Below are 259,020 nucleotides of genomic sequence, written 5' to 3' on the forward strand. Positions count from 1 at the left end.
TGCCGTGGGAGGGTCTTCAGACAGCTTGAGCATTTAAGGGCTGCAGGACGTTTGCATGAAACGCAAGCTGCTTGTGGGGCGTTCACTTACCCCAGCTCTTTCACTCTTGTCATGCAAAGTAGCCCTTTTAAAGCTTTTACACATCGGCTCCTTTTAGCAGTAAATGCATCTGCTGAAATGTTTGTCCCTTATTTTTAACTGACATTTAGGCTGCTTTCAGCACTGCAGGCTGACACTTTAACTGATTCTACTCAAATGTCTATTGAACTATTTTAACCGACATTCAGCTGCTGACATTACTCACCTAATACTTTCACACCGTACTCTTCAGCTATCTTTAGTGCCTCAATTTATTTTATTTTTTACCGCTTTAATCACTCACTATTTGCTTATAACTTTCTTATGTAACACTGCAAATTATTATTCAGTTGCTTTCTCCTGTGAAGTAACTTGTTTTACTGGTCAGTAAACTGAGAATTCAGTTGCAACACTTTGAGTTCGCCTAACCTCCTTTCGGTGCTTCAAATACAGTTCAGACTTACTTCATCTTTTTTGATCACATAGGATATTTTAATCTTTTACACAGTGATTACAGCTGCAATCTTCTGAAGTATTTTCTTCAGATTTTTTAAAAATGTATTAAATTAGAACCTTAGGTAGTTTATAATTATATAAGGAAACAACTTTCTCCTTTTCTAGGTCACTGATGATGACAAACATTCAGATGTCAGTTATCTTTAACTTGTCAGCACACGCTCATGAGCTGTTCTATGCAAATGCACAGAGAGAGAGATTTTCCTTTGGTAAATGCGCACATAAACACGTTTCCTTCTCTGCAACTATCACCAGCCCCCGAAAGCCTGTTGTTCAGTTAAGGTTTCAGTGTTTTCTATGTCGCAGTTAGACTGAGGAGTGATGGAGCCGACGAGCTCCCCTGAACAGCAGCATTTTGTTCTTGTTTTGTTTGTTATTTTGTCATCCTTGTACGTCCTTGTATGTCTCTGACCAACTGTGTTGATAGTGTAATGTTGACCATGTAAATGCACAGTGCCACAAGTGGACTGTTTAAAACTGTTGCCCAGTCTTTACAATGCCTGCAGGCAGCCAGTGAATGGCAATGCAACTTCTAATGATATTGTATTTGTACATGGGAGTCTTAAATCTTTTTTTTTTTTTTATTGTAGAGAGGGTTTTGTTTTGTTCTTTGTTTTCAGTGGATTCCTTGTTTTTCACCACTGTTTGCCTTACAAGGTAATGTATCTTTTACTAACTTCCTCTGATATCAGCCAAAGATCACATTAGAAAAAACCTTCAACTTGAAGCTTATTGCTGGTTAAAAATGTACGTATTTTAAACCACTATGACCACCCACTATTCAGTTATTTTTAATGTCTTAATTGAATCGTGCGCTTTGTTTTGCTGCCCTCGTGTGGCTGAATGAGGCTTTTGCTCAAAGAATGCTGTCTCAATTAGTACCAAATTATTCCCCCTCAACTCTTTTTCACAATACTGAGCGAGGTTCTTTGTATTGTTTCTATAACAGCAGTCATGCACAAAGGCTCTTTTGGCTCACGAGTTGCATTCACCATCAGTATGCTTTTGTGATTTAGTTCCACTGACTATTTTGTACTATAATGCATCTTTTATGAAAAGTATTTGATGCTTTAAAGGTAGATTTGGGTTAGGGATCATTTTACTTGCTAGTTATCTGGATATGTTAAGAAGCTGTACGCTTAAACAATATCCATGTGCCGTTTGATGACATTTGATTGGATGCTTTTGTTGCAGCAAACACATTATTCGGTAAGGTACTTATTTTAAATTCCTGACTCTCACTCCTGGATTTTTTTTTTAACTGATTGACTTTAGGAGATATGGTTAACCAATCATAGATTTCTGGTTCTAAGCCAGTAGAGTTCATTTTTAAGCGCTGTAACAGTGTGCAGGTCAGCTGTAATAAACTGATGTGTACCTCAGTCTGTTATTGTGTGATTCAGATGACAAACTAACACCAGGCCAAGAAACACAAGTTTTAACAAATAAACTTGTTTTATTGACACATTATCAGGACGTGCTAAATAAGAATTACACTCATTTTCCTAAATACCAGATATTCATCTACAGCTGTCACAGATTTCATGCTACAGCTACTCACAACATACGGGGTACTTACTGCAGATGACACCTGGTGGTGTGTCAAGTATCCTGGGAACAAAGAGCTGTCCAGCTGAACCCTGAGAGGAAAAAAAAATACAAACATGGTTTCACTCATAAAAGGTGCAAAATGATTGCAAACTTTAACACTTTAAAGTGTGTCAGGTGAAAAAAAGAAAAGAAAAAAGTTATATTAGAAACACTTATCAAGAAATAGGAAATCTCACCAGCATAAAATGCTAATATACAAATTGGTGCTTAACACTACAACGAACTACACTGCAGTCAGCATGGATACTACAAGCAAGTATGAATATGTGGTTTTTGTGGCCATAACAGCAAATCAGATCATCTTTTAACAATAATGTATTAACAAGGATATCATATCGTACCTCGGTCTTAGAGATTTATTTCACAGTGTTATACTTCGCTTCAGATTATTTGCAAAAATACTTATGTACAAAAAAGGTGTTTGCAAACATTGATTGCACAAAATCATGTAAGTAGTGACACTATAACCAGAGTCAGTATAGTTGGATGATATGCAGTGCTTAACAGATTTGACTGCACGTGATAAAAAAATGAGAAAACAAATATTTTAGAAATCTGTCTAAAAAAAGTTTTTTAAAAATTATGTCTTGTTTGTTTTTGTTAACAAACTGAATTCATGTTTTTATGTCCAAATTTGAGAAGTCAGAAATTAATCAAGTATAACATTCAACCACTAAAACGAATTCTTAATCAAAAGTTAAAAAATAACATCATGTGCTTAATTTTTTGAATTCATGGATAAAAATAACAGGTACATTTTAACTATTAAAATATTTTGTGCATACTGCTGGATTAACCATTACAGAAACATTTAAAAAAAATATTATGTTAATTACCAAAACTGTTAATTTAGTTGTGGCATGAACCTTACACTGGGTGGTGGTCTAATAAGCTGCATCGGTTTCAGCAAATAATCTTGGAAATGTGTGAATCTGCAGAATTCCTTCTCTCAAAAAGTTAAAAACTTTATACAGCTGTGATTTAAATAATCTTTCTATTTGTGTAGATTTTTCTATAATTGGGAACATTTAAAAAACAACAACAACAGAAGAAAACATTACCAGCTATGATCTTGCTGCTGACCTGTAAGATACATTAGTGTACAGTGATACCTAATAACACTACTGCACTCTGCTTTCCATTAAACAGTGTCCTATTTGACAGTATCTGAGCTCACTGTTTCCGTTTCTATTTACACAGCCTCAAAAAAACACGCACTGAAGTTCTGACCACAGATTGGACTTTTTATTTTTACTAGCTTCAGCTGCTCTATGTTGGATTTAGAGGATCTGGGACTAGATCTCTGCAATCAATCAATTAATTTTGCTTGTTTTTATTAACTGGAGACTATAATAAATTAAAGGTTTCTGCATGCATAATCATTAATATTATCTATGACAGAAAGTACTCTTAAAAGGAACTACAGTGATTTGAAACAATTTTGGAAGAAGTATTTAACAACAAGTATTATAAAATACAGATTATAATTACTCATTCACTAGTGTCTGCATCTCACTGGTAAAGGTGGGGCTTACATTTAGTTATTTGATATTCCTATACATCAATAAAGTGTTGTTTCACTTGTAATTTAGTCAGAGTAATTAAGATCTGCACAGGAATCTGCAACTACAGGTTACAAATGCAGTCGAGTGAAAAAAAAAAAGGTCTCTAAATCTCGTATGAGCATACTGATACATACTCAAAGCACCTCAAATTTCATACTAAAGGATTTGTTCAATAATGCATTCATTTATCACCAATGCTTAAAGCCATCTTTTGCCACACAATAAAAGAATGAGATCCTTATAACTGAATTTATACCAGTAACTTCACAGAGCACAATATTAGTGTTGCCTTTAGTGCCTGACAATCAGTGACATGATTGATCTCTGAAAGAATGATATTGACCTGAAAGCTGCAGAAACAATACCCAGGATTTTGTACGTGATCTAGAGGTGTGGCAGTTGCAGTAGCCTAACAAGCAAATGTTTCCACATAATTTATTAAATTTTAATTTGCAATTGTTGATCATTTGGGACAGTTTATCTTTTTATTTAGCTTAATCTTAAAACTGGCGACGGTCAGCGCAGCACTGTATTCTCATTCTGTCCTACATGCCCTTTGGGATTCATGCCAATTGTCATTAAAGAAAAATAACCCCAGTAATGAAAATCACCGTGCTGCTGTCCATTTGTTATTGGAAAACGTGAGGTGTTGACACTCAATACTCACCACTGCTGCCAAAGCCAACGATACAGACCTGGCAGGCAGCGCTCGGTCACCTTACTCACCATCGTGCTGTCTCTGTACAGCAGTTTTAGTGATAGCAGCTCTGTATGGTGTCAGGTAGATGGTGAGAGAGGAAAGCAGGTGCTCCGTGGTCCTCAAGATGGCAATGTTTCTCTAGTGAAGCAAGGGCTCATCCTCAGCACAGAACACAGCATTTGCTTTCACACTAACATGACTATAACAGGTTGTTGGGGGAAATGGAAGCTTTCTTTCCTCTTTTTTTGTCTACAGCGGTCTTAAACTTATAAAAGGGAATTGTCAAAATAAACAAGTCTCCTAGATGAATTTGGGGAAGTGGTGAGGTGCATCGTAGATTCCTTCCAGCGATGCAAAAAAAGGGTAAAGGATTAGGCCTGCTTGTGTTTCAGCTCCATGCAGCAGCAGCAGACCTCGGGTGACGACTTCAGAAAAGCAAACGAGCTTCCTCACTTGTCTCCTCGGAGAGAGTTCAATCAGAGGAGAACACAAACAATATTCCTAGCTGAGGTTTGGCCCAATCCTCTTCCCTGATACAAACATTTAGTCAAATCAACTCATATAACTGGGCAAAGTGTAATAAAGACAATCAGCCCAGTGGTTCAGCTTGGCCTCTGCAGTGAGAGTGACAGCATGAACTGTAGATGCTATGGAAATTTCAGAGCGGCGTCGCCCACAATCTCCCGAGTGGAGTGTGCGACGGAGGTGATGAGCTTCCCTCGCCTCGTATTCAGACCCAGGAACACTGCACATGAAACCTTTAGAGTAACGACCACAGGAGACAACAGGATACTGGCACGTGCCGCCACTGCAAACTGGACTCTGGCTCCTCGATCCTGATCAGTCATTCGCATGCCAACAGGAACAGTTGAGGACATAAGCAGGAATCGTGAGGGAGGAAGTAATTTAGGCAACTGAGGAGGTCAGAACTGGCCTGCAAGTAAGCAGCAATCCTCACTCGAAATGGGGGTCTCTCTTCACTGGTGCTAAAACTGCAAATCGTCTCCCCTCTCGTGTGCAGAAACAAAATTTCAAGTGACAACTCCTTTTTCGAAACACAATAAGGTACGGGCAGCTCGTTTCTTCAATTCACTTCCATCGAAGAAACATGTTTCCCTTCAAATGAACAATTTATTGATAATCGGTCACATTAAGTGCCCAAATGCACTTGCAGGTATGTGAACAGCTTCGCATGGGCTCTACGGATTTTCCTTCCCCATGACATCAAAGTGTACATTGCTCAATTTTTCCATTTTAAACAGAAGTCATCACAGGTGCAGATGGGCTACACAACTTAAAAGCTGCCTCATCAGTGAGGACTCACAACCACCAGGGTGCCTTCTCTGCAGAGGTTTTCAGCTCTGTGCTCGTCTCCTCAAGAGTCCAAAGCCGCAGTGGGTGTGATGTTCACATATACAACAATTTTCTTTTCTTTTTTTCCCCCCCACATATAAATGTTTTCAATACATATTAAACCAAATTCAGCAAATTATAGTGCATGGCAGGTTACTACTACATGGCAAAACTACACTGGCAAAACAAAACAGGGTAGGCCTTGGGGAAAAATAAATAAATGTTGGCAAGCGTGAGTGAAATACTGTCAAATTTAGACTGCTAAAATAAAATCAACATTAACTGTTAAGATACCTCTAAAACTATAAAATTGCACAGACCTACTTACTGTACAAATATTAGGTTTGTACTGGCATATTTAATATTATTATTATTGAAGGACCTACTGGTTTTAGGGTAAATAAATGAAGCAGTCTGTCAAATCAACACAAAATCCTCTAAGCTTTTTATCCATTACTATTATACTTTTTCATAGTTCACATTTTCACAACCATTTCTAAAGACAGGGATGCACAAAATAAAATATTTTGTGAAAAAAAAAAAAAAAAAAAAATGTTAGTAGCTGTTTTTTTGTTTTGTTTTTTAAACTACGCTATGTGTAATGGGCTGTTCCCTTGAAAATAAATTCTGTTAGTATTCAGCATTTCATACAGAGTTGACATGACCATTTAGCTTTACCAGTGGACTCACACTGAGTTCATTGTCTATCTTGCAATTTTGGCGTTCCAATTCAGAGGAGTACAAGACAAATACACCTAAACCCAAACAACAAGCCTGAACATAATCTGTACTTTTGTTCCAAACTGAATTTCTAATGCAATTAAACTGAGCTGTATCTAGGAAAGTTGAATCTGCTGACCTTCACAATGTTTTCCAGTTTTCAAAATCCACAGCGACAGACAAGCATGAGCATCGTAACACTTAAAAGGCATTGCACAACTCTTCCTCAGTGAACCACACTTCATTTGCCTGACTTTTTGTTAAGGATGAAAATAAATGAGAGATGGGACAACGCTGTAATGTGGTGGGTGAGAGAAAAATTGTGCAACATGTTTTGACCTTGAAATGTAACCAGAGATAGTTCACCGACCCTCTAACACAAAAAAAGAAAAGAAAAACAATTCAAATCGCGTTTGTCTCCCTTCATCAAAAAGTGGTAATAGTAGACATATTATTGCACTGTAATTCAAAGCTTTGAAAAAAAAAATTGTATTTTCTGAAAGCCTGGTGCAAATATCAGGACACAATAACAGCACCTGTTTGTCTAATGCATGACATTATAATAGAAACATGTCTTCTTCTGTTACTGTTAGCGCCCTGTGGAAGGTGAGGTTTCAACACAGAGTTTGTGGTTCGATTTTAAATGGAGCTGTTATTGTGTCCCCTTCTTAAACTTCTAACGCTCCTGCTTTTTCTTTTTTCCTTTTTTCTGTTGCAGACCTGGATGGCTAACATTTTAAATCTGCAAATGAACTACAAAGAAAAATATAGTCTGCATGACTTCTCTGTTCATAAATTAAGCTTACTAAACTTTAACCGCTTTACAGAATTTTGGCTAAATTACTGCAGATTGATGATTGTGACTGACACCTCTGAAAAGTAACTTCAGAAACACACATACTTTTAGCTTTGCAGGGGGGCACTGTTTGTCCTTTAAGTGGTTTACATGGTAACATAACACTCAATAACCATACTAGTGTACTCCATGATGCAGAACACACAGCATGCAATAGTTACTGACATACAGCAGATCCTTTTTTTTTTTTTTTTTTTTTTTTAATTCCATTTGAATTTAGTGTGTTTTGTTTCTTTAAGATGCTCCGCGGACCACAATCATGACTAGATAGTCCTCTTCACTTTTTGCCAGAGCTTTGGCAGAGGAATCCAGGAACTGCTGGGAGAAATCACAGGGAGGGAAAGCATGAAGAACCCCTGTGTTGTCTTTATCTCTGCTTCCTCCCACAGGCAGGCTGATGACTCCAGCCGCTTGTTTTTGGTTGAGGTAGGACACCAGGTTGCGAAGCGGCCGCTGAGTTGAAGCTGCAGGGTCAGATGAAGATGCATCCTCTGTGGTGCCGGGAACCGCCAACAGGATTGCGTAGCCGCCCGGACCTGCCACCTTGATGCGCCGAGACACCTCGTCGAGCTTGGGCTGGTCCAGCCGGAGTCGCTGCGTGATCTTTAGCTCGCTCACTCGCCTTCCTGTAGCGCTGTCGACAAGCAGGTCGCTGGCGACGTTGTGGTCTCCCTCTAACAGGTGCATGTTGGCTGGAAAGTTGCTGTTCTTCAACAATAGCATACCATGCCAGGCCAAACTGAGTTTGGTGCCATCCAGCTTGGATGGCTGGCCTCCCTTTGAGCTGCTCTCAGAACGTTCTCTCTTGGCTGGTCCTTTGCCACCATCGATTGCCTTGCGCTTGCGCTCTCCAACTGCTGAAATAATGTTGCTTGAAAGTCCCTTATCAGACAGACTCTGGCTTTTGGGCCTTCGGTCTGACACGCTTCTTTCAAGGCTGCTGTGGCGTTCTGTCGCAGGAGAGGCTCTCTCGCCCCGCAGGGGGCGTTCTGAGTCACTAAAGCGCCCCCCATCTCTGCTGCTGCCTCCAGGACTGGCATCTGGAGAAGCACGTCTGCGTCTTACTGTCCTCTCAGTGCTGTCAGGGGAGTGGTCTATGTGGCGTCCGTCCTCCAATATGCGCCGCTTTCGAGCAGGCTCTCGCCCCTGCAGCTCTCTTTCCAAAGACCAGGGCTCACGAGTTCGCCTCTCACGGTCCAAATGCTCCAGAGGCTCAAAAGGTGAGGCACGTACTCGCTCGCGAATAGCAGGATTGGGCCAGTCAGTTCCAGGAAACAGCTCTCTCTCCCTGAAGTGAAGCGGCGGTGGAGTTCGTTCCCTGACCCTCAGTGGTTCAGGTGTGGCACGGTGGACAAATGACTCAGCCACCATGTCAAATGGTGGTATTGGGAGAGGCTGCAGGAACTGCTGCTGATAACGATGTTCAGTGTCTGCAAAGTCCACTCTAAGTCTTCTCTCTGGACCTCCCAGTGGGAAGCCTCTCATGTGTGTGCATGCTGCTTGTGCAGCATCTAAACTTTCATACTGAATATAGGCCCAAGTGTCCCCTTTTCTGTAGTCAATGGTCCTTATAGTGCCAAAGCGATCAAACTCTCTTGCCAAGGCAGCTAAGGGAACCCAAGGTCCAAGACCACCCACCCACAGGCGCGTGGTTGGTGTTGCTTTCCCATAGCCTATTTTTATGGGATTGCGGCCCACTATTTTACCAGACATGCTAAGCTTAGCACGATGAGCCATGTCAAGATTCTCAAATTTCAGAAATCCATACGTGCTGGTTTGCCCCCGTGTTGGTCTCTTAATGTCCACTTCTGTTATGACTCCAAACCTGTCAAAGGCCCTCCTGAGGTCTGCTTCTGTGACAGTTATATCCAGATTGCCTAAAAACAACGTCCTGTTAGCTCTTTGGTCATCTTCTGGAGAAATAAAATCCTCTTCTCGGAAAGCTGCCCGTTCTGCAATGAAGGCTGGGCGTGCTCTGGCTTCAAACAGAGCGAACTCCCTATCCCGCTCCAGTTCTCTCGGCAAAGGTGGGGGTGGGGGTGGAGGAAGCCGTCCCAAGGCTAGCTGCTGCAGCCGGTAGTCTCTATATCCCAGCCCGGTGGGCGAGAGGGGTCTCTGCAAATGTCTGTGGCTTTGAGCCGCACCGTACACGTCTCTCTCCACCGGAGACCGACTTCTCCTCCGGTTGATGTAGACCGCCTCGATTTTCAGCGGCCGGTCGTACAGCACCAGCCGTCCCCTGGCGTGCTTAGCCGCTCTGGCGTCCTCCGGCTTCCTAAAATTTACGAAGGCTATCCGCTCGTCGTTGCTACGACCTATCTTGACGCTCACATCGCCAAATTTTTTAAATTCGTGAAAGAGTCCGTCCTCGATGTCCTCGTCGCTAAGCTGAGTGCCGAGGTCGCTGATTTTGAGCGTTTTGTACTCACTCTCTGTGCTGGGTGGCTGCAACCGCGGCTCACCCCGAGAGGTGGTCCTTGGTGAGGCTAAATCCAGCGTCAGGCTCAGGTTGTGGTTTTTGCCCACGGAGCTCGCTGCAGCGGCGGCGGCAGCAGCTGCAGACTGACAACTGTGATTATTTCCAGTCCGGCTGTGACCGTCGAAATCTCGGTCTCTTTTTTCCCCGAGGAGACTCCGTCTTGTCGAGCCGCCGTCGCCTTTGGACGAACTGTTTCCATTATTACTCCCACTGGAAACGGACAGAGCCCCCATTTTCTTGCTGGTCGGATGGCATCCTCCCCTGTCTCGAATATCGTCCAGGGCCCGGGAGCGTTTTTTAATCGGCGACCGCTCTTTACCTTTCATTTCGGCCCACTCGGTGTCGACCGTCGGGACACTTGCTCTTCCTTGGTGCGATTTTTTCTGCAATTTAATGCAGAAATTTACTGAAGTGAAAAACAGGTTTATTCACTGACCCTGCGGCAAAACAACAACAGTCGCCATTTTGTAAAGATTAGCTCGAAGACCCACCCCTTCGTTCTGATTGGTTAGAAAGTGGGTGGGAAGCTTTAAAGCGCACGTCAATCACCCAGCGGCAGGCACTATATTTTTTATATTTTCTTAATAAATTGAGTATAAAATAAAAAAACTAATAAATAAGTTATCGAAATTGTTTGTGTTTGTTTAAATATAAACGTACATTTTACTTTATTTGTATTTTGTATTCCTTTGAAATTTCGGAAAAGCTTTTACCTTATTAAGACACTTGCATTGTCATATTATATTTTTATTTTGTTGAGCTGTATGCTATTCTACTTATTTAAATAAAAGTGGCCTATTTGTTAGGTCTAAATGGCTGCACCTTAAGACTTAAGATAAATCTTATTGCTTATATCACAACGCCAGTTTCTGCTGTCCATTCACTGTTAACTGTAGCATAATACTGTGGGCAGGTTTTGTAAGAATATTATTCATTTCGTTTTTCCCGGGAGGTGAGACTTAATTATGGTGTCGGGGCCAGCAGATAATCCTTTTATCTTCAATTAGATCCAGTACCACAAGATGGCAGTATTGAACAGAAAGTGCAGCAGCCCACTCCCCTTAGCGTTGAGCGGAAAGGGCCTTTCCTGGCAACTATATGAGCAAATCAAGCTGCTGATATTGACTAATATCTGCTACAGTGTAGGCCACATGTAGCAGTAGATATTACAGCCTTTTCATGGAGACGATTAAAACACTTTAGTTTTTAAGTTGAAAGCATCACAACCTACTAATGTCTGCTCTTTAATGTCTCACAGTATTTCCCCATTTTTTACAAGTCATGCTTTGGCTCAAATCAAGCACTGCTGTTTGCACTTCGGCACAAACATTTTATATTCTGAATATTTGATTTTCTCGAATGAACTGCCAAAACATTTTTCCTAGCGATAAAATTTTGGAAGCAGCCTTGACAAACTGCTGAAACCGAGTCAATCACACAGTGCACTACTTTGTTTACCTTAGTGGGATATGTTAAATAAAAGTAGCTTATCTGTTGTGTCTCAATAGCTGCACCTTGAAGCCAAGATCAATCTTGTTGAGATCAAAGCTCAGAGCAGTGGCCAGCAGTCAGCTTTACAGACTTTAATGAGCCTTAAATCATATATTTTTAGTCAAATAATGAGGCCGAGGGTATACTAGCTTCCAGGCTCTTGTGACAGTCTACAGCTAGCAACCCTGACATACTGAGTGATGATTAGCTCTAGCATTGTGCAGCGATGACTCATCATTTTTCATTTCTTTCTGAAAAACTCATAGAGGCTCTTTGGATCCTGATACATTGATTTAACACAGATCAAAGCCAATGCAACAGCATGATAACTTTAATGAGAGCTTGATGAAAACCTATGGCCCCCTATAGTGAAATGACATCACCGTGTGTTCACTCTGAGACATTTTTGAAGTAGAATAAGCCAAATTATGATCATGAGCCCCTGAGTTAATCTATTACAGCTGTTCTGACTGTTTTAAGGAATAAAAATATCAAAATCAGTAAACCACCAAGCTTCCTCTTTTGTTTACGGGTGGATTTGATTAACCTGCTCACACTGTAAAAATAAATATCAAAATTAAGCTCTGATCCACCATCTGCTATTTCTCTAGCTTTCCTAAACACAGCAATCTCCTCAATCCCTTCTGACAGGTCTTCTTATCTTCTCCTCTTAATCTGGGAATTAATCAGGGGGACTATGTGACTGCAGTGAGAGCTGCCGTCTCCCAGGGACTGGCTGGAATTTGAAGCTGTGGGTGTGGAAAGTGTTTCTGATGGCTTTCTGCATTCTTCTATTGGAACCACATGTTAGTGGCTCTCAGGAAACTCCGGCACAGACTTAGGGGAAGGCAGCTAATCCGCCCCTGCATCGCTGTCAAACCGAAGCAGGCAAAGACAAAGGGGAGCCAATATATTCCCCTGAAAGCCATGCACACTCCCGGGGAGTGAGTTCAGCTTGGCGGGGCTTTGTCCCGCAGTGAAACTCTTTTTCTCAATTCACATCAGTCTCACAGATTGAAATGTTTGCCAGTTTGACATGAATGCACTGGCATTTAGTAATTCACACCATATGGGATGTACCGTGCAATTCAATGTTTCCTTGACAATAACATAAATTGTTTGGGGAGATTTTTCTGAAAACGATTATTAGGACAGCATTCAGGATAATGTGAGTATATTCTGTTCTATTCTGCTTGTACACATGGATGCAGAAGACATTTGACCTTGACCTGGCCTCAGCATACAAAATATGCTGCGAGCCACAGTAATCGATTAAACACCTCACATGGTAGGACATGCATGACAAATACATAACCATCTGTGGTTATCTACTTTATTATCAGTAGTGAAGTGTGGTCACCAGGTTAGTTTTTCCATTATGAACCTGCCACTTTCCCCTGATGCATGGAGTGCAACTTGAAGTGAAGCCTAGCGGGCTGCACATTCACTCTGTACACTTTCCGCACAGCAGAAACCTTTTTTTTCTCCACAGTCTGTAAAGTATTTTTACCTCATAACCACATTGCCAGTTATATTTGCATCGCAAACATGGCTATTATTTTGCAAAAGAGTCATGGCTAAAATAATTATAACTGAGATGGTTTTTGTTCATTTTGAAAAAAGAAAGAAAAAGAAAATCCACCTTCCCCAAAATAGTTTGCTGCTGAATAAGACAGTTAAATTTACATGGAGCCCTTTATTACTCACGCACAACACAACAGACATTAAAAGGGATTAATATGATACATTTTTTACATGCTTAAATAATTCTCCTCTTTGGTCTCAGCACTGTGATACAAAATAAGAACTGGAAACAAGAATGTTTGTATTAATAAGTTGGGTTTTGTGCAAGATTCTCAAGTTGGCCTTATTGTTTGCAAAATGCCTGTTCCAACAGTTCTGAATAGCAACACGTCTCTAAGTTGATTTATATAAATGTTTGGAGGAAATATTCGAGTCAAATCCACAAATGTACATCTGGGATCGTGTATGGGTGACGACTGTAATATGCTGCGGCTCAGTCAGTGCATAATGGGGAGCTGGCATTATTATGGTCATGTTGGCCAGGAGAGAATGCTGCCTGGTTCTTTGGCTTTCATCCTCAGCGCCACCAGGCCTGTTGGCTTGTATTCGGTCTCGGGGCCCTCGATGGAAGGCGACCCGAGGCCTCCTGGGAAGCCGTGGAGAGAATAGAGACTGTTGATGCCTGGATGGTGAGGCGGGTGATGGTGATGGTGCGGGTGGCTGGAGGATGTGGGCATGCCCATGAAGCCCTGCAGATTACTGTGGGGGTGAGGGTACGGACTCATGCAGGATGAGGAGATAGAGTCAGCCCCTAGGACACAGCCTGCACCCGAACCACCGCCTCCTCCTGAAGCTGCCCCCGGCCACAGATTGCTCTGCATCTGGATAGGAAGAGATTTAGAATGATATCAGCAAAAGTTTTAATATTGTTCAGTCCTGTACAGTGAAAACAAAAAGCAATCTCTCAGCAGGTTTTATGATGTTAAGTTTACGACTACAACATGCATGCCATGTGAGAGCTACATTGGCCTACCTGGTATGCGTCATGGCGAGGAAGAAGAGAAATGTCATATGTAGCAGCAAAATGGTTGCGAACCTCCTGGATCTTCCCATAGCGTTCTCGTTTCCTCCATTTGGCTCTGCGATTTTGGAACCAAACCTTTTAAAAATAAAATATATTATAACACAAAATAGTATAACAGTAAATTTCCAGAAGACAACTTTTTGTTAGGGCATCATACTTTCTTCTGATTACATTTAGAAAATAAAAAAGGTGTCAACTGTGATGGAGTTGCCCTGGCATACCTGAACCCGAGCCTCAGTGAGCTCCGTCCGCAGCGCCAGCTGCTCCCGGGCGTACACGTCGGGGTAGTGTGTCTTTTGAAACACTTTCTCCAGCTCCTCCAGTTGAAATGTGCTGAAGGTCGTGCGATTACGTCGCTTCTTGTTTTTGCCAGATAAGTCAATGGAGTCAGCGATAGAATCTCCTTGTAAACCACTGCCTGGCTCTTTGAGCTTGCCACAACAGTCCGTGACAATCCCAGGATAGCCCATGGTTTTTGGAGTGTCTTTGTCCCGAACTGAAGCAAGGCAGGAAAACGCAAAGGAAAAGTTACACATCCACTAAAAAAATATAAAATCATATACAAATTCTAACAGTTTTTTCTAAGTCCATCTGCATCAATATATACACTGAAATTTAATCATTTGAGACTATCATTGCCTGAAGATACAGCTTAAATGACTTTTTATGGAACGCCAAATTTTATTTAGATTTTACAATTGTTTAAGTACAAATCTCTGCAAACATAATGAATGATCTGGTTTGTTTGTCTTGCTGCTGCTCATTTTGGCCTTTATGACCTGTTGGTCAGAAAGAGTTGATTTTGTGTACTTTCCTTTTTCTTTTCACATAGTTTATACAAAGTTGCTGAAAGCTTTTTCAGGCCCTTGTGCAAAGAAATAGAGATGAGCAGTCCTTTTTAAACCAGCACAGCTCACCTGGAAACAGCTTTGGCCCACATGGACACATTTTAAAACCAACACACTGCAGTTAAAATAAACACAAATTGTGTATCACATCAAAAGTTTTGTCTGTGATGTATGTGACTATTTTCTCAGTTTGAGAAAATAGTCCCAAATTATACTAAAAACTGTGAGCCGCCAGAGAAAATGCACAAGCAACACAAATTCAGATTTACTCCGATTAGCCAGACGAGCCATATTTAGGTAGAAAATACTCAAAAAGCTGGCTAAACTTTAACCTGCTGATTAAAATATGCAGAACAAAGGGCATTTTCAGGGTCACCTACACTTGATAGGAACTTGTTGAAATATGTCACAAATATCTGAAGAGAGGAATTAACTGTTATTTATACAGCAGCAATACACAGCAACAGTCCCGCCCAGGCTCTTTACATTGCATGTAGAGAAAGTCTAAGAGAAACACAATTTTTTTTATCTGTTAAAGCACATGATTGTTTTGGACTAATTCTATATATTCTGCCATTTACATTCAGGAGTGAGGGAAAATCTCAAAGCGTTACTTTCCTTCCTGTTAACAGACCATGGAAAGGGCTCCTCCTGCAGTGTTTGGATGTTGTTGTCCAAGTTCATTATGTTTAACCCTGAGCTACGAAACAAAACCACTTTCCATCTTTCAGGAGGCACTCACTCACTCTGGGCAGCTGAAACACTACTTTGCTGTGCTCTTAATTCAATATAGGGCCCAACAGAGAACACTCTTTATTGCAACATTAATTTCCTCAAGTCCATTAGTTCCAACCTTACACCACATGCTGAAAATATACTCAACTGCAGGAAAAAAAAGGGGGCATTGAGCTTTTACCTTGTCAAGCACCCATATCCGCTATGACTATACTCAAGTGTAATTGGAGATCTATATGAAATGCAGGAAAAGGCAAAAAGGAGATAAGTTCAAAATGAAAAGGCAGGAATATCATGCTGCGAGCACGATGAGCTATTGTTTTGCGACTGTGGAAATTTAAATGGCATTGTTCCAGGCATTTTGCTATGGATTTTAATGTTTTAAATTTGTCTTAAATTTGGACAAAATGTTACTCCGAGGTTTTAAAATATTCTGAATTTGTTCAGTTCTGAATAAAGAATATTTATTAGCCGTGATTGGTGTAGTAAGTTATTAAGTTGCACAGTTAAAATATTAAGTTATTATAGCACATGGTATCTGTGGAGTATAAGAAGGTTAAACATGATTGGAAAAAAATGAAGGTATGTGTGGCATATTTCTGAGGAGTAAAATAGGAATAATAAAAGAAATATTAAGCCTGTGCATGCAGTTTATCTAAAAAAAACTCAACTGTGGCAGCTACGCCACAGTCACAAACACAAACAAACAGACGTAAAGAAAATGAGTGTCAACGAAGATGAGTCTAATAAATACAAAAACAACGTGCAATCATTAAAACTGAATTTTTCTCTTTTCACCAAAAGAATTTACATCTTCCCAAATAACAAATGAAAGAAAGAAAAGCAAAAATAAAGGACTGCTTTTGCATTTCAGAATCGTTGGGTTTTTTCTATATAGTATTTTTAAAATTTTAATCTTTTAGTGCCCGACGATAAAGCCACAGATCGGCTAATCACCATAACTGAGTTAAAATCTGACCGTTCTAATTTTTTTCAACTTTTATAGTAGAATATAGCTGATTGCGAAAAACTAGAAAATATTACAAACCAATGTAAAAAAGTTTTGGGGTTTTTTACGTTAAACTTTCCTCTCACTGCAGACGAAACAGGAAGACGCGTCTGCTTTTGAAAGTTTAAAAGAGAAAACGTAAGAACACACACGCGCGCGCACGTGTTCTGCACGTACATGCGCTGGTTTACACACTCGCACCAATAAGCATTAAACTGTAAAATAAATCAAACTACTTAAGTAGTTATGAGTGGAAATCTTGCGCATGTCTGTGTGCGCGCACGAGATAAAGACAGAAAAGGAAAAGGGGAAGCACGCACACCTCATTTTCCTTGAGCAAGAATTAAAATAAAAGTTAATTTCGAAAGAAGCCGGCTGATATTATCGTGTTATCATAAGTAATTGTGCAAAAGAAAATTTAATGAATGTGTTCGCTGTCTTTGGCATTAACTTGAATGAAACTAATGTATATTATTCTGGACACTGATATACCGAGAAGCTTATCGGGGCTGATATCCTCTGCTGCTTTGCAGAATCATCAGCACCAATAAACAAGTGAAAGACCACATAATTTCTTCAGGCTTCAGTTCAACATATACAGCGGTTGCTTTCCTTCCCAAGATGGACATTTGTGGGCGATCGTGTCTGACATTTGTGCAACTCCGTGCTTGCAAAACAAAGTCAGTTCTGTTTTGTGTGACCAAAAAGTCTGCAAAAGAAGGAGAAACTGAAAGCGTGAGCGTCTGCAAAAACACAGAGATACCAAGCTGAGTGCTGGCCTGAAAAGAAGAGTAGTAGTCTAATGACACACCCAACTTGCTGTTAGGCTGACCTTTAACCTCTGTAACTTCACATCAAGGACTGTTAAGTGAAAAAAGAAAACTTGGTGACATTTTTATTGCAACCACACTTTTCTTTGCATAAATGCACTTTTGTTTTATTTTTATTACTATATGAAAAGTACACAAAATGCAGCATACTAAAAATTATTTGTAAAAAGGATCCACTGAATTGAATAACCAGAAAAAAAAGTGTAAAATGATTTCCATATTTGATTTTCCCATTTACTTATTTTTTTCAACCAGTTGCCAAGTGAATGATGGCGAGCATTTTCTTTAGAAAAACCTAAGTTACAAAAAATTTAAAAAGGGGGTGGGGCAAATCAAACGTAAAGTACTTTTAATGATTCTTATTTGATCCAAAGCCCGCTATCAAGCTACTGCACTTTGTTTTAGTTAAAACTGAGATAGTTAAGACGCGGCTAATTCCAGTAAATGTTCACTCAAAAACTCTTTAACTCACCGTCCGTGTTGTTCTCATAAAACGACGGTTTGCCGCTTATTGCCACCCCTTTCTGGTCCTGGTTGATACTGTCCAAGAACTTGCTGTGTTTGGACGGTGAACCGGTCGGGTTCGCTGGAGAAGCGCCGTGCGTAAAGTCCACCGCAGCATCACCAAACCTCCCCATTGCGGTCGCGTAGAGATCCCCTCTCAGGCTGAGACGGTGTGGAAGAGAAGGCGGAGGAAGGTGCGATTTCTGGAGCTCATCGCAGGGGAGAAAGGAGCTGGAGCCGCCGTGCTCGAGTCCCGGAGAGTTTGTTGGCGTCCTCCTGCTGGTCTGCGAAGAGAAAGGCAAACAGCTCTCCGTCTCCATCTTACAGGTCCAGCAGGCTGTGTCGACAACAGCAACTGGGTGCCGTTAACGTGGGCGCCCGAGTGAGAGATTTTTTTTCTCCTCTATGTTCATGTCAAGTGGGTGGGATTTAACAGATCAGAAACAAAGACCCGTGAAACCGGGACTGATCGCGCGCTCGCGCACATGTGTGTGTGTGTGTGTGTGTGTGTGTGTGTGTGTGTGTGTGTGCGAGAGACAAACAGACAGACAGAGAGAGAGAGCAAGACAGAGAGAGAGAAAAGGAGCGAGGTAGGGGGAGAGAGAGAACGTTTCTCCACAAGTCTGACATAATCCGCCAAAAATTCAATCACGTGTGGTTTCTGTCCTTCCAATTAAGCATTTAATTTCTGTTTCATATGCTGTTACGATCCTAATCACGAAATCAAGCGAGACAGGAGAGGCAGGCATCAGACGGTGCAGTTTACGCACAGAAAAGTGACAAGATAAAATAATAATAATAATAATAATAATAATAATAATAATAATAATAATAACGATAAAAAATGGCGGATACCATAACTCTGCCCGTTAGTGTTTTATTTCATTGAACGTTTTTTTTCATTCTAATATATATGTTATATGCATTAAAATTATATATATTATAATTCTGATCTATATGAAAAACAGGTATGAAGTATTGAATACGTAGCAACGTTATTTTCTTTCTTTCTTTATTTTTTTTGTACATCCTATTGATGATACATATACAAACTTGTCCTGTGACCAGAAAAGGTGACATATATATCTTTTTAGATAAAAGAAAACAATAGTATTCGCTGTTTTGTGACTTTTATTTGTGATATTAAAATGACTTTTAACAAATGGGGAAAAGCCCTAGTGTTGCTTTTGGTGTCTGCGGTGTCCATTCAAATGAATTCCGACGTCGCTGGGACGATAAAATTGTTATAAATGATCAAATAAGGTAATTACTGATAAAAACATTAAAAGTGGGGGTTTTTCCACTGTGATAACCTTTTTTTGTTTGGTTTTGTTTTGTTTGTTTTCTTTTGATTTCTTTTGTTTTTGCTTTTTTTTTAATAGATCATGAAAATTATAAAATTGTGTTCGTTAAAAATACGCTGTCGGTGACAAAAAAATGTTATAAATATATATTAAAGAGTACATATCCTTTCCAGGAGCTCGTTTGTAAAGGACGAGATTTTAGAGGCGGTATGAAATGCTTTTTTTAACCGCAAGAACATTTCTAATCCACTTACAAAATGGGAGTAAGAAAAAAAAACACCTCAATAAGCAGCCATCTCTGAAACAGTAATCGGCCGAAATATCGGTAATTGTTACCGTAGAAGTCAGACAGATTAAATGCAAAATACCAACTTTGTTGCATGTGTGTGTGCATGAGTCTTCAGTGTGTCGTTCTCCTCTAAACTATGAAGCCGAGTTCATGCGGCTGTGCTAAATAATAGTGAAAGAAATAATAAAAACAAAACAATAGTTATGAGGCTCATAACATTTCCCTACTGATACACAGTTTTAATTATGCCATTTTATTCTTAGATTGTGCGTTTTTTTCTTCTTTTTGTCCTGTTAACTACGTGACATCGGCTTTAATAAGAGTCTTCTACTATAAAACAGCGATATCAAAAATAAGGTCATAAAATTATATTTTGTGCACTAGATCAATGTTTCATTTTTGCCCTTTAGATGAAAACATCCTCAGAAACAGACTCAGCATTAACTGAAAAGGCTTTTTGATTAACACCTTATCTCTGATCTAGACAAACCTCATGTAAACACTGTGCACTTACCAGGTTCTGCCATGGTGCTGTTGGGTTTGGGGACATCTCTCTGGATACCTGAGGCCTCACACGGCTCCAGTGATGGACAAGTGCGTAAACAAGGGTCCATTTGGCCAGAGAGGCCACATGAGCTTCCTACAATTCCAGTTTATGCTCTTCAGTATCAGCGTATCCACCTTTCGGCTGAGTGTGGGGAATTCTCTGCAGAAAGAAATTTGCTCACAAAGTGAGCTACAAAAAAATTAAAGAAATCTGAGAAAACTTGCAATTCTTTCTGTAAAAAGAAATAAAACAAAAAACAAATCCGCCAAATGAATCAATGAGAAATATATTAATAACAATCACTGTCCATTATGGAGTGAGCAGATGATAAAAAAAAATAACCTCCCTCTTTTACCCATTCTCTCACAAAAAGTGTGTTTCTGGAATAAAACAAAACTTTTTCTGGACTCGAATCTCAAAGACAATGCTGCTTGTATTAAAGAGAAGAGCCCCTTAAAGTTTAAAATGATTAGTGACCTTAGATATAAGGCATAATGACATTTATGAGTAACATGACTTAGATTAACATGTGTGGGTCAGTCGAGTTGTCATGTTAATCACAACCACAGTGCCACCTTTTATCCTCCCACACTCTAAGTGTGTTCCTCCTCATAAATTTAAGCTTAGGTGTAGTTGTCTGGCTGACCACCATTAAAAACCTCTTAACACCGTTAGAGGTGTACAAGTTTTAAGATGTACACATTGCAGCCACGTATATATGCTCCTCAAATCTCATGATAAGCATGCCCTCAGTGGCCCGAGGCAGCAGAGCTCTCTTTCACAGACCCAGCTGAGTAAATGCATTCCAGAAATGTGGGCAAGAGGAAGAAGGACCATGCTATGATCTCTGAGCTGCCCCAGGTTACAGTGTTTATATGAATATTGCATCAAGAGAGCACAAGATGCAGTGGATTGTGTGGGTATGTTAGATTTGTTGAGGAATCAAGGTCTTCTTTAGGTCTATATAGAAATTCATGTGTGCTTTGGCTTGGCTAATCAATCTTGGTGTTGTGGAGGATCCATTCATTCAAGAACTTAAAGCTCCTACTTTTAGACTAAAATAGATGTTGAAATTCCAGCCTTAAACCAAGTACTGTACTTTTCCATTATTAAACGAGCACATTATGTGCAAATCTGAGTAAATCAGACAGATATGTATGTATGTAAGTATGTGTTGGTTAAAAACACTGAAATAGCAGAAAATAGCATCAACTCTCCTGGTATGTGTCATGACCAGTGCCGCTTGCTACTCCCTGCGGTCTTAAACCCTTGTCCTCCAAGTCTGTCCTGGGCATGACCCTGTACAGGAAATCAGTTCAGCCTGTTGGGAGTCCTACAACTCCCCACCACCACCCCAACCTCCTTCCACTGCCTTCCCTGCTCTGGGCACAGACAGATAGGATAAAGGTGACCCTGCACTCTCACTGCACACTGTGCAGCCCTCAAGCTAAAGTCACTTCCACGTCTACAGGGCGACCTGTGAAACCTTACATCCTCTCACTTACATACACACACACACACACACACACACACACACACACACACACACACACACACACACACACACACACACACACACACACACACACACACACACACTTTAATAGTCTGCTGAGTAAAATATTCAGGCTCTAATGCCTTTAAGACGTACATGCAATAATTTATCAGTGCAATATGAAGGTGAATACAGTTTGTCACATGTGACCTAGTCTTTCTCAGTAACCCCCCCCGCCCGCCCCCCAACACCCAGACACACACAAACACACCCCATCCCACCCCAAAAGCAAGCAAGAAGATGGAGGGGTTGCTACGATCCACCTGCCACATGGATACCATCACAGACTGCCAGCTAGAATGAAGTACAACTTTGGCTGTCTTTGTCCGGGTATCAGTGCCTGGGGCCTTTCCTCTCACGTTCAGGGTGGCAATTCAACCTGAGGTTTGCATTAGAATAGGAGAAGGATTGCTAATTTAATTAGGCACCATGAATGCACAGAGATGATCCCATATGCAGAGCCGGGGCTCCTCTCAGAGGCCTCCCTCACATCCTCCAGTCAATGTCCAGAAGCTGTAGAGCCAGCTGAAGCTAAGATTGACAGCTGCCGACCTTGGGGTCAGTTGGCTAGAGAGGTGCATTATGGGAAGCTAAAGCTTAAGTTGGTCTGCTGTAGTGGTGCTTGTTTGGGGAGTGGGGGGGTGAAGGAAAATGGGAAGTAGGACTGCTGTCCTCTCTCTGACCTCATACGAGGCGTCATAGTGCACACTGGAACCCAGTGAGTGTTAGCAGCAAAAAGGACCCACAGCCACAACACACAGTAGAAGACCTGTCCACATCAGTGATGAAGGGACACAGACTTACGCAGACAAATAAACTATAAATGTTTTGTTTTTTGTTTTTCTGATGAATTTGATTGCATGAAACAAAACTATTTTCCATAGAACTTTGCAGGAGCATAAATCGCTGAACAGAAACATTTTTCCATACTTCTCCGCTACAAAGATCACCTCATACTAAACTGCTCAGTCAGCCCCCTGATGATTTTCAAACCAGAAGACACCGTGTGACAGTCTGCACTGACAAATAGTGCAATATTTCAGAACTAATTAGAATGGAAATTGGCATTAATATGACTAATATATCAATCAATCAATACATAAATAAACAAAATAAAAAGACTTGTTGCAATATCTGCTCAGTGTAGTTCTCTCTGTGTTTTAGAAATGAGGGATTTTTTGATTAAAATTCAAGGCAGAACTACCATAAAGGTGCATATAGGCCACAGCAATACTAAAGTTTATGAAAATTGTCAGTTCTGTCAGTTTAAAATAAAAATAATCACAATGAGAACTTTTATGTTATACATTTTTAGCTTTTTGGCGCAAATGCACAAAGGAACCAGTCTCTAACAGGCCTAGTTTAACCAAAAATCATTGATGTTATCTGAAACATTTGCAGCTGAAGGGTGCAGTCATACAACAAGCTAAAGGCCCCTTGCAGGCGTTATCTTCAACTCTAACGTCTCAGCACTTTAAAAGGAGCATTTAACATCCTCTCTATCGGCCATGAATGAGGAGGCTCGCTCTGCACAGTAGCGCAGACACAGAAACGCTGTGTGTCCGGCAACATGTCGTTATGAAAGCGCAGTCTGTCGTGATAAAAGCCTCCATGCTCTGAGTGGCTTAATGAAGGACAGACCGGTGCAGCCTCACTCCGCACAATCTCCAGGAATCCGTAAACATACACTTCAGCAAAACCATCTGGATGTATCGGCAAGGCCTCGATACAGCGGACACACGCCAGAGCCAAAAATAAATAATCCCTAAATGCGTTTAAAAGCAGGCTGCGGACTGTTGGCAAAGCGGCTCTGATAGGCGGTGACGCATGCGTAACGGAGACTGAAAAATAGCCTGCAATTTCCCGTAAAACAAATCTGGGTCGTTTGTCAAGTGTCAATTTATGTAGCCGCATATCAATTCTTATTTTTATGATTTAAATGGATACTTTGCTACTCTCAGCTGGTCCATTTCCCCCGAATGAAGTCAAACATAAACTAGCAGACAATCAACGTCGCAGGTTTAAATAAGCATTGGATTAGAAATGGTCAATAAGGCTGTTTCCTTGATGTCGATGGATTTTTTTCTGTAGGAGATTTGCGTCTGATATTTGTTTGCTTTAACCACTGGACAAGTTTTTTTGAGTTAGCATTTTTTTTGAGGTAATGGTTTATTTCTGGGGGAAATATATAATATAGGCCCAACATTGGACAAATTGCTCCTAAGCGCTGGCTCTTGAGGTGAGTAGCCCAAATTTGATTGATGCTGGTTTAAATCTACCCACGACCAGAGTCTCGGAATTGAATTAGATGTGGTGACCAGCAATGAACCGCACGGACCGGAGATCATGGGATTTTCATTATCCAGTGCTAGAAAACAGGAACCTCCCCAGGTTCTCCTGTTCTGCAGACACTGCGGGTTTCCGGTGAGATGATTAATAAAAAGGTCCAGATAACCGGTGCTGCTAAGTCTGGAAATGGATAAACAGCACGCAGAAAGCAATGTCAAGTTGGCTCTGACATGAGTTTCAAAAATATGTAGGTCTAAATAAAATAGTTTTTAAAATGCATATGCAAAACCTGACGATGACAAACGGAAGCATAAAGCCGATTGGTTTATCGCCACTTCTGTGACATTGAAATAAAATCGCTGCTTTAATACAGAACTCCAAAATAGATTTTTAGAGACGTTTTTTATATTAATCATTTCTTTGAAGAAGCCATTAAAACGTATTTTCTCACGTGTACGAACGTCTGCTTTAGATATTTAAAAAATATTTATGGTAAGTTGTATTTTTAAAAGAAAATCGGTAAAAGAAAGAAGAAAAAGGTTTATTTTGTTTTCCTTTTTAAAAAACACATTTTCGTTGCGCGATAATGAATTGTAACATAATCAAAGAAATACAATTTATTTCTATTTGTTTATTGAGTTCGATTTTTGTAAAGAAGTAGAATAATATATATGTAAAAAATGCCAAATACATTTCAACGAACGAAATGAGATATTTACCCTGGAGTGACGCTGAAATTTAGTGACATTAATTATGAACTACACGAAAAGAAAATAGAAGTTATACTGCAACCACTTGATGGTCAAGTCTGTGCAGATTAAAACATCGAAAACATATCTTATTATTTATTACATCATTATTATTTTTTTAATTTAAATCAATATAACAGATTTGCAGCTCTATTTGACGGAGAACGTCAAATAGCTGTGTTGTTGAGTTAATGTTCCTCGTCTCATCTTCTTCTTCTTTTTCAAGATCGCAGCTTCCATTTTACCGTGTGACAGTCTGTATGATTTGTCTGGCACTGGCACAGATAAACAGACGCACACAGGTCTGTAATCCTGAGGCTCCAGACAGGACCTGCGGGTTTGGCAGCGGCTTCCGTCTCCAACGCATCAAATGAGAAAACTGACGCACAGGAGGTCTCCGGTAGCCCAAAATCTTTCAGCTATATATTCTGGACAAATACTTGTAAAAGTCTCCAGAAGAAGAACACGAATTTTTTTGTTTTGTACTTTTTTTCACGGAGTGTCTCGCAATAAATCAGCCTGTTTGGGGAGTTCAGGGAAGGGAAGGGTTGACAGCTGCAAAAATGATAACCAATTAAACGTGATAATATTTCTCTGTTGCTGTAATAGACTATAATAGCATACTTAAAGAGGTTTTTACCAAGCTAGATAGATAGATAGATAGATAGATAGATAGATAGATAGATAGATAGATAGATAGATAGATAGATAGATAGATAGATAGATAGATAGATAGATAGATAGATAGATAGATAGATAGATAGATAGATAGATAGATAGATAGATAGATAGATAGATAGGAAATGTTGCCTGATAATAAACATTCAAGTGAACAATTCAAAGTAATGAAAAATTTAAAAAATTACATTTTTTATCAATTTTTCCATGTAACCTTTTTTTAAATCAATTCATAATAATCAGATTAGAGAGCAGAGATCACTGCCTGATGAAATATATATATTATACTGATGAAATATTGATGAAAATATAGTTCTGATTCAAATCAGAAAACAATCAGTTCCTATATCTGCTGAATTCCAAACCCCCTGCTGCAGCACATCCCTTTGTTCCTGTCCAATCAGATACAGCTGTACAAGCCAAACTCCACAGGGATAGCGGAGGTCAACCTCCCAGCGGATGCTCTGGCCCATCCTGCTACTGGTGCCCCGAGGGCCTGGGCACAGTGCACGACCCCCAAGACAGCCACCCAGACACACCATTCAACCACTGAGTTCATTGAAGCCAACATGGTGGCTCTAGCTTTTTGTGTCAGCTCTGACTCAAACACTTCACATTTGCTTTTATTGTGTGTCAGAAGATGCTGCCGATCAACATACATGACATGCAGTGGACACAGAGATTCACACTTTTACATTTTCCCTTCTCCAACCTGGAAAAGATTACTTAAGAAGGGATCTTTTTCCATCAATGCACAAAGTCATCACTGTGTGACCTGAGCGAAAGGCTTCATGCCGGTGAAAGTGGTCCTGTTTTTTTCTCAACAGATGGCTTCCAGAGAAGGATGAGTCTGTAAATGAAAAGAACTGTGACACATCTGAATCAGACAGTCACAGCTCTGCTGGGGAAGAACAGACCAGCGTGGCAAATTAGACTGAGTGGAGTTCCACCAAAAAGGACATCTGAGAATTCTGCCTGTTTATAAAGAGAAAACGCAAATGACCTTGGGGGCTGAAGTGGCTGGATAGAAAATAAACTGTTTGGAATTACTCTGCACATTGAGGAATAGAAAGCAGCTGCAAAAATCTGAACTTACTCACTTGATTTCTCAGTGATTTGGAAAAGCTTTCAGCGGGCATATTACACTAGCCTCTAGGCTTAAAGTGCAAAAGCATGAATCGTAATGTTTTCAACATGTTCTCCACATTCTTAAAGCATATAAATTGTGCTGCTGGTGTTCCGAGGTATGCTCAAATAGGGTTTTTTTGGCATTGAAATGTAGGGAAACAGCCCTGCTACAGACAAAAAGAAAATAAAACTAGCTGGTTGCAAACTCAGATAAGTTGAGTTACGTGACAATGGAGCAGCAAAGTTTAAGGGGTTTAGGTAATGATAATGAAAGCTGCCGTGGGTGAGTGGTGCTCGAGCAGTCCAGTGAATGACACACTGGAGGCTTCGCTTGCACCAAGTTTCAGAAAATCTAATTTATGGCCACTTCGCAGCAGCTGGATTTGCACTTCCGACCAGGGGATACTATTACCAAACACCACGGAGAAGGCTGATGGATATGCAGAGCATAGGAGTCTTGGTCTTGTTATTTTGCCTTTTTCTGACACACAAATACACTGTATATTTACAGAGACGTTCACTCAAGCAGATATGTGCTCACAAAAGTGCATGCTTGTCTAAAGGTTATGACACCTCAACATATTGTGTGATCTTGATTTGAATTTTTCCCATTAAATATCCTTGCTCTTACTTTCCCCACTATGTGTAACTAAATTCTCAGTAAGTGGGTGGCACTGAAAAGGAAATAGCACATATTTATATGCAACGTGTCTCACTGAGTAATTTAGAACTAAGTAACCTAGAAAGACTTAGTAACACTTAGATCTGTGTTCTGGGGATACCCTAATGTCTATAAATTGAAGACTGACTTTGAAGTCTGAAACGTACTAAAAACTATCACTGTTTAGTGCTATTTGGTGAAGAATCTGACCTTTTTCCCTTCCTCCATTCATTATTCAGGGGAATTTGACAGTGCTGATTATAGGTATGAGTACTTTTTAGTCCAGTCCATAAAATATTGACTCAATGGTGTATCACAGTAAGGATTTTAAGCCCTGCCATGGAAAGTCTAGTCAGCTGTGACCATAATTTGTTCCCCAAGAACCACCGGTCACTGCCTCTGTGAGAGTGTAATCTTACAATAGACCTTTCTACGTTTGACAGTGTTGTTCTCCAAGAATAATATGTATCACCGGCGCTAAATTTATTATCCGATGTGCTGAGGTTTATAAGTTTGTTGATCAGATAATCCCCAAAAAGACATGTACAGTCATCATTTAGTCTCAAATTTCAAATGTTCAAAACATTTCACTCCTCAAAGCAACAGTTGTTGCAGTTTTGGACTGGTTAATCCTCAGTGTCTTCAGTGGTACTTTTAGTCTGATGGTTTGTTGGTGTAGTGTGGAAAACAAACCCGCTACACTACATATTTGTCAAAGGTCATTTGACGAATGCTAGGCTAGTGGAAATGGCCACTATGCTCTCGGTTTGGAGACCTGACAATGAACTCGGAAAGGTCAACCACCCCCCAGACTGCTTCCCCTCTGGCCTCCAGTCTCCACTATCCAGTCATTGCCTGGGGACCAATCACCCCGGCTGCCCTCTCTGTCTCTCTTTCCCCCTTTTCCTTCTTGTTCGCTATCTGTCTCCCTCACTCTCACTCTTGCAGTCCCTCTTTCTCTCATTTTCTCTCTCTCCAGGCTCTCTTCACTTAGTCCTTTCAAGAGCTCCCTGTGTCACCAGACTGATTAAAACAAACACTGACCCTATTTTGCTATCTAATCCAATTGTGCTCTTTTTCTTCTCACCGGCCCTGGAGCACGCAGAGTATTAGGTGTCCTGGGAGCCACAGGGCCCCCTTCTGTGACTGATCTTAGATTTCAAACACTCAGGAACATCACATATGGTGGGCAAAGAGTAAATAAAGTCTTATTAAAATCAATTTTAGCACTCGTGCAAACAGGATTTTGCGTGTATCTTGAGTACAATTCTTTAATTGTTGTAGTTGGTGAAACTGTGTCTGACTGTATACATTTGCATAGTTAGTTGCAACTGAGGTAAAAGTAATGAGATTCAAGCCTTGGTTTGAGCCCTGCTGGTGAGGTTTGTTGAGAAAAGACTGCTGCTTATTGTTTTATTAATAAGGGCATGTTGGTCTCAGGTCAGGGCTTTACCTTTGACCCTAAGGAAAAGACTACAGAGAACCAGCTTTTGAGAGTCAAACAGGCCACTGTGCTTACTGAAGTCTGTGTGTGTCCACGAGCTTTAACAAACCATTACATTTTTAGGACACTATTAATTCTTATTGCTTTACTTTTAGGACTTCATGTATAAGTTTGCTACTTGTTCTGTCGAGTTCCTCGCTCTTTCACTGTGGTGTCAGAAAATATTTCTTGCACATGAAAGCCATTTGACTTTTTTTTATTTAAATTAACTTTATGCTATCTATAGAGACAGCCTAGGAGTGTTGTTTGTTTTGTTTGGCTAGCTTCAGCGCTATTGTAGATATTAGATATCTCTGTGGATTTTAATCATCATGCTCTGAAACACAAAATGAGTCTTCGCAGTCAGCCTGAGCGTTAAGAGCCACGTCACAGTAAAGTAAAACAGGGTTTATGTGCATGGAAATACTGCAGGATCACGGTAGTCCATCTCACGGAGCAGCATACAGCTTGTGTCTCCAACTGTTGGGAGCCCGCAGCAACATGCTGACACTTGAAAATGGGTGGACTCTCAAGCTTCAATTTCATTACATCAGATCATCATCCACAGTGACATTATTGATACCATCTAGTGGCGATCAACAGTTATGTCAACTATAATTTAATGTCTTTTCATTTCACCATTCATTCTGTGCTTGAGGGCTAACATAAGGTACTGCACTTTACCTTAGTTTAAAATATAAACATTGAACTTTTGAGTTTATTGCATTGATTCAGGAGCTTTACTTAGAGATTACATTACATATTAAGAGGTTACATGGCTTAATGCTTCACAAGGACTCTTTTCTGAAATGTGTTTAGTTTCACTGGTAATACCGTTTTATTACGTTTTCAGATCAGCCCTGTTACTAGTAATGAAGTGATTTTTTTTTTTTAAATCACTCTACTGTATCTTTATTTTGTGTCTTTAACACATTCGTATCCAGTAAATATGTATAACATAGTTGTGTTAAATGTTAAACACAGAATGTGCCTTTACACTCTTAAGTAACGATGAAATTATATCATCAAAATTCTGCAACTCCAAATTATTTTGCTCTTAAGGTCGGCTCATATATCGAGAGCTGAGAGTGTAACAAGCATGCAGCCAGACAAATGGCCTGTCAAACAGGCACCTTCACTGTATGGAAACCAGCTTTGATTATGGCCAGAAAGTCTTTCGTGGGCTTTGTGAATTATGGCCAATTACCTTTACTCTCTTATAATAATCATTTGTTTTCCCTACTGTCACAAGCAGGACCTTGGAGTTGCTATTACCTAAAGCTTCAGTAGGCGACTACAGGTTGAAATATATGGCCATAATCATTCCCACTAATGGTCGTGCAGCTCAAAGCAAAGGCAGTATTTTTTTTTCTTACAGAACCCAGAACTGTACATCAAACTCAGAGACCAGCAGGATTTTATGGCCAGGTCATTTCTCCCTTTACTCTGTTGTTTATGGTTTTAATGGCAGACTGTTGCCAGCTTTCATGGCTGCAGTGGGTGATTTTAACTCAAAGGCAAAGTGCTGCTGACCCCAAAGTTAAGCATCTTTACAGCAGGAATGACACTCTTGCTTACAGTTTTTCTCAGTCGCTTTGGTGCATTTCTCACAACAGAATTAAACATTGCACAACAGTTAGTTCAACCACCACAACATGTAGTCGTTTTGGCACAACCCTGTGGCGGTTTCACGTTCACTGCGTCCAAAGGCAAATGCCTTTGGACATGAAGCAGTTGAGTGAGTACAAATATCTAAAGAATGGTCACGTTTGACTTCCTATTCATCACTATCTCCTTTCTTTTATCATGAATGTCACAATTATTCATACTTGTACCGGCTGAATAGTCATTGTCCTCACAACTAATAGTCTTCATTTCATTGCTTGTGTCAGTGCACTCAAAATTGTTGAACATCTTGTCAAACACTTTGTACACCCATTTTGAAAACCCTATTTTTAAGGAGTTTCCATGAAACCCCTGCACACGTTTGTATATCTTGACGAAGCGGGATTCAATCTTGCAAAAGGCGTGAACGAAATCACATTGGAGAAATAGCCACCATTGATGTCCCAGGCCAACGAGGAGGAAATATTTCAATGTGTGCAGCAATCTCAGAAAATGGCGTTCACACCCATATTCCTCGTATTGGTGCATACAATACACAACACCGGTTGGCTTTTCTGGACGCTCTTTATAGGAACCTAATCCCACAAAATGAAAGGGATGATCCTGGTGACAATCGGACAATGTATGTAGTGGTTTGGGATAATGTTAGCTTCCATCACTCTGCTGTAGTCGGGCAGTGGTTTGCAGCACACGACAGGATACTTATGGAGTTTCTTCCTCCTTACACTCCATTCCTAAATCCAATTGAGGAGTTTTTCTCTTTCTGGAGGTGGAAGGTATATGACAGGCATCCACATACCCAAATGACCCTGCTAGCAGCTATGGATGCAGCTTGTGATGACATCACAGCAGAGTCCTGCAGAGAGTGGAGTTGACACTCCAGAAGATACTTTCCCCGATGCATCGATAGAGCTGACATTCGCTGTGATGTTGATGCAAATATGTGGGCAGACAGACGGGAGCGTCTAGATATCAATGATTGATATGCAGCAGTGTCTGTTTTTCAGTTTTGTTTTTTTGTTTCATAACCACTGGAGTGAGGTTTACTGTCTAAGTGAGTTTATGTTTGCTGTAAAATGTTTGATTTACTGTATTTCCCCAGTTGCACAATGCTGTGAACAGTTTCAATTAAATATTATCAAGAGTGCATATGGAGTGTCTTGATTTTCCTTTACAATTTATGGTTTTCAACATGCCATGCATGCTGTCCAGACTTGACATGTCATTGGGGAGCACCTACAAAGAAATCCGTCACAATGAGAACATGTTCAAACCATTTGATTTTGTGACCAAAGGTGCTGGTGTAATGACTTGTAATTGTGACAGCCCTGACACTTTGATTGATATAAGTACTTGCTTTTGATGAATGTATTATCTGTTTTGCTCAAGGGATTTGTTGTTGATGCATTGACAACTTATTTTGGACACCTGACTTTTCTTTTTGATGGAGTGACTCACTTTTGCAAGTTATCCACCATGTTTTGCAGTTTGCACTAATTGTTTTGAGAAGTGCCTTAGTAGTGGTGGAGAGTTCAATTCTGTTGTGAGAAATGCACCAAAGCGACTGAGAAAAACTGTAATCACTTGAATCATTCTGTCAAAGCAGCAGCTTGTGGATATAACAGAGTTATAACCAGCATTCAGCTTGGTAAATGAACTGGTACTTATTTGGTGCCTTTCTACTCAATTTGAGCACTCTAACCTCATTTACCCAATCACACACATTCATACAGTGCTTTTATCTTTATCTAAGCACTTTTATCGAGCATTCACACATGCATCAGGGGCAACATGGGGCTCAGGTTCCTGCTCAAGGATGAAAGGAGGAACTGGAGAATGATCCACTGACCCTCTGATTGGTAGACAAGCTGCTCTACTGCCTGAGCCACATCCACCTTCTTGTTTATTGCTGGTCAAGATGCTAAATAGGAGGAACACTTATCAGTGAGTACTGGTATTCTAATCTATTTCTTCTTTACGATCATATCCATTATGTTATTTAACATTTGCTATTGAGATCACTATTTGTCTTCATTTTATAACAGTGTGCATATGTGTGTGCTTGTGTGTGTGTGTGTCTTCATGTCAAAATGGGCTGCTAGAGACACCTACTGTGGCAGAAAATTACTGCAAATATGGTTTTAATTAATTTGTCAGGTGTTAATATGTGTGTCTGAGACTTTGTCAATTTCATGGTGCAGCAACCATGCAGCATCAGCAGCAACAGTCACAACGATTTTCAGGTCTGTAGTTGAGATCACAATAAACACTGAGTTTCAAGGTAAGAGTGGTCTGACCTGTGAAAACGGAGTGAACGTTAAAGTGAACTCACCCCCACCTTATGAAATTCTCAGCACACCAGCTTTCTTTAAAAAGCATAGATTACGTTTATAGACTCTGTAAAGAAAACTGGTGAGAGAGATATATATCTAAAGACCCCGGAACAACTGCTAAGACACTCATGAATGACAAACGAAGAAAAACAGTTCTGCTGAAGAGACACCTTATAACCAAGCTGAAGCATGCTAAAGTTAAAGAGAAAGATTATGCATACTGGAAGCATGTCCTTTGGTGAGTAAACTAAACTAAAACTCGAGCTCTTTTGCCACAGAAACATTGCTTGTGTTTAGAAAAGGATGGGAGAGGCATACAACAGCGTCCCCACAGTGAAGAACAGCGGTACACTGTAATGTAATGTAATATAAAAGTATTTTACTGTGTATTTTACAGTTTTGTACTATTCTTCTAGAATATTATTAAATTTACATAAATAGACTGTGATTTTACATTTCAAATGTAAATTAACGTAAGATCACTGTAAATGTAACAAAACATAATTTTCTTGTTTGTTAAATGTATTTGTCTGTACATATGCATATTGAGATTGTTAAAATACATTCACAAATGTATCATAATTTCACAAATATTTGTCCATTATTTGAAATTGAACTGTTAAATTCAAATGTAATGCTATGGATGTCAGGGTCCTGGGACTGGGCGACCCAGGATCCCTGAGCAGTTATGAATTATATTATTATTATTATATGTATTTTGGTGTTGCTGCTGCTCTTCTCCATGCTTGTAGATGTGAGTGTGTGTGTGTGTGTGTGTGTCTGCGGGTATGCTTGGAGGATGGAGCTCAGCCACCTGCAGGCCTGAGGGGTGTGGCCCTGCGGAAGGACTGGCCACACCCGAAGTCACACACCTGCTGCTGATCAGGCCTCGTCGGGGGAGCTACTTAGGAGAGAGTTGGAGCTCCCACCGACGCGGGATCATTTCCTTGAGACTCCACGTTAGTCGTCCCATTGAATTGAGTTAATGTGTGTAAGTGTATGCCCGCGGTTATTTGTATCCTGACGGCTGCGTCTATTGTTTCCCGCAGGAGGAGCGTGGAAGGCACGAAGAGCAGCGAGCACCGGGGGGTGCGGACACGGGAGCGGAGAGCACAGAGACACGAACTATTCACGCAGAGACACGACACGGGAGTCTGGGAAGAACACGGGGATTTATTGTTGTTTTTGTTCCACTCTGTAAATAAACACACTGTTTATACATAGAGCACCGCGCCTGGGTCCTCCTTTCCCCACATCCCCACGGTCTGCCAGCCAGACCGTGACAATGGAAAAATATATAAAATGATTCTTATAAATTTTTTTACATCAAATAATAATAATAATTATGGTTATTTAGGGCGATCGCGGCTCAAGAGTTGGGAGTTCGCTTTGTAATCAGAAGGTTGTCGGTTCGAGCCCCGGCTCGGACACTCTCGGTCGTTGTGTCCTTGGGCAAGACACTTCACCTACTGGTGATGGCCAGAGGGGAATTGTAAAGCGCTATATGAATGCAATCCATTATTATTTAAACTAACTGTATATTTAAGTATTATTATTCATATTGCCGCATTCATTGACCTTATTTATAGGTAATTTCATTGTTTAATCACATTAAAATGTTCCTAATTTAATGTTTAAAAGCACTTGAAAAAGGCAAAATCCCATGTAAATTAGGGCAACAAACTGTATTGTCATTACTGAAAATAACCGTATTTTCATGGGAAAGTTATTTTCTGTTATTTTATGGTATTATTTTGGCGCCCCAGCTGTTTTTTTAGGATTTTCTTTTTTTTACGGTGTAGGAGTATTATACTATGGGGCTGAAACTGGGAATCTCATCAGTGTGGAAGGAATGATGAAGAAAAAAGGTAGGTGAAGATTTTGAAAGAAAACTTCAAGCAGGCAACAGCAAAACTGGGTCTGGATTATCCCTTTGACCCAAAACATACTTTGCTTCTTGTCAAGAACTACCTGCGGAGGACCAAAGTGAACATTGTTGACCAGCCTGCACAAAGCCCTGACTTGAATCACATTAAAAATCTGTGGTGTGAACTGCAGACCAAATTTCATGCCAGAAGACCCTCAGATCTGGAGCAGCTCGCTCACTAAAGAAGAATGCACCTGAACTGCCCAGGATGTGTGAAAGACTTCATAAGAAAGTACAACTGCTACAAGTGTAGCCTGTTACCAGGAAAAAGGGTACACAATTGGTGATTAGCGTCAGGGTGGCTAATATATTCTGAACCTGGCAGTTTTTGGCTTTTGTGCAACGTTTTTGTTTCTGTGAGCAAAATAAAATAATGTAAGCATAAAAACAAACAAACAAACAAACTCAGATGTTTGGAATTTGAAAATACTTTTTAAAAATGAAAATTTCATGTCTGCCTAATAATTATGTTCTCATTTGTAACTTGTAACTCTTCATGTGAAGCATCTTAACCTGGCACAGACTAGTGTGTGTGGTCTGTGAGCTCACTGACTTCTCATTGCTCCATTATCTTTGCTTTTAACCTTTGCAATGACTTTAAGGTCCAACTACAAAAGAAACACCAGACTGCAGTAGAGACATCAAGATTTTGCCACCCTGCATTCCAATCAATAAGGCAACGAGGGGTGAAGAAAACAAATTAAATGAGGTATAAGAAGAGGGTGGGGTGAAGGGAGAGTGAGACAGGAGCAGTCATAATCGATGGCGGCCGCGGTGGGATGACAGCGATGAGGTCGTTTATCTTTGTGAGAGGGAGAGAGAGCGACACACAGAGAAGGAGGGGCTAATAGACAAACCTGTCTGCTGAGAGAGCCGGCAGCTGGCCAAGCTTTGTATGAGGGCATCTGAACAACTGCGGTATTTGTCACAGTGACTGTTGGCCTTGTTACTGATGAAGACATGCATCTGAACAAGGACAGCGAATCAAGCCGAAGAGGCGGGTACATCAGACATATTCTTGGCTAAATATTCAGACGAAGCACCCAAAAAAAAAAACAACCCAAAAACATTTGTTCATTTCCTATTGCAAGTGTATATGCCTCGTTTGTGTGGCACAATGTGCACACAGATTTGCTCATTAGTGTCATAGCAGATCATGGAACAATGCTCTGCTGTAGCCTTCTCTCCTATTTGAGAATCACTGGTTTTGGTTCTTGTTTTCTGATTATATTACCATATTAATTCCCCTCTAATCCAAGCTTTTTCAGATGCACTGTTTTTGGTCACTATGTGCAGTAAACACATCCCTGATTTGAGCTGTAACATGCTATAATCCCAGAACAGTTTGCAAAAAGGCCTTGAAGCTGGATACTCTGCAAAGCCTGGCATCTAAAGCCAGGCTTTGTAACTGCAAATGGTTTTAGAGATGATGTCTTTGATTTATGCTATGGCCATACCTACATGCCATCTTGGTTATTTTGATGGCTTTAGTTTTTTTTTCTTTGTCCTTTCCGATTATCCTCAGTTCTAAGCTCTGCAGAAAAACAGGCTTTTATTCACCCATATCTGGGGTACATTTGCTGGTGCTGTCTCGGTTGCCACTCCCTGCTGCAGCCCAGATGGCAGTGAAGCCCTCCCTCCACAGCAGAGGTCTCACCAGCCTGCCTCGACAGCCGGAGAGGAGAGGGAGGGAGGAGCGAGGATTACGATGGTAATCGTTCTGAGACAAGAGGAGAATTGCGCAAACCTGTGGAAAAACACCAATCAATATTTGAACATTTCTGATGTTGTTAAACAGCAGACTCAATAAAACACTTTAAATCAAACAGTGTTAAAATCATCTCTTGATGATATTGCATTAATATGTGTAATATTTTCTCAATTCACCCTCCCATTTATTCAACAATGCAGACATAACAGGACACTAGCTGTATTGTAGTTATTTAATTACCTAGTTTATCTTTTCACATTGCATGGTGCTTTCACAATTTTAACCAACAGAGGGCACAACAATATCACAGTGGCTCTCCCAGAATCATGGAGAACACACTGGTCACTGGTCACTTAATTAAGTAAAACGTCTCAACTGTGTGTTAAGGCAAATATCTAATCAGCCAATCACATGGCAGCAATTCAGTGCATTTAGGTATGTAGACATTGTCAAGACAGATAGCCAAAGTTCAAACCGAGCAGTTGGGGAGAAAGGTGATTTTGGTGGCTTGTTTGTTGGTGCCAGATGTGCTGGTCGGAGTATTTCAGAAACTGCTGATCTGCTCTACTGGGATTGTTCACGCACAGCAATCTCAAGAATTTATAGAGGATGAAAGGAAGAAAATATCCAGGCAAAAATGAAAATCCTTGTTAATGTCAGGTGTCAGGAGGAGTATGATCAAACTGCTTCGAGCTGATAGGAAGTCAACACAAGAACATATCTCAATACACAACATGTCAAATCTTGAAGTAGATGGACTACAGCAGGGGAAGATTACACCTGGTGCAACTTTTGTCAGCTAAGAACAGAAAACTGAGGCTCCAATTTACCAAGGCTCAACAATCTTTTGACGGAAGTCTGGAAAAACATTAGATGGGCTGATGACCCTTGAATTCTGCAGCAACATTCAGGTAACAAGTAAAATGTTGATGTAAAGAACATGAAAGTATAGCTCCATCCTGTAATGTGTGGAGGATATTTTCAGGGCAGAGAATCAGCTAGTCATAGTATCATTTATATGTCACATCCTAGCTTAGTATTTTTACTAACCATATCTATTCCTTTGTGACCAGAGTGTACCCATCTGATGACAACTGCTTCCAAAAGGATAGTGCACCATGTAACAAAGCTCAAAATTATCATTACACAACTAAAATCAAGGAGAGCAGAATGATGGCACAAAAACTATGACTTAATTGATAAGAGACAATACTGCACAATGTATTTTAATAATTTAAGGTATTGCCCATTGAGTAAATATTGCACTTGGCTGGAACATTACACCGGAGAGAAATTATTGCAGGAAGAGGAAGTGGAGGTAGTGGTGATGGGGAGGAAGAAGTGAGGGTTTCATTGTTGTTATGGCACTTGAGAACAGCCTGTTTCTTAGTCTGCTGTCCTTTATTTTAGGAGCCTGTAGTGCAACAAGGGGGCAGCAAGTTGAGCAGGTGAGAGCCATGCTTTCTATGGAGGAGTGGAGAAAGGTGACCAGCAGCTTTTCGCTCAGGTTATTCTTCCTGACCTCTCAGGAAGTGAAGTCACTGCTGAGCTTTTTCAGTTACTGCTAAGGTGTTTGCAGTCCAGCAGAGATGAAGATAGCCCAGAATTTGTTGGTTGGGTCCCAGTCTGCAGCATTCTTCCTTAACTTTGCTTTCCTGATGTTCAGTGTCAGGTTGTTCTCTGAACACCAAGCTGACAATTTTAGGATCTCTGTGAGCAATCTCGCATTCTAAGTCACTCAGTGCATTGGAGAGTTATGGCAATGGCATCCTCAGGAATATGTGTTGAATGTGCATGTTGAACATAGGAGGTTTGATATGATGTGAAACCAGCCTTTCAAAGCACTTCAGCACCAGAGATGTAAGTGCTATTGGGGTATAGTCACTGACATTGTCATTTTTTTTATTTTACAGAAATGATTTTTGCAGTCTTTTGTTGGTGAAGACGTGATAGTTGGTCAGCACACACTTTTAGCACCTTCTCGGTAATCCTGTCAGGACCAGTCTTCTTTGTGTTCCCTAACCTGAGGACCTGGCTCATTTACTGTTGTAATTGTATAGAGAGTCTGGGCTCTGGAGTGTGGAAGTGGCTGAAGGAACGAGACTGGGTGCTGCTGTGATTCTCTCAGTGTCTAGTTCAGTTCCTCTGTCAGTGGGGTTGCCGAATCCACGGATGTTGTGTTGCAGCCACTGTGCGATATCCTCCCTTCCCTCCCACAATCACCTCCATTCAAATTGCCTCCACAGGACCAGATCTCAGTCCAACAGAGTGTGTTTGGGATGTGATGGAATGGAGATTTACATATCATCTGACATATGTGCATTTTTAAGCATTACTCTGAAACAGCACTGGCTTTACATAAGCTTAGAGTATTACCCACCACAGTTGACGCAAATAAGAGCCTGGACTGTGAAGCTGAGGAGGAAAATAAGGATTTCTTATATTGACCGAATCCAAAAATCCTTTAGGACTTTGAAGAATAATGTCTGATGGATTTAAAAGAAACACACTATTATCTGTAATAATAGTAAAACAACTTCCTGTTTTTGTGACATCTTTACTTGACAGCTCATTTAAAGCACTGTCGGCCATGCAGACCAGAGGCAGCGAATCATGAATCACCCGGTGATCTGTTTGTAAGCAGTGACCTTTACAACAGGTCCATTAGGTGTTCGTTCATGAACAAAATAAGCCATAGGTTTTGATGCTAGAATTGAGTAAATTAATGCCATGAAAAGCTGAATTCATATTACTGATGTGACATATTGACAGCACAGGAAGTTGATTATGAAACCTTGATAGAATAAACAGTTGGTATGACATGAATCCATTTGGGTATATCACTGAAAAAATGACAAAAAAAGAGCTTCCTGCAGCTTACATTCTTAATTGTCCTACAGCATTGACTGTGGTTTAGGCTGGTTAACCAAGACAGACATTAGCAGCACGGGGAGTTTAGTTAATACAGCTGTACAAAGCATCTCCAACAGTATCCAGACACACTGCACACTCACAACACAGTGCACGTACATACACTCACAATCTCCCCAGGGAGTATAGTTTTTTGACATGAATGCAGTGGACACGGTGCCAACATTTTCTCCAGTCTTTTTTGTTACAAAAAACAAAAACGATGCATTTTCTGCTTCTTTAAGTACTGCAGTGCCCTCCTGGCACACATCACCATGGATTAATCATTGTGAGGTGGCATAGAAGTGTCAGTACAGTCAGAGGTGGACTTTTCACAGGCCACTGACTGGGTCAAGATGGTTTTCATATCATAGTCCCTGTTTACAGTGATCCTCTGGTTAAAATGGTTAATATAATAGTGCTGCAGCTGTAGTAATGGTTCTGTATTATGTGATGTTGCATAATAAAGCAATAGGCAACCATCACAAAAGTAACATGGGTTAAAATTTTGCCTTTTAGTAAGACTGTTCTGTTTGTAGTCTTTTTTTTATAAACTTAGGAGGAACAACCCTGGACCAAAAGTTTTGTTGTTTCTATCCAGGCATCTTAAAATCAACAAGGGCCAATCCGGTTGTTCAGTGATGACGCGACGAATCCTACTTCCGGGCCTAAAGTAGTCTGCGTTTAATATGGCTTTTGTGTTGTTAACATGTTTGATGTTATGCATTTTCTTCTATTTGATCTCAAAAAGCTCCTAAAACAGTCAGTGATCACTGTTGACCTCCCTCGGCTTTTATTACCGCTAATCATTTATTTAAGCTCAGTTTTTAAAACCTTACGATGTAACTACAGCCCAGCCCATGCAGCAGTATATGAATGACTAACCTCGTATTGTGGATGGATTATCTCAGTTGTTCTCCTGGCTGAAGTTTGGTCCTTTTACAGCATCCTGCCATGCGATTACATTTGTTCCTGACCACCGAGAACACTCACGTTAACTTTTATCGAGTGGAAAAAAGTTAGCTTGTTTATATTATTGCTAACATAGCTGTGTCGCTAGCGGTCACATAGCACATCATTATATACCAGCTAGCCCAACTTCAGTAACCCTACAAACGTCACTGCTGTTTAGTTTTCTGTCTTCATTTATGTTGGAAGTGATAACAGAGCTGTACGTTTTAATTTGTTTCCAAAACCCCGCAGTCAGGACATGCTATATTGTATTTAGATAGAAGCTGGCGAGCTAACTCCCTGCTAACTTCTAACTCCGTTAAGATAAGATAAGATAAGATAAGATAAGATAAGATAAGATAAGATAAGATAACCTTTATTAGTCCCACACGTGGGAAATTTGTTTTGTCACAGCAGGAAGTGGACAGTGCAAGAGTTATGAGGCAAAAATTAGAATACAATAAGAATAAATACAGTACACAGCTGTACAGAATAGAATAAAATAAAATACTATATACAGTAGAATAAAATAAAATAAATATACAATAAGATAAAAATAGAATACAAATACAAATACTATATACAACTGAGTAAAAATACAACGATGACAGAAAGGATTATTGCACTTAGTATTATTGCATATGTATGGATGTGTGTGCTTGATCAGTTAAAGTCTTTATTATGGAGTCTGACAGCAGTGGGGAGGAAAGACCTGCGAAATCTCTCCGTCCCACACCGTGGGTGCCGCAGTCTCCCACTGAAGGAGCTGCTCAGTGCTGTCACAGTCTGCTGCATGGGGTGGGAGATGTTGTCCATCAGGGATGACAGCTTAGCCGCCATTCTCCTGTCACTCACCACCTCCACTGGGTCCAGAGGGCATCCTAGAACAGAGCTGGCCCTTCGGATCACCCTGTTCAGTCTCTTCCTGTCCCCAGCAGAGATGCTGCCGCCCCAGCAGACCACACCATAAAAGATAGCAGAAGCCACAACAGAGTCATAGAATTTCTTCAGGAGTGGGCCCTCCACTCCAAACGACCTGAGTCTCCGCAGCAGGTACAGCCTGCTCTGCCCTTTCCTGTAGAGGGCGTCTGAGTTATGAGTCCAGTCCAGTCTATTGTTCAGATGAACACCAAGGTACCTGTAGCTGTCCACAGCCTCAATGTCCATACCTTGGATGTTCAGTGGTTGCAGTGGAGAATGCTTGTGCCTGCGGAAGTCTACCACCAGTTCCTTGGTTTTACTGGCGTTGATCTGGAGGTAGTTCAGCTGGCACCAGTCCACAAAGTCTTGGGTCAGACCTCTGTACTCCTTGTCGTCCCCATCAGTGATGAGGCCGACTATTGCAGAGTCATCAGAGAACTTCTGCAGGAAGCACTGGGTGGAATTGTGGGAGAAGTCTGCAGTGTAGATGGTGAAGAGGAACGGAGCCAGAACCGTTCCCTGTGGGGCCCCCGTACTGCAGACGACCCTGTCCGACACACAGCCCTGAGTCCTCACATACTGTGGTCGGTCGGTGAGGTAGTCCAGGATCCAGGTAGTGAGGTGATGGTCCACTCCAGAGTTCACCAGCTTGTCCTTTAGAACCGAGGGAAGAATGGTGTTGAAGGCACTGGAGAAATCAAAGAACATGATTCTCACAGTGCTTCCAGCGGTCTCCAGGTGAGCGAGGGAACGATGTAGGAGGTGAATGACGGCATCATCCGCTCCAATGCCAGGCTGGTAGGCAAACTGAAGTGGGTCCAGTGATGAGCTTATTAGGCGCCGAAGCTGAGCCAGGACCAACCGCTCCAGGGTCTTCATCAGGTGGGATGTCAGAGCCACCGGCCTGTAGCTGTTGAGGTCCTTGGGGCTTGAAGTCTTTGGCACTGGTACAACACAGGAGGTTTTCCAGAGCTGTGGGACTCTTCCCAACCTCAGGCTCAGGTTGAAGAGGTGCTCCATCACCCCACACAGTTGGTCCGCGCAGGACCTGACGACCCTCGAGCTGATGCCATCTGGACCCGCTGCCTTCTTGCCATTAATCCTCCTCAGTTCCCTCCTAACCTGGGTGGTTGAGAGAGACAGGCTGGAGCCTTGTGTTGAGTGTGTATTGGATGCTGTTGGGGGTGGGGGGGAGTGAGCAGGGTGAATAGAGGAGGTGTGAAGTGTCTGAGGTGGAACAGCAGCAGTGGGGGTGGGTGAGTCTGCAGCCGATGTTGCAGACTGCCTCATGGCTGAGTCAAATCTGTTGAAGAAATGATTCAGTTCATTTGCCCACCTCACATCCCTCCCAGGCAGAGAGTTCTGCTGTTTGTGGCCCGAGATGGTTCTGAGGCCTCTCCAGACTTCACCAACGTTGTTTTGTTGAAGCTGGTTGAAGCTGGAGCTGTCATAAATTCCGTTTTCGTGGATGCCTGGATGTTAAACTCAATTGTTACACCTGGTAGAGCAGAACGCTGATCATTTTATTAAAGATGAAAGACTTTAGACAGTTTTTCAACTCTCAGTAATGCCATAGTGATCGTTTGATATATGGACCTGCAGCGGAGTTTAGACCCAGACACGGCTAGTGACGTCAGACTGAACAATCGGATAGGTTTCCTGATGATAAGGCTCAGTGTACAAGTTGGATGTTCTCCCTGTTTTTATATTTCTTTTAGTGTAAAGTCTGAAACAGTGAGGCTAACTGTCTATTGGAGAGCCAAACAAGGAGGATAAGTGTTTACATAAAATTGTTGCTGTGAGCGCGTTATGCTGCTGAAAGAGGCCACAGCTATCAGAGAATACTGTTTCCATTAAAGGGTGTACATGGTTTGCAACAATGCTTAGCTTGGCGGTACATTGCAATAATAATAATAATGGATTGCATTTATATAGAGCTTTTCGGGTCCCCTCAAAGCACTTTTACAATTCCACTATTCATTCACTCTCACATTCACACACTGATGGAGGCAGCTACAGTTGTAGCCACAGCTGCCCTGGGGCAGACTGACAGAGGCGAAGCTGCCATATCGCGCCATCGGCCCCTCTGGCCATCACCAGTAGGCGGTAGGTGAAGTGTCTTGCCCAAGGACACAACGACCGAGACTGTCTGAGCCGGGGCTCAAACTGGCAACCTTCCGATTACAAGACGAACACCCAACTCTTGAGCCACGATCGCAAAGTAATATCCACCTGGATGTTGCTGTCCCAGTTGAACATAGGTGAAAGCTGCATCTTTGGAGATGCTCTGAGTCATCTAGCTGTCACAGTCAGGGCCTTGCAAAACTCATTCAGATCCTTGGGCCTTTTTTCGTGCTTGAAGCAATTGTTGAGCTGTGATGTTGTTTTCTGTTTGACAGCTTTGCCAGTGATCTCAGTAGGTCTAAAGATTACCTTTGGTGGAAGTTTGTATGGTGTAAAAAATATGGAATCTATATTAAAAAGGTTGAGTTCCACTTAATTTATGGAATCCACTGGAACATCCTTTTTCAAAATTACATGTATGTTGTAAAAGTTTAGTGCATCAATGAAGAACAAGTTTGGCCCACTGCTGGAGCTTAAATGCTGAAGCAGCTTACATGAAACTTGTGAAAAGACTTAGGGGACTTGTCTCAGTCGGTGTGCCATGTTCTGCGTTTTTTTTGTATTACTGTTCTTGGTATAGCCATTGGCACCAATAGAAGACTAAAGTGATGTATGAAAAGGTAGAAACATTAGATGCCCATACAGCTTCACTGCTTGGCTCCTAATTAGGCCATAATACTATACTGCTGATTGGCTCAAACACCCTACACACAACTTGCATAACATATTCGACAGAGAATACAAGGGTTGATGCAGTAATCCTGCTGACATGATAAGCTGTTTGATCTATTTTCAGCAACCCCTGCTTTCCACACACCCACAGACATGCTATGTTATAGGATACCACAGAGAATAAGGCATGCATGGTAGATGCACTAGAGCCATAATCTATGAAGTAACTGTTGTGAGCGAGTGCAGTTCTTATGATTGAAGGGGAAAAAAATCACAAAAGAACTCAAGCAATATGAAACTATCGCCGCATTTTAAACAAGCAAAGGGCAGCACATAAGGACCTGCAATCATCAACAGCATGAAGCAGTGGAAAAATGAACAGGCGTGATTTTTCCTTACAGCTGAAGGTTTCTCTTGACAAGAGGTTGTTTTCATTGTCTATTTATATTATGTATTCTTCTGGGAAGCAGCAAGGCTTCTTCATATACGCGAAAGAAAAAGAGCCTCAAATCCAAGCTTCTATTTAAGCAAACATAAATTGTCAAATGATCATGCACCATCATGAAACATCAGAATGAATCAGTCTCACAGCTAAATCACTGCAATTGATTTTACCTCCCCACATTCATCACAAGTATCAATACTCATGCCTATCCTCTTGTGGTCATGACTTTGGTGTATTTTTCTTTATCTCAGGAAGAGCAGTGAAGCTTTAGCAGAGTGCTAATGAGCCTCTTGTCACCTGAATAACACGGACAGGTGATTAAAGGGAAGTAGGCAGAGGCAGGTGAGGAATACAAATGAGTTATTTCTCCTCAACAACAGTGTACTGCCCTCTTGGTGATGTTGCACGAAAAAGGCTTTACTGCAGAGTACAGTTGCCCTGCAGCACACTTCTTTCCCCTTATTCACAGACAGAAAGGCAGCAGTTCAGTCAGACTGGCTGCATTATCCATCCCTCCTCATTTGCTCACCTCTTTCCAGTGTCTGCACTCTCACACCCAAAGGGGAGTAGGAAAGGTGTCAGCACACTAGCAGAGTTGAGACTGCACCATCAATAGCAAAAAAAAAGGGGGGGGGGGGGGGGGGGAGCAAAGAGACAAAATTGAATCGTAAGTCCCGACGAGGCTGAGCTACACAGAAACACCCCCGGAGATGTGGATCACATTTTACCCGCTGGTGCTCGTCAGCATGTTTAATTCGTGACCTGGTAACTTGGTTCTCCTGAGGGTGGAGGAAAGGAAAGGGCTGGTGCTCCACTCACAATACTATCTATTATATAAACATCACCTTCATTCACAATTATCATTCAAGCTGAACAAAACCATTACACCTAATTGAGCAGTGAAGTGGGCAAGCGGGTTATCCATCACTTGCTCAATCCTATATTCACATTCAGAATAAAATCTATATTTGATGGGGCGCTCTTTGTAATTTAGTACAAGAGCACTGAGATGAAATTGCAGTCGGTCTCCGCTTCAGTGTGTCTCAATTTTCTGGGTGTTTAGCAGTTCATCTCCACAGAACTAAACCCTTACAAATGATCTTAAAAGGCTCAGTAAATCACAGTCCAATCAAGTGGCTCATTACCCCTCTGTTCTGTGCTCTAACTTAACAACATGTGAAATATTAAGGCCGTATCCATCGGTCTCGCCGCAGCTTGTCCCTCACCTACTGTCTGTGCTGTACATAAAAATAACCCGGCACAGGGTTGAGATGTTTGAGATCAGAGCTGTAGTGATGGCGAGTCATGTTCATGCCCATAACATAAATTTCTCCTTTGCCACTATTTGTCACATATGAAATGAGATTTTCATCTAGTTATTTAAAGCCATCACTGAGAATTATAGCTTGTGGTTATTCATGAAGCTTTAGGTGATTAATGCTGCACTAGAATTGCGGCTACGACAGGATGTGGGAGGACACTGTGTCTTCTGTTGCATAATTTAAAGGTGTGATCAACTCTATATTTACGAGTCGAGTCACACATCAGAAGCAATGAACCACAAGCAGGAAAATCAGTCCTGCAATAAGTTTTTATTTTGTAAAGTGGAGGGATGTTATACTATACTTTAGCAGGTCATTCACTGCCGTGGTGCAGAATGCCAGTAGGTACTCGAGAGGAAGAGGAGGAGGCTGGAAAAAAAAGAGAAAAGAAATGAAAATGCTCACAGGGTGAGTAACCATCATATGATCAGTTGTTGCTATGGCAACTGATCCCAGCAGCCAGCCCTTGGAAAGTGAGTCACATGAGTGAATTGAAGGAGACAGGAAGCATACTGTGCATACATGTTGCCAGTTAGATGCGGTATACTTGTGAGTGAGAGAGGGAGGAGAGGGAAGTGTGTGTTTTGTGTGAGTCTTGTGATGGAAGCAGAGATTATCCTGAGGTTAGCACGTACAGAAGGGTTAGACTGTCCTCCACATTTATTCCTTTTAAGGTTTCTAATCATAGGGTGGACTATGGTGCAAAGTAGTAGCTGAGAATAAACACCTGAACTGTGAAGACCCAACATATATCTGGCTCTATGGGCATATTTTGGGTTTGTGATAGTTAATAAACTGTGACTGTATCCTTGTTTAACTCACAACTCCCAGGCACAGGCAGACGATGTTACCAAGAGCATCTACCATGTTGTCATCCGTGTTGTGTCATCATCCAGCAAACTACTGGAATGAAAACTACAAGGTTGTGCAGCAGACCTGTCTACTGTATATGTGGTGGTGGGGGGCGAGCCACCCAGTGAGGCAGGAGAGCCACACGCAGAATAAATTACTAGTGTCAGAGAGAAAAATGACTCTGCCATCGTTTCACACCTATTTTAATTGTGGGTACACATCGACACGCCTGTTAGGTAAGGACCAAAGACAACTGAGCAGTGAACTGTGAACTTTAAAGAGTGTGGGGAAAAATCTGGCCCAATGCATTAATAATAATAATAATAATAATAATAATAATAATAAGAAGAAGAAGAAGAAGAAGAAGAAGAAGAAGAAGAAGAAGAAGACGAATGCAATTTGCACATTAGCATATTCAGTCAGTTCCTTTGATCCATCTGATTAAAGGCTACCTGTGTGACGCCCATATTATCTTAACATCCTGGGACCACTGCAGATGTTCGGATCAACTGCTGACGTGCGCACGAGCGGATGAGTCAAACCTGCGTCAGACACCGTCGTGACTTACCATAGTAATTTCTCCATCCTATTGGGGGGTGATTTATTCCACAACACAGCCATAACCACGTGGAAACCAGAAGCGTGAGCGGGTGTGTTTTTCAGATCTAGAGAACATTACATAGAGAGACAAACGGTTGCAATAAATTGTTACCTGCTCAAGTTAATGTGATTATAGGAGCCCAAACTTGTGGCAGGCGCCGAGCTCCTGCGTCAGACTTTACGCACCATGTGCCCTATGTGACTGGAAGCTGTGATTTTGCATCTCTTTACGCGCAGAGATGGTGCATACGGAGACCGTGCCTGAATGAAGCTAGTTTATCGTACGTTGGATGTATGTTATCACAGTGAGTCGTTCTAACCGATTCTACACACAGCAAAAGGTAAGAAACGCAGTCCGGTAACAATTTTTGTGTTATTTATTAATGCATTCGTGGTGTCGCTCTGAGACGAGTAAATTGTTTTGTATTGTCGCGATGCACTTGCACAGTTGCAAAAACATCCTACTTGAAGTCATTTAACAGAGAAGAGCGACAGCTTTCAACACATCACCTGACAAATGGTGGCTTCGCCGCGCCATTCACGGTGTGCGTCGTTTATTAATCCCTTGCTTGACGCTGTCGCGCCATGTGTGTCCAAATTTGACTCAAATATAACAAATTCTGCGGGGAGGCGGATCATCTGCTGACTTACATCGGTGCCTTTTGCAATTCCGCATTTTTATTATAAGGTGGTTGGTTTGACCTTGACAATGTATCAGAGGTTATACACACGTATAGAGTTACTTCTCGTGCTTATGACCACGGGCCTGTGTAAAACATGCCTGAAGGATGCTTGAACATGGCCACACAGGTGATGTTCTGATCCCACCTTCTGCCTCTTTGTTGTTCAGTTTCGTGGTCCCTGCATGGCATCGTGCCATCTAACCAAATGCAACAGTGACACCATCTTCTATCCAGAAATGAGTCAAATCTAAGATCTGCAAGTGAGACAGTTTGTGATTGCTGCCTGATTGACAGTGCAACAGATCCCACAACAAACTGTCACCTTCAGTATTCCCACTCTCTCCTTCCCACTGTTCTGTCACATTAGCTCTGTGTTATTTGCAGCCGTCCTTCAGGGCATATTATGTCTGTCCATTTGAGATGGTGAGAGGAGAGGCAGGCGACCACTGATGCTGCAGGGATGGGATTTCAATTTTGCAGGAAGAGCCATTGCTTAGCAACCACACTAGATAAAAGTGGAGCATATCTTTGTAGAGAACCTGCGCTGTTACATCATCAACACAAAACTGTCTGAGGAGAGTTGGGAATACAGTTCCAGGAAGAAGAAGCAGGAACAAGCATCTGCCTCTGAGGAGGCAGCCACACACACGAGCCACAGGGGTCTATTGCCATCACTCCTTTGGAAAGCAAACGCTTTAAAGTCTGCAGCACATTATCCTTTGCATGAATGTTCTGTTTTCTGTGCAAGCACAATCATTTTTCAAAGTATTCTGAAAGAAACAAAAACACTTCTTGTCACTTTGTTTCCCTCAGATGGTGATTGACAACTGAGTCATAATCTGTAACAGTGTCTTGCACTGTATGTGAAGTCCTGCTGTCTCTGTAATGCACCATCTGTGTCAGCACATACTGTGAAACCCAGAAAATTGCTGTGTACTGCTACAACAACATCGAAAACTTTCACCACACGCTATTAGTAGGTCACAGTGGCAATCCTATCTGCCATTTGTGTCTAACAGACCACCATCATCCCAACCCATAAGTAGAAATTAGGCCAGTTTGTTACTAACTATACCAATATTTCCATTCGTTTGGAAAATAGGGCAAAAACATCATGTGGACATTCTTGCAGGGCTCAGGGTTGCAAGTGCCAAAACTGCAGCTGAGTCAAAAAATAATTTTGTTTTGCAAACATGCACACTGTTGTTTCACACCTCATTCAGAGAGTGTGTGATGATGAGTCAGTATTGTGCAGTTGTAGATCGCTGTGGGAAAGGTCACCGCTGTTCTGGGATCTGTTTCGAGCACTCAGCTTCCGAGCTGCTGCGTGTCGTGACTGCAGTTGAGGAATTTGATGTGCGTGCTACTGGTTCAGACTTTGGATGGGCTTAAGAGTCTGGCCGGCTGGCAACTATTCTTTGAGAAGTCGCTGTGAGTACAGGACCGGCTCTGATTTCAGTCGAGTGCATCTGTTTTTTAAGATTAGAAGTTTTGTCTTCAGATCAAACACCTCTGGCTTCTATTCTCTGTTCTTGAACTGCCAGAGTGAAAAGTCAGATCAAACTCCTCCCACACAGCGAAACAACAGCAAAAGAGGGGGTAGGAGACAGGGCGGGTTGAGGGGGTCTGCCTTCAAGGTCTGTTTTCATTCATCCACTACTCCTTTAGCAGCTCTTTTGACATTTACAGCAAAGAGTAACTTTCTCACAGTGTTTTCACGTGATTTTCACACCAGTCTTTGAAGGTCAAGCATGTCAGTTTGAGCTTTCATGCTTGCAACCACAAATTTACATTTTAATTTAAAAAGAATTAGGTTGCTGGTGTTTACTGGGTTTCCTACTGTGTTTTATTGCAGGAGTAGATCACCGACACAAAGACCACCCCTCGTCATGTGCAGTGCAGCTATTTCACTCAACACATTCGGTATAGTTTAAGGCAGATCTTCACTTATTTTACTCCCTTTTTTTAATTTTCATGATTTTTAGTCATTTTTCCGATTGAATATCTGACTAAACTGCGGTCAATTTAGGAACGGAGGTGAAGGTAAACAAATTTTTGTGGGCAAGACCAGACTAACACCGGTACCATACCACTAATACTCAGATTCTTGAATCATCGGTGACTTATTATAACATACATACAAGCTGGTTTTTTTTTGTTTGTTTTTTACTTTAGCCGCAGTTGATTACAAATGCAGCTGAGTTGCTTGAGCTGAGTTTTTCATTGTCAAAAAAGCTCGGGACATAATTACAGTAAAACAAGTGCTTGCCCTGTTACACCGTGTCTTTGTGGGGCTAACTGTGGAAAGATGACCCCACTAGATTTCAGACTAGTTCTGCTGCAAGCAAAGGTGTTGCAGGAATATGCAACAGTGGGCAAGTATTCCTGCTCTTGTTTGGTGGATGTGTCTGAAGTGTTAATGATCCTGTGCTGTGTTTCTATACTGCTTCTGCTTCCATAGAAAACCAAAACATGAAGTAAACAGGATGTTTAGTGCATAAATGTCCATCGTTGCATATGAGAGTGTAATGCTAAATTTGAGTTTTGTTATTAAATTACTTAATATTTATAATAATATGACAGCTGGGATAGGCTAGGACCCTTGTATGAATGGATGGATAGGCTAATATTAGCGCAATTCCAAGAGACTCACATCTTCTGGACAAAAAGTAACGGGCCTCTGAAAAATTAACACAAGAAGTTATTACTGTGCTCGATCAGCATCAAAAATGTTAAAATAACATGTAGACAAGATTTTGAAGTTGTGCAATAAGAAGAAAAGTATACAGACACTAATAACTGATGAAATCTGCTCAGAGGCCTTAGTTTTACTGCTTTTTCTTGAAACCAGTAGTCACACAGACAGGCTTTATGCTGCTGGTCATCCTATTCACATGACCCAACTTTAGTAAAATGGGCCCTGCTGTGAAATGGATTGTGTTTCAATCTTTGTACCTCATTCACCACAATGAATTGGATTACTGAAATGCCTCATGGCTCTGAAGTGCTGCTGTTTTTAGAAACGTTTTGAGTTCTGGAAACTAGTTGAAGCAACATGCTCTATATCATGTTCCATTAGTGTGGCTCCTGAATTGGGCTTGTGATGCTTTATAGGCCTGAAACTAGCTATTTTTTAACAGTAATTTTTCTTCTTTATATTCTTGAATTAATTGCATTTTTTAAAGAAAACCCTGGTGCCACTTTTAGCTTGATTCTGGCTGCAGTTCTGTACTGTATGATTTTCCTTCTGTAAAATCTTCATTGTGCAAAATTCACAAAAAACATTGCTTTAAAAAAAAAGAAGAAATAATGATGGATGAACAATTACCAGAAGGAGTTTTGTACATAAAATATCATTATATCAATCATAATGAAAGGTTAGATTAAAACTTTGGGGTTTTTTTTTTCTCTTTGCAGACCTACTAAACCACAAAGTTCATCCCCTGGAAACTTGCCAGCCTCCATCCATTCTCTCTCCTGGCTCTCATCTTCTTGCTTCTGTCAACGCCCCGGTCTCGCAGCCATGCCAAAGAATACCAAGGTGACTCAGCGGGAGCACAGCAATGAGCCGGTCACTGAGTCAGTGGCTGACCTGCTGTCTCTGGAGCACCCCATGGACTATAAGAGCAGTCAGATGAGTATGGGTCTAAGTCCTGGCTCTACTGCGCCAGTAAAGGCCCTGCTGCCTTCTCCTGACCCAGATGCAGAGGATGGCCGACCAGCATGGAACAACAAGTTGGAGTACATCCTGGCCCAGGTGGGCTTCTCTGTGGGTCTGGGGAACGTCTGGAGGTTTCCCTACTTGTGCCAGAAAAATGGTGGAGGTAAGTGGATGAATACATGAATTTGTAACTACAGGGTGGGCCATTTATATGGATACACCGTAATAACATGGGAATGGTTGGTGATATTAAAGTCCTGTTTGTGGCACATTAGTATATGTGAGGGGGCAAACTCCTCAAGATGGGTGGTGACCATGGTGGCCATTTAGAAGTCGGCCATCTTGGATACAACTTTTGTTTTTTCAATAGGAAGAGGGCCATGTGACACATCAAACTTATTGGTAATGTCACAAGAAAAACAATGGTGTGCTTGGTTTCAATGTAACTTTATTCTTTCATGAGTTATTTACAAGTTTCTGACCACTTATAAAATGTGTTCAGTGTGCTGCCCATTGTGTTGGATTGTCAATGCAACCCTCTTCTCCCATTCTTCACACACTGATAGCAACACCGCAGGAGAAATGCCAGCACAGGCATCCAGTATCCGTAGTTTCAGGTGCTGCACATCTCATATCTTCACACCATAGACAATTGCTTTCAGATGACCCCAAAGATAAAAGCCTAGGGGGGTCAGATCGGGAGACCTTGGGGACCATTCAACTGGCCCACGACGACCAATCCACTTTCCAGGAAACTGTTGAGCTAGGAATGCTCGGACCTGGCACCCATAATGTGGTGGTGCACCATCTTGTTGGAAAAACTGAGGGAACGTGCCAGCTTCAGTGCATAAAGAGGGAAACACATCATCATGTAGCAATTTCAAATATCCAGTGGCCTTGAGGTTTCCATTGATGAAGAATGGACCCACTATCGTTGTACCCCATATACCACACCATGGGGTATATGCCGGACACCGGTGGCGCCAGTGTCCGGCAGCCTCGCCTCTGTCGGTGCGCCCCAGGGTGGCTGTGGCTACAATGTAGCTTGCCATCACCAGTGTGTGAATGTGTGTGTGAATGGGTGGATGACTGGATATGTAAAGCGCTTTGGGGTCCTTAGGGACTAGTAAAAGCGCTATATAAATACAGGCCATTTACCATTTTTACCATTTACACCAAACCATCACTTTTGTTGTTCCAACAGTCTTGGAGGGATCCATCCAATGTGGGTTAGTGTCAGACCAATAGCGGTGGTTTTGTTTGTTAACTTCACCATTCACATAAAAGTTTGCCTCATCACTGAACAAAATCTTCTGCGTGAACTGAGGGTCCTGTTCCAATTCTTGTATTCTGCAAATTCTGTGCGCCGATCTGGGTCATCCTCGTTGAGATGCTGCAGGAGCTGGAGTTTGTAAGGGTGCCGTTTGTGAGTAGCTAATATCCGCCGAAGGGATGTTCGACTAATGCCACTCTCCAGTGACATGCGGCGAGTGCTACACTGTGGGCTCTTGCTGAATGAAGCTAGGACAGCCACTGATGTTTCTTCATTAGTGACAGTTTTCATGCGTCCACATTTTGGCAAATCCAACACTGAACCAGTTTCACGAAACTTAGCAAGCAGTTTGCTGACTGTAGCATGGGAGATGGGTGGTCTCGTAGGGTGTCTTGCATTGAAATCTGCTGCAATGACCCGGTTACTGCGTTCACCAGATATCAACACGATTTCAATCCGCTCCTCACGTGTTAACCTCTTCGACATGTCAATGGCTGTGAACAAAGAGAAACTTGTAAATAACTCATGAAAGAATAAAGTTACGTTGAAACCAAGCACACCATTGTTTTTCTTGTGACATTACCAATAAGTTTGATGTGTCACATGGCCCTCTTCCTATTGAAAAAACAAAAGTTGTATCCAAGATGGCCGACTTCTAAATGGCCACCATGGTCACCACCCATCTTGAGGAGTTTGCCCCCTCACATATACTAATGTGCCACAAACAGGACTTTAATATCACCAACCATTCCCATTTTATTACGGTGTATGCATATAAATGGCCCACCCTGTAGTTTGCTGTCTCATAGAACTGGAATAAGTGGCCAGATGGGAGCAGTTAACAGCACTCACTGTTTTTATATTTTGTCCTTTCCTTAAGCATGGTATTTGTTTCCTCTCCACAGTCCTGCCTGGAAACTATTTGCTCAAATATGAGTTGAGTAACAATGTTCACATTTAGTGATTGCCATAAAAGTTAATTTCCATCACATCACAGTCAGAAAAATGTGAGTGATTTCAGCTAATTTAAGTCCCACCTAGTTAGGTAAGTTTATTTATTCAAGAAGTCTCATTAAGGTTAAGCTCTCTATTACAAGAGAGCTAAGAATAAATTACATGTACACAAAATCACAGTAATAAATCCCGTCACTCAAAACAGTCTCCACATTCAGATGCACGAACACAACAATCAAAACTCTCGTAAATATTGTTGAAGCTTTGAAGTCCCTATAGATATGTCTCTATCTTTCGGGTGTGTTGTAGCTTAATCCTGCGTACTCAGCACTAGAAAAAAGTGTGGGTAGGTGGATGAATATGTGTGCATGAATTTGGTTTGGCTGTCTGATAGAAGCAGAAAAACCTGAACATTTTTTGTGACCAAAGTTGGAGTAAATAATATTTGCTGGGTTTGGGTTTCGCTTCCTATAAACAGGCCACCCATGGTGAACATGTATCCTTCAGGGTGCTGAGTAATGTTAACAGGAGGTGCCAAGCCAAGGCAGTTAAAGTGATTTTTTTTATTAGTTCTGTAAAATATTTCATTAAATAAGTGGCCAGATGGGAGTAGTTAACTTAACAGCACTCACTGATTTTCTTTAACCTTTAAGCATTTGTTTGCTCTCCTCACTCCTGTCCGTAACCCTGTGTGTGCCTGGAAACTATTTGCTCAAATATGCTCACTTTTGATGATTGACATAAATAATAATTCTACATTATTTGCTGTCATAAATCCCTCATTTCCATCACATCACAGAACGAAATATGTGAGTAATTTCAACTAATTTATCTCCTGTTTTTTCACTTAATTGGTTGCGTTTGTTCATTCAATAAATATCATTGAGTCTAAGATAAAGAGCGCTGAGAAAAATTACACAAGATCGCAACAATAAAATTCATCCACATAACCACAATAATTAAAACTGTTATAAATGTTATTAATGCTTTAATGTGTCTCTGAGTAGCGAGTGTCTCTAACTTCAAGGTTTGCTGCAGCTCAGGCCTGCAATAAGGTACAAGAAATAGTACAAGTACAAGAATTCAGTCCAGAGCAGAAGGTGTCAGAGTCATTTGCTGTGGTTGCCTTGTTTTGGTATAACTGCCTAGTTAGAAATTACCATTGCTGAGCAAGATATTCAGCATAAAGTGATGTAGGTCAAGCCACAGCTCTTCAGCAGATTTTAAGATTTTAATGCTGAGTGACAACTTAGCACATATATATATATATATATATATATATATATATATATATATATATATATATATATATATATATATATATATATATATATATATATATATATATATATATATATATATATATACACATATATATAATCATTATTGAATTCAATTGAATTCACTGTTATTTCTATAGCAGTGATTCACAACAGTCACCGTATGACACTTTATGTTGTAGGGTTAAGACCCTAAAAAGCCAAAATGTAAAAGAAAACTAGTGGTTGGATGTGGTGGTGGTGCATATGCACACAGAGAGTGAAAAGGTGAAGAAGACATGCTCAGTGCATCCTGGGCAGCCTAAGCCTATCACAGCATAACTAGGGGAAGGTTCAGGGTCACCTGATACAGTCAAAACTATAAACTTTATCAAAAAGGAAAGTAAGCTTAAAAGTAGAGAGGGTGTCTGTCTCTTGAATCCAAACTGGGAGATGAGGGGCCTGAAAGTCAAATGCTCTGTTTCCCATTCTTCTTTTAGAAACTCGAGGAAAAACCTACAGTGTAAAAACAAGGTGCTCTATTAGGATAATTATGGTATTGTGAGGTCTTTAACATATGATGATTCCTGATTATTCAAAAGTTTGTATGTGAGGAGATGGATTTTAAAAGACTGTCTGGATTGGGAGAAATACACTCACTCTCTCTGGTCCCAGTTACTACTCTCGCTGCAGTGTTCTGGATCAACAGAAGACTTTTCAGAGAGCTTTTAGAGCAAGAATTGTAATAGTCCAGCCTAAAAAGTATTGACTAAATGAAGGATAGACGTTTATTGGTCAGGACGTGCTTGTAATGTTGAGCTGAGCTGGACAGTAAAAATATTGATGCACAGAGTAAATAGTGTGCCTAATATTGAGCTTTGAGGGACACCATGTAAGTCATCTGGGGAAGTGATTAAAAACAATTAGCAGCAAGAGTTTGAACACACAGACGAATGTGATTTTAATGAGCCATTTGCTGTGACGATTGAAGCACAGTGTTGCTTTTCATCTCGTGAACAGCAGCACTTGTAACAGTTATTGTGTAAAGCTTTGCTGCTCTGACTGATGCATCTTATTATCTTATTATAGGTTAGCTTCCAGGACTTGGGACAGACAAGACAGCAGCAGTGTTTGCTGTTGCATCTGACACACACACAGACGACATTAACCCAGTTCCTCTGCTGTAGTCAGAGGGACAGTCTCTTCAGTGTTTCTCAGATTTAGCCAATCCGTGCTGTCAGCAGCTACAAGACGAGGTCGTCTCCTCACCGAGACGAGGGAGCTCCGAGAGGTCTGGCATAATGTTGCGAGATCCTCCACTTTAGGCTTTGTTTGCTTTTGTAGCAGATTTCTCAGCCTTGTCTCTCAGGTAGCGTGATTTACTGGTATTATGATGAGATGAGATGGTGGCGATGACTGAAATGGAGGAAGTCGAAGAGTAAATATTAATTTCCTTGGCTTTCAGGCATCGTGAGTGCTTTGTGTGGGAGGTGTGTGTAGAGAGGGTATTTGAAACGTGTGATAACAAAGCGAAATCTGAGTGTGCGTGCATTTGCTCATATTAATCAGAGTGTGTGCATATTTGTGCACATTAATAAGTGTCCCCGCTGACGCTTGACTTGGTGGGAGGTGCTGCATTGTCTTGTCTGGGCTTGTTCCCATGATAATGACAAGCTGTCTCTAATTCTTTTCCTTTATCAAGTTTTCCATCACTTTCTTAATATTTTGAGTCAAGCCTTTCATGACAAACACACATTTTAGGCTTACGCATTTCACCTAGAACTAAATAATATTCATAATTAATTTGTGTTGTTGAGCTCATGCCTCATGGTGAAACCTACTATTCGCAATATGCTTGAGTTTGTCTTTACAGAAAAAAATAATAAAACAACTCAAGTTTTAAATAATCTTTTGAATGTAGTCATACTTGGATTCATTTCAACACAATTTAACTGTTTTCTCTTATAATCAAATGCAGGATAAACTCATGTCATCACCGCAGTGTTCAGCAAATATCACTCAGTTCTTTAAATTTGCAAATAGGGACTACCATTTGCCAACACACTTAAATATATACGAGACACAGGAAAATACATTTGTAACAAATTTAAAAAAGGTTCAGTAAAGCATAAGTTTTACTGCTAGAGTATTAAAACTTATGCTTTAGTGTACCTTGGCACTGATTCTCAAAGTCTCTTGAACTCTACAGGAGGCGTGAAACACTTCCGAAAGACATTTCCTCCTTTGGCGTTGTGATGATGTGGAGCAAAGTGCTGGCTGGCAAGTCGGTTTAAAGTCTCCCACAGGTGGTCAGACAAAACCAGCACGAATGAATGTTAAGTGTTTAACTGTGTGGAAGCATTTACATTCATTGTGTTTGTGGATGTTTATATTTAGCTTTTACTTCAAACAGTTTCTCTTTTTAAATTAAGAAAGAAATCGATACCATATTATCTGCACCAGAAACCTGCTCATGAAGACCCATATCCCTAAATATGGGGTTTCTAGTGTGTTCTTCATATATAGTGGTTTGATATCTTGTCAAAAGCATATAAATAGTGTGGACTATCACTGTTTTGGCTCAGGTGAAATGTATGTAAGGAAAAACAAAAACTAAAGCAGTCATCTCGGCTGTTTTTTTTTTTTTTTATCTCGCAACATTTTCCTTGTTCCGTGTGTCTGCTGCCCGACGTAGACATCAAAAAGAGCTCAGCACATTAGCCACTTCTCCACACCACTGTGTAACACGACACTGTGTTCTTGTCTTTGTTCTCTTTGTCTGCTGCTACCTCTAATAGCCACTTCCGATGTTATCAGAAATTTTATTTGAGTCAAACGTCACCGGCGTTTGTTTTTAGTCTGAAAACAGGCTGCTCTCTCTAGCTTTCCATCGCTGACCCATCCCCTACGGCATTGAATGGTTTTGTCACCATGGTGCCCCTTCATTTCTTGACGTAAGCATGACTGGACGTGACTTGTTTTCTGTGAGTGCCTGCTGCTCTCCCCGCATCGCTCCCCCTTTGTGAAAATGGAAATGGAGATATCAGACAGAATGAATGGAAGTTAAAAATGAGGAGTGAGAGGAAGAAAAAGAAATTGTGAGGGGCATTGAAGACGAAAAGAATAGATTCCAAAAATAGGATCCAAGAAAAGAAGAGAGAAAAATTTAACAACATCCCCTCTGCTGCTTTGAGCTTTTGTCCTTCGCTGTGCATAGATTTAAAAAAGCACACAAAAGAATCTGTGATGTTGCAGCCAATTATCCTCCCCCTGCTCTTTCTCTGTCTCTCTCAGGTGCATACCTGGTGCCATACTTGATTCTTCTCATCCTCATTGGCATCCCACTGTTCTTCCTTGAGCTGGCGGTGGGTCAGAGGATCAGGCGTGGCAGCATTGGTGTGTGGAACTACGTCTACCCAAGGCTGGGCGGCATCGGGGTTTCCAGCCTGATGGTAAGTGGGTTATGTCGCTTAACATGACCTCCGATTCACACTCAGTTTACATGTGATAAGTAATGACTTCACTGATGCCTGTCACTTTTAACTTGCAACCATGTTAGTGGCTCTGTGAGGACATATTGACGTCAACAACACCTCCCTAGAAATGTTACTGCATGTAGGGTTGACGCAGGGCACAAATATTGTGATTGGTGTGTTGGCAATTCCTTCTGTGCATTTACCCTTTCACTGGAGTTTTTGAATTTATCAGTGAGAGACTAACAACCAAAGCCTCATTACAAAGATTAATAATCATAGTAGCAAAATAAAGACTCACAAATGTCAGCACATTCCTGGAGAAAGGTTGCTGAAACAGAATGGATGTGTGCAAAAACATTCCAGCGTTTTATTTGTTTCATGTCTGGCACTGCAAATAAAACATGACCACAGACTAATTAACATATAATGCACAGGGGCAATGACGTCGGCCACTGAAATCGGTTACGCTGTAGGCTTTACAAAGATACCCCGCAGAAGTCAAAATCGGGACTTAGTGGTGACCCATCCAGTAATTATGTGGACATTTCAGGTCAAACCACAAATGTCTCTGTCACGGTGGCAATAAAAGAAAAATCAGAGGGGCCATTCTGGTGAGTTCATGAATGCCTGTATGAAATTTCATGAATTATTCATTTTTATTAAATTCACAAGGTCATGATTTTCTCAGTTTTTCTGCCATGAAAGATTTACTCTTGTATCCAGCATGAAGTCCACTCTATTAAAATAAATAAATATAAATAGATAATACTTGTGCTTCTCTCTCTAAATTAACCCAGTTAAATAAACATTTCACTGCCTAACCACTGGACCAATGCAAATTTATTTATGAGCGACTAAGATTTGACGTTTTACTGTTAGTGGAAAATTTGGTAACATATTTTTTCCACCTCGTAGTGAATCACCGGACTGTAAAACAATAAATAACAGATGATATTCCAATCTAATGGTCATTTTATGATATCTGAGTTGATCTTTTTTTTAAATTATTATTAATTTTACTCAATTATACATCCATAAAAAACAATGATTAATAAAGGCAGTGAGCCTTATTTATGGCTGCTTTATTTAAATGCAATTGAGTATTGTGCTGCTTTTGCATCGTGATTGAAACAGCCTGTGAAGACATACAAATGCGTTTAAGACCAAGATCCACTTTACACAACTGTGTTAAAGAATGATTTTCATCACTTTAAATGCTCATTGTTCTCTAAGACTACAGACATGCTGTGCCGGACTCCCTCTGCCTGCTCATATTACTTCCTTTTGTTGCATTAAAGAGAGCAACATGCAAAGATCAGCGCCGATCGCTGTCACAAACTATTCCCATCAGCAGCAGCAGAAGTAGTGACCCATCAGTGCTACCAGCTTAAAATATAGCCAGTCAGCAAATGAGTCTGTCGGCCTTTCTGTTTGACTCTCTTCCTGATAGTGGTTTCATCCATCCAGTGCAAAGGCGGAGATGGAAAGACCTGGCCCGGGGCAATGAGGCGTGTGGCAGCTCGGATATGGCAGAGGGAGATCAGGAGCTATAAATACCTCCTCATAGAGGACCCGAGCTTTAGCTGCTGAGAGCAAACAGCTCAATAATTGATATGCACTCTAATTTAAGCTGTGTGCTTTGCATCTATGCCATGACTCAAGAAAAAGAGTCATGGCATAAACAATCTGGATTTGTGTGATTTGTTTTTCACAATGTTAAGTGTTGCTGTTTTCCTCTTATTTTTCTTCAGGTTTGCGGTTTTGTGGGCCTCTATTATAACGTGATTATTGGCTGGAGTATCTTCTACTTCTTCCAGTCTTTTCAGTATCCACTGCCTTGGGCTGAATGCCCCATCCACAGAAATGGAACTCAAGCCGGTGAGTGAACAGTACAGTCCACTAAATCACTAAACAGCTGCAAACGGTTGAACATAAACGCAGAGCAGAAAACACATGTCCACATGAATGCTATTTTGTTTTATGCCCCATGACACCGAGTACAGAAAAATAAATAAATACTACAGTTTCCAACGAGGTAATTTCATATTCAGTAATTATGGCAGGAGATGCAGACGCGGCACTTAGCAGGATGCCTTTGCATTGAAGCAGCTTTCTGCTGTGGCTCTGTGGTCAAGCAGGAGTGTTTCGGCAGACATCTAGCAAATAAGTGTTTGCGCTGTCTCTATTGCTGGGCCGGCCCTGCGCTTCATGCTACATGGCAGCTCTGTTGCGGCACTTGTCAGACCGCATGACCCGTCTGAGGGTCAGTAGCTCTAATGGCTGGCAGCTGGTAGTCTTTGGGGCACACGCAGGTTCTGGCAGAAGAAAAGGCATCAACTTTCATTAGCATGAGAGGGCAGGATCCTGACTCTGCTCATGGTTGTAAAATCAGTGGGCATGTAGTGATGTTAACTATTTCCAAAGGTGGAAAGCATTGTAATTAAGCAGGTTTACATAATTAAATGCGATTTAACTTATTTCTACTTTATTTTCCATTTTACTGCAACAGAGTATCAACATAGCTATATTTGTATGTTTTTTTAAAATATTCTGTAAAAAAGGAAAATTATAAACATATAGTGATGATTTTCACTGTCAAATAATCTCCTGATTATTATTTTCTAAATGACCCATTTTGTTCTCAAAGTGTGAAGAAAGAAGTTTTAATAGGATTTCATAGTTTTGAACAGCTGGAACCTGTAAATGTTTTCTGTTCTTTAAGCAGTTGCTAATTAATTTATGCCAGCTGACTAATCATTACCTTACAGGGTTTTTTTTTCACTTCTGTTCCTAATTAACAGGCCATTTTAAAGCACTTTTTGCATGTACTTGAGAACGTGAGATGTGTGTGTGTGTGTGTGTGTGTGTGTGTGTGTGTGTGTGTGTGTGTGTGTGTGTGTGTGTGTGTGTGTGTGTGTGTGTGTGTGGGGTTTGCGGGGTGGGGGGATGAAACAAAGGTCAGCTGGCCAGGAATCAAACTGCAGACACCACAGTTATGTGGCGTGTGCACATAAACCATTAGGCTATCGGCATCTTCAATCTATTTTTTTTGAGTTGTTTTCATTCATTAAAAGAGTTTTACAATGAAATAAAACCAAAAACTTGAAATATTTGGCTGTAAATTATGAAGAAATCACTTATTTTGTAAAATTCATGCAAAAGCCAACTGCATTTTCTCCTCAAGGAAGTAAGGAATTACATTCAAAGTAATTATAAAAATCATGAAAATACTTCTTATGTAAATGCATTATTTATAGATTAAGACTAACAATAATTTTCATACTGTGCTATTTTTTGTAGCTGCTGCTACTAAATTTCCATTTCTGGCCTTTTACAAATGATTTTATTTAAGATAAAACATCTGTCAGGTTTTCTATTTTAAAAGTACACTGGATGCATTTAATTATCGGTGTGCTTTTCCCTCCCCGTCTTCCCGTTTGTTGCTGTTACAGTTGTGGAGCCAGAATGTGAGAAGAGCTCAGCCACCACTTACTTCTGGTACCGCCAGGCTCTTAACATCACCAGTAGCATCGACGACACTGGAGGTCTGAATTGGAAAATGACCCTGTCCCTGCTGGTGGCCTGGATCATGGTCTGCCTGGCTGTCATTAAGGGCATCCAGTCCTCTGGAAAGGTACAGGGTTCCACTGAGTTAACAAAACAAGGCTTAAACCTGCTAACTATTGAAATTAGGATTCTGAATTCATTCATACACAACACAGACCCAGAATAAAAACCAAAAATAATTTGAAAAAAACAACAACTTGAAATTTCTATTTTTATTCAGTGATTCATCCTCGTCAGAGAATGTTTGGGGTTGTTTTTTAGGCGAAGGTACGATGCTAAGCCTCTTGTCGGCACTTGTCTATTTTGGGATCTCATCCACATTATGGAAGAAAGGAACATGCAACATTAATAAACTTAAACTGAACCAAACAGAAAGTGTTTCAGGATGCAGATGGAAAATTCTTAGTTTGGCAACAACTGCAACAACATCCTGTAATCGTGATCCAGCGAATGAGTCATACGCAACAGCAGCATCCAGCCCAGCGTCTCAGTAGGAAAAAGCACAACAAAGAGCCGATCGCCAAGTTCTGACACACTATTTTAAACCCTAAACTTGATGATCTAATTATCATAGCCAGTTCTGTAGCGATTCCCTGAAATGCTGCAGGGAGAAATATTTTACTTCACGAATTCATCTTCATGTTTCAGTCCACAGATTCAGTGCCAAGCAAACACAAAACACTGTGTGTGTGTGTGTGTGTGTGTGTGTGTGTGTGTGTGTGTGTGTGTGTGTGTGTGTGTGTGTGTGTGTGTGTGTGTGTGTGTGTGTGTCTTTGCACATCCTCTATGTGTAAGACCTCTTAATGCATATCCATGGAAACACAGTGTTAATATACTTGACTTTCTCTCTTAGGTGATGTACTTCAGCTCTCTTTTCCCGTATGTGGTGCTGTTCTGTTTTCTGGTGCGAGGTTTGATGCTGAAGGGAGCAGTGGATGGCATCGCTCACATGTTCACCCCTAAGGTGAGGGACAGTCAGAGTTCATTTGACCACAGAAAAAAAGGGAACATTTTCAGAATGTTTTTATGTTGGACTACAGACTAAAATCTGAAGCTTTCTCCTCTCACGCTGCTGACAAGTGACACTCTAAGTGACATTTGGTCCACCAGGCTGTTCAGCCATGTGTGGCTGATGGTTTTAGCATCACGTACTCAGATCCTCTCACAGGAAAATGTCACGAATGCCCATCACTTGTTCTGTGTTGGGTTGATGGCTCCCTCTAGTGGTGAAGGTTTATGACAGCAAAGTGCTTTGTAGTACAGGCAGTTTGGTGTTGATAAAATTATTCAAAAATAGCCAGAATAGGTAGTGGAAATGGAAAAGTGAAAAGTAAGATCAGCATCCTTACTTATTGTGGAAGAAAATGCATTTACATTATTATGTCCTTTGTATGATCACGTAATGTGCATTAATTTGGGGACTGATTAGCTCCAAAATGAATATTATAGTAGAGCTCAGATGAAGTTTAAGTTTTCCACTTACAGTGAACAGGACTAAATGGTAAATCAACTGGTTCTTATATGGCACTTTTCTACTAAAGCACTCAAAGAGCTGTATGCAGCATTCACCCATTCATACACGTACATTCACTGCTTTCTATCTGACATTCACACACGTTCATACTCCAATCAACAAATAAGTATCATTCCCAAGGACGCTTATTCGTTCACTGGAGGACATGCAGCAGGGATCAAACCACTAACCTTCAATTAGTAGATGACCTGCTTCTGATTTATAGCCGCCTCATACATAAGCACATCCACTTTTCTCAGATACGTACAACTGATTTAAGAAAACTCTCTGTAGAGGTTTCATATTTCCCTTAGTGTTCAAGTACAGTGTGGCTGCTGTGTTAACTTTTTGAGTGGCCAATTTAGACCTAAATCCACATAACATGGTCAAAAATCTGGGATAAAAAATTCCAAGCAGACTTCATATTCGTCATTACAGGGTAACCACATGCACCGGGAAAAGATAGTGTAGTCAGTTCATGTATTTAGCTTATGGTGCTGGATATGTTAATTTAAATCATCCAATGAAAACACGTGATATGTTAAATATATGAAATAATAATATTCTGGAGATTTTTAGAATAAATATGAAACATTATCTAAACTTTACAATCTTTTCCTCTTTTTGTCTCTCCAGCTGGAGAAGATGTTGGAACCACAGGTGTGGAGAGAAGCAGCTACGCAGGTCTTCTTTGCGCTCGGACTGGGCTTTGGCGGCGTCATCGCTTTCTCCAGTTACAACAAGCGAGACAATAACTGCCACTTTGATGCAGCACTGGTTTCCATCATCAACTTTCTTACCTCCATCCTGGCCACTTTGGTAGTGTTCGCTGTGCTGGGGTTCAAGGCCAATGTCATGAACGAGAAGTGTGTCGTCGAGTAAGTGCGTCGCACTGAAGCAAATGCAACCTCAGCAATCTCAGATAGAAAACTAACATGTTTTTCTTCTATACATCTCCAACCCATGTGCAGGAATGCAGAGAAGATCCTGGGCTACTTAAACACAGGTGTGCTGAGCAGAGAGCTCATCCCTCCTCACATCAACTTCTCCCACCTGTCTTCCCAGGACTACGCAGAAATGTACGCAGTTATAAAGACAGTGAAGGAGGAAAACTTTGCCCAGCTGGGCCTGGATCCCTGTATCCTGGAGGATGAACTGAACAAGGTCAGGGGGAATAAATCTTCGAGGCAGAGATGATCATCTGATTATATATCTAAATGAAATACACGAAGGATAGTTTCGAGATTAGAGAAAGGTGGCTGCAGGTAAAGGTAAATTATTATTAAGGAGACCAAATGATCCTTTTATGTTGTTAGCCAGAGACAAATTTGGGTTAGCGTTACCATTGAGAGTAAATGTACTTTATTATGTTATTATATAATGAGTATAAAGTAGCTGGGTTGTTATGAGCTGCTTAATAACCTTCAGGTTGTGATTTTATTTCATGATCAGTGACTGTTGTAATTAACTCTCTTTTTGGTGCCAAACCCATTTTACAAGCACTTTTAAAGTGACCATAACTCCGTTGCCATTTGTGCTAGAGACAAAATGCAGCAATATTCAATGAATCATCGTAGCTCAAAGCATTCACAAGGTACTGCTGTCTTCAAATGGTTCCCTAAATATGAGAATTGTTTTGTAATTTTACAGCCAAAAATGACAAAATGAGTCCAGGTAGTCTGTATGATACTTGGGTGATAAAGCGTACAGAATACAGCAGATTATTTAGTTTTGTTGGATCATTGTGGGTTTTCAGGTCTCTACGGGCATTTATTTGGTGTAAGTGGATACAAATTATTATTGCTATGCAGTTAGTTTAGGCTATGAGTTGCACTCTGGAGAGTACCCTGATGCCACTACATGGTTACCTGTGAATCACTGGATTTGAGCATGTTTAGCCTGATCCCCTGAGCTCAAACCAGTATGTTACCTTGCCTCCCCAGCTCCATCGGTTTAATTTAAACCCTCAAATTCATCTTGCTACTCCTTACTTTACAGATGATTTCCGCGCTAGCTTGAAAATGACCTTGTTAGATTGAGTCCAGAGGCTATAACTTTCTCAGAGAGACGATAACTCATCTCTGTGTTATGCTAATATGCTCATAACCTGCCTGGCCACCCCTGTGTAGTCTCTAATGTTGTTAAAGCTTTTCAGTGTGCCTCTTACTAGTTAAGATCACTGAGAGGCCCCTGGAAATATTTTCAAGAGCAATTGGCTTGCATAATTTGATTGTTGGTCTCTGTTATGTTGTAATTTTAAGCTTAATGCACTATCCCGCTCAAAGTGCATCTTTATGAACTCTTTATAAATCGCCTTCAAGGCTACACTGCATAAATAATGTTAAGTGGGCGATATCTCTCCATCTTCTAGGCAGTTCAGGGCACCGGTCTGGCGTTCATCGCCTTCACAGAGGCCATGACTCACTTCCCTGCCAGTCCCTTTTGGTCCGTCATGTTCTTTTTCATGCTGATCAACTTGGGCCTGGGAAGCATGATCGGCACCATGACCGGCATCACCACACCCATACTGGATGCCTTCAAGATCCGCAAAGAGATTCTGTGTGGTAGGTGCTGATTCTGCTTATATTCTTCTTCTATCCTTTGATGATTCTAACTCAATATTTCCTCTTGCCTCCCTCAGTGGTTTGTTGTATCATAGCCTTCCTGTTGGGGTTACTGTTCGTGCTGCGTTCAGGGAATTACTTTGTGGCAATGTTTGATGACTACTCTGCTGGTTTGCCCCTCATTGTGGTGGTGATCCTGGAGAACATCTCTGTAGCCTGGATCTATGGAACTAAGAGGTAATTTGCAGATATGCAAAATTAAGACTAGGCCCTCATACTACAGCACAGTCATTCTTTCATTCACAAGAAAACATTCACCAAAAAACTCAATATTTTCCCCGTTTTACTCAGAGTATATTTGGTGAGACATCTTTTCTACCTTGTTACAGGTTTATGCAGGACCTGGAGGACATGCTTGGGTTCAGGCCATATTCCTTCTACTTCTACATGTGGAAGTTTGTGTCCCCTGCTGTCTTGGTGTTGCTCATCTGTGCCACTGTTATCGAGATGGCCATTAGTCCTGCAGGATACAATGCCTGGGTAGAAGCTGAGGTCAGTAATCAGAAGCACTGAAGTTGCTTGACTGAGAAACATTTGACCAAATCCTCCCTTCTTGCAATTCATCTAATTTTCTCTCCTCACCTCTTCTCATCTCTCCCTTCGTTTCATTTGATTTTGTCGGCCATCCTCATTGAATTCTTTTGGTTTCAGGGCTCGGACCGTTTCCAAAGTTATCCTCCTTGGGCTTTAGCCATGGCCTATGCCCTCATTGTCGTTGCCATGCTGCCTTTACCCATCGTCTTCATCGCCCGCCACTTCAGCCTAATCTCAGATGGCTCCAACAAGCTCTCCGTCTCCTACCGTAAAGGTATGATGAAGGACATCTCCAACCTGGAAGAGCAGGACGAACAGCGTTTCATCCTCAGCAAGAACCCCAGCGAGGCTCCCTCTCCCATGCCTGGCCACCGCGCTTACCTGGGCCCCGGTGGCACCCAAGAGATGACCAACACCAACTACGGCACCAGCACCAAGACGGGCTACCAAAACATCGGCTCGCCCGAGTCTGAGCTATGATCCACTGACGTAAAAAGTCCCGCCATTAAACCCCTGCCCTGCTTACAGAGAGGGAGGCAGTGGGAGTGAAAAAGGGAGAGAAAATTCACTTGCAGCATTCATCACACCTTAACCCCCAGAGCAAAATCCCTCTATTCCCCTCATTCTGCTCCATTACCCTTCACCTATGTTTCTCATCGTCTTGTGCCGCTAATTGCATGTCAGTCTCAGACATGATGAAGAGCTCATGAGAACGTGAGACCAAACAGATATGTCAACCATCTCCATCTGCCAGGAGATGGGGCGGAAAAAGAGCCAAATGAAATATAGAAGAGTCCAAAAGCTCTGGTTGAGGTTAAGGTTTTTTGTAATGCTAACATAATTTACATTGTAGTGAACTGTAATATGTGTTCATCAGCTCGTGCTTCTTTTAGTTCACCTGGAAAGGATTGTTATTTGTGGGGATAGGATGGAAGGAGATGGAAGAAAAGCACTCATCTTGTCCTGATCTGCATCACGGTATGAGAAGATTTCTTATCTAGAAAATGTGTCAATAAAAAAATAGTATCTAACAATTGATTCCAATAGCGTAAACAGTGTTACAAGCACATTATATCTTTAAGTTTATTGTGCCTATCACACATCAGCAATAATAACCAGTCACAATAGTGTCTTCATTCAAATGTGGATCTCCTTCTATCTTGTTTTTCCCCCACTGATGTAGAATACTGTACATATATGTCGTGCAATAGTTTGAGATGTCACCGTAAATTGTGCATATACACTGCAATAGTGCAAGTCAAGGGGCGGCGTTTTGCCTCTTCATGCCATGAACACAGAAGCACAGGCACCTGCTATCGTTAGAGCATCTCTGAGCCTTAACACAGAGCAGCACTTTCCTTTCAAAGGATCCTTCCCCTCAGCAAGCACTTCCCACTGTCTCTGTGCAGCTCCAGACCTAGATGGCAAAGACAAAGCTTTTCCATTTTAATCAATTGTTTTAATCATGCTGTTTTAATTAAAGCCTTAGAAGGGCAGCAGCGGCAATGCACGAGCAAGAACAAGCACGGCGACGTGTGTTTGATCAGAGGGCAGCTTCGTGCTTGTCTGTCTCATTGTCAGAAAAGCGAATGCAGAGGAGGAATTGGAAATGTGAGTTTCGTCTTCGTGTACACGTCCAGATGCGCATGTGTAATTGTGCATGCACAAATGTGTTGTCTGCCACTGAATGAGAGCTGCTGGTGACCCTGCCTGTTTAAAAATAGAGCTGCGTTGCCCAAGGGAAGCCGTGGCAACACACCATAGATACAGATCCTCTTGTGATGTGGAGGAGGAAGAGGAGAGCAGACACCTCGCTCTGTCTGCTCCACCTGCACGGCTGTTTGCTCGGTTAAACAGACGAGACATTTTACGGTTGATGCCCTTCAAGAATATGTTTCTTATGTTATACCTGTACATTGAATAACAGGTTCACTGCCATGCTGTGCTGTGGATTAATCATATGTCATCCCTGAGTGGATGGTATTTTATGTTCCAACTGAATTGTACATTCCTCGAATTGTGACCACTCCATAGAGATATAATTTCACAAGCACCGCAAACTACACCTCTATGTCTTTTTCTGTGATCTGAGGTGTGAAAGTGAAACCTTTTTTTAATTTATTTTATTGTGTAATCTCAAATCATAGCACATTTTTAGAATTATAATGTGGATATGTACTCTGATATAAGTGTTTGCAGTGAGTGGTAATACATGGTTTTCACCACTGGGTGACTCTGCTGGCCAGCAGAGGAGCCAATGACACTGTCCTGTGGCCCCTCCCTGAAACAACACCAGTACTTGAGACTGAACAGATGTAGTGTGAAGCACAGTCAGCCACATTGTTCGGTGCCTGAACAGATTCTGTGTTGTCTGTTTGCCTTAGGCTTTATGGGGTTTTTTCCCCCCTTGATTATTTTATTATTTTATTATGTAGAGTTTTCACCAATGTTCCATCATATTAATTTGCACTTTAATTAGGGGGAGACCCTGGAGTTGTTTGTTAAGCACACATGTAAAAAAGAAAAGAGCGCAAAGTAAATATAGGGGCCAAATAGTTTAAGATGACAAAGCTCAACAGAAATGCATGACAAGGCAAAAACATCTAGTCCGCTGTATCGTCTAAAAGACATTTATCTTTGAGTGCAAAATGATAGTATTTTAAATCTCATCATCTGGCATCTTGTCAGAAGTACTATGTAAAATTTTGCCCTGTCATCCCTTTGTGGTAGCCAGTAGCAGAGAGCTCTTATTACCCTGCATCCTATTTTGCTAAGCAATCCCTATGATACGATGGCCAGTACCCCCTACAGCATGGCTCTTGCTTTTAGTTGATGACCTACAATGGCTGTGATGCATTGCTTGGGACTGACTGGTATTAAGACAATACAGCTCAAATCTATTGCCCTGTCTCTCAAATGATGCTTCGTCTTTCATTCATAGAAACCTCTGTCCATGATGGAAATGAAAGAGTTTAATGAGTGAAAGTCTGCATTAAAGGAAACATGATATAGGGGATAAAAAAGATACAAGTTACAAAAGAGTAGTATTAACATCTGTAGATGCAACTTAACTTTGCAGCTGACAGGGCCTCCTGTAAAAACTGTGCATGAGAACTACATGTGATGGAAATGGCACTTAAGCTGAGGTAGACACTTAACCTGTATTTTAAAAAAAAGCAGTTTTGGTTTGGATAAAGCACATTTTGGGTAAGCACAAAATAATTTTATGTCTAAATAAGCATCAAAATCATTGTGAATGAAAGGGGTGATGAAACTTAAACATCATGTCAGTAATATAGCTGTGATTGCTGCATCCTGCAAGACTCCACTAAAGCATAAAGCTGCACACTGAAATACATCCTCATAAAAAATTAAACTGCACCATAAGTCTACAAAAGCACCTGAAGCTACAAAGTGATATGCACAATACATAGATAACAATGTTGAACTAATGCTAATGCAGTGGGTCATATATGAAGAAAGCACAACAGCAGGCAGGCTTATATTTTTCTCTACAATTAGCAGCGATCGGCGCTACTGGCTGCAGAGTGGCCGTAATATGACAAAGCACAGCTGAGATTCCCTCTAACAATAAAAATCACTGAAACTCTGCAGCAAAGTGGGAAAATGTCTTCTCTGGTCCAAACCTAGCCTGGATACAGGTATCGATTTCTTACCGAAAACAAAGATTCCAACTCCAGGGTCTCTTTTGTCTACGTGTTAACGAGGTTAAGTCAGTTCAGTTACTAAGATGAACTTCCCAATAGCAACGTAAAAGTACATTTATTTAACCGTGCAGATAATCTTTATGTGACCAGCCATAGTTATATTTATAGTATTTAAGACAGTGTATTTACTCTGTACATATCGATGTACATTCTGATAAATTCACACTGATTATCTATAGTAAGAGTGACAGGGTGTATACTTGAGCTGTAAATAATAAATGTATATTTTGAGATATTTTTTGATTTTTTGTACTGTCAGTGGTGTTACTTTGGTGTCTGTTGGTTTCTGGTGTTTGTGTGTGGTTGTTCTCGAAACTTAGCCGAGTGACTGTGCATATGTGTATGTATATATCAGCGTGTGTATGTGAGTGTATGTGAGCGAGTGAGCGTGTTTAAAGTAAAGGTATATGTAGCTTTTTGGTGTTTAAATGTGTGTTTTTCGCCTCTCTCAGTGTTGTGTGCTGCTGACCTAATCCAGTAGATAAAATCCTGATGTTACAGTCAGCTGGGACCACTGATGTAAGCAATCTCTATTCTGTGTTTCTCACTGGAACTGCGGTGGCTTCCAGCACTAAACTGGCAAAACACAAATCAAGATGAAATGTCTGTCTACAAGAAAGAAGACAGAAACTTTCATTTGTTTGTTGAAAAGCATTCAGATCTGTACAAACATGATGGAGGGAACAGGAAATTAAAATAACCACTTTTATTAAACAGACCATGATGTGCGTCTCATTTGTTCTGTTGTTTATGCTGAAATGACTTAACACATTATGTTTATAATCTATAGATTCAATAACGGCAAAAGTTTTGTTCAGAATAAATTAGATTGTAGTGATGGGTGAAGGAAAAAACAATATTATAGACTTGTGAGGCTGCTATCTGTCGAAATGCACATCCTGTGTCATTGATCATCCCCACCACGCATTTAAAAGTTAATATCGCTCATATTTGGCTTTGCTGTATGCATATCGAGGTAGATTTTTTCCCATCCGTGTACAGTTACTGTGGCTTAAATGAGGACGTTAATGCCAAAACTGTGTGAGAATGAGGAGGAATGACGCTTTTACCGTGCTTTTAGGGGATGCACTTGTTTACTTGGTAGTAATGCCACAATATTAAGCAGTTTTAGAAATAATTATCCTTTAGGAAAGATGAATAACTTAGTAAAAATGTCAAAATCAAATGCATATGGCTTGTAGACTGTTCTTGTATCTGCCAAACCCATGATAAATAATCAGATTAGTTTTCTGTAACCTGTAATGTTTTATAGTTTATTGCCCTGGCTAACCTCCGAAAATTTAGAAGCTTTTCTCTTGTGGCTTCATCTTCCTGCAACTAAACTCCTTGAAATGAACCCCAATCTGTGATTTCACACATACACGTGAAGAACGGTCTACCAGGCCAGGCTGTGCAAAGGAGTAATAAGCCAGCACTGACATAAGATTCTCCCTCTGCCATGATGAAGGCTGCTCCCACTTGTAAATCCATCATATGATAGACTTATAACAGCGTGTCAACAAGGACTTTTCACCTGCTGTGTCCTGCCGTCGCTTTACAGCTGCTCAAACAGATTCAGAGTTTATATAGCAGTGCAGTCAGATGGGACAGAGACACATCATCAAACCAGCAGGAGTCACACAGGTGTGAAAATATTCTTGCTCCTATTTCTAACACATGGCTCTTGATGCATTCTCATAAAGTCCTCACTGCTTGAAAAACAATCTAAAAGGGAGTATAGAGTCTAATTGTAGCTGCCATTCTGCTGAGTAGTGGATTCAATAATATGCCACTCCAAGCCCAGAGGCCACTTTGAAGTCTACAGAGAGACATTACTTTAATTGATATTGGCTAGCATGTACTTTGTGTCACGATAAAGCAGGGACTGATGTTTCTGCAGCTGTTATGGTTTTGGCCACAATCGCTGTGTGCGTAAAAGTCAAGCTGTTTGCCTTCCACACTCAGTCACACGCTTCCTTCCTTGGCTTTCCAGTGCACTTTGAAGAACGTCTTCCCATTCTGTCATGTCGTAAACAGATCATTTCCCGCCACAGTGTAACATGGGAGACCCACAGATAGGCTGTGATGACTTAATAATGCACATACAGAGAAACTGTACGTGCACGCGCATTGATGGGAATTACACCAGCAGAAGATGTTTATCTAAAATCAGCGCACAAAGCCAAGACGCTACTTCCCATTTTCCCACTGCCACGCCACCTGATCCGGGAAAAGACTGTGTCTGCGGACATTTTTCACACTTTAACCGGCATTTTCCTGGCAGACTGAGTTTGCGTGGGCAGAGATCCATCAGTCATATTCTCACAGGCGCTTTCAGCTACTGTCAGCTTCCACAGCAGAGGCCAAATGGTCCTGTGCAAGGCCTGTTAAGAGGACCGGCCGAGGGGCCCTGACGGCTCATTAGTGTTTGACCAGCTCGTTGCAAACAACGCTGAGCTTCAGCAACACTGACAGTAAAGAAGGCTACACAGGCAGTATTTTCATCCAGTGAAGCTTTTTATTCGTTACTTTCTTTGAATTCAGCCTCTTAAGAGGTTTTTAGAGACCTCCAGCTTAGAACAATTGTATTATTTAAGCTACACATATTACTAGAATCTATTTCACTTTTTTCTTCTCTGTTGTAACAGAATCTTAAAATGATTTACAATTTGTTGTTACAATAATGTCAGTGAGAGATAAAGCCATATGTATTCTTCAATCTAACAGTAATGTTCAAAGCTGAAAAATTAAACCTGTAAGGTGTCATTTATAATTGGTGATGACCCCAACCCAAGCCCTAAGCCTTTGAAATCAGAATGTCATTTTTGCTATTTTTTAATTGTCTCAAATCTTGACAAACAGGAAGTAAAGGAAATAATCGTCGTTACCTGCACAAATCTAAAGCATTTACTGTTTTTCCAAAAAGAAAAGTCAGTTCTGCTTTTCTTGGCTTGGACATCATAGTAAGCCAATAAAAAAAGTGGTAGAATTTGCAGCTCCTTGATTGTCCACCTCAGACTGGGTTAAAAAATAAAATAAAATAAAATAAAATAAAATACTCACAAACAGTCACGTTAAAATGTCCAGCTCCACAGCAGCATAATCAGGTTTGCAAAGAACTGTTGGGTTTCCTTTGATAGTCCCACCCTTTGTAACAATTGTGATGGTGGCTTTTTTTCTCACTGTGAAAACTTTCTTAACGTTTGAATCATCATCATCACCACACCCATGCCCAATGGATTCTAAATTGGATGCCTGTTAGGCTTAGCCTCCATTAAATCAAATAATTTACCCTTTGATAGGGTTGATATACTTACACACACGTGTTTTGGTACTTTAGTTATTGTATCCCTATTATCAGCGCCTGTGTGACAGCCATAGTTTCTGAATTCACCTATCCAAGCTCCATAGTCAGCTAGTGACATGTTAATCCAGCCTTTCACCCAGTACTGTGTACCTTCAGGCTCTGCAGAGATCCAAAAACCAGTGGCTGATGTCCATCCTCTATATACAGGGTGTGGTTTTAATAGTCTCAAAACTGGAGTGCAGAATCAAAATAGCTCCAAAATGGGACTTTATAACTAATGTGACGGTAAGGAGAACGCAGAGTAGCACACACTCTCAAAATGTAATACTTTGATATATTTTATGCATCTCTCCTGCCAAATCGCTGTCATGTTTTCATACAACTGTGTTGGAAACAATTTGTTCTATAACCTTTTTTAAACTTGTCAGTCTAATTTCATCATATTTAGCTGACAGGCACAGTTAGCTTCAAGCCAACACTACACAGACTAATAACAACAACAACAACAACAACAATAATAATAATAATAATAATAATAGTAATAATGTATACTTTATTGATCCCTGTGGGGAAATTAGTCTCTCTGCATTTGACCCATTCACTCAGTGAAGCAGTGGGCAGCCACTAAGCAGGCGCACGGGGGAGCAGTGTGTAGGTAGCACTCTACCTACTGAGCTATCCCTGCCCCTTACTGAGGATATTTGGAAAATTCTGCCTTCTGGGTTGTTTATCTTTTAGCCAAACACATGATTGACAGTTTTTAAAAAAGCAGAGATTATACTGATGCTGAATTTAACCTCTTCGCACCTGCAGTGCTGTTTCAACAACTAAGTAGGAAACGTAGCCTCAGACAGAGATTAGGAGCAAGTTACAGAGTTCACTTCTTTCTGACATCTTTCACAAAGCATTCTTCAAGACCTGAAAAAAGACTTTTATGTTGGAAATCAATGGAATTTATTTATAGGGAATAAATAAATACAGTGTTACAAAGTCAGGAAATCAGTTTCAGTTACCGGTATGATGTCTGGAGAATTATAATGCTTTAACTGATGTCTACCAAGTAAATTGGTTTACAGCAACACTTAAAACTGATGTCTAAATATATGCATATATGTATATAAAGTGATGAAGGATAACAGTCATAATTAGCTGTGAGACTATTTGGACACAAAGAAACAGGTAGAGCAGGTCACAAGAGGCAGCTGTTTCCACTCCGTTTGTTTTTTCCTGTTGGATGAGCAGCAAGTTGAGTACAAGGCTTCATGCATTGGTGGGAGAGTTGGAGAGGTCAGTTATCTGACGCAGATAGAAGGGAAGCAGGAAGTAAGGGGAGAAGTTTAAGAAATACCCAAATTTAATGTGCATCACACCAAATAATTTAATGCGATAAAGGGAGACATATGGAGAGGGAGAAGGGTGAAATAAATAAAGACAGAAACCATGAAGAAATGTTAATGTAATGTTGTTAAGCAAAAGATCTCATAGATGATGCCTCTCAGAAAATCCTCAGAGCTGTGGGGACAGGAGCCGTTATCTCGATGCACACTCAATCCCTGCCGAACCACAATGCTTGAGACCTGGACACCAACTGAAAACCAACTTTCCTCAATAGCATCATCATCAGCCCCAACTGTGAAGAGAAGAACAATTCATATTTACCTTTGCACAGAAGCCACAAATATCTCGAGATGAACAATCAGAGGGCTGTTTTTTCAACTACAGCATTGTAGCAACGCAAGGCAGAATGTCCTGCAAAAGCTGCGAGGTGCATATAGAAACCTTAACGTGTAAACACGGGAAGTTAAAAACAAAAACAACACTCCAGTACTGAGAAATTTCTCCCATACAGTTTCCTTTTTTAGCATTTATGCTCACATTCATCTTCGCATAAAAGCTATCTGTATCTGTGGGGTTGAAAGGTTAGAGGTAAACAGGAAGAGTCTTTGAATAGCACCAGGAAGCAAGAGCGAGTGTAGAGGTGCCAGGATCTATCAGAGGCATAAACAAACAAGCCCATAAACCAACACTGGTCAAATCAGGATTTCAGGAGTGATCAAATCAACAATCTGGTACATTTTGTAAAAAGAAGGAATGACACTGGTCAGCCCCACCACATCAAAAAGCTGGAAGACCACAGAAGACAGATCCGAGAATTATTTCCAGGTCAGGAAAAACAGCTTCACAACATCTGCACCAGGTAAACAACACTCTGGAGGTCAGTGTCAAAGTCTTAAATCAAGTAACACCTTTGTGAATAGAAATACAGCAATTTTACAACAAGGTAAAAAACACTGTTTACACTCAATTATAAAAAACCCAGATTAGACGTTGCCAGAAAACATCTAAAAGAGTTTGCACTGTTCTGGAAAACAATCTTTTTGAGGCTCATAAAATGGGAGACTTTGTGCAAAAATGGTTGTAAGTCATAAACATTTAATGTAACGCACTTATGATAAACCCTTTGATTTAAAGCTGAAAGTCTGAGCTTTAATCACATGTTAGTCGTTTGATTTAAAATCCACTGTAGTGGTGCAGAGAGGAAAAACTACAAAAATGTTGTTTTATTGTCAACAAAAACATATATTATATGATGCATACTTTAATTTCTTTGTGTCTATTTGTAGTCCTATTGGATTTTCTCTCAGGCAGCTTGATTTCTGTTTAACAGATAGCTGTGAATTTGATCAACATTTGAGATATTCCTCTCGAGGAACATTTCCCTGGTAAGTTATTTTTAGAAGCAGTATCCGGCTTTCGGTCTTTTTGTCTTTTTTTAAACGTTAAATAAATAAGATAATCTGTGGAGAGCACAGTTGAAATTGCATTAACAAAGACTGTATTCAGCTCTAGTCTAATGTATTCTACGAGGGCTCCAGTCCATGACCCTAACCGAATAAGCTGTTAAGAAAACGAATGGATGATATCTAAAATTGGTTGCAATTTGTGCAGACGTTTGTGGTTCTTAAACGATGCGTCCTAAAGGATTTTGATAAAGTTTTCTTCCACAACCAGCTGAAGGTTAGCGGAACCAATGATTTATATTCCTGAATCACTGGATTAAAATTCTAATTTCTCTAACACCTGAAAGCTAATCAGCCTCAGCTTTTCTTTGTGTTCACCAGACCGGTGACCAGAACATGATGACAATGTGAGCATCTAAAACCCCCTAGGTCTCTTCAAACACAGCTTCAAGTCACATAATCCACAATCAAAGCAGGACACCTGACATAACTACGATCAGAAAACTAACAATTCTTTGACAACTCGTTAAGAATTTGAAGGTAGCACAGCAGTTCATGAAAGGACGACGTTGGTGCCTCAATGATTCTCTAGCTACCTGTAAGTGGGTGGGGATGGGTGGGGTGGGGTAGGAGGTTATCACTAATGCATTAGGCATTTAATGGCCCCAGTCAAGAGGGATAATTGCACAGATTCAGCCATTGTGCTGGAGTGCAGCTCTGAAACACCCCGTCTTTAATGACAGCTGAAGAGCAGTGGGCACTGATTAGAGTGCCACGAGAGAAAGAGTGTATGTTCTCATTCTCTAACTCCTCATTGATTTCAGAATACAATAAAAGCTTCATTATGCATTCCTAATGATGTACTTTGTACTTTGAGGCTGAAAGTTTCAAATGCAGCGTCACTGTAAAGACAGCGTTTTAACAAAAATTTGCAATATGTGAAAAAGAAATATTTTCGAGGAGCGATAAATATTCATACGCTCCGAGTGTTTACTTCTATTATCCATTTGTTTAATTATTTCCTTTCAGAAATTCAGGAAGTATTTGCATGGGAATAAATCGATCCAGCATTTCAAACACTTGACAAGGCAAATGCACATGCTAATAGCAAAGTTATTTCCCGCCTGTCTTTAGACATAATAATGGTCGAGCTCTTATAGATGACATCCATCCTCTCTGAGAGGAATCTCATCTCCAGTGACGTGAATTTACTAATTGGCAGCATAGAGCTTTAAGCTGTCCAGCAAACACTCAAACTTCTAGAAACTTCCCACTTAGTTAAGCTGACTTAGATTCACAAGAAAAAGTCTTCTTGGAAACAAACTATTGTCAAACTGTTTACAAGGACAGTCCGACAGCTGAGACGAGGGTGGGCTTCTCAGAAAAGCATTAAGAAGAAGCAGGGTGTTTTTTTTTTTGTTTCTGTTTGTTTTGTTTTGTGTTTTTTTTAAACCAGCTGGCGCAAATCCAACCAAGCCATTTGTTGAAGGCACATTATTGAGACGTCATTCTTTTCCAGGGCAGGAACATGACCAGCATGTTTGACTGTCAGGAAACGTGAGGGGTGAAAGGCTGAGTACACGTAGTGTGTTGTTTTCTCATGTAACAACTACTAATGTGTGCACTCTTTTTTGTACTTTATGTAGTGATTCTTTTTTCACAAATATCTAAAAGCTAAATATGGTAAGTCTATATTTTTAATATTCTAATATTTAATATAATATCTTTTAAAGAGACATCCTGTGTTTGATAACTATGCTTATTTCCATTCTTCCTGACAGTTGACACACTGTGTGCCACTCCCATTTACGAACACACATATCTAACACCATGCATCTAGCTCCTAATGCATGTAAACTGGCACCTTCATTATTCACCATTTATTTATTTTTCCATATAATGAATATGATCCTTGATGAGCTTGTAATGAATGCCCGGGCCTTGCTCTGGCTCAATGACTCATAAGCTGCAACTTGATCACTTATTAAGATGTGAATGCACAACATCTGAGCCTCGGGGGGAAATAGAAAATAGCAATTATTTATTCATTTACCTCTTTTTGGGGGAAAAAGAAGCAACAGATTTTATAATTTTATAACTTCTGTGATATAGTGGATGTACGAGGACACATACTAAGCAACAGCGATAAAACCACACTGATCAAACCTCTTGTTTTGGTATTATTTCAGTCACATGCTGTTAGCAACTAACTTAGCTGTTAGTCGCCCTTCCTTTTGAAGCTACATCCAGTAAACTTCATCTCTGTTAGTGCTCAGTCATAACACATTACATCCACCCCCAGCTGAGGATAAGTTGAGCCTTAATCAGGCTTGAAAGCCTGCCAGCTAGAATTCAAGTACCAATTTAAATCAAATACAATGCAGTTTCTGATTACAGAGGTCCGGGGTGTTCAGAGGGTTTGCTGCTGATGGTTTGAGCCATGTTTGTTGCGGTTAGAATAAGAAAAAGACATAAAAAAAAAAGAGCCGTGGCAAGAGTGGGAGTCTGATTTATAGTCCGCCAGGGTCAGCACTGATGGAGCTGTAGATTCAAAGGCCAATATAAATGTTCTTTCATTCCTGGTTCTACTTTTTACACTAACGCACACGCACGAACGCACGTGCGCACAAACACACACACACATAGACACAGGAGAGCAGGGAATGCTGTCCATTAGTGACCTACAAGTGGCCGGCCTTCTGCCAAACATAATGCTTCTGTTGTGGGGGTGAACTCACTTTAGGGTAGTTGACTGAGAAATAATTCTCCTGCTCTTCACAGATCATTACTTCTTCATCCCTGCTCACATGGTTGGACTGCTTTTACTTAATATTTAGCATTTTGTTCTTGTGGCTTTTCAGTTTAAGGCAATCATGATAGTAACACATATATTTGGTCTGTGAGGTTAGACTCCAACCACCTCGTGACCTGAAATATGATAAGTGGAAGAAAATAGATGGATGATTTGATGGCATCACAGCTGAAGACAGATCTGATCATCCTGATAATTGTGGTTTATTACAGTCTGCCTCATGTTTCTTACACCATCATCTCTATTCATCAACAGTCGAACACTAGTTTATCACGAGCTAGCTTTATAGCTTAAAAGTTATTTATTCCTTACTAGCCTAATTGGAGAGGATGTCTCAAAAAATACTCATTTTTAAAAGCGCTACAGAAAAATAAGGATATCTTTAAGTAACTGACATATGACACGCATCATTTCCTTTAGTATTTACTGTGCTACTATACACCCAAGACACCATTCTAAAAGCCATTTTATTCTTTCAAATATAAGATAATTTATAGGAAAAGACAGTGTGATAAGTTGTGTCTTTGTGTCCTCAGTGTCACAACCTTACTGTGACCTAAAATAAAGATGTTAGTAATTTTATTTCATTAAGATTTTAATTTCAAACCAAGTACTAAAGAAGCAGCAGATGATAATGATGATGGCGTCTCTTGGGCGGATGTGTAGCTTTACTGAGCATCTGCTCGAGCTCTGAAAGGCAATTTTGAGGTTGTTTTTAAAGTGGCATGATGCTTGAACTAAGAAAGTGAAGAGAGAAAAGTTGAAAAAAGAAAGCTGAGCCCCAAAGCGCCATCTGCATAGCAACCATAACCTCTCTACCAATCCTCTGAGTGTGGTGCAGCTGCTTTGGATTCTGATGTGTTTGATATGGCATCGTTGCAGACATTCAAAGCTGCTTCAACTGTTTTTGACAAAAGAACTGAAACAATAATTACAACATTCACTTGTGATCTTAAATTGCAGAGATAGGTAAAAGTATCTTCTGAATATCTTCTGAGCCTGGAAACATTTTGTCAATCAGAACAGAAAAGCAAACGGTGGATGTGAATAAATGCACAGACCGTCTCGTAACCTGAATAAATTCTGCAAAGGTCAGTTCAATGAATTGATCCAGTCCTAACTTTTCACATGCTTTAATCATGGTAAATGGCCTGTATTTGTATAGCGCTTTACTAGTCCCTAAGGACCCCAAAGCGCTTTACACATCCAGTCATCCACCCATTCACACACACATTCACACACCACAGAGCTTTTAGAATTGCTGGGCCACCGTATGCCAATAATGATGCACAATTTAAACATATGGCAAAAGAGCCTTCAAATAACATTAGTAGTCACCCTCTGCATTACATACACGTAAAGCCACATAAAAAAGAAGAAGTGTATTATGCCACCAGGCAAAATAAGTCAGGATGGTTTCTTTTCCACGGTGTTGCACCAGTGAATCAAACTGTGAAATGGCTCAGGCTCAGCCTCTCTCCATGGAAACTGGGCTCAATATTGTCATGACAACCTTCAACAAAGGAGGAAAAAAATCATGGAAGTAACAAGGGGAAACAATAAAAAGGCCTAATCAAGGGTGACAGGACAAGCCCAGTTTCCATCTCTGACTGGTTTTCCTCTACTGAGCTCATCTTATTTCATGAATCACATCCTGATACATGTCACTCATCTTTCTCCAAGCCCCCCTCCAAAGCTGCATCACTAACGTAGTTATTCAGGTACGGAAAAACGATCAATTACTAGCAGGTGACTGCTTTGTGTGAATATAGTCATTAAAATGCAGCATTCAGCAAATGTTCCAGCTGGGCAATAGTTACCCCAGAGCAGAGAGACATAAAACATAAATTTACAGAGGGCTGTTAAAGTGCTATTTCCCCATGGAGTAAGTGAGATCATTTGTGTTGTATGTTGTAAGCATGTGGCTTTTGCGCTGGTGCATTGACTCCAGTTGTAATATATGAACAGTACATTCTAATATGAAGCAAAAATTACCAGCTCTTACAGACAGAAACTAGAAACAAATAACATTCATGCATCAGTCACCCCATGCACCTCATTCGCCCACAATATAAAAAGCTTAACAGCATCTTAGAAATAAACTGAATTCTGGTGCTTCTTTAAATTGTGCAACTGGCAGCATGGATTTGCTTTGTTGCAAAAAGTGAAAAAAAAAATCTAAAATGTTTAAACAAGCAAAAATGCATCTAGTTGGCACAGAACCAGCCAATCTCTTCTCTTTAATATTTAAAATGTGGAGTCCATTAATAACTCCCATTTTCTCTTGGAGGCAGTGGTTTTAATAAATATAATGTAAAAGCCAGCCTCAATCCCACATAAACAGGAAATCAGGAAAATTGGTTGACTGGAATCTGCTGTATTTACTAAAACACAGTTTACAGGAAGGTATCTTCTCTAAGTGTTTTTGAACCTATTTCAGTTTCTTTTGTCTCTTCTATGTAACATATTAGCTACTGTTACCACTTCCTTACTTACCTGCACTGTATCACTGGCTTATTTGGCATTTTAACAGTCACTCCAAATCTGAGCACTGGCCAAAAGTGATTTCACCATCAGAAGGCTTACTTCAAGTTACGTTTGCAGTATAAATGTAAACAGCTCAGAAATGTTCTTTAGCTGAACTAAACTACTGGTTGGGTTTCCTGCCAGACTGGTTTGTCAGTCTGGTTACCTATTTTTTTCTGGTTGAGTGGTTGGTTGTTTTTATACTTGTTCTGCTTTAGTTATACTGTGCTTTTCTCTTCCTTTACTTGCTGAGTTGGCTGTGACTCAGGGAGTGGAGTAGGTTGTCTGCCAATCAGAACATTGGTTGTCCAACCCCCTATCCTCCAACCTGTACCTCAAAGTATCCTTGGGCAAGATTCCAAGTTGCCCCTCAATGCATCAATCCAAGTATGTGTGTGGGAACATTAAGTTTTTTTTTTTTTTTTAAAGTGTTGTATGCATGGGGCTTGTAGTAAGAAACCACTTGCTCAAGTGAGCTCAAATTGAATAGAAACGTATTTTAAAAGTAGTAGTCTATTTACTGGAGCAGGGCGATGTGACCAAAAATATTTATCACGATATACATTTGAAAATTTGCGATAACGATATAACTGACGATATAATTGACACTAGACAAAATGCTTTACAACTCCACAACTTTATTAGTGTAAAAAAAAAATCATCAATGTATTTTCACTTAAACAAGCAGCTGTTTTTTTATGTGCATTAAAGTTATATAAAAATTTAACAGTGCAAATGCAAATTCCTCGCTGACAGTTTAACCAAAAGGCATTTCCAGTGGAAACTGGCCGACATATCCTCAGCATAACCATGTATAATATCCACAAAACTTAAAAAGAGGTTATACACACACAATAAGGTAATATTATGTTGAAGCACGGTACGTATCACTCCGCGAAGCTCCTGCCAACGATAGCCGTAATGCTCCTACAATCCATCAAGCGGTGCGGCTTCGTAGCTCAGCAAAGTCGTACTAAAACATTTGACAGATTTTTGAGCGCCGTGTACCACAGAAAATTGTTTCGAGGTCAGTAAACACAACCAGAATTCACACATAAGGCACACGGGATTATAAGGGGCACTGTCGATTTTCAGAAAAATCAAAGGATTTACCTTTACAAAGCACTACCAAAAATAGTGCTTTGTTGTGTATCTGATGGACGAAAGCTAAACCAGTTTCACACCACTGGAGTTGCAGCATTTCTACAAACCAGTTCCGGTTCATCTGTTTCATTCTACGATAGGCTTTCGTCCTTCTCATTCTCCGTCGCCGGCACGCTTTTTCTGCCATGTGCGAAAACAAAGGCACTGCTCATGCGCGTTTTACCCATGTTCTATCGCGATATTTCATTTTCTTCTCGTTGCCCGACATTATACCGGTATTACCGTGAACGGTATGATATGGCCCAGCCCTACTATTTACCTTGCACTTTTAGAGTATCTTAGTCTCTCTCTTCTCACACAAAGCAGGAACACACACACGAACAACAGGAAGCACACTTGCAAGATAAGAAACATTCAACCACACTTTGCAGCTAAACACCACTATAAACAACTTTCTAACAAACAAGCAGACTCAAAAAAAAATTTCTTTGATTTCTCTTTCGATCTCGTTATCTCAGTCTCACCGTTTCATCTCTCATTTCTATGTCAGTTTTATTCAAAATAATTGATCGTTTTCGCAATAATTTTAACAAAATCCTCCAAACCACAGCAAATTGAAAATTGTTTATATGACTGCATGTTTCTAGTCACAAATGTTCCATGTTTTAAACAACTGGAACTCATTTCAGTCACATCCAGTAGTTGTGCAAGTGCACGTAACTTCCACACTTTTTAATTTCTGTAAAACTGAGATTAGGAAACATAATAAGAGCATCATCTTCATTTTGTCATGCTTCTTATCTCAGTCTAACCAGTCTCTCTCAGTCCTCAGAGCTTTTAGTAAAAGACGGTGTGTACCTTTTTTATGAATACATGCCTTCTTGTTTTACACTTACCCATGACAACTTGCCATCCTCCCTCCCTTTGTTGCCATAGTGCTTTGCATTGTATTGCCAAGCATCAGAATGTTTCCTGTGTGCAACGACAGTAATGACGATCATGCTGGGCTGAGGTGGATGCATGTGTGTCTGTGAGGATGTGTGTGATAGAAAGAGTGGCGCTTCTTGCATGTGGCACACAGAGAGAGTTGGAGACGGAGGCAGCCGAGCAGTAATTAGCGTTGCCTGTCATACCAAATCTCCATGGAGACGTGTTCTGTAAGTCATCTACACCTTTGGTACATAATCGTGGAAGCTCAGGAGAGCAGGAAGCACAGCTGTGACTGCCGTTACACCACTCTGAACAAGCACAGCATCAACCTGTATAGTCTGGTGTTCGCTCTATAAATAGCTATACAGTAGAGGTGCTGTGATGACACAAACTTTGCAACGTGCAGTGGGAAGAATATGTGGATGCAATGCAAGCTGTGAATGAAAATAACAACGCACGACGCTCAGTTTATCTTCAACATCTGTGAAGAAATTGATTTTATTTGATTTTCTGCATATAAATGCATGCCTACATGGTTAAACATCACACCCACACACTCAAACAGGCACGCATACATACACACATGACATCTTACCGGGTTAAAAACCATCACGGTCACCTACACAGTGCATACTGGGGAAATGTTAAACCAGCCTACTGTGCTTGACCGTCATATTTGAGTACACGGAACAGGGAAAACAGGAAATGAGGCTTAAAAGGTGAATTATTAAAATAAGCTTTCATTGGTCAACAGCAATTTTAACGTTGCATCCACATGAACAGACAAGAAAAGAGCTTAATGACCTAGAGTATTGCACTGTGCTACATACATACAGCTGTGCTTATATATTACAAACATCTGCATCAGCATAGAAAGATTCTAATGAAGGTAAAATGAGCTTTCCCTTTGTTTATTTAACATAAGGCCACTATGGTAGACCATGAGGACTAGATTATAAGTCTTGAAAAAAGAAAAAGACTCCTGCTTCTCTTTTCCAAATATGTAACAGAGTTTTTACAATACAAGTAGAAGTGTTAACTTACCAATTGAATTACACTACTGCACACATTTAAACTCCATTACTCAACATGAGGCACAAGTGGAGATGATGATATTGTACTGTATGTATCTTTACCAACATGTACTGAAAGTCTTTTACCATCTAATCTAATTGAGTCTACATTTGGTCCTCACTCAACCAGTAATGATACATCAATTGTGTATAGCTAATGTAACAGACAGACAATACTGCTCCATTGATTTTCTTTTCTTTTGTTAAACTCTTATTGTACAAGGATTTACAAACAATGTGTTTCCTGGCCGGGTTCGTATCACATCTAGTCCCTGGCAAAGTATCTGCATGTTTCCATGTGGTTGGTTCTAAAAAGCAGCAGAACAGAGACCACATAATAAAATAAAATAAAAAACGTGGGTCTAATTTGTTGACATCGATCAATGACTTCAAGTTTCCATCTTGTCCTTTTTCACAGTAGGCGTTTTGCTGTACAAACCTACATTCACAAGCAGATTTTCTCACTCCTTATACAATGTAGGGGTTTTGCTGATGTGTGTTGACTCCCAAAATAGACACATGATAATAGAAAGTAACATGGTAACGAATGTAACAACACATAAAAAAGGATGTTTACAACAGACTCACAAAAGCCCCTGAAAACTTTCTTTAAGTTTTAGGTCTGTAAAATGTAATATTCACAATTACTTTTTTTTTTTAATCCAAGTTGACTAAGAGTGTCTTTTTTGAAAACCCAGATTATCGAGTGTGTGGCTTCAATTTGAATTATAGTGACCGAACGCCAGATTCAGATTCAACTGGTGCACGGAGGAATGTGATATCACACTTTCTCGACTTCAAATCAGGCAGAGAAGTGACCTTAACGTCACTTTGGAATAAATCTGTGATGCTTTTTTCAGAGCCTTGGAGTCAAGCTATGACATATCCACTAAATAAAATGCATATGAATGGTAGCCATTTTTTGGAGTATCATACAATGCTTGAGCATGCAGTACATGCAAAATGCTCTCTAACATGTAAGTAAGTGTACACGTGATAAATGTGCTATGCAACTTAAAACAAAAGTTCTCATCCTGAATTCAAAGAATCTCTTCAGCAGTTCATTCAGGAAGGGAAGTGTACGCCACTGAGGAAATCACGCTCTTTCTCCTTTTCATAGCCAATCAGCATCAGGTCAGAGTGGTGACCTCCGGCTGAGCATAGTTTCCCGTGGCCGCAAGGATGTCTTTACAGCTCTCTGTCAGGAAACACAAAGGACAGAATGACAATGAAATATAGTGACTTAGCATAAAAAACACTGAAACTGACCCAAGCGAGTGTGCTATAACCTAAGAACAACGGGGTCACCACCCTTCCCTCCATTATTAATTAATCCTAGGAAAGAAGAAGCCCTAAATGTGGATGCATATAATAATAATAAAACTAAACGTATTTCTTGACTATTAAAATCTTTATTTTCAACAACCAACAAATCAGTTAATATTTTAACTCTATTTCACAGACAAAAACAATACTTTTATTTGAACTTCACATGGGAGCCAGATGTTTCACTGTGACCATCCGTGTTGTTAATGGAAACCTATTAGTGGGAATCATATCTGAGGAATCACTTGGGAATATGGCGGCTCGCTTGAGCTTGGAAAACCTTCCTCTTCTCATCTGTATAGCTTCCTGCCACTTCCTCTTGCAGCACTTGAACTGTTTGCTATACTATTATGCACACAAACGGGTGGTTATCTCATCACAAATACACAAATACAATGTGCTTTTGAATCCCTGTGATGACCTTAGTCACTGCAAAAGCACTGTCTTTTTGTCCTGTTCCTGATAACCATCCAGGCATCTTCAAGCCTGCATCCATCTATCTATTCCTCTAATTACAGCCACACTGCCCTAGTGAAATATTAGATGTACCTTTATATCCTGTAACCCTGTAACTCACCAAAACCATCTCCCTTTGCCACATAGCTCTAAAAAGCGACTTTCAAATGTTGGCTAACAACTGAGTTTTTTTTCTTTTTAATTCTGCACTGAGCACTAAACACTGAGCACTTCTTGCAGATAATGTGCACTAAAATGTGTTGTGTACGTGTGATATAATCCACTGTAACAGACTGGGATATCATTATGTACATACTCACCAGATACCAGGCTAAGAATTGAATTACCCCCCCTCCTCTCTCTCACACACAGATTTGTATTAAGGTGTTCTGGCTTTTCTCAGCTTCCTATTGTTTTTGTCTCTGTGACCAGAATAGCGCTTATATGGTGATCTCATGAGCTGACCAGACAATTTTCCATTATTAGAAAGCTCAGTATGAAACCAAGGTCGGACAGTTTCACCCCATTTGTGTCATTTTCATTGTGTTTGTGAGGCTGTACATTTATATAGTGACAGATTACTTCGTCCCCTGAGTAAACCTGTCCACAAACATCACTTCTTCTCATTTAGGACAGATTTAATTGTGCATGCTTTTTTTATTATATTTTATTTTGTTCATATGACAACATGCCATTATAACTAGCACCAATTTACATCAACATCTTCAGGCAATGACAAGTTATTCAGGAACATTTCTGTATAATGAGCTGTTAAAAAAATACATGGGTGTACTCTCCTAGGAGAAAAGCTACCATAAGTGCTCCAGTTATGATAAACCCTGGTAGTGAAATAAACCTCCGCAAAGTGCAGGGTTTCAGCAAAACACCTTCAGCAATGTTGGACTGTTTGCACACAATTGTCAGGATGTTGACTGGATAGTGCTCAGGGTGTCAGGAATCAATCCACGGCTGCCAAATATAGAGCCTCTTCTCACAAGAGGCTTTTGGGTAGTTTGGAAAGCTCAGACATGAGATGCAGCGGTCATTCAAGCAGACAGAGATGGCAGGGTCACAGCAGAATTACAGCAACTTTGTCTCACCCTCACCCCCCATCTTCTGTTTAAGAATAATAGCGTTGCATACAAACGTGTAGCTTACACGGTTATGTGTGCTGATGTGATCTAGAAGTCAATAAATAAATAAATAAACAATTCAAGTCATGATTTTCATCTTGTGTCTTTAACTGTATCATTTTTTCCTCACATGCTAGGCTTGGTACCCTGCGAACACTTGTGCACTAATCCTAACCTGAGTACCAACTGTGCACACAGAGAGATTGATGATGCAATTAGGGATCAATTGATTTTCTATTGATCTGAGTGGTAAATAATGGTTGAAACAGGATTTACTCCCTTAGAGGTGAAAGACAGGTGTTTGAATTCAATTCAATTTTATTTATATAGCGCCAAATCACAGCAAAAGTCGCCTCAAGGTGCTTCATAGATACAGAGAAAAACCCAACAATCATATGACCCCCTATGAGAAAGCACTTTGGCGACAGTGGGAAGGAAAAACTCTCTTTTAACAGGAAGAAACCTCCGGCAGAACCAGGCTCAGGGAGGGGCGGGGCGATCTGCTGCAACCTGGTTTGAAGGGTCCTGCGAAACATTCGTTGTGCTGTTCATCTCTCTGTTCTTTTTGTTAGATCAACTATAAGCACAATTTATGATGATTATTGAAACTTTGCTACAAGTAACTACTAATGTTTTACATTTCTTAAACATTTGTGTTTTTGTGTGTCATTTTTTACAGGTATTCATATCTTGCCACACAATGCACACTCCATGTACTGTAGGTATGAAGTTTAGAATAGCTTATAAGCACCACTGAAAGCATCTTAGCACTCTGCATACTCAGAATCAGAAAAAAGACAAAACACTGTGTTCCTTTTAGCCTTGCTAGCAGCAGGAAACTGTGATGGCATTATCTGTCAATCACTCTGTCAATCAAACTCACACTTCAGGTAAGACAAAAACATTCATCCCACAACTATACAACATCTTTCCCAAAAAATTGGTAAAGATATTCATGTTCCCCTCAGGGCTAAATATTTTATAAAAGAAAAAAGAAAACATTGCTCCTCTTCTCATTTTTTTTCTCCTCAATCTGTGAATTATTCTTGTAGTATAAAACAAAAACATTAAATTCCCTTTAACTTTGTATTCTTCATGTATGTCATGGAACCTGGGCTGTTGCCTGAGCTTTGAATTTTTGTTTTGTACAGTCTTTGTTTAGCACATGTTTCCTACATGATTTCTTCAAGATTAGTTGTTCAATCCAGTCTTTCGGTTTCTTACTATTATTTTCGCTTTATTTTGCAATCTAGTTTCTGTTTGTCGGCATGGTTATAGTTTAACTTTAATTCCTGCCCCGTGTCCCCTCATATCTTGGTGTTAAGCCTCTCTATGTCAAGCGTTTCCCATTTGTTACTTATTTTGGTAGCTGTTGTGTTCTTGTCGTTGTGTTCTTGTTGTTGTGTTGTGTTCCTGCTTGACTTCCATTGTCTCATTATCTTTAAATAGCTTCAGCTGTGTTTAGTTCCCCACCTGTTTCCCCTTCCCTCGTTGCCTCTTGCATATTTAAACTCTTTGATCTTTAGTAATTATACTTACTATCATAGCTAATTTATAATATAAGGTGTAATTTTAACATATAAGGTCATAATTTTACATAAAATCAGGAGTTACGTATTGATGCAAAAAATTGGTATTGTTAAAATTTTAGCATGACGATGTTGAAAATAGTCAATTGTCTCCATATTTTAGAATAAACTGTGTAGAAAAATCTACATGCATGTACTCCATAAGTGAAGTTAAGGCTAAAGCCAGCAAGGGGTAATGCTAGTCATTGCAAAAGAAAGTGGAATTGTTTGTGAAAATGATCCTACTTTTCTTTTGATTTTTTTTTACCCCAGTTAACATTTTTCCAACAACTTTACTTTGTCAGTTGATGCTTTAACATATCTTGAATATAGCAACAGTGTCATGGTCCTGGGCCATGTTGGCCCAGTATTCTTAGTTTTCTTGTATTTTTGTATTTTGTTCCTTAGGCCATGTTTCCTGAGTTGCCCTGTTGTGTTGTTCCCTAAGTGTTTTCCCTTCGTGGCCTTTACCCCCTGTGTGCCCCTCTGTGTATCTGTGAGCCCTCGTCTCTCCTTATGTTTTATTCCATGTTTCCCCTGCCCGTTATGTCTAAGTTCTCCCCGTGCTCTCTCTCCCCCCTGTGTGCCCTCTGTGTATTTATGAGCCCTCGTCTCCCTTTGTGGTTGTTCCATGTTTCCCCAGCCCGTTATGTCTGTGTTTTCCCCGTGCTCTCTCTCCTCCTGTCTGAACCTCTGTACTTCCTGTTTGACTGCCCGTCTCCCGTCAGTGTTATGTTCACCCCGCCCTGTCTCGTTATGATTATCTGTGTCAGCTGTGTTCCCCGTGTGTTCCCACTTTCCTCGTTAACCCTCTGTGTATTTCTGTCTGCGTCTCCCTCTGTTCGGCGTCGCGTTCTCCCTCATTGCTGTGTGGATTCCCTGTGTCTCCCTACGAGTGTTAGTTTATTGATTCCCAGTTTAGTTGAGTTCTGTATTTCCTATGTTCTGCCTGTCAGCAATAAAGCTGCTTTTGAGTTCATCCCCGTGTTTGTGAATCTTGCGATTGGGTCCTCCTCCCGCCTGCCACACAGCCGATCCATGACAAACAGTGGTCCAATTTAGAGTAAAACAGACACTAAAGCGGGCTATGCTACCATAGAACTGGAAGTTATTTCTGTGTGAGTATGCAGTATCCCTCAGCTTGTCAGTCATATCCAACCCGCACTTATTTTTTCAAATCAACAAGGTAGTGACAGCCAAAATGCTAAACTTGGAGCTTCATATCTGGCTCAAATGCAGCATGTACGTACTCACCAGTTTGAACGCTGGGGTTCTCTGAGGTTAGGAGGAAGCAGGTGCCCTCTTTCTTATTCTTGTCTCGACCTCGGGAACACCGCAATGTCCACTTTTCGCTGGGGGACAGCGGCTGGGTCAAACTACAGCCTTCCTCATCTGAAAGGGCCACATTTGCATCCCCGTTCTGTTTGGAGTCTGGACAGGAAGACAAAAATACATGCCAACATAAATGGCAAAGTTGATACAGACCCGAGGGCCCACACAAAGGCAGACAGAGGTATATTGCACAAAACTGGTATTTTTCTGTGATGAAATCCAGTTTGACTGAGATGCTAGGAGAGGTAATTTAATCCCGGTATGATGCTGTCATTGTGACTAAGTGCAGTTCATCTGTCAAGCAAACTCTACAAAACCTACAAAGTACAAGACTTGAAACACGATAGCTCTTTGTACTACTACTACAGTGCAACATTGATACAGTGCAACTTAAGATTAAAAGGTCAGTTTTCATGGTTCACACATGATGCATAAGTTTGTCCTCCAACCTACTGCAAGTGAATGGATGGGGTTTTTTGGTGCTGCCAAGAACAATTTCAAGTAATAAAATAATCTCCATAGACTGAAACACTTTTTTTGCCCCCACTACTCTTAGTGAGGCCACAAAGAGAACATTTGGCAGGAAGCATCTCCAGTGAAACCATGTTACTGCTTAAGGTTAAATAGTGTGTGCTTCAAAAACAAAACTGCCCCAGAAAACCTGAGCACGTGAAACACCATCACCTGCATGGTAGCCACAACAAATGGTTTGTGAGAAAACATGCCTTTGACATTTTAGAGAGTTTAAAAATTGTACTGTAGCCTCACCTGAGCGGTTCCTACTGATGTTCTCCTCAGGAGCCAGTGGACACGTGTCACTCTGAGTACTGTCTCTGTGCGAGTTTGTTTCTGACTTCCCAAACGAGGCTGAGTCAGTTGGAGCATCAGGGTTTGGGTTGTGCTTCTTCTTCTTTTTTGGCAGCTTCTGTTTTGCCATAGCCAGCGAGTAGTACATCCCAAAGTTATTGACGATGACGGGAACCGGCATAGCAATGGTCAGCACCCCAGCCAGTGCACAAAGTGCCCCTACCATCATGCCGAGCCACGTCTGTGGATACATGTCTCCATAGCCCAGTGTGGTCATAGTGACCACTGCCCACCAAAAGCTGATGGGGATATTCTTGAAGTGCGTGTGATTGCAGCCTGTGGGGTCATTAGGCTGGATTCCAATACGCTCAGCATAGTAAATCATGGTGGCAAAGATTAGCACACCTAGCGCCAAGAAGATAATAAGCAAGAGGAATTCATTGACACTAGCCCTCAACGTGTGACCCAGGACACGCAGGCCTACAAAGTGGCGCGTCAGCTTGAAAATCCGGAGGATTCGAACAAACCGGACCACACGGAGGAAGTTTAGCACATCATTGGCAGCTTTGGATGACAGACTTTTCAGAGCCAACTCCAGGTAGAATGGTAGAATGGCCACAAAGTCAATGATGTTGAGCGTGTTTCTGATGAAGACTACTTTGTCTGGGCAGGATATTATGCGCACCAGAAATTCAAACGTGAACCAGACTACACAGATGCCCTCCACGGTGAAGAGGACTGGGTTGGTCACTATTTCGTTCCTTGTGATGTTCTTTGTCATGTTGTCCTGTTCAACAAGCTCCGTCCAGTTTTGCACTTCATAGAAGGCATCGTGGGTCTCCAGGCAGAATGTGGTGATCGACACCAGGATGAAGAAGAGAGAGGCAAGTGCAACTCCCTGGAGGAGAAAGATAATGACTATTAATCAATACAATGTTATGTCAACCCACAATTAGTGAACAGCCAGTATAGGGTTTCTAAAGCTCAAACCACCATCTGCATGATGCGCCCATGCTAGAAACGAGTTTTCAATTAACACGATATATAATAAGACCTCTTTTATCTTCAAACTTCAAAGTTTAAAAAAAAGGATGTGCCAATCAACTCTCGTGTGTTGAAGGATTTTATTACTGGGGGAGGTAATGAGCGTCAGTTGACTGACAATAAGCAAACACTGTATTTATGTATCACTGGAAAACTTAACTCAGGCACAACAACTTAATGATTTAAGTTTGTTGTGACTGATCATTGCCTGTGAAGCGAGTTTCACATAGGAGGATAAAAATGAGCCCTCAGTATCCCCAACTATACTGACCGAATGCAAAAAACGCAGGTAAAAAAATAACAATATGACACATACAAACAACCAAATTATATCTGGAATCATTTCCAGAGGAACATTTGTCCAGTAGCTTGACTAATGCAGCAGCAAGATAGCTGTGAATTAATAAAGTTAACATTTATACTCAAACAATTTCCCAGGTTTAACAAACGCAATTTTTTAAACATGTCTCCATGTAAAATTTTGCCAAGTAAACTAAACCCAAATCCAAAACCTTCACAATCATCCACTAATCATCTGTGTAACTGAGATGAAAGCAAAGGTCCTAATGAGTTCTCGTATGGCTTGCTGGCATGCGCTTTCATAATTACTTACAAAGTGAATGTATTTTTTGAACCAAATGCAAGAACATGTTATGAATAGTTAAGCTCAAGAAATAAAAGCTCACAGTTAGTCATCCAGTCCAAGTGAAACCCTCCCTCAGAAACATCAGACTCATTATTCTACCACTTTGCCTCCTCAGGGCATGCTATTTACCTGTCAGGAAATAATGGTTCAGATTGTCTTCAACAGCTCTACTTAGTAGGTGGCATTTTCTTTATGCTTATTTGAAAATGCTCTTTGTCTGTGGGAGAGCGAGGACAATGTTCTCAGAGAAAACAGACCAATTTAACACCAATTACTTTCCATGAACGTATAGACTGAACCATGCTGACAGAAGACGTGATTCTAATAACGCTGGCTGAGACGGGCACAAACAGCAGGGGGTGCTAATACAGTAACAACACCTGCAAAAATAATATGAACAGTCTTTAACATATCATTTTATTTATTTATTTTTTACAACACAAATCACTCTATGACTCACAAAGGAAACAGAAAGGGAAAAACAAGCAGAGTGTCCTGATGCAAAACTGAGAGGAGAGAATGCTGAACGCCTTACAGCCTCCGCACGTGTTTTAGAGCATGTGTTCTGCATGCAAGCCTTCCCTTATATGAAAAATAGGGTCAAATAGCTTTTATGGTTGCTGACAGGCAAAATGAACAATGTGGCTCCACAGCATTCACCTGGTCCAGCACAATGGCTGTGCGCGTCTATGTTTGTGTTAACGCTGTGTGCTTACTCATACATGATATGTCTTTATTGTTTACTGATACCTGGGCAAATTGTAGTGCCTCTCCAGCCTTTCTAACCTTCCAGCTGGATAAATATGTAACTGGAACTTGCATGCACTTTGCCATTTTTTCTCCCTTGAGGGAATCTCACATATGAGTCAGCTAAATCTCATGAGGAAAAGAACAAATACTGCACTGAAAGGCTCAATGGGGACATTAATTCACAGTGGAATTAGACTAAAACAATAAGAAGTGGACATCTGATGGAGTTGGAGTAAACTTGATACTGCACACTTAAAAAAAACAAACCCTAAATAGATAAATCAACACGCATAACACATATTGTGGAGCTTGTAACCACTAAAACCTTTATATTTGTCCCTGTAGAACACTGAGGTGCTCACTGCTTTGATCGCCTGAGAAGATGACGACTGAGGCACAGGACTATTGGGAAGGAGGTAAAAGCAAAACTGTGCCCCGGGAGGATCTCCTGCTCTGCAGGCACGTTTTCCCCAAACATCATCAGCACTAACAGTGCTCATTATGTGAGAGTCACAGATCGCAAGAGACAAAAATGATGTTTAACAATTATTTTCTTTTAGTGACTGAAACTAAGGGGTGTAACCATGTCAACATAGACTCTAATAATAAAAGCTTTTAATTAAGCGCTAATTTATCTCCATTCATTGTATCTAGCTCACAGACATGCATACTCATATAAAATATATTTTCAATGTGTCGTCTCTTCAGTGCTTTCCTATTAGAAAGCTTTTGCAGACAAGGGCCAGATATGCAGCCGGCACCAAATAATTAAGCTTCTCTGAAGACCCGGCCACTTTTACAGCACCTCATTTTCCAGGCTCAATTAATAAAACATGGTGCCAGCATTTCATCAACCCCCTCTGGACTTCCCATTGTCCCAGTCCCTCTTCACGTGCTGTATGAGGGTCTCAAATGTTAACCCTGAAAGGTGGAGCTCCGTGTAAACACCAGACAAAACCTGTTATAGGACAACAGCGCAAGAACTGATTATAGATATATATGTGTCAAGATAAAAAGGCCTAATAATTTTTTATACCAACACCATAATTATATGATAAAGCTAAAAAATACCCCAATATCTATACATTTGCCGGAGCTAAAAGTAGCTTTTCAGATGCTGCTAGTTTGTTTGAATGTCTCATAAAAGGCTCTCACTAGTCATCTCTTTCCATCTGTCAGCAGTGAATTATATCAAGAGGATGTTGGAGTGGTGGTGTTTGTGGTAGCTCAACCAAATTTACCCCCTGGCTTCCCGCCTGAATACAAAGTTAGCTTTGCATAATGGAAAGGCAACAGAGCTGACTCCAGTTTCTTTAGTGGGGGGTAGAAAACTTGCACAAGATGTATGCTTTGTAATTACACATTTACACAAGCTGCTGTACAATAACTCTACCTAAATACAGCAGAATACCAAACTGAATAATATCCAATCGCTCTAACTTTAAGTAAACGAGAGTAACAGGGCTTCCAAACCATAAGCCCAAGTTGGACATTATTATGTTAACTACTTGTTTTAGGCGTGGCAGCAGAGCTGCACACATTAGCCACATATTCATCTAATGACCTGTCAAGTCTGCTTATGCTCTGTAAACCCATTCAGTCCAGTCTGGTTCCAATCCACTCTTTCTTCACCCCCATCCATTTACCTTATCTCATTGCTCTCTATTCCCATCCATTCATCTTTTCTTCCCTCCTCTCATCTCCTCTTATTCAATCATGGGCATCCCTCTCTTCTCTTTCTTTTTCCAGGTACTATCTGGGGGCCGTAATCAGCTCAGGTGACACAACACCTGCCCCCATATTGAGCCTCCTCCTGCCATTAACTCCAACAACTTCCTCCTCCTACGTTAATTCCCTTCCCTTCATCCATCCATCCATCCTCAACATTCAATACTTTGTCATTTCACAAAAACCTTTAATCACACATTGTTAGTATAATTGAGTGAGGAGTAGAAGACCATTATTTGTAATGAGGAAAGAGGCTGCACTCTCCCAAGCAGCTGTGGAAGTCATAATGGAACAAACTACGCAGAATTTCCACCAGGTTGTACAGCAAACGTCTAACTGACTAGAGACAGGCGTTGTGACAGCGAAAATTTAAAGATCCTTTCGAGATCTGTTGGAAGGATCTGCTTTGAATAATAGCTGCTGTCTGATGGTTTCATAAAAGTTCAATTACCTGGTCATAAATTCTTAAAACTACATCTACGTCTCTTCCCTCACTGAAAGACCCAGAATATATAATGTGCAAAGCTCTTCTCAAAATAAGAAGCAGACAGACTTAACTACATATTCATTACTTCCATGCTAATTAATCTTTTGTGATATCTATCTATAGATATATATAGATTCTAGATGCTATTCTTTATTTAATGTGAGGGTAGAAAACACACATCACACATCAGCTACTGTATCAGGTCATTCCTGAGTTCTGAAATGTGTTCCTTTATGCACATTTTCATGCCGCACAGTGTTACCAAAGACATCTTCTACCCAGCAGTAGAATTTAAAATCTGTACGTGTCAAACTGCAGGTACAAACTAATCACCACAGTGAAACTCCATCATTAACACCAATCATCACGCTTTTAAGTGTGGAGGTAGTTTCATTTTGTGTGACTCTAAATTCACATTAAAACACAGAAATATTCAGATGACACAGAAGTGTTAATACATCTTGTTGGTGCCATTCCTGAACCTGTTGAAGAGGGGAAAAATTCTTCCTCCTTACTTATCATCACTTGCAACAGTGTTTTAAAATAAAATAATGTTTCATCATTAGTCAGATCCAAATGTTGGCTGCACACATCTACTGATAATCTATTTTTTCCAAGTGCCATTAATTATTCTGGTGAGTATAAATAAAGCTCGCTCTGGAACGGTTCGCAGCCGAGTGTGAAGCAGCGGGAATGAGGATCAGCACCTCCAAATCTGAGGCCATGGTTCTCAGCCGGAAAAGGGCGGAGTGCCCACTCCGGGTCGGGGACGAGTTCCTGCCCCAAGTGGAGGAGTTCAAGTATCTCGGGGTCTTGTTCGCGAGTGATGGGAGAAGGGAGCGGGAGATCGACAGACGGATTGGTGCGGAGGCTGCAGTGATGCGGACGCTGCACCGGTCCGTCGTGGTGGAGAGGGAGCTGAGTGTAGAGCCGCCACCCTCCAAAGGGTGGCTGGCCATCCGGGAGGGGCTCAGAGTAGAGCCGCTGCTCCTCCACATCGAAAGGAGCCAGCTGAGGTGGTTCGGGCATCTGACAAGGATGCCTCCTGGGCGCCTCCTGGGGTTGGTGTTCCGGGCATGTCCCACTGGGAGGAGGCCCTGGGGCAGACCCAGGACACGCTGGAGAGATTATATCTCTCGGCTGGCCTGGGAACGCCTTGGTGTTCCCCCAGATAAGCTGGAGGAGGTGGCTGGGGAGAGGGAGTTCTGGACTTCTCTGCTTAGGCTGCTGCCCCCGCGACCCGGCCCCGGATAAAGCGGATGAAGATGGATGTATGGAGTATGAATAAACATTTTTCTTACAGCTGAGGAAATGGTTGGACTTTTGGCTTTGAAAAAAAAACCTAACCAAACAGAAAGTGCTCCTGTGGTATAACAACAGATCAGCAGTCACTTTGAGTCCTGTGGTTGTTCAGGAGCTTGTGATGAGCTTAAAAGGGTCTGACAGCAGTCAGTTTATTCAAATGCCAAACAGTTTATCCCACAACTAAACAGAGCTGGGTACTGCAGCCAGAAGCATCTCTACAGGGAAGAATCTCAGGGGGCCTGACACACGCAGTGACAGCTACTCTTCTCATAAAATAGTCAGTGTAAAGAGTGCAATCACATGACACAGCCTGACTTTACAGCTCTGTGCATGTGCATCATGGCCCATTCACCTGGGGTTAAAGTGAAGTCTACGATGTGATATTTCTGTTATTTCTATACATCCATGTAGGTGACTGTTTATCTCAGTCAGTAAAGCTTCCAGTATTTAAATGTATGTGTATAGTTTATTTAAGAGCTGACATAACATCACGTTTGTAGTCCAGCAACAGATACTCAACGCAACACAGTCACCTTGTTGGAGTGATTGCCATAAGGACTCTTTACAGCCAAAGCACTGTGAGGCCAAGCGAGCTGTATGCCAGAGCTTTTTATTTTTCAGCTTCTATAATCTTGCTGGGGTTGAAAGCTGAGATCGAGACAATATTTAAGTAGCTTAATAGTTATTTGTAAATTTTGAATCTTTCCCAGTTATTTCTGGCCTGTCTGAAATACTTCCATTACCTGCTTCTTGTTTTGCCATAATGGGGATAAATTACATCTATTCGTGGTACTTTTGCTCAATTTTAAACATATTTGTGCTTAAGTGCTTCTGTGTGATTCTGCCTGTTTCTGCCATTTGTATGAGCAGAAATGCTGCAATTTCTGATGACTTTTGCTGACATTTCACCTCTGACACTGTCCTTATACCACTGTTCAGATCAGGGATGTAACTGGTAATGACTGTAATCTGATGACAGCTGAGCTGCTGCCGTCTGCTGATCAAGGCCATACGATCTTACTCAAAGCTCCAATGGCTAGTGACAGTTAGAGCCTCTTCAACCAACTGCAAGAATAAACGGACACTTCAGTTGTTATTGATATATTAATGTATCGATAACATCTATAGTGATATATTGTATTTGTAATAACTGGGTATACTTATATAAAGTAAACTTCTGATGCCACATATTACTATTTTCATACATGCAACTTTTACTTTATAGTCAAAACTTGTAGGAAAAAAGTAAGAATCTAAAAGTGTGACTTTATGTTGCTACATTAATTCAGTTTGAGGTTTTTTGTTTATTAATCTGCAGCCATACCCTCGTATGGTCAAGAGCTCTGGCTAACAACCGAGAGGAGACTGCAGATACAAGCTTTCTCCAAAGTTTGTCTGAGCTCAGCTTTAGAGATCAGATGAGACGTTGAGTCATTTGGGAGAGACTCAGAGCAGAGCCACTACTATTCCACATCAAAAGGAGCCAACTGAGGTGGTTCAGGCATCTTATTAGGATGTTTGCTGGACGAGGTGTTCCAGACATGTCTTACTGTGTTGAGGTCCCAAGACACACTCGAGAGATGATGTGCCTCTGTTGGCCTGGGGTTGCCTTGGTGTTTCCCCACATGAGCTACATGAGGTGGCTAGGGAAAGGAAGGTCTTGGCTTCTCTGCTTATGCTGCTGTCCAACCCAGCCATGGATGGATGGATGGGATGTTTTTTGATATCTTTGTCTCCTGCTAAGATCGCTTGACATCATTTGAGACATTTATTTTATTTTTTATTATTTTAAGGTGCTTTATTCATTTTAACTAAACAAGCCAAAAAACATTGAATACTATATCATCGCTTTGTATAGTTGATGCAGAACAGTGATTTGTAAAGACACATGCAGCAGGGACAGAGAACGTCACATTCATTAGGAGACATGTTTTGAATCAAATGGAGACCTTCTGTCTTTGGCTCGTGCTTTGGGTTGCCACTTGATCAACAGTTTGTTTCTAGGCTGATATATACAATAGATATTTATTATCTCTATTTATTTTTTTTACAAAAAAGTGTGGTAGATCTGAGAACTGCAGAGCTGATAATGATTTGTGGATTGACCACTCATTCATTTAATGATATGGGGAAAATATTAAGTAGTCGACAGCAACGGAGTAGAGAGACACATTTGAGGTTATTTAATACATAACCCGATATCAACAATCTAAACGTGGGGCAAAGAGGATGCGAGGATGCCCAAACCTGGATTGGATGGAGTCGACGTTTAAATGGAAGTTAATTTGTTTTGTGTTTTTTTTATGTGGTTCTCTTTTTACACCTGAGTGTAAAACAACTACCACTGACACGGGTATATATGCATGCATATCATCTTTTCAGCCACCTTTCTCATAAGTGACATTTGTTGACTTTTGTAAACTTTAGACAACCAAAATGCCAAATTATGGGAGAGGGGACAAGAGGATAAAAATGTTGTTCAGTCCAATATAAAGCGAGACACCTGGTCACCCTTTTAATACTGCAGGTGCCAAAAAGACAATCCAAGGTCACTATGCGTGAGCGTCCAGACAGAGCAGAGGTCCCCAGAGGGGACAGCAGCCAGGTCCCAGCTGGGAAAAGCAGAACAAGGAGCCATAACATGACACACAACAGGCAGCAGGCTGTGCATAAGTGCACAGCAGCTGGAGAATCCTATCACAAGCATCACCTCCAGCTGTTGAACAGTACACTCTGTTACTAATATGGACAGGCTATATGCAGAAACCAAAACAATGAGCCTTCTGAACAATCAGCAGCTCCAAAGGCAATGACAGCAGCTACTACCGAGATTTTCTTAGAATTCATGTCACACTTGTTCACGTCTGCAAGCCGGGACGTGAATGAATTAATCTCCACTCCTCTCCCGGCTATCTGGAAAGGAGTGGTTCATTACCAGATATTTATAATTTATAGATTCATGGAACCAGAAATATTTGACAAGCTGGTAGCGAGCATGCATAAAATGAGACAAAATTTTTAAGGAGATCTAAGGGGCAGTTCTAACATTTATTTCCAAATCAATTAAAAGGGGCATTACGTCACCTTCAGTTTTAACTACCATTCATTTCTGATCAGGGTGTGTTAGCAGGGACACAACATAAGATTAGTGACACGGTGCCTCCTCCACAAAACAGAATATACTTAATAAGGAGGTGGAGAGATCTGCATGGACAAAATCAACCAGTGTTGTAACATCTAGCAACAAGTCAAAAACAGCCAGCACAGCACCTACTCTGTGAACACTCGAAACATGTGGATAGCATCAGTTGTCTCAATACAAATCTCAACCTCTGGAATTGCACATCTGATGCCAAATACTCCACCAAACGCCTTCCTTCTATTTACAACCACCGACACTCTCCAGCCAGCTGAAGTATATGGGATGTGGTTGAAAGCTCTGGCACTGACCTTTGAGCAAAGACAATCCTGTTGCAGTATCTTAAAATATTGACTGAAGTAATTCCTAACAGCTGAAATTAAAAAAAGAAAAAAGACTGCACATATATTTGATGTCGGGATTTCAAAAAAATAGTGCAAAGTCAAGCCTTTCAAATGTCAGAATGCATGAAAATAATCAATCAAATCCTTTCAAGTGTCCTCTAATAGCAGCCAGTGAAAAGGAGCCTTTGGCAGATGTATGAAATGTGCAGATGCATTAAGTTAAACGTATTATATCAATGCGGCATTCAAATAGCTTTAAAAAAAAAAATCTGCATCAATAAATGAAATAAAAAATAAAGAAACATGATATTTTCAGTAATGCATATTTATTTATTTTTTTGTCTGCAAAACAAAGTCTGCAACTATGTGCAGGCATCCCAGACACTGAACTGTTTTCAGCAAACAGCTGAGAACTGAGCAGAGTAAACAACCAGTATAATCACACAGGATTATATCTCTTTCACTGAGACCGGTGGCTGTTAGAAAGTCTCCTTAACAAGGCTGTGCTGCTTTGATGATGTGCGAAAAATCAAATCCTGTGTTCAGTTCACAGAGCAGCCAGGAGAGAGGTGTTGGCATTGTGAAAGCTGATCCCAGAAAGGTTAGTGTTTCACTCAGAACACACTTTAATTATTTGTCAGCTGTGCATCGAACTCTGGATGTTTTTCATAACCAGTAATGTGCAAAGCTGTGATCATCAAGCTGTGATGTGATCGATAGTTAGTTCAATATCAATATAGTTTCAATGAATTTATATAGCATAAAAACACAAAAACAGTCTCCTCATGGGGGCTTTAAAAAAAACTGAGTCATGGTATGTAATCTAGTTTAATGTCACTCATTAAAAATATATATCTATATGTATATCTGAGACAAAATTCAATCAGTCAAACAGGAAACTCAAAATGCAGCAGACTTCAAGAATCCCACATCAGTCTGTCGCTTGGTTTACTGATATTAATTGATTTTTGCCTCTCTGTGGGAGAAAAATGCAATGCTCTTTTCTGTGGGAAAGACAGCTTTAATTGTTCACCACAGATTAAAAATGTGTAGCCCATTACCACAGCCGTAATTAATTATAGTCAACAAGCCTGGAACTAATGAAATATTGCATTATGGAAGAAAGTGCTAGTCTAAACTTAATGCTGATGTCAAGTCTAACTGTCACATGTCACAAAAAGGATTGCAAAGAGATGTTTCCTCAGAGCCTCTTTATAGATGATATAGAGACTCTCTGGATATAAAATCCTATTATGAAGCCTCCAGCTGAGCTTTTTTTTAGTTATCTTAGATTTTTTTGCAATCAGACATCACAAGCCAGCGACCGACTGACAGTTAAACTGAGGGACATGATGTCTGTGAAGGTTCTCAGTCATCCAGGTCATCGTAGTCAAAGGAGCTTGCAAAGAAAAGCGTCTGGACTTCTTTAAGTTACTTGAAGACGTTTCACCTCTCATCCGAGAAGCTTCTTCAGTTCTAAGGTCAAATGGTGGAGAGTCCCAGATATAAACCTAGTGAGAGTAACCCCCCACAGAGGGACAAAAGGACCCCCTGATGATCCTCTAATCGCCTGAGCCAAGGTGTGAAACTGGGTGTGGGTCCCAATCAGCCAGAGTTTCGGGTGAGTTCATTGTGAAACCTGGCCCCACCTGGCCCCCCACGTCTTCAAGTAACTTAAAGAAGTCCAGACGCTTTTCTTTGCAAGCTCCTTTGAGAGACATGATGCAAGTTCATAGGCAAAGAACTGTGTCAGTGACACAGGAACACAAACCCTTTCATTGTCTACCTGCACACTGATTGGGGACCACAGAAAAATAAATTCCAAAATGTAAGACTTTAAGCTATGAAGTCATCGGGATGGTTTCAATGCTAAAAGAAATGAGAAAAAAATGCAGGTTTAAGGCACTTTAATGTTGACCTCACTTTTCAAACCCAGAGGCTACATCCATATTTTATAAAGTCTATGCTTTGCCCTCTGTTGGTTGATTTATGCAGCCAAGTGGGCAGCAGCACATTTAGACCCATATTTTTTCATCAGCAGAGACAACTCACCTCCCAATGGACTGTGGAGAAGATCAGCAATCTTTAATACAGATACAGACAATGATGAAATAATATAATATCAACACGACCTATTTTCTGTACTTTCACCAAAAACAACAAAAACAACAACAGAAATGTGTTATTTATTAGAGGTTGTTGAAAGTATTTAAACCTATTTGTTTAATTCCACTTTAAACTGATAGACTGAACAATTTAGGACGAGCTTGTGGCTAAATGACGGCCCAAACATAGCCTGTATACAGTGGGTAAAATAAGTATTGAAAACATCACCAAATTTCTAAGTTAATATATTTCTAAAGGTGCCACTGACATGAAAATCTCACAAACTATCTAGTCCACACATACAAAGAAATGAATCCATAGATGCCCATAGTTTATGTGTAATAATGAGAAATGATACAGGGAAAAAGTATTGAACATGCTTACTGAAACGTATTTAATACTTTGTCACAAGCCTTTGCTGGTGATGACAGCTTCCTGTATGGAGGAACTAGTCACATGCATTTCTCAGGTACGATTTTGGTCCATTCTTAGAATCCCTTTGGTGAGAATTTCATGTCAATGGCACCTTTAGATGTATTTAATTATAAAATTGGTGATGTGTTTAATAGTTATTGTATTATAGTATGTATAAAAGATGGACATAGCCACCATGAAACCCCATAATGATTTGTGCATTCTGATTTTAGCCTCTGTTGTTGTTAGGATTTTTTGTTTGGGGCTTCTTCTTTTTTTAAAGAGAACATGACCATTTTTAGATTCAAGGATGGGACTGATCAGCTAATGCCCGTACCATAGCCAGTATAAAACATGGATGTGGCTTCAGAAAAATTAAGCCAATGCAGAAGTGCTGCAAGTTATATTCTATATGAAGACCAACAGATGATGATAGCTGTGATTACAAAAAGATTTCTGGTCCTATATAACTGTATGGGACAACAGTTTTCCATCGTAACATCTGTAAAGATTTTCCTGCTAATGTTTTTGGGCTCAGCCACTCATTTTCAGTTACACTGACTGAAATCTACTTTAAAAATCGAATTTAAAATCAAGGGGTCATCTGTGTGCCTCATCCACTAATGCCCTTTCAACCACAAGATCTTAAGGAGCATGCAGTTTCACAGTCAGACCTGCCTCTCCTCGCCGCATCCAATTATTTGCAACAAACCTAGCACATTCTGGAGTCATAGTTTGAATGGTGACCGACTTGTATCGGACTGTGAAAAGTGTGGCACAACCCATAAATGGGGACAGTTTGACGTTTGACCCTCAACACAATCAATTTTTTTTTTTTTCCCCCCCAAACAGAGAACTTTGTCCATGCTAGCCATTATAAAGAATGCATGTTTAACACACTGGCTTCACTTTTTAGGACAAGTTCATCACATACATTCGATGTAACCAACAGATCAACAGTTCAATAGTGCAGAAAAAATATATCTGCAATTTTATGTACATATGAATAAGTATTAGCTACTTTCAGCTGCTCCCTTGTTACTACTTGTTACCACAGTAGTTCCACACGTTTGATCTGGCAGTTTTACACCTTTCCTGATGCAACCGCAAAGATGATTTGTGTCTTCAGCTGGAATAGAAGCAGTGACCTTTCATTCGCCAAGCGAATGTGTAATCCACCACGCTATGGAGCCACTTTAATGTGAGTGTAAACACTCTGAAAATTAGACCTGAGAGTAAACACGTAGCAAAGCTGCTACGCTCAATGGGGCAGCCCTATAAGATCACGTGGTGTCTTTGATGGCGCTAACATAAAGAGCCAACATACAGGTGGCTACTTTTCTTCAGTAAATTGAGTTGAAAACAGAAGCTGAGAAGAACCTGAGGAGAAATTCTTTCTTGGTCTAACATAAACTGGAGATGCATAAAATGTATAGTAGCGCATTCTTCTGGGCTCTATTAAATGTTCCCAGGGGACTGCACTCTGTGAACTCGCAGTATAATGGCCTCATGTGCTCGCTTTAAAATAGCTGCATCTCCAGTCTTGGTTGATCCCAAAGAGGATGTGGCTTACATGATGGACAGATTAACTTCCCTCCAGCTTTTAGGAATCACATTACCTGAGATGAGCTTAGAGGCTCTCTGAAATAAAAAGGCCATAAAGGTAATGTGAGTCCCTCAAAATTCAGCCCCACATCCTTTCAGAAAGCATGCTCTCAGAATGCACACAGAGTAAACATACATATATGAAGTGGCTGGAATGGAAATGGATAAAGAGGATCTTATCCATTTCCATTATCCGCCTCCCTTCTGCAATATTTCAGAAAGCTTCACATGTAGATCTTTCACAAAACTTCACAAATCCTAATTGATTAATTTACAAATATTCAGCGGTGAGAGACAGACGTGATTAACTGGCAGGCACTGCGCGGGTCATCTTCAGACGACACCGACGCAGTGGCAGCTGTGACTCAGAGATGTGGGCTCCTCAACAGCGACAGCCTGCGAATGCCACCTGGACGAGAAGCTAAAATAAACACTATTTGTAGTGTCGCTGGCGTGCAGCGGGAACATTATTCTTCGGCAATGCTGTGAGAGTGTTTGAACAGACTATTCAACTGCACAAACAGACAAATAGAAATTAGAGTTAGCATGAGCCCCTCTCCTTCCTGAGCTAAATGTATTTTTCTTTCTGCCCGATGAAAGCTCCTGGCCTTTTGCCGAAAAAACTCTTGCAAATGATACTCGATACTTGCTTTCATGTTTACTTCAATAAGCATCCTGCTTTTGTTGCTGAGCCATTAGCTATAGCATGCTTTCAAAATGTTTACAGCAGGATGATACCCCCCGTGGAAAGATGGGAACCTTTTTTTTTTATAAACCAAATCTGATAAATAACTGAGATCTCTGTTTTTTGGGGTTGTTTTTTTTTATATATCATGCAGATCTTTGCATAAAACCTTACTCACATGTCACTTAGCATTGGCAAAAGCACAAGTTTCTTAAAAAAAATTTTAACAAATGATTAGCTTTTTTTTAGCCTTTTAGCTTTTTTTATAGCACTAGTGTAAGTACAGCAGATGTCCATCTACTGATTAATACGGTGTGATTTACGGTACACGGGTCTATGCTTCTGCAGCCTTTTAAACACTCATCTTTCTGAGCACCTTTTGAGTGCAAACCTTGAATAGGATGTGTGGGAACACTTCACCGGCTCTGTATTCCTGTCATGAAACAGCATTTTTGCTATTTTCAGTATTTTGCCACAATTTCGTAACGTATATTTAGGGGAGAAAAAAAAACGTTATTCACATGATTGAAAGAGATGTTTAGCCTCTCAGAGAAAATTCAGGTATTGAAATGCATTTTAGAAAAAAAATGAATTTCTTGTACAGATCAATACATAAATATGTAATGTTTTATAGCTATCAACAGCACAACAAATGTGTGGAGAGCACAGTAAAAGGTTTGGATCCTGAAGAGCTCAGGTCCTTAAAAAATCCACAGTACTTAGCATCGCTTTTTCAGAGTGAGGCATCATGAAGCTTTTTGTGTGTTGTTTTTTAAAACGTAAAATGTTTAACTCATGGATTTTCATATGCTCTGCAGCTTTGACTGATGTAGAGATCTTACTTTTTAACAGATCCCTGCACTTCCTAACTTCCAAATACTGCAGTCTGTTTCAATTTCTTTTTGTTTCTTCATATGATATCAAACAGAGACAGACCTCGAGGTCTAACTGACCATTATTATGTACACTTTGCTTTGACTGCCTGCACTGCCTTTTTTGCCTTCAGAATCGCTTTAATTCTTTGTGGCATAGATTTAAACAAGGTTCTGGAAACATTGCTCAGAGGTTTTGGTCCATATTGACATGACAGCTTCACACAGCTGCTCCACATTTGTCTGCTGCACATCCATGATGTGAATTTCCTGTTCTACCACAACTCAAAGGTGCACTGTTGGATTGAGATCTGGTGACTGCGGGGGTCATTTGAGTACAGTGAATTTATTGCCATGTTCAAGAAACCAGTTTGAGATGATCTGAGCTTTGCGACATGGTGTGTTATCTTTGCTCGAAGCAGCCATCAGACGATGGGTACACTGTGGACATCACGAGAAGCAGCCTAAACTCATGATACAAGGCAGGAGAGATCCGTGCTTTCATGTTGTTTATGCCAAATTTGGAACCTAGCATCTAAATGTCACAGTATAGATTAAGGCTTGCTAGATTGGGCAACATTTATTCTGTTTTATATTCACCAATGTTAGTGATCCTGTGTGAACTGTAGCCTTAGTTTCTTGTTCATAGCTAACAGGAGTAGCACCCGGTGTGGTCTTCTGCTGATGTAGCCTACCTGCCTTCAGGTTTGATGAGTCTTGCATTCAGATACGCTTTTCTGCTTACTTTGGTTGTAAGGAGTGGTTATTTGAGTTACTGTTGCCTTCCTATCAGCTTGAAGTAATCTGACTATTCTCCTTTGACTTCTGACAACAACTCAGAGAAGTGACTGGATAGACTGTCTTTTTCATGTCATTCTCTGTAAATCATAAAAATGGTTGTGTAGGAAAAGCAGGTCATCTTGACCATGTTTTCATGCTTAAATGCACTGAGTTGCTGTGAAATAGCTGAATAGTGTATATGTCTAAAATCTTAGTAGATGTCTGTCTTGGACTAAAGCAAAAACACTACAGCATTCTCATATATAACTGTCTCAAAAGACCTAAAAGGCATACCAAAGGACTCCCCCACCCTCAGTGACGTTCTGAAAGATATATTTTCATTTGCTTTTTGCAGCTTTGGATGTTTGCTTTTTTGTTAAATGTGTGATCATTTTAACTCAGTGGGGTTCAAACAGTTTCTTAAATGAACTCACGACTACACAGACTCCTGCACTGTATGGTGTAAAAACTGCAGTGTAAGATAATAAGAAATGCTTCTTAAAAGTATAAGCAGCTGTCAAATAAAGAGTGTTTGAATGATGGGCTAAAAAGATTTTTTCTTTGTGTATTGTAGTAGATGTATAGAGTAGCAAAACAGAGAAAACATGTACTGAAGAACAATGCTAGAGCAGATGTTACATGCTGAATTTGGCTGCAAGACTTTGCTCCAAGCCAGATGGGATTGGCTCCAGCTGCTCTACCAGCCTGAATTGGAGAAGTGGAAGACAACGGATGGATGTACTATAAAGCCTGACTTCATAGCACAGAAAACTCTCCAAGGTCAGACTCTTAGCACACTTTTTGAAACAAAAGAGAGCTTTCTACATACTTTTGTCAATTTATTATTTCAATCTATTCAAAACTTGTCAAACAAAAAGAATATTAATCTCTAAACTATCATTTATAATTCATTTGTAATTGTTTAAGACTAGTGGTTGCATAATGTTCCTTTTAATCCTGATGTTCAACTAAAAAACTATATTTTTAACAGTCAGTGAAACTAATGTAAAGATATAAACTTTGGCCTGAAAGCTGTCATGTCCTAAAAACAGACAGACAAGGCGCAGACTGGATAAATACAGACAGCTACAGCCACGTTACAGTTTACAGATCTGTAGCTGCATCAGTAGCTGCTGCAGCCTGACTGGCTGACATCTGTTGATTTGGACAACATGTGCGCCTTTTTTCCTAGCTGGAATGACACAGCGGGCTTTTGCGGACGCACTCTGACATGTGGCCGTTAAAGGGCCGCCTGCTGAACTCACCCTGGCTGCTCTAGATGAATACGGGTCGTCAAACAGCGCCCAGATCTTTGGCTGCCAAACTTCGCGGCAGCCTCTCGACCTGTTGGGGACGTCTTCGATGCCGAACCTCCTCGGCATCTCTCTCTCGTCGTCGGTGTCTTCTGGGTCGGGCGGTTCAAATATCTCCAGGGCCTCCTCCGCGTCCCGGTGCTGCCGGTAGGTCATCCAGCAGCATGGCTCCACGTCAGTCTCGTCTATACCCCAAAACGCCAGCTCTTCCTCGAATAGAGGCCCGCAGACGTCAGCCGGGCAGTGCAGCTTGCCTGTCCGGTAATAGTTGAGCACGTACGCAAAGATGCCGGGGTGTCTGTCGAAGAAGAACTCGGTGGCACTCGGGGACGCAATGTCTGAGTCGGAGCTGACCTGCGACTCCGAGTCTGCTAGCCATGCCAGGCGCGTCCCCGGCAGGGTCCTGAGGGTGCTCTTGTAGGTCTCGTGTCGAGTGCCGCCTACGTTAATAATAATTTTATCCGAGTCTTCCCCTCTGGCCATGTCTTCCTTCAGACATGATTTAGACGGAGGTTTGTTGCCTGACTTGCGTCCTCGGTAAGACGAAACACAAACCGAGCTTATCATTTAGAAGCAGTGGGAGCAGACCTACTGGCTGTTCGCCCCTGGTTCAAACTGTTGTCCGCTGGAAAAAAAAAAATCAGAAAATTAAAGCAAAGTGAGCCTTCATTTCACACCCATGTGGCTCGTTTATTGCTGATTGTTAAGGTGCATAGTAATGGTAAAGCGCGATGAAAACCACCTGTAACCAAACTCAGTCTGGAGGCTGAAAAAAGCAAAACGCGGGTGGTGGAACTCGATCGGTGTTTGTAAACGTTTTAGTCGAATAGATTGGACAAGGTGTTTTGAGTTGTTGCCTCCAGATGTTATACTTAATTCCTGTCCACGGGCGCAAAGATGTTGGACTTATTTCCCGTCCACGAAGACATATTATTGCCAGGGAAAAAAAGAATATTGGCTTTTACGCATGGTATTTCCTATAGGAAAAAACGCTAAGTCAGAAAACATGTGACGATCATCTCCCCCTTTCTAAAAAAAACAAAAAAATATCCAAATTCTGCAGCGCCAAAATCAAATCCACAACTAATATTGGCAACTTTTCTCGCCCCTGCTCGTGATTTGGAAGTCAGAGATTGATCCACTGGTCCAGTCCATCTAATCATGCAGTGAAAAATTTGACAGATTTTTCCTCCTCAGATTTGGTCGTCCCGCGTGCCAGATGTGGAGTTGTTTTCCAGCTGAGATCTGTTGCTTCTCCACAAGTACCCTATATCTTCCCCTAGCGACACAGCCCGGTTGGATGGTGCGCTCAACTGCCTCAGCAGTTTAACCCTTTGTCTTCCGAAGCCTGGCGCACTATTGAACCACTCCCTCTAATTAGACCGAGAGGATGGACTGGTGGTGAGGTGTGCATCTTTGTGTTTGTGCGTGTGCGTGAGAATGAAACTCGGTTTAATTAAGCCCGTTTACGCTTTGCAGCCTTTATTGTACATATTCAGCTCTGAGTCACCATGGGGACTACTGACCTCTGATTTGTCACCAGCACCTGTAATTGTGTAGCGTCACATTAAGGAAGCGTGCCAAGGGTATAAAACGCAAACAGCCGTGGGGGAGAATAAATAAACTACTGTGTACTGTAACGCAGAATACCTTTATTTCATGGCATTACTGCATGCATGCTGGTAGGAGTTTATATTATAGTCACACAAGATAACCAACTTAAATTGAGTTAATAAGATTGATCACATACCCACCAATATCCAGAAGGTTTAGGTGGGATTTTTATCAGGAGTAGCCTCAAGGTGGTGATGATTCAGATTCTTTTTATTTTTCGGTTGTTATTGTTACAGTGTACAGAGTGCTCCAACAGGTAGCGCTTATGGCCAGTGGTTTTAGTAAACTAACGTCCTGATTTCGCCACCTAGAGGATCATTCAGTGAACAACATGTTTAAATGAGTTGCTTAGTTTTCAGTGAGTGTGATTTGTGTGCAGACCCTTTGACATAAAAGTACTAATATTACACAGAGCTGACAACACTTGCAGTATACAATAAAGTCTGTTTACTGTTTACAGCTAAAGGCAGTTAGCACAGCTCTATGAGGGAAATATTTGTATAAATCTCTTCAGAGAGAGCTGCAGAAATTTGTAAAAGTCTGGGGGGGAATATTAAAACTGAAAATATGAGCAAATCTGGAGGTGCTAGAAAGATGTAAACTTGCTATATCTCTGCAGTCTGCAGCTACCAAAGTGTGATAAACCGGCTGTGCTTGTTGCATTTTGGGTAATGCAGGCAAGAAAAGCATGTTTGGTATAAAACAAAATAAAAGTAGGTTTGGGTTGGTTTGTTTTAACAGAGGTGCAGCAGTAAAACTGTCTGTCATACACACTCATAGCACACCTACAGTGTGCATGTGTTCAAACTCTTGTTTGGCATCTAACATGTTTTCATATACATTTTTTATGCTTTACCTTTAAAGATGAGAACTTGCCTTTTGTCTATAAAGCTCCTCACAAGTCTGTCCTAGAATGACTATCCTGTATATTACTTTTTAAGTACAGCTTGAATAGGGAAAAAGAAATGTGAAACAATGTCTGAATAAGGTTTGTCAACCATCTTTAACAAAAATACTTATTGAGTACCTTTATGAATTCCATGTCCAAATTCATCAAAGTCTGAATTTTCTATCATAAACTCTTGGTACTCTCATTGGTACATGGTTTTAAAGAGAGGCCATTCTCAAAATTATAAACACTTTTGATCATGTGCATCAGTTAAAAAGGTTAGCGCTTGTTTCTTTTTTATTATTCTTTTATTCCATGTTCAAAAAAATATTTATCACAAACAATAATGAAGAGAGATGTGCTTTTATAGAATTTATTGTAGAAAAGGAAACAACATTGAAATCATTTATTTTTACTAAACCGCAGTCATAAATTTTCCCATGAGTGTGATATGCTGAGGTGAATAGCTTTAGTCCACTTCTTCAATAGTAGGGCCCTGGGAGGTTCCTCCTGCCTGGCCACCGCAGCTTCCTGATGGTGTTGCTCCCTGGTACAACTTTGTCACAACTGGTCTGCACACCTTCTCGAGTTCATTCTGCTGGTGCTCATACTCATCTTTCTCTGCAAGCTGGTTGTTCTCCAGCCAGGAAATCGTCTGGTTGCACTTGTCAGTGACCATCTTTTTATCCTCTTCGCTAATTTTACCTTTCAGACTCTCATCCTCAACACTGCTCTTCATCTGGTAGGCATAGGACTCCAGCATGTTCTTTGCTGCAACCTTGTCTCTCTGAATGTCATCATCATCCTTGTACTTCTCAGCATCCTGCACCATCCGCTCGATCTCTTCTTTGCTGAGGCGGCCCTTGTCATTGGTGATGGTGATTTTGTTTTCTTTGCCGGTGCTTTTGTCCACGGCGGATACATTTAGAATGCCGTTGGCATCAATGTCAAATGTTACCTCTATCTGTGGAACACCTCGGGGAGCTGGAGGGATACCTGTGAGGTCAAATTTGCCCAGAAGGTTGTTGCATTTGGTCATGGCTCTCTCGCCTTCAAATACCTGAATCAATACACCTGGCTGGTTATCTGAGTATGTGGAGAAGATCTGAGTCTGCTTTGTGGGGATTGTGGTGTTTCGCTTTATCAGAGGTGTCATAACACCGCCTGCGGTTTCAATGCCCAGAGACAGGGGAGCGACATCCAGCAGCAGCAGATCTTGGACATTCTCTGAGGTGTCGCCCATGAGGATGGCTGCTTGGACTGCTGCACCGTAGGCTACAGCTTCATCTGGGTTAATGCTCTTGTTCAGGTCTTTGCCATTAAAGAAGTCCTGTAAGAGCTTCTGGATTTTGGGAATTCTTGTGGAGCCACCAACCAGGACAATTTCATGAATCCTGGATTTATCCAGCTTGGCATCCTGCAGGGCTTTCTCAACTGGGCCAAGTGTTCCCCTGAAAAGATCTGAGTTGAGCTCCTCAAAACGTGCCCTTGTGATGGAGGTGTAAAAATCAATTCCCTCAAAGAGAGAGTCGATCTCAATGCTTGCCTGAGTGCTGGAGGATAAGGTCCTCTTTGCCCTCTCACAAGCTGTACGCAATCTCCTCACTGCTCTCTTATTCTGGCTAATGTCCTTCTTATGTTTTCTTTTAAATTCCTCTACAAAGTGCTTGACCATTTGGTTGTCAAAGTCCTCCCCACCAAGGTGTGTGTCTCCTGAAGTGGCTTTGACCTCAAAGATGCCAGCTTCAATGGTCAGAATAGACACATCAAAGGTGCCTCCGCCAAGATCAAAGATCAGCACATTGCGTTCTCCTGTTTTGCCTTTATCCAGGCCATATGCAATGGCTGCTGCTGTGGGCTCATTAATGATCCTCAGAACATTTAGTCCAGAGATCACCCCAGCATCCTTGGTAGCTTGTCTCTGGGAGTCGTTGAAATAAGCTGGCACTGTGATGACTGCGTTTGACACCCTTTGTCCCAGGTAGGCCTCAGCTATCTCCTTCATTTTAACCAGGACCATGGAGGAAATTTCCTCAGGATAGAATGCCTTGGTCTCCCCTTTGTATTCCACCTGGACTTTGGGCTTTCCATTATCGTCAATCACCTTGAAAGGCCAGAGCTTCATGTCGGACTGTACGACTGGGTCATTAAACTTTCTTCCAATCAGCCGTTTGGCATCAAAGATTGTGTTATTGGGGTTCATTGCAACTTGGTTCTTGGCAGCATCTCCAATAAGCCTTTCTGTGTCGGTAAAAGCCACATAGCTTGGAGTGGTTCTATTGCCCTGATCGTTGGCAATGATCTCAACTTTGCCATGCTGGAAAACCCCAACACAAGAATAGGTGGTGCCCAGATCAATGCCAATGGATACTCCCTTTGGTGCAGACATTTCGCCGGTTCCTAGTACCTAGACAGATTTAGAAGACATTGCATTTAAATGGATAAAGTCTTGTTTTTGATAGTTTTCAGTATTAATAATATGTTTATTCCAATGATACTAACATAAAGTTTGAGCACTTGTCACACCCAAATCAGGGAGCTGCACTTAGAATTAAGAGCACACTGTCTGTGTAGTCGTTAAAGCTAATTGCTAGGTAGTAGTTTTACAGTGGTGAGGGCTAGAATTCACAAGACCAGTGAATCTAAATGCTTCACTTAAAAAAAATAAGCGAACTATAGATCGGTATCTGGTTATTCATATGTAGCCTTATTTTAATATTTAAATAAATAAACATTCAGACTAGGACTTAGAGACTATCCTTCATAAGTAAAGACTTAATATCAAGTATAACTGTTACACTGTTGCACATAACTGTTAAAGTTCTGGGTTTTTTTAGGAAATGAGTGAATTAGAGTAAGACACCCACACAAAGAAGTCCTCACTGTCTCTACAGTCGAAACTTTATCCAATCAGTGTTGCTACTTACTTTCAGTGGTGCGCTCTCTGGTGCTCAGAAGTTCAGAAGGATATCCTGGGGATGTTTCCTTCGTGTCAGCTTTTGCCTCTGTTTCTTCTGGAGTTCATACCTAGACTGGCTGGGGCTCCTTGCTTATATAGTTACAACCAGGTTTCCAGAATGCTCCCGCCCCCTCCTCCTCAATGACTGAAGTGTTAATATTAGAAACTAATGCAGCTGGCTCGGTGCTCGAGGGCCGGTGAATATTCCAGAGTGAGACGGCAATCTGACCCTCAGCCAGCAGGGCCGACTCAGAGGGATACAATGTGGAGAATGTGGCAGTAGGCACATTTAGGAATTGTGATGTGTTATGTTGAAGTGTGAGCACCCATGAATGTCAGTTTTATCCCCAAAATATTTACCTACTGAGCCAGGGACTCACAAAAGGCCTCTCCTTCATTTTCTGTTCTCAGTTTGTCATGGTAAAAAGACTCGCTTTATTGCTGATTTAATGCAATCGTTTACATAGATAGTATACACTTATGTCATTTTGATCACATGAAATATTAAAGTGATCTTGTTGGATCAAATTAAGACGACTACAATCATATGCCTGACATAAAGTCTAATATATATATATATATTTTGCCAACACACAGCTCATACATTATAGTTATACTTACAACCAGAAGCAGTGGAAGGAAGACAGTTAATGTACTTCTAATAAATGCAGTTTTACAAAAAGGAATGGTTCATATAATTAAGCTCAGCGCTAGTATTATGTTGTTATAAATCATTTAAAAGGCACATTCATATCATGGCCTCAAAGGTACTATCCAGTCAGAAAAACTCTTCAGTGAGGCGTCTGGAATTAAAGTGAGCAAATGGAAACTTGGGATGAAATGAGGGAAGATAAAGCAGTCAAAAAGTGTTTTACCAGCTCTCTGTAAATCTTCTCCAACTGCCTTTTTAGGAAAGACATCAGCTGCTCCACACCCAGACATAAAACAACATCTTAATCTGTCATTAGCAAAACGACATTACTTGATCACAAGACGTGAATAAACAAGACTTCATCATTTTGTTTATGTAACAGGCAACAGTTCATCATCATCACTGCTATAATAAAGGATGACTGGATGTTACCTTTTAGGGCATGTATGCAGATACCATTGAAACAGATTATTTGACGTATATATAAAAACAAACATTTCTAAAATAATCTAAGTTGTAACACAGAGTTTGTTTTGGCTCAGCCTAAACTCTGGCTCATGGAATGTACCTGGCAAATCTTAATGTCACGGTAGACAAAATCGAAAAGGTATCCTCTGTTTCATTCTTACGGCCATCATTTGGCACTGTGCGTAAATGGGGTAAACAAATCAGCAACTCTGTGATCTAGTAACATAATCTGAAGCAACTAAATACGTGCACATACATCATAGCATGCAAGTAGGCTTTTGTTTAAACACCTGACAAGACGTGTAAAATGTTAGTTGGTTATATGTTTTCTACATGCCTTAACTCGTCCTTTTTTATCATTTAACTCTACTTCTGAGGTGCTTTTAATAAGTTACATTCAGCATAAGTAAAATAATTCCTCCATTCTGTAGCTATTTAGAAAATAAAATAGATATCTCTGTTTGTTGCAGGGTAACTGTGCGTTGAGGATCGGGCATTCTCATTAATACCTGTAGAGAAAAAAACAAAACAAAAAGAGAGTTTAATTAAATACCAGTTTAAAAAGTGAAAATATGGACTGGTGCGTGATAATAGAAGCAGAAAAAGGCAGGAGCACCTACCGGTAATAATTAGGTTTGAAAGGGCCATTCTTGTTGAGGCCCATGTATTTGGCCTGCTCGTCAGTCAGCTCTGTCAGGTGGGCATCAAAGTTGGGTAGGTGCAAACTGGCCACATACTCGTCTGGGGGAAAGAGACAAAATGTGTGTGATGTGATCTTTTTAGTGAAGCCACAGGGTGGCAACAATGAGCAGCCTTTCAGAGAAACAGTAAAAACTAATTAGACTTCACAACTATTGTGATCCACACTTGCATACTGCTTATCATTTCTATACCAAAGTAGCACAGTTTCAGTTTAAACAAGGCTGATTCTTACCCATTTTCTTTGGAAGGAGATACACATCCTGTTTGTAACGTCCTTCTGGAGCATTAAACAACTCAATCAGTGCCAGGGCCTACAAAACACAGAGCACACAGTGTTTACATGACTCACAATCTAGGAAACTATGTGCCTGCAGACTGCAGGTAGTTTAGTAAGAAGGGACACTGTTATTTACTCGCCCAAGAAGTTACTGACACTGGCTCTAAAGGAAGAGTAGAAATTACTAACCTGAGTTGTTGCAGTGATAGACAACACAAATGTCGGCACTGTGGAGCAGCTCAGATTTAAGAGGCGACCCTGGAAAAAAAAAATACAAGATGTCTGACAAAACTGTTTAGTGCTGAACAAACTCCTGTTTCAACCTAGTTATGAGCGATACAAACACAAATTTTTGAGAATTTAAAAGACAGTTTTGTGAAGACTATTGAGGAAAGCTACCTCTGCCAGCAGGACGACCCTCTTTCCATCAGGCCAGATGATGTGGTCGACCTGAGAGCGAACCCTCTCCCAGGTCAGCTCGGGGCTGCGCAGGCTTGCCTGAGGACAAAAGACGTAAACACCATTGTGCGAACATTTCCATGTGGCTATGTTAGCATGTAAACAAAGAATAGTGGAACTCCTTGAATTAGAAACTTCTTCCAATGAATTCACAAAAATTGAGAAGTACAGCCAAGTCCATAAGCATTCATACAATCACACAATTTTTCTAGTTTTACCTCTGTGCACCTCTACACTCTGCATCACAGCAGATCTTAAAACTAAAAAGAGAGAATCAAGATGTGAACAAGGTGGAGGCTTTAAGCTTTAATTTAAGAGATTTAACAAAAGTATTACACTAACTGTTTAGGAAATTGCAGCCATTTTTATACACAGTCGCCCATTTTCAGAGGATCAAAAGGACTTGGAGTACTGGTTGACAAGCAATTTCGTGGTCATGTGAGGACTGTTCCCTTTTTATTAGTGTTGAACTTCTATTGGTTAACTTTTCATGCTCTTGACTCGAGCTCGTTGCAGAAGGTGAAAGCTGAAAAAATTAAACAAAGGCATCAGAGAAAGAGCAAATATTTCAGCAGTCACCAAATCAACAGTCTCAATGAATGCACTGGCCACCTCAGTGACAGCAAAAGGCCTGAGAGATTACAGAAAACAACTAACCAAGTGAACATCACTCTCAAGGAGGTAGCTGTGTTATTGTCAAAATCTACAATCAAGAAACACCTTTATGAATGTAAATACAGTGTTCACAACAAGGTGCAAACCACTAGTGACACTCGAGAATGAGGAAGACCAGATTAGACTTTGCCAGAAAACATCTAAAAAGAGCCTGCACAGTTCTGGAAAAACATCTTTGGGTGTATGAAACCTAGATGAACTCGTACCGGAATGATGGGAAAAGAAAAGTCTGAAGAAGGAGAGAAAAAGTTCATAATTCCAAAACATACCATACTAACCTTCGAACATGGTGGCAACAGTGTTATGGGATGGGTATGCATGGCTGCCTGCCAGTGGAACTGGGTCACTAATGTTTGTTGTTGTGATTGATAGAAGTAGCAGGATTAATTGTATACAGGGATATACTTTCTGCTCAGATTCAGCCAAATGTTGCAAAACTGATCGAGCAAATGGATAATGTCCCAAAGAATGCTGCAAAAACTACCAAAGAGTTTCTCAATTTAAAGAAATGGGAAATTCTTCAATGGCCAAGTCACTCACCAGCAGAGCCAGTTTTGTGTTCAGTTACTGAATACAAAACCTAAGAGTGACCCACAAACAAGCAGCAACTTGAATGTGGCTGCAGTAAAGGCCTAGCAGAGCATGTCAAATAAGAAACACACACATTTGGTGATGTTAATGTGTTCTAGACTTCAGGCTGTCATTGACTCCAAAGGATTTGAATCCAAGTATTTAAAAAATCATTATATTTACATTTTTTCAGTGTGTCAGATTATTTTTGAGCCTCTGAAAATGTTGACGTATTTGAAAGAATAGTTTTTATACATTTCCTGCGTGTGATGGTGAACAGAGGCGAAACTACAAAAACTGTGTCATAGTCAAACTTGCAATCTTTACTGTATGTTTTGGATCAAAGGGGCACACAGAGATGTTACTTATGGATGTTTAAATTGAGATATTCAAGCCACAGGAAATTCAATGAGGAAAAACAAATTAAGTCACTTTTGATCATTTTCAAATTTCATTTTTGACTGAAAATTTAACAACACAGAGAACAGGATGTTTTTTTGTTTACAGACTCCTTTCTGTGTTTTACTTGTCATTTAGTGCCTGAATTTTCACACCTTAACCTTTCACTTTCACTTATTTAGGCTCCCCTACTGTTTATTCTAAGTGACCGTGCTTAAGAAGCTTTTAAAATCCATTGGGTATTTGTGGGGTTATTTGTTTGAAGTTTACCACATCAATCTCAGTATTGGAGTGTCCCATATTGCAGACGATGCAGCCATTCTTCATTCGGTCAAGCTGTTCTCTGGTGACGACATTCTTGTTGCCTGTATTTGAAGAAAAACACACGTAAGGTGTTGTTAACAGAGTCACCGAAGAGAGAATAAGCCAACGAAGATCAAATTTAAACTTGTGCTGCTGCTATAGCGGTGGAGTTACAGCTATATCTGTACTGGTGTTCATATTGCTGTCAACACACAAAACCAAAGAGCATCTGAGCATTTTGATTTTAAAAAATTTGGTTTTCACCCAAAGCCCTTAACTGTAATATTTAAAAAGACACATGCTGAAAATGTTGTGATTATCAAAGCAGAAGTAATGGATGTTACAGCATGGGGTACAGTACCAGTGCAAGTTATCACCACGTCCATCTGCCGAATGACCTCGCTCAGCTTGACCACTCGGAAACCGTCCATGCTGTGTGAACACGCATATTATAGAAGACCAGATTAGAAAAAAAAGAAAGAAAGAAAGGAAAAATCCACTGATAATATTCACTTGTTTGTAGCTTGCAATGCACAGGTGAGCAATGCTAAATAGTGAGAGTCAGTGAGTCACCATGCTTGCAGGGCACAGATGGGGTCAATCTCTGTGATGCACACAATGGCTCCGAGAGCTTTGAGAGCAGTGCAGCAGCCTTTCCCCACCTAAAGAGCACAAGACAGTGCACTAAAAAGATCTGCTGGACTTGTTAAAGTCATTCCATCTAAAGGTAAAAAAAAAATTAATAAAAGAATGATTCACCTCTCCATACCCACACACAACCACTTGTTTGCCTCCAAACATAATATCCGTAGTCCTCTTCAAGCTGGCAAAGACAACCAAAGCAACACATCATTGTGACCATATTGCTCCAAATACAACAAAACCTCATAACAGCAACTTTCTTGGTGATTAATTTTCCTCACCCATCGAGGATAGATTCACGGCAGCAGTAAAGGTTGTCGAATTTCTGCTTGGTAACCGAGTCGTTCACGTTCATGGCGGGCACACACAGCTTGCCAGCCTTAGACAGCTGGTACAGTCTGAAAGGACACATGGGGAAAACATGTTCAGGCATATATGCTGGCCGAACACACGTGAATCTTTCCACACAAACGTGGATGCAATTCTGTGTGACCTTACACTTGGCAGAATATCTGGCTAATGAAGTCCACTGAGAGCTTTGCATATACCGCAGAGTTGCTGTGCCCAGCATTTGAGCTTTGCCATGCTTTTCAAATATTCTCCCATCATCTAATCACAGCTGATCAGTAAAACTAACAGAAATGTATTGTTAGAGATTTTCTACATTATACATTATAACCAAATCTCTATAATACAATATAATCAAGTAAGCCTTATATTCTAACCAAGTAAACCTTATATTCTAACCAAGTATGCCTTATATTTTGTGTGTTCATATATTTTCACATAACCAAGCCTATTGTTGAAGAATCACCTAACCAAGTCTATTGTTAAAGGAAAACTGATGCATTCCTTACCTCAGTGTCTGAGATGTTTGACAGCATGATATAATGATGCATTCTTTTCCTTTAGTGTCTGTGATGTCAGATAAAGCATGATATACTTCTGTATTCTTATCCCAGTGTGTGAAAGATCAGATAAGCTGATTTAATGTTTAACCTCTTCCCTGACAGTTAAAAGAGGAAGTACTATGTAACCCATTTTTGCCTTATAAATAAAGCAAGCGAGCCTGTGCTCGGTGTGTGTGTCTTCTCAGAGGCATTCACCCGTGCGCACGTTTTCTAATTACACTCTGAGTCGGTCTGCAGTTGTCTCATTTCTCTTACTTGTGTTTGAACAAATGTCTACCCCTGACATGTATGCATTCTCCTGTCATTTTAAACCATTTGCTACACAAAAACTAACATTATGCTTGAGCACATAAAACTCCAATAAGCAAAACTAAACAGAAAATAATTTTAAAGCAGTGCTGGTGATTTTTATTTGTCCTTACCTATGACCAAAAAATTAGTCTGTGCATAAAAAAACCTGAATATGACTTATATAATGGCCTTTGATACAGGTCCAATTTCTGTTGACAAAGCCATTCATTCAAAGTCATTCATCATGAAATGTATTCACTGAGAGCTTAAATTGCTTCTAGTGCATCTCTATCTCCAAAAAAATAAAATAAGGAAATACCAATAAAAAAAAAAAAGGATTAAAAGCAGCTTAGTTAAAAAAAAGTAAAACGCAGAGGGCATGACTATGTTGGATAGTTTCTAGATTTATTTTAAACTCTAAAGTAGAGTCGTGTTCAAGACATAGGTACCAAACACACTCCACTAAAAGTCAAATCCGTGTGTGAAAAGCACTGCTGCAAATTATTTGTATTTGTTGGCTGCTACGTGCTGAACAGTACATCCCAGTTATGTTCAGGTAATTAGATCCTGTAACTGCCACTGTAGTGCTAATAGCAGTATAGTTAGTTTGTTTAGCATATATTTTGATCATTTTAAAAATGTTTTACACAACTGATATAAAATTCTAATTAGAAAAAATTTTAAATTTTAAAAACATATCCATTAATGATAATTTAAGTTCTAACCAGTGCACTTGTCACAGCACAATGATTTGTCCTTTATCTTTTAATTTATTAAGTATTTACATTAGTTTGACTTTTATATTTTGTTGTCAGTATATACAGTACTGAATCTGCAAAGAGCTGATGAGTATTAAATGGCTCAAAAACACTGCGACAAGCTTAATTATTTATAATTCATAATAAGCTGCCATACGCACATGTCTATGCTGTAAAGAATATACAGCCTGGGTCTTACTGACATATTTTATAATGAAACCAATGTGAACCAAAAAGAATTACCAGACAGAAATTGCAGTTCAAAATACAAAAAGGCACGTGCTGCAGATAAAATGTAAACTCCACTAAAGCTCTAGATTTGCGACCTCATCTGACCTGTGAACACCAGTGACACTCTCCTCCACAATGCCCCTGGCTTTTTTAAAGACGCTGGGATACTTCTTGTAAACCCAGTGGGTTAAGTCTCCACCATCATCCAGGATCTATGGGGGGGGAAAAGTCAACATGGAAGATGTGCACACAGAAAAGAGCGAGAGAATAAGACAGGCATTACATTCATCACATGACTATCCAGGTAATACCATATTGGCCTGCCAGCCTTCAGTGTTGACACAGCGATCAATACACCACCAGAAGTCGTCCTCTGATTCACCCTTCCATGCAAACACAGGTACCCCTGCAGGAAACAAAGCACACATAATTACAGGCAAAGACAGCATGAGCCACAGCTACATTAGTGCACATTACACAGTGAAAGGAGAGGTGCAAAGTGCTCTTAAGTTTTAAGCTTTCTTTGGGTTCATCTAACCTTATGAGCAATAAAGCAAAGAAAAATACTTTATTTTATGTTAGATAGTACATAGTTATTTGGAATTACATATTTTTTGTTCCACCCTATTGTTAATAGGCCTCTTCTTGCTTCTTTATTATACTTACCCGTCTCTGCAAGAGCAGCAGCCACCTCATTTTGAGTGGAGTAAATGTTACAAGCAGTCCAGCGACACTGGGCCCCAAGTGCTACCAGAGTTTCAATCAGGACCTGAGAAGGACCAATGAAATATGAAGATAAAGAAAAAAGTAACAGACATAAGAAGAGAAAAAGATGTCACATTAAAGGGACCGCTGATGAGTAGGATGAGCGGACGTACTGCTGTCTGAGCAGTGATATGGGTACAGCCTACTATCTTCGCCCCAGCCAGTGGCTTCTCCCCCTGGGCTCTCTTCCTCAAGGAGATCAGGGCAGACATGTCTGTGGACGAACAGATCAAGCAGCAGTTAATGGTACCTGAGAGGACACAAAGGCCAGGTTTTGTTTTGGGCGAGATAAGAAGGAAAGACCTTTTCGAATTCAAAAACAAACGATACCTAGAAGGCGGATGTGCAGTACATGGCTGTAAAATGGGTACTAACTGAACAACAACGTTAGCAACAGCTGTTGCAACCCAGGTTTTAAGGCTGAACAACACTTGCCAGGCGCTTACGCCTACTTATCTCTCACATGGATAATGTAAACAGGCAGAAAGGCAGACAAGAACAGAGAAACAGCAAAAGAAACCACACCATTGTGTTTTGAATTGTGAAGAAAAGATCAAATGAAATATCATCATGTTCCAAATAACACCAGCTTTGGGTCATAAACCACAGACACCAGGTAATCTATATTTTAAATTAATAAAAGATGACGAACAATGAAGGAATACATATAGTGTGTAACAGTGTAGTTACATAACTACCCTATTACACACCTGCATCACGATAAAAATCAATATGTGGCCATCTTTTAAATTTAAACTACATCATCCTGTTTGAAAAAAGGATTTCATAAGAAAACTTTAACCTGTTATGATCAAAGTACAGACAATCATAGGTAAAAATCTTTCATCTTTGAAATGTCCACAATGCGCCAGTGAGGTCTGATGCATACATACCTTGTTCTGCAATTTCAATTTCTCGGCGCCCAAATTCAGCTTGTTTGATGTTCTTCACACAGAAGTCGCTGCTGCCGTGGGTGTTGACCTGGGCTTTGTCCCGGGGAGAAGTTTCATCATCGGAGCTGTCAGTGTAGGATGCAGCTTACAAATAGAGAACACAATAGGTCACTTTTGTGGTAAAGCACACAAAAGAGCCAGTTGTGAAATTTATGCTTTCAATGCATTGTGTAAAAGCTGGAGCTACAGTGTGTATTTTTGTGATGTATATGAATAGCTTTTCCAGGTGGACATGCAAACATAACTCAATCAAAGAACTGTTAAGTGAACTTCAAAAACATACAAAAAATGTTTTGTTTTGTTTTATGTATGACTGAAGTAATTGCTCAGTTTTCAGCAATGAAAGTGAAAGTACCTGAGCTGTAGCTGTCTGTGGAGGACTGCGAGATGGACCGTGACAGCGAGCGGCGCCCTGCCTTGGTCGGATACTTGCTGAATTCCTGTTTGTCCTCTGCATTCGCAAACTGAATCTACAGAGAGCCAAGGAAAATGCCACACAGTGTAAACATCAAAAAACAAAACAATCCATTTATTTAGCGATTTGATATTTGAAATCTTCTATCTCTATGGATTTATCGGACGTCAATGGGACAAGTGGAGGTCAATAGGACAAGGTATCATCGTGTTTCACATCTTAAAAGTGATGACACTATACCTTACACCGTACCTTCACACTTCATTAGTTTATGTTTGCATTCATTGTCCTGTTTCTGTTATTATCCCTTCTAAAGATAAATCAGCTTGTTACAGGAAATCACAGGTGGATCAAGAACAAGGGTGCTGATGCTTATTTTTAGATGGTCCCTTGTGATTTATGTTTTGTTCAAATGCATGCGCTTCAGTTATTGTTGGTTGTGATTCATCGTGTCAATCCAAGCCTTCAAAGGGCCCAAGATGAAAGATCTGGAAAAAGATAAATTGGATCACCAAACAGCTAGTGTGGCTATTTTCTAGCCAGGCATTTGATTAAAGTCTAAACTGTTGAATCTCTAAACCAAAGCACTGGAGAACTGATTTTAACTGGTCACAGAACGGTAAATAGAGGACTGTATGAAAGACACAGTTTAGGCCAACATCACAGGCAGCTCAGTTACTCAGTGCTTATATTATAGGTAATATTTCTGGTACCTTTTTGTTTTGTTTAATTTTGTAACCTAATGATGACAGAAAAACAACTACTGCAAGTTTAGCAAGCTTGGTAAGTATGACCATTATCTTCCATGGAAGGACCAACAAAAGCAATGTTACCTAAACATTACTATGTACTATCACTGTCTGCCTTTCCAATAATTTCTACCCGTGTCTTTGTGTAAAGTCTGTGACCTCATCCATGATATTGTGCCACGTGTCTTCCTCACAACACTGTTTAACATCACAACATTGTATAATGTCATAAAAGCATGCCTAGTGTCCACGCACAAAATACTTTTTTCCATGAAAAATGTTACAAGAAAATTGTTCACTTGACCATGTCCAAAGTTCATGACACCTATTCAAAGGTATTCTTATTTCTTGAGCTTTTTAATTCTTCGTAGTCTTCATGGTCATGCAGTCGAGGAGTGAGGATTTCAGAAGGATAGATCTTTACACAACTCTACCATAAACATTTACTATGAGTCAGTGATAAATTGTGGCAATGCACAGAATTCCCTCTGTCTCCTATTTAAATCTTCATATCATGTGTTTGGACTGCAAACTCAAGTGCAGACTGACAGAGTTGACACAACACACAGATGAAGAATCCGGGAACACATGTATCCCAGATTAACAAGAGTGAGTCGGATCACACTCGAGTATGTGTGTGTACACTGCACATACATCAACCTGTAGCTATGTCCTTCAGGTAGAGTGTACTCTTAACAATTATGAAGAGTAATAACGCATTACTGGAACAAAATCAAATTAACAGATTTTCTTTATACATACAAATTTAGTTCTGATAGAACGTTTTACGGGTGGATGCAACAGCTACACATGACTTCACATCAACAAAATCCCCCAAAAAGCTGAGGCTGATTGAATGGGCTAGCATCAGCATAATGCACAATCACTAGGGAAAACACCCCAACATAACCATAACTTTAATTCTCTGCTTTTATCCTAATTACAATGATCTTCATTAACTTAAAATGTGTGGTCAAAACTAACCTTATTTACTCAGCATTTTAACCCACAACGCCTCTTTCCATGAGCAGTGACACCTGGGCTTCAGAAACCTACCGTGTCGGTATAAAGAAACTCAAGAAGCCTGTGAGACAGGCTAAGCTCAGGAGAGCTCTGCATGTCTCTGTTTTCACAACTGTGAGTGTGCTCCATCTCATATGTTCGCAAAATATGTCAACATGAGTACTTTTATGTTTACTTTGCATCACTTTGCAGCCTTGAGGATTCAACAGACATTTCACACAGTCTCTTGAGCTTTACTGAATTGTTCTTTCTCAATATTCAGACCAAAATCAAGAGGCTAATCGAATTAATGATGAATTACTCAGCGTTGGTGAAGACAGCATTATGTTTCCACTACGCCTACACGGGGAACCTGTGTGAATAACCTTGGTGTTTACTAGGAAAAATTGCGCTACTCCCTGCAGGTAAACTGAAATTTATGTTTCAAGGGGAAAAAAAAGTTTCTGTTAACTGCAGGAAGAAGACAAAAACCTGCGACTGCCAAAAAATACTAAGGCTCCTGTGTGTTTGAGCTATCTAGTATCTAGAAGAAGTTCTCAGTGATACATTAGCAGCAACTCACCCTTTCTCTCCCATGCCCATGCCCATGCTTGTGTGCCATTGTTTCTTCCGTTTTCCAGCCTATCTGCCTGTTGCTGTGTGTCCTCTGTGCAGTAGTACTAGGTGTCCCTGATGCTATTATCCCAGAACACTCCCAGGCAGAGCCAGGGGGAGGTTCCCACCTATTATCATGATTTCTAATGGCCAACCTGGAGAGAGAATGAGAGAGAGAGAAAGACCTAAAGAGAAAGGGAGGGTTTATTCCAACCAAGCTTCTCTTTCTCTTTAGTCTCTCCAGTTATGCCCTTGAAAACTTAACGCTAAAATCTGCAGGTTGTATGTTATGGTGAGTTTTTAATTGCTGAGGCAGCACATGCAAAAAGATTCAGGTATATATGTAGGTTGCGCACGAACGAGAACCGTTTCAAAATCACGTGCACACAAAGTAATAAACAAATTTGCCTCAGCTCTTATTTTACACCTATGCGCCTGATTTGCACAACTAAGGTAAACAGAGATTGACAGAAGGAATTAAACTCTGTTTCCATTAGCCTTCTGCTGCATCAATACGTGTCCCATGCAGTCCCTAAAGCTAAAAATACCCTTTCTCTCCTAGATAGCAGGCCAGGTCAAAGACTTAAGCTGTGGAGTGTGACTTTCAGTCAGTGTTGTAAGGGCTCAATGTAGGCCTGACATAAGGCGACGCTAGCTACTTAGTCAGACACAGCTAGTGCTCTAAATCACTGCCCTGCGGAAAAGGCATACAGTCTTATCCACATCACCTGATCTTTGTATACAGACTACTCACAGTGATTAAAACAGGTTCAAAGACATGTGGCCTGCAATATTTATATAAGTAAAAATGGTGCAGTGACACACTCAAAGGAGTGAAGTCCAGTTGCAGTTTTCAAATCAGGGTACTTCGTTTGGTGCGCAAAGGCACCTGTTTAGATCAACACATGCATGACCGATTACAGTGTTGTGAAAAAAATACAACTCTACTAATCCTTTCTCCAAGACTATCCAACCTTTACATAAGTAAAGAGCATAAGTCCTAAAGCAGTTCAGAATCCTAATCTTACTGTCAAGTTGTTTTTCCCCTGGATTATCTTACTGCACTGTTTATTAAGAAATCCAAACTCCTGATAACAAATACTGTAATTAAACTGTACCTGTACTGTACTTAGTGAATGCCAAGGGCAAAACCTAGAACATAGAAAATGGTAAAACTACTGAATGTGCTTTATTTTTAACCTTATGATGACTTTTCCTTCACTGGAAATGACTGTAAGTTTACACATGTAACACAGAATGTACCTGGTACATTTTATCTTTACATTTTTTCAAAGCACACTCATGTCTGTGTCTTTAGAGATGAATGTGAATGTCTCTGTATCCGATTCTGGCAGCAGGGCAACCCAAATCATCCCTGCTTGAGCCCCTGCTTCACCTTTAACTTTACCCATTTTCTTTGCTGTGCTGTTTTACCACACTACATTTTCCAGTCTTCGTTACCACTTACCAGGAGCGGAAAAGTTATGTTTGACCTTCATGAATCTCTTCCATAATGTTGGCAGACTCGCAGGATGAGATAGTGAAGCTAAGGTATCATCACATTTCAGATCCTACAAAGCAGCCCACAGGAATCAGATAAATATGATGATGCATGAACAGATTCACGGTGAGCAAGTCCCATTCCCAGGGGGCGTATTACATAACCATTAGATGGATTCAGAGAGAGAGGAGGCAGAGGATTGGTGTTCTCTGACTCATCTGCCCTCACGCTAACTCACTCGTTTTTAATTTGTAGCATTGACTTTGTTTACTCACGTCACCTTTCAATGTAGTAGTTCTGCTGAGTTCTAAGTCTTCTTTTCAATATGTCATTTATCGTGATTTCAATCAGATTGACACTCTTTCCAGTCATTTACAGTAATTTCTTTAATCATTCTTCTTTTTTTTTTAAGCAAACAGACTGCTCAGTTTGACACCGGGCTCTCACATTTATTCATAACACAGTGCTTTGTTTTCATAAGCACAGTTCACATTCCTACAATCCAATATGTTCTCATCAGGCACCCTGAGGCGGCTCACAGTCCACACATTATTGCATTCTGTGAGCTAGCAGCTTGAAATCTACGATGTTGAGAAAACAGGTGTTTTTATTATTCAGTTATTTATCAATTATTATAAACACACTTTGGTTAAACTTACTCAATTCACAAATCCAGCCACAAAGACAAGATGACAGGAATAACAAACATACCTAGTGCAATTTTTCCACACTGCGTAATGATACATTGCTTGTAGCTTACTTATGAGTGAGTTTAAGGGCGAGAAAAACCTACTGTTCCTTTAACAAGGTAAGTCAGATGTTTCAGTCTGAACACTGTTTTTTGATGAGCCTTACAGAATTCTAATAAGTGGATCTTTAAGGCATCATACAAAAAAAGTAAGCTCAACCCTGATTACGTAATAAGACAGAACTCGAGACCACTTGTGCATTTGTGTTTTTGAGGTGGCATGAAGTAAGTTTACTCCTGAGTGCTGAAATACTCTTTGTTAAAACACATATGAGCCGATATTTTCATTTCATGCACCTGTTATGCACAAATATCTAATCAGCCAATCACATGGCAGCAAGTTAGTGAATTTAGGCAAATACATGTGGCTAATAATACATGCTAAAGTTCAAAACAATTCACATCGGTGATGTGGGGAGATTTCTTAGCACACTTTGAACACATCGTCTAAATGTCACAGACTGCCTGAGTAATGCTGCTGCTGCTGCTGATGTCCATCCCATTTATAATACAGTGTAATCATCTTCTAATGGGTTCATCCATCAGTACAACACACCATTTCACAAAGCTCAAATCATCTCAAACTGGCTTCACAGTGAGTTCAGTGCACTCAAATGGGCTCCACAGTCACCAAATCTCAATCCAATAGAGCTCCTTTGGAATGTGGAACGGGGGAGATTCACATTATAGGTGTGCATTCAACAAATCTGCAGTAACTGTGTGATGCTATACATGATAAATATGAACTAGCACCTTGCTGAATCTATGCCAGACTTAAGATAGGGGTATCCAACCTGGTAGTAGCAAGGTATATCTAAATCTAATCAGGCTTAATATTAGGACCACTGACAGGTGAAGTAAATAACACTGATTATCTCTTCATCATGGCACCTGTTAGTGGGTGGAATATATCAGAGAGCTATTGAACATTTTGTCCTCAAAGTTTAGAAGCAGAAAAAAATGGAAAAGTGTAAGGATTTGAGTTTGACAAGGAACATTATGAAGGGTAAACAACCGTTTCAGAGCATCTCCAAAACTGCAGCTGTTGTGGGGTGTTCCCTGTCTGCAGTGTTCAGTATCTATCAAAACTGGTCCAAGGAAAGAAAAGTGGCAAAGCAGCGACAAGGTCATTGGAGGGCAAGGCTCAATGAGGCATGTGGGGGGTGAAGGCTGGCCTGTGTGTCCAATCCAACAGATGAACTACTGTAGCTCAAACTGATGAAGATTTTTCTGACAGAAAGGTGTCAGAGTACACAGAGCATTGCAGGTTGTTGTTTATAGGGCTGCATAGCTGCAGACCAGTCAGGGTGTCCATGCTGAACCCCTGTACCCCCAAATGCACCAACAATGGGCACATGAGCATCAGATGAATAATTTTCTATGTGGTATAATTTTCTTTCATACCACATGGATGGCAGGGTGCACTTATCTGGGGAACACCTGGCACCAGGATGCACTAGGGGAGGAGAGCAAACCAGCCCTACGCTGGCAATGTTCTGCTGGGAAACCTTGGGTCCTGCCATCCACATGGATGTTACCTTGAGATATACCACCGAAGCATTGTTGCAGATAATGTACACCCTTTCATGGAAACAGTATTCCCTGAAGGCCTCTTTCAGCAGGATAATGCACCCTGCCACAAATAGTTTGAGGACCACAACAATTTTGACATCTTGACTTGGCCTCCAAATTCCTCAGATCTCAATCCAATTGAGCATCTGTGGAATGTGCTGGACAAAAAAGGCTGATCCATGGAGGCCCCAACTCACATCTTACAGGACTTAAAGGATCTGCTGCTAATATCTTAGTGCCAGAGATCACAGCACACCTTCTAGGGGTCTAGTGGAGTCCATGTCTCAGTGGGTCAGCAGCAAAAGGGGGACCAATACAATATTCGGCAAGTGGTCGTAATGTTATGACTGATAAGTGTATATGCGAGTATTTAAAAGTGCAAAGCAGCTAACATTAGGTCATAACACAGATGTGTGAATCATAAAAATAGGTGTCAAACACAGGCAAAGTCACCCCCAAAGAACCACGGGTATTAGAAGTCAGAGGTCACCTTGAGGAACTGAAATATATCTGATATTACTAACACAGTTGCCAGACATTATAACTAAAAAGTTCGAGAGGGCTTAATCACCACTCTGTGACACAGTCTCATATGATCAGAAAAACTTCCCTGGTAGAAGAGTCTGCAGAGATTTGAGCAGGTTTGTTCTGAGAAACAGACAAAGAAGCCTCTAATCAGGAGTTCCATGATTATCCACTAGCCGGTACCAGATGCTGTGAAGAGCCACCTCATGTGGATTTTTGCTGTTTTCTCAGATTATATAACACGCAAGAAACTTAACATTCACAGGTTCTTCTCACAGGTGCACCCTGTGCTGCTTTTGCATGTTCATGATGCCTTTCCTCCAACTAACACTGATGATGTCCTCATTACCTGCACATGAGAACTAATTAAAGACAGATATAGAGCTCACTACACATTAATGTGATAAAAGTTTAGGTTCAGTTCCCATGTTATTACACATTTGCAAATCTCAAGGTTCTGTAACTGTAAACTACAGTTTATGGTGGATTTATTTTTTTCCCCCACAACACAAGGGTACACCTGATTAAATACCCCCTACTCAACTGGGGGACCCCACAGACTCAGTTGCGTTAGCCCTCACACAGTAGTTCTGCACTTTGCTGAGGTCTTAAATCAGAGGTTTAAGAGCTCAGCTTGGCTTTTAGTTGTTTCCTGCCTGCTGGCATAATGTTGACATTGTGCTTTAAACAGACGGGAAGGCAACTTGAAGACAGATTTTAACAATCATCTTGTCTTTAAAATTATATGTTCTTACCCCAGTAATAACACAGTAGAAGGTATTATTAGAGTAACACTACATATGAGACAGTTAGCAAAGCTTTCCTTAATAGCTGGCTTCTAAGATACATGAATATGGGTACTTTAAATGTTTAAGATTATTTTTGCACTTCCCACCTCACATTGAGATGGAGTGTCCATCATTCAAGAATGCATTAAAGCTCCAACAAAATTCCCAATGACAACTTTGGAGCAGACATTCACACTGCACCTTATTAACAATACATCAACACAGTACATTACATTGCCTACACTTGGACTTCACTGCAGCACGATGCGTACCAACGTGAAATCCCCTCCTTACTGTGTCTGTGCCCAATGGCAGTGACTGCTGGGAGCATCACGTTTCTTACCTTCTTGACGGATTTCAGTGTGGGGACTGCGGTGAACGCTGCGGAAGTCATTTCTCCAACGTTCATATTCACATCACTGCTGTTTTTGCTGACAGTCAACACGGAATATTTTTCCGCAACGTTTTCGGTCTCCTTGACATATTTCGTGCCCTGTTTAACCTCCGTCTTGCTGTCCACAACTGTGTCTGTCATTGCATCCGAGTGATATCGATACTGTTACTGGAGAGGAGAGGGGGGGGGAACAAAAGCCGGTTCTGGATTGAGTTGAAACTAATACCCTTAGCTTCGCCTTCTTGCTCTCTTGGCTAAAGCTTCGTGGCTTAAAAATGACCGAACCGACGCTGAAGCACTACACCACGGAGCAAAGCTAACAAAGTAGCCCACTTCACTAGATATGACGCTTTTTTTCTCCCTTATCTACTTTCTAAAAGACTCGCACGGCCACTTGCTTCGGTCCTGCAGGTCTGCTGTCATCCACAGACGGCAACATCTCCCAAGGTGAGGGAGGGAGGGGGCGTTTTGTTGAGGCTGTCAGACAAACCAGTGGGCAGTGTGTAGGCGGTGATAAGCCAGTTAGCTCCAGTGGACAGGAAAGTGACTGCTGAATGTGTAACGGCTGAGGCCTCGCTACCCATAAGGAAATAAATTACATAATTTATTCGTCATTTGTGAGACTAAAATGTCAGATGTTCAGCACTGCAGTTTTTTTTCTTTTGCTCTGTTTTTTATGCTTAGTGCTACACTTGACTGTTATACAGCCCCCTGTTAATCAGCGTAGCGCGCTTAACACAAGTCCCGCCCACTTTTTAATGATTGGCTGATCGGGGACCAGCGTCCGCAAGCTACAGCCCCTGATTGGCAGAGTTTGCTAATCGCGATGCTTTACCTGGGAGGTCCTGTTCAGGGAAAAGGGGAACTAAAGTCAACCTCCGGCTAAATGTACACGACTACGCATGACTACTTTGTTTCAGCTGCCTTACTGAATAAGATAATTAACTGAATTTAAAATTCTTTAAGACTGCAGCAGGACCAGAATTCTGTATTTGCAATTTCAAAGGTAATAAGATAATAAAGGCCTTATATATCCTATATTTCTGAAATTCTTTATATGGGTCAAGAGTTATTTTCACCAGCCTTCTCAGGTGGGATGAGTCTAGTCTCCCCAGCACATTCATCATATTAATGTGAAATGAGGGCAGCCAACCAGACAGGATGTTTTCTTTACCATCTCCTGTTTCGTATTATAAATGTTACGCAGGATCACAGACAGATGGCTAGCTCTGATGCCTTGCCCTGTTGCAGTTTCTCCAGCTGTCTCCTTACCTGGCCAGATGTCACAGTCAAGCAGAGGGTGTTAATCAAATATGGAGGAATCTGATCCATGGAGTTCAATTGGGGAAAAGAAGGGCAAATCACTAAGACAGAGCAGGTGTGGACTCCAAGATTTGTAGGTAGCAGCAGCTTAGTGTGAACTAAACCTGTTGAAAAAAAACGTTAAACTCGTTTGCTCTCTCCATTTGGCCCAGTTTGTCTTTCTGTCACCTTAAACCTAGTTATTTCCCCCATTCCACTCTACACATCACTGGTATTGTTCTGCTGGAGTGGATTTCCAGTTTCTTTCTGTAGGTGTCCTTTCGTTCTTCCTTGACCCCAAGACCCAAAGGCTCTCTTTTGATTGCATTTCTATACAAGGTCTATATCAGCAGGTCTCTGTTGTCTCTAGTGGGCCAGTGTGCATCAATCAATCATAAAACCACTAGAATGTTGGCAGGTAGGTATTTGTAATACTGATCAAATGTGACCTTTAATTTAGTTATTTGGAGGCTACTGTTCACAGAGTAAGACTTACATAGACGTACAAAATGTACTCTCATCAACTTGTACAAACCCTACTTTGCTAGTCAGCATCAAACATCACTGTTACTCTGCATATTAATTAATTCCCCACTTTTTCCCCTCTTCCCTGATATTTTTATACTGTTCAAGGTGAAAAACCTGAACTTCATCCCCGTTTCAGAATATGTCACAATATAGTTTAAGTTCAACAAATGATTATCCACCACCACTTTTGACCCCCAATTACTAATATTATGACCTAAGTAGTAGTCACTCAATCATCAGTTAGAAACATCTTGAAAATCTGGTAGTTTTAGTTTTGTTTTTTAATCAAAGAATCATATAATGAGATAACTCCTTACTCCTCCTTTTCCTGTGATAGCAAACTGAATATATTTTGTTTTGGAACTTTTGGCTACATAAAATATATTCACAAACAGCTTTTGCTTTGGGAAGCTGTGGGCTATTTTTTGATTGTTTCAAAACATGTTGGTTTTGAAACAAGCTTTACACCTATTCCCCATTTTTCTAGCAAAATATGAAAATGAGGGCTGGTTCAAGACTTTTGCACAATGCTGGACATCTCATTATGAACAAATTAAATACATGAGAGTAAAAAAAAAAAAAATGAAATAAGTGCACAAAGGTTTCACAGACTATACACAGAATTTTAATCATCCTTATCAAAAATTGAAATGTATGTTACTTTGTCCAAAATATCTGACAATTATACTCATGCAACAAGAGAAAAACAGTTTCTAATGAACATAGTTGTGAAAAAAAAAATTCCAGCAAATGTCATCCAAGGCATTATAATGCAAACAAAACTACATGGCATTGGCTAAGACTCAGGGGACATTTTAAATAAATAGATGACAGTCTGAACTCTACACAATCAGGGAGTAAAAAAAAAACAAAAAAAAACAGAAGAATCCACCTATAACCTTGAGTCACTTAATAAAATTTAATTGACAAAGGTTACATGAATACAATGTCAGAGTACTATTTAAAAAAAAATAACATTGCAGGACTGCATCTGACAGGTAAAAAACAATTCAAACAAAGAAGAAAAAAAACCACCTAGACGGACTGAACGATGAAGATGTAACTACGTGGATAAGAGTGCGTAAGGTGATGCAACACTGAACTACTTTTTTCCCAACAAACACCAACTACTAACTGTATAAAATGCATCCACACAACTGGGCAAATCAGTAGGTATTCCAAACACATTGGGGAAGTAATGGCTGTACAAAATCTTCACATTAGTATTACATTTCTGTTTTTACTCAGTGAACACAGGGCATGCTGAGACCACCCCTGCGCTATGTGGGTTTAAAAAGATGAAATTCCAAAATAAGGGCGCTTACATAAAGAACAGCAGTGTAGCATCAATGCATAAAGAATATCTCTTTTTAAAAAAAGAAAAAGGAAAAAAAAACACAACAGGTACCATTTACAAAAAATATTTAAACCAAAAAGCATCCACTGGTGACAAAAATCTCATTTTCAAACAGACCAGGATCTGACATGATGGCTTCATGGCTGTCATTTCCTGTCACTAGCTTCGTTATTTTCAAAACTAATGCTTACGAAAATAAAAAGCTGGTCCTTAGTGCTCAACCAGATAAGCTGAGCATGACAGCATCCATTTTTTTGGATGAACAAGGCCAGAAAAGTTCATAGTCTCAGCAGCCATACAGCCAGCTCCCTGGAAGACCAGTGTAGGAGTAGAGACAACAGAAAAAGCCCAGTGGTAGCACTGTGGTTTGGTGTATGGCGGTGAGGCAGGAGGAAGTACAGATGAAAGGAAAAAGTGGTGGCAGGAGGTCAGCTGCGATGAAGAATCTCAGGCAGGGTAGAGTTCAGAAAGAAGTGATGATGTCAGTGACAGTGCTATGAAACTCGGATCATCTGAGCCACTGTCTCATCTGCTGCTGCCTGGGCGACATCCTGCATCAGAAGGGCAGAAATGGGAGGTAACAAAAGCAAATTGAGCTCATACACTTAAAATCTCACAGTTTTAAGTGTATGACAATTTGCAACAAGCATTATAGGCTTGAGTTGCTATGTTCTTTCTACACACAGCTGCCTACCTGTGATAATCCCAGACCCATTTCCTTGTCCTTAGGGGAAAAGAAACGACCACCATCTCCCCGCTTACGCTGCATTGCATGACGATGGCGAGACTCATGTAGATATTTCTGCTAGACAGGAAGAAGGTGGATTACTCACATTAAAATTTGGTTCACAACAAGCCCATCACTAAAAATCACACACAGAGTACAACACAGAAGAATTTAAATATATAGGGTTCTCCCCCCCCCTCTCAAGTCTATACGTTTGACAGAAATGGCCTACCCTCCTTTCCTTGGGAATCTTGCCCTCTGCTTCCAGCTTAGCCCGAGCCTGTCTTCTCTTTAGGATGCGATGGTACTGTTTGGCATTGACATACAGTGGCTCCTCTTCAAGCATTTCAGCCCCTGGCAATGGGATTCGCTGCATTGTGGGAACGCCGCCACCTCCAGGTACCATCTGATTGAAGGAAAAGACAAAGACACAGTGCTTAATATGTCACGCATTTTACAACAGATCCTACTCACAAAAAGACAAATATCAATCCATTCAAATAAAAGAAAAAATTCACACTGCTCTTCCACACCCATACAGATGTTTTAAGTCATTCTTATTTAGACTCCCCAACAGTTGCATACTGGGTCTCCACTGCCAGGAAATTTCACAATGTCAGTTTATTCTACTAACTACTAGCTTAAGGATGCAAGCTGCCCAACCTGAAAAGTCCAGAGCAAAATGACACAATGAAACTGACCATCAACTACTGTTTGTACAAAATGGGTAGCATTCAAAGACAAGCCGGATTTGGATGACCATTCACGTCATTAGGATTACAGTCTATGCAGTGAACACGGCATCTTTTAAATGTGGACTTAAATTCAAGGAACCCTATTTATGCTTTGTTGTTTTCAGGCAATATAAGCACCAATAATGAAACTTCCAAAACATTATTAGTTTTACTTATGAACAAAATGCTAATGTGAATTGTATTTAACATGGATACAGCCCGGGAAGAGCATGTATCCAAAAATCACCTGTTTAGAAGGACCACAGGTTTACAGGGGGGGTTAAACAAACCTAGACGTGTTCATTTTAGGGTTTGATAAGGTGAGCTATAATTATAACTGACCTATGAAAACACCAGTGATCATTCATAAAAAATATATGTTTAAGCCCATGACCTTTACCATATACCCATGTGAGAGTCTAGATTAGGAAAAACAAAGGTAATAAGGTGCTGGGTACCTCTGCACAGGGCCTTACCATGACCATTCCACCTGCATTGACCATGTTGCCAGAGACGGGCAGGGTGACGGTCACAGTGCCTTGGCCGCTGTTGGTGGTGTTGGTGTTGGCACTCCCTGCTTGTACAATCTGGGCACCTGCCAAGCTGGCAGCTGGAATTGTGATCATTCCTGAAAACAGATAATCATCCCAAAACTTTTTGAACATGACAACTCACCCATGCTCCTATTTAGAAAGTCTAAATAGCAGAAGTCAAACACAAATTTTGGAGGACAGCCTAGTTTACCCTGCTGCAAGACAGTACCATCTGCATTGACAGGCTGGTAGACGATGGTCTGTCCATCAGCTGTCTGTGCCACCTGTTGGCCCTGCACGCTGATCTGCTGTCCCTTGATAGAGAGGGGGGAAATTACTTTACATCATTTTATGGGGATTTATTTATTCAATAGATTTTTAAATAAGAAGCTTGGGTTTTTGCTTTTTTAATTTTTTCAAAATTTAGTACTTGGTTCTGTCCAGCTGTCATGCCGGTCTGGGGCTGCTGGATGATGATCTGCTGAGGCTGACCCTGCTGGCCCTGCAGCTGCAGAGTCTGACCACCTTGCAACTGGATTTGACCTGGCTGCACCAGCTGGATCTACAGACAGGTACAAAAACATCAACAGTGGTTAACTGGATTATAGATCAACACCACAGCAAACAGAATAACAAGGATAAACATGGAAAAAAAGTACACTTTGCTACCTCGCTATCAACTTAATCTTACATAAACACTAAAAATAACAACAAGGGGAAAAAAACCTACTCAGTGTACAACGTGCTTCTCAAACTTCAGCGTTTACTTCCAAATCTATACTAGTTAGTTTACTATTAATATTATTCCAGAGTAAACAGTGTTGCTTTAGAGAACAATGTATAATTTAATTTAGATACTTTACCTGCTGTAGTCCCTGAGCACCAGATACAGGGACCTGCATTATGGTTTGACCCTGACTCCCTGACATGGCCTGCACCATAATGGGTTGCCCTGACGATGTGATGAGCTGTCCACCGCTCACCTGAACCATCAGAGGCTGTCCCTGGACCTACAGGGAGATTCAGACAGCTATTATAGCAGCACTGACAGTGTTCGTCTCGGTGTCTCTTGTGACTTGCAGAGCTGCATGCAAGTGGTATGACATGAGAAACATCCAGGATACTACACTGTGGATAAAAGCACTTGTTGATCTCACGTTTATGGTTTCCTAAAATACAAACATGAAAGCATCCTGTTATATAGCATAGATTATTTCTGGACCCAATGTATCTAGTGTATGTTTAATCATTTTTCTCATGAGCTTAGGCTACAGAAAAATACAAAACTTCTGCATGTAGAATTTAGGTCTTGTATTTACAGCCATACTGCTATTGAAACAAGAGCTTACAAGAACGGAATTTGCTTCCTGTACCTTTGTGGTCAAGATGTTGGTAAAATTAATTTGCATTCACATGTTCAACTTGGTACTGATATTTCATCTTATACCATAAAGTGACCACAGCGTACAACTTATGGTCTGTGGCAGCAGCAGCAGCATGACAGGAAGTAAAATTGTAAGGGCAAAGGTACCTGCTGACATTATTCAGCACAACAGTAAGAAAAATATCAGACTATGATGAACAGTGGCAGCCAGTAATGGATGTGGATCCATGCAGACCTCAGAAGGTTGTTCTGTTGTATATTCTGCATATTTTTCTCCACAGCCATCGCACTTGAGAACAAGAACATCTGACTTTCTAAACTTGCTTTTAATAGCAAGAGACAAGCACAACTCAGTTTAGACAGCCATGAGAGCAAAAGCAAAAACCGGAGGCTGACACAGAAAACACTGTGCTGAGGAACGTGCAGTTGCAAGACATGCTTGGGAGGGAAATGATGAACCAAACAGCACAGATGGGTCCTGGAAAAATAAAAATACAAACAGCCCTGGCTATGGCATGCAAACCGGTAGGCTGTGAAACAGTCATGACACTGACACAGGGCGGCGGTGACACCACTACCTGGAGTGTCTGCACCTGCTGGCCTGAGGCCGTCACCACTGGCGCCTCTGTTTGCAGCTGCACAGCCGTCACTGTGCCCTGTGTCTGCAGGCAGGGCAGGATACAGACTCATATATACAGACTCAACAACAAAGTACCAAGAAAATATATTGGAACTGGATTATTGCATCTCAAATCATCATTTTTTTTTTAAAAAACAATGTATACTCAACCATTTCCGATTTGCCTAAAAATTATATGGTTTGAGGCTTGGACATATCTATAATGCCTGCTTTGAAGTGTTAGCTTCATGTTTGAAATATATCTAGATTTATTTATTTTAAAAGGCCAGTAAACCCAGTTTTCTGCCTTTTAGGCAGAAAGAATCTGCACAATGAAAACTCAAACAAAGTTTGAACATGATTACCTTAAAAATTTGACCTGAAAAGATAAAAAAGTTTGCATATTTTTAAACAATTATGTTCTTGGTTATAAGTAGAGTAATTAGAAAAGATCTGTTCTATTTAGATTATTAATATTTTTGTGGTATAAATGTGTGTCATGTCTCAATCTAGCATGAAACTTGAATGAAAATAGCATCTTCTTCATGTTTGTGACTGAGGATTTCATGTTAAAAATTATTATACATGTTATTTTGCATTATTGTGAAATACAGCTATATATCGTTGAGAAATTGTCACTAGTTGTCTTTTACAATGTGACTTTTTTATTAGTCTTTACTAGAGATACCACTTTTTTATGTCCGATACCGATATCATAAATTTGGATATCTGCCGATACCGATATGAATCCGATATAGTGTTTTTTAATCAATAAAACTGTTTGTTTAATATATTGCTGCATTTTGTATAAGTTCATACTCAAGTTTAAATAAACAACAACACTAAAGCTATTCTGTTATACCTGTATATAAAAAATACACTGCACCCAAAATATTTCATAGTTCAGCAATACTGATCAATCTAATAAACTTAAACCTACTCCATCCTCCCTATTCTGGTATTTTAAAGAGTACTTAGCAGAAATATTAAGCAACCTAACTAATAGGGTTCCAACTCCCAGCAAAAAAAAAAAAAAAAAAAAAAAAAAAAAAAAATAGGGAACCACCCTCCACCTCATGACGTTTAATCAACGTAATCAACTTTAATTTGATGCAGCGTGGAAAATAAAATGCACAGAAATAAATTATTTTTCAAGAATAATTAAATAGATTCAACGTCTTTCTTCAACAGAACTGCAGACTGCACAGATCGTACCTTCCCAAAGGAAAAAGTACTATAGCTTAGTAGGGTATATTAGACTTAATGGTTACTATATACAGTAATGGACTTCTATACATTTTACATCAGATTAAAATTTTGGGTGTGAGAATCAGATATTATTTATTAAAAGCTAGACAATAAAATTGTCAACCCTAAGCTCACCTGCTGCTGGATCTGTCCATTGGCTGTCTGAACAACAATCTGCTCTCCAGTAGTAGTGGTGGCAGTGGTGTACTGCTCCATGGCTTTTTACCGTGAAAAACCTGATGAGGCAAAGACAAAACATACAAATGAACCAATATTGGATTTCTATGGTTTACAGTGCATTTTATACGTAAACAAATGATAATTTTTTTCGACGGCAAAAAACCCCGTCTTTTTAACCGATATCTACGTGTTTTCAATTTATTGTTCTCAATATTTAAATAGGACCTACTGCTTCCTCACACCGACTTGTGCCGCACTGTGTCAAATGTGAAGTCTACGAATTTCAGCTGAAACATAATCCCCCCAGGAGGACACAGCTGTGTCAGCTGCTGGATTCCTTTAAAGGGGAATTTTATTTAGCGGGTATTTTAGTGGGGAAGCTAACACGGCTAGCGCCAGTCCGCTAGCTAAAAGCGTGGTAAATTCTAGAAAGCGCATAAGGATGCCATTTGTGTCGTAAACTCCGAACGTGTATATTTTCTTGTGGGCAGCTTGTTTATTACAGCTCATTATAATGTACCTGGCAGCGTTTGCTGACGGTCGAACGGTGGCTTTATACCCGATCTTTGTTCGAGAAACGATATTTTAGCGAAGGAGCTAACGCTAGCTAAGGCTTGTGGACCAAGCGAGGATCATGTTTCCTCGCGGTGGCCAACGCTAGAAACATGAAGCTATTTGTAGGTCTTGGGACGCAGCGGTCGAAATCAAACTGCAATTTGAGTTTTTTGCATTAAGCAGGGTTAGTAATTTGGTTGGTCCATGACAAACCAATCCGTGCTGACAACTACCAATGCCTTCAATCGGGGCTTCCTTACCGTATCTTCGCTGTCCGGTTTCCCTCTGATTGGCTCCAGTACAGCTTGCTAAAGCCCAATCAACAAAGTGAGCGGACAAAATGGCGCAAATGAAACAACGGCGACTGGGAGAGAGGTGCGCAGCTGCGTGACACTTGAACAGGGGGGCGAGGCAGCGTGCAGTGTCCCTGTCCCCTCGGCAGATGTCGCCATTTAGTTTGAGTTTTTATATTTCAGCAGACTTCTCCTGACTTGTATTATTTATGTTAACTGGTATTCGATCATGTTAAAAGTGGAAATTAATCCAGCATCAGTACCGTCAAACCTGCAACGCGTCCAATTTAAGTAGTGTTATGGTTCAGGTAATCACCTTTGTTCAGTACAGGGACACGTAATAATGTTACCTCCGTAGCGCTAGTTGGCAGTAGAGCGCCGATTTTATGCTATGAGCCCAGTGTTTGCGGAAGTACTTCTATGAGTGGTGCCATGAGTGCGTGAGCAGCAAGGTTAATTTTAATTTATAGTAAAATAAGTTTTTGTTTTCATGACACCTAAGTGACTCCCTAAAAACAAGAAAAGAAAAACGAAAGGAATAAAAGGACGACACATCGTTTATTGGCATGGCCAGGTCTGTGCAGATACTCTCCCTCCTCTCCAAGTTTGGTGCTCCATCTCTGATTTCCTCAGTGAGCGCTACCAACTGCCGATTTGCAAGCAGAGGGGCCAGCAAGGCACGGATGGGACAGGGCCCTGCGCAGGCAGACAGAGGATCGAGCAGACCAGGATACAGCGATCAGACATCTAATGGAGAACTCGAACTGGAGGACGTGGAGGACAAACTGCAAGCCTTAATTCAGTAAGATTCAATAGGACTTTTCACACATTTCTCCAGTGTAAAACTATGTTAAATAATAAATATATGGTGTCTTTATGACAAGATATATGAAGTATTCTGGGGATTTGTTTCAGGGAAGAAAGAAAAAGACAGAAGACTGTGAAGTATCACATATTGAGGAGGCAGATGACACCATCAGGAGCTCCAGAGAGGAGGTTAACCTGGGATGCCATTGAGCAGATCAGGTGAGAATGAGTGTTAAGTTTGTCCAGACAGTAAACTAAGAAGTGTTTCAAATTAAGCCTCATATGAAATCTCAATCAACTTTCAGACATCTGAAGCAAAATCAGCCAAATGAGTGGACAGTAGAGCGTCTGGCTGAAGGCTTCTCTGTCAGTCATGATGTGATCCTGAGAGTCCTGAGAAGCAAATTCGTCCCCTCTCCTGAAAGAAAAGCCAAGCAGAATGCAAAAGTAATGGCTAAAATGAGCCAGCAGGTGCTGCCTTCAGGTGCTAGGACACAGCAGGACAGGTTGAAACTTCCCGAAAGGAACTCACAAGCCATACTCCCACCTGGAAGCACAGAAGGTGCTTTGATCCCTGTGGCTAATCAGACTCCGGTGATTCAAGGTCATGGCTCACGTTCCCTAGCTAAGAGTCCTGTCCCTGTTACTGTTCAGCCCACACACATTGCAGCTGGTATTAGTGAAGATGCCACAGTGACAGAAACAACAGAACGCAGCACTAATGACAGTGACCTTACAGAGGAGGATGAAGAGAGTTGGGATGGACAGGTGTTGACACAGGAAGAACTTGAAGAGCTTGTGAAAATGGAAAAGCCCTCTCCAGCAGTCCAAGTTGGGAATGATTTCTTTGATGCAGATGGAAACTTTTTGTATAGAATCTGAGAACATGTTGTGTTGTTAGCTCAGCATGTACAATGTTGGGGTCGTGCAAATTACCAAATAAAAGTTATTTTGAATCTTTGTGCAAAAGATATTTGCACTTATATATTTTTTTCGTCCAGATATTTCATGCCCATTTCACCCATGTATTGACTTCCCAGTTTATCCCTATGTCAATTTTTATTGACATAGACAAATACACTCACAAGCCACTTTATTAGGTGCACCTTGCTAGTACTGGGTTGGATCCCCTTCTGCCTTCAGAGCTGCTTTAAGTATTAGTGGCACAGATTCAACAAGGTGCTGGAAATATTCCTCTAAGATTTTGGTCCCTATTGACATGATAGGAATTATGACATCATAAAGTCATACAATTGCTGAAAATATGATACATACGTGATGAAAACTTCCTGTTCCACAACATCCCAGAGGTACTCTATTGGTTTGACATATGGTGACTGAGTGCAGTGAACTCTGTCATGTTCAAGGAATGAGTCTGAGATCATTTGAGCTTTGGTATCCTACTGGTGGGTTTAACTTGTGCATACATGGATGGATGCAGTCAGCAACAGTACTCAGGTTAGATGTAATCTGACACTCTAGGGATCCCAAGTCTGACAAGAAATTATCTCCCACACCCTTTCACCACAATCAGCAGCCCAAACTGTTGTGCCTTCAGAGATACTCTCCTGCATACCTTTGTTGTAATGAGTGATTATTGGGTTTTTGTTGCCTTCCTATCAGCTCAAAGCAGTCTGGCCATCAACAATTCAATGCCAGAGGAATGATTACTTCAGTTGTTGTTACACAACCACAGTTCTGAACTTATCCCTTTACAATCTTAAAACTGGGACGCTTTGTAAAATGTAAACAAAAACGGTCTGCAGTGATCTGCAAATCTCATAAAGCCACTTTTCATCCACAGTCAAAGACACAAAACATCACATTTAAACTGAACCACAGGGTACCATCACAAGAAAAATATTTTGAATTTGATGGTAGCAACAAATGTCCAAAAAGTTAGGAGAGTGCCATCGTGTAACATCCCCTCGTCTTCTAACAAATGCATTTTCTTTGTTCTACTGTGAATAAAATCTGGGTTTATGCGACGTACAAATCACTGCACTGTTTTTTTTGGAACTGGGTTTTTATAAATCATGTGAAAATATCCCCAGTTGACAGTTACCCATTATTATTGTAAGTCTCACATTCTTGCATTACTGCCGTTAGTGACAAACCACCACGCAGCACAAATAGAGGAACATATGAATTTATTGGCAAACCCAAAGAAAATTGTCTCAAATATACAGAAAAGAGAAACATATCAGATAAAAAGGTGTAACCTTGTATATGTACAGAACCATCACAATGACTTCATTTATACAGCAGTTTTAAATTTTAAGAAAAAGTGTGTTACCTTCACCTAAAGCAATAAATGGTCGTAATAAGAACTCGCCAGGTCTCTTCCAGTGTAAAGCGGCTACATGATAACCCTGTGTCCACTCTGCTTTTATTCAAGATCACTTTCTTGTCAAAGTAGCCAGTATTAAATCTCATACCAACATAGGAAAAAAAAAAAAAAAAAAAAAAAAAAAGAATAACCAAGTTATTACAGGTCATTTTCTTTTCACAGCTGTAGATATAAGTATTATTGAGAGTTAACATGCAGTTCGGTGGGAGCTCATATAAAACAGACATTTACTGCTGAAAAATTATTCTTAGGCAACAAGTGCAACTTAGAGATGTCACTGACATACAGGATGAAACTGATTACATATCAGATGATATAAATAAAAACAAAAATCAAAAATAAAATCAGTAAATAGATGCTGGCCACACATTAGGTCCTCACACCAGGCACTTGTATAACCACATCCAATTTACTGCACTCTGAACCAGCTTTTCACCAATAAATTAAACTTTAAAACAAGACAGACAAATAATTGTGCAAAACAACAAACAACATAAGACAGAGTCGTTAAGACTGATTAAAAACAACAGTAGTTCACTACAGCTTCAAATGCGGAGATCCACCCACCAAACAAAACCGTCTTGGCATGGCTTTGGCTCTTATCCAGCCATGGTTACAGCAGGAGTTATGCTATACAACATATATAGATTTGTTGGTTTTCATATTGCTATATTTCCAGAACCAAATAATGTTGATTAACTTGGTTATATGTTTGTGTGGTTTAAAAAACTCTTTAATTCTGTAATTTTTACTCTAAAACTATATTTGTTTCTGAACATCTTTGAACTGCAATCTGTCAGTTGTTATATAATTTGCAAAAGTTGATTAGTACCAAAACTGCTGAAATTGTTACAAACATGACAATTATATGACTACAGTGATCATTTGTCTCATCACAACAGGTCAGGTTTAAGAAAAATGTTATACTACAAACTCTTAGCATTACAGGAGGCCTTGTGCTTGAGGCAATTCGAACTGCAGACAACATTTTAAACAATTTCTGTCCTGAAACAGACATACTTCACTACCCTTGCAGTTAATGCACAACGACAACGATTCATCCAACAAACCTAAAAATAACATGTTACTACAGAATTTTTTTTGATGTGCACGGAGAATTTTATTGCTATAAAATGCTATGGACATGGAAATTTCCACATTCCTTATTACTTTAAAGAAGACGTGTGCCAAACATTTGGACGCTGGTATTCCAAATACAAGATTTTACATTTTGGTCAGGCTTAAGACCCCAAATTTATAAAGCCCTCAATATTGAAGGACAGTTTTTGACAAACAAATAGTTTGTTAAAACTAGGTTAAGAGTCAAGTGTTCCAAAAGAATTACCAACCATTCAACAACCTTTTTTTTGTTTTGCTTTTTTAAACACTTACCAAACTGATACCACATCAAAAAATGGCAAAGAAAAACAGGTTTATGTACAAGTGCATGAGAAAAGAAGTGTGAAATATTTCCAGGTGCACTCCAAGGTGATAGAGAGGGAGAACCCGTAATGCGGTGGCGATGGATTTATACAACCAGCTTTAGATTACGGCATAATTTCTTTATCTCCTAAAAATAAATAACTTTGGGATTCAAACTCACTCAACAGAATCAATAACTGAAGCAAAACACAGTAAGACCTTCGTTGTAATGCTCCTCAACTGTGGCATTAGTCTCAGAGAGCCTCTGTACATTCATCAGACTGAACCAATGACAGCAGAAGGACAGATTCTTCATCTGTAGCCAAGGCCAAAGTTTATACTAAAAGGTGAAAAGAATAGTATCTGGAGACAAAAAGAGCGGCAGGAACAGCGGCAGGTCACGGGGCCCTGTAAGAAACCTGTTGCTCAGTTGCTTGACAGGTTGTGCCTGCTATTCAAGCAGATCCTGTGCAAAGAGAAGACAAGAGCGTAACAGGGAAGTCAGAGAGAACACGTAAGCAAACAAAGGCACATATGCAAACATTTACCTTTCCCTTTAAACACCAACCAGTTATCTATACTCCCCTACAAAACTTGCATACTATTTGAAAATTTTCTGAAAAGCTGAAACATTTAAAATTATTATTTTTCTATTATGTTGACGCTGAAAAACGGGTAATGAACAACTCGTTTCTACGACCATGAAGCTGCCCAAAAGCACCATTAACAGTAGCTAATATTCTTAATGACCACTACTCGTTCTTATTACCCATGTTCCAAAAAGGGAAGAAAAGTTAGCCACTGTACCTCATCTGAGTCATCATGAAACTCTATTTTGCCATTTTGAGTGTGGTTGGTCTCCAGCGGTTCGTCTATCCCATCAGCAGCATTGGCCTCAACATGCTGCTGTAGCACAGAGTACCTGTGAACCAAGAACCTGCAGGGCACATTCACACATTGCTCAGGTTAATCACAACCATTTGAAAACTATGCAAAGCAAACATGAAGAGCATTTTTTCAAAACTAGATTATAAAGTTTGTTATGCTCGACATATTTTCCTGTAGACAGCTTAAGGTTATCTGCTGGAGTAAAATCCTGTGTGCCAAGGTATACTAACCTGCCACCGCAGACATATTTCTTGACAAAGACTACTCCTACTGCAATACTCAGAATCAGGACTATGACAACTGTTATCACAACGGGCACAGACTTGGAGGCCTTATTGTCCACCTGTGAAAGTAAGAGCAAACAAAAAAGAAAATGGCAGTATAAGAAGACATACACTTGAACATGAATGGGGGAGGGGGGTGCAGGGGGCTCTTTCAGCTGCTCCCTTTGCTTCATAAAGAGTCACTACAACAGACTGGTCTGCATATCTATCTAAGGAAAAAAAAAAAAAAAAATGAATTTCCCGCAGGGGCGATTCTAGGATTAGAGCTTTGGGGGTGCTGAGAGAGAGAGCTGCCCAGCCAGGCAAGATAAATCATATGATTCTTAAATTCATCAAGTCTCTCTGTCCCTGGGTCCTCGTCTCAAAACATGACATCACTGTTTTGTACATTTTAACACAATTTAATCCCCACATTTGTGAAAGAAAAGCAAAACACTTTTTTGAAAAGTCTGTAACAAAACCATCAAATCTGATCAAGGTTATTTAAATGCTGCAAAAGAAGAATGGATTGGAATAAAACAAATACATATCCTAACCTTAATTACTGCGAGAGAATAATGAATGATGCTCATAGTGAGTAAAAAGTAAACTGAGTGCATTTTTTGGACAGAGATTCACTTTTAATGTGTATGTATAATATAATACAGATCCATATTAAAAAATAAATAAATAAATAAATAAATTTTTACAAATAAAAATCTTTACTGCAGATACTAATTTTACTAATTTAATAATACTAATTTTGTGTTGTAAGATTTATGGGTTTCATGCTTTCATAGTGGTCCTTGGGAGAGCTTGACATTTTTATCAGGTGGTCCACACTGTAAAAAGTTTGAGAAACACTGATAAGTGTCTGTGTGCTTTTGGAAAACATTTAAAGCTGCTGTACAGAATCTTTGAAACAAGCTTAAAAGATTTTTAGAAACAGAGCACTCTGCTTCTCTTTACAGCTCCTCACTCCACCAGGGCTGTTTGGCACTTTCTGATAGTGTGCAAATGTGTACGTACTGCGGCAGTCATACAGACAACTGGACGGTCCAAAAGTTGGCCTACCTATTACTGGCTGAGGTTTCAGTAGAGTTGTGGCTGAACCACATAAAAATATATCATTAATTTTAATCTCCCCAATCAATGATAATTTTTGGGGGTGCTGAAGCACCCCCAAAAATGGGCTAAAATTGCCCCTGATTTCCCGCAGGAACCTACCCGAGGGATTAATAAAGTTCCATCTATATTTGATTTGGCATTTTTACACCAGATTCTTGTCCTGGTGAAACCCCATAGAGGGATTTGTGTCTCCTCCCAGTCTTGAATCGAGGAAATTTGTGTAAACCACTACACTACGGAACCACTAGCCTTGGGAGCTTTGGGGGGTGGGGGGGGGGGGGGGGGGGAGAGAATGGCAATTGGAGTTCTTTAGGCTTGTGACATTTCACAAACTCTTCCCTTTTTGGAGGTGGTGCTCAAGGTACTTGACCCACTACTGATCATGTGGGTCGTGATGTCATTAGCCAAAATGTGGAAAAAGGGGGGCGATCATCACTGGGGGTTCAATATGTGGGACTCTCCACCATTTGTTTGTAGGACTGAAGAAATGGCCTGTATTTATATAGCGCTTTACTAGTCCCTAAGGACCCCAAAGCGCTTTACATATCCAGTCATCCACCCATTCACACACTGGTGATGGCAAGCTACATTGTAGCCACAGCCAACCTGGGGCGCACTGACAGAGGCGAGGCTGCCGGACACTGGCGCCACCGGGCCCTCTGACCACCACCAGTAGGCAACGGGTGAAGTGTCTTGGATGACAGTTGAAACGTCTTCCTTTGTTCAAGCTCTCGAGACTACCTTTAAATCGATGACTGAGAACCTAAACAGTCATTTGAAACAACTAATATGCTTACATGGATAAATATGAACAATAAGTCTTAGGATGCAGAGATACTGACCAGAAGTTCCGGGCCGACTAGGTCACTCACACATCTCTTGCTGAGGTCGATCTCTTTACGCATATGCACCTCTCCTCCTTCACATTTATCCCCAGGGATTTTCCTGTAGCTGTGGACCGAGAGCACAGTGATGACTGCATGATCCGCCTATCAAAAGTGCATGATTGCTGTGGTTTTGGCTGTGGACTGCATAATAACCCAGTTTTAAAAGTTATTCCCAGCAGGCTGTATTTACACTCATTCTACACGATAAGAAGTTATGTTACATAAGCAGAATCCTGAAACTAAACAATTGACATTCAGAGGTTCTTAGAGCATCGTTTCTTCTTCTAATTTGGTTCACTTAGATTCTTTTTATACTCCGATTATTCGATAAGCAACACCAGGAGGATGCATTACAAGGGTATCCTTTTAAAAGCATCTATATATTTTAATACATCTATTAATATTTCACATTAATTTTTTGATAAAGTTTTAAAATAAGACGAGATATGATATATTGCCTCACTCTCAGTCCATAAGGGTTGAATTCAACAATTACTCACTTTTATAGATTGGTAGGTATGCAGTGAGACAACCAAGCCTAAATAAAAATGTACTTTTTCATGCACTCTTACTTTATGGCGTTAGTCTAAACTGTCACCCTTATCTGCTTCCTCTAACTACTCTATGTGTGACAATTACTTCCTCATTCTAAAAACTTTTTTCTCTTTTAGAAAAGAAAAACAAACAAACACATGTTACACTTGTGTAATCATATCTGTTTAAATATTGTAAAACAAGAAGAATATCTCTGATCAAAGCTCAGTGGCAGCATGCTGCTTTGAATAAAATGATGGTGAAAGACGCTGTTTATAGGATAATATTGCTGCCAGTACCGCCGTTTAACATTAAACTAACAATAGTGGGGAGCAGAGATCTCTTGGATACGAAGGTTGAAGCTGGAACCTTACCCACTAGTCTGCAACTGCTCCTCTTTGCCCTGCAGACAGAACTCCAACACTTTGTCTCTCAGGTCCGGCTGCTCCACACACTCCGAGCTGTTCTCTTTACGGTAGTACCCAAAGTCACTGCAAGCAGTCACACAATGCCACATTTGATAAGTCCTTGAAGCCCCAGTTCGTTAATGTGGAAATAGCCATTCCAATTTGTTTTTACGCTGCAATTTGATCTCATTTCCTCATGCTAAAATTCAAATCATTTCTGTTTTTAAAGTCCATTCATTACAAAGACAACATCTTGAATGAGCTCCAGCAAAATATCTACAACAGTCTGATCATCAATAACAACACTCAGTTGCAGTTAGTTAGCGGTGCTTATACTTCAGCATATTACCGTCTCCAAGTCTTACCACATGAAGTCATCCAGGGTGCATAAACACGGGGTTGGCTGGGTGTTGACTATGTAATCGCGCCCGTTCCAGCAAACAGAGTCCTTCCTTAGACGCAAGAACTTCTCTTTGTAGCCCAGCAAGCAACCATCATTGGGATCACTGATATCATCAGAGTGGGCCAACCACTGCACATAGTCATAGTCTCCACCTTTATAAAAAAAAAAAAAATAATAATAATAATAATAATAATAATAATAATTTGTTAGTATTACACCATGTTTAATTTAAAATAAAAACCTACTGACAATATGTTTAAATCGCATCACTCACATGTTCTAGTAAGAAGTTCTTTGAAGTCAATGGTAAACGAGGTCCAATACTGGCTGAGGTAAGAGTCTCTGTAGCCCCAGATACTAACATTCATAGAACGTGCTCCTGGCTCTGATGCAAGTCCAGTAAAGAAGATGGGATCTTTGGTGAAGTTGTACTCATTCCAGCACTGTCCTTCATCAGTAGAGAATCTGGCAGAAAAATATTCCAACATCAGCATAATCAGCATAAGCAAAAAGGCTAAAACCAACAGCATTTTATGGATTACACATAAGACTTTTTTACATTCATGTTCCTCAAGGCTTGGTTCAAACAATGTCCATGACAGTGATGACAAAGACCAAGAGTTTGCATACATATTCCTCATCCCCAACCAGTCATGGCAGATGGCCGCTCCTACCTGAGCCTGGATTTGTCAAAGGTTTCTTCCTGTTAAAAGGGAGTTTTTCCTTCCCACTGTCACCTAAGCGCTTGCTCATAGGGAGTTACATGATTGTTGGGCTTTTCTCTGTTCTTTCGTATTGTAGTGTCTCTGTGAAGGTTCTGTCATCCAGGTCATCGTAGTCAAAGGAGCTTGCAAAGAAAAGCGTCTGGACTTCTTTAAGTTGCTTGAAGACGTTTCACCTCTCATCCGAGAAGCTTCTTCAGTTCTAAGGTCAAATGGTGGGGAGTCCCAGATTTAAACCTAGTGGGAGTTTCCCCCCACAGAGGGACAAAAGGACCCCCTGATGATCCTCTAATCGCCTGAACCAAGGTGTGAAACTGGGTGTGGGTCCCAATCAGCCAGAGTTTCGGGTGAGCTCATTTGAAACCTGACCCCACCTTATCATTCGCAAGCTCCTTTGACGTATTGTAGTGTCATTACCTTACAATATCAAGCACCTTGTGGCAGCTGTTGTTGTGATTTGATGCTATTTAATAAAACTGAATTGAATTGAATATTTACTAGCCTCTATGCAAGAGTTTGCATAGATATTTACTACAGGCAAAAGGCTACATGTCACTACACCGTAGTTTTGTGCATGCATATTGATTATTTGTGGCAGTTGAGACCTGTGCTAAGTGAAAGTAATACATAAAAGGTCAAACTTAGTAAGAATACCATTGTAACATTAGTGGAAAAGTGCCCAGAGTTATGATTATGGCATGAAAGAAAACATGTTCGTATTTCATCAAATTAGTGGAAAGGTGTGAATTTCTGCACACAGTCAGCTAAATCAGTAAATACCAGTTAAACAAGTCTGGCGTTCCCTTTAACTGCAACTCACTTAATCTTGTTGACAGGGTTTGTCACGCTGTGCTCCACGGCCACCAGCAGACCTCCCGAGTCCAGAATAGCATAGTGATGGGGTCCATCAAGAGCCTTTATCCAGGTATAGCCACCATCATCAGACACATACACATCTGGTCTCATCACTGAGATAGCATCACCAACACTTCCTGATAAAGCAAATACAGATAAAGAAATGTTAGAAGGGGGAAAAAAAACCCTCTTATTTATTAAAAGATAAATTATGCTCAAGTTTATTTTAAAAAGAAAGTTTAAAAAATATTTTTATGAAAGCTCTGAGTTTACCGTGAGCTATGATGAGACCCACAGCATTTGGTTCAGTCAGAGGGAGCATGGGGATGTTGAGCTTCTGAGAAGTACTGTAGGCAGCATGGATGTGAAGACTGCACTGCAGATAATAAACCAAACAGCTATTTATAGTATTAAGTAGTAGATGTGCTGGTCCTAGTTTCCTAGTTTTCAAATAGCACTATAAGGTACCTGTGAACACAAACACTGAGGTTTTTCAAGTGGCTTTAATGTTTTATATTATTAGCTACTAATAAGAATATATGTGAAGGGCCCTTTAAATCACATTGCTCACACACATACACAATAATAATATAAAAGACAGCAACTAATAATATACAAATAACTCCTTTAATATATTATAAGAGACTGAGGTGAATGCTGAGTAAGTAGCATAACAGTGTTCACAGATGGGAGGAGCTCTGCTGCTACACTAGTAAAGAACGATGGCACAGTTGGGGTAAATTTCTAAGGAAGCTTGGTGAAGCTTCCATCAGGCCGCTCTCTCCGGTAAGTCCAAAGGTGGAGGTCTCTGCTTCTACATCAATAGTGGCTGGTGCACAGATGTGACAGTGATTGCTCAGCACTGCTCTTCCTCTCTGGAATATCTTTTTATCCACTGCAAACCGTTTTATTCTCCGCGGGAGTTCGCTTCATTCATCCTGGCCGCTGTTTACATCCCGCCAGACGCAGATGCGCAGGCAGCTCAGTGCGCACTCGCGGAGCAGATTCTCCACACGGAGCGGACATTCCCGGACTCTCTCATCATTGCTCTTGGGGACTTTAACAAAGCCAATCTGAGCCATGAGCTTCCAAAATATAAGCAGTATATTAAATGCCCGACCAGAGAGGAGAGGACATTAGACCACTGTTACAGCACGATCAGCGGGGCCTATCGCGCGGTGCCCCGCGCTTCACTTGGACTTTCTGACCACGTCATGATCCACCTAATCCCCGCGTACAGACAGAGGCTGAAGCTCTCCACCATAATCCCTGTCCCCAAGAAACCTAGGATCACTGGACTAAATGACTACAGACCCGTGGCTCTGACATCTGTGGTCATGAAGTCTTTTGAGCGCCTAGTTCTCTCCCATCTCAGGACCCTCACGGCCCCCCTCCTGGACCCCCTGCAGTTTGCATATAGAGCCAACAGGTCTGTAGACGACGCCATCAACATGGCCCTACACTTCATCCTGCAGCATCTGGACTCCCCAGGAACCTACGCCAGGATCCTGTTTGTGGACTTCATCTCTGCCTTCAACACCATCCTTCCAGACCATCTCCGAGACAAGCTTTCCCAGATGAATGTGCCTGATCCCATCTGCCGGTGGATCACTGACTTCCTGACGGACAGGAAGCAGCATGTGAGGCTGGGAAAGAATGTCTCAGACTCCCGGACCATCAGCACCGGCTCCCCTCAGGGCTGTGTTCTTTCTCCTCTGCTCTTCTCCCTGTACACCAACTGCTGCACCTCCACCCACCAGTCTGTCAAGCTAATCAAGTTTGCAGATGACACCACCGTTATTGGACTCATCTCGGACGGGGACGAGTCTGCCTACAGGAGGGAGGTTGAACGTCTGGTGTCCTGGTGCAGCCACAACAACCTGGTGCTGAATGCCCAGAAGACAGTGGAGATTATTGTGGACTTCAGGAAGCACACAGCCCCACTCCCCCCCATCATCCTGACTGACACCCCCATCACCTCTGTGGACTCATTCCGCTTCCTGGGTACCACCATCACCCAGGACCTGAAGTGGGAGCCCACCATCACCTCCGTCATCAAGAAAGCCCAGCAGAGGATGTACTTCCTGAGGCAGCTGAAGAAATTCAACCTGCCAACACGGACGATGATGCAGTTCTACACTGCAATCATCGAGTCCATCCTCACCTCCTCCATCACCGTGTGGTACGCTGGAGCCACTATCAGGGACAAACAGAGACTGCAGCGTGTTGTGCGCTCTGCTGAGAAGGTGATTGGCTGCAGACTCCCATCTTTGCAGGACCTGTACACCTCCAGGACATTGCGGCGTGCAGCTCGGATCTCAGCTGACCCTTCTCACCCTGGACACAGTCTGTTTGACCTGCTCCCCTCAGGCAGGAGGCTCCGGTCCATTCGCACCAGAACCTCTCGCCATAAGAACAGTTTCTTCCCCTCTGCTGTTGGACACATGAACAATAACCATATGACTGTACCCGCCACTAACACATGACCCTATGCTGTGTCACTGCATCATTCTATGTTTGGCACTGATCACCACCTGCACTCATGTATATATCTTTCAACGTAGCACTCTCAATTCTTATTCTCATGTATATATCTCATGTATATCTCATGCACATATCTTTCCACGTAGCACTTTTAATTCTTATCCCTACTTTTATTTTTTTCCATGTCTATTTAAGTGCTATTTATGACAGCATGTTTGCACTGAAGCACCGCAGCAATTTCCTAATGTTGTAAACCTGCTCAACATTTGGCAATAAACCCCATTCTGATTCTGATTCTGAATCAATAACCTTAAACCACTGGGTTATATTTCACACAAATCCTCTATCATACAGGCACACGGCCTTGTTATCCAACCAGCGCTCATATTTACTGACACAGAGTGTACACTCCCTCTTTGTGCAATAAAAAAAACAAAAAAAAAAACAAAAAAAACAAACAAACCCAGAAGCATCCCTTACTAACACATTCAGGGCAATCAGTTTCATATCCACGATTGAGCTCCTGTACTTACATGAACTAAACACAAGTTACACAAGTTTTCTTTGCTTGATATACCAACACACTGTCAATGCTTCCTTAACAATTAAAACTACATCAAATGTTCACTGCCCAACATGACCGACAGTTTCCAGTCTGTAGAGTTTATAAACAACAATCTGAATCCATTTTTGTTTCCTTTCCTCTTCATATGAAGAGAGGAAGGTCTGGGTTGGAGTTTTTGTTATCAACATAAATCGGACTAAAGGAAGAGCTGCATCTGCTTTTTAGAATTTGTTTAGGTTTAAAAACCGCACTCGTTTTACTTTATTTCTCATTACACTGCTTCTGGGCTGAACCTTTACTATGGGCAGGGCTTCAATAGTTAACACATGCCAGAGTGACAGAACCAGGTAAGGCAAAGGTAACACATTACTCAAGGCTAACAAGTGTTTTTCCAGATGACAGAATTCCATGAAGTGTGAAGGAATATCTCCAGGAAAAAAAGCTAGTTTTTAAAGCTACACTTCCCAGGCCTGCTGCAGAAACACTGTTTAAAAACATCAGCAATAAAAAGACATTACAACAAGCAGCGTTTTAAGGCCTGACACCACAGTCCTGGGCTAAACATTTAATGTTTGGTAATAAAGCTTTAAAGTAGATTATTTATTGATTAGTGTGGTTTTATTTTATTTATGCTTTAATGTCATTATAAAAAAGAAAAACCATTTATTTTATAAAAAAATATGTCACTGTAAACATCAAGGCTCAACTGAAAAAGTAGAAGAAGAACTGAGCCCTAGTCTCAATAACATAAGTTTTGATCTGTACTTAAAAAGTGATTTCTCATAGCAGTTTGACCCTGTACTTTATAGACATGTACAACAGTTTTCACAAGGACACATCAATTTTGTTTTTTCTCTAAACAAAGCAACTTCTTCCATTTTCCCCTTTTATTTTATTTATTTTTCTAATATTTTATTTACCTTGTCTGGGTCCTTGGCTGTAGCATCACACTTGCTGTTGGCAGGTTTCTGGAGGGGTACCCACTCCCCTCCCTGGTCAAAGGACACCACAGACTGCACAGAGTTATCTGGAACGACAAGACAAAACTTCTACAGTTGCAGAAACTTTGTGGGAACTCCTTTCTGGAAATAGCATGCTGGGGAAAAAACTTCAATATGTTTTTGTCCCCAGCAATATTTAGTCAGATTTATACTGTCTGCAAGGTTTAGGTGGTGCTCAGTTACTTCAGACAGGTAACACATCTAACACTGAGCAGCTATTTAAATATTTATACAACACCATCTCTCTGGTGTAAAATAGAGCAGTCACAGGTGTGTGTATGTGTGTCTTTGTGCATGCATGTCTGTGTATTGCGTCCATGCATGTGTGTGTTTCAGGGGGAATCTGATTACATGTATATGTTGTTACTTCTTTATCTAAGAACATTCGAATAGAATAGAGCTACCTTCAGCCAGGACGCTGGTGATAAAAACTCCTCGTAGAGAAGTAACATTAGTGAAGTCTGTATCTCCCCCCGTAGTGGTGTAAAGGTGGCGCTCCAGTGACTTGGAATACACAGTACCTCGGTCGTCTGACACATAGATTGTACCAAATCCAGTATCTGTAGAAAAAAAAAAGTATTAAAATGTAATGTGAGGTAATAATACCCATTTCAAGATACTGTTTCAGGGCTGGTTCTGTAATAAGATCTGCCAAGACACACTCTCTGACGCATAGGTGGGGTGAAACAAGCTCTAGGGCCTTTTTAACAAAAGCCATTTGCAGGCACTGTTCAAACTACCACATAAAACTTTGGCTCACTCAGAAAAGTCCCTGCATCTAAAAGAAAAATCACATTTGGCTTTGTGTGCTAAACATGAAAGTCATCAGAAGTGCTGTGAATGACAATTAATGATTGATGTATGACTTTTGAATGTAACTTATTACTCAGTACAAGGTTAATATGTTGAAGGTCTAGTTGCTCACGTGAGGACGAGTAAAAACCTTCACACTGTAATATAGTAATAAATACCATGCTTTCAGTTCACTCAGTTCTCTACATTCACTACAAGCAAAAGTACAGAGTTTCTTTATCTGCTGACCTCCTGGCTCGTCGACATGCATGAAGACCATTTCATCGTTCGCTGACAGGATAGAGTAGAACTGCTCATGACCAACAGGAGGCAGCTGGGCAATGTTCCAACTATCACCCTGATCCACTGACACGTGGATTGTCCGCAGAGTGCCCTGTGGAAAAGGTGGGGAAGGAAAGAAAACAGATGAAAGGAGGCGAGGACAGGAACAGCTCACATACTTTTATTACTAATACTGTTTACCTGTACTGGGGCAAATTAGAAGAACACTTAGCAAGCTATTCTCATATCTAGGCTCTGATAAATTGAGTAAAAATGACCTCTCCTGAGGGAGGAATATGAATATGCTTATGATTGTATTGCTTTCTGCTAATTTCTCCATCAGTCGCAATGTCACTTTTAAACTTCCTCATAAGTGTGTAGTTACATGAACCACGTGATATCTCTTTAAAAAAACAAACCAACAGAAGGAACAGCTATTTTGAATACGCTTGTACTACAACATAATGATGATAATAATAATAATAATAATAATAATAATAATAATAATAATAATAATGTCATGAACAGAGAAAAGCAAACAAACAATATTTCGCCTGATCTAGTTTGCATATTATTATCTAGATTACAACCCGCTGTACACTGACCTTTCCCGTCATTACAGATGCAAAGAGGAAGCGTCCGCCAAGGCCAAAAGAGTAGATCTTACTGGCAACAGTCTTGATGGTTTTGCCGTAGTTGGTCGTCCTCCTCAGTTCCAGCATTCCTCGATCACCTGAAAAATTGAAGGAAAAAAAAAAAACCAAAAAAAAAAAAAAACCCCCACAACTTAGACGTGCAAGAGCAAGAAATACATGCAAAAATATAAGTGCAGCTAATAGTTACGTGTAATTTTTAAGAGAAATGACAGCCTAAATCGTGAAAATATGGAGGAAGTTAGAGCTGGCTGGGAGTATACATCAGTGTGAAGCATGTTTCCACTTAAATCTTTTATGTGAAAAATTCTACACTGCCCTAAATAAATTCAAGAGACATTTCATGCACTGCTCCCCAGTCATCTACAACACAAAAATAAATGAGATTAAAGTACATGTCGATTTACTCCAGCGTTGGTTAGATGGGGGAATTACTTACTGCAGGAGCCGTTGAGGCTGGCTGTAAAGTAGATTGTATTTTTTCTTCCCCTAGAAGGAGAATGGAGATCATAGAGTGATTACACAGTCAGTGACATATTTAGTAAAACAAATGCACACTGCTTTATTATGAGTATGTAATGGTATGCTTGCAACTTAATAAACAGTGCATGCAGAAGCATTCTCGCAACAAGGAAGAAATCTGGTCTAATACAGGACTCTGCTGTTGTAAGACTACTGTGAAGTCTTGCTTCACAGTGCAAGTCACATGATACTGCTTATCGTATACAACCAGCCCTTTATAAATATGTACTTTCTGTTTCTGTTGAGTGTTGTGTTCAGAAAATTCCTGACCCAGATAAAAGTGACCCATTTTCCTGCAGCCTTTTAAGCCTAACTTCTTTATGGACAATAATCAAAGGTTATGTTTCAGGAAGACTTTTTTGAACGCGCAGTTCCTCTGGACACCTGGACAACACAGCCTTAAAGCTGAAACTTAAAAGACAGAGATGCCAAGATAAGACTGTGACAAATACCAGGAAGGGCCATGAAAAACAGCATTTGTGCTGCAAGGGCTTGGCCACAAAATGGGTAGTTAAACAGCCGATGACTGCAATGTAGTTTTAGTGCCCATTTGGGGGGGAAGAAAAAAAGGTGCAGCAACAATAAACCCTGATAGAAAACCACTGAACATGTATGTCCCATAATGACAAAAATTGTATATCTTCCTTTGCTTATCTTAAATCATCAAAGGGGCATGTTTGAATAACTTTAAACACATTAAGAAGAGAGTAAGTTTAAGCATATTTTATTTTGATAAACAATGAAGCACTATATTAGAGACAGGTGGAACTTCACCGTCTTCCCCTGTCTGTAACAATGAGGCTGTTGGAAAAACTAAAAGTCATGCTGCCTTTCAGGTTGTACAATCACTTCCTGAAATATCGCAGCATGCCATACCAGTAAAAAAGCTCTACTTCCCCCTTAAAGTGACTAAAAACAATTCCATGAAACTTTTTGCTATTGTGGTTATAAAGTAGGTACTTGTTCACTGCACACCTGAAGAAGATTCTGGAGCTATCAGTTTGTCTTTTCTTACCATTTTACCAGACACACCATTCTGTGAATGTTTTTCCAATTTACGCCAAAGTCTTCAGACAGCCACAGCTCATACTGAGAAAGGAAACAACAAAGAATAAGTCAGTACGTATCCGCAACAGCCCCACATAAACATGGGGCAGAACAGAATTCTATAAACCAGTTCACTGACTCAAAAGCCATGCTTATAAATGCACTGTGTGCAAACGTACAAAACAATGAAGACTGCTTGACCTTCATTGAATTATTTGATGTAATATATGCATGCAGAGGCACTACTTGAGCTTTCAACTTGACAGAAACAGTCCACTTTGAATCCTAACTGGTTCCTTTTCACACAAAATACAGGTCTTTAGTATTCACTCCTTACGTCGTTGCTGAGGACAACCAGCACACTGGAATTCTCAGGGTTGTACGTGATCTGCGTCAAGGGGTTGAAAGGCAAGTTCCGGTCGGTGAAGCTCTTTCCAAAGTCCTCAGAGACAAAAATGCGGGTCTTGAGGTCTCCAGACACTTCAGCTGTCAGAATCACCTAAAAGCCAGAGTTCAACAGGTTCTTAACTGCAGGAACAGTGGTTAGTTCACGTCTAAAAATACTCTTGATGAGTACATGAAGTACATGTGGTGAGGACTTGATCAAGATAAGGCTTACTTTGCCTGAGTTATTGGGGCTGATTGCAATGCCGAACTCTGATCTTATGAAGGTGTTGTTGATGAGGCCGGTTACATCCTGAAATGACTTGCCGTAGTCCTCACTGGCAGAAAAATTGTTTCAGTCAAATTAAATGCAAATAAAATGTAAGCCATGTGCATTTTTCCAGATTAAAAGGTAAATTCCATTACCTTCGATAGAGTTTCGACTGTCCAAGTTTTACCATGAAGAACGGGACCTGAAATGTCGTCAAGGCCAGAATAACCTGCCAAGAAGGAAGGTTAGCTTAAGGAAAGTGGACCATGCACCATTTATTAAAGTGCACAAGACCCTTAAGTGTGTCATCTGCATTCAGTGTACAAAGCCAAGTTTGCAAAAACCACACCACATAACTAATGGAAAACAGGTTAGGTGCAAATGGTGATAAGTACACTCACCCCTGTGCCATCTCCAACCCAAGCCAGCGACACCGAGCCACTCAGGTCATGGAATTCAAACTGAGACAAACAGCCAAAACATGTTCATAAATATATAAAACATAGAAAAGGCAACAATAGCAGTGTGAACTGTGTGAAACAGCACAACTATTTCAGCTGAGCTCACAAAAAGGGACAAACTGACATTGCAATTATAAACTGCAGCCACAGCCTATTTGAGTTTTTGCTTCAAATGTATTTTTGCTTTGACAGGCAGCATGTTTCACCTCACCATGTGTTCTGGCATAGACAGTTTAGTGTACAAAGTGTCTGTTCTGTTAGCAGAACAGGCGAGCAGACCTAAAGCTTCAAGCAGTTACTTGAAAGACTTCCGAACGCAGCTACAAAATACCACAAGACAAGTAATTTAATTTTGGGGGAAATTAAACCTTAGCTGTATTTAGCTGAATTTAGCTGTAGGGCTAGGGCTAAAGTTAAACAAAGAAAACTTGCTTTAATTGTCAGTCACGAAAGCTTTAAATCTTAAGTTCTATCAAGTGTCCCATTATTCATCAACTGCATGGATGGTCACAATGGGTCTTTTTCAGCATAAGTAGCTTCAGTACTGGTTGAACCTGCAGCACCATCCTCAGGGCAAGGAGGCGGCTGAGCCACTGGGAATTCTATCAACTCCAGATTACTGGGGACAAGTATACAAAGACTGCAATGCAAAGTTGGTCACATGGCAGTGAGGAGCTAGGGAAATAAGCAGCACAGGACTCTCGTTTGCTTTGTGGAAAGAATTGCATAGTTGTGTAGATCAGATGTTTTATCTTCCTGGATAGAGTATATGCTATAAACAAAGAAGAAGAAGAAGAAGAAACAATCTCTGAAGCTTAAACTTTGCTTTTGATACCACACAAACACAGCTTTAATTACAAAATAACTGCTGCACAGCAAGTCACATGGATTCCCACTGGGCCAATTTTCCTGGAAACATTAAGACATATTCACTGAGTGAAGGCAGAGGAAAGATTGGATAGTTTAATACCAGAATACAGTTCCATGCTTAAAATGACAAATAACATACAGGTCACAGCCTTTAGTGCAACGCTTGAAAAAGCATTGATGTCATTCTGTGCAACCAATGCAAGTCTAAAGCATGAGGAAGACTAAGTACAGTGTACCTCACTGCTCCAAATATTAAAGAAAAGAAATCATTGCAGCCTAGAGGTGTTAAGCAACAAGGCAATGGGATACCTGGCAAGACTGCCTGAGCCCGGGAAAAGTACTAGGTACATTGCAACACCCCTTATGGTAACACGTAAGGTGTTTTGTTTTGAATCTATGTTTATTGACACAAAAATACTGGTTTATGTATTTTAGGCTACCGGACATACAGGTAATAAGAGGACATGGGAGTCCACTGATGAGTATGAGTGCAATGAATAGCTTATTAGGCCTAGTCCCTGCACTTGCTTAGCACCTGCGTATCATCTTCTCGTTGTCAGACGTGTGAAGTGTAACAGGACCTCAGAGGGTAACTTACATCGTGGGTGTTGGCGTCCAACTTGGTGACATATCCTTGAAGAGCTTTACACGAGTCGTCCTCTTCGGTGCTTCTTCTTTTTATCTTGTGGTTTGGTGATGGAGCCAGCCATGCGGGAAGAGACCTCTTTACGATTTTCGCAGCTTTCCCTTCAGTGTTTGAACGCCTCACAAAACCTGACTGCCCGAGGGGCTTGGAGCCCAGCTGAAAATCTACACCTGCTGTGAAAGTGCAAGCCGATAACAGCAGGATGCCGCGGAGCAATAGTCCCATCTTCGTTCCTATTGCCACTGACAAAACAAAGGAGAGGGGTTTAAAAAAAACAAAAACACGTCTTTGTTTTCTTGTCTAGAAACTGAAGGTCGCTACAGCTCTGCCACGGATGACATCAACAAAACAGTAGTCCTCCTGACAGCGACTATTTCTATTTTGGGCTTTGGAAACACGGAGCGCCCTCGAAGCTCCAACTGTCTCACTCCGCGGTAGCGCAAATTAAATCAATTAAAAAAAAAAATAAAAATCGTAATCTTGCAAATCAGCCGGCGTGCTACCGCCAATTATCCACAGAGTAACTCCTCACCAACATGATACACTGTGACAAACACAGGAATTGTGTCTGCAGGTCGTAATGCTCTATGCAGAGTGACGCTGCGATTGGCTGGTCTTTAACTGTGGCCCACCTATCAGGCCTTCCAATTGGTTCAATTGTGAAAAGGCAGTGCCAAAAGAATGGAATGGAGTGGAGGAATGGTCTGGCATTTATACACGAGCCACATTTAACCATACATTTATTTACTCTACACCAGGGATGTCATGCTCATTTTCAAGTGGGCCAGACCAGTGAAATTGCTCTTTCTGTCTGTGTAAAGAAGCTTAACCATTTCCTCAGTTATCTTTACATACAATCATACAGTATGATACAATTTTCTTTAAATGAATCAAAGTCGTTTTTTTGTATGGCCTGGCACCCTCTCAAGGTACATTTAGCAATTCTGTTTCAATTCTGACTAATTTAGAATTCATTAGACTTGTGCATGTGATGCATAATAATCCCATGACTACTGGTCATGTGTTCAAAATAACTTAAAATAACCCTTAACCCAAATTCAAAACAATCCTTAGCTGTCTGGATATGCAAAACCCCAACCCAATACCTGTGATCACATTTGAACTCTGGGTTTTAGTTTTTTCAGCAAATCTGTTGTGAAGGAGTAAAATAATATCTTGCCATATAAATGAAGGTGGGTAGACTAGATCAGAAGTCATGCTACTTGAGTGTTGTGGCTCAAGCCAGTCCAGCAACTCTGCCAGCAGCAAAAACATTGACATAGCATGGCAGCCCAAAATAAAAAACCTGTTGAACAAGTTTCAGTGGCATAAAACTCCCTGAAAACTTGAGTTTGAATCTAGAATTTAGCTATTCCCAAATGTTTCTTGGGTCATCAAGGATACCCCATTAGTTTTGTTTATTGAAAGTATGTTTCTTTATTCAGATACATTCAGGAAACCCGACAATCACAACTGTGAAGCAGGATTCCTTCACAAAGAGGACTTACAATGGACCTGAACTCCCTCCCACTGCATAGTCAGCTAATAAAAGGTAGGGAACAAAGGCAGTTTTATTCATTCGAGATGTGACTTGCAAAAACGAGACCAGAGCTTTTCTAAAAGAACCAGAATCTTCCAGTCCTGCTGTACAGTGTGCTGAGGAAAATTAGTCATATTAATAGATGGCACAGTGTACCTTAATTTGCCTGAGCACCCAGCCCATAAACAGGCGTTGCCATTCACTGAGACTGTGGGAAAGGAGAGCCTCTGTGTAAATAAGTTTGACCCACATTGACGAGAGTCATGTTAATCACATGACATGAGTTTAATAATGCTCATTTAACATCTGCAGAAATCTCAATATCTATCAATCACTCTTACTGTGCAGTCACTTAACATTTAGCTGTTTGCTATGATATCAGGCATCGTTAAAAAAAAAATCCTCCTCACCTTGTACTGTCATTAAAACAAATTAAATTGTTTAGTGGAGCCTATCAGCCATAATTAGTGCCTGAACAATTGTTTGAAAGAAAAGTTCCACTTTTAAGAAGCTCTGACATATAAGCATGAAAAAGCATAAAATACCACACCCAGATTAATTTTGGCTCTGCAATTCATTAATATATAAAAGAAGGTAGGATCTAATAGGGGATCACACCTGATCCCCATGCATGCCTATTTACAGTGCTTGATACAATGTTTAGACCAGGTCACGGCTCACGGGCCACATCCAATTATATCTGGCCTGCGAGATAATTTCATATGTAAGTTATTTGGTATGTGGGAGCTGAATCTTTTGACCTGCTGACAATCCATGCACACAGGGGTGGAACTTCATTTTGAAAGGTTTCAGTAGTAGTAAATGCATAAAAATAAGGCTTTTATGAAAACACTGAATAAAAATTGCTTCCTTGAAAAAAAGCCAAAATTTACAGTTCACTATTAAATATTACATCAAATAAACTATATACAAAGTGTCTTTAAAAAGCAGAGATGCAGAAATGTCTGCATGTAGCACATGTATTGTCATGGTCCGCGGCCCGGTGTCCGAGGAGCTGATGGGATGCCCACGCCCACGGGTGTGGCTGTCGACTCTACACCTGCATCCCATTCCAGGCGATCATCAGGTGGACTATTTAACCCCGCTCAGCCAGCTGCTCCACGCCAGTCTGTTAGTCACCTTTCAGCGGTAACTTGGCCCCCAGGTGAAGGTGGTTGTGAAATTCTGAACAACGCTAATCCTTTCATTGTGTGCTCAGGTAACCGTTCGGCATGTTTTGAGCCTCCTCCTGTCTGTCCTCCTGCCCGCCTGGAGTTCGGATCACCACCGGTCATCATCTCCTCTGTTTCCCTGCAGCTCTCCCGCGGACCCTCACCCCTCCCTCCGGTTCCCACGGCCCAGCCCTGATCGTGAGATTAATAACTCTACCCCGCGTATGCTGTTATTCCCCCGCTCCCCAGTAACTCTCTTTCTGTTGCAGCCTCCCACGGTCCTGATTATGGCGTTCCCGAGTTGCTTATCTCCCGGTCCCTTTGTTTCCCATTTACTCGGCGTGTTTTCCTTTGACCCTTTCGGGACACCCGTAATTAGAAATAAAGTTTATTTTGCGTGCACCTTGGCGTATTGTCTCTGCTTCTGGGTCCAGCTTGTGTGCTGAACTACGGCTCTTGACATGTATGGTTTATCCACAGCTGCCCTAAATTACCAGTATTGGTAATAACCTTCTTGAATCGCTACCTTATTGTGGTGGACAGGTTTGTGTGTCCCAGGAGCTATGTTGTTGGGGGGGTGCCCCCTGGTAGGGTCTCCCATGGCAAATTGGTCCTGGGTGAGAAACCAGACAAAGAGCCATTCAAAAACCCTTATGAGTAGAAGATCAAGAGAACAGTTCACTGTGCCTTTGGTTTGGGGAACAAGTTGGTGGACTCTGTCATCTTACTGGGAGACTTCAATGTTCATGTGGGCAACGACAGTTTGACCTGGAGGGGTGTGATTGGGAGGAACGGCCCGCCAGATCTGAACCAGATGAGTGTTCCATTACTGGACTTGTGTGCAAACCACAGTTTATCAATAGCGAACACCACGTTTGAACATAAGTGTGGTGAGGCGTGGCCCGTGGTGCCATGCGGACACACCTGCGCGGCATCTGCAGATCACGCAGATGCTGTTAAAACACGGGGACTTTGTTTTTTGCCCTTCTCCCCCGTCCCTCTTCTCAGCAGTTTCTCTTTCCCTCTTTCTTTCTCCCCTTCTTTCCCCCAGTCAAGTCTGTCCCGTATTCAGCAAGTGAAAATAAAATAAACAATAAAAGGTGAATCAAATGGACCATTATGGCAAGGCTGGGATGGTCAATTTGGTAAAGTAAATCTTTTGGGCATCTTTCTTTGCCTTTAGACAATAATTCTGATGGCAAAAGAGCCAAATGAGACAGGCAAAAAAACCAACAAAAAACAAACAAACACGGGGACTCAGGGGTTGGTGTTGTTGTGGTGTGACGCATGTCAATAAAGATGGCTCAAAACTATGATCCTTGGACCCGTCGTGTCTCATTCACACCACAATAAGTTTTTCCATAAGTGCACGTAACACCAGGACACCCTAGGTTGCAGGTCGATGATTTATTTTGTATTCATATCATCAGATCTGTGTCTGTATGTTCTGGACACTCAAGTGAAGAGAGCAAGTAGTTGCTGAAGCAAATACTATGGGAGTGTGGGAGTTCAGAGAGGCCTTGGAAAAAGACTTTTGGACTGCCTCACAGACATTCTGGCAAACCGTCAGGCCGTTCAGGAGGGCAAAGGGGTGCTGTACCTGCACTGTGTAAAGTACTGGTGGAGCACTGCTGACTTCAACTGAGGATATTGCACTGATAGGTCTTCCATAGATGAAGCAGAGTCTGGACACAAGGGGAACAACTCGTCCATTACCAGGGGTGAGGTCACCGAGGCAATTAAACAACTCCTTGGTGACAGAGCTCCTGGGATGGATGAAGTCCGCCCTGAGTTCCTGAAGGCTCTGGATCTTGTAGGGCTGTCTTCGGACACACCTCTACACTGTTGCATGTAGATCAGGGGCAGTACCTCTGGATTGGCAGACGAGGGTGGCGGTTCACATCTTCAAGAAGGGGGGACTGGAGGGTCTGCTCCAACTACAGGGGGATCACACTGCTAAGCCTCCCTAGCAAAGTCTATCCCAGGGTGCTGGAAAAGAGAGTCCATCTGTTAGTCGAACCTTGGATACAGGAGGAACAAGGAGTGTTCTAGGTCACGGGACACTGGACCAGCTCTTTACCCTATCAAGGATATTTGAGGGTGGATGGGAGTTTGCCAGTCTACATGTGTTCTGTGGGTTTGGAGAAGGCATTTGGGAATACTGGGAGTCTGGCCCATTGCTATGAGCCATTTGATCCTTATACACTCTGCCAGGGTACCTGAGATACCCTGAGTGTATGTCCACATCCCACCTATGGTCACGAGCTTTGGGTAATTACTGAAAGAACAAGATCGTGGATACAAGAGTCAAAAGTGAGCTTTCTCCAAATTATGGCTATCCTTAGGCTAGTGTTCTGGGCATGTTCCCCTATTTCGAGGCCCCAGGGCAGACCCAGGACATGCTGGAGAGATTATATTTCTCAGCTGGACTGGGAATGCCTTACTGTTTCCCTGACCCCCGGACAAGCAAAAGGAGGTGGCCAGGGAGAGGGAGGTCTGGGCTTCTCTGCTTAGGCTGCTGCCACCATGACCCCTGGTTAAGCAGAAGAAGATGGATGAATGGTAATAACCCAAATCATTTGTTATGTTTCATGGCTAATGGCCAGTCAGCCAATATGCATAAGCTCTTGAAATGTTGGTTTTAATGTTAAAATATAGTTATTGTCAATATCCACAAGTTTTACAAACAAAGCTGGAAAAATTGGACAGCACATTGTTATCTTTTGATTAAGATGCCAGATTGCATTTGCTTACTTTCACCTGTAAAGACAGAAATAAAATCTGTTTTTTAGTGTTTGAATGTTCTCTTGATTAATTTCTGTCCAGTGTGCCAGCTAAAATGGGTGTGTAAAAATATGAATTCAGTTTAGTGCATTCAGTCATTTTAAACATGTTTTTGACAGATTTCTAAAATATTTATATTTTCTTATTTTTGTGGTAGATGGTCTCACAAATTTGTTAAGCACTGGAGGCCTAACCTGCCACGAGATCAATTAACTAACAATATAATTGATAATATGCCAAGAAACACAAAGAAACAAAAAGCAGTTTGTTAAGTTTGTTAAGCGCTAGATTATTTGATTTTCGAATATGTCAAATTTTATTGTGGGATATGCACTTTATATCCACAATATGAAGTAAAATAAAACTGGTTCCCACTAAATAAAGAGAAGCATGATTAGGGCAGTAAGGAAGAATATTCAATTATACCTAACCCCTAGTCACATTCTGTATCTTGATGTCACAAATTCCTTAAAAAAAACAATCAAATTACTCATCTATATGTGAATCTTTGGTTTTGGAGCTGTTGAGAGTCACAGCTGTCTTTTTTAATCCAGTTGGTAATTCATTGTGATATAATACACATCAACATCCATCCATCCATCCAGATGCGCAGACCTCCCTCTCCCCAGCCATTTCCTCCAGCTTGTCGGGGGGAACACCAAGCCATTCCCAGGCCAGCCGAGAGATATAATCTCTCCACCATGTACTGGGTCTTCCCCTGGGGCCTCCTCCTGGTGGGGCATGCCCAGAACACCTCAACCAGGATGCACCCAGGAGACATCCTTATCAGATGGTAAATGTATTTGTACCTGTCTTTGTATAGCGCTTTACTTGGTCCCTAAGGATCCCAAAGTGCTTTACACATTCAGTCATCCACCCATTCACACACTGGCGATGGCAAGCTACATTGTAGCCACAGCCACCCTGGGGAGCACTGACAGAGGCGGGCCCTCTGACCACCACCAGCAGGCAACGGGTGAAGTGTCTTGCCCAAGGACACAACGACCGAGACTGTCCGAGCCTGGGCTCGAACCGGCAACCTTCCAATTACAAGACAAACTGCCAACTCTTGAGCCACAATCGGTCCCAGATGTCCCAAATGCAAGTGTTGGTAGCCGGGGATTGGTCCGCAAGGGCCTCCGCTCCTGGCCACTGCACGGCACACATTGACCTGACCCCCACTGTGCCTCCAGCTGGTCGCCTGCAGGAGGATGGGCCCATGTCCCCTTTTCAGGCTGTGCCCGGCCACCAGATGCTCACCCTTGGGCACCCTCCCCGGGCCTGGGGTGGGGGGCGCCCCAGTAACCCTATCCCGGACAGGGTGAACTGTTCCCTTGATCTTGCACACATCAAAATCTTGGATTTTATTGACTTTTCTTCCATGGGCAAACAAACAAATACAGGCTCAATACTGACTCTGAGTCACAGCAGTGTCAATGCCATCACTAATGCACCAGTTTAACCAATAAGATTTTGTAGCAAAATAGTTAAATTTAAAGAATTATTTGAAAATGTGACAAGTAGATTATAGACACCGAAATAAATAAATCGCTACTTTTTCAAAAGGTCAAATGGTCATCACTTTGGTAAGCGAAGCAAGAGTTTCTCAACAGGCTTAATAAAAAAAAAAAAGCCAAATTTACTTAAGTGTTAAAAGGCTCCTCCTTAAGTCAACACATCCTGGTTGGGTTTTTTTTTTTTTCATTATATGCAATAAACTCTGCACAGCACCATCAGATGATTCACAGGAATCATAGTAGGAATCGAATTTGCTTCCACAGCATGTCAACAAATTTAACAGAACCTGACTGCAATTTTCAGAAACATTAAATACACTTGGACACAGTGCAGCTGTGGACACATATACAGGCCTACAGCTCATACTATATACACACTAAAGACATCCATGCATGAGGGATGTGAAGCAAACGTGAGCAAACTTTAAGACATATACGGGCAAGTCTTAGACAAGAAACACTATCAGGACGATTAAATTAATGGTACATCTCACTTAAAGCTCATGTAAGTCCACATGAAAACTATAAAGAATAACTTGTGTGATCTCAAATGTTCTGCAAATACCACGTTTACTTCTGGCACTTACACTTCTGTGTCTTTAGGGCAACTAGTAAAATTTAATTTCACATGTTTTTTGCATTTGTAAGCTCTGAAAAACTCTTTCTTGTGTAGTGTAACCTACAAAGATGAACGCCTAGTGGCGAAAAACAAACAGGAGCTACCGGATGGCATTTCCTCCACTTTGAGCCCTGCTGTTAAGCAGCGCCCCCCTTCGTCGGTGATCACGTGTTGTCAGCTCCAAGTCAGCAAAGTTGTTGGAAAAGTTTTGACAAGACCAAGGATCTTCGACGCAGCTGCAAAGAGACCAGGATCGGCGATTCATAACCGCTCCTAAACTCTGATTTTGAGTCTGGGGAAACAATGGAATCCGTTGCGCAGGTAAACGCGCTACAGGAAGAGTTTAGCAGTTAATGACGTATATCTGATGAATGGACACTTTTGAGCAAACACTCCTATTTACGCCCGACCCTCCTCGGCAGTGCAACTCCGTCTTTCTCACGCTGTGTCTTTATTTTCGATTAGAAAGTGATGACTTCGGGATTCAGTCTTGACTTTGGACCTCTTAAAGAGCCTTTGGCATTCATCCGTTTGCTAGAATGGGTAAGTTTTTTCCTCACTTTTCTTTTTTTGCTTTCTTTCCTTTTACTTTTTACCATATGGCCTGTATGGCGGGGTGTGCTTTGCGTAGGAAGCCGATCCTTGGCTGCAAAACTACTTCATAACTTGATTGTGTTATTTGTCTTGTGACCCACTGCTACGCCCAGATAAGCCATCCAATTCATCATTTGAGCTGTAGCACTGTTATAAATACGGCATGCAGTTGCACTCGAGTCAAGATGCCTTCCTATAATAGGCCTTTATGCGGCTCAAACCAAAAACCAACGTGTAGCAGGCAGGATGTTCAGTGTTCTGCACGCCAGAGGGTTTACAGTATAGGGTCCGATTAACATGCGTAGCCGCATAAAACCAAATTTTATTTCATATGTGCAGGTTGATATTCATTTCTGCGCTTCCAGCTACTGGATAAAGCATTCTGGCAGCATTGCATGACTTTAAGACCGGATTTTGCTACTCTGTACAGCTGTCACCCTGATAGTTTTGTGTAAGACTTCCTGTCTTACACAAAACCAAACCAAAAAAAAGTTAATTGCATAAAATCTGGAAGGAAGTGTGGGTACATTTGTGTGACAGTTATGTTCAGCACTCTATCCTGAGCACCTAATTTGTATCCCTTTATCTTATATATTCGTGTGTGTGTGTGTGTGTGTGTGTGTGTGTGTGTGTGTGTGTGTGTGTGTGTGTGTGTGTGTGTGTGTGTGTGTGTGGGTGCAGGTCTTCTCCATATTTGCCTTTGCTACAACCGGAGGTTACAGTGGCTCATCCAGCATCAATGTCAAATGCAACGGAACAAAAAATAAAGAAATAACAGCAAACTTTAACTACCCATTCAGGTGCCAAAACAAACAGTGCCACACCTCAGATTCCAGTTTACCGGAAAGTGTGTTTTCTTTAACGATTGTCATAATTTCTAATGCGTTCTTTGTGTGTACACAGGTTGATGGATCATCCCTACGCTGTCCCTAACTGTAATGAAACATCCACTAATTACTTTCTGACTGGAGACCACTCATCCTCTGCGCAGTTTTATGTCTGTATTGGTGTGTTTGCGTTCCTCTACAGCACCGCCACGCTAATCATCTATTTGTGTTACAACCACTTGTACAGGGAACCTAGTCGGGGCCCAATCCTGGTAGGTTTGACTGGATTCACTCTATTTCTCTGTTGTTTTGGCTTAGCTAGGTCGTCCTCCAAACAGCTCACAGGTCAAGATGACATTACAGAACGACCAATTTAAAGCAAATTTGAAGTAAGGACATATTTTATGATTTGTAATTATTCACTTTAGTGATGCAGGAGAGCAGAGATAACGAGATGTCCACTCTCAAGTTTGAGGATTTAACAGAGATATGAAAATGAAAAACTGGGGAGGGCGTGGTTTCCAAGCAGCTGGACACTGCTCTGTTCTCTGCTGAAAACATTTCAGTTGGGTCTCCTTGTGGGTTTTGTAGTGACATGTATTTTTTGCTGCTCAATAAGGACCTGGGGTTGACTGCAGTGTTCGCCTTCCTGTGGTTGGTATCATCTTCTGCTTGGGGTAAAGGTTTGTCTGATGTCAAGAGGGCTACCGATCCTACATTCTTGCTGACTCTTATTGACGTTTGCAAAGGTGGCGTGCACACGTGCGCAACGGGGGCTCTGCCTTCCATGGGTCGATTGAATGCCTCTGTGGTAAGCTTTATGCGATTTATTTTAAGTAATAAGCCTTAAATGGATAATTACCCTTGCTTTTTTTTAAAATTACCCATGTACAGTTTTGACTTCTTCTGTTTTATTTTTCGGCAGGTATTTGGTTTTCTTAACCTCATCTTGTGGGGAGGCAACTGCTGGTTTATTTACAAGGAAACGCCTTTCCACAAATCGGCCAACCCACCTGCAAATGTGGAGGGGTGACCGAAGCCATTCTAACTACACAGCCACTTCATTTTAAAATAGTCTAACATGTAGTGTTCCTACACAAATGCTTTTGGTTAGGACTGCAAAAGGAAAAATACTATTCTACGTATAACAAATGTATTTCAAACTGACTGCTCTTTTTTTTTTTTTTGCAGTATTAATTTCAGATCTGGATTTTCTCTCAAGCACATTTTACAAAGAACATTTTTATATCTATGCATCAAATATGAAGGGCCCCTTATTTCTAATGAGACTATGGATGTGCAGTATTTTGTAACCATACATTCTGCATTCAGAAATTTTTTTTTTAAGGCTCAGGGCTGTTGAGTGTATGAAGTGCAAGAAACCTAACAAATAAAATATAGTTTAAGTGCATTGATTCTTAACACAACTGTAGACTGTGGATACGAATTTCAGCACAATCTTTATTATAAAGGCCTGAAAATATAGAGTTTCGAAAAATTCATTAAAAAAGTAGCCAGTGTGAGATTGTTTAAAGTGGGTCAGAGTCCCGTTTAATCTTTTTTGTTATTACGCCTCATCATCTCTTCACGTCAGGCTGATTTCACTTGTTTAGACTAACGGCTAAATATTTTGTTGTATGTGATGCCTCTGTTCATTAGGAACATGCCAACTCTTTAGGAATTTCACATTTCTCACGATTGCTTGGAATTATAAGATATTTATGGGGCGCTTCTCCCAATAGGACTTGCATTTTTCTGTTTCTAGATCTTTCTAAATCAAGGAGTGTGTTTAAATTGAGGAGTTTGTATTAAAATTACATTGTTCAATACACTATTTCAGTAATGTTGTCAACCCTCTTGTGTGAGCTTAGCTACTCATTGGTTCTTTTATTGTTTTGTTTTTTTCTTAAATGGTTGACTAATCTCTTGCCTGTTTTCAGTAATTGTATATTTCTTATCTCTCTTTTGCGAGGCTTCTACCTCCTCTTTGTTATAAGGGAATGCAAGCCATCTGCCTTAATTTCCACCACTCTTATGATTTCCTACTTTTTGTGAGCGGGCTTGATTCCCAGTTTCCAGCTTTATCAATCAAATTGTTGTTAAAATGCTACAGAAGAGAATGGAGTCTGTGGTCGAATACAGAAAGAAATTGTGTGGACATGAAATGTCTTGCTTGATTAAAAGAAAGAACCATATTTGTTGTCAGATCAGTTTTTTATGCCTGTTATTTCAGTGGCAGCACATATTGCATAACATGTTTGTAAGGCGGGTACACTGGAGTTCAGGTCTTACACACATTAAGGGTTACGTGTGTAATGGTTGAGCCCCACTTAAAAATTTTACAACCTGTGTAGACCTGATACCTGACCTTTGCTGAGCTTCATCACTGCATAAAGTGCAGAATATTTTTGAACTCAAAAACACAGCGTGTATATGTTTAATTTGTTTTACTGGAACATTTTTATGGTTTGCACAGTTGTTCAGACACAAAAAAAGCATATGACCAGCTTTGTGAAATTGCTGTGGAGCCATTTTTCGTCGAACTACAGCGCTGCAGAATAAGTTAAACTGCAGCAATTTTTTAAACTAATATAAAAAAAAAAAAAAAAAAAATATATATATATATATATATATATATATATATATATATATATATATATATATATATATATATATATATATATATATATATATATATTTAAAAGAGGTAATATAAAGCGATGCAAAATCTCAAATTTTGTACTTTTATAATAAAAACTCTGGCAATATATGAGTAAACATGGTTCAGCACGGTCACGAGCTTCGTGAACTGCGCGTGAACTGGCGAATCGTGAGCGCGCAAGAGCTGCAATGGCCGCTTTGGATCGGCGAAATCCTAATCTCGACGACTTTGTCGGATTAAACTGGAGCTGTTGGGTAGACAGAGTGAATGTTTTATCATCTGACGGTGAGTCGTGCACCCCAGCTCCAGACCTGATTCCCAGCACGTCATAACGTCAGCATCCGACGATTTGTTTCGTTTTTTGGTACTTAAACACACACAGCGACACAAGGCACGACCCAAACAAAAGACGCGCTGGGTCCTAGTGCAGCGAGCTTTCGTCGTTTGTTGACAACCTATGAGCACAAATGGAAAGAATTTCCTCCTTATTCTGTTATGTGGTGAAAACAGAATGTTAAAGTCTTACTGAAAGACGCGGTTTGTTTTGGATCAGAGACAAGAGCATTAATTTAGTTGAAAATTTGCTCAACTTAAAGCTTTTACAGCAAAAGTGACTGTAATCAGTTGGCAATAGCTGTGGATGAATAATTCAAACTGACGCGTGAAACCCTCTCATGTGTGATATGCATCTGTTACTGTATAACCAAATAAACCCGTTTGTGGCAAGAAGATACTAGAATTTAGTATTTCATGCTCACGGGTTTGCTTTGCCTGCAGCTGGGTCTAAGGTTGAAGATGACGAGTATGGGATGAACTGCTCAGAGACCATGACGCTCGGAAAAGAAGGTGAGGACTGTGACTGGGCGCATTCAGTTAGAAATTTGCTTACAATCGTCACGGACATGAACGTCGTGGTTATTTGTGGATTTTAATAATTTCTTTGAACTTTTGCTTTTCCGGGGTGTAATGATTGTACAGCATACATCTTAAATGACTTTAAAAAAAACAAGAATTGGATGTACATGTTTGAATTTATTTTGGATTTTTTTTTTCTCATCCACACAGGGTTGAAATAATAGGCTCAAATGTAGACATACAGTAACTTACATTTTTAATAAGTGTTGCTGAAGTTTTTACGGTATCTTTTAACTTGACAAGGCCAAGGCTTATTAACTTCTTGTTAGTGATCATGATTAATTACAACTGGTAGATTTGCTTGACATCACTCATTGGCTTAAGCGATACTGACTGCAATAGGAGTGTTTAAAGAACTCAGTGAAGATCTAAGAAGGAGAAACCACCAAGGCTCAAGCTTGTCATGCATTGGAAACTCCTGGAGCACCAATGTCACTATGTTTACATTGCATTGGTACGAGAAGGTGCCTGGTCCAAAGCTGACGGCTTCAAACTCGACTGAAATTTGCAGCCGCCTGCATGGACAACCCATATGCCTTCTGCACAAAGGTTTCATGGTCACGTGAGACAAAGATTGAGTTATTTGGCCACAATGAAAATTGGTATGTTTGGAGAAGTAAAGGTAAGACTTTAAAACATAAGAACATTGTACCTATTGTTAAGCATGGTGGTGGTAGCATCATGTGGCACTGGTACAATTCACAGAAAGAGGACTAGCTTCAAATTCTTCAACTCCACGTCAATTCAGCAGCTAGCTGGTTGAAACTTGGATGGGTGTTCCAGCAGGAAAATGATCCCAGGTGCACATCAGAGCTGGTTTTAAAATGGATAAACCAAGTTCACTTTAAGCTTCTGGATTGGCCTTCCTGAAACTCAGACCATGGCTGTGTTGAGCCCGTATTTATACTTCTGACCCTGTGTGCTTTAGAACATTTCCAAAATAAATTCAAACTTGTGCACCTAATTCTTGTTTTTTAAAGCCAGTAAAGATGTTTGCTGTACAATCATCCACCCTGGAAAAAAGAATAGTTCAAAGAAATAATCGAAAGCCGCAAATGACATTCACATCATGTTGTCATGAGTGTATGTAAACATCTGACCATAAATGTACCTAATTTTGTCTCTCCTTCTTTTTCTTCTCTATAGATATGCACATATATGGCCACTGCCCAGCACACGATGATTTTTATTTGGTGGTGTGCAGCCAGTGTGGTCAGGTGGTGAAACCTCAAGCCTTTGAGAGGCACTGTGAAAGGTTGCATGGTTCTGTTACAAAGATATGTAACCCGCCATCCGCTGTGGCGCCTCAGCAGCTAAATTGCTCCAGCCTCGGTCTTTCTAATAATTCTTCCTCTATGGAAAGGAAGAAGGAAGGCAGATGTCAAAAGGGCGGCACCTCATCTGCAACCTCACCTGCCCAACAGCACAAGTCTACAAAGACCCACAAATATATAGTGAGGTACTGTTTACGAGTGCCCGTTCAAGAATTAGTAGTCAATGCTAAAATTAACAGATTAATTGTTATTGGAGAACTCTTCCCTGCTCTTCCTGGAGATGTAGGCAAAAACACATTTACATCTTCTAGTTTATATCTTGCATAAATATCAGTGTTGTCTCTCGTGTAAGTCTGAATATCATGAATCTAATAAGTTAATTCTAAGCTCATTTTAAACTTCTTTCTGTAGTTTATCTTCTGTGAAGTTCCCTGAGGAAAACCCTCACTCGTCCTCCATGCCTTGCCTTCCTCCATTCCATTCAGCACCCCTGCCCCCTGACGACTGTTCCACCTCCACTCTGTTAGAGAAATCCTCTGTGCAGAAGTTGACAGCTGGACAGTCCACTGAGTCTCACTGTCCTCAGCGGGGCATAAGAACCTACAGCCGGATTTACAAAAACATCCACAGTAAGTCAGCTTTTTCCCCCCAACTTTTGTCTATTACTTCCCCTGCTGCTTTCTAGGAAGTCTGCCCACTTAGTGTGTTAACTTGGGCTTAATGTGTTGTACATCAGTATTTGCATTTTTAAGTAACAGCCTGCATGGATCCTCCTGACAAGTCCTGCTGTTGCTGACTGACCTTTGTGTTTGTGCTTTTCTCCACATAGAAAAAGAATGTGATCTGAATAAACACGGCAGAGTTTTGGACCCCGAAAGGAAGACGCTGTGCAACAGGGAGCTAATGTGCAATGTAAACTCTCAGTACATTGTCATGGCACATTGCCCAGAGTTGTTATCATTTACTTATTGTAGTTAACTGTATAAAAGTTTGGAAATTGCATCTTTTATTATTTCATACAAAACCAAACTATGTCACTTTTTCCTTTTCTCTTTTGCACTGCTCTCTCACGGTTCTTTCTTTCATAGGCTGATTCAGTCAAGCATCAGCAGAAAGTGTTGGGAGAGACTAAGACCACTGATCAGAGAACTACCTCAGCTACAGATCAAGATATGGAGAAGCTTCGTGATGAATCAAAATACAAAAAGAAACATGTGGAAGCTGACGGGGAAAAAATAACAAATAAAGACAGCAACAACTGCCACATTCAAGGGTATGAGTCTTAGTGTATACCTTAGCAGATTATTGCAGTAAATTAAGTATTTCTTTCAGTTATATAAGAAAGCAACATACTACTGCATACTCAGCGTCGTACGGTGATGCAGGATAATTGCAAATTGTTGAGCTGTAGTTCTCCCATTGTAGTTCAGTCTGTGTTAGTCCACGCTATAATGAGCTTTCCTCCATTACGAGTAAAAAAAACCCCAAAAACACTTTGAATGGAAATCTTGAGGATTACCAGACAGATGTTACAGTCCTGATAAGTATGCATCGTCTTTTGCATATCTGCATATTTATTTTATCACATGAAACTGATGTAGGTTTTTTATTTTAATGTTTTTTTGTGGGCCATGCACTAGCTGTCACAACAGTCTCACGTTTGCATTACTTTGCCTTCACACAGGTCCAGGAATCCATCAGGAAGCTCTCCCGAGGAGGAGGGTAACGGCACTGTGGAAGCGGAAGTGCAACCTCCGTACCCGTTCACCTTGTCAAGTGACGACAGTGAAGAAGATGAGCAGGATGAAGCCACAGACCTACCTGCTACACCCTGGCACCCCAAACCTCTTGGGGTGAGGGCGAGATATACAAAATGCACAGCAGCTGGTTGATGGGAAGGTTGTTACGTTAAAAAAAATCTTTAATGACTGTTTTCAGAGGGGCTGTGTGATAATCTTTCTAATATAGCATAAAATCCATGTTATATTTCTCAAAACAAAAAAGGGTGGTGTGGATGTTTATGTACTTTCAATTCTTTTTAAAGATGTTAACGGTGGAAATTTACACATTGCTTTCATGCAGCTATGCACTTTTGGATGTCGCACGCTCGGTTGCAGCATCTTCACATTTGATCGGCGTTTGCACCACCTGCGCTTTGCACTCAGTGCCATGTTGGAGCGCCATGTCAGCACACACTTGTGGAAGTGAGTATTACTGTTTTTTAAATGGCACCCATTTGCCCAAAACAAGTTGAAGAAAAGACCTGCTGACTGAGCTTAAAAGACAACTATCCACAATATGCAAGAGCCTCCACTGAACTAGACACTGAAATCGCTACAGGGAGGAGGTCTACTGTGGATGGTAATTGTCTAAATAACAGAAACATCAGCTTTTTTTTTCTTTTCTATTTCCTACCTTTGCTGACGGGTTGAAAAACATCTGTTTGCACTGCATGTCTTCACTTATATTACAAAGAAAAGCCTTGATGCCTGCCGTGAGGCTCATTTGCAGCTTCATAGCTTTGGATGCTTTAATGCTCAAAGAACACACTGTTTCAAATCCTTCATCTTGATGCAAACCCCCACCAACCGCATCCTCTGCTTTTTAACCACAACCATGTTGGTTACATTTATAAATAACACCCCTGACAAAACTCAGAAGACTGAAACACAAAACCATACCTGGAACAACAATGCCATGGTATCCGTCAGCATTACAATTTTGCCATTGGTCTGGCATAAGGGCATAAGCTAACACCAATGTTTGCCACAATATAAAGAAACATCTCTTTTTGTGTGTGATGTGATTTTGCCCGATTGTGCCATATTTACAGTACAAAATTTTAATTTTAGCATTGCAGCGCAGTGAGGTGAAAATAACTCGTGACAGCTGGTTTCCATGAGTATTATTGGACTGTGTTTCTTTTTGAAGTCTAGTACTAGAAACAGTTCAGACCTTAAGCCTGCAGATGTCAAAGCAATCACAGCTAACATCTTGAGGCCGCTGTTTAATTTATCTAATAACAAAATGAGGCTTCAGCTAATAGTGCAGAAAACTCATGGTAAGTGAATCTGCCTTTGAGTTTTATTTTATTGGAATTACCTTCACTTTTTTTTTTCTTTTACTTGCAGGAAAATGCCTAAAGTATCATCAGGTCTCAGGTCACACTCCCACAGCCTTGAGTCTACCTCACTGGTACAGTTTGAAAACAATCCTTGTCAGCCAAACTCTTACAGTATTAAACCGCCTTATCCTACCACGTCTGCAAGTGTCGGGTCAGGGAGAGTGTGTAGTCCCAGCAAAGCTCAGCTTATAGAGGTGGAACTTATGCAAGATGCAAGCGCAGCACAGAAAGCTGTCAAGAAGTTACAAAGCAGTGAGATCAAAGCCTCCAGATACATCAGGGATCCCTTATTTCATCAGAAGGGCCAGCCTCAGCGACCAGACAGTGCTACCTTCTCAAATGGAAAAAAGCCACGAGAGTCTACGAAGAGACAGTCAGATGTGAAGAAGTGTCGCCCTTTGCCTGTACCAAATCACCGCTCTCCCCGCAGCAAAGGGAAGCTCCCAGGCGATCAGCAGAAAGTGGTGGCCTATGACCACATGAGTGTTGCTCAGAAACGCAAAAGCAGCAGCGAGTTACTAACCTGAACTTCTTCACTTTCAACGATCTCTAAGTTGAAATGTTTGTCCCATTCTTCCTGCTCCAGCTTTGCCTTCTGGAAGGGAGAAAATATCCAACATGTACTTACATAAAGGTTTGACAAAAAGCTCGACCCCTAAACACAGTATTGCTTTTATCTTATATTCTGAATCCATTCCTCTTTTTTTATTTTAAAGTCATGAATGGACAGTACGTCTTCTTCATTTTAATTTGAATGTGATGTAACAACAGTAAACGTGTTTGGTAAGTGACAGTTGCTGTTTACATCTCAGCTTTTCAGCCAAACAAGAGGCCAGTCTTAAAACGACCACTTGGAGATGAAGCGGTGCAGGACAGCTGGTACCAGCATAGTATGAGTGTGTGAATGTGTGTGTGGTTTTTGTCTTTTGTGTATATTTGTCTTCAGGTTTTTATGCAAAGATTTCAGGAACAAGTGTTTGTATTGACATATTTGTAATTGTTCTTGCTAAATTTATAAAAACTGTTTAAGAACATAAGTATACCTCAGTCTGTTCATAATGCTGCTAAAGTTACTAAGTTTTTTTGTTGCAGAACAATTAAAGTCTTGCATTACTCTTGCTCTCTGATTTTCATTATTTCACAGCGGTTCTGTACAGATGAGTCATTAAAGACTAATGACTAAAACTTATTTTGATAAATTGAAATCCACTCAATTCATAAAAGCGATTGCATCTACTCGTCCGATAATTTTTCATCTTTAAACACCAGATGGTGCTATATATGCATCTGGAAAATGCACTGCTTTTTCTCTAACGATATAAACGACATTGATCTCAAGCCACCTCTCATTTCTTTATATTTTGTTTCCAAGGAGCCAGACTCTTATAATTTGTTGTTCATCAGTGGTTCTCCAGGCTTTCTGAAGGTCTTTCAAAGAGGACTTTTTTGTTTGTGAAGCCATTTAAAATATTCAAGTGTTAAAAGACAGCTAACTCAAGGGATAGAGCTGTGTTGAGTCTACATGTAATGGATAACTTGGCAAAGAACCAATTTTAGATTATATCTTTGGACACTTTGTTACTAGCAGACTGTTGCAAAAACACTTTCATTCCCATTTATCAGCTAGTAGCTGAAGACTTGGCACATCTCAGCAGGATGTGCAGTGTGTCCTTAAAAAAACTGAGTCTAGACAAGTGGAGGAAAAAAAGAAAATGTGCTGGGCCTAAAAACGATTTTCAACAAATGAACAGTACCTGAAAGTCATGTTTTCAAGAAAATGGAAAAAATAGGACTTGGGTGATGGCCCTTAAGTTGATCCTTCAACCAAGTTCCCGGAAGTCTCGTCAGATATGATCTCAGTGGAAGAGTGGCTGTCAAGCATCCATTCTTAAGGAAAACAAATGTGGAGAAAAGGCTGAGGTTGCCAAATTATACAAGAACTGGACTGAAAATCAGTTACAACAGGTGATGGAGAGAGAGTGGAGGCTGCATTTCAGCCGAGATCTTTGTCAAAATTGATAGAAAGTTGAACACAGAAAAGTACCATCATGTTTTGATTCACCATACAATATCATCTGGAAAGCCTCTGATTGGTAACGGCTTCATGTTCAGCAATGACAATGATCCCAAACAGACTGCTAGTGCAGTAAAAGAGAAAAACGCAATGAAACACTATCAGTCATTGATTGGCCTCCCGGAAGCCTGAACCTGAACATTATTGCAGCAGTGTGGGATGATCTAAAGACAGTCAACATCCAAAGAAGAGCTTTGAATGTCCTTGTAGAAGCCCAGGGAACTATTTCTGAAGACTAGTTAAAGAAATTAGAAAAAAGCTGCCCAAGAGAGTTCAGACTGTGTCGCATAATAAAGGTGGTCACAACACATATTGACTTTTAAGCTTTTAGAATTGTACAAAGTCTGATTGTGACTTAAATACTGTATTTCCATGTATGTTTGCAGACCTCAATAGAATCGCTGCAGCTGAGAAAATGTGAAGAAATCATGGCTGACTCGAGATTTTTACACAGACCTGTAGATCTACTTATTTATATCAATAAATTAAATCCTGCTTCCTGTTTTAGAACATTGTGATTGTGGTGCACAGTCAAAGGTTTCTGAGAAAGTTTGCAATCATTTATGAATTCATTTGTAATACACAAGGGTGCCACTGATTAATTTTGGTGTTCTCTGCATAGATAAAATACCCGCTATCATCTAAGTGATCCCAGTTTTTCCAGCACCAAATACAGATTCAGTGGAACCATTATAAAAAGACATAATGCTCCTATGAAACTACTTACCTTACTTTCCTAGTGAACAGCAAATGTCAATATTTACAGACTGTAGTGTTTTACATAATGTTACCACTAGATGGTGTCAAGGCATCGATGATGTATTTCATATGTAACCAACAGGATCTCTTCTATTCCCTCCACACGATACAAGCAAAATGTAACTTTGGAAACTTCGATGTATTAGTTTCATATCCAAACTGGTACTAAATCTGAGAACATTGCTCCATACTCTTTATTTAATGCAACACCTGCTAAGATGTGTATGCGAAGAACAAGTTTCATGAAACAACAATTTCTGATAAAAGTGAAATCAGAGGCAACAAAGAGTGTAAATTTGAATCTTTTATTAAGTCAAAAGATATATCAGTATTTTTTGTCTTTAACGCCTACTGGTTTATTCTTATGAAGTCAGAGAAGCTCCTAAGCATACCATGCAAAGCCATTCAACTTTAGCTGCGAGACCTTTCATTTCTTAGGGCAGTGACCAATCGTATCATCTTTGAAGCAGTGGTAAATAAACTTAGTGCTTTGTATGCTGTTAAAAGCTTCCTTCATGTCCTTTGGAGACTAGCAGCACTCTTTTAAAGCACCAAGCTTTTAGCCTCAGCAAATCATGAATGTTCCCTTAACTGCTACTTCATAGCTAGATGAGTGGAGATGTGTGCTGGGCAGCGAGAGATCACTCTCCTCCCTAATTGGTGAGTCTAATGTACCATTAGGGTAAATAGCAAAGGGCCTGTAACATGCACAGATCTCGAGACCCAAACTTTGTCTCATTGATAGTACAAATATGAACTCTTTAAAATGTGATCCCTATTGTGTGACATAGTCCTGAGATTTACTCACCCGCTATGTTTAAAGCCATTGAGAACCCATTACATTTCAGGAATTTGTTGGTGTGCTTGGAGATCATTCCTGATTTTTATTTTAAAAAACAGGAAAAGATTTGTACGTACAGAAAAGCTCTCGCTTTGTTACAACACTGCTGCTGCAAAATGCACCTACTTGCACCTCCCTTCATCATCTGACATGTCACCAATGTGATAAAGCACTGCGCTGCTTATGGCTTTATTAGCAAAGTCAAATACTGGCTGAATATGACTGGAGGCTACATACTCACTGCCCATTAGGATGTCTCATATGCAATTATGCAGTTATTTCAAAAGTGTCCCCTTTTTCCCATGCAGAGTTTGTTCAGATATATTCTCCGTTTAGCCATATTCATCACCAGATGACGGTAAAATACATCCTCTTTCAATAAAAAAACAAAAAAAACAACCCCCCCCCCCCCCCCCCCCCCAAAAAAAAAAAAAAAAAACCAACTGAACTCCACCTGGCTTAAAAAATAAACACACATATCCAGACTTGAATGTTAAAACAACTAACAAGATCACAGTGACAGACATAATGCAAAATGAACATCATCAGATTATACAAGGATACAGTCATTACACTGATAGAACATAGCAGTACACAACTAAGCAATACTGAACACACAAAGTGAGTCTCACTACGTATATATACTGTATATATAGTTATTAATATATATAGGAAGGCAGGTTTGCTTTGAAGAGAACAAAGACACTCTTTCTTTCTATTTTAGGTCCCTTGCAATAGCACTAATTTATACAGAATTGCAACCTGTATTTTAAATGACAACACAGAGGAGTAGACCACCCATTACCCACAGCAGATTTAACTGGACTGACATCGGGTTCATGCAGGGAAAACACAACCATTTCCCAGTGATCTGGTAATTTAGCGTGCTCAATAGCGGTAATATCTGTGTATTGTTTCCATTTTTAGCTTCTCAGCTTTTGTCTGGGGCTCAAAAAGGTGAGTAGTCTGAGTGGGGAACAGGTTAAAAGCTCAAAACGGGATTCTGTGAAATGTGAGCATCCTGGCCAAATGGAACCAGTCTGCGGTAATGCTAAATGCGGCTCTATTTAAGTAGGATTTTAGGTTTTTTTGGTCCTCTTCGTTTCTCCACCTGGTATTCCAATGTGTGAGAGAGTGGAATGATTCACACACACACCACCTCTCAGATAAATGTGACTTCCTTTTCTCGCCCACGCAGGAGACGTTTAGTGGTGCACACAGTGTCTGTGACTATTCCACCTATTTTGCGTACAAGCCTACTGCACCCACAAATGTGTACGTCTTTGTGTGTTTAGCTGCAAGATATATTAATAACTATCATTTCTAATAGAAGGTATTCTTTGAAGCTGAATTCAAAAGCGTAATGAATTATCATATCTTACAGTACTTTTCACCCGTGTGACTAAGTTGGAGTGTAAATGTGTAAAGAAAGGTGCAGGCGTTTCCCTCATTAACAAGCTGCAGACTACCTAAAGGGCGTTGCATTCATTGCCTAGTTGAACGATTGCTTTTGAACTAAGTAAGGGCAGCTTCAATGACAGCGGTACACAAACAAAGCAAACACATCTGGGCTGAATTGTGGCTGTCGGTATACAGAGAGCCAGGGAGAATGGTTTTGTGTTGCTGTGACTCATGATAACACACCAATCCCCTTCAGCTCAAAGAGACAAAGACACAGAAAGAAGAGGGACGCTACATCCCATCAAAGGAAGCAATTAGCATTTACTCCAGGCTGGCCTTGTCGTATTATGTCACGAACACCGCGCACGTTAATGAAATCTTTCTTGTTTTTGCTAAGAGACAGTCTCCTGTTTAAAAGTTGTTAATGAAATATGCGCCGCACACCAGGTGTCTTGCACATGAAATTACTTTTACAGTTAATTCAGTAATATGTGTTGGCAAAGGGATCTTTTCAAAAGATCCCGGGTCCCCTGTGTTAACTGAAAATTTCCTGTCAGCAGCCACAAGCACTAAAATGAGCCTTTTCTTGTCAAATTATGCACAGCCTCATGTTACGCATGAGCTTAATTTTCTGGTGGAGTCAGGAGACTTTTTATTGTTATTTTGCCTTCAGTGTTTACCTGTTAATACAACCTAGATCCTTTTCTAACCACCATAACAAACAGCTACATTTTCTGTGATATGAGGATCTGCCCATCTGAGCAAAATGCAAGATGAAATACTTTATGACAAAGTTTAAGATGTATGGGTAGAAATTTGTGCTATTCGGGGATTTTGTGCAATGTGCAAAAATGCAATAAAATAAACTCTGCAGCTTTTTTTTTTTTTTAATGTTGCGGCTGACAGAAACTAATGCTGTAACTTGACCGGGAGAAGGAGTTAAACTTGACGGCAAGTGGCACCTCGGTGGACGACAAACAGAAGCCTTGTCATCCTTGTAAGGAGTGTGGCACCTTTCTGTATACAGAATTCAGACGATCTGTTGATAATCAGTCATAACAAAATACTTCCCTGCACCTAATGTGTATCTGTTGGAGGTGCTCACTGCTTTTAATTGTGTAAGACTGCAAATGTTTCTTTGGGGTTATACTGTGCAGCAACTAAGAGGCAACTTTTTTGATGAACAATTCATTTGTGAAAAATAATTAGCGTGGAGTTAGTTAGCAGTTAAACTGATTCCCTTAACATATAGCTGCTGGAGTATGATGTAGGATGAATATGACCTGTGGTGGTTTGTGCTACGTCAGTGAATGACTAAACATCTGAAAAATCTGTATCTTTCTTTATCTTACTCATCCAGTTCAGGCTGGGATCTCGGATAACATTGTTTTATGGCGTGCTGTTTTACTATAGAGGACTCAAGGTTAAGGTCAAATGTATTCATAGCCTAGTGACGTCAGTCAGTCTAAATCTCTTTCTCCTTGATAGAGGAGAGGTACATGAATCTGTGCTCTAATGTTTACTTACAATACAAGCTACTCTAATCCTTAATAATAAATATAATTATGAGTTACCCATGGATTCAGTATGTATACTATTTGTGAACTAAAATTCTTCTTACATCTAATTTCCGTCTATGCCTTTTATTTTCCCAACTTTTTCAGTTTTATTGATCACTTCCTGAGTGCTGACGTCAACGACAGGACATCTACGTTTCGCTCTCGTAAGACTCTTAGTTTTCCCTTTCCGTCTACACTGATATTCCTTCACAGTATGAATATTAAGTGCTACAGATCAAAATGCTGGAAAAGTTCTGCCTATTGTCCTTTTTGACAATGAGACAGTTTGATTTTTACTCCCTTTGAAATCCTACTTTCACTCGCCAGCGACCGCAGGTGAACATTTCTCGGCAGTTTTCTCCCACAAGGTCACAGTTAACATGAACTAAAACATGGCTCACGTTGTATCACCTACATCCAGTCATGTGGCATCCACTGTCTTTGCCAGTCTCATCTCAGACCACCATGGGAGTGTCTGAAAACACGGAGCTGATGGACTCTGCCACTGACTTCTTCCTTTTGCCCTTCATTAGAGAACCAGCCTCTGCATCCAGATCATCATCATCATCATCCTCATCCCCATTGGGGTTCAGCTTACCATTTTGTCCCTGCAAGTCCTTGGAGTCTATGAAAGCCACATGCCTGTTCAGTTCGGCCTTGAGTGCCGGGTCCTCGTGTGTCGGTGTCACACTCAGCATTGAGGAGTGGATGCTGTCCTCACCCCGAGTTTTACCCTTGTTAGGGCAGCAGAAGCAGCGACATGGCGTCAGGTAAAGATACATAAGCACCAGCACCACACTGGCCAGGCAACCTACCAAGGTGGTGTATGCTGTGTTCAGGGTCTCCCCAGCCCCCTGCATGGTGAAATTGTGAACCTTGAGCACTACGTAGATAGTCTCATTAAAGCTCTCACTCGTGGCAAAGCAAGTGTAGGTCCCAGAGTCCTCAGACCTCACTGAACTAATCTGCAGACTCCCATCTGACAGGACTTTAGCTGTCTGGTTGCTCCCAGGTGTCACCAGAACATTACCGGGCAATGTCCAGGTCTTTAACATATTTCTGTGTTTGGTGTCGCAGCTAAGAATCAGTGTTTGCTCCAGAAAAGCCTCTTCGTCTGCCTCCTTGAATGTGCTGCAGTTCATAGTATCACCGCTGAGGTCAAAAACGCGTGCTTGGGTTTTTTGTGGGCCAGGTAAAACACAAGTGTAGTCGTCTTTAAAGTCCACAGCAGAATTGAGCTTTCGCATGTACCAGTGTACCAGGAGGGTGTAAAGGTCACAGTGGCACAGCAGAGGGTTACTGTGGAAGTAGAGGCCATTTTTAATCCAGGCGGGCAACACCTGGAGCTCGTCAATGGGCAAAATCTTGATCCTGTTGGTGGATACGTCCAGGAGGCTGAGTTTCTCTAGGCGGGTCTTTTCTTTGACCAGCTCCACAGGGAAGCGGGAGATTTGGTTCTGGCTAAGGTACAGCTTCTGAAGGTTAATCATGCTCACAAAGGCTGTGCGGTCAATCTGTGAAATCTTGTTATTGTACAGCAGGAGGACTTCTAGGTTGACCAAAGGCTCAAAGATGAACTCATCCAGCTGCTTTAACTCATTAGAGGACAGGTCCAAGTAGCGCAGGTGCTTCACATTTGTGAACGCCTCTGAAGACAGGAACTGGAGACCATTGTGACTGAGCAGGAGGTTATGCAGATTCGGGAGCTTGGCTGGGGTCCACTCAGATTGCAGTCGGATTATCTCATTATAGCTGACATCCAGCACAGAAGTGTAGAGAGGTAGACCAGTCGGGACGATGGTCAGATTCATTTTGGAGCAGCTGACGATGTTCGCGGCGCAGATGCACATCTTATGGCAATTTAGTGTAGAACCCGCTGCCTCTGGGAGCCAGAGGAGAGTCGCGCAGAGGGCGAGAAATAAGGCCCATCTCTGGGACTTACTCCAGTGAGGTAATGTTTCCAACAGGCTGTCACCTGTTCTGGTGGAAGGCTGCAACATGCTTGCAGTTGTTCTAAATCCCAGAGAGTTTCACTACAATCCCATTCTCAAAAGAAAAAGCACAGAAGAGCAGCTGGAGGATTCTCAGGCACATTGCTAACTGAAGGCTGAAAGAAGCAGAAAGATAACGCTTTTAGACAGAGTGTTTGTAAACACAAAAACATCCATTCACAAAGCGGAGGGAAATGATTCAAGTCATAAAAATAGGACAATGGAAAATCCTGCATTTAAAAAAAAGGGGCGACCACATCACAATTTCAAACACTCTCTCTCTTATTGAATGGTCTTCTAACTGGCGACCTGATTCATGTTTTATTGAAATTTTAGCTATCGTTGTTTTATCTGTTATACATTAACTGCATTATTATAATCATACCTACCTACTGCAGACCACCAGAGTAAATAACCACATATATTTCCCCCCTCCGAACCAGTTTGAACCTACAATACCACATCCGCGGTAACCACTGTCTCCCAAGCTCACATCTCCCAAGCGCACGAATAAAGACAACAAACTTTCCTCTGCAGCTTTGCACCGTGCGCGTCTTTCTTTAAAACAAGTACACAAGCACGCCGCAGACGGTTACTCACGCTAACCCATGTGCATTCACACTTTCTGGAAGACAAGAATTGACCCCCCCCCTCCCCCTTCCCCATTTCCCTGGCTCACATTATTTTTCTGGCGCACATAAAAAGACACAAATGGCACTACGTTAAAAAACACAACTAAAATATATAATTGTTTACATCATCACCATTTTCTGAAATACCCTTGCCCATTTGTGGATGAGCAGTTCAGTCGTTGCATTGCACCATTCTGCTGGAAAACAAACAGACATCACACGCCGTGAGGCGAGAGATGGGGAGGGAAACCGAGAAGGACACGTACCTTCAACCGGGATGCAGCGGCGCTTAATTTCATTAAAACGGCCCCTTGTTTGTTTACAGCGTTGCTGCATTCAGATATCCGCCGTCTGAGTCTCCGTGTCTGCCGTTGAGGACGGCAACGGATGCAGGGAGGAGGGAGAGCACTAGAGATCTCCTCGCCAAAATAATAATCCCCGTCCACGAGGCATCCAACTCTTGGTACAAAAAAAAAAGATTATATAAAGAGAAGACAACTACACGTTCTTCTAACTAACGATCATCAACAGATAAGCGACCGCGTTCTAAAACCTATGATTTCATTCAAATGTATTGCTCGGAACACGCACGACCGCACATCCGTCTCTTGAGGATAATTGGCGCATTTTGCGTTCGGATCTCGTCGGGTCTCTGCAGCTGCCACTGAGATAATCAAGAGTGAGCAGTCTGTATCTGACAAGCTTCCCGTGGATCCTCATAGGCCTGCTGCTTTCGCCGTGCAGTGCTGGTCTGCAGAGGTTGACGTGTGTTTTTCGGCTGAGGCAGCGCGCTAAAACCCAGAAGGCGCTGTTAACAGAAATTAGCTTCACCAAAGATACCCAGGAGAGGAAACCAACCAACTGAGAAAATTAGGCCAAGTTTTGGGGGGGTTGCTTTTTTTTTTTTTTTTTTTTTTTTTAAAGCTGAAGTATTTTTGCAGGTTTATATCTGCGTGGTTGTGATTATGTAGTATATATGGTAGTTTTACATCACCAAGATTACCACTAATTTCAAGATTTTGTGCACATCTATGTTTTGCTAAAAACAAAAAAGACCCAAAACAAAACATTACATTAAATATAAAAAAAATATATACAGAGGCCTTATTGACTGCTTGGCATTTCATATCCTGACCCATCACGCCAGGCAGACACTTGGACATGCTTTTAACAGGGCCTGCATGCAGATGTTGATCAGGTATGTTGTTAACCAGAAGCGATACAGTTATTTGGGATTAAAACAGTATCTGGTACAGAGAATCATCTGGTGGCTGGATGTCCCGATCTGGTAAATAAGAGGCAGATTTCACACACATGTGTGTCCCACATTTTTCTCTGCTTGTTCTGGTCCGTCATCACTTCCCATCTGACAGATGAGCGCGTTAACAGTGACTACATGTCCTGAATAGGGCTTCTATTTTTATTTTGGCCCCATGGAGGTACCAATAAACAACCCCAACCCACCCAAAAAAGTTTGGATGCTGTGTAACATGTTATAAAAACAGAATGCAGTGAATGGAAAGTGGAGCATATCAAATGTTTTAAACTAGGACATTTTACTACGTCATGAAACATATTAGTTATGGCAGAAGCACACCTTTAAAAAACTGTGACAGCTGCAACAGAAGGCTGGAAAAGTGGTACTAAAAATAATAAATAAATAAAATAATTTTGCAGTTAATTAGGTTAACTGGCTACAAGTCAATAACATGATTAGGCATAAAAAGAGCATCTTATTTTGCCAGAGTTTCTCAGAAGTGAAGATGGGCAGAAGTTAACCAATCTGCAAAAAAATAAAATGCTTTTTCAAAATGCAGGACAATTTCAGAATAGTGTTTCTCAGCACAGAAAGATGTTCAATATCTTATCATCTACAGATTCTAATATCATCAAAAGTTTCTAAGAATCTGGAGAAATTTCTGTGCGCAAAGACCAAGGCCGGAAAACAGTACAGTACTAGATGCCTGTGACGTTCTGACCCCTGGGAAGTATGCATTAAAACGAGGCATGATTCTGTCATGTAAGTAACTGCGTGCGATCAGGAACATTTCGAGAAATCTCCAAAAATCATTGTATGTGATTTCACTGTGCCATCTACAAATACAGGTTAAAGCTCTATCGGGGGAAAAATAATCCAGAGCATGGTGCTGTCGTCTTTTCTTTGTGAAAAAGAAGATTGTTCTGTAATTTGGAAAATAAAAATTTTAAATTCTTTTTGGAAAATCCACTTGACAGCAAAGGTGAGGGAACATCCAGGTTGTTATCAGTACTAAGATCAAAAGCCTGCATGTCTGACAGTACAGAGGTGTTTTGGTGCCTATGGTATTTGCAGCATGCAGATCTGGAAAGGCACCATTGTCGCTGAATAAGATGCAGGTTCTGGAGCAACATCTGTTCCCATCCTGTCCTTTTTAAAGATGGCCTCGCATATTTCAGAAAGAGAATGCTAAACCACCTACTGCAGCTAATACAACAGCCAAGGCTGTTGTCCACAAACTGAAAACATCGTGCAAACATAGAGCATCGTGGAAAAAAAATACAACAAAATAACTGGTAGTTTATCTGACTGATAAATTCATGAGTCAACCTTGATTAAAAGGAGCTTCTCAGCAAAATCATCTTTACATGTTTTTCCTCTGCCCTTTATTACTCTTCAATAGTTTGTTCTGGCATGATTTGCCAGTTCTGAAGATTCCCATTGCAGACATGTGTGCTTTGATTTTGAATGTAATTCTGTTCCTGAAATCCCAAACAAACACATTTGAAAAAGCTCAGCTTCGAAGCCTCTTTCCAGAAATCATGACCCACTTACTCAAAAAATGCACAAACCTCGCTGTGAGCACCTTTATGTAGGAAGTATTTTCCCCAGTGTTGGGACTAATGCGTTATTAAGTAACGCGTTACAGTAACTACGTTATTAGATAGGGTCGTTACTCGTTACTTCGTGTGGTGGCTATCGCAGAGCTTCCACAGATTCAGTAACATTAGCAAGTGGTGGAGGCCAGCAGGTGGATGAGGGAAAGATAAGATAAGATAACCTTTATTAGTCCCACACGTGGGAAATTTGTTTTGTCACAGCAGGAAGTGGACAGTGCAAAAGTTATGAGGCAAAAATTAGAATACAATAAGAATAAATACAGTACACAACTGTACAGAATAGAATAAAATAAAATACTATATACAGTAGAATAAAATAAAATAAATATACAATAAGATAAAAATAGAATACAAATACAAATACTATATACAACTGAGGGGAGGCAGGAGGAGAGACCCGAGGCGGCCGCCGGTCCGAGTGTGAACTGGACTTCAGGTAAGAAGTTATGACCTGCAGTCTATCTGGGTCAGATATAAACCAAGTTTAGGTGCAGTTTATTTTCGTTATTTTGACTTTTTCCGTACTGCTACTAGCTAGCATGACGGAGTTTCTATACAGCTGGGTGGGTGCTATGATGATGTTGAACTTTATTTTGTTCACAAGGTTAATTATTAGAGTTGCCAACAGTCCCGTAAAAAACAGAATCGTCTCGTATTTAGAGAAAATATTACGTTTCGTGTTGAGGTGAAAAGGAACAGTTTGTCCCGTAATTCACCTTCAATGAAAAAGACACAAAGCTGGATTTATTCTGTCTTTGCTGCACAGCTGCCTCTTCTTCTCTCATTCTCTCCCCCTCCCTCTCCTGTTTCTACTTCAATCATGAAAACTGATCATTGATCAGCTGATCGGCTTTTCTCTCTTGTTTGTTTATCGCCCACTTTGCACCGAAAGAGGAAACCGCCGGATGTCGCGCTAAACAACAGCAGCACGTTTAAGCTTGATCAGCTGTTGTTAGAATTTATTTAATATTACTTTCTAGTATCAGCTGATGTTTGCTGGAGCCACAGCTGTAAAGCTGCTGGTCATGATATCGGTTTGGTTATCTGGTGAGAGGGAAACATGAAGATGAAACCAGGAGATGTCCTTACTGGATCATCAGAGCTGAACAGGTGATGGAGAAACAGGTTTACCTTTTAGGTGACATAAATGAGTTGAAGGGAAGTTATGAACTGATTCTGAGAGACAAATAACACCAGGATCCTTTTCTAAGTAGCTGACAGCTGGTAACTGTGCAGGGGCGGGTCTAGCAAAGTTTTGCCAGGGGGGCAGGTAGGGCACTAACAGGGAGAGGGGGACACAAGGAAATACTTTTCTTTCTTATTCTCATTTAAAATGTCTAGCTTTTAAAAAATAATTATCTGAATCTTACAACAAACGATTGATAGATTGATGCATATATACCATCAAAACAGTGTACATCACTGTCACAACAGTGTTTGTTTTCATTCAAAGGCTTTATGATTTTTGCTATAATGGTGGGCCGGTCTCTAGTCACAATGCCCGGGCCGATTTTTTGTCCCAGTCCAGCCCTGTATGCAACTCATCTGCAGTCTGGTGTTACCTACATCTTCCTATTCAGAAGGCAGAATTTCAGAGTTCTGAGTACAATCGAAAGCACCACGACTGCAGTTTTTGTGTTGGATGTAAAAAGCGCACATGATGCTGTGACGTAGGCTAGAATCATGGCGGCGGTCAACGACGGTCCAGGCGTGGGATTTCTCTCGTGGAAATGTGCACATTATTATTTTTTTTTCTATTGGTAGGTGGCACAGTGCACTTGTGGCAAGTAAGCAAGCTAGAAGACTGGCAAAGTTATGGAAGCAACACATTAACAAGAGAATTCTGAGTAAAACCAAAGTTACTTTCCCTAGTAACTAGTTACTTTGAAAGTAACGAGTAACTTGAAGTAACTGAGTTACTTTTGATAGAAGTAACCAGTAATGTAACTAAGTTACTAATTTAAAGTAACTTACCCAACACTGATTTTCCCTCTACTGAACTACACCCACCAATGTATCACTGCACTGCAGAAGAAACTGCAGAAAAATGTAAGAAGAGGCTCGTACTACTGACATTGGGACAGTTTCTAGGACCCGGAGGAAAATAGATATATTTGATTACATTTGAGTGGCATCTATGAACCCCACAGACTCTATGTCTCTAGGCAGCTCGCCATGTCTACTCTTTGAGCCCTTATAACATTGAAAGCACATAACCTACTCCTTAAATAAAATTTTTATATATTTAGTTGGTGATTAGGTTGCCATTTTAAATCTGCACCTTAGTGCGTTATTACATGTTTGAGGAGGGCAGGTGGCCACCAAGCTTTACAATGCTTCCCTGACGTAGCCCATCATAGTCTTCTTCACTGTCCACACTCTGTTTATATATTTGATTAGGTCTGTTTCTGTGTGCTGACTGAGCGGGAAAAACCTTGTCATTTTTTACTCAAGCGAATCCACCCACATGCTGCTTTTTGAGATGCTTTATTTCGGGTTTTCCTCAATTCACAGATCTGCTGCAGCGATTCCTAGCTTTGGCAAAGCTGTGAGAGCCTGTGCATTGCCAATAAGCTGCTACACCAGTGTAGCCTCCTACTCAGAATGCCACCAGAAATCATTTAATAAATGAAAGTCACAGCAACAAGAGACATTTTATTGTCAGATTTAAAAAAATTTTATAGCAACAGATTTAAAAAAAATAATAATTTTTTTTAAAAAGCACACACGGTAACCGACGCTTGTGATGGACCCTCAGTTTTGTGGCACCCTGAATTTCATCCCTGTTATTTAAGTATCCCCTTGTCTTTAGTGCGTCCTCATGTTATTCGTGTCCCGTACATAAATGACATCAAGCACTCGTCTCTCAAAAAAAGCAGAGAGGCTTTCTGTTGCTTCAGCGTCACCTGGATTTCGTGCTTTAGCAAGACACATTTCTGTGTTGGTGCAAGGCTGGATCCCACCTGTCTGAGACATCAAACCATAGCAGAATAAAAAGGCAGAAGCTTTGCTGGAAGCTGGAGTTGCCTTAAAAAGATGTGCTTTGGCAGGTGTAACAAACAGATCTAAAGCAGAGCATTGTAGATGGACACCACTCATTATTTGCTTTAATGATATTCAGTGCCAAATAATTTCTCTAAGCACAAGCTAAATCCTCTGAAGAAGCTTTCAGCAGGTTTCCAAGTAAAAGCAGACAGTGTTTAGACTACACACGCTCACACAGACAGACTATAATACACTAGTGTGAACCCCATTAATTCTCTAAACATACACCAAACATGACCAAACTCTTTCTCACTGCACCTTAAGTAAAATTCTAGGAAACACAGGTACGACTCTGCGTGGCTAAACATTGTGCGAAACCGCTGTCTGACCGAAGCTTTGGAGCTCTGTGACTCTGGTGAGATGGAGCTGAAAGTGATTAATGTTCTGTTCGACTCCACTTCCTGCTGTGATAGGGATAGTGTTGCCAGGCAACTGCCGGCGGCCTTTCGTTGACTGTTTTGGCTCTGTGTTAAATCTGAGGTGGCCTTGCCTTCTCTTGTTCTTGCACGTACCTGCTCAGATGGGATTTCTCGTACAGATCGATGTTTTGATAAATGCAAAAAAAGAACGAAAAAAGAGCTCCAGGTAAATCAGTGTTCCTCCACGAGCTCAGAGACTGTTCGACAAACGAAGGTACAAAGTGTTCTCTCCTTTATAATAATTCATCAGCATGTATTAAAATATTTAAGGGATGAAAGTGTGGCGGAGCATCTGTCTTTGTCTGCAGGGCAGTCAAAGCAAGCAGAAACCTCTTAACTCCATTAATCATTAAGTAGTGGCATAACTATTAAGTGACTCTTGCGGCAGGCAGGAAGTCATTTTTTCCACCTCAGACGCTGAAATGAAGTCACTAGAACAGAAACAACTAGAACCTGTTTCTGCACCTGATAGCGTGTGTGTGGGGGGGGGATCTTCTTTTTTTTTTTAGATTGCACCAATGCAAACGTGTAAATGTTTACATAAAGCTGTGTCTCTATGTGCTCCACCTGGCTCCTCTGCTGACATGGTAAACACATGCTCTTGTCACCAAGCTGTCTGGTTTACACAACAGAGAACTACATGTCATCCGCAGTCATCACAGCTACCTCTACACAATGGCACAGAATATGACTTATTATTATTTTTTCCCCATACTTGTGGTTGTCCTCATTAACGCTTTGCATTTGTTATGAAAGTCTGAATTTGCAGCAAAAGATGTTTTCTAGAAAACAAGTGAACCGTAGAACTAAAAATAGCAAATTTATTCTACAAACATGGCACACCATGGTTTATTTACACATCCAGTATAATTATAGATCAAGCTGATCATTCAATTGGAGTTATTTTTGTGTTCATATAGGTTTCATTCAGTGGTTATTTTTGGTGTCTGTCAGCTCCTTTTAGCTGCTAAATGGCCCGGTATTTTTACTAACCAATCACTAACTATCGCTTTTTTGTTGAAAAAAGCAGCCTGCTATAGGCTGAGTAAACCTAGATACTAGTAGATTCAGCTAGATGATGTTTGATCTGTTCCAATGGATGACTTTGCAAAGCGTAAATATGACAGAAAAGGAGGGCAATACTTTTGGACTTTTAGCCATATTTTGCAATAAGATGTGTTGCATTGTACGCCACTAGGAGCCTTGAGAGTGACTGCGTAAACCCCTGCTTTCATCCAAGGAAGAATTCACAATCGTTGTGGGTTTAACAGCCTTCTGACTGACAGCAGCGTTGCCTATGGCCTTTGTAAGATAATGAAACCCAGGGGCCAAGCTAACGTGTGTTTTTTTTATATAGGACAGAAACATTTCTGTGTAATAACAGCAGACTGACCAAAGACATTTCTTTCCATCTTAGGAAAAAAAGCCTGTCAACAGATATTAAAAAAACACATATTGTCGCACTCACGATGTCCCAGGCTCAGGTTTATGAAGTGTAAACATTTTCAGAGCTCTTGAAATCAAATTGTGGTCCATGAAGTCAAATGAGTTTGACACACCTGAACTAAACACACTATAAATGCCAATAAAACTGGCATTTCACCACGTCAAATTGATTTTACATCACCATTTAATATCATCTCATGATAAGTAATAGTGGATATTAAATACATGTTTGCTTCACATTGCAAAGATGCTTCCCAGTGAACTAATGGTTCATTAATTTCTCACTTCAAGGGCTAAAGTGTCATTTTTTAAACATCTGGTCTAGCTTCTGGAGGTAAACCTCAGGGCAGCTTGCACCACAGACATCAACTGGTCATTATCAGTGTTTTTGATACAGGTAAATGGATGTAAGTGAGGTGTTAAGCTGTTTTGGCTTCTAGTTGTCCTTGCAGTAACACTTCCTTCGAGACAAGCAGATGTAGAAAAGGTCTCGTGAGAGAGGAAGAGAAATAAAATGTAGCACTGATCTTTGTTTAGCCCGAGTCTGGCCTGCTCTCGGTTTCCATAGCAACACTTTCAGTTTTGTGTTTGAGTAGACGAGTAGGGATGAGACGAGGTCACTCGACAATCACGTCTTAGAGAAAAAGCCCACATGGACGGCACATGCTTCAGTAAAAGCCAAGCTGTTTGTAATACTGGCACATCTTATTTTCCCATCACTTAGCAATGTGCAGATGGATAGCAGAAAGCAGTTACTCTAAATCACGGAGAAAGGGCTTCAGGTGTCAGCCTACATGAGGCACTGTGAGCACTAACAATGGATACAATCGGGAGGCATTGTTTTCACTAACCAGTTAATGTCGTCACAACTGCAGTTACATGCTTTGTTATTAGAACTGTGCATAATAACATCTGTCAGGCAAAACTGACGTGACTGATGGCAGATCTATTCAGTGCAAAAGGCAACCTCTGGGGCGAAAAAACCAAGCAGTACAACGTAAGCGCCAAAACCTGCAGTTCCTCATATAGCCACTTGAGGCTGGCTCCAAAAGTGAGTCAATTCCCATAGATTCCCATGTTAAAATGACCAACTTTACAGCAGTAAATTTTCATATAACACAACCATTTAAACTCTTTAAATGTTTAAAGTTGTCATTATTAGGGATTCGTTGACAGGTGGATGCTGTCACAGGCTGCTGTAGCCTTGACCTATTCACTGGACTTAACCTTAGCGAATTCGACTCACTGAAGTTAACTGAAAAGCCCTCGACTATGTTTATGGTGTAGCGCCTTTTGGAGCATTTTCGCTGAAATTATATAACAAACAATATCGCCTGCTCTCACTTCAAGGAGCCTGTGCTCCAGTTTTGCCATTTGAAATTCTAGTACTTTATTTGTATGTTACTTAGTTCCAGCGTGTCTATATAATGCACCTATAAAGTGTATGGATGTACTATGCTAACCAAGATTGCTAGCTTTATAGTGGGTGATGTGACAGTGGTGTAGTCCATCTTTTATACAGTCAGTTAGAGAAGTGACAAATAATTTTTGTGTGAATCTGAAACAAGCTCTTTCATCTCCTATCACTTTAAGCCAGCTTTCTTTCTTTGCACCATATGATCTTTTACATACAGATTATGATTTAAAGTTGCATCAGTAAAACAAAGGATATAATTATTTGTCGATACTGATATATTCCGAATAAAGAGAGCATGAGTAAGAGACAGCGCATTTCCCAGGTTGTATCTTTAATACCTGTTAATCCACTCCTCAGGGCAAAAGCAAGGAGGTGATGCATGTCAGCTGTTCCCAAATGAGTCGCATGATTCTCAGTTAATTAACTATGTGGGAAAACAATGATAATCCTCTGTCTTTGTAATAAGTGCTGTTCCCCTGCACTCAGTCAAAATTATGTCATCCCCTGAAGATGCCAAGAAAGACCAATGGCCCGTTCAAAAAAAAAAAACCAAATTCAAATAAAACCTTTGATTTTTAGAAATCACAGTAGAAGTTTCAGATTATCTGCATGTCTCATTCATTATATTCATTACATTCATTATGACTGAGCATCTCTTGTGACTCCCTGCTCTGGTGCCATTATTGGTGTAAGAGAGAATCAGCATGTGAAGCAGCAGCAAAGAGAGTCATTACTCGGCTAAGAAAATATCTGGTCCTGCACAAGACTAGAACTGAGTAAAACCCAGAGTTCTGCATGTTATCTGCGCTAAGAGCCCATTATACCAGGGTGGACAGGTTAAAACACTGACCCGGAGGGTTTGTTTTATGAACACTTTGCTTATTTCTGTCACTTTTCAATTCTCAGTGTCTGTGTCTGTGGCCACTAGTGGCAAACCAGCTCTCAAGTCAAACTGCAATGACTGTGCCCCAGGGGAGACAGAAAACCTCATCTGCATTATGGAGTGCAGTGCTGTAATAAGGGTGAGAGTAATGTATGCAGACCTGAATGACTCTTTATCCTTGGAAATGATGGCTTCAAGTTAACATTCACACTTTTCTCTAATTCAAATGGAGAAGCACTTAACACAGCCATGCACTTCCAATGCAATAGAATAGAAAAATGGATGCTTCTTTTCGAAATCAGAGCTTTTCACAGGAAATGAAAATGAATTAAATCTTTTTTTTTTCTTCCCCTAAAAGCGTCAGAGGACTAAATATGGAAACATTCCACTGTATTAGGCTCATTGCTATATGATACAGGAAGGGAGTGTAACTGAGAAGTTGAGTGGATATACCTCCGGAGTCATAACAAAGGGAAGATTAAGTATCATAAATAAATCTGCTGCACCTTCACTTAAAATGAAAAGTCCACCAAACCATAAATCAAATGTGTGGCTCACAAGTAAGATGCAGAGAGACACAAAGCTGAAAGAGCAGCTCCTTGATGGGAGGAGAAGGAAGAGAGAGAGCAAGAAATAGTTGCACTGAATGTCCCTTGGCCTTGAAGACAAGTGTCCCATTGCACCGTAAGATCAGGGTGTTTACGTGTGCCTTTACTTATTCATCACTAGGCTGTGAATAATGGAAGACACACGAGGAGGATCCTTGTCAGCAGGCTTGAACGCGCACAGAGCTAAGAAAAAGCAGCTCTCTATTTTTACTGGCAATTTCAACAAGTCACTTGTATGTCTGTAACTTACTGTACATCTATTCAATTAATGATCATGTCAGATGGTCTCAGATGGTGCTAAAATTGGCCATCATGCACAAAGCACCCTTCTCAAATCACATCATTAGCTGTTTATTATTATCAGGCCCTGGAACGAGGGCTCCCCTGAGCATTGCTTCTTCTCATTGCCCGTGAACTCTGGCCTTCACAGTGCCAGCCTAAACAAAACTCGACTGCCCTGATTGCATAAACTGATTCATGCATGACTGCACTGCAGTGACTCCAGCATGAGTAAGAGGATTTCATAAACAGGTTTTAGACTCCCCCCCAATGTCTAATCAATCCTCTGTCTTTGCTTTGTCCCGCCAGCATGTGGTTTGCTCCATCCCACAATGCACTAGTGGCAGCAGTCGGCACAAAATGCCAATACAGCTGCAGCTCAGGCAAACAGGCCCAGCCCCATGTTAAGCTGCGACTGTCCATTGCAGTCATTATATAATGCTGCTGATGCCCATGGCAGAGCATGATTAGGGAGCGAATGACTCAGTTACTTTGGTGCTGCAGGATGTATCTATTATTCAGATGTGAGTTCGTCCTCAGTTGCTCTCCCTTGAGCCCGTCTTCCAGCCACGGCTGGACAGTCGCTCAGGAGTTACTGTGAAGAAGCAGCAGAGGTGAAGAGCTCACTGCAGCATGCCTCCAGCAGTGAGCAGTTCAGTTTGAAGAAACACGGATTATTTCTGCAAACAGGAAAATTCACAGTTTAATTCTGCCAAATTTACTGGGAAAGCCATGAACGTGTGACAGTGGAGCTACAGGAAAGCGATATGTCAGAATGTTTTCTGTATTAGTTGCTTCTCGATTTAGAAAGTCTCAGGATGTCGCAGAGTCATGTTTCTGCCCACCTGACTAATGTACGCCCACTATTTACTCTCCATTAAGCTCTCTCTCATTAAGTGTCCACTATTTCACTCTGCCTGTGTGCCATTTGCAAGTAGCACACAGTGCACACTTGAACCTTCTGCTGTGACGGAAAAACACTGAAGGCTGCAGTGAGAGTTAACCAAAGCAGCCTTTAGACTTTTGTCCCATTTATATTATCAATAAGGGCATTTTTTAAATTTAAATTCTTAATGTAGGATCTTTAATTGCAGTTTTAGTCTGTGGCGTTCTTTGGGTCAATTAAATACACTATTTCTTTAATGAATTTCCTTTTTCCGTTCTTCAGCTGTTAAATCTGCTTGATGCTTTATTTACAAAGCTACTGCAGCACTGGTCCCATCACACCAGTTGGCTAATATCAGTTTTCGATGGCTTAGTCGTATCAAAGCACAATCCAGAACCGAAGTAAAAAGCCTGGTGCTACAGAAAACGTGAGAGGGACGGCGTTACAGTAAATTAGATTTTTTTTTTCCGAGTTTTTGCCACTCTGTAATGATCTGTAATGATCTCTTTCTTCGGGAACAGCCTTGTGTTGAGCTTCAAGGGATTTAAAAGGCTCTACTTTGCTCCGTGTTGCCTATTAATCACAGGCCTCGGCTTTCCCTAATGTGTGGACTTTTTCTGGGAACTGGGCTTTAATGCTTGGTCACTATTACAGTTGCAGTGTCTGCTGTCATGATCAGAGAGCTGTGTTTGAAAACAGGAAATAAAATTTTATATTTAAAGGTATAGTTCACTTGAATACATAACTTCTCACTGCTAATGGATTTTTACTTGCACTGAGTTTATTTTTACATCTGATTCAACACTAATGACAGAAACAGAGACTTTTCAGTTTGTTTGTTTCTGTCAGATATAGAAATCCTGTAGTTAGTCCTTTTTCTTAATCTGCCCTTTTTCCCAAATAAACCCATAAACACACACACACACACACACACACACACACACACACACACACACACACACACACACACACACACACACACACACACACACACACACACACACACAATATTTAGTTTCCTGTCCCTAATACTGTATTATTGTGTTATTATTGGAAGCTTATTTGAAAAGCTTTGAATTAATCTCCTTATTTTTTATTATCTAAAAAAGGAAAAAGGATATAACCCACATGTTTACAGCAATCATAAAGACAATTTGTCTTTTCAAAAAGAAAAGTTTGAGAAACTTAATAGTATATAATGTCACTGATCATGTGTAAAAACAAGCTGGAAGGATGTGGATGTATTTACACAAGTCTTAGCTTATCTCTTGTTCCTTGTTGGCCTTTATAACGTCGGAGAAACTGCAGTCACGACTGATATGGAAGATTACAGCCAAAAATCAAACTTATCTGTAAATGGAAACATAAAGGTTAGAAAAATGTTCTAATACATAAATAGATTTACACTAATAGAGATACACTTGGTTTTTTTCTGTAACAGAAAGATGGATGAGAAAATAAATACTACTGGGTCTTTAAAATGACAGATTAAAGCCAGCAGGCAGTTAGCTTAGCTCAGCACAAAGACTGCAAAGAGAAGGAAATCCTAACCGGTCTTGTTCCTTATTTCCCGCAGAACTGTAGAAAGTGTAAAAACAACTGCTTCTGTTTTCGTCTTAGTGCTGTTTGGGAGCTTTTCTTGCAGTCACCGAAGTGTGTCTGAGTGAACGAGTAGCTTGAAGGCTTCTTGGCTGATTTTCAGATTATCACCCTTCTGAAAGCTGACAGCTGGCTTGCATTATTAACCATCCAGCATCTGTCTGGATTTCACAACATCATCCCTCACCTCCCCTCCTCCAAATCCTGCCTACAGGACTCAGCTCTCAGTGGTTCTAATGAGGAGAGAAGATGTGCAAGATTGCAGTGAAGAGAAGCCTGAAATGAGGCCTGATGACAAAAAGCTAGTCTATTCACTGTGCTCTCTCTGACTACACTCGGCCCTGCTGGTTTTATTTTTTTACTTATCAATTAGGATGTGGTTTAGATACGTCAGACCACCAGCACCACGCTGGGTCCCAACCCACAAATGTTTTTATTAAAATATAACCTCAGTGACAAATTATTCTAAAATTTGGCAGGTTGTCGTGTCAAAGTTTCACTTGTGCAGACCTTGACATTTGTAATCTTCTCATAAATATGTATGCCATGACTATTTCTGTCACCTAGTGTTCAGTTAAAGTGAGTAATACCCTTTCATCGGCTGTCAAACAAGACAGAGAAATATTCACACATGAAAACTTTCATTTTAACAATCATTTCCCGTCCTGTTAGTAATTTTAAAACGGACCCCAATTAACAGTGTTGCACGAAAAAGAGGGAGCGTTTCAAATTAATATTTAACATGTCATTAGCCTCATTAGTTAAAGTGGTTTATTTTATTTAAAACGAGGAAAGAGCACCTCACTGAGAGGTGCACGCAACCAAAGGTAGATGAGATTATTTATCAGTAATGTTGTTAACAAATTACTTAGCTAAAATAATGGAGAAGAGCAGTGAAACCTTGAGCTTTCATGGGCAAAAGGGGACATATTTCATTTTGTGGCCTCATTTATATTTTGATATTTAAGTCAAGCTTGAGGGATGGCTCAAGCAACACGATGACATTGGTGGCATGGGGTGCAGTAATAAAGTCTGGTGCAGACATTTATGTCTCCCTGAGGCTTAAAGTGAGTTCTGTAAAGCTGTACATTAAGGGAGGGAAAGAACTTGAAAAATAGGATAGGCAATGCATCAACAGGTTTGTAGACTTGATCATGCTGGAAAGGATGAGCAGCAGGTTAGGGTAGTTAAGAATAAGATGGAAATTTGCTAACAAGTGAGTGTGAGAAAATTGAAGGATTACTTCGAGGATCTGATTCATGTAGAAAATGAGAGAAAGGAGGACAGATGGAGGAAAGTTAATGAATCAGGAAGTGCACAGGATAAGCAAGAAGGACGTTAGGGCAGCGATCAAAAGGATTAAGAATGCAAAAGTGGTTGGTCTAGATGGCATACCTGTGGAGGTAAGACAGAGGAGTAGACTTGGTAATCAGATTGTTTAGCACAACTTGGAGAGTGAGAGAATGTCTGAGGAACAGAGAAGAAGTGTACTGGTACCAGTTTTCAAGAACAAGGGTCACATGCAGAGCTGTAGTAACTACAGAGGGATAAAGCTGTTGAAGAGCTGTTGAAGCTAGAGAGGTGGGAGAGATGGGATCAGCAAGACGCAGCATGGCTTCATGCTATGATTTATGGTTTGGAGACAGTGGCACTGACAGAAAGACAGGAGGTCGAGCTGGAGGTGGCAGAGTTGAAGATGTCAAGTTTTTCCGCTAGGAGTGACAGGAATGGACAAGATTATAAATTAGTACATCAGAGGCACAGCTCAGGTTGAGCAGTTTGGAGACAAAGTTAGTGAGGCAAGGTTGAGATGGTTTGGACATGTGCAGAAGAGGGATAGTGGGATAGTCGCTGCCAGGCAAAGGAAAAAGCGGAAGACCTCAGAGGAGGTTCATGGATGTATGGATGATAGGGATAGAAGGAAGGAAGGGGAAAGATGATATGCTGTGGCAACCCTTGAAGTCAGCACCTAAAAGAAGAAGATAATTCAGGTTTCCATATATCCTTATCATCCTTTCATTTTTGTTTTTTTAGCACTAATTACCAAATGTAACCAAGTAAACAGCATATCTTACCCAGTCACATCCTTAACATTTAGCTTGAAACACCACTGTGACTCATAAGTACTCACTTCACGACTGCATTCATATTTCTTAGAAAACATCTTTGTTATTTTATTTTAACAGCAACTTTTTATGCTCATTTTCAGACTCATATTTTTATGCTTTGTCTCTATAGTAGGTTTTTTTCCCCCCCATAGTTCAGAATAATTCTTATGCAACTTGTACAGGGCATTGATGATTATGGGTCTGTGTGCCTCCCCCTCTCTTTGACATCTTACAGATCCAAAACAGAAAAAAAACTACAGAAAACAGAACTATATTTTTCAAACTTTGGAAAAGATTAATAAGATCACTCACCATTGTAACAGTATATACAGTGGCTTGCAAAAGTATTCGGCCTGCTTGAACTTTTCCACATTTTGTCACATTACAGCCACAAACATGAATCAATTTTATTGGAATTCCACGTGAAAGACCAACACAAAGTGGTGCACACGTGAGAAGTGGAACAAAAATCATACATGATTCCAAACATTTTTTACAAATAACTGCAAAGTGGGGTGTGTGTAATTATTCAGCCCCCTGAGCCCCCCTCAGTCAATACTTTGTAGAACCACCTTTTGCTGCAATTACAGCTGCCAGTCTTTTAGGGTTTGTCTCTACCAGCTTTGCACATCTACAGACTGAAATCCTTGCCCATTCTTCTTTGCAAAACAGCTCCAGCTCAGTCAGATTAGATGGACAGTGTTTGTGAGCAGCAGTTTTCAGATCTTGCCACAGATTTTCGATTGGATTTAGATCTGGACTTTGACTGGGCCAGTCTAACACATGGACATGTTTTGTTTTAAACCGTTCCATTGTTGCCCTGGCTTTATGTTTAGGGTCGTTGTCCTGCTGGAAGGTGAACCTCCGCCCCAGCCTCAAGTCTTTTGTAGACTCCAAGAGGTTTTCTTCCAAGATTGCCCTGTATTTGGCTCCATCCATCTTCCCATCAACTCTGACCAGCTTCCCTGTCCCTGCTGAAGAGAAGCACCCCCAGAACATGATGCTGCCACCACCATATCTGACAGTGGGGACGGTGTGTTCAGAGTGATGTGAGTTTTCCGCCACACATAGCGTTTTGCATTTTAGCCAAAAAGTTCCATTTTGGTCTCATCTGACCAGAGCAGCTTCTTCCACATGTTTGCTGTGTCCCCCACATGGCTTGTGGCAAACTGCAAACGGGACTTCTTATGGTTTTCTGTTAACAATGGCTTTCTTCTTGCCACTCTTCCATAAAGGCCAACTTTGTGCAGTGCACGACTAATAGTTGTCCTATGGACAGATTCCCCCACCTGAGCTGTAGATCTCTGCAGCTCGTCCAGAGTCACCATGGGCCTCTTGGCTGCATTTCTGATCAGCGCTCTCCTTGTTCGGCCTGTGAGTTTAGGTGGACGGCCTTGTCTTGGTAGGTTTACAGTTGTGCCATACTCCTTCCATTTCTGAATGATCGCTTGATCAGTGCTCCGTGGGATGTTCAAGGCTTGGGAAATCTTTTTGTAGCCTAAGCCTGCTTTAGATTTCTCGATAACTTTATCCCTGACCTGTCTGGTGTGTTCTTTGGACTTCATGGTGTTGTTGCTCCCAATATTCTCTTAGACAACCTCTGAGGCCGTCACAGAGCAGCTGTATTTGTACTGACATTAGATTACACACAGGTGCACTCTATTTAGTCATTAGCACTCATCAGGAAATGTCTATGGGCAACTGACTGCACTCAGACCAAAGGGGGCTGAATAATTACGCACACCTCACTTTTCAGTTATTTATTTGTAAAAAAATGTTTGGAATCATGTATGATTTTCATTCCACTTCTCACGTGTGCACCACTTTGTGTTGGTCTTTCACGTGGAATTCCAATAAAATTGATTCATGTTTGTGGCTGTAATGTGACAAAATGTGGGAAAGGTCAAGGGGGCCGAATACTTTTGCAAGCCACTGTATGACAGGAAATAAGGAACAGCAGAGTAGGCACTCTGGTAACATTTTTCAAAGACATCAAATGCATATAGTGAGATGCTACACTACACTGACTGCATTATTTATGTACTGCACTCTTTGCAATAAAGTGTTTTTGTAAGCTGCCAGTGATTTATCTGATTCTTTGCTCAGCAGTGATGCTGCAGAAAGGCTCATTTGTAAACACTGCAGCAACACAAGCCTACAAGCCTCCTTATGCATCACTCCCCAGTCTCTCTAAGTTGACCTTTGATGGTTAATAAAGGTTTGAATTCATACAAATCTGCTGACTACATAATAACTCACACTGGAAAAGCTGAATGAAAAGATTTTATTTCTTCTCCATAAAGTTTCATTTGACTATTATGAGCATGCAGACATGACAAAAGAATTTTCCAAAAAAGAAGGGTTTAGATTTTTTTTTAATGATTGAGCTCAGTTGTTATGTAATGTATTTTGTCTGGTGGGCTAAGTGATGACATCCTGGGGTCAACTGTGCCATCATTTATGGCAGATGCTCGCTCAGAGGAAATGCATTTGAGTGCTCGTGTTTGTGTAGGCTAGTGATGTTACGACTAAAACTCCTGAGGTCCTGGTGTTAGCAAGCGAGGGGAACGGGGTTTATAGTATATTGAAATTTTGTTCGTAACAGCTGTGATGGAACTTTTCCACAGAGGGGATGTGTTGGATTCAACCACGCATGATAATATAGGCATTAATTAACTCACTGACTGCACTGATTGCACTGCAGCTGTGGGAGTTTTGAATAATAGTTGAGTATATAAGTGCTGTCCTCTCACAGTAGAAGGATAGAAATATACACAACTTTTATTACAGTATGAAGAAAGATTTTAATTTTGTGTCAGGACCCGGCCTCAGAATGACTGAGAGAAGAAAGTGATGCACCAGCTTTTGGCCTGAAAGGGTCAGTTATATACTTATTTTACACTTATCTTAGTTATAGTCTTTTCCTCATTTCTTTCTATTTTGCTAGAACAATGGGATGCGCAAATAAACATAGAAACAGAAAAAAAAACTAAATTAAATATCTGAATTTATCCTTCAACACAGCCTGAACTATCTTAGGCAACTTTAAGTAGTCTTCAGAAATAGTTCTCCAGGCTTCTTGAAGGACATTCAAAGTTCTTCTTTGTACGTTCGGTACCTTTACACGATCCAAGTGACTAACTGCTTGATAAAATCCACAACACTACAAACCATGACACAGCCTCCAGCATATTTTAGTGTTGTTTAGTAATGTTTTAGCATGATTCAGTGAACAGTTGATGGATCAACTGAAGGACCAAATGCTTCTCTGACGTCTTTGCTGTTTTTTCTCCCTTTTCTTAAGGATACTGTTCGTCTCTCTTATAACCTATTTTAAAAATCTGTCTCTTTTGAAGAAAAATACACAGAAATGAGGGTACTTAGAGACTTTTGCACAATACTGTGTATTTGTGTTGTTTTAGTTAGATTAGCCTGGCTTAAGCACAAAACCACAGACACATGTTCATGTGACCAATGGAAGGTCCAAAACTAAATAAATAAGGAAATAAAAATTGTAGAATTTCAGCTCTCAGATGCTAGTTTGACAAAAACAAACGAAAAAAATCAAAAATAATACAGGAAGAACTGGAGTTATATTGTACCTCTGTGTGTGTGTGTGTTTCTGAACTGTGTCCTCTGAAGAGATGAAGGGTTTTCTTATCACACTAAAAAAGCAGCTAAGCTCCTGTAGGCTATTTGTGACTCATTCAAAGCCTTTTTTCCACAGTCAGATGCCACATAATCAGCTGATTGCCCTATTCATGGACACCGTCACCTCCAGTAAGCCACAGTCCAAAAATCTTTCTAGAGATGGGAAGCAAAGGCAGGGAAAAGTGTACTTTGGAGCTGATGTCAGTATTTCATGTAAACTTGTAAGTAATTTACTGAAAAGATGCATTTTTTAAACCATAAATGAGCAAATGAGTCATTGAAATGACATCACATTTCTCACAGTCAGTAAGAGAATGAAAAACAATAACTTGTATGGGAGTCATGATGTTCTCACAACAATAAGTGTGACAAGAAAAGGAGGCACTGAGCATCTGGTAGCTCGAAGCCGTGTGTTGCTTTGTTCTGGTGAGTAAATCTAAAAATTAACATAACTACACATCTAAACATACTCTATATAGAGAAAAATACAATATGGGGTAAAACACAACAGCAGTAGAAACTGAAAGTACCGAATCAGCAGTAAGTAACTGGGACTCAAATGCCTGAAAGTGACCATATTATGCCTACTTTTTTATTTTTATTACTTGGCTCCTCTTTCAGTTTCGGTGTTATTATACATCCCCAGGCAGACAGCAGCCTGGGACATCGGGACTCATCAGTGACTCAGAGTGTGCAGGATATCAGTGCCAACCTGGAGCCACCAGAGAGTGCTAATTGTGTCTGTTTGGACTCCAATGCATGACTCTGGGAAATGAAACAGCACAAACCAGTTCCTGTCACTGATTAGTATATTATTTGGCTGCCTACATGGGACTGGTTGGTATTTCTGATCTTAAGTTTGCTCAGCAGTGAAAAAAAGTAGATTTGACTACTTTATCCCAAACAACATACAGAAATGTGAAATATTTGCGGTGATAATTAGAGTAAAATGTATTTTGGGGGTATTTATTGTGTCTAATGGTGGTGTATGCTCAGTGCTGCAGAATGAATGTTTAAGAACAGATGGATAAGGTGTAGTAGACTATAATCTACATGCTCTAATAACTTAGTAGAGCATGTAGATCCACATGGTGTCTGCATTACATAAACTGTGAGAGCCTAACAGCCTAAATAAACCATTTTGGGTCACTCTTCTGGCCTCCACACTTATTTGTTGATTATAATCGAGTGCACTAAAACGATGTTCTGTGTGTGCTCTGAGGGTTTATTCAGCTCAGATAAGCATGTGTAGCCTTACTCATCTGGCGCATCAGGTTAACGTGACCTTCTGGGGTTTTGTAGCAGGATAAAACTTGAGTAAAGCTGATTTAACTTTGGTCGGATAATGTTTCTTACATTTAATACAATGTAAGTGGACACTTTGTTAGGTACACCTTGTTTCTGCCACACTGGCCCAGTGAGCTGTGTAAATTTTTGTGGTACAGTGAACTGACTGTAATGTTCAAAAACCCAGTTTGAGATGATTTAGGTTTGTGACGCGATGCTTTCTTGCTGCGCGACATCATCCTGGATGTCTGACATCAGCACAGACACGTGTTTTCCTTTCAGAGCACTGTGTGTGAGTGTGTGTGTGTGTGTGCAAACTGCCTGGCTGCATCTTACGTCAAACAATCGAGACAGACATCCAAACACATCGTGAACCTTTTGCCTCAGATCATACTCAGAAACTGAACAAATTCACCTGAACTATTGATTATCTCATTTAGCTGCGTTGCCGAATGAGGAAGGATGATGACAACTTATATGGATGCATAAAGGTCGATAAAAGTCCTGTTCTATAAGCATGAATCACTGTGCTTGTATGGAGCACATTAGGGCTGATGTGCAGGAAAAGAACAATATTTTCAGCCCTTGCAATAACTTGTTAAATGTGAGAGCTCCCCCTATTGATGAAATCCAAGATTACAATAAAAGAAAAAACCACAGATCAGCAGCTGTAATTGAGTAAAAACCAGCCTATCTGTGTACAGGAAAAAAGCAGTCTGAGAATAATCCCTTGCACATCATGTCGAACACTACTCCACGCGGTGCAGCATGCAGGGAGCATCAGCGTGTGAATGTTTGTGCCCTGAGGTTGATGCAGGGTGGAGAGGCTAAAGCAAAGTTGCCATGGAAACTATTGTATTTCCCTCCAGTGCCATTGGTACGGCTGACATGAGCATGTATCTGCTATTTCCATCATTATTCAACACCTCAGCGCAGTCACAGGACACACACACACACAGGGGAGCTGAGGAGCAGCGTATTAACAAACACAAAGGTTCTTCTATGTTCGACTCTTAAAAATATCACAGTAGTATTGCTATCATCACATCTTGGGCTATTATACATGAAACTCTCAGGGCATTGTTGATCATTTTGTTCCTTAGTCCCCATGAACATTGTTTGCCGATGAAACTAATTTCAAGGTGAGAAAATATGATACTTATCATCGTTTTCTCGCTGCACGCTCATGAAACTAGGTCATTAAACTGTACCCACAAATTCAACCCAACATGAGTGCAAAGACTTTCCAGTTTAAAGAACATGGCAAATATTACTGATGTGAGATCTAAAAGAACAAAACACAAATACACAAGCATAAGCCAAGTTTAGTCAAGCAATTACTTATTTTCCAGACGCATGTAGCAATGTCTTTATTCTCTTCACTAAGCAGAAGTTTCCATTTTGTCTTGTGCGTTGCGTCTGTTAAAAGTTAAACTGCTAAAAAAAACTTTCTGGGCTCTCGGACATTTTAATTATTCAACATCTGATGTTGTAATTGCTCTTGTAACACTTGCACTTAATTCCATTACTATTTAATTGCTTTTCTTGTGCAAAATCTCACAATCAGTAGCATTCAGAATGATAATAAAGACAATTAAAAAACATTAGAGAATGTTAAATCTTCTTTTAAAAAACAAAACAAAAAAAACTAATTATAATATTATTTATATAATATGATGACATTAAACACTTCACACCCACAACAAATGCACCAGTGTGTATTGCATGGGCTGGGCTCTTGTAAATGTTAATCTCACCTCATTAACTTTAACCACTGGAATTCTTTTCTTTTCTACAAATCAATAATCCAGCTTTGTGAGAGGGATTTTGCCAGATTGAGCATCGAGGGGGATTTTGGTAAACTAAGCATAAGGAGAAAGAATCAGAGAAATCCTGGATGAAGTGATTTTTCTGATTTGCAATTTTTTGGATGCTGCCGTGCATATCAGATGGACCTGATGTGACCTGCAGCGGGCCTGTCATGATAGTCAAAATAAGAACCCCAAGTCCATGTGGATCTTGTGCCAGTGAGGCACTAAGACCCAGTGGAGGGGAGGGAAGGCGGGTGCCCCCCCCCCGCTGCCTGCCTGTCTGCGCTACACGAATCTGCAGTTTCTTTGGTCGCATGCTGGCGATAGCACGTGTGTGTGTGTGTGTGCAAGAGTGTGTGAGTGTGAGAGACAGAGCCCCTGCACTCTTTTTTTTTCCTTCCATCTCAACCTTCTGCTTCTGCTCTGTCTCTCCACCTCCAATCTTGCTGCACGAGATCTAAGAGGATGGAGGTGTGCGTTGTGTTTTTGAAGGGAAGAGGAGGGGGAGTGGGGGTGGTCAGGATGATGACGAGATGAAAGGGGCCAGGTGAGGAGGAGACACAGGAGTGCCCCTTTCCTCTTTCCCCCTTCTCCTTCTCTCTCTCTCTTGCTCTCGCTTCCTCTCTCTCTCTCTCTCTGTGACGTGGTGTGTGTGCGTGTTTGCTGTGTGTGCTTGAGAGAGAGAGTGAAACAGGTCGGCTATGCTTCAGCAGACTGGACTGTGAACCTGCACAGGAGGAAGCAGCCCTTTCCAGATTGAGGTATGTCACTGAATTGTCATCACACGCATTTCCACAATACCTGCGCCACGTGGGGAGATTTGTGATTGAGTGAAAGACGGGATGCTGAAGGCGGTAGAAACTGACTCAAGGGGCAGCGTATTCTCTCATCAAATCACACATTACGTTAACGTATCCACATTAAAGGACAAGGACGTGTGAGAATAGATATTCTCGTCTCATTTAAAACCCTGTTTTTCGCTTGCATGTTGCTGCTGAGAAGTGAAAGTGCTTTGTAATGAAAAAGGACACTTGAACAACAGGCTTGTTTTCTGCTCACGGTAAACACAGTGTCATGTGCATATGATAGGGTCATATGGTTTTCAGTCAGCAGTTAGAGAGATTTCACACAACCTTAGGCTGAAGCTTTGTATGAATTTTGTGCAGCTCTTAAAGCAACATAAACTGGGCAAGTGTGAGTTGAACGTCGCACAACAGCTTGTGCTGGTTTAGAGTCCTCGAATCTTTCTCCAGTTTTTGCCAGTAAAACTTTCATAAAGATTAAAGATCCTTTGAGAGTTTATTCCACTTCACTTTGGAGAGTTACACTGATGATAAATGTTTCCATAAAGCAATCAGGGCTGATTAGACTAAGACTCTCCAGAAGACTGCTCCACGCTTGTCTCTGCATCACAGATGAGCTGCTTTTTAAAAAAAAATTCAGCTGAAGGTGACTCTTTCCCTTTGACCGATTCAGCAAAGGCCACCTACTTATGCTTCTGTGTCTGACTGGTGGCTGTTGTGCTCGATGTGCATACGTGGGCAGGAAAAGAAGAGGTGCTTTGCAGGGATGTCACACTTGTGAAATGGAAAACTTGCACCTGCAGCTGTGCAGCATATGGAAATGTACCGAAGGCTTTGTGCTCGTTCCACGGCTTTTATAGCGCGTGGGGTTGAGCGCAGGTGAGGTTGCGACAGTAAACAGTGCAGGATCTACTCCAGTAGCAAACACTAATACGGACAGCTGAAGGTGCTCTTCTTTACTTCACATCCCTTTTAGGCAATTTTAAAATGCATACTTTTTCACTCAGAAACACATTTAATACATTACTGTTAAAATACAGCGTAGATAATTAAGAAACTGTTCAGAAGTCCTATCAGAACTTTTTTATAAAAAGAAAGTAAAACAAACACTTTGTTTTACATGTCAGGATTGCACTTGATGATCTTTTCAACCCAGCGGTGATCTGTGAGTTTTGCAGATTATTTTCTATTTCAGTTTAGATCTTCTGTCAGTTAAGGAGGGCATACGGTTTACTCTGTGCTTTGAGCCTCTCCCTGGGGTTTCAGCTGCCCTGAAAAGACACATCTGATGATTCAAAAACTCAAATATGTAGTAAATGGTGACTTATGGTTATATGCTAGGCTACAAGCAGGACTGGATCAAATCTGATAGGTTTACATTTAAGTAGAAGAGCTAAAATTAATCAACTTGAAATTAGAAAAGTTACAGAGCAAAAAACAAAAAAGGGAAAAAGTGATTTTTTTAGGATATTAAAATCAAATGATCAAATTCTATAACTACTGCCTTTTAATCTATAATTTTGCAATTTTGTAATCACTTATCAACTGCACACGTTTTATCCACTGAAAGTCAAGAGAGGATGCTTCAAAAAATCTTCTGTGTTATACAAAAGAAAATAAATCAAATGTAATATTTGTTGTGGCCACCAGTTAAAACAGCAGTTCTCCTCAGTATATTTAAATCTGGCCCTTTGTTTAGGGTTAATTTTACATTTACATTGCACATTACATTGACCAATCAGATGCCTCAGTGATATCATTGCATGATTTTTCGTTTGTATAGAATATTATTTACCTTTTAAATTAGTCTCAGACAACTAGTTTTACCTTTTTTCATTCATTGTGGCAAGATGAGTCTCAAATGTTTATCTTCAGCAATACCTGACTGAGCTGGACTTTCTATTTTGTTTCAGATCTTTTGTGGTGTTGTTAGAAAGAGGACGTCTTCCTTAAGAGTTCTGTTACGCCCGTGTTTGATCATCTGCTGAGCTTTGGGCCAAGGTCTATGGAAGTGAGGACCTGTAGGGTTCAAGCTGCCATGACAGAAACCACTGCCTGAGCTTCTCAGCGATACTCTACGAAAGGGGAGGATGGGTGATGGGCCCGTGAAATTCAGCGGACTGTCTCCTCTTTATCCCATCCTCTCATGGAGCGTCCTGTCACACCAAGCCCCTCCTGGAACACTTCTTTCTCCCTGTTTCCACCCTCACTGCAGCCAAACATCTCTAATGTCACCTCACCCACGACGAGCATCCCAGGTGGGATAGATTTGAATCGCTCCTTGGCACTGTGTGCTATGCTCATTATGAACATGCTTGCAGTGGTGGGCAACTTGGCTGTGATCATTGTCATCACCAAAACGCCGCAGCTGCGTAAGTTTGCCTTCGTGTTCCACCTCTGTCTGGTGGATCTGGTGGCAGCGCTGGTGTTGATGCCTCTGGGGATGCTGTCAGATCAAATCCTGGTGGACGAAGCGCTGTGTCGGAGCTACCTCTGCTTGAGTGTATGTCTAGTGAGCGCTGTCATCCTCACCATATGTGCGATCAATGTGGAGCGCTATTACTACATTGTCCACCCCATGCGTCACGAGGTAAAGATGACAGTGGGGGTGGTGGTGATGGTACTAATAGGAATCTGGATTAAAGCTGTTGTCATGTCAGTACTTCCACTCCTGGGCCGGCTGCTCCAGGGAAACCAGGGTCTGGGGGCTTCTTCCCTCCTCGTTCCCACTCAGAGACACTGCTCCCTCCACTGGACAGGTGGCGGGATCACACGCCTGGTCTTCATGGTTTTCTTTACAGTCATCTATTTTCTGTGCCCTATGCTGATCATACTGGTGGTCTACTGCAACATGTTTAAGGTGGCACGAGTAGCAGCCATGCAGCACGGCCCCCTCCCCACTTGGATGGACACTCCAAGACAACGATCCGAGTCTGTGAGCAGCCATTCAACCATGGCGGCCAGCCTCGGAGGAACTGGTTCCCGCACCACCCCTCAAAGGACCTTCAGTGGGGGGAAGGCTGCAGTGGTTCTGGTGGCAGTGGGAGGCCAGTTCTTCTGCTGCTGGCTGCCATATTTTTCGTTCCACCTTTACTCGGCTGTAGTGTCTACCTCCCCTGCTTCATTAGCCCAGCTGGAGGATGTGGTGACATGGATTGGCTACTTCTGCTTCACATCCAACCCCTTCTTCTACGGTTGCCTGAACCGTCAGATCCGCGAGGAGCTGAGCCGCCACTTGGCTTGCCTTTTCAAGCGCGCTGGGCCCAGAGAAGGAGAGCAGCTGCCCAGCCGAGAGGCCTCTATTGAGGAAAACTTTTTGCAGTTCCTTCAGGGCACTGGATGCAATCTGGAGCCCTGCAACTCTCACAGCAGAGCCAGCCTAGAGTTGCCAGAGACTGAGGATCTTCAGGAATCAGCTGTTCAGCAGCACATGCCAGCTGACTTCCACATCCCAGGGCAGATCCTTGAGGAAACCTCAGAGTTCATACAGCAGCAACAGCTGAACAATGAGCTCCATGTATCAGAGAACTGCTTCAAAACTGTACCAGAGCTGTAGCCGACTCATGTACGCACTCTTCTGCCATACAATAAGCCAATAAATATATTTAGTTTTCTTCATATTTTTTACAATTTGTTGAATTAATACATCTCTAGCTGATGCTACAAAGTGCTTTAAAGCAAAGTGAACTGTAAACACGGTATCTTCTTGGAAGAATTTAAGTTATGTAGCTTTTTTAGTGAAAGACAGACTTCAATATATCTTGTGCTTCATTTTACTTTTAGCCCAACAGTCAGATGCACTGTAGCATCACATGCTTTAAGAGCCATACGGTGTGAGGCCGCTTCTGTGTCACATCAGTGGACAAACACCGAGCCCTTGTTGTGCTTATCATAGTCCAGTGAAGTGACAAATGTCACATAAACATAAGAAGTGTGGAAACTTTGTCAAAGCAATGTTCATAGTTGTCAGTGTTTTTATTACGCACTGTTAGAGCCATTCAAAAGAACTTTTTTGAATGGCTCTAACAGTGTGTTAGAGCCATTCAAGTGTTTAGTTTTTTGTTAGAGTGTTTAGTTTTGATATGCATTCATTTAAATGTGGATTCCCCGCTGAATATGTAAAGACAATGCACCATACAAAGTTCATCATATCAGCCCCTCTGCCCTGCCATCTGCATTTTCGCCCTCCTGGTTATTGTTTAAAATGAATTCACCAAGAGATGAAAATTTTCTCTCATCATTGTGTATTCAGAGCAATCAGTTCAAGGTTTTACTGCTGGGTCTTTAAACCAAACAGATACTTTATAACCGATTTAACCAACAAACACTTTCATCATTAAAAGACAGAGCACCGCCCCAGGCACTCGTACGTGCACCAACAAAGTGTTTGCAGAACAGCCAGTTTGTTTAAGTAAAAGATTCTTAGTTCCTGTAGCTGTCACTGCCAGTTTGTTTAGTGAGTAAAGAATCTGTTTTTATCATGTATTTATTCCACTTGCACATCTCATTACACCAAGGAATTAATGCAAAAATGTTCCTCCATATAGAGTTTAAAATATTCATCGTGCTGAACAGGGATCATTTCACAGCTGTTACTGCTGCTGGTATTTATAATAAACAGGCTGACAGAGTATTTTTAACCATTTTCCAGGAACGTTATTATCGTGTTTATCTGTTCTTAGTCTTGTGATTATCACCTCCTCACCAAAATCATCTCACATTGGCAGACTCGTGATTGCAACCCCTCCTCCTCCTCCCCAGCCCCCCCACTCAAAGAATTGCTTTAATTGTTTCGATAGAGGTGGCGTTAAGGATTTAGGCTGTAAAGAAGGAAAAACAAAAAACTGACTACAGCATTAAAACAGCTGAAATACGGCTCGGGATGAACAGATTCGCACACCAGTACTAATTACCCTGTAATGTCTGCACTGTTTACAGGTAAACATAAGGAGCTGTGTGAGTGCTCTCGTGTTTGTGCAATAAACAACCAGGGCTTGTTGTGGCTACATAGAGCACAGAGGTGTGGCAATGCTTACACATGGAAAGCTTTGCCATTGGCCTCATTCAAACGGCAGATGGAAGACATTGGCGATACTTTTTCTGATCTCAGGTGGAATACAAACTGTTTGCACAAGTCACACGAGAAGTGACAAACGTTCCAAAGACAAATTACAAGGCACAAGTCTCTTGCTAAACACTTTCTTTCTTTCTTTTTCTTTTTTAAATACTTCCTATCTATTGCTGCCTTCATCCATTCTGGACTGCCTCATACCGGACGGACGGCAATGATCACAAGACACTAAACACAAGGCGCGCAGGAGAAGGTTCATAGCTTGCTGGGAGTCAGAACAAAAAAAGGTCTCTTTGTCAGGGAAAGGCATAATGTTCTTTAACTATCTTGCGATATGACTGTGCTGCATGTTGTTTTTCAGGCAGGGTTGCCCCATCAGCTTCTCTTAAAAAGAGCTTTAACGTGAAGCCCTACCTTAAACTTAGCAGCGACGAGCGAGTGACATACAATCACTGGCATGATGCTCAGATTTCTTCTGTGTTTATTTATTTTTTAATAATTTATTAACAGCTGATAGACTGCTAAAACCTTCCAAATGCAAAACTATTACACAATTTATTTATTTAAAAAAAATAATTTAAAACTGACTCGATTTATTTCACTTGCACTGCTGAACGGGGGTTTAATCTCTTTGGATTGTCTCTGTTTTTTTTCTGTGGAGTATTACTTTATTATTTTTATGATACAATGCTGTAATAACTTCAGTGATATTTCCCACAGTCTGGGGTCATTACAAAACCCCTTATACCGAGAGAACATCAATCCAACGCTCAATCATCTGGTTTCCATTACTCTAGCGGCAAAATCGCCCAGACCAATCTCATTAAATGCTTTAAGCTGTCTTTCTGTGACCATCTGTTGATTGCGAGGACAGAGAAATAACCTGGTCTGAAGGTGAACTGCAGATAATATTCTTACCTTTGGGAGAATTCTGGACATCATTAAACAGAGTTTTGTTTGTACTGTAAATCATCAGTACAGTGGTGATGTTTTCCATGTTCCTCTGTGTTTCTCTTTTTCGCACTTCAGCTGCAAAGGCAGCTCCTATTCTTAATTCTTAAGATTTTGTTTGTCTCCATGTTAAGATTTTGCTGTGTACCTCCCTCCCTCAACTGAAATCATTAAAGATGCAGCAAGAAGATTAACTTGAGTGTTGCTGGTTGAATTTGTAGTTGTAGACATATTTTTTTTTCCAGATCAATAACTGCATCAATCGCATGAGCAACCCCATCAATCATCTCCTTTCTCTCGTGCCCTCTAGGTACCTCCTGCTCTTTACCTCTGCGTGTGTCCTTGCACACACGTGTGTGTGCGTGTGTCCTTGCACACACGTGTATGTGTGTGTGTGATGTAGGTAGGGGGTGAAATGAAACAGTAGGACAGGATGAAAGAGGAGTGACATTTTGAGTAAGGTGGGATGCTGCTATCCCTCAACAAAACACTGCCCCCATGCTGGACTTTTATCACAAATGTAGCAAAACCTGCGAGCTAGTAAGACAACACAGCCATATTGCATCATACACACAACAGACCTCATTCTCCTCATGTCATTTACCAAACACACTCTCTCAATTTGGCATCTATTTACGCTGCAGCATCCCTCTGACATGTCAGTACTGCAGCAGCTGACCTGTACAGCTGACCCCTCCACCACCCCAACATCCACCTGCAGGATTTAGGAGGTCACAGTTAGATCCACTATTTGCTCTAGAAAGACAGAGTTGTTTGCAGCTTCACCTCTGTACACCACTGCAGTGGTGCAGAATTTCAGCTTAAAATCAGTGGATTTTACAAAGACCTTGCATGAGCTGTTGAGGAATTGCAGCCATTCTTATGCTAAGTCCCACATTTTCAGAGGCTCAAATTTAACCGGACAGTTGACTGACAGGTACTTTCATGCCCAGATGAAGGCTGTTCCCTTGTTATTTCATGCCAAATGGAGCAGGCATAACATCTGAAGTTGATTCAAAGTGTTTACTTTGTTTTGTTTTTTATAGCTGTCACTTTAATGTTAATTATGAGACCTAAAGAGTGAAGGAAATCATCATTAGGCTGAAAACCCCCCAGAACACCATCAGAGAGACAGCAAAAACCTACAATGTGATGCATTGTTAAAAAGATTGAATTCACTGATCAGCGTAGCAACACTAAATAGCCTGAAAGACCACAGAAGATAGCTAAAGTGCATTAGGCCAAAATTCTTTTCATTGTTTAAGAAAAATAGCTTCTCAATTTCTAACCATGTCAAGACGACACTCGCGGAGGTTGGGGTATCATTGTCAAGGTCTACAATCAAGAAATGCCTTCATGAATGTAAATGCAGAGGGTTTACAATCAAGGTCTACACTGAAGACCAGAAAAACCAGGTGAGACTAGAAGACATCTAAAAGCACTCACACTCTCTGCTCAGATACATCCAAACGCCACAAAACTGATCAGACAGCGCTTCACGGTGCAAATGGATAATGTACCCAAAACAAACTGCAAAAGCAACTGAAGAGTTTTTCAAGGCAAAGAAATGGGATATTCTTCCATGGCCGAGTGAGTCACCTGATCTCTGATGGGGATTGTGTATAAAATGTCTGTAATTCCTGATAAGTTAATGCAAAGCTTTTGTTAAAAACCTTGAATTAAAGCTGAAAAATCTGCTCTTCAGTCTTAATGGTTTGATCTATAATCCACCGTCATTGTCTCTTTGTCCAACAAATTAAGGACCCAACTGTATTTAACTTATACTTTCCATTATCACGTGTAACAATTTTTGGGTGGAATGATAGTTTAAAAAGTCTAGAGGCCAGCACAAACTATATTCTGCTGCTGTGATGAAATCATTTAATTTGTGAACTTTCTGACTGAACTTGGGGTTCTGCATTGACAGCCTTATCATTAAATGCACAAATTTCACAAATAATGTGAATACGAATAAGAATAGATAAGAATAAGAATAATTTATTCTAACAAGGGGTAAAGACTAAGTCATTGCAGCAGCCCATGCAAAACATGCATGGTTACTCAAGTTATAATTATTTTTATTATTTTTAAAAAATATATATATACACATATTAAACTAAAACTAAAGCCACTACTATGTTTTAGTAATGTTTAATTGCTTTGTGTATGGACTATACAACACCGTAGCTCGTAAGGTAGCAGGGGACTTAGTTCCCCTCTTTGTTTATTGTTATCGTAAGTTTATATGTTAATAGGCCACATGCAGCACTAGTTACTGTAAGCTAATTTCTTTTTCATATGCAAATACATATCAGCATATCCCCTTTCTGTATTCACCAGATACATCAAAACACAGAGGACACAAGCATCATCTGAGGCTCCACCACAGCTTTCTGATTATTTTAATTTTCATACACTCTCGTGTGCTGCACCCCATTGGACAGAGAGACTCATAGCTTTAATGTCGAGCAGCAGCGGGAGCCTCCTGCAGTGCACAGAAACAGTTCAAACAGCCTGACCTTTCAATAGGCTACAACACGCCCAGTGAAAGTGCCCAGGGACTGATGCCAACATCAAGTCAATGTGACATGATGGCAGCATCCCACACCTGCACCCAGTGGCCCACCGTCAGTGGGTGTAGTAACGAATTGCCTCTTATAAACCAAACATTTAAACCGAGGCCTACGAGCCTCTAAGCTCTGACAAACAGGCTCACAGCTACTAAAAAACAAAGTGTAGGTCAAACAAGAGCTCACACGAATTTCTCACTTACTTCCCAATCCTGACTTCCCTGAAATCAGCTGTTGCCCTGGTAACCTGTGCTGATGACAGTGGTGTGAAGTTTGTTTGGCAGCAGGAGCTGGGGAAAAAACGATATTTTATAAAAGGTTATTGCATCATTTATAAAAAACAAAACAAAACAACCAAACATTAAATTGTCCCTCTTAAAATACATGTCACATATAAAAGTATTCTTAGAATGGCACCTATGTTTTTTTTAATAGTCTTTTAAAAAGATGGTAGATATAAAATTCAAATTATCTTTGGTTGCATTAGGACACGACAAAGAAAGAAAAAGGTTAGTCCACTGACATAAGTGTAATTCTTTTAAATTACTGATACCAGTAAATATTATCTGCTTCCAGATGTTCAAATGTAGTGAACTTTTTAACTGCTGAGATTTCACAACAAAAGGGTCAATAAGCTAATCCAGATGGAGATAAAAATGACCAGGATTGTCACATCAATCCAACACACATAAAACACTGGATACATCTCTGTCACTCATTTCACGTATTTAACGTGTAAAATCTTAATTCTAAACATTAGCTTAACTCTGCTAATACTGCTGCATTTAACCGTTCCGATAATAAACGCGCACGAACCTCCAGGCTCATTGAAAGGTGTGCCCCCAAACTATTTCCTGTTCAAAAAGTCAAAGTTATATCTAATAGCTGGAGGAAACCGTTTTTTGGGCCCCTCAACCTCTCTGGGCAGGCACAATATCATACAGACTGAATAAAGGTTAATTGAATTCCGCATTTCAATGCGCTTCATTCGTGAGTCCCCAGAGGGCGCAGTCACACCACACAAAACTCTCCTGCCTGTACTTCAGAATGAGCTACAGAGAAAACTTGCAGATAACCTTCACGTGGTCTAAACATTACAGCTCAAAGCTTTAAGAAGTAGACTACATTTATTTAGACGAGCATTACTTCTGGGAACACAGGCAGAAATAGGCTACATAGCAGGTTGAATGGAGTTGACTACATTTCCCGTCAGCCCCGTGGTGAGCGTCAATTTTCCCTTTTCAGCAGGGTTTTCTTGGTCCGCAGCTGGATCAGCTGGTTGGACGCTCCGCTGTGCGGCAGTCACTTTTTGGGGGGCGAAAAAGAACATTTGGTAGTTTTTATTGGACTTTTTCACCGGAAACGCTGGATTTGGCTCCTGATTTTCACACAGTTTTCATATTTACTTTCTTTCTTTTTATTTATATGATTTTAGCTGTAAGTGTCGATAAATTGGATTAAAGTATTTTATGATTTGAAAAGTTATATTTGATAGTCTCCTGGTAGTGAATGGCCTGGAGCTGTGCGAGCTCAGCAGCATCAGACTGTGGGTTTAGTTGGACTGAGGCTCCTGTGCCAACGCCTTTCCCCCCCTCTCTCTCTCGGCTTCGCCCTGCGTTGGGGAACTTCAGCTCACGCCGAGCTCAGAGCTCGTTGGACGGTGTTTTCAACTTATGAGCTGCTGAAACCACAGTCCGTCGCCTAAGAATTAGTTTGAAGGAAAAAAAATGGGGTGCACGATCAGCGCCGAGGACAAAGCTGCGGTGGAGAGGAGTAAAATGATTGATAAAAACCTGCGAGAAGACAGAGACAAATCCTCCAAAGAAGTGAAACTACTTTTACTCGGTATGAACTTTATTTACAGTCTCTCTCTCTTTTTTTATGTACAGCAGATGTTGTGTCATCACACGACTGTATGAGAAGTCCACTTTTAATATTCACTTCTTTAGTGTGGGATCGTTTTAGGTTTTAGGTTGACTCCAAACACTCCTCCCTCCCCCTCCTCCTGTCAGCTTTAAGCAGCTGCGGCTCATCGCTTCTCCTCTTCCTTCAGAAGTAAACCAGATGTTGGTGGTGAGAGGGCAAATGCAAGTCCTTAGCCACCTCACTGGTTTTCAGTCTGTGTTGCATTGCTGAAATTGGGAGTACTTGCCCAGAGCTGACAAGTGTTGTCACTTGCCTCGGGTCTGTTTTACATCAGTGCTTACAGATTTAGAGCTGCAGGTAAAAGCTGGTCTGGGGTCAGTCTGTTCTGGTACTTGAGAACAAGTGCATTTAAAATGAATTGTATTGGAGCTTCTGAAAGAGCTGAGCTTGACATTATCACAAGTTCATGGACAAAAGTGTCCACCTGTGATGAGCTGTGCTGCACTGGCAATCTGTGCATACAGCCTGCAGCCACACCAAGACTGATATGCCTGCATATGCAGTTAAATGAATGAGCAACCCAATCAGTTAATCCGCTCATTATTTAAGGTCTGCATATTTTTAGTGTTCTTCACCTTAGTCATTTCTAAATGTAGTAATTTAACTTCTTTTAGAATCGTTTTGTCTTTAGCCAAAGCAGTTTGTTGCTGTGGTGAATTTCAGGCAGAGGATCCTGCCGACCACACAAAAAGTCAGGCCTTATCTTTACAGTGTGTGCAGATTTCAGCATGCTATAACTGTATGCTGTATTGTTACACTGTCACTGTGGATGTGGGGTATTAAATTAGCCCAGTCTAACAAGGCTTAGTGTTTTTATTCTCTGTGCCTGTGGATGTATTTCATGGTGTAAATGTGTAAGAACAGAGAAAGATCCTGTAATTGAATATGATGTCTGTTAAAATATTCATGTAAATACCATCGGACTTGCCTAAACTTGAGACAACAGGGTAGATTCTTTTGTTTTCCATTCTGGAAAAAGAAGGAGAACATCAACATCAAAAAGCTCCATTAAAATTTTATGGTCTGTTGATCTGGGCCTGCCCAGATTTGTGGTATTTTGTTTCTAAACTGAGCAGAGAGATGACTCTGTGATATTTTTTGTGCCATCTGTTGTTTAAAACAAAAAAAAGACTTATCAGTGCAGAAAGTGAACCAACCAGACAATTAAACATCCTTTACTGTGTTTGACCTTGCCTAAAGTATTAGTATAACAGAAAATATCATATCGTAAACGCTCCCAGATGAGCAACATATTAACTTTGCTGTTCACACTCATACTGAATGCTAATCGCTGTCATTTCAATATAATGAACTATATGTGAAGATGATCACAAGAATATGATACAGAGATTTAGGAATGGGCGTAAACCAAAGCAGAAGAAGAGTTATGGGTCGTAAAACTAAAGGAGAGAGGTGGAAGATGTTGTTTGTCACTATATGAGACCGCTGTCTAACACACAGTTTTATTCACGTAACAATATCATACGTAACATACCATTCTTTGGGTACACTTTGCTAGTAGCAGGTATAATCTCCTGTTTTAACTCTTCATGATTCAACAAGGTGCTAAAAAAACATTCCACAGGGATTTTGGTTCACATTGACATGACAGCATCACACGGCTGCACATTCATGATGTAAATCTTCCTCCACGTCCCAAAGGTGCTCTGTTGGATTGAGATGCGCAGACTGTGGAGGCCATTTGAGTGCAGTGATCATTGTTATGTTCAAGAAACCACTTTGAGATGATTTGAGCTTTGTGAAATGACCTGGGGCGTTATTCTGCTGGAATGACCAATCAGAAGATTTGTACACCGTGGTCATAATGGCATGGATAGAGTCAGCCACTGTACTCAGGAAGGCTGTCGCGTTTAAACAAGTGTGAAAAGAAGTGTGTCAAATTCTGACCTTACTGTCTGAATGTTGCAGCACAAATTAAGACTCATCATCATTTTTCCAAACTTTTATTGTGCAATTTTGGTTAGGTCGTATGACTCGTAGCCTCAAGTTCCTGTTCTTAGCTGACAGGAACGGCACCCGCATTGGTGTTACGTTGCTGTAGCCCATCTGCTTCAAGGTACAACATGTTGTGTATCCAAACGTGCTCTTCTGCATACCTTGATTGTATCCAGTGATTATTTGAGTTACTTTTGAGTTGCTTTTCTTATCAGCTCTAAACAGTCTGACCTTTCTCCTCTGACCTTTTGTATCAACAAAGCATTTTAGCCCAGAGAGCTGCCACTCACTGGATATTTTCTCTTTTTTGGGCAATGCTCTGTAAACCCTAGAGATCATCGTGAAGGAAAATCCCAGTAGATCGGCAGTTTCTGAAACACTCAGATCAGCCAGTCTGGCACCAACAACCATGCATGACGTTCAGAGTCACCTAAACAACCTTTCTTCTCTATCCTGATTCGCAGTTTGAGTGTCAGCAGGTCATTTTGATCATATCTGTGTGCCTAAATGCATTGACTTCTTGCCATGTGATCAGCTGATTAGATATTTTTGTTAAAGAGCAAAGTGGCCAGTGAGTGTTAATTTCGTCACGCAGCAGGATGCCAGAACATAGCGCTGTTTGTAAATTACAGTTTTTAATGATGGTGGAAAATCTACTCATAAAACTGTAGAAAGTGTTTATTCATGATTCAACTTGGACAGTTCAAAGGAACAAATGAATTTGTCAATTACTGTAACTGTGGTGGTAAATCAGAAAGATAATCAAAGGTAAAGATATTGTCTGTGATTTTTTTTTTTGGAGAGACAAAGTGTAACGTAATACCCTGAAATAACGTTTTGTTTTTTAGGCACCACCCACTTAACCTCACTTAACATGAATATTTTCCACTAACAGGAACTGCACTGTGTGAACATTTGCGGTTGTTGATCAAGACTGAGATGATTTTCATGCTTCTCTATATCTGATTTCCTGCTTTTCCCCCCTTGTTTGTGTTCTGTGTCACATTCTGGATAGAGGCATTTTTCTCACAATGAGGCAGCTTTTCCATCAGTGCGCTGTCCTTTGTGTCTGCAATGATTTTTTGTACCTTGATTTAAAAGATAAGACAGAACTAAACTCTGCCAGTAAATCTACTTACTGTATTTTTTGAGCCATTACTGCCCACAAGTGTTAGGTTACCTTTTATTTTTTCTCCACTGTTAGGTTAATAGACTACAGCATGGCTGTTGTTTGGGAAAAAATAAAGCTGCTAGGTTAAAAATAGATTCCACATGAAGTCACATATGTGGGTTTTGGATACACACAAATCCTACCAGCAGATATACGAGGATTGACTTCAGGTGGAAAAATGTGGCGCTATAATACTAAATTCAGGCAAAACTCTTACTGTATGGAAAGATTTATTGTCAAATTTTGACCTCAGAGATTTTTCCAGGCAGTGCCCTTCACTCCCTGTCTGTACGGGAAGAGGAGAGTTCATGGGAAGAACAAAGAGGACTTCAGCTGCTGTGCTTTATTCAAAACCACAAAACCTTAGAGCCAGCTAACCCATCCAATGAACAGTCTCCTATTTGACCACAAACAATTTTTTTTTTTTTAAATCTGCATTTCAGATTGTTGTTAAATGAGGCTTGGTTTGGAGTCTAATTCCTGCCTGTGTTTCTGGCTCCCTGTGTAAAGTTGGTTTTTTAATTGGCAGCAGGCCATGCTTGACAATCAGCCAAAAATGCCATGAATGAGAGAACTGGCTGCTGACAGAACTGAGAAGTGGGATCAACACACTTTGTCTTCTCCCCTCTGTCTGATGAGCCCGATGAGCATAAATCTCTCTGGCTGCTGACAGCTTAACCAAAGAATTCATGGATTTTATTCTTGCTGGCCGTCCATCTGAACACGATACTGTATTCTGAGCCTCCTTGACAAACTTCATCTGCTGTAGATTCCTGACTGGCAATGGGAATGTGTCTCATTTTGAGGGATTCATTGTGTTAAGACAATGTAGCTTACTGGGTGTTTTAACCTCCTAAGACCCAAACTCTTCCATTGCATGCATTTTTAATTTCTCTTTGATATTTGGGCTGATTGGGACCTGATGAATGTAAAAACAAACAATTACCAGATTTTTTTTACCTACTTTTTGTTTCTAAGAAAATGAGAGCCACAAATGAGGATATTAGTTTAAAATTTTGATAGAACAGTAGCAGTATAATGTCCTCGTAAGTGGATATCAGGCTCTGTAGAGCAAAATCGAGTATTTTGGTCTAAATAACCCAAAATGTGATGTCCACATATGTGGACGCCAGGTCCTAGGAGGTTAAGGAAGAAAGCAGTCGCCCATATTTCAAAACATTTAGTTACATTTACAATAATCTTTTTACTTTTCTTTTCTTTTTTTACGTTAATGTAACCTTTTGTGAAGTGACTACACAGCTCAGATGACGATGACAATATTTTCCCTGTTGGCTTCTCCCCTCACTCTCTCACTGGCGTGCCCTCATCTTTGTTATATTCTGTGCAACGCTTATTGGGAAGCTTTCTCAACACTTACACTTACACATGAAATTGTTTTGACTAAAATATTATTGTATGCACCTTACGTGTCTTTTGTCAGGTCCGCTCACACGTACACTGAAAAAAAGGCCATGTTGGATTTACTTGATTCAATAATGGACATTGGTTGCACACAAACGTTTTGCTTTGGCAGAAACTTAAACAACTGAGTTAAATCAACTCAACTTATTCATAGTCAATAAACCTGTGCATTTTGTGTTCATAAAACGTGATTGAAACATGTTTAGATGAAGTAAGTTGAGCTCTTGGAATATTTTAATCCTTCACAATTTTGTCATTTTATTTCAACACTATTCAATAACCTTTACCACAGTACTACTTGATCACTTAAATACTACATGTTGACTTCATATTACATAATGTTCAACAAAGTCTAGAGTCTGGTTAACATAAAAGTTGAATGGGTCTACAACAACTAACATCCTCCTATATCCTGGTTGCAGGGGGGCTAGGTTACGAGGCATGGTACACACTGGACAGCTCACCAGTGAATCACATAGAGACAAACAACCGTTTGCATTAACATTTATGGTGAATTTAGAATCACTAATCAACCTAAGCTAACTCTTGTAACTGCATGACTTTTAACTGTGGGAGGACACCAGAATACCCAGAGAGAAATCAGTGCAAACTAGCCATATTGTGGATTTGATTCCAGGACCTTCTTACTGTGAGGCAACAGCACTAACCACCATGTCACCAATCCAGGCTGGACATAAGTAGGAAAGCTATGATTTCAAGGCTTGATGCGGAATTTTCTGTACGTTTTTGTCCTTGACATGCAGGTTAAAACACAATAAAAAGCAATAGCATACACGTTGTGTGTGTGTGTGTGTGTCTGTAGTTGTCTGCCTCTTGTAACTCTAGTGATTTTCTCCAAAAGTTGATTCTGTTCATCTGGACGTAGCGTTTTGTGGGAGAAACATTTCGTCACTCATCCCACAAAATGCTACGTCCAGATGAACAGAATCAACTTTTGGAGATTTACTTTCCTGGATGACTGAGAATGCATCAAGACGTTCTAGTGATTTTCCTGCAGTTTGAAATCTCATGTGATCTTGTTAATGTTCATGAGTCCAGCAACTAACCACTCTTACTAGATTGTATCAGGTCATCTCAACAAGAACAAATTAAGTTGTTGAATTTCGTACAGATCCTACATGATTTAATTACGTTCAAGATAGAAACATGAAAATTTTGTGTTCAAATTACAAGGTAGACTTTTTTTTAATGTAACAACCACCCAATTTACTTCTTTCGGTTTACCAAAAAAAGTAGAGGCAGCTGTTCGACTTGACTGAGATGGATGCCTTCCTCAAACCACGATCCAAAGCGTGCAAGACTGAAATCCCTTGCAGTGTCGCAAGATTTAACATTGCTTTAATTTTATTGACTTACTTCACTCGAACATGATATGAAAAATTTAATCTACCCGCTCTGCATATTATGTAGTTTCTACACTATATAGTTACACTTAACTTTAAACCATGAGGCAATTGTGCTAAATACACGCAAGATGCTTACATAAATCCAAGAGCTGGCCAATCCCTTTTTTTCAGTGTAACATGTGTAAGAACAGGTGCAGTTAGCTGTAAAAAGCAGGAAAAGGTGGATCTAGGTGACTGAATAATGTTCGTCTATGTATGTATGTATGTATGTATGTATCTATCTATCTATCTATCTATCTAATATAAAAAAGAGAAAAGGATCATCCCCTCTCATACTGCAACATTGGATTTGAGCCAGAAAACAAGTTTATGTTTGTTATTGGAGGGGATGGGGGGGGTCAACTTGCTGACATCCTGTTTGATTCATATTCTGTATTTTTATGGCCTAACTGCTCTCAAACGCCCAGACCAGCGTGATATCTGGGACTGTCTCTCCAGTGGAAAAACACAGTTTCAGCCAGAAGCATGACAACTGTTTCCTGTTTGGGTGATTATTGTAGAAATACTATAATGATTGTTCATGTGAAATCCCTCCCTACTCATCATCATTACGGTATCATTTATTATAATGGAAGCTTGGTGCGGCTTTGACATCACCACTGCCATCAGTTCATTGTTTGTCGCAGATTCCCACTATTTTGAATCAAGTGCACCAGCTCATCGAACGACTCACTGTGCTCCTTCACTGTTATCTGGGCTATTACGGTTTGCAGTAAGCAGTTAGCGTCTCATTCCTCTACATGACGTTGGTGACTGTCTATTTCCGGTGATGAAGGAAAATTGAATGTGCTCACGCTGAGAAACTGCTGAGTGGTGCAGCCAGTTGATTTCGAGCAAGTGAGTACTACATGACTGTTTGCACTCCCCCCAGGGTCCAGTTTGGTTTCTGAAATTCATCACAAAGAAGCTTTTTTCCTGGTGGTTTTGGTGCAAACATGCCACACACTGTGGGATGTATGATTAAATGAGATGGGATTAAGTTCAGCTGTTATGAAAAGCTGGTGTGATCCATGTGACAGGGGACTAGACTGTAAGACATTCTGTAGTAGCTTTCATGTTTGTATTTATTTATTTGTTTGTAAATACTGTCCATTTTTGCAGGTGCTGGAGAATCTGGGAAAAGCACAATAGTTAAGCAGATGAAGTAAGTTACAACTTGTGTATCAAACGCCTTCTTCCTGGAAGAAACCTTTATTTATTTATTTATTTTATTTATTTATTTTCTACATTGGTGAAAGACAGTCCCAGCTCCTCGTATAGCTGCAGCACATTTTTATGGGAAAGCAGATCTGGAGCCTCATTGCGCTCCACTCAGGGCCTTTGTGAATAACATTTTAAACAATGGCTTCAGAGGCTGGTTGTAGCCTGGCAGGGCCTGAATAGAGCCCCCCAGTTCCCACATTAGCCATGCTGTATGCTCAGTGAAGCTCAAATTCCAGCATTAACGACAGTACAAGCATTAAACTTTCCTAATGTGCAATTTGCCCCACATTTGTTAAGGCCACATTGTTAACACTGTCAAATATTTACACGAGCTCTAAAATCCTGTTTGGATTTTGTGTCTGTGTCAGGATCATTCATGAAGATGGCTACTCAGAAGAGGAGTGCAAGCAGTACAAAGTGGTCGTGTACAGCAACACCATCCAGTCCATCATGGCCATCATCAGGGCAATGGGCCAGTTGAAGATAGATTTCGGAGACGAGGCGCGAGCGGTAAGCTAACTGCACTGGGTCGACATAAAAGATGACGTTCAAAGAGAGAATTTTACGATGTGAGCAGTTATTCGTGTTGCCAGGATGACGCTCGCCAGCTGTTTGCCCTGGCGAGTTCAGCAGATGAAGGGGTGATGTCCGCAGAGCTGACCAGCGTGATCCCGAGGCTGTGGAGCGATGCTGGAGTTCAGGCCTGCTTCGATCGATCTCGAGAGTACCAGCTCAACGACTCGGCTGCATAGTGAGCACTCACTTCTCCACATAGATATTAGATGAGCTGACACACAGATGACTGCAGTCATAACACAGTCAATATAAATCGGTTTCTCAAGAAAAGTTTTATCATTGCATTTTCTTCGTCACCTGGAGTGTGACAGCTTTGACTAAAAGCTGCTCTCCTGCTTCATGTTTGAAACACAGAGAGGCAAGATGTGTCTTGTTCCTCGAAGTCCTGTGTCGGCTTGTTGCACAACGGACTGCATTCCTGAAACAGGGCAAGAAACGAAGGAGAAACAGGCAAATGGAAATTGCAGCCCTCCGCTTAAAGGCATTTGGGCAAAACAGTTTGTTATTAAAGTGAAACTCAGAATGAGAACACCTGATGGGAAGTTTGAGCTAAATATAGCTTAGACTTTAATTACCAATCAGACGAGGATAAAGCTCAAGGTTCTTTTGTGCTTCTGTAGCGTTTATATCACACTCGTCCTGAAAAGAAAACGTAGCGTAGCTTAGCGTGAAGGACACACTCTCTTTGTTGTCAAAACAGGCGGGCTGTCATGACTCTGTGTCCACACTATGAGAAAAGAAGAGCCTGTAGAGATAGACTGTTTATACTCAACCCAAAAGGAGTCAGTGTTTATCATCCACGAAAATATGAGCCCATATTTAGTATCATTTTGTGGCGTCCTCAGATGTGTGCATGCAGGATGATCTCCGCATGACCAAACATTTGTTACTCTGCATTAAACTAGCATTTTTGGAAATATTTGGCAATAAAAGAAAACAAACAAACAAACATATCATATGTATGTACAGATTTTCAGCAGAGTATTCAGCAGATTCTGTTGTGGAAAGCCTAAAAATGTATTTTACACCCTGCTGAATGCATACTACTTTTTTTCTGTCCCTCAGCTACCTGAACGAAATGGAGAGAATCTGCCAGACAGATTACATCCCAACTCAGCAGGATGTTTTGCGCACACGTGTGAAGACCACCGGGATCGTTGAAACTCACTTCACGTTCAAAGAACTCAACTTCAAGTTAGTACAGCTTCATATTGCTCACAAAGGGCCTCCTTTGGGCGACTTATTGAGCAGCTCTTGTCTATACTGGTTTACTATATTTATAAACATTTACCTAGATGTCTTCATTGTAGACTCAACAGAGCAGTTCCCAACACAGAGAGCGGATTCTACTTCAGGAAATAAGGACTATTTTTAGGCTTTTCTTGTTTATGTTTTTTATGTAAATTGTAATGGTCGAGTGCAAAAAGACTTCCCTGTGTGAAACAGTTACATAACACAAAAAGTATTTGTGTTAATTAAAGAGAGCAATGCCCTGTACACTTCGCAATTCATCCTGCTATTTCAATCAGCAATCACATCATCAGTAAACACTAGTGGGCTTGTTCCAGCGGCACCCGTACATGCCCATGCCATAACACTGCCTCTACTCTGTTTGACAGAGGATGTTTTATGTTTCTCTCCATACTTTTTTCTTCCCATCATTCTGGGACAAGTTGATCCTGTTTTCATCTGTCCAGAATTTGTTTCCCGGCAAAGTCTGTTCTGCTCTTCATGTTCTTGAGTGTAACCAGTGGTTTGCACCTTGTTGTAAACCCTCTGTTTTTCCATTCTTAAAGGTGTCTCTCAATTGTAGACCTTGACAGCTAGCTTGTTAAAAGTGTTGCTGACCTGTTTAGATGTTGCCAAATGTTTGGTTTTTTTTTACCATGGAAATAACTCTGTCATTGTGCACTTTAGTTGTGACCTGTTTCAGGTCTTTTGGTGTCGCTGAGCTGGCCAGTCCGTTCCTTTTTTTTTACAAATAAAAAGGCTCGCTTTGATCCTATATCTGTATAATAATAATTACAACAACAACAACAACAACAACAACAACAACAATAATAATAATACATTTTATTTAAAAGTGCCTTTCAAAACACTCAAGACAACTTTACAGAACAAATAAGACAAGCATAAAAACAGGAAATGAGCACAATAATAAAACAAAGTTTAAGAGCATGGAGTAGTTATACCGAGTAGGCTATCTTGAACAGGTGGGTTTTGAGGGTGTACTTAAAAAGGGGGAAAGAACTGATGTATCTAAGGTCAGGGGGTAAGTAATTCCAAAGTCGAGGGGCAGAGCAACTAAAAGCCCCCCCACCCACCGGGATGGGATGGAGATCTGTACCAAGTCAGAGAGATATGGTGGGGAGAGAGAATGAATAGCCTTAAATGTGTAGAGGAGTATTTTGAAATTAATGCAGAGTTGAACCGGGAGCCAGTGAAGCTGCTTCACGATAGGGGTGATGTGGTGAGCAGAGGGAGTCCTAGTAATAATACGGGCAGCAGAGTTCTGGATACGTTGAAGTTTGTTGATGAATATACCCTACACACACACACACATGTATATGTATAATATATATATATATATATATATATATATATATATATATATATCACACCAGGCAAGACCCCAGGTGCAGGCTGTGTAAAGATGCCCCAGAGACAATCCAGCACATAACAGCAGGGTGCAAGATGCTAGCAGGCAAGGCATACATGGAACGCCATAACCAAGTGGCCGGCATAGTGTACAGGAACATCTGTGCCGAGTATAACCTGGAAGTCCCGAGGTCAAAGTGGGAGATGCCCCCAAGGGTGGTGGAGAATGACCGAGCTAAGATCCTGTGGGACTTCCAGATACAGACGGACAAAATGGTGGTGGCTAACCAACCGGACATAGTGGTGGTAGACAAACAGAAGAAGACGGCCGTAGTGATCGATGTAGCGGTTCCGAATGACAGCAATATCAGGAAGAAGGAACACGAGAAGCTGGAGAAATACCAAGGGCTCAGAGAAGAGCTCGAGAGGATGTGGAGGGTGAAGGTAATGGTGGTCCCCGTGGTAATCGGAGCACTAGGTGCGGTGACTCCCAAGCTAGGCGAGTGGCTCCAGCAGATCCCGGGAATAACATCGGAGATCTCTGTCCAGAAGAGCGCAGTCCTGGGAACAGCTAAGATACTGCGCAGGACCCTCAAGCTCCCAGGCCTCTGGTAGAGGACCCGAGCTTGAAGGATAAACCGCCCGCAGGGGCGTGCTGGGTGTTTTTTTATATATATATATATTATACATATATATATATTAGGGGTGCAACAATACACAAAATTCACGGTTCGGTTCGGTTTGATACTTTGGTGTCATGGTTCGATATTTTTTCGATACAAAAAAAACGTTCATGCCTTTTTGTCATTTATTAAATTTTCACGGCACATTCCGCACCACATCTCTGTGCGTTCATCATTTGTTTGAAGCCAGCTCACCTCCTGAATACGTGCTTCTTTTGTGGTTCGGACTCCTTCTGACATTTCTTTGGAGGTGGAGGAACATCACAGTAATTGCTTAAAGGAGCTTCTTCCACATCTTTAAGAGTTCTAAACAAATGTCTGTCCTCCTCCTGAAAATCTTATGTATGCAAACACGCGTTGCAACTTCTTATCTTGTGCCTGTTTTTTATTTTGACAGCGAATGCGCACCTGCGGACCACTTATGTGCAGCCTTGGTTATTTCGCTTGTCATATTGCAGCCACAGAAATTCTTTTGTCCATGAAACCATAAAGCTGCACTTTCTTTTTGCCTTATGGTCTGATTTGTCATAACTTTTCCGTTTTGTGGTAAGCTTTTCTTTGGCTGTCACTTCTTCACCCTGACCTGTCTTATTTGGCTCAGCAGAACTAAAATATTGTGGCGAGCTCAGACAAGGAGGAGACGAAGGTATCGTTTGGTCTTGCTTCCCATGAGCTAGCCAGGGAGCACAGCCGTTTATTGACATCTGCAGAAGAACACTGCCGCTAGCTAACTGCTCAGCGCGGCAACAGCACAGCAACAACAACAACAACACACAGGGCGCCCTCTGACCCCGGAAGGACACACCGTCGCAGCGAGAGGGCGTCACCCGTCACTATGGCAACATAAACAAAACATAACTGTACAAACAGAACCCCGAACAGCCCTGACCCACTACATACCCCCCACCTAAGGGGTCAGTCGTCCCCGACGACCCCATTACCCCACACAAAGTCCAGCAAATGTCCCTCGGGTCAGAACATGGGGTGCCACCATCATCCCACTTCTGACACAAATGTGGCGAGCTCAGACAAGGAGGAGACGGAAGTATCGTTTGGTCTTGCTTCCCGTGAGCTAGCCAGGGAGCACAGCCGTTTATTGACATCTGCAGAAGAACACTGCCGCTAGCTAACTGCTCAGCGAGGCAACAGCACAGCAACAACAACAACAACAACACACAGGGCGCCCTCTGACCCCCGAAGGACACACCGTCGCAGCGAGAGGGCGTCACCTGTCACTATGGCAACATAAACAAAACATAACTGTACAAACAGAACCCCGAACAGCCCTGACCCGCTACAATATGTATCCTGCTGCTTTTACACACGCACTCACATAACGCTCAGCGATTCTCTGCGCGATCAACCTCTCACATGTTTAAGCTTGCTGCGGGAGGTTTCACTTGTCATGTTTGCATAGTAAGCTAACGATTGATAAGACGATGTCAGAGGAATTGGTGCGCAAATTATCATCACTCACCAATCAGTGCTGTCGCTCTCTATACACAGTTCACGCGATTGCAAAGTGAAAGCAAAAAACAAGCGCAAATTCAAACGCGATTTCAATATGTCACATATTGACAGTGGCTCACCGATGCCAATGGCATAATTACCCAGCTACATTTCCGAAAGAATGCAAAAGCATTGACATATATTTTTCCTTCCTACGATAGCCTGACGGGCAGGGCAGAGATAGATTTTGGTAGCCCGACTGGAAAAATCGCTAGCCCCGGGACGTCGGGCAGGAGCCCTGTATCTGATTGAGGAATCACTCATCTTTGGAAAAGAGAGTTTATTACAGAGAAATGGCTCTTTCCAAAATAAAAGCTATACTATACGCTTCTTCTGGGCTATATTCTCAGCAGCATATTAAACATATCAGGTCCCCATAAGAAGAATCATGTGCTAACGGCTGTCTAAATGACTCGGGTAAAGTTTGTAGCATGCGTGCTTGTTGTTTTTGTCTGCTTCCACTTGTCTTTGCACTAGGATAATGTCAGCATAAATGTGCAGTCATATTTGTTGTGTTCCCACTAGTGCTGTCAGCGTAAATCTCGTTGAAATGACGTTAACGCCACAACACAGCAAATCTCCGTTAACGAGCTACCGCGGATCGCCCATGCATGGGGCTGGACTGCCAACACGCTAACTGTGCTAACACACTAGCTCCCACCCATGTAATTGAGCATTGCGTGGCACATCCAACATACTGTTTTACTTTAGTCCATGACGCGCTTACCTTCAGGGTCATACGTCACATGAAAACCAAAATAGTTCCAAACGCCAGATCTGAATGAGGGTGGGGGAGGTTCAATTTGCCATGTTGCAAGGAGAGCTTAACTTCTGTCTCGCTAGCTTGCCCTGTGCTCAGTGAATCTGCGTTCGACTACTCCGCCTAGGCTGCACTGTCGTCGGGGACGACTGACCCCTTAGGTGGGGGCTATGTAGTGGGTCAGGGCTGTTCGGGGTTCTGTTTGTACAGTTATGTTTTGTTTATGTTGCCATAGTGACGGGTGACGCCCTCTCGCTGCGACGGTGTGTCCTTCCGGGGTCAGAGGGCGCCCTGTGTGTTGTTGTTGTTGTTGCTGTGCTGTTGCCGCGCTGAGCAGTTAGCTAGCGGCAGTGTTCTTCTGCAGATGTCAATAAACGGCTGTGCTCCCTGGCTAGCTCACGGGAAGCAAGACCAAACGATACCTTCGTCTCCTCCTTGTCTGAGCTCGCCACAATATTTTAGTTCTGCTGAGCCAAATAAGACAGGTCAGGGTGAAGAAGTGGCAGCCAAAGAAAAGCTTACCACAAAACGGAAAAGTTATGACAAATCAGACCATAAGGCAAAAAGAAAGTGCAGCTTTATGGTTTCATGGACAAAAGAATTTCTGTGGCTGCAATATGACAAGCGAAATAACCAAGGCTGCACATAAGTGGTCCGCAGGTGCGCATTCGCTGTCAAAATAAAAAACGGGCACAAGATAAGAAGTTGCAACGCGTGTTTGCATACATAAGATTTTCAGGAGGAGGACAGACATTTGTTTAGAACTCTTAAAGATGTCGAAGAAGCTCCTTTAAGCAATTACTGTGATGTTCCTCCACCTCCAAAGAAATGTCAGGAGTCCGAACCACAAAAGAAGCACGTATTCTCGGAAAAGTAGTTGCAGGAGGTGAGCTGGCTTCAAACAAATGATGAACGCACAGAGATGTGGTGCAGAATGTGCCGTGAAAATTTAATAAATGACAAATTAAAAAGGCATGAACGTTTTTTTTGTATCGAAAAAATATCGAACCATGACACCAAAGTATCGAACCGAACCAAACCGTGAATTTTGTGTATTGTTGCACCCCTAATATATATATATATATATATATATATATATATATATATATATATATATATATATATATATATATATATATATAACGATGGCCTCTTTCATTTGCACCGACATATTGAGAGTTCCAGGGAACAGCTATCAAATCCGAGTTCAACACTTGGATTCAATCACACATCTTTTATGTGCTTAATTTGTTATAGAATAATGAGAGAACAGGCCTCACCTGGGAATGAAACATCTTTGTAGTCACAGCATCAAAGATGCTCAAAAATAAAATGCTGATAAAACACGATTGAAAAATAAAATTGCTTAGTGGATGCTGTTTTCACAAAATCATAGACCTGGTTTCGACCTCTTACATAACTCACAAATGCTGCTGCTGTTGAGCTTAAGATGACCCACCTTTGTGGCTGTTAATGGAATTACATCGCTTCAGTCCTTTCACATTATTACATTATATAGCTCCTGTACTTATAAATATTGGTAAAACGTTTAGTGTAATAGCCTTCCTGGCCTCCCTTCATTTGTAATCCCATAAAAATGCTCAGGATCTAAAAATGTGTAATCACTCGATTGGTGTTGAAAAACGCGGTGCTCTCTAATTTCATTTCGGCTTCAGCTGAAAATCGTAGTATAGATTAGGCTTGCCTCTCAGGGACTCAGGTGGAGAGCGAGGCACAGACATGAGATGTGAGAGTGCAGACATCAGCGTGCCCCGTGTGTGTGTGTTGGTGCACATCCTTGTAGAAAACACACAAAAAGACATCACAACTGTAATATGAGCATGAAAGAGAATGTTTATGCAGTAACTGAATCTGTTTGCGCATGTGTACGCAGGATGTTTGATGTTGGAGGTCAGCGCTCAGAGAGAAAGAAGTGGATCCATTGTTTTGAGGGAGTCACTGCAATCATTTTCTGTGTGGCCCTCAGTGACTATGACCTCGTCTTGGCTGAGGATGAGGAAATGGTAAGTGCACTGTGAAGCGAACACTCCGATTCTGGTCCACTTTATAAATCATAAAGCATAGGGTTTTCTTGTTGGCACACTGTTGGCCTTTTTTACATATCTTATGATAGAAGGAAAGGGAAAGATTGCTTACATAAAATGTGCAGGTAAGCCGACACAGTGTGACAGTGAACTAGATTCTGTGGCTTGTCTGTGTCAGTGATTGGCTGCACTTTCTGCAAGCACAGTAAAGTACGCTATTGTTGGCCTACTTCACTGTTTGTACATGTGGTACATTTTGTTCATAACTCACACAGAGCCGTTGGTTCAGGTCAACATAACTAGCAAGGGGTGGACGCCAGCTGGCACTAACCGGCACCGTGCCAGTCGGGTTTCTCAGTGACGGGACCCTAAAAGCAAAGCAGATTGATGATATTCAGTTTGTGTCAGGTCAAGATGTCCTCTGCAAGAAATGCCAATTAGGGTCACAGTCACATCTGCTCTTTCCTCAGAACCGGATGCATGAGAGCATGAAGCTTTTCGACTCCATCTGCAACAACAAGTGGTTCACCCGCACCTCCATCATCCTTTTCCTGAATAAGAAAGACTTGTTTGAAGAGAAGATCACCAGAAGTCCCCTTACTATCTGCTACCCCGAGTACACTGGTGAGACAAACATTAGTTTATGGAAGGTCTTATATGGTGTAAGCTTTAATGTTTTGAGAAAATATTTATTGTATTTTTATTGTATTTTATGTATTTGCAGCATATATATATATATATGTATATATATATATATATATATATATATATATATATATATATATATATATATATATATATATATATATATATATATATGAAGTTTTAAGCTGTGGGATATACTATACTCTTTTAAATAAGTGCATAATTGAACTAGACTGTTCCTAATCAGACAGTCTGTGTATGATGTTCTCTACAAAGAAAAACAGGTATAATTAGGTGATCCAGAGATCGTTAAGGGGATGTTTCTTAAACAATTTATTGTCTTTCACTGTAGGTGAGAGCACATACAAAGAGGCAGCAGATTATATCCAGTGCCAGTTCGAAGACTTGAATAAACGAAAGGACATCAAGGATATCTACACACACCGTACATGTGCGACAGACACCAAGAATGTGGAGTTTGTGTTCGACGCAGTAACTGATGTCATCATCAAGATCAACCTGACGGAGATTGGGCTCTACTGAAGCTACGGCTGCCTTTCAGGTCAGCATGCTGAATTAATGCTTGAATATGAAGATAATCATTTGAAGATTTGAGGTAACTTTATTGATTATATGTATCCTCCTGGTACATTTGGATGGGCTGAGATTGGTGTATTCCTAAGTGCATCCATAGGTAGGTTTGCAGTTCACTTTGCTTTGTACTTCATGACCTGGGTAAGTTTCCTTCCAGATGAGCGCAGCAGACAATTTAAAAACTGATCTGGTAGACCGACGCCTTATATCAATACAGTTTTTATATGTGAAAAAAATGCTGGTGGTTATATCCATCTATCATGCACACACTCGCATAGATGATGGATGATGATGGATGCACTGGGTGCAAGTCAGCTGCAAATGCAAATGCAGTCAATAAATTCAAGGTCCAGCATCTTCCTCCAGTGGATCCTTCAGTCTGCTTGTGGATGTAAAGCAGTTTGGAGGAACCAGGGGTCAAACCCCTGCCTGTTACAAGCAGCTTATAAATGTTAATTTAAATTATATTATTTTGATGATAACCTTTTATTTTGGACATTGTGTGAGTATATATATATATATATATATATATATATATATATACACACACACACAAATATGTGCACAAGCAAAATAGTCTGACATTAAGTCGGAAATGCAGTAGAATAAAGCTCGTACATACTTGCTAATCTTACTAAATACTAATACTTAGTACTAACACTTACTAAAAAGCATGTTTTACTTTTTTTTTACTGAATGATGTTTGCTTTAGGTTGCTGTGAGTCTACTGGAAAACTGTTCCACAGTCATGTTCCACAGTTTAGGGTAGGATTGGGGTATTTGTAGTTAAACATGCTGTGTTCTGTAGCCTTGAGCATGCTAGTTCTGGCAGGCTGCTTCTACCAGTAAACAGTTACTGTTGCCTCTGCAAGCCGCTTTGCAAACCTACCTCCTACATTTAGTGCTATTCGTGCCATTTCTGTCTGAATAAATGTCATGTCTGTTGTCACTGATGCTCGAACTGTTCTGGTTTGCTGTTGCTGCTCTCTCTCTTTCACCAGGTGCTTTCCATGTCTTTGTTTATACCTGCAGGGAGGTCCCAGAACAGAGCCATACTGCCTAATATAAATGACTGCTGATAGAACAACAATCCTATTTTTACTATAATGTTCCTGATTGAACTATTAATGATAGCTTTTCATTTCCCTGCAGGTTTCAGAACGATCAGGACTTCTGGGATCTTTTCTGCAGAGGGAAAATTCAAAAGTAGGCGTCACTAAGGACTACGCTGCAGGACCTAAACTGCGTTAACTTTGGGACTTGCAACTGTTATCACATTTGTCTTAATAGATTTTTAAGATGTGGCGTGCTCTGAGAGGATGAAAGTGGGCAAAGCGTGTGAAATGATCCCTGTCATATTTAAGATCTTTGCATCACTCAGGCGGGTTAATAGTTTCGCTGTCATCTGCACAAGGACCAAAACTGACTGCCTGTTCATCAGATCCATCGTTTCATTTTGCAGTTTTTATGGCTAAAATGTTTATTCTGTTCACCATCGTGTTGCGTTTTGTCTTAGCTGTGGCACATTACGTTACTAAATATTTGCATCTGTTGTATTTTATTTTTAATTTTTACTTTTAGTTATGGAGAATTTCCATTTTTGGGGGGATGCATGAATGACATATCTTATGTATAGTACAAAGTTTTTTGTGATTAGTTTGATGTCAAACATAAAATATAAGCAGTTGGGTCAGGGATTAGTTAGCTGAAGTCTAAGGAACTCAGTAGCCACATCCATATCTGCATAGGTGTTTGTCTGTTTGTTTGTTTGTTTTATTTTAACATGAACACATTGTACTGAACATCTTTATTGAAATCAGTGAGTGAAGGGATTTGATTTTGATGTGCTGTTTTGTTTTTCATTGATCTTGCAATATAAATATTATGTAGCCTTTAAAAGGTCGATGTGCCGTCTTGTGAATACTAGTAAAGAAATATAAAAACTAAACTGTGAAACTGGGATAATAGTTTGATGAAGGCATTTAGATGCACACAGTACATGAAGACTGAATACTTAGGAAGACTGCTGCTGTATATTCTGCAGTAGAGCACAGTCCTGCACAGCCTGGTCCCAAAAGCAAAGTTCATCAAAGGTTATTACTGATTGGCCACATGATTAAAACCACTGAAGGTAAAGTGATGACATTTTCTGGTAAAACCCTGGATCCTGGGATTCATATAGATGCTATGTCAACATGTATCGCCTACCTAAAAACATTGCTGCAGACCAAGGATCAAGGAAGTAGCCTCCCTCCAGCGTGCACCACCTAAATTATCCTTTGAGCCTCCAAACGTCTTAGAAGTTCACAACAATAAGACTGATTCAAAAAGGACCCACCCTGCAGTCTACAGGACCCAAAGAACACCATAATACATCTGCAGATGTCTTATGTCCAGTGTGTCAGAGCTGTATATTGTTAGGCAGGTGTCCGATGGACGTATAGCTCACTTGAAATCTGAGCAGTTGTACTGGCCCTGTTTTAACCTCATAGCTCAAAGCTGTCTGACTGTTCTTCTGGTTTAAAACAAAATAACAGGCAACACTAACCAGATGCTATCCACTGTAAACCATATAGTCATATTCTCACCGAAACAGAGCAGAGACTGAGGTCATTCAGGTTGGAAACAGTATTTTTAGACTTCGGCGACACATCTGTATGTTTGGAGCTGAGGGTCAGTATGTTCCAGCTGCTGCACACACAAAACAGCTCAAATTGTCTTTCTCTGCTGTCTCTGCTTGAGAGTAAAACCATGAAATAAACTCAAATGAGATGCAAGCTACGAGTCAACATGACAGCACACAGGAAAAGACTCTTTGAGACAAAATGTGCAATTTTTTATGTTAAGTTTGCAGGATATAGGTTGTGACATTCTAAAACTTCATGTTGTCAGCAGGTAACATCAGACTAAAGCCAACAATGTGTTGGTCCATCGCTCCACTTGTGTTTACTGCCTAAAGCACTCAGCCTCATTTGTTCCAACCAGAGCTGTTAATCTTTAAAGAAAATTGAGAATCGGTTATATTTTTTAAGAAGGCTTTGCGATGACTCACTCGTGTGTTTTTAATAGTTAATTTTGTTTTTTTGCTTTATAGATGAACATCACTTTGATCTTTTCCTTGGCTTTAGTGACAATGACATACAGATGAGGACAGAATTATTACCCCCCCCCCCCGAGCAAGGAAATTTTTAACACAGTTTCCAATACAGCTGCAGATGTTTATTATTTTACTTTGCACACAGAAACTAAATTATTTCACACAAACCAAAAACTACCAGAGTCTAAATTATAATCTTTCTCTAGGTTGTTCTTAGCATGCTACAGTCTTACTTGAAAGTGTCTCTTCTGCAGAAGTAGAATTGTTTTTGGTCTGCAGCCTTACAAGCCTCACATGCAGTGCATTCCTGTGGAGAGCTCTAGTGATTGTCTTAGTTGAGACTACAATTCCCAACTTGACTAAATCATTCATGAGTGTGTTGACGGTTGTTCTGGGGTCTTTAGACACATTCCTCACTAGTTTTCTTTCCAGAGTCTTTGAAATCTTTTGCTTCCTACCTCTGCCAGGCTTGTTCTGTTTTGGGTGCCACTCTCTGAATTTCTTCATGATTCTTGACACTTGGAAACTCTGCAATAACTTTGCATGTCCATCTCCTGCTTTGTGAACATCAACAATTCTTTTTCTCAAGTCTAAGCTGATTTCTTTTGTTTTTCCATGATGTTTTCCAAGTGACAGCAAAAACTCTTGCTGAAGTTTTTATACTGTGTATAAACTGGACAATAATCTTCAGTTTTAACTTGATTTTACAGGCTAATAATATTGAACCTGGTATTTTTTTTTCTAAAATAATTGTGTTATTGTGTGAAAATAGACCTAATTCATGCTTTCATGTTTAGAAATGCTATGTTGAAAATCCCTTGCTCTGTTAAAAAAAAAGAACTTTTGACAAAACCTTTTAATTTCATAGGGAGGATAATAATGTGATATTTATCTGTAACAATCTGTTGGCATTCTCCGGCTGTTTGAACAGAATCATACTCTCCATTGATTTGGAAATGCTAATATATCATGAGAGACAAAAAGGAAGCAATCCCGCTCACTCAAGTCAAACCATAGCTCCTCTTTTAAGCTCCAGATATTGTTTACACTGTGTTTTGCCCTTGCTTGCTGTCATGCCTCGTGTATCCGTCCCTGCACAATCTTAGAGCGAATCTCACCCAGCAGATTAATTACCGCTTTAATTTGTTTTGCTCTCTCAATAGGGTTATTGTTAATGAACTTCCCTACGCTGCCATTTCCCCTTTGACTGGATTAGGGAAATTATATAACAGCAGCATTGTCCCTACAAGTAACAGCCCGAGCTGGTCTGTCAGTGTCAGCATGCCTGTTTCGCTAATTCAATATACTGTAGTGACAGTGTGGTTCTGCAACGAAGACACGGACACAAAGGTGAAGTTAATGCGTCTTTATTTCATGCCTCTACATTTCATAAGAAAGGACAAACTCTGTAGATTTTTCAATCCCTTTTTATAATGAAGCATCGTCCCTCTAGTGTTTCCCTCTGTCATAGATTATCTTTCAAAATATAATGCATTATCTACTCTTATGTACAAAGTTTCTCTACCATGTTTGATGTCCTGAAAATTATTCATCACATTAAAATGTTAAGCGAAATGAATACATCAACACTATGTAGTTACATGTACATTATTTTGCACTGGGAATGGGATATTTGCTCAGCAACTTACACAGTTTAATTATCAAGACCACAGAGACTACTGTACTCAAAATAAAATAAAATAAAATTGAGATGTTGCTATTCAAAATATTTATAAATCCCAGAGTTATTGTTTTATTTTATTTAGTTTATTTTACAGAGCTTGGCTTTAATAGTAAATAAAACTCATGACACAGAAGTCAAAGGATGGAATCAGCAACTATTTCCTGTTCTTACCTTCAAACTTTCAGCTTTTGGTGTGAGAAAAATAGCGTAGTTTAGAAAAATGAAAGAGTCTTGTAGAAAGCTGTGTGTCCACGATGTTGATATGGGTGCTTGATACTTGCTTCAACCCAGCTGGACATGCACTGTGTTGCAGGGGTGTGTAACTGTTGGAGATGATGAGGTGCTAGGATCAGTCAAGGGTCGTGTCTTGGCATGGAAGCGATGGTGTAAACACAACAATCTGAGGATCCCTTGTGCTCCATCTTTAGCGCTCCTTAGTTAATGCCAATATATGAGGGGTTAAGGTAGGAGAGGAATTTCTGCAAAGTGGAGAAAGTGATAAACATGAACTAATTCTCATAAATCATACATGAAATATTTTACTGTCAGTCTTTTCTGGAATGTGAAACTGATCATATCAAGCCACTGAGGAACTGCTTTTTGCTTCTGATTATCTTCCTCATCCTCAACAGCCTCAATTGGTCTAAACTGATTATTTCTCATGCCGTTGCTTGGCAATGTAGGATGGCCAGACATGATGAGGTTAAGTTGATAAAGCTGGGATCTGATCTTGACTCTATTAGTCTTCACTGACATAGGCTCTGGGAGCAATGTGGCGTGCTCGCTACGTACCTTCTTTCCACTCTGCAGCTGCTTAGAAGAGACCGCAATCCTTAAGGTTTTCTTTGATGATGATGTCTGTCACAGCGTTGAACACAATTTCCACGTTTTTTGTGTCTGTGGCACAAGTCAAGTGAGAGTAGATTTCTTTCACGCCCTTCTTCATGTTCAGCTCCAGGAACTGCGACTTGATGTAGTTGCTGGCATCGTCGTATGTGTTGGGGCCTAAAAGAAAGCAATTGATCAGGGGAGAAGGTTCAGAATAATTACTTGTGTTATATGACGTGACAGGTGACGTATTTGCATCGCGGCTTACGTTATAAGTTAATTTTCCTTCTTTATTGCTATTTGTGTTCTGGTGCCATGTACCAGTCTGGTTTCCATCTCACTGTTTGCCTGACAGATGTGGCCTGCTGCTAAATTCTCCTTCTTCAAGCCTGCCACATGCCACAGGTATAACTGAAATCCAAAGCACGCGATCTTACCGTCGTAGTCTGGGAAGCAGATGCTCAAGTGGACTTTCTTGATCTTCTCTTCAAAGAGATCCTTCTTGTTGAGGAAAAGCACGATGGAGGTCAGTGCAAAGAATCTGTGGTTGCAGATACTGTTGAACAGATGGAGGGACTCGTGCATACGGTTCTATAAAAGTTAGAGTGAACGCAGAGTTACTCACTGACAAGTTTCTTTGTGGTCACTTAGGACTTAGGACTAAGACTCCTTGACTCACCACTTCATCGTCCTCTACGAGCACCATGTCGTACGCACTGAGAGCTCCGCAAAAGATGATGCAAGTCACACCTTCGAAACAATGGATCCACTTCTTTCTCTCTGACCTCTGGCCACCCACATCAAACATCCTGTTCACCACAGAAAGTCAGAACACACTCACTAAGTACCTGTGAACCGCAGACATGTAAGCTTTAGCCAGTTTCCCAGTGACTCACCTGAAGTGCAGCTCTTTGCAGGAGAACTGCTCTTCAATGATACCAGTTGTTTTGACTCGAGATCGCAGCACATCCTGCTCAGTGGGCATGTAGTCTGCCTTGCAGATTCTGTCCATTTCATTGAGGTAGCTGATGATTCCAGAACAAACAGTACAGCAGTCAGTCTTGGTATATGAAATCATCTGTATTTATAAAGTCTGCATGAGCTGACTCTTTAGATTTACACATATGACATCGACTCACTAGCCAGCAGAGTCATTGAGCTGGTACTCAGCAGCTCTGTCAAAGGCGGCCTGCACTCCAGAGTCTTTCCACAACTTCATGATAACATCAGCCAGCTCAGGAGGCATTGTGCCTTCCTCTATAGAGTCTGACAAGTTTTGCAGCTTCTGTGAATCCACCTGTGGTTTTGTGCACACAGAATAAAACTCCATCAGCATGGACAAAGTGCTTGGAATATTTATAGTGCAACATTTAATGTCAGGGAGAATGAACTCAACAAGTTTATCATGTCTGGTTTTTATCTCTTAAGTGTAACTTGAGACCTGTCCAGATGATGCGCCAAAATCAATGCCAAGCATCTCCATGCCTCTGATGATAGCCAGAGCAGATTGCAGGATGTTGCCATAGATGATCGCTCTGAACTCCAGTTGTTCCTCTTTTGTGTAACCACCTTGATGCAAAATCCTGCGAGCGAGTAGAAGAGTGGGGGCAGAAGTGTTTTAACTCAGGAAAAAACTTTCTCAACAATAACTACTTTAACTGAGCTGATGGGCAGAAAGAAAACAGCCGAGAGGGAGAGGGTGCCACCTTGTGGTGTCTTAGTGATCTCCCTTTGGTTTCACTGCCAAAGTTTAACCAAGTGCACAAAAGAAGTGCTGACGAATTAGTAAGCGGATGTTTGCCTTGTTAAGCTTTCGTAAAGGGCTTCACTGCAAATGAAACAGACAGAGATTGAAGAGCTTTAGCCAAATGGTCGAATTCATGACTGATGGGATTAATAAAAACTCCCGAAAAACTCCAAATTCCCATTGTCTACCTGTGACAGTGAATGACTCAAAGCTACCATCAGCACTTATTTTAACGCTTACTTCATTTGTTTAACGATGGTGCTCTTCCCCGACTCACCAGCACCTGTGGAAAAGAGAACAAAGGTTAAGATCCTAAATTTCATACTATGAAGATATTTTACTTTGCAAACACAAGACAGTGGGCAGATAAAAACACTAAATGTAAATATATTGCATAAGAATGCCAGGTGCACTGATATATAAGTGAAGAAAATACAATAGAAGTAGGATGAGAAATGCAAAGTGGAGGAGATGGATTTTAATGTGCATTGATACATCTCTGATGTGTTCTGACTCTCAGTTTCTTGCAAAGCTTTTTTGTTTTAACACAGGACACCGAACTAGCCAGAGCTTAGATAACAGAAGCAGCAACGCCACAGCTCTCATAGGAGTTTTTCCCCCTGCTAAACTATAAAAAAAACTCCCTTATTTATTATTATTATTATTATTATTATTATTATTATTATTATTATTATTATTATTATTATTATTTTAAATCTCACCCACTAATGATTAGCACTGAGCTTTTGTCGGCAGACATCACCAAATGTTGGACGTCTGACATAAAAACACTGAAACCAGCTAAAATGACAGCAAGTTGCAGTAAGTACATGCATGCATACATAATGAGTGGCGTGCATTTATGTAAAATTGACTGCAGAAAAGCCTCCCTGCAGATCAGGCTCCCTCCAACACTGTAAGCTAAGTTAGGCCAGAAGGAGTTTATGCGTCACAGGACACCCAAAGCTGACCGTCTTGCTCCCACTTGAGCCACATCACTTAAGCCATGGACAGACTTAGTGCTGAGCATTTAAAACCTTTACACATGCGGCTCTAAAGGAGGGAAGTTGTTTTTTTTAAAGAAAATACAAATCCACGAAAATATAGAATATCAACAGTGAAATCACAGCCATTTCTAATATGCAAAACTGTTTGGAAAAATTTACACTCAAGGCCTATATTTTGTTGTTACTGAGGTTTTTTTGTTTTTGTTTTTTATGTTACGTTTTTGCTTGTGTATTTTTTTGTTTACTCCCTTGATGGCAGAATCATCACAAAATTTGTTGTCAGCCAGTTTTATTACTTACGGACTGAAAAAAGTTCATTAAGACATCTAAAATGCTTCAGCTGTTACTTTCACCATTTAGCAGACAACTTGCTCGCTACTGAAATCAGCTGCAAGCCTGTGGAGCTGTAATAAAACAGAGTTTGGGATCCTCTGTGGTCTTTTTTTTTCCTGTTTTCACAATATCCCCCTGAGACCACGTGATGGCTCTCTTCTTACCTGCCCTTACAATCTGATCCATGTGCAGCAGAAGAAGCAACATCTCTGTAAATCACTTGCAAGTCTATATTAAATCGCTGACTAGCTTTTCAATCGCAAATGATATAGCAATTTAAAAAAATTGCTGTCAGAAAAACACAAACCACTTTCAAGACTAATTTGTACAAATGAACAGCTTAGGTTCCCCCTGTAGAAGTATAAACGTTTGTGAGTTATTTTTGCTGATTTCTCAGAACAGAACACATTTTATACATTTTGTGCGAGCTGCAAGTCAACAAAGATCTCACCAAGTGGATCTGCACTAAACTGGTTAGTTAATAGGATTGACATATCACTGCCAGGCTGTGATTCATTTAGACCAAAGGCTGTGATCTTTTAAGCACCAATGTCCTTCCATCAGAAGTGAAGAGTCATTTTTAAGTAAAAGTCAGATGATTATTAGTTCTTTTCACCAGTAGATTTCTAAATGCAATATGTTATTTTAAATTCCATGCATATGTATTTACAGATTTCCTGTTTTCTTTTTGAAGATCTTTTCGATAAACGTGAAATTCTTCCATTTTTTGTGACTGATGTATTTTAAACATGATATAATAAGCATAAGCAGGTGGTAAAGATAGGCAAACATTAGTCTAAGCTTTTGCTTTTGCTCTACTTTTCAGTTATGGAACTTGCAATTTCCAAAATGGCCTTCATCACAGACCTGTGGGTATAAAAGTTCAATCTGCTTTCCTATCTCTCTAATCTCTCGCCTCCCCTGACCTCATGCCAATGAAACAGCTCTAACATCTTTTAACAAACTAAGAGTTTATATATATATATATATATATATATATATATATATATATATATATATATATATATATATATATATATATATATATATATATATATATATATATATATAGTATCACCATCAAATGGCTCCTATGCAACACTTCATCAAGACATTTATCTGTACCTGATGACTGCAGGTAAATAAATTTCTCCATTTTAAGGTGTTTTTGTAACGTTACATTCATTATCTTTCACACACCAGTCAGTCTGAAACTAAAAGAAACATATTTTTCTGTGCATCTGTTTAACACTTTGGATCTGCTCTGCAAACCAAAACCTTTGCAGCCAAAGATGGAAAGTTAAAAATTACTTTTTACTGAATCCTCCATGAGAACAGGTAAACCCTGTTGGTCTGAGCACTTCTCCTCTCCTGCAGTCTAGGATGCACAGCATAACTCTATTCAGGAGGTCACTTACCAAGCAGTAATAGCTTGACCGTTTTAGACTCCTTATCAGCATCTTCTTGGAGTTGTTTTTCCAACTCCTTGGACTTTTTGTCCTCGGCGCTGGCTCCTGCACCCATACTTTCTTCCTCCTCAAACTCAAGATCCTCAAGGAAGGAAATTTTGATGGTTGTCTGAGAACAGCTGCAAGAAAATCTGGGTACGACAACTAATCGTTGTGAAAGGCGATTTTCTAGCGGAAGGGGATTGGGAAGGAGGAGTCTGAAGCTTCCGGGCCCTGCTTGATTAGATGTGGCTCTCTCAAGGATCAAATGAATTCACCTGCTCTGGCAAGCAGAGATCCACCCTTTAATTACTTGCCTTAAAGCCTGACTTATGAGGTATCTCTTCCTGATTGGCCAGTCAATCCATTTAGTATAATGAGAGCAGTGGTGAATGATGTAAAGAAAATGAGAAAATAAACACATTCACATACTACGCAACAACTGTGTGCATATTGGTAAAATTCACTATATAAATAAATTACCTTGATTCCACAACAATGGCGTTATTATAGCCGTGCGTAATATATTTCATCTTAGATACAAGATTCTGTTGTATCTGTAATATCTACTTACTGATGTGGTAACTATGTTTAAATACTCTGAGTAGACAACGCTTTTACTGCGATGCTTTTTTTTAAAAACAAATGTGTAGTTAAATGTGTATTTCTTTTCCTCCTTGCAGTCCTTCCTGCCTGTTGGACTCTTTACTCTGGGTCACACGGAAGAAGCAGGGAGGGGGAGCATTAAAGTCTTATAAACGTCTTATAGTTAAGACGTTTAAATCCCAGGTGGTGTGGTACCTGCTAAATGCAGCAACTGTCACTGCACTATGCTCTTCAGTGGGGTCTCAGAGAAAACACGTACGTTCCTTGTTACATGTAAATCTGTGTGTGTGTAAAGGGGATCTGACACGCTTTAAACAATATGAGAAATGTTCCTGTGGGATACCCTGAAGAAGAGCTGCGATGATACTGTAGGTGCAGTTTCTGGAGGATTGGAGGAATTGATTGATGATTCCTGCAGGGCTGATGGTTTGAAGTCAATGAGCCAAGTATTCAGCACGTGTTACGTCCTCACCCTCCATGTTAGAGGACTTAAACCGGGACACCATATTTGAGGTTACTAGTTCAATTAGAAGACTGAGTGTAGACTCAGACACCAACAGGGTGTTTAAAAAGTTGACTGGTTTTCTAAAATTTATCGCCCCAAGAAAACATGAAAGCTTCATTTCACCTTCTTGCTTTGGATCATTTGTTTTCAGATGGCGTTCTTGTGACGATAATTAGGCCCTGCCTCTTCCTGAGTGTGAGCTGGGACAGTCACACTAGTTCAATAAAATCCATCAAAGATCAATCAGTCTCTGATATTTAAAAAAAGAATAACTTCAGTATATTTAACGAACATATGAAATTTTTTTCCTTCATACTATGAATATTTTCTGTCTTCTGGTAGCGTTTATGAGTGTCACACTCCAAAGTCTTTTTTAGCATCATTTTTTCTTTTTAAACCCACTTTGAGGATCAATATCATGGGATATGTCATAACCTCAGTGACAACTCTACATCAATTTAATGTCTAAGCAGAAGAGAGGTGCTGGTACTGTGGATGTTTTCTCTGTTTTCTAATAAGACAGGAAAAAAAAAACATTTTTAAAAGTGTATTATGGGTCTTTTTCAACATGTGGTATATGTGACTGGTCACAATACGTTGTAGCATAAGGTCTCATTTATAAATAACTTTCTAATATAGTCATATGTTACATGCAAATGCTGATCACACTGAGTTTAATGTGGATGTTTTAGTTGATGTAATCATATAATCATCATCAGTTTAAAGGCACTGGATTTATTTTGACAGGAAAAAAGGTATAATCTTCCCGTATTCACCTACTCAGTGTACTGAGGCTCTTTGAAGTCACTAACATGTGTGTGTGTGTGTGTGTGTGTGTGTGTGTGTGTGTGTGTGTGTGTGTGTGTGTGTGTGTGTGTGTGTGTGTGTGTGTGTGTTATGTTGAGATGATGGGTAATAAGAAATGGTCACGTTTCACTTCAAATGTGTAACATTTAACTGAAAACAAGTACAGGTAATAAGTGAAAGTTTACTGACGATCGATTTGTTTGTACTTTTAAAATAATCAGTTTCCTAATCTGACATATGATTTTCTAAAATAAATCATATCCATTGCATATAAGTCCTATGATGTGTGTCTTTTACTGTTATGGGCACTACAGCCTGCAACATGCTGCACAAAACACATCCTACAAGCCTGTAACATGATAAATCCTTATGCCTGCAGCATTATCATATGCATGGAATAAGAGCAGTTCTAAATAATTAAGTACAATAAAGTAATGTTTATATCTACTGTTACATCAGTCAATTATGCACTACTTTGACGGGCACTGCACAACTTTTCAGACGAACTCGACAACTTCACTCGCAAGATATTGGCATGAAGGAGAATTAATCAAGTGATCTTTATAGATATATGCTGTAAATAATATATTCATATAAAAGAAAGGTATTCTCAGTGATTACAAGCCCTCTATTTTGTTTTAAAAAGTTGTAAGAAAAAACTTAATGCTCAGTTAATAAATAAGTAAATAAAATGATAATAAATTTATGAAAAATGGCTGCAGAGCAGGTAAAAAACCCTTTTTTGTCACACCTCCATCGGCAAAACCAGAAGAATTAAAAAGCATGTTAAGTCATAATTTGGAGAGTATTTGTATTCGTATTAAATAAACAAATTAATATTTAATGATTAAAACTAAACCCTGTGTGAACTTCACACGCACAGAGACTAAAACTTCATATTACAAGCACCAAGTCATATTAAATTACAAAATATTATTGCGTCACTGCCATTAGATTGTGGCTGACCCAGGATCAGTTTTTCCAACACCCTGCTGGTTCACCAGGTGTGGTGATGCTAAAGTGCTTAATCACAATGACACAGAAATATCTGGTAGTCAATTTACAATAATTAGAATAAACGATGTCCTCATTCTTGTCTAGTGTGTGATAGTAAAACACCACAAAGCTGCCAGATGGAGCGATTACAGGTGCATTTGTTTGCTGTGTTCAAATTAGTATTACGTTAGCAGGTAGTAAGGAGTCTGTTCAACACCCAGCTCCTGCTAGACTGCACCAACATCTGCATCACTGCATAAAGCTTTTTCATTAAAACAATACATACATGTATATGTATAAATATAAAGGACAACTTGATGTGCATGAATAGATTTGTAAGGTCTGCGTAATTTTACCTTTGAGCTGTAAAAGTTGCCAGTGCTGCCAGTATTTTTTAAATGTATATTTGCAGCTTTTTTGAGTTTCTTCTAAGTTGGGCGGGTTTAATGGAACTTGAATATGTTCTACCATCAGCGCAAGGTCCAGTTCAGTGACGTCAGGGTCAAATAGGCTCAGCAGGCAACCAAAGGATTGACAGAGAGTATTTGGAAAAGTGTGACCTGTGAGTGATGATCCTGCAGAACAGGCAGATTTCTTTGTAGAATCCTGAAAACAAACGCATCACACACAATTCCTCCTATACTTATAAAATGCTCGTGTCTTGTTTTGAGTAAGTATTTTCTAACAAGAGTCAAATTTAAGCATTAAATCCCATCTAAGAAACAAGAGACTCTATGTTGTTGTTTTGCTAATTATGCACTCTGTATCCTCAATCAGTGCATCAAAAAACAGCACATACTGCTACTCATGTCTGCACCATGTCAGCATCCAGTTTTGTCCTGCAAAATTATACTATTATTGTTCTCCTTACTGCTTGCAGTTCTGTGTTTGAGATTCAAATGGATGACTGCTTCCAAGCAGGCTAATCGCAGTGGCACATCTATCGATGGGGGCCAATCCCATTAAGCTGTAGAAGGTGTAGCCCTGCTTTGTGCTCAGTACCTTCATCTCTGATCTGTTGACGAGATTACTCGCAGAACCTCAGATCAACCTGAGAGTAGGAGTGTGCTATGTTACATCACAGTCCAGAAAGGGTGAAATATAATGCAGCTTTGCCTCTCTTTAATTTGCCTGACTGAAACTTTGCCAACATAACAGTTGCAGATCATTTTATTATTATTTTATGGCATAGATTCTGAAGTTCTGATTCTTCTTGGTAAATCTGCAGCTTTGGATTGCAGAGCTCCAAACACAATCAAACTTGCTAAATAAGCAGGCAGCTAACAGGATCAGAGACCTCTGTGAAATTGGCCATGTGCTCTTAAAACCTTGGAAAAATCCGATCGCTCTTCTGATAGGAACACACTAGCATTTCATTTGTAATGAATCGTCTTTACTCTCCTGAGTGTGAAATCCTCAGCAGGATCCATTACAGGAGGTTCCACCCACTGATGAGCTCATGAGGTTGAGTCCACAAGCTTTCTCACAAGCCTGCAAGAAAAATAAGTGAACTCCCACTCATGACACTGGGAACCGTGTCATGATGCACAAGATGGTATAGTAATCCTCACTGATGAGCAATCATGCAGCAAGCTTGATCTCTATAGAAATTGTATTAATTTATCTTTTAAGTGTGCTCTATGATATTTTACATAGAGAGATTTTTTTGCAAACTTGCATGTATAAATAAGGAATGTCATCTCCTAACTATCCCACACACACACACACACACACACACACACACACACACACACACACACACACACACACACACACACACACAGCTGATCCTATGCAGTTTTTATGGCTCAGAGCTCATGTGTTTACATTTATTGTCTGAATATGTAGATAGTCTATAGTTTTGCCTTGCCTATATAGATTTTGTTTACATTTGTTTTGTATTTTTGAGATCAAATTTATTGTAAATATCTAGTGTGTGTCTGTGTTTATGTCATGTGATGCATTAGCAGCACACGCAGGGCGCATGCTGGGATACTGAGCCTCGCTGTGACATTAAAAACACCCTGATCCAGTTTTCTCTGCTTAAAAGCATCGATGGAGGCCAGATCAGTGCATAACAGACAGATTAGCAAATGATACAAAAAGACAGCAAAGGCTTTCTCTCTGAGTACTCTTCACAGCATTAGTAAGACACATGGTGTGACCAATAACTTCCCCTAAACTGGACAACTATAACAAACTTGGCTTGTAAGGTGGCACCTCCAACAGCTTTGTTTGGCTATAAAACATCATCGTGAACGGTCTGCTGTGGGCTGTTTTTTCAACATTACAAAAATAATGAAAGAAGAGCTGATACTAACAAGAACAAGTAAATGTTTCAGGAAAGCTTCTTGGGCTCTCATTAGAAAGCTGAATGGGAGCAGGATGTTTCTAAATACGCCAGCAAAAAGGACAAAGTGGCTTAGGGATGTGAAGCTAAATGTCCTAAGTGGCTTGTTAGAGCCCTGACTTTAAGCCAAATAAAAGACTGTCTATGTGTGCAAAGCCAGTAGACAGGGATGCCTGCAGTTAAATTTGACTGTACAAAATAATATGAAATTGGGCAACTAATTATGTCTCAATGCAGTTTTTCATTGTTTATTTCTACCCCCTTCCCACCGTGAGCAAAGTGGACAAATATAGCTGGAAGAAATATATTCTGTGGGTGTTGAGTTTGATTGATTGATTGATTGATTGATTGAATCTTTATTTTGAACATGTTGAAAAAGTATAAAAAAAAATAGAATTAAAAGAGACAAATGAACAAAGCAAACAAAAGGAAAACGAGCAACCACAACTCCAAATAACGTCCATGTTCAAAAAGGAGCAGGAAGAAGCATAAGCTTATTTAATCCCACCCCTTTTCCACTATAGTATCAATAGACTACAGAAATACCTCCTTGTAATTACATTATATGTTATGTGTAATTTTTTTTTTTTTTTAATATATACACATATATGTTTCTATCTATCCATACCTACGTATATACACACATACGCACATATACACATTTTCAATAACCCCATTAACACCTGAAGGATACACAACCTACAATTTTATATATATTTAATATATATATATATATATATACATACACACACATACACATATATATATATACACACATATATATATATATATATATATATATATACGTATGTGTATGTGTATATATATATATATGTATATATATATATATATAGCAGCTGGATAGCGTAGTGGTTAGACTACACGCCTTTGGAACAGAGGATCGCAAGTTCGATTCCTGCCTGGGGCGTCTGTATCCAGTAAGGGTCCTAAGGCTAGACCCCCTATGCTAAGCAAGCCTACCGCAGACATGAGCGAGACAGATAAATATGAAGGCATGCCGGCTCGGACGTCGCCCGGATCAACAAGGTCCGCGTCAGGTGTTGAGGAACCAGGGCACCCTGACGAAAAGTGGGCTACTGGAACAAGAAGGCATCGGTGGGCAAGAGACGAAAACAGGGCGTTGTTGGAATGCTACTATGCAAGTAACCCCGGCGGAAGGGGCTACATGAATAGGATGAGGGACCTATGGATTCTTCGATACCCAACATCCACAATGACGGCGAAACAACTAGTAGCTCAGTGTTCCAACATTCGAAAGAAGGGACTGCTCTCACAGCTAGAGATTGACGAGGTACAACACAAATGCTACGGCAAGGAGGAGTCAGGACGCCAGGACAGGGGGGAGATATCATCACCCCCACCCGAGATTGGGTACATAGCCCCAAGTGCGATAGGAGAAGGATGGTTGAGTGCGAGAGGAACTGACCTGAAAAAAAGGATCATGGCCAAGCTTGAAACCTGGATCCCGCGTAGCCGGTTACCAAGATTACGTGAAGTTCCCTCAGAAGATCTGCTAGATGATGTTAATGCAGCACTACGGGCAATACCTACAACCACGATTACCGACACTAACAAGCTGATCTACAATACGGCAACAGTGATCAGTGAGATGCTTGGCTACAAGTTGAACAGCGACAAGGGGCAGTACCCTCCATGGAGAAGGAGGCTAGAGGGCAAGATCAAAGTAGCACGGAGGGAGGTTAGCCAACTAACGGAGTTGCAGAAAGGTGCGACAAATAAGGTGCCTAAGAAATACAGCAAGCTGTCCATACCTGAGGCCTTGGAAACTGCCAAGCAAAGACTCACAGCCTTGGCCAGCCGCTTGAGGAGGTACACCAGAGAGATAGAAGGCAGGAGAATAAACCAGCTGTTCTCCACAGAACCAGCAAAGGTGTACTCTCAGTGGCAAGGGAACAATAAGAGAACAGCACCACCAAGGCTGGAGACGGAGCAATACTGGAAGAGCATATGGGAGAAGGATGCAACCCATAACGGCAATGCTCAGTGGCTAGTGGATCTGAGGGCAGACCACAGCTACCTCCCTGAACAGGGTCCAGTAACCATCACAGTGGCAGATATCCAAGAAAGGGTCTCCAGTATGAAGAGTTGGACAGCACCAGGGCCCGACATGGTTCACGCCTACTGGCTGAAGAAGCTGACTGCACTCCACGAGCGTCTGGCAGCACAAATGAACCAGCTGCTAGTTAACGAGAGACATCCGGAATGGCTAACTGAAGGCCGGACGGTCCTGATCCCCAAGGACCCCAAGAAGGGACCGGTCCCCTCCAACTACCGACCAATAACCTGCCTCAGTACTACATGGAAGCTCCTGTCAGGCATCATATCGGCTAAGATGAACAGGCACATGAGTCAATACATGAGCGGGACACAGAAAGGAATTGGCAAGAATACCAGAGGCGCAAAACACCAGCTACTGGTAGACAGAACAATCAGCCGAGACTGCAAGACCAGACTGACCAACCTGTGCACTGCCTGGATTGATTACAAGAAGGCCTATGACTCAATGCCCCACAGCTGGATACTGGAATGCCTAGAATTGTACAAGATCAATGGGACCCTAAGAGCCTTCATCAGGAACTCAATGGGGATGTGGCGTACAACACTAGAGGCAAACTCCAAGCCCATAGCACAAGTCACCATCAAGTGCGGGATCTACCAAGGAGATGCTCTGTCCCCACTGCTGTTCTGCATAGGCCTGAACCCCCTCAGTGAGATCATTAACAAGACTGGCTACGGATACCGACTACAGAACGGAGCAGTTGTCAGCCACCTCCTGTACATGGATGACATCAAGCTGTATGCCAAGAGTGAACGAGACATCGATTCACTGATCCACACTACCAGGCTATACAGCAATGACATTGGAATGTCGTTCGGACTGGAGAAGTGTAGTCGGATGGTAACAAAGAGAGGGAAGGTAGTCAGAACTGAGGGGATTGAACTACCAGAAGGCAACATTGCAGACATAGAGGACAGTTACAAGTACTTGGGGATCCCACAGGCGAATGGGAACCATGAAGAGGCCGCTAGAAAAGCTGCAACCACCAAGTACCTGCAGAGGGTCAGGCAAGTCCTGAGGAGTCAGCTGAATGGTAAGAACAAGATCCGGGCCATCAACACGTACGCCCTGCCCGTGATCAGGTACCCTGCTGGGGTAATAGGCTGGCCAAAGGAGGAGATAGAAGCCACTGACATAAAGACAAGAAAGCTCCTTACCATGCATGGAGGGTTTCACCCCAAATCCAGCACCCTGAGGCTGTACGCTAAGCGGAAGGAAGGGGGCCGGGGACTGGTGAGTGTCAGCACCACAGTCCAGGATGAGACAACGAACATCCAAGAATACATTAGGAAGATGGCCCCAACTGACCGAGTGCTCAGTGAATACCTCAGGCAGCAGAAACCCAAGAAAGAGGAGGGAGACGAGGAACCATCATGGAAGGACAGGCCCCTGCACGGTATGTACCACCGGCAGATAGAGGAGGTGGCTGATATCCAGAAATCCTACCAGTGGCTGGACAAAGCTGGACTGAAAGACAGCACAGAGGCACTAATCATGGCAGCACAAGAACAAGCTCTGAGCACAAGATCCATAGAGGCTGGGGTCTATCACACCAGGCAAGACCCCAGGTGCAGGCTGTGTAAAGATGCCCCAGAGACAATCCAGCACATAACAGCAGGGTGCAAGATGCTAGCAGGCAAGGCATACATGGAACGCCATAACCAAGTGGCCGGCATAGTGTACAGGAACATCTGTGCCGAGTATAACCTGGAAGTCCCGAGGTCAAAATGGGAGATGCCCCCAAGGGTGGTGGAGAATGACCGAGCTAAGATCCTGTGGGACTTCCAGATACAGACGGACAAAATGGTGATGGCTAACCAACCGGACATAGTGGTGGTAGACAAACAGAAGAAGATGGCCGTAGTGATCGATGTAGCGGTTCCGAATGACAGCAATATCAGGAAGAAGGAACACGAGAAGCTGGAGAAATACCAAGGGCTCAGAGAAGAGCTCGAGAGGATGTGGAGGGTGAAGGTAACGGTGGTCCCCGTGGTAATCGGAGCACTAGGTGCGGTGACTCCCAAGCTAGGCGAGTGGCTCCAGCAGATCCCAGGAACAACATCGGAGATCTCTGTCCAGAAGAGCGCAGTCCTGGGAACAGCTAAGATACTGCGCAGGACCCTCAAGCTCCCAGGCCTCTGGTAGAGGACCCGAGCTTGAAGGATAAACCGCCCGCAGGGGCGTGCTGGGTGTTTTTTATATATATATATATATATATATATATATATATATATATATATATACACATACACATACACATACATACATACATATACACATATATATATATACATACATACATACATACATACATATACACATACATATATACCCATACCAACAAACCCGTGCATGCGCACACACATGAACAAGAACAAGACAAGAACACCCTATCAAATCTCTACCTTTTCCCTGTACCCTGTAAAAAACCATATCCTTAAACCGCTTTTTAAACTGCGCCATGCTTGGACATTGCTTCATATCTTTACTTAGTCTGTTCCACAGCTTCACTCCACACACAGAGATGCAGTCTGTGTGTGGGAAAATTTTACTTTCAATTTTCGAGTTTCTGTATTAAAAACAGTCTGCTGTTTTTTTCTTGCCCTTCGAGCAGTTTCACAGTTTCACCACGGGAGGGCGCTGACTCCAAAGTGCACCTTCCTCCTCTTGCAGGCATCAATTATTGTGCGTCCAGATCAATTCAGGTCTAATTTTATACACTTACAAGTCAAGAAATGTGCATCAAATATCGGCTTGCCACAGAAAGATAAAACTAAGCTGTCTTCCGGCAACATAAAAAGAGGAAATCTTATGACACCGCTGTTTCAACCAAGGTCTTGATTATTGTCAGCAGTAGTTACACGCTCGGGGATGAAGGAGAAACAGAAAAGACTTCCAGCTGTCAGAGTTTTCCAGCTGTGTTTATAGACAGACCTCATATCCGACTGTGCTTTATAATCAGAAAACGTTCAATCCTATTATTCCAGTACCAATATGAACATTACACATTTTCTGTTTCTGTGTAATGATGTGAATTAAAATATAGTACACTGACGTCATGTAAATCCCTCTTTAATCGTACACAACGATTTTCCTCCCATGTGTTTTTTAGTATAATGCATCAAACGCGTTCACTAAATGTGGTCTTTTTAAAGCTTCCCTTGAGCAACCCAGCAAGTTGTTTTCCAAGAAAATAATTCACCCCACCTCAGGGTGCTTTGTTACTGCTGTCTCTAATCGCACCTCGCTGGCTTATAAGAGATGAAAGTTACAATAATCAAGTGATAAAAATAAATGGGGTGATAAATTTTCATACACCAAATGTTTTCCTGGCTCCAGCTTCAGTTAATGAGGATTTGCTGCTTATGTTACAGTAAATCGAATTTTTTTTGGCGAAAACGAGTCATTGCGAGCCTTACACTGGGATTCAAGCTGTTTGGTGACGTCACCATCATCAGGACATTAAGTTTTGAAGTTTTTATTC

The 259,020-nt window shown here is 40.8% G+C and overlaps 16 protein-coding genes across 30 annotated transcripts in view; 7 read left to right on the forward strand and 9 right to left on the reverse strand.

The window, feature by feature from the left end:
• Positions 1-2,250, forward strand: part of slc16a4 (solute carrier family 16 member 4) — a 31,945-nt gene extending 29,695 nt beyond the window's left edge. For both annotated transcript variants that reach the window (XM_085393460.1, XM_085393461.1), the window contains one exon: positions 1-2,250. This exon is cut by the window's left edge and continues 1,343 nt beyond it. The gene's annotated coding sequence lies outside the window, so the exon portion shown is untranslated.
• A 3,331-nt stretch (positions 2,251-5,581) lies between these two features.
• Positions 5,582-10,394, reverse strand: rbm15 (RNA binding motif protein 15). The gene has a single exon (XM_085393459.1). It carries the CDS (start codon positions 10,202-10,204, stop codon positions 7,634-7,636), a length of 2,571 nt encoding a protein of 856 aa, XP_085249585.1. The 5' UTR covers positions 10,205-10,394; the 3' UTR covers positions 5,582-7,633.
• A 2,498-nt stretch (positions 10,395-12,892) lies between these two features.
• Positions 12,893-18,659, reverse strand: alx3 (ALX homeobox 3). The gene is made up of 4 exons (XM_085394734.1): positions 17,872-18,659; positions 14,199-14,473; positions 13,927-14,052; positions 12,893-13,774 (listed from the first exon to the last, which is right to left on the reverse strand). The coding sequence occupies exons 1-4, from the start codon at positions 18,221-18,223 to the stop codon at positions 13,424-13,426; spliced, it is 1,104 nt and encodes a 367-aa protein (XP_085250860.1). The 5' UTR covers positions 18,224-18,659; the 3' UTR covers positions 12,893-13,423.
• A 28,525-nt stretch (positions 18,660-47,184) lies between these two features.
• On the forward strand, positions 47,185-70,906 carry slc6a17 (solute carrier family 6 member 17). The gene is made up of 12 exons (XM_085394188.1): positions 47,185-47,321; positions 51,081-51,487; positions 58,105-58,262; positions 60,038-60,164; positions 61,739-61,920; positions 62,707-62,817; positions 64,003-64,244; positions 64,338-64,530; positions 65,738-65,930; positions 66,008-66,167; positions 66,320-66,482; positions 66,642-70,906. The coding sequence occupies exons 2-12, from the start codon at positions 51,187-51,189 to the stop codon at positions 67,002-67,004; spliced, it is 2,193 nt and encodes a 730-aa protein (XP_085250314.1). The 5' UTR covers positions 47,185-47,321; positions 51,081-51,186; the 3' UTR covers positions 67,005-70,906.
• A 13,282-nt stretch (positions 70,907-84,188) lies between these two features.
• Positions 84,189-109,845, reverse strand: kcnc4 (potassium voltage-gated channel, Shaw-related subfamily, member 4). Its single transcript, XM_085394442.1, has 4 exons — positions 108,538-109,845; positions 91,329-92,265; positions 90,483-90,659; positions 84,189-85,943 (listed from the first exon to the last, which is right to left on the reverse strand). The coding sequence occupies exons 1-4, from the start codon at positions 109,150-109,152 to the stop codon at positions 85,876-85,878; spliced, it is 1,797 nt and encodes a 598-aa protein (XP_085250568.1). The 5' UTR covers positions 109,153-109,845; the 3' UTR covers positions 84,189-85,875.
• A 1,591-nt stretch (positions 109,846-111,436) lies between these two features.
• hspa1b (heat shock protein family A (Hsp70) member 1B) lies at positions 111,437-114,141 on the reverse strand. The gene is made up of 2 exons (XM_085393113.1): positions 114,016-114,141; positions 111,437-113,495 (listed from the first exon to the last, which is right to left on the reverse strand). The coding sequence occupies exon 2, from the start codon at positions 113,475-113,477 to the stop codon at positions 111,558-111,560; it is 1,920 nt and encodes a 639-aa protein (XP_085249239.1). The 5' UTR covers positions 113,478-113,495; positions 114,016-114,141; the 3' UTR covers positions 111,437-111,557.
• A 330-nt stretch (positions 114,142-114,471) lies between these two features.
• ahcyl1 (adenosylhomocysteinase-like 1) lies at positions 114,472-131,844 on the reverse strand. 3 transcript variants are annotated; one of them, XM_085393114.1, is made up of 17 exons: positions 131,362-131,844; positions 123,459-123,573; positions 123,044-123,187; positions 122,264-122,364; positions 122,052-122,154; positions 121,697-121,791; positions 121,491-121,597; positions 119,476-119,592; positions 119,312-119,375; positions 119,126-119,214; positions 118,914-118,984; positions 118,520-118,614; positions 116,546-116,644; positions 116,336-116,404; positions 116,102-116,180; positions 115,788-115,908; positions 114,472-115,676 (listed from the first exon to the last, which is right to left on the reverse strand). In XM_085393114.1, the coding sequence occupies exons 1-17, from the start codon at positions 131,551-131,553 to the stop codon at positions 115,670-115,672; spliced, it is 1,668 nt and encodes a 555-aa protein (XP_085249240.1). In that variant the 5' UTR covers positions 131,554-131,844; the 3' UTR covers positions 114,472-115,669. The 3 variants fall into 3 exon arrangements, with proteins under 3 accessions (XP_085249240.1, XP_085249242.1, XP_085249241.1); XM_085393116.1 differs by lacking the exon at positions 131,362-131,844 and adding an exon at positions 125,853-125,929; XM_085393115.1 differs by lacking the exon at positions 114,472-115,676 and having other exon boundaries at positions 115,784-115,908.
• A 2,000-nt stretch (positions 131,845-133,844) lies between these two features.
• nfyal (nuclear transcription factor Y, alpha, like) lies at positions 133,845-140,977 on the reverse strand. 12 transcript variants are annotated; one of them, XM_085392691.1, is made up of 10 exons: positions 140,840-140,977; positions 139,980-140,080; positions 138,553-138,639; positions 137,457-137,603; positions 137,024-137,155; positions 136,805-136,907; positions 136,519-136,688; positions 135,559-135,732; positions 135,294-135,404; positions 133,845-135,150 (listed from the first exon to the last, which is right to left on the reverse strand). In XM_085392691.1, exons 2-10 carry the CDS (start codon positions 140,058-140,060, stop codon positions 135,094-135,096), a joined length of 1,062 nt encoding a protein of 353 aa, XP_085248817.1. In that variant the 5' UTR covers positions 140,061-140,080; positions 140,840-140,977; the 3' UTR covers positions 133,845-135,093. The 12 variants fall into 12 exon arrangements, with proteins under 12 accessions (XP_085248817.1, XP_085248819.1, XP_085248820.1 ...); XM_085392693.1 differs by lacking the exon at positions 140,840-140,977 and adding an exon at positions 140,545-140,833 and having other exon boundaries at positions 138,556-138,639; XM_085392694.1 differs by lacking the exon at positions 140,840-140,977 and adding an exon at positions 140,545-140,833 and having other exon boundaries at positions 136,823-136,907.
• Positions 140,978-141,133: 156 nt separating this feature from the next.
• ngrn (neugrin, neurite outgrowth associated) lies at positions 141,134-142,650 on the forward strand. Its single transcript, XM_085392703.1, has 3 exons — positions 141,134-141,674; positions 141,788-141,898; positions 141,985-142,650. The coding sequence occupies exons 1-3, from the start codon at positions 141,439-141,441 to the stop codon at positions 142,559-142,561; spliced, it is 924 nt and encodes a 307-aa protein (XP_085248829.1). The 5' UTR covers positions 141,134-141,438; the 3' UTR covers positions 142,562-142,650.
• A 2,474-nt stretch (positions 142,651-145,124) lies between these two features.
• On the reverse strand, positions 145,125-162,101 carry sort1b (sortilin 1b). The gene is made up of 20 exons (XM_085392689.1): positions 161,469-162,101; positions 159,941-160,000; positions 159,695-159,768; positions 159,504-159,606; positions 159,222-159,383; positions 158,853-158,926; positions 157,755-157,804; positions 157,268-157,395; positions 156,630-156,774; positions 155,993-156,148; positions 155,508-155,614; positions 151,812-151,914; positions 151,504-151,675; positions 150,236-150,426; positions 149,924-150,113; positions 149,526-149,642; positions 148,573-148,681; positions 146,570-146,682; positions 146,259-146,388; positions 145,125-145,917 (listed from the first exon to the last, which is right to left on the reverse strand). The coding sequence occupies exons 1-20, from the start codon at positions 161,739-161,741 to the stop codon at positions 145,903-145,905; spliced, it is 2,472 nt and encodes an 823-aa protein (XP_085248815.1). The 5' UTR covers positions 161,742-162,101; the 3' UTR covers positions 145,125-145,902.
• A 7,209-nt stretch (positions 162,102-169,310) lies between these two features.
• On the forward strand, positions 169,311-172,412 carry sypl2b (synaptophysin-like 2b). Its single transcript, XM_085394474.1, has 6 exons — positions 169,311-169,469; positions 169,614-169,691; positions 170,424-170,542; positions 170,646-170,841; positions 171,189-171,380; positions 171,495-172,412. The coding sequence occupies exons 1-6, from the start codon at positions 169,452-169,454 to the stop codon at positions 171,600-171,602; spliced, it is 711 nt and encodes a 236-aa protein (XP_085250600.1). The 5' UTR covers positions 169,311-169,451; the 3' UTR covers positions 171,603-172,412.
• Positions 172,413-173,397: 985 nt separating this feature from the next.
• On the forward strand, positions 173,398-179,658 carry atxn7l2b (ataxin 7-like 2b). The gene is made up of 9 exons (XM_085394758.1): positions 173,398-173,516; positions 174,009-174,077; positions 175,293-175,605; positions 175,832-176,049; positions 176,250-176,332; positions 176,509-176,693; positions 177,105-177,273; positions 177,503-177,624; positions 178,552-179,658. Exons 1-9 carry the CDS (start codon positions 173,420-173,422, stop codon positions 179,069-179,071), a joined length of 1,776 nt encoding a protein of 591 aa, XP_085250884.1. The 5' UTR covers positions 173,398-173,419; the 3' UTR covers positions 179,072-179,658.
• Positions 179,659-182,667: 3,009 nt separating this feature from the next.
• amigo1 (adhesion molecule with Ig-like domain 1) lies at positions 182,668-188,521 on the reverse strand. Its single transcript, XM_085394732.1, has 2 exons — positions 188,068-188,521; positions 182,668-187,285 (listed from the first exon to the last, which is right to left on the reverse strand). Exon 2 carries the CDS (start codon positions 187,176-187,178, stop codon positions 185,634-185,636), a length of 1,545 nt encoding a protein of 514 aa, XP_085250858.1. The 5' UTR covers positions 187,179-187,285; positions 188,068-188,521; the 3' UTR covers positions 182,668-185,633.
• Positions 188,522-210,586: 22,065 nt separating this feature from the next.
• gpr61 (G protein-coupled receptor 61) lies at positions 210,587-217,082 on the forward strand. The gene is made up of 2 exons (XM_085393793.1): positions 210,587-210,878; positions 212,834-217,082. Exon 2 carries the CDS (start codon positions 213,067-213,069, stop codon positions 214,474-214,476), a length of 1,410 nt encoding a protein of 469 aa, XP_085249919.1. The 5' UTR covers positions 210,587-210,878; positions 212,834-213,066; the 3' UTR covers positions 214,477-217,082.
• Positions 217,083-221,225: 4,143 nt separating this feature from the next.
• gnai3 (guanine nucleotide binding protein (G protein), alpha inhibiting activity polypeptide 3) lies at positions 221,226-242,489 on the forward strand. The gene is made up of 9 exons (XM_085393886.1): positions 221,226-221,357; positions 228,516-228,558; positions 228,986-229,127; positions 229,211-229,368; positions 230,259-230,387; positions 236,638-236,767; positions 237,259-237,412; positions 237,786-237,995; positions 239,180-242,489. Exons 1-8 carry the CDS (start codon positions 221,240-221,242, stop codon positions 237,974-237,976), a joined length of 1,065 nt encoding a protein of 354 aa, XP_085250012.1. The 5' UTR covers positions 221,226-221,239; the 3' UTR covers positions 237,977-237,995; positions 239,180-242,489.
• Positions 242,490-242,963: 474 nt separating this feature from the next.
• Positions 242,964-248,247, reverse strand: gnat2 (guanine nucleotide binding protein (G protein), alpha transducing activity polypeptide 2). The gene is made up of 9 exons (XM_085393885.1): positions 248,142-248,247; positions 245,624-245,666; positions 245,078-245,219; positions 244,776-244,933; positions 244,533-244,661; positions 244,316-244,445; positions 244,074-244,227; positions 243,601-243,813; positions 242,964-243,287 (listed from the first exon to the last, which is right to left on the reverse strand). Exons 1-8 carry the CDS (start codon positions 248,245-248,247, stop codon positions 243,623-243,625), a joined length of 1,053 nt encoding a protein of 350 aa, XP_085250011.1. The 3' UTR covers positions 242,964-243,287; positions 243,601-243,622.
• Between the last annotated feature and the right edge of the window lie 10,773 nt (positions 248,248-259,020).

Source organism: Rhamphochromis longiceps, linkage group LG20, assembly GCF_057381845.1.
Source record: "Rhamphochromis longiceps isolate RC_006_pf linkage group LG20, R_longiceps_female_GT1.1, whole genome shotgun sequence".
Classification (NCBI taxonomy): Eukaryota; Metazoa; Chordata; class Actinopteri; order Cichliformes; family Cichlidae; genus Rhamphochromis; species Rhamphochromis longiceps.

Excerpts from the sequence above, each read along its gene's own strand:
- rbm15 (XM_085393459.1), bottom strand. The coding sequence starts at position 10,204 with ATGAAAGGTAAAGAGCGGTCGCCGATTAAAAAACGCTCCCGGGCCCTG.
- alx3 (XM_085394734.1), bottom strand. The coding sequence starts at position 18,223 with ATGGAGACGGAGAGCTGTTTGCCTTTCTCTTCGCAGACCAGCAGGAGG. Across the intron at positions 14,474-17,871 it reads TTATGAGAACAACACGGACG|TTCGGGACAAAGACACTCCA; the intron begins GTGAGTTAAAGA and ends GCCTTGCTTCAG. Across the intron at positions 13,775-13,926 it reads CTCGCCATGACGCATACCAG|ATGCAGAGCAATCTGTGGCC; the intron begins GTAGGCCAATGT and ends CTTCCTATCCAG.
- slc6a17 (XM_085394188.1), top strand. The coding sequence starts at position 51,187 with ATGCCAAAGAATACCAAGGTGACTCAGCGGGAGCACAGCAATGAGCCG. Across the intron at positions 66,168-66,319 it reads TGGATCTATGGAACTAAGAG|GTTTATGCAGGACCTGGAGG; the intron begins GTAATTTGCAGA and ends ACCTTGTTACAG. Across the intron at positions 66,483-66,641 it reads ATGCCTGGGTAGAAGCTGAG|GGCTCGGACCGTTTCCAAAG; the intron begins GTCAGTAATCAG and ends TTTTGGTTTCAG.
- kcnc4 (XM_085394442.1), bottom strand. The coding sequence starts at position 109,152 with ATGATAAGCTCGGTTTGTGTTTCGTCTTACCGAGGACGCAAGTCAGGC. Across the intron at positions 90,660-91,328 it reads CATCAGTAGGAACCGCTCAG|ACTCCAAACAGAACGGGGAT; the intron begins GTGAGGCTACAG and ends CTTCCTGTCCAG. Across the intron at positions 85,944-90,482 it reads GAACCCCAGCGTTCAAACTG|AGAGCTGTAAAGACATCCTT; the intron begins GTGAGTACGTAC and ends GTTTCCTGACAG.
- hspa1b (XM_085393113.1), bottom strand. The coding sequence starts at position 113,477 with ATGTCTGCACCAAAGGGAGTATCCATTGGCATTGATCTGGGCACCACC.
- ahcyl1 (XM_085393114.1), bottom strand. The coding sequence starts at position 131,553 with ATGACAGACACAGTTGTGGACAGCAAGACGGAGGTTAAACAGGGCACG. Across the intron at positions 123,574-131,361 it reads CACTGAAATCCGTCAAGAAG|ATTCAGTTTGCGAATGCAGA; the intron begins GTAAGAAACGTG and ends GGCTCTCTGTAG. Across the intron at positions 118,615-118,913 it reads CGTGGTGATAACTTGCACTG|GCAACAAGAATGTCGTCACC; the intron begins GTACTGTACCCC and ends CTTCAAATACAG.
- nfyal (XM_085392691.1), bottom strand. The coding sequence starts at position 140,060 with ATGGAGCAGTACACCACTGCCACCACTACTACTGGAGAGCAGATTGTT. Across the intron at positions 137,156-137,456 it reads GTGCTCAGGGACTACAGCAG|ATCCAGCTGGTGCAGCCAGG; the intron begins GTAAAGTATCTA and ends ACCTGTCTGTAG. Across the intron at positions 135,405-135,558 it reads AGATTCCCAAGGAAAGGAGG|CAGAAATATCTACATGAGTC; the intron begins GTAGGCCATTTC and ends CTTCCTGTCTAG.
- ngrn (XM_085392703.1), top strand. The coding sequence starts at position 141,439 with ATGGCCAGGTCTGTGCAGATACTCTCCCTCCTCTCCAAGTTTGGTGCT. Across the intron at positions 141,675-141,787 it reads AAACTGCAAGCCTTAATTCA|GGAAGAAAGAAAAAGACAGA; the intron begins GTAAGATTCAAT and ends GATTTGTTTCAG. Across the intron at positions 141,899-141,984 it reads GATGCCATTGAGCAGATCAG|ACATCTGAAGCAAAATCAGC; the intron begins GTGAGAATGAGT and ends ATCAACTTTCAG.
- sort1b (XM_085392689.1), bottom strand. The coding sequence starts at position 161,741 with ATGGGACTATTGCTCCGCGGCATCCTGCTGTTATCGGCTTGCACTTTC. Across the intron at positions 157,805-158,852 it reads ATGGTGTGTCTGGTAAAATG|GGGAAGAAAAAATACAATCT; the intron begins GTAAGAAAAGAC and ends TTCTCCTTCTAG. Across the intron at positions 150,427-151,503 it reads AACCCTGTCAACAAGATTAA|ATTCTCTACTGATGAAGGAC; the intron begins GTGAGTTGCAGT and ends TTTTTCTGCCAG.
- sypl2b (XM_085394474.1), top strand. Across the intron at positions 169,692-170,423 it reads TCATCCGTTTGCTAGAATGG|GTCTTCTCCATATTTGCCTT; the intron begins GTAAGTTTTTTC and ends GTGTGGGTGCAG. Across the intron at positions 170,842-171,188 it reads CTAGTCGGGGCCCAATCCTG|GACCTGGGGTTGACTGCAGT; the intron begins GTAGGTTTGACT and ends CTGCTCAATAAG.
- atxn7l2b (XM_085394758.1), top strand. The coding sequence starts at position 173,420 with ATGGCCGCTTTGGATCGGCGAAATCCTAATCTCGACGACTTTGTCGGA. Across the intron at positions 174,078-175,292 it reads CATGACGCTCGGAAAAGAAG|ATATGCACATATATGGCCAC; the intron begins GTGAGGACTGTG and ends TCTTCTCTATAG. Across the intron at positions 175,606-175,831 it reads ACCCACAAATATATAGTGAG|TTTATCTTCTGTGAAGTTCC; the intron begins GTACTGTTTACG and ends TTCTTTCTGTAG.
- amigo1 (XM_085394732.1), bottom strand. The coding sequence starts at position 187,178 with ATGTTGCAGCCTTCCACCAGAACAGGTGACAGCCTGTTGGAAACATTA.
- gpr61 (XM_085393793.1), top strand. The coding sequence starts at position 213,067 with ATGGAGCGTCCTGTCACACCAAGCCCCTCCTGGAACACTTCTTTCTCC.
- gnai3 (XM_085393886.1), top strand. The coding sequence starts at position 221,240 with ATGGGGTGCACGATCAGCGCCGAGGACAAAGCTGCGGTGGAGAGGAGT. Across the intron at positions 221,358-228,515 it reads AGTGAAACTACTTTTACTCG|GTGCTGGAGAATCTGGGAAA; the intron begins GTATGAACTTTA and ends CCATTTTTGCAG. Across the intron at positions 228,559-228,985 it reads ACAATAGTTAAGCAGATGAA|GATCATTCATGAAGATGGCT; the intron begins GTAAGTTACAAC and ends TGTCTGTGTCAG.
- gnat2 (XM_085393885.1), bottom strand. The coding sequence starts at position 248,247 with ATGGGTGCAGGAGCCAGCGCCGAGGACAAAAAGTCCAAGGAGTTGGAA. Across the intron at positions 245,667-248,141 it reads GGTCAAGCTATTACTGCTTG|GTGCTGGTGAGTCGGGGAAG; the intron begins GTAAGTGACCTC and ends TCTTTTCCACAG. Across the intron at positions 244,228-244,315 it reads TCGTAGAGGACGATGAAGTG|AACCGTATGCACGAGTCCCT; the intron begins GTGAGTCAAGGA and ends TAACTTTTATAG.